We start from the raw sequence: 243,830 nt of genomic DNA, 5'->3' as shown, positions 1-243,830 counted from the left end.
AAGTGTAATTAGTAACCTGTACTAATCTGTAAACCCCCCCCCAAAAAAATAATAATTTGGTCACTCAATCCACGACTGTTTGTGGGACACTGCAATTGGCTGCCATGCTTTGCCCACAAAATATACAGTCACTACACTTACAGTATATTCTGTGAAGCGTCTCGAAGACACGATGAAGTATCAAATACGAGGATAAAAAAAAATCAAAGAACAAAAATAAGTCTAAGTAAAATTTCAAAATGTATAAAATTAAGAGTAAATTTAATCAATCGATAGATAATAAACCAGCAAATAATTAGAAATATAGAACAATAGGAACAAGAGGAGCCCACGCAGCTCACTGAACCAGTTTTCGACCTTGACAGATGTTTTTATCCCAATTCCACTTTCTTTCACAATACACCTTAATACCTCTACTATCCAAATATCTGTCTCTTTTTTTAAAATACCTTGCATTATTTCTGCCTCAACAGCTTTCTGTGGCAGAGGACAGGCTGATGCCCTTTAGACCTTTAGTCCTGTTGATCAGGGCAGATCATTGGGAGGAACAGATAGAAAAATAAATAAATTAAATGTTCTCAACCTCATTGATTTTTTGAATCATTCAGATAATATCAACAAATACGTTAGTCTGCAACCTCTGACACCGTCCTAAGAAAATTGCTCACTCAATCCCCGACTGTTTGTGGGACGCTGCTGTGCGCAATTGACTGCCACGTTTTCGCCCACAAAATACACGGTCAATTCACTTTACAGTATATCCCGTGAAGCGTTTTGAGACGTCTCAATGACGTGACAAGGCGCTATATCAGATGCAAGGATGATTCTTATTATTTAACAAAAATCTTCACAGGTGAACAACATTTTGTCAAAGGGGGTGACATCGGAACATTTAAAGATCATTTATGTAGCTGCTAGGGTTAAAGTATACACAGCACTGGGCAAAAGAAAGAAAATATGGGTCAAACTCATCTATATAATAATAATTTGGTCACTCAATCCACGACTGTTTGTGGGACAGACGCTGTTGTGCACAATCGGCTGCCGCGCTTCACCCACAAAATACACAGTCAATTCACTTTACAGTGTATCCTGTGAAGCGCTTTGAGACGTCTCGAAGATGTGATAAGGCGCTGTGTCAAATACAAGTATTATTATTATTATATACAGTTTGTGCAACGCTGGTTGGTTCCTGAGTCAGCTCCTGCTGCTTTTTTTTACTCTGTTGTCTTTTGAACGAACTGACAGGGAAATGCAAATAAAACATTATAAAGTACTGTATTTATTTAGCAGCCTTTGCCCCCTCCCCCCCCCCCCACACACACACACAGAGGAACGCAGTCAATGACGCCTGATCAAAAGAGAAACAAGAAGGAAGTGCATAATTTGGCTGCTGACGTCAGGTTGGGGTGTTTTCGTGTTGTTTTGGGTCAGTTTGGGTGTCGGGTTCTGTGAGGGTATTTAATTTGGGGCCGGGATTATGTGCCGAGAAAGTTGGAAGCAATCTGTAAGCAGGTGAGTGTCTCCAGGAGAGGGATACACGGGGTTGGATACAGCCAATTCCTGCAGGAAGATAGATACGTTATACGCTTATCATTACAGTGTCGTGCAATGCAGGGACTTTAAACGAGCTCTCACACACCCACACACACCCACACACACCCACACACACCCACACACACACACACACACAGGGGAAAATTGCTCATTTTTATATTTTATGGGCTTCTGACAGTCTGAGAAATTATTTCACGATGGTTGAAGTGTCACAAGGAGCAAATCCGGCTCCAAAGTTTTATTTGGGTACTTATACGTTTAATTTATTTATGCGTTTATGTATGCATGTATTTATTTATTTATGATGACAGTTTAGAATCTTCAAATTGCCTTCACCTATTTATTTCTCTGGCAATCGTGCAACTAACTAACTCACTCATTGACTAACTCCAGAGCAATGTCTGTGCATTGTTTTAGAATTCAGACATCGTATGGAGGATCAATTTTTTTTTTTGGCGAGGCTGAATGTGGATTTGCAAGTTGCGTGGGCACAGAGTGTGTTCACTTGGTTGTCTGCTGACGTGTTCCAGGTGAATGAATTCCTGCAATAGGATAGAGTTTCTGCCTGAGAGGTTGCTTTGTTGAGTTGACTCTGATAATGGAGTCATCTCATCTGTCACCTCAGCCTTCAGTCACTTGTTGCTAATTTATGGTTCTGTGTGGCAGGAGTTGTATATATAACATTAATAATAATAATCCTTGCATTTGACATAGCATCTTATAACTTCAAGACGTCTCAAAGCGCTTCACAGAATGTACTGTAAAGTGAATTGACTGTATATTTTGTGGGTGAAAGAGCAGAATAAGAGAGATATGATAATCTTTGCAGGGAGTTAGAATCTCGAGTTAGGCACTGCCACACATAGACTTACTTCAATTTAATTCCCCCAGAGGCTCTTTCATGTGAGATATGGGGGCTGGCGGGGGGCTGGCGGAGGTGACAAGTAGGGTCTCCTCAGAGCTCCAAGGTGATATGTTTGGCAATGGAATGTCGGAATCGAGCCCACCCAGTCCAGTCCCTGAGCAGGTGGGTCCACAGTATTCCAGGGTACTGCTGGTGGCAGCACAGCCCAGTCCAGCTTAGCAGCAGGACCTGGAAGGACAGACCAGCCACTCAGCTCCTGTTAATCCTGCAAGTTGAAGCCCTGACGGGTTTGTCCAGCCGGGGCCGTGGCCGGGGCCGGGGCCGGCTGGACAAGCAGCGGGGAAGCCTGGCGCTGCCCGGCGCAGAACCGGCGGCGATTGCTGTGCCGCCCCGTCCCACTGGGGGCTACGACCGGCCTCATTTGTGCCGGTATTTGTGAAGCGCTCTGCGACGTCCCGAAGGCGCGATGAGGTGCCGCATCCAATGCAAGGATTATTACTATTGCTATTATTATTATTATTATTATTACTATGACTATTATTATTAATGCAAATGCCACAAAATATAACAGTCCGTTCACTTTTGCCGCGTGTCCGGGGGGAGCGCTTTGAGACGTCTGGAAGACGGGATAAGGCGCTGCGTCAAATGCAAGGATTATTATTATTAATATTATTACTAATTATTAACCACATATCTCCCCCTCCCCCCCCCCACCCCCTGAGCACTGAGATAGCTCCGCCCCTGTGTACCAATGGGGGGGGCGGGGCCGCGGCAGATCTCGCGAGATCTTGCCGGCGGCGCGGTGTCACGTGTCCCCACACAGTGACGGTTGGTGAGGAAAGATGGCGGCCGTTTGGGCTGTGAGGCGGCGGCTGCCCCTGGCCGTCACGGCGGCATGTCAGCGGCTACTGCTGGCCCCGGCGGTGAGTGGGGCCTCAGGGAGGGAGGGGAGAGGGGGGGAGAGAGAGAGTGAGGGGGGAGGGGGAGAGAGAGTGAGAGAGGGGGAGAGAGAGTGAGGGGGCAGAGGGGAGAGAGGGGGGAGCGAGTGAGAGAGGGGGAGAGCGAGTGAGGGGGCAGAGGGGAGAGAGGGGGGAGCGAGAGAGGGAGGGGAGAGGGGGAGCGAGGGAGGGGGGAGGGGGAGCGAGTGAGGGGGGGGGGGAGCGAGTGAGGGGGAGAGGGGAGAGAGGGGGGGGAGCGAGTGAGGGGGGAGAGAAGGGGAGGGGGGAGAGAGGGGGAGAGAAGGGGAGAGAAGGGGAGGGGAGAGTGAGAAGGGGGGAGAGTGAGAGTGAGGGGGGGAGAGAAGTGGAGAGAGAGAGGGAGGGGGTGGAGGGGAGAAAGAGTGTGGGGGTGGGCGGGAGAGAAGGGGAGGGGGGAGAGAGAGTGAGGGGGGAGAGGGGGAGAGGGAGTGGGGGTGGGCGGGAGAGAAGGGGAGGGGGAGAGAGAGTGAGGGGGGAGAGAAGGGGAGAGGGAGTGAGGGGTGGGCGGGAGAGAAGGGGAGGGGGAGAGAGAGTGAGGGGGGAGAGAAGGGGAGAGGGAGTGAGGGGTGGGCGGGAGAGAAGGGGAGAGGGGGGGAACCTTATCACATCTTCGAGACGTCTCAAAGCAATTCGCAGAATATGCTGTCAAGTGAATTGACTGTGCGTGTTTTGTGGGCGAAACTTATTGTCCAATAGAATCTCCAAACGGGGTCACTTTTTTTAAGAAAGCCCCCACTGGAATTCACTGCATATTAGGTTTTTAAACCCAACTACGTGTCCCGCGTTAGGCACAAAGCGAATGCGTGTCAGTTAAGCGCAAGCGACGTGCCGCCGTCAATGGCTTTGTTGACAAAAGCCGCGCGTGAAAACTAACGAGTTTTGGGGTAATCGCTGCAAATTTGAATTGAGCGTGAAATATTTGACAACGGCCAGCTGATCCCGTTACAACTGCAGTGTTGCTGCGTATATCTTTAATTCACGCTGAACAGAATTAGATACCCCGTTTCTTGTTAACAGTTAAGAGGAACACACGCACGCACGCTCGCACGCACACAGACACACACACACGCTCACACGCGCACAACCTGCAGACGAGGGGTCATTTTTCGTTCTTGTTGTCTGACACGGTGTTCATACATGTCGAAGGTTGATCGGTCGTGAACTCTCAGGAGGTCATGGTGCCTTTGCCAAACACATTAGAGGATTGGAGCTTTATAATCTTTGCCCAGTGAGCCCACTCCAGGTAAAAGGGCATTGTTGCTTAACAAATGCTAGAAACCATGGCTAAGTTTGTTATGTGTGGTTCAGAACAAACCTGGGTTCCACAACGCTTCTTTTGATGAAGGTTTTCTGGCGTATAAATACTGGGGTCACTGTTTTCACCGTTTCCGGTACACATCTTTGTTTCCTGTCGATTTGAAATATGATGCGCTCAGAGATAGGTTATCCATTTTAAATAGAATTGATTGTCCATCATTATAATAATATTACTTGCATTTGATAGAGCACCTTATGGTGTCTTTGAGACATCACAAAGCGCTTCACAGAATATGCTGTAAAAGTATACCGGAAAAGCGATCCACCAATCGACTAATAACCGGGTTCCTAATTACTGCTAGGTAACCAGACGTGTGGAGTAAAGAAACTTTTCCCAATGTTTCGCCCTGCCCAGCAATCAAACTCAGGTCCTCTCGCTTGCAAGGCATGTGCTCTAACTGAGCTACAGGACTCCAGACACCATTAGTGGTTGAGTTTTTATAATCTACAGTGCATTCTCATAATGCACTTCAGTATATGGCCGGTTTGGATATTAGACCGTAAGTTTTTGGCACAATCGGAAAGTGCCAACCTAACAATTGTTGCAGCTTTCCCCCCAATCTCTTTCCCTCAGCAGCCATTGTCAGGCCAGTTTCCTGCGCAAGTACAGTGGGGTTCAGTGATGTCAGTAGGAATCCCCCTCCCCAACAGAGTCTTATATTCTCTTTAATGACATTTTCAAACCTTTTGAAGTTTTATTATTATTACGCTTTTTTCTCTGCTTGTTATGTAGGCTGGAATGGCAACAAAATCTCTTCCTGAACGAGTGAAAATTGTTGAGGTTGGACCGCGAGATGGATTGCAAAATGAGAAGGTAAATCACAATTTACCCAAATATCTGTGTGTCTTGACTTTTCATTTGTGATCTCAGTTATTGAATTTTTTTCAGACTATTTGATCGCTTGGGTTGAGGTTGAACTTTACCCTGACCTTGTCCCACATTCCCCCAGTGGACTTTCTAACCACAGTGACCAGTTTCAAAAAAAATTGCAAAGAATGTACAGCCTGAAAACTAGGCATTCGGCCAAACTCGGTGCCTGTGTTTATACTCCACATGAGTCTTCACCCATTACTTACTCCCTCCCATTACTTTCTATTCCCCTCTCCCTCATGTGAAGTGCTAACTTCCTCTTGAATTCATCGACATTATCTGATTCAACCATCGCTTCAGGCAGCGATTTCCTTATAATAAATAATCAAATAATAATCCTTGGCAAAGACTTACGTTTTTGAATAATGCCACGTGATTTTTCATGTCCATCTCAACAGGCAGCCGAGACCTTGGTTTAACAAACGTGCTACCAACCTGACAACGTAGCACTACAACAACAACTTGCATTTATATAATGCTCTTTACACTAATGGAAGAATTCAATCAGCCCAACGTAGCTGTAGCCCAAGTAGCTTCAAAATATGGTGTTGATGTTGGCTGATTGTTTAAAAACATTTTATTTAATATTTGTTTTGAAAGTTAGAACCATAGTTTGTGCCTATTTATTCCAAGATCTCCTGAACCAGGATTATTTATTGTATTATTCACTGAAATGGGTGTAATCTAACGACTAAAGATACCTTTTTCACTTCACAGATCATTGTTCCAACTGAAGTGAAAATTCGGTTAATTAACCTCCTTTCTCAGACCGGATTGTCTGTGGTTGAAGCAACAAGCTTTGTGTCTCCAAAATGGGTGCCTCAGGTAAGATACTAGTGGTTAGAAATCTGAAGGCTAAGCATTGAAAGACGTCGCAAGTCTGATCAGGCACAATGGGCCAAATGGCCTCCTTCTGTACAGTAATATTCTAAGATAGGAATGAAAATAAAGGCAGAGGAGATTGTTTTCCCTGCCTTAAATCTGTTTCTTTGGCTTTTGTTTTTCCTGTCCTGACACTCGTAGTAATGTTCCTTGCATTTGGTATAATGCCTTGCAAAGGGCTTCACAGGAATTGGTTGCTTTTGTGTGGGATTGATTGTTGGCTGGCTGAATGGTACAATTTCTCTGTTCTCTTTTTCCCCTGCAGATGGCTGATCAGGTGGAAGTCATGCAAGGAATCAAGATGCATCCAAATGTCAGCTACCCAGTGCTGACTCCAAATCTCAGAGGGTTTCAGGCAGCAGTAAGTGCTTATCTCACATCTGTGATCTCCCACTTCCAGAATAGATAGATAACAATATTAGGATGTCAATCCCGCCTAAAGACCTTCCTTTTCGATCGTGTTTACAGTCACCTCCCCCTTCCCTCTCCACCTGATCTCGGTGTCAGCCTCCCCCACTGTCGAGCGCTCCGGGACGCTACCCCGCGTGAAAGTCGCTGTACAAATGCAAGTTGTTGTGTGTATGGATGGAGAACAACTAATTTGTCTAAATAAAAAAACTTTGACACATCCGCCCAATATAAAAGGTGATATGTAAATGTGAATATATTAAATTTCAAATGTATTCTATTCTGTCATGAGAAGTCTTAACTTTTTTTTAATTTCACAGATCAAAGCAGGCGCAAAAGAGGTGGCCATCTTTGGCGCTGCCTCAGAGATGTTCAGCAAAAAAAACATTAACTGCTCCATTGCTGAAAGCTTGCAGCGGTTCGAAGAGGTCACGAAGGCAGCAAAAGATGCCGATATTCCAGTCCGAGGGTATTTACAAAGATTACATTTTCATTTCCCTTAATCACCGCATATTTACAGTTAAAAAAAGTTTCAAGATATGTGAAATTAAATATATTTCATATAGATCATAATAGATGTTCTTTTTACAGGTTTATCAAATTGAGTTCATTACATTTTAATTTCATATTTTTTCAGGTATGTGTCCTGTGTGCTTGGCTGCCCTTATGAAGGGATGGTTTCCCCTGACAAGGTTGCAGAGGTAAGTAATGTTGTGTTTTATTTAGTCTTTAACTCACAACAACTCCCCTAGATAATGTTGGTAATTCACTTTCCGGCTGTTTGTGGTACATTGCTAATAATATTAATAATAATAATACTTGTATTTGCTATCCACAAATTATCTGCCATATCCGCACTTTTAGACATTCTCCTGACATGAAAGGCACTATAACAAGTACAAGGAATATTATTTGAATGGCAATGTAATGTTACTATGGGGTCCCTTTCAAGCCAACAGTGCAAGTGGGTTTAAGAGGTGACTGGCTTCACTTTGCTTGCACAATATATATATATTTTTATTAAAACAAAAGATTTTTGGTTCTTTCCTGTGCTGATAATTCTTATGCTCGTTTGTAATGCAGTGAATCTTAAAATGGAGTGCATATTCGGGAAAACTGTACAAAATTCTTATTAAAGACCGCTGTCTACCTGCAGTTAATGGGAGTTTTTTTTTGCTTTGTGCAGGTGGCCAAGAAACTTTATACCATGGGTTGCTATGAGATATCGCTGGGAGATACAATCGGTGTAGGAACCCCAGGCAGCATGCGAGAAATGCTGATTGCTGTCCTCAGAGAAGTCCCAGTCAGTGCACTGGCTGTCCACTGCCATGATACATATGGCCAGGCACTAGCCAATATCTTTGTAGCTTTGCAGGCAAGTTTGTTTATTTAAAACTTAGCTTTATAGTGAAGATAATTAACTGAATTATTCATTGTGAAGAAGTGCATCAGTAAAATTGCCTTAAAAAATGAATCAAATACCTGACGAGTACTATATAACTTGCAGATTTACACACTATTTTCTATTTATCTACCTACCACACATCCACTGACATCCATCAGCAAATTATAGTGATCTGTTTCAGCACTGACCTGTGTCTCTCTTCACATATCTCCAGGTGACTGCTACAAAAGCAGCATTAGCAAAAGCGCCTGAGTATTTTGATTGACATCGTGACATTTCATTTCATATTTATACCCAGAGTGAAATAAGACTACAATGAATGTCAGTGCCATCAAACAGCACAGCCTTAGATATGTGTGAGTTATGTCCTTTTACCATTTTTTCCAGATGGGAATCAGTACAGTCGATTCCTCAGTGGCTGGCCTGGGAGGTTGTCCTTATGCAGAAGGAGCATCTGGGAATGTAGCAACCGAGGACGTAGTGTACATGTTAAACGGGTTGGGAATTCACACAGTAAGTATGCCCGCTCGATAGACTGCTTTTAATATATACTTCATATAATAGAGCTCTTATTATGCAGTAGATGGGGAGTAAAATCTCAAAACAGGGCACAATCGCTGGTCAGCGCTTCACGCCGTCACTGATCACTTGATTGGTGACGTGTGCAGATATGGTTGTCTTCCCACGCTAAAACAATGGCCAACTTCTAGGTCATCAGATCCTGGCAATGCCACTTTCTATGCAATGCGGCCAGGCATATAAATACAAGCGCAACAGAGGAACTGATGTCAGCAGCAACCTGAAGACTTGATGATAACAGGTGTCCTTAATTGAAATTAAACACTACTGTATGTATCCCCTTGAGTTAACCTTGTGTGATTAGATCTTAGGGCAATTCAGTAAAATGTTCTTGGTCTTATATTTACAGGGAGTGGACCTGCAGAAGGTATTGGATGCTGGTGCGTATATTTCCCAGGCCTTAAACAGAAGAACCTGTTCTAAAGTTGCTCAGGCTTCTTGCAAGTTGTGATAACGAATGCACAGTATATTGCTGTTGTGTCCAGAGCACAGCCTGACAATGTAGACAATGACTTTTGTGCAAACTTGTCAACTTCATCACCACAGCCTTCTCTCGCACTTATAAACCACTTAGTGGATATCTCTTACANTTTTTGCTCAGTCACAGGTTATCTTTTCCTAAATCTACATTTAATCTGCCTGATGGAATGTATTCATCCCAAATGCATATTAAGTGGCAGGTGAGTTGATCACAATGACGTTGAAAATACAACTTGCATTTATATACCGCACTTCCTGCTGGGTAGAGTCCACAATGGTTGTCTCCTGGAGAAGAAAGCTGGTTATGGGAAGGACGAACGAAAATAATCTTTATTTGTGTAAATTAAAATAACTAATTATTTCAATTGTGTAATTTTGTCTTATTTTAAAAGTACTAAAGGCAAAAAAAAACACTACCTGCATATCATGCTATGTAATAAATCAATATTTTATATTTAACGTACATTGCAACTGTAAAAGCTGACAATTTTATGTGCAGTATATTTCTATTTGTATGTGAATTATCTGCGTTATTTTAAATTGGGGATAGAATTTCTGGATTAAAATCTGTGGTGTTTATATTTATTATGACAGGAGAAATCCCCAAATAAAAATTTTATCTAATGCCCACCCTCATTTTGTGAAGTTGTTTTCTCCATTCTCGGGCCATTACAACACTTGCTGTTTGAGCGATTAGGCAATGTATGTGGTCAGGGCTCTATCAATAAAGCGCAAGCAACAACTTGCATTTATATACCACCCTTCGGGGATTAGTGGCTGAAGGCACGGCCACCGATGGTGGAGCGGATAAATCTGCGCACTTGCGATTTTTTTTCAAACCTCTCTAAAGAAATGACACTGCTCATAACAGTCCTTGCATTTGACGTTCCTCCTCATCGCGTCCTTGAGACGCCTCAAAGCGCTTCACGGAATATGCTGTCGAGTATGGCGACTGTGCATTTTGTGGGTAAAACGCGGCAGCCAATTGAGCGCGGCGCTGTCTGAACGAACAGTCGTGGATTGAGTGACCAAAAATCTCTTGAGAATTTCATATGTAGTGATTTCCAGGTGCTGATACAAGGATTTATTATCATCATCATCATCTGGAGTCCTGTAGCTCAATGGTTAGAGCACTCGCTTTGCAAGTGAGAGACCTGAGTTCAATCCCAGTCAGGTCAGGGCGAAACCTTGGGCAAGTTTCCTTACTCCACACAGAGCCTAATAATAATCCCTCCAAAACCAAAAACAATAATAAATTGGTCATTTTCAATCCACGACTGTTTGTGGGACATTGCTGTGCGCAATTGGCTGCCGCGTTCGCCCACAAATATAGTCAATTCACTTTACAGTGTGTTCTGCGAAGCGCTTTGGGACGTCCTCCCGACGTGAAAAGTGCTATATCAAATGCGAGGATTATTATTATTATTATCATCATCATCAACAGCTGCAGCATTGGGATGGGATTTAAACCACGTGACAAAGATGGCGGAGGGGGGAGGTTCCAATGGTGACGCCGGGCCCTTGTCACGTGACGAGGGCCGCGCTCGGTGATTGGCCGTCAGCTGCCGTTCCCAGCAGACCGAGCGGGACAAGATGGCGGGTCACGGCCATGGACACGGCCACTGCGAGGCCGAGGCGGACCACGACCCCGCCGAGAGGGGCATCGAGTTCGGGCTCTACAGGAAGATCGACCACCAGCGGCTGCAGTGTCTGAACGAGGCGCGGGAGGGCTCCGGGCGGCTGGTCTTCAAGCCCTGGGAGGAGAGACAGGACAGGAGCCAGGTACCCCCCCCCCCACACAGGTACCCCCCCCCCCCCACACAGTACCCCCCCCACACACAGGTACCCCCCCCCCACACAGGTACCCCCCCCCACACACAGGTACCCCCCCCACACACAGGTACCCCCCCCACACAGGTACCCCCCCCCCACACAGGTACCCCCCCCACACACAGGTACCCCCCCCACACAGGTACCCCCCCCCACACAGGTACCCCCCCCACAGGTACCCCCCCCCATAGGTACCCCCCCCACACACACACACACACACACAGGTACCCCCCCCCCACACAGGTACCCCCCCCCACAGGTACCCCCCCCACAGGTACCCCCCCCACACACACACACACACACACAGGTACCCCCCCCCACACAGGTACCCCCCCCACACACAGGTACCCCCCCCACAGGTACCCCCCCCCACACACACACACACACACACAGGTACCCCCCCCCCAAAGGTACCCCCCCCACACACACACACCCACAGGTACCTGCCCCCCCCCCCCCCCCACACACACACACACACAGGTACCTGCCCCCCCCCCCCCCACACAGGTACCCCCCCCCACACAGGTACCCCCCCCACACAGGTACCCCCCCCCCACACACACACACACAGGCACCCCCCCCCCAAAGGTACCCCCCCCACACACACACACCCTCAGGTACCTGCCCCCCCCCACACACACAAAGGCCCTGAGCAACACATACACACACAGGCCCTGGGGAACACACACACACAGGCACTGGGCAACACACATATATACACACAGGCCATTGGTAACACAGGCTCAGCATAGCCCTGGGTCTCTGCTGGCATCAATTTTGGTTATTATTGTCATCAACTTTGGCCACGTCACCCATAAAATACACAGTCGATTCACTTTACCGTATATAACGTGACGCGTTTTTTGAGACGTCTCGGAGACGCGCTAAGGTGCTGTATCAGACGTAAGGATTATTATTATTATAGAACTGTTATCAAACGAAGAGACATTTTTGATTGTCTAATTTATGTTTTTCTTTGTCCCGTTGCAGTTTGTAGAAAGCGATGACGATGAGGAACTGCTATTTAATATTCCGTAAGTTGCACAAAAAGATTACATCTCACCACTGAACATGCACGCACAGTGCAACGGGCAGTTTAAAGTCCTGCAAAATTCACATTGTTAAAAAGATGCAAAATAACCAGTGTGTGATTATGATAGCAGGTGCTGTAATGTTCTATCAGTGGTACTTACTAATGTGTGTAGATGCCTTTGGCTCCCACAGAGGAATAATGGAACAGCTCTACTGTAAAGTTAACCACAACACAACAAGCCCTGTGTTTATTGTCAGCACCTGAACCTGTTGCACATCACGTACCCTTGAGCTGCTGCAGTATACAAGTTATAATCCTTCTCTGTTTCAGTTTCACAGGGCATGTGAAGCTCAAGGGAATAATCCTAATGGGAGAAGATGATAACACTCATCCATCAGAAATGAGACTGTAAGTGTCCTCCATCGGTGATTTTTTTTAAGCTGAATAACAAGCATGGAAATGGCTGTTGGAAAACACTCAGTTCTTTATTCAGGAAGTTTTATATACGCTGGGAGAAACTAAATGGCTCAGTTCTGGCAGAGATTGATTATATCCTCCGATTGTGAACCACCTGATAACTTTTTATCTCTGACTGCTTTACACTTTCCTCCCTCTCCACAACATTACACACCTCCATCATTACGTCACTCCCAATACAGTCAAAACCCTCCATGCCTTTGCCACCTCCAGGCTTGACTTTTCAACACCCTCCTCCTTCTATAATCACTTGAATATAATCACTTGAATGATAAATGTGTGTTAACTGTTTCTTTTCTCTTTATGATTAGGTATAAGAATATCCCACATATGTCATTTGATGACACGGGCAGAGAACCTGACCAAGTGTTTCAGCTGAACCGGGATGTCACAGGGGAGCTGGAATACACCACAAAGTATGTCCATTTCTGCTTTAAGCAAACAATTAAATCCCTGGGTTAATTCTAGAGTAGGAATTGTAGGTATCTAATGTTAACATTTCGCCCACAAAACATACAGTCAAACTTTGCAGTATATTCTGTGAAGCGCTTTGAGATGTCTAGAAGACGTATTGGTAGTTTGGTAGTGGACAAAAGGAAAAAGAGCAATTTTTTTTTCTCAATTCGCACAAAGATCCAGAATTATACTGATGATTTTTTGGAGTATGTGGCAAGAGGAAAATCAGTTAGGGTTCCCAGTTCCTGATAACTACCAAACAATCACTGATGAAGTTGGTTTTAAACAAGACACAATGTGCTTCAGTTACATGGGCCCTGTTATTTGAATAATTTGTTGACGCCTGTCTTGGATCAATTTCTGATACTAATTACAGGATATACCCTGGAATAACCCTTCACTCGCCCAGAATGTCTGTTAAGAGTGATGCATTAAACTCCTTAGAATGTTCTGTTGTGTCCCAATTCCTAACTTGCATTACATTCGATATTTATTTGAAACTTTTTTACAATGCTTGGAAATGTTTAACTTTTACTCTGCTCTTCCAGGATTGCCCGTTTCTGTAATGTGCACCATCTTTCCATTCACATCTCAAAGAATTTTGGAGCAGAGATTTCGAAAATCTATTACATTGGATTGAGAGGGGAATGGTCAGAGGTAAGTAAATCTGCAAGCATGTTACTAACACTGTTTGTATAGCTCCTTTCACGATCGGGAGGACGTCCCAAGGCGCTCAAACCTAACACAATAAACCCACGGAAACCTTGTTTTCTTCTGAATAATGAAACCTTTTACACTCAGTGTCTCATTAAGGCCAAATGTAGTTTAATCCTCACTAATATCAACCAACTCAGCACAAACCATTAACCTAACCTGGGATCTTCCTAGTTTGGCACCTCACTATTTTAAACACTGTCATTTTCTTGAATTACATAGTCTAGTTGGACTTTTATCAACTGGGCTATAGACAGAGGTAAACTTTATTTTACCCCTTTTTTTTTCTTTGGTTATTTTTAAAAAAGTATTTATTCATCTTCATTATTTCGTCAGAAGGAATGGAAAAGCAACTGTGTGTCTATGTGTGAAGGATAACTTGTTTATTTGTGTCTGACAGGCCCACAGGCATGAAGTAACGCTCTGCACATATGAAGCTTCTGCCAATCCAACAGACCACAAAATGGATCGCATTACCTCCCAGACACACTTCATTTCATAAGGCCTGGCAGCTGATGCTGTAGCCTACAGTACAAGGAGAGACTGCGCTCCTAGAGAGAAAGTACGGATGGACAGTAAATTTTCATTGAGGTGCAATGGTACATTATAATATTTAGCTCCTTCTCAAATACAAAGCCATGAATAGAGCCACGGAGAAGAGTTCAAAAACTCTTGGTCTTCAATGATCTTACTAGAACTGTTTATCCTGTTTATCCTGTGTAAGCTGTTCAGTTATGTTTTTTCCCCTTTTCCATCCAAACTGATTCTCCCCTACACCATTGCTCATCAGCTGAGAGTACTGTGCTCAGGGTGACCTTGTGTTTAGATAATTAAGAATAGATTGACCTGACTGGCTGACTTTAGTATTTAATTAACTTGTACACAGAGGTGAGGGTTAGGTTGAGAATCAAAACCACAATTTCCTGCTGGATAAAAGATCTGTGGTTATCAAAACCTCACTGGGGAGGGGTTTTCATTTTTTTCTATATAAGAAACAAATGGAATTGAAGAACTGTAATATGATGCTTTCAATGAATGAGTTTTGTATGAAAGTGGATTAGCTCTGATGGTTATTGTGACCCAGATCATCCTAGTCTTCTATGTAAAGAGTGGAAACAGTGGAAATAGAGAAGGGAATGAAATAGAAGTTTAAAAATATATTTTACAGAAGAAGGAGCTAACCGGATATGTCTCTGACATCAAGGCTGATAGTTTTGGTCTCAGCTGCTGAAACTTGCTGTGTGAGTGTGTGGGTAGGAACCAAACACACAGCATCATCCAGTGTGACAAATCTTAAGTATAACACTGCCAATGCATTCAGATGTCCTTTGAGCCCAATGAATGGCTGTACAGTATAGAATTGGTGTTGGGATATGAACTTATTATTCTAACTCAACTCTGATGTGTACTTTGCTGGAATTTTGTGTTTGAAGTGTCCTTTCCATTATATTTTCTGGATTTTGAATTTGCCAAGATGATTGTGGAGAGTGTAACCATGGATTTGGGAAAAGAAGAAAAAAAATAAAATATGGCTGACATTAGATTACTATTGTCTGGACCTCTGATATTTTTCAAGATAATGCAAATAATGAAGTGAATCTGCTGGTAAGGATTCTGATAACAAAATATGTTCTCAAAAAGTGTCATTACGATTGCAAAAATAAGCAATTCACGATACGTTTGACATTTAGTATGAAACCGAGTACAGTATAAAGGAAAGAGAATAGAAACGGGGGGTGTTAGATAATAATGGTAGTGACTTTTGATATAGCGACTTATTATCACATCTCTTGGATGTCTCGAAAGCGCTTCAAAGAATATACTGGAAGCGGAGGATTGTTGAGAAGGGCATTATGGGGGGTGGGTGGGGGGTGGGGGGGAGATACCTTTGCAATGAGGTGGGTGGTCGGGTGGGTGGGTGGGGTGGTGCTGGGGTTGGCTGTTGTGTCAGGTTCTGGGAGGTGCGGCCCGCGGGCCGCCAGTTGACCGAGTGTGAGAGAGAGAGGTGCGAACTGAACTGAACTGTGCGCGGCGACGTCACCGAGGCCCCGCCCCCTCCCCCGTGACAGCCGGAAGCGGGCGCGGCGGCACGTGACCCCCGGCCGGAAGTGTCGGTGTGTGAAGGAGGAAGAAAGAGAGAGAGAGAGAGGGAAGGAGAAAGGAAGGAAGGAAGAAAGGAGAGGAGAGGCCGCTGGGCTGTCACGGGAAGGTAAAGGGCTATTGGCGGTTGTTACCGGGACCCCCCCCCCCCCCCGAGCCCGGGGCTGGTGTCATGGCGGCGGCGCTGCTGCTGTTGCTGTTGCTCGGCTCCGGGCCCTTTGTGTGTCCCGACTCTCCCTCCTCCCCCCGGCGGCCACCTTAACGCCTGTCAATCAAGTGGCCGCTCACCTTCCCGGGCGGCGCCCAGAATCCCTCCACTGAAATAACTGGAGAGGTGGAGAGGAGGTGGAGAGGGGGAGAGGGAGATGAAGGGGGAGGGGGGAGAGAGGGAGAGAGAGATGGAGAGGGAGAGAGAGATGGAGAGGGAGAGAGAGAGATGAAGGGGGGGGGGGGGGGAGAGAGAGATGGAGAGGGAGAGAGAGAAATGGAGAGGGAGAGAGATGGAGAGGGGGAGACAGAGGGAGATGGAGAGGGGGAGAGAGAGGGAGATAGAGAGATGGAGAGGGGGAGACAGAGGGAGATAGAGAGATGGAGAGGGGGACAGAGAAATGGAGAGGGAGAGAGATGCAGAGGGGGACAGAGAAATGGAGAGGGAGAGAGATGGAGAGGGGGAGAGAAAGGGAGAGAGAGAGAGACAGGTGGAGATAGACAGAGAGGTGGAGAAGGGGGAGAGAGAGAGAGATAGACAGATGGAGAGGGGGAGAGAGAGATGGAGGGGGTGGGGGAGAGAGAGAGAGAGACAGGTGGAGATAGACAGAGAGGTGGAGAGGGGGGTACAGAGAGAGATAGACAGATGGAGAGGGAGAGAGAGATGGGGAGAGGGAGATAATAACAACAATAATCTTTGCATTTGATACAGCACCTTATCATGTCTTCGAGACGTATCAAAGTGCTTCTGGCAATATACTGTAAAGCGAATTGACTCTGTGTTTTGTGGGCGAAATACAGAGAAGAGATAGACAGATCGGTGGGTACACGGTTGGATAATTTGGTCGCTCAATGCACGACTGTTTGTGGGGACGTCGCTGTGCGCCATTGGCTGCCGCGTTTCGCCCACAAATATGCACAGTCACTACATTTTACAGTCTATCCTGTGAAGCGCTTTGCGGCGTCTCAGCAACGAGACAAGGCGCTGTATCAAATGCAGGTTGTTGCTGCTGCTGTTGATGGTGACGATGGTAGTGCTCAGTGTCTGCTGTATTTATTTGTTGAAGCAAAACTGTGTATGTTGTGGGCGAAACGCAGCAGACAATTGCGCAGTGGCCCACAAACAGTCGTGGAGTGAGTAACCAAATTATTTATTTGCTCGTGAAGGGATTATTACCCGCGGAAAAGCGATCCGCCCAGTTTTGCTGCTAATGTAGCAGGAATCCTCAGGAGCAGTACTGTTGTGATAAAAGGACTGCTCGTTTTGTAGTCTGTAATCGGATCAATTATCTCTGCATAATGTATGAAGAGTGTCTGTGAAACAGGGGTGTGCTTTTGCATTTATAATGAATGGCATTGGCGGAGTGATTGTCATCCGACGATTCTGCACGAGGGCTGCCAACGTTTCATCTCGAGCTTAGAATTTTTATGCAAGGAAGAAGACTTCGTGTCAGCCCGGTTGCAGTTGGTATCGCTCTTACCTCGGAGTCAGAAGGTCGTGGGGCTCAAACTCCACTTGGGAACTTGGAACTCGCGTAGTCTAAACCAGTGGTGACCGCCAATCTTTTTCAACCAAATAAATTTTCTTGATTCAATGTTTTTGGACGAATGCTGTGGGTGCGTCTAAACTGACACTCCAGTTGAGTGCTTGGGGTGCACCGCATTGTTGGAGGCCCCGTCTTTTGGATGAGACGTGAAACCGAGGTCCGGTTTGCTTGTTTGGTGGACGTTCCATGGCAACGCTCGAAAAGGGACAAGCAGACAGAACATCAGTGGCCCTGGAAGTGGATGCAATAGTGTATTTATATTAGCAAAACTCTTCCGCTTTGCTTACCATTAATGTTTTAGTAAAGCAAATTTTATTTTCATTTGTGTGCATTTCCAGCAATACCTTACCTTATCTGTGAAGGTAGCTCACCTAGCAATCTGGATAAGGATAATATAGATCCCTGACTTTACACAGATGCTCTGAATCCAAAATAATGTGTGTGGTGGGAGGGGTATAAAGTCCAACAAAGTCCCCAGACCCTAAGACCATTAGCTGCTTCACATGTGGAAGATGGCATTCTGAGGATAATTTCCTTGCTGTTCCTAGTGTTCAGGCATTTGTTGACTTCTACTAAAAGATTTGAGTCTCCCCGCCAACGCCTTGCCTCCTCCCTTCCCGTCTTAGATCACACTTGTCGAGACCTTCTTCTTTGACCGTGCCTACAATCACCTCCACTCTCTCCCAGCTCGGCGTCAAGCTCTGCCGCAATTAAGCACTCCCAAAGTTGCTACCCTGCATGAAGGTCACCATATAAACTCGAGTTGTTGTTGGATGTCTGCACGCCTGCACCTTGTGGCTTCTGGATTCTGACATAAGCTCATTTGCTATGTCCTTGTGTTCAAAGTCCTCCTCGGGAAGAAGCTTGTGGAGGCACACAGTCCGATTAATCTGATCCAAATCCTGTTGGTGTTACAGATTCCACGCTCGCTCTATGTGACGTTGTATGTGTGGTAACAACATGTCGGTGCCGCTGCTCTCTGAGGCTGCGATTGTATCTGGGTCAGAACGGGAGACGGCAGCGGTAAGTAAACAAAATGTGCTCGTGGTGTTGCTTTTTCTATATCCATCTCCTGTCAAAACAAATTAAATCAAAGTAAATTTTAAAAACTACTACTAATAATAATAATAATTCGGTCACTCGGTCCACGACTGTTTGTGAGACACCGCTGGGCGCAATCGGCTGCCGCGCTTCGCCCACAAAGTACACAGTCACTACGCTTTGAGACGTCTCGAAGACGTGCTAAGGCGCTATATCTTATGCAAGGATTATTATCTGATTTGTGAAATAGGTTTCAAACTTACGAAAAGAGGAGTGGGGTTTCCAAGACTGTTCAGCCTCCCCTATGTGATGAAGTCATAAGCGTTCTGAGTCACTACCCACCTGAAGAGCGCTATATAACTGCATGTTGTTGTTGAAGTGTCCCCAGCCACTCCTCAAGCTTAGCAACTCTGAGCTCCAGCCTAAGCAGTCAGAGGCACTATCCATTTGTGACCATTCCTGCCACGTGAAGAATCCAGGAATATTGTTACTATTCTGTGTGCAGGTGTTTAGTCAGCGGTGGCGAGATTTCTAAATCCACTTTGTGAGAATTTGAAGATAATATTCTTATCCGTATTCATATTGTGATTAAATTTATATCTTGTTCTTGATAGCGGAAAATAGCTCGAAAGAAATATTATTTTTCCCCTCAGCCTTTTGCCTCAGTTGTTAGTGTGATGTAATTTTATACGGTAGTTGTGATTTTGTTGTGTTTTACAGGTTATTTTCCTGCATGGGCTTGGAGACACTGGGTAAGTTAACTTACGCTCATTTCATGAAAACTGCTTGAGCAAAATTCGTCATTTAATTGAACCGAAATCCGTCAAAAGCGAAAATCCGAAGAAAGGAATGTAGAGGCAGCATCTTTGGAGAGAGGAAAGTGAGTTAACGTTTCAGGTCGATGACCTTTCAGCAGGACTGGGGGTTGTTGGAAGGGAGCAGATTATAAAGACAAACAGAGAAGCAGAGCGGTGGGGGAGAGAAAGACAAAGGAATTAATTAGGTGGAGGAGATAAGATGATGAGGTCAGAGGTTTTGATAGCGCGAGACAGAGGTGTTGGTGTGGTTTTGTCAGACATAGAATATGTTGATGCAGAGAGGATAACTGGAGGATGTGGTTGAATATTTCTGTGTGTAGATTCAGTGCAGATTGGTTTAGAATAGGAGTTGGTTTGCACGGGCACCTTATCTTTGCATTAGGATGTGAGCTAAACAAGCTGTGAAATCTTACCTTTTCAGTCGTGGCTGGGCGGAAACAATGTCATCTATTCGACTTCCCTATGTGAAGTACATCTGCCCTCACGCGTAAGTACTGTGTAGTTTTTACCATTTTATGTAAAATTTGGTGTTTTAGCCTGGCTTCACAAGAGGATTAACTTAAAGAGACTCAACACTGGTGGCACAACAAAGATACAATCTGGAAAATACAAACAATTCAAATGCGTCTGATGTTTGTATTCAGATGACATGTTACATTTCAGTCTCCAAATCAGGTGAATTTCTTGTGCATGTTGTTGCAGGGATTGTATCTTTTAAACTTAGTTTTGCAAATATCAGAAATAAAAAGAGCGCTCAGAACATTAAGCAATGTGACTGGAGTCGGAAACAGTAGTTACAATCGGGTAACCAGTCAAAGGCTGAAATTCTATCAGCTGTTTGATAGAATTTGTGTGATATTATAATAGGGAAAATTGGCCTAATCTGGTCCTGGGGTGTAATGATCAAAACCGGAAACTGGTTAGGCCCAAACCAACATGATTTAGACCAAAAAAATCCCGACATTTTAGAAAATTAATAGCTCATTTTACTTCTTCAGGCCGAGCATTCGTGTGGAACTGAACAGAGGACTTATCATGCCATCCTGGTAAGTCTTCAAGATTCAGATTGTTTTTTTCTACCCCATTATAGTCCGTGACTCGTATTGTGGTGAAATTCCACAGGAGCTGTGCGTGAGAGCCCTTTTGGTGCCTGTTTTTTCCTGTGTGAGCCTAAAGATTCAGCAAACAGCACCAGACCACGGGGAACTTCTTTTGTGATGCTTTCAAGTTCAGGACAGGGGAAGTGACATTGGCAATGCTTCCTTCCTGCACCTGGCTTCCGTAGTGAAGTCAGTGACGACCTAACAACTCAGAAGTTTGCCATCTTTAGCGCAGGAAGCGAGTTAGTCAGTGTCACAGGCCAGGTTTCAGGCCCACAGTGTAAGTGAGGAACACTGTTACTGTGGGGTTCCCCTGTCATTGAATTTGGCTTGAACCAAATTCTTATTTTCCCTCCTTCCCACCCTCATGCAGAAAGCAATTTCCTTCTAACTAAAGTTTGATGTCAGTGTTCAGGTATTTTATTTATAACCATGTGGCATTATTGAAAGTGTGCCCTGTCAATGATCCCTCATGTTCTTTAGGTTTAACCTGATGGGTTTAACCCCGGATGCCAAAGAGGATGACCCTGGTATAAAGAGAGCATCAGAAAGCAGTAAGTCTTTGCTACACACTCTTCTCTGTACGTGACAAGGTTTCTTTAGGACCACTCTGTATTGATTAGCTAAACACTTGTAAGCTGTGTATCTTCTCAATTTGCATGGCTTCATGGATGTTTGTGGGACATTGTTGCCTGCCTTGTTCACACATAAATGCACACAATGACTGCACTTGACAGTAAAATCTGGTGAAGCGCTTTGAGACGTCTTGATGACGTGGTAAAGCACTGTATCAAATATAAGCATTATTATAAAAGTGTAAATATAGTGGACACTGTGAACAAAAGGGATGGGAATGAAACATGTCACTAAACTAACAACTTTGTTATTTTCAAAGTTAAAGCAGTTATTGAACATGAAATCAAAAATGGAATTCCTTCACATAGGATCATTCTAGGAGGATTTTCACAGGTAATTCCTTTGGTGATTTCTGTTCTCCTTTGAGTGACTTTTGTTTCATGGTCTGAATGGTTATCAATAAGAATAATCAATCTGTCTTCATTGTTCTACAGGGAGGTGCGTTATCTCTCTACACTGCTCTGACTTCTCATCACAAGCTGGGAGGTGTTATAGCCCTCAGCTGCTGGCTCCCTCTTCATAAAACCTTCCCTCAGGTACCGTAACACTTCTGCCGGGCAGCACAAAGGTGTTTTTCTGAACTCACAGAGTCATATTTTGCTAAGCTGTTAACTTACCTGTGAAAGTAAGTCTGTCCATTTGAATTGATTTATTTTATTCAAACAAAATCTTTTGTTTCTATACCTCCCTTTTCCATCTTCCCCTCTTGCCGAATCATTGCTGTTTCAATATGGTAATCACTCAAGTCTTGATATTCAAACAATTTAAACAAAAATTCCTTCTAACTTTCCAAAATAGGAACTCAATAAATTATGATTTTTTTTATAATGTCCCATTTCATAGCCAATCCCCAAAATAGAAATTTACATTTATACCTTCCACGTCTCACCGCACTTAGTTCCTAAATTCTTCTCTTATAAAATGTAACTTTTTTTAAAACAAAGCTTTCAAATAATGTAACTTTTCCCCTGATTTAGGCAGCAAATATCAGTGGTAACAAGGACGTCAGCTTCCTGATGTGCCATGGTGACAGAGATCCCCTGGTGCCGATGGAGTTTGGTATGATGACAGCAGAGAAACTGAAAACTATTATCAATCCTGCAAGAGTTAATTTCAAGACATATCAAGGGATGCAGCACAGTTCCTGTTCCTCGGTCAGTGATCTGCGTTGCTTCTATTCATTTATAGTTGACTTAATCCAACCTAGTCTGCTCCCGGTAGCATTTCGTCAAGAAGTTTACAATGGTGTACATGCTATAAGTGAAGGAAAGACTTTAATCAGTTCCTGTAAATGGGTGGATTCATTAAAGGTGATGTGTTGTGAATTTGAGGTGTGTTCTTTAGACTAGATTGGTGCATTAGCTGGTTGGTGATTATAATAACTTAATGGATGGACAATACATCCAAAGCGTTTAATACTACTTGCTGGGCACGTGAGCTTGGGGGGGAGGCCAAGGGGCATAGGGAGGGTATAGTTGACTGAAAGCACAGACAAAGAGGTAGGCCTTGACTGAGATGAGGGAGGAGCGAGCGAGTCGGAAAGACACCAGGATGTAATGTGAGAGAGTGTGGGGCAGAAAAGCCAACAAGTACTGTATATACCTTCTAAAGGCACCATTTTAATAGTAATATTTCTCACAAACAGGAATTGATGGCTGTGAAAGAATTCATTGAGAGTCAACTCCCACCGGTCTGACTCAAGAGAGCAGCGCATCTCTGAGACCCTGTGTTCAACTCTCAACTGAAACCAAGCCATGTGCAAACAACCTCAGCTCTTTTATGGACCATTTTATTTGTAATAGTTTTTTTAAATAGAGTTCTGTGAGTACTGTAGGATGGACGTATTCGGGACTTCTTATACAGGCATACTCCGAAGTCCCTTCAGAAGGTCGTGTCTTGTTATCAGTATGCTAATGGCTGCTTTTGAGGCCAAGCGCCTATTGGAACTTTAGATCTTTCTTGCTCAATGAGTATGTATCCATGCCCTTGTAGACTCCAAGCACAGCTTCTATTTCACCTCTTCAGCGATAGTACAGCAGTCGATAAAATATTCCTGCAGCAAAATTAAGCATTTGCAGATTTCTGCAGGGCTCCAAAACAAACCTTACTAAAAATGTGTCTAAGTCACACATGTATTCAATCTCTGAGGATTACGGAGCTGTGTTTGAGTCTCTGGGATGTTGTTGGATCGATGCTGCAAATTGATGGAGGTCAAATGAATGTCATAATTTTAATAACCAGTGAGTAAAGTGGCCAGCGTTGCTTTTCTGATTGCAAATGGCTTTTGCTCAATCAACAGTTCCGACACAGACTGGCCTGTTGAGAACCTGGCCACGTTGGCAATAAATAATTGTCGAGTCGGCAAACCTCATTTATGAATCATGGGATCGGTGTTTCGAGTGCAGATATAGTCTCTTGACGGATGTAGTTATATTGTTGATCAAATCGTTTTTTTTTAACTTATTTGTTCGTTTTCTTCTCTGTGACTTACTGAATTGAAAACGGTTAAAGTACTTTTCACCAAATTCTGACCAAATTCATGGGGACTTGAGTGTATGTCTGGAGTTGCTGAGATGCATATAGTGGGGAGAATTGGGCAGCTTTGATTTAATGTACAGCAATGACTCGATAATCTAACACACGTTATTAAAACGGGACATGTCACTGGAATTTGATGAGGTTGCAATAAACCCAGCAAAGTATCCAGCTTTGAACTCTCAACTCCACCAAACAGGGTTCTAGGTCATGCCTTCCACCTCTGTGATCTTCTTTCCAGTTCTTGCGAGGCGTTCAATTGTAAATCCTGGGACACTGGGTGCTTTTGTTTCTCAAGGAAGAGTAGAACATGACTGGTCTGTTCAGGGAAACCCACCTCCAATTTGGGATGAAGAACAGATGTGTTTTGGAAAAAGACTGGAGCTGTCAATAATAATAATAATCCTTGCATTTGATATAGCGCTTTTCACGTCGGGAGGACGTCCCAAAGTGCTTCACAGAACACACTATAAAGTGAATTGACTGTATATTTGTGGGCGAACGCGGCAGCCAATTGCGCACAGCAATGTCCCACAAACAGTCGCGGATTGAAAATGACCAATTTTATTATTGTTTTTGGTTTTGGAGGGATTATTATTAGGCTCTGTGTGGAGTAAGGAAACTTGCCCAAGGTTTCGCCCTCTGCCTGGAATTGAACTCAGGTCTCTCGCTTGCAAAGCGAGTGCTCTAACCACTGAGCTACAGGACTCCTAAACAGGACTTCAGTAAGGATCAGGAAAAGATGATGGTAGGAACTTCTTATCCACTGCTTTGAATAATAAGATTGATGTGTAGAAATAACTTAGTGGTAGGTTTATTTATTCGACTGGTTAAGGTTTGATCATTGATGGCCTGGCAGATTTCAGTTTGGTGCTATAGAATGAGAAGATCTGGCTTAGCACCTTGGGACATCCTCCCGACGTGAAAGGTGCTTTACAAATGTAATTTGTTGCTGTTAGCCCCCACAGTGATCCACACCGAGTGTCAGTTCTCTCAGGTGTATCACTGTAGAGAGATACAGTGTGAGGGCAGATGGCAGAAATGGTTAGCCTACTCCGCTGTGTGTTCCCCTGAAGCCTTTATCAGAATGGCATCTCTGGTGTCCTTGGAAAACATACAAAATGTCAAGCGACTGGCCGGAGGGTGGAAGGCAAACTAGATAGACCTTGGTCTTCTTCCGCCAGCAAATTCTTATGTTCTTATGCTGACTGCTGCCAGGCCCTGTGGGGGTGGGGAGGAGGAGGAGGAAAGGGAACAAATCACCTTGAGCAATGTGGCTGAGCAGCTCTTTTAATAGAGCATCAAGGTTAGAGGTGTGGATTAAGCTACTTGTACATCATTGTTGGCTGGGTTCAACTCCAGGAGAGAGGAGTATGTACCAAGGGTGTAGACTAGCACAGAGAGATGTAAATAGCTATTTAAACTTCAGCATTGTTTAGCACTCCAACATACTCTTCTTGTCAAGGAGGATCATTTGGGTTAATCACCGGTATTTATTAAAGTAAAGTAGGAGAGTTACGTGATGGTGTCTCCGTCACTGATGAATTGTAAATGACATTGGTACAAAATAATCTCATTTGTCTTTGTTGCTTCCTTACTTTATTTTTAACCCTAATTTATTTTAAGGCAACGGCTTTACCTTTAGCCACTGCTAAACTTGGAGATTATTAATCCAGTTTCCTCAGATACTATTGGGAGTTTATGCAAATACTTATAAATATGCAATTGTTTTCCTGACTCCCATATTGTTGTGATCTAAGTCAGTTGTGTATTTCAGTACTGCATGACTACAGTTATGAAAAGTGTCTGTCCATTTGATGACATTTATTGATATTAGTCGATTGGCAGATTGCTTTCTGGAGGTAATAATCCCTTCCCCAAAAAAAATAATAATTTGGTCACTCAATCCATGACTGTTTGTGGGACACTGCTGTGTGCAATTGGCTGCTCCATTTTGCCCGCAAAATATACAGTCAATTCACTTTACAGTATATTCTGTGAAGCGCTTTAAGACATCTCAACAATGGATAAGGTGCTCTATCAAATGAAGGGATTATTATTATTATTTATTGAAGGCAACATCTTTTGGGGAAAATTTTCCAGCAAAGCCCTGAGTTAGTTCAGAATAATATCCTGATATACCAATTCTGACAACATTTTTATGGGTTTTTCTACAGGTATTGAGCAATATTGTACATTGTGATAGTTTTCGACATATTTGTCATTAATATTATTATAGAAATCCTCCTGAGTATAAGCAATTCTATTTAAAAATTTAGTCAAATTGCACAAATTGACATGGGTTCGATTGACAAATCATCGCTGTATCTCCGCCTCGCTTGTTGCATATCCCCTATTCAGTTTAAAAAATATGTTGTGAAACCATCATAATGTAAAGTAATATCGGGGAATGTTGGGAAAATGAAACCAATTAAATGAATGACCTTTGTCACTGTGGTTGTCTTCCATTAATTCTCATCGAATTCCAGAAAGAACGATTTCATTTCTTTTTAATATCACAACAATTTTTCTTTTGTGACTGTGGATCTTCTTCGGTGCAGCTGTTGAAATGACCCATGACGTCAATCCTGTTTATCCTTCCTGACCCTAACCGTGCTGTTGATTATAGCTGTGACCTCTGTATCTTTAGTCAGACAGAGCACCTGTCACTGTGCTGGAGCATCCCCAATGGCTGAATTGGCCTTGGTGTCAGCGATATTCTAAGTGCTCTGAGACGCTACCTTGCATGGAGGGCGTTATATAAGTGTAAGCTGCTGTTGATATAGATAGCTGTGTCTAACTTTATAGCTTTATCTTTACTACAGGGGAAAGTACAGAGACCAGCTAAAGAACTGCAAACCACTGAATATGCACATGTTCTGATTATTGTGGAATCTATCACAATATTCACAGGCTGGTTCCTACAGCACCACATTTTAGCCACTGTTAAACTTGGGAGATTATTAATCCAGTTGGCTAGAAAATATTGGGAGTTTTTTATGCAAATACTTATATGCAATTGTTTTCCTGACTTTCATATTGTGATCTGAGTATTTCAGTGCGCTGCAATTGACTAGTTATGCAAAGCGTCCATTTGATGACATTTATTGTTGTTAGTCAATTGGCAGATCGCTGTCTGCTTGATGTTTGATGGAGCGGTTCTGTTGTGTAAATGTCCCGTCGGCCGGGTTTCTGTTATAATGATGTTGTCTTTCTCTGTCCCCTTCTGATGTAAACATTTAGAGATGTGGTGTCCATTTTAATGTGAATCTTATATTTATTTTCCGTATGCGAAGTAAAACAAACTTCTATCTAATCCAACTGCTGATTAGCCAGAGGTTCTGAGCAGACGCGAGGCATTTTATTGCAGGGGTGGACGTAAGCAGGACATTCAGACACCTATGTCTGTCAAAACCACTGAGTCGTTGGTTGCAATGTCCTTGCCTGCCTGTTAGGGCAGAATGACCAAGGGAGAGAGAAGGGGATCGAGTTGTTTTTAACCTGAGGAGTAAATTCATTTTGTAAGAGCCAATAGATCATTTAGGTTTTCCTCGAGGCTATGAGTTTTACTTTGAAAAGTTGAGACACAAATCATAACCAAAACAGACATATCACATAGTTATTTTCACTTACGTTATCTTCTGGTTTAACTACAATCTGTGCCTGACAGTGAGGTGTTCAATGTACTTATAACAGTAAGATGTTGCCTAAAACAGCTAACTTAGGTTTTTTTTGCTGTTCTTCAGCTCAGAAATGTATTGATGCTGCATCCAACTCTTACCCTCCATTTATTGGAGATTTCTCCAGATATCCTGAATACATATTCAAGTTAATCTCGCATCAGATCAAGGCAAAACCTGGTTGGGTTTGGCTTTCTCACATTTTTTTTGATATACAATGTCAGCTGTGTGTTGAAGGATCTGCATTTCAGATACAAGAATAGAGATGCTGTGTGTACTTAATGGTAAATAATGATGATGGGTGGACAGCTGGGGCAGTAGTTAAATCTGCTTTCTGATTACTTCTTGATATTTATTTTTGCGCAGTGATATATGTGGTGGAAATAATAAGCCGGTGTATTTGAGTGGAATGTTTTTGGGTTTAACTACATTCATTCAGTGTCTGGCTGCGATGCAGGGCAATTACGTTACAGCTGATTTCCTAAACTGTCTGAGGGAGACTCCTATTTAGAGAATCCATTTTGTGTTCCTGCATAGCAAGCCCTTTGGAAAAAAAAGTAAAATGATGTCCGTCTGACGATATTCTGTTCCGTTTAATCTCCTGCAGCTGAATTTGATTTGTTTTAATTCAGCGTTTTAATTTTCTCATGATTTTCTATTTAATGCGAGACTGAATAAACGTGGCATCTATTGAATTCTGACAGAGGATCGCTTCAATACCGATAAAGGCATGGATTTTAGGTGTTGGTCCTAAGCTGTGCCTGGAGTTACATATCCCTGGTGTGATTTTCTTACCTTTAATCTAATTTATTTATTCCATGTTTTCTATTTTTAACCATCTCCTGACTTGTTAGCTCCTAAAAGGAGATTTTGTTCCCTGTACAATGTGGCTTTGCTCACAATAGCTATTATGGTAAAAGATACTTGAAATATTTCAATAGAATGGGTGTGAAAACTTGTTTAAATGCTGATCCTAGTGAGAAATAGGCTTATGCAACAGCTCAGTGGAATTCCACACCAGATTTTTTCAGCTTCCTCCAGTTACAGGGACAAAGAGTAGGAACAAAGCAATCACTGAAATAGTTTAGTCTGTACAATTGTAACATTTCAGCATATTTCTAATTTAGTCAATGGTCTCATGACAATCCTTTTAAAAAAATGTAACTTCCATTTTAATTTCAAGTTGGAGAATGATTTATTTAGTGCATTAAATGAAACGGTTCCTGGTTTGTTTTAGCTTTAATCTCACACTTGACCACTTTTGCTTCCTCCCTCAACCCCAAGCCATTCCCCCAGTAATGACCAGAAGGTACCTGTGAGAAAATGCAGAACGAAGCAGTTGTTATTTGGGTGGAGGGAAGATTTTTTTAAATTAACTCATTTTCCGGGGGTAACTGCTCTATCTTCCTTTCCTTTGTCAAGACTAGAAGCAAATAAAGACATTGTGCAGATACACTTAGTTGTATTTATTTCAAATGAATGACATTTTTCCTTTTTTTAAAAAAAGTTCAAACTACCACAACCCCACACCGTATTTGTGTAAAAGTGACTGATCAAACCTTATAGTGAAATATAAAAACATCATTGAATAATCAGAAACCACCCCCCAATCTGGATATCAGATGATGTGGTCTGACAGCCCAGGTAACCTCGCAATAACTAGTTAAACTGAGCTGCAAACAAAGTTATTGTATCCTGAAAATGCAAACTGATTGTAATCACTTTCTTGAAACCGACTAAACTGTTTTAATCACGATTAAACCTTTTCCCAACTGGACTGTTTTCAGATGAACAGACTGGATCCAGTAAATATTGGACTGATGCTGTTTTCCCATTGCTCCTCAATCAGATTTGAATTTGGTCCCAACACGCTTCAAGAGGAACTTTTTCTTTTACATTCTAAAAAGTACTTCCTGCTCCCAAATCTATTACGATTCCCTGAACGCTCCCTATCCCTGCTCTTATTACAATTTAATAAATGAATATTAATGTTCAAAAGTTTTTTTTAAAAAAAGAACAGTTCACAGATGAGGTATTAGGATGCCGCAGTCTTGCTGAAGCCTTGAGGATTTTGTGATTGCCAACACCATAAATCTTCACCTAAAGTAGAAAGAATGTTTTGAAAAATTACTTTGAGGCAGAAACTTACTCGGGACACGATAGGAAACGGGAGATATTCAGACCATCAAGTCCCTGCCCCTGGTTATTAATCTTTCAAACCTATACTTTTACATGTTGGGAGGCACTCCCAACAACTATGACCGCATGCAAAGGCAGATCGCATTAAATATAATAACAATAATCCTTGCATTTGATATGGCGCCTTATATTAAGATATCACAAAGCGCTTTATTCTAAAGTGGATGAACTGTGTGTTTTGTGGGCCAAACGCAGCAGCCAATTTACGCACAGGAGCGTCCACAAATGGCCATGCAGTGAGTGAGCATGCTTTATTTGGCCGGGGCACTGAGAGAAACTTAATTCTCTACTTGAATAGCGCGGTGGGATCTGAGCAGGCAGATGGGGCCTCGGTTTAACGTCTCATCTGAAGGACGGCACCTCTTAACAACCAACACACCCCCCACCACTGCATTGGAGAGTCAGCTTAGAGTTCCAAGTCCCAACTTGGACCTGGAACCCATAATATTCAAGCTCAACTGAGCCAGCCTGAGACTCGCGACTTTAAAAATAAAATACATTTTTCCACGATTCAACTATTGAATAAAATGTGAGCAGACGTGACACAAATGTAAATTATTTGAGTACTTACACATCTTATCAAGTCCATACTGTGCCTTCCAGCCAAGCTCCACCTCTGCATGAGCTGGGTTAGCGTAACAGGAAGCAATATCTCCTTCTCTCCTGGGAGCAATCTGGTATTTAATCTGCGCACAAAAAAAGGTTTTTACAACTCATTGGAGATGTCGTGTCGATTCTCAACCTGACCACAAGGTGACGCATTGACAGAAGCCGGTGATTCAACAGTGCTTAAGACACTCACCTCTCTTCCTGAAGCTTTCTCCATCGCTTTCACCATCTGCAGCACAGAATAGCCCGTCCCAGTGCCCAGATTATATACCTGTAGGGAAAGAGGAACAGGTCACCGTGAAGACGCATCGACTTAACGTCAGTTCTAAGGAACAGAAAATGAAATTGTTCCACTGTCGGAAACTTGAGAGCAAAGGAAGTAAATCGTCCACTGCGACAGGTGGGTAACAAACCTTGCAGCTGCATCTCTCTTTAAGTTTCTTCAACGCAGCAATGTGTCCCTTTGCAAGATCGACCACATGAATGTAATCCCGGACACCTTAAACGGGAGAGAACAAGTCCTTATAATGGTTTGCAATCAGGCAAATGACCACGCACACCCAAACCCAATCTTAATTTTGTGCGCAATCGGCTGCCGCGTTTCGCCCGCAAAACACGCAGTCACTCCCACTTTACAGCACTGTGAAGCACTTTGAGATGTTTTATTGATGTGATAAGGCGCTGTATCGAATGCAAGGACTATTATTATATTACCTGTCCCGTCACATGTCTGGTAATCATTCCCAAATACATTTAGGCTCTGCTGGCGTCCAATAGCAACCTGCGAGGAAGTGAAACCACACTGAGTGAAATCCAGATACTTTAACCTTCTGCTGCTTCTAAGTTAAGAGTTGACTATCACATCAGCCACCAACAGTCAGGATGTACACAGGAGACCCTGATCAAAGGAAAAAAGAAAACTCACCTGCGCGATGTATGGCAGCAAATTGTTAGGAATGCCCTGGGGATCTTCGCCGATTTTCCCTGATTTGTGGGCTCCGATGGGATTGAAGTATCGTAAGAGGACAGCATTCCAACCCTGAACAGAAAGCAGTCTGTTAATCCTTCCAGACATGTATCTGAATCTCTTGGGTTCAAACACTCGAGAGGTGGTCCTGGAAATAGGAACCAACTGTGGGAATGCAGTCCAAGCAAACACCCAAGTTGATGTAGCGCTCAAAACTTCTCATCCAATTTAAAACGAAAACATTAATAATAATTCTTGCATTTGATATCGAGCCTTATCACGTCAGAAGGATGTCTCGAAGCGCTCCATGAGATTTACTGCGAAATGAAATGGGTATTTGTAGGCAAACTCCTATGGGATTCAATTCCACTGGCATCGGGAGCTTTTGGGTAGCTCACACAAGTATCCCATTCTTGTGTGTAAGCCTGGCTCAGCTGGGAACACTCTCGCCTTGAAATCAAAACACTGTGGGTTCGAGTCTACTGTCAGGATTGCAAACGCACACTCAACAACAAAAACTTGCATTTATATAGCGCTCCTCACACCGGGTTAGAGTCCCGGGACACTACCTCACTCACTCAACAACCAGCAAGAAATCCAATCAATCGCTTGACCAGCTAAGCCATTGATCACTTGACGTGACTGTAGGATTAAGGGAAGGGCAACCGGCTGGACGCTGCTTCCCAGGCGCACTTCCTATCACAATAATACATCACCACAGGAACTGAAGCACAATCTGAAGTCAAGTGCATTATAGGGGTAGACTGTCAGGGGCCACATTCCAATCCACATCAGCAAACCCGCTGATAACAAGTGTTCTGCTGAACATCGAAACAGGTTATTTGCTTGGAACTTACCTTCTCTGCACTACACAGATCTTTGATTATTTCTTCGATGAAGTACTTTGTTTTCCCGTAGGGATTAGTGCAGCAACCTGCAGGATGGGCCTCGTCTATCGGCAGGTATTTGGGGTCGCCATATACGGTGGCGGAACTGCTGAACACAATGTCTTTGACATCATGTGCCTTCATGGTCTGTAAGCAAAAAAAGAATAAATCCGTTTGAAAATGGTGCGAATGGTCACCACCTCGAAGGTTAGACCAGTCACGTTTGTGGTCAGTGCTGTTCTGCACCTCATTGCTCAACAAGGATTTTCTTCAATACAATGGGCAGCAATTAGGATTATTTAGCTCCAGAATAAAAGTCACACACACACACGCACAACAGCAATATGCAGGATCAAACTGACCACGAGCAGAAATAACACTAAAAACTTAATGTAACATTTTTGAAAGAATTAATCACGAGAATATCTTTGGCATCCTGGTCGGCGATTTTATTTCAGGGATTTGGGGGCAGGACACGGGGAGAGAGAAACTCCCTTCGGAGTCTGTGGTGAAAACAAAACACATTCCATTCAACAGTCCGTTCATTCATTCAGAGTTTTTCTTGCAGTCGCTCAGTTATCCTCTGAAATAGTATAAAGGATAGTTACTCACTTACTGCATTGATGACAGATAATAAGAACAACAAGCAACATTGCCCCAAAGCTATTCTATGTGTCACCATTAATCTCCAACACTGACCTCTAACAGTTTAATGGTGCCGCTCAGGTTCACTTTGTAGTAGAGTAGAGGCTGCTGCACTGACTCTCCAACAGCCTTCAATCCCGCAAAATGGATCACAGCCGAGAAACTGTGCTGGGAAAGTAAGGAGCACATTCAATTATTGACATGAACTAAGTAACTGGCTGCCGCGTTTCGCCCACAAAATAACAGTCGCTCCACTTTGCGGTATATTCTGTGAAGCGCTTTGAGACGTCTCGATGACGCGATGAACCAAATGCAAGGATTATTATTATTATTATTATCTGCCTGCCTGCCAGCAATTTACAAGCATTAATTTGTTCCAGGCATTGAAGATACGCAGCATCTTACCTCTTTGAAGAGGGTCTGCAGAGCGCATTCATCCAGCAGATCGATTTGATGGAAGGCGATGTCGGTCCCCGTGATTTCCTGCACACGGCGAATACTTTCGGGCACTCCGTCAGCCCCTGGGATCAGAGACACAGAGGATCATTACATTTCTCACAGTGATTGCAATCGCAAACTATTCATTAGGGAAATGAGATCACTGAGGTCAGATAAAATAGCTGTTTTTTTTAATAGTTTACACAATCCCTGGAACTTCCAATTACAGGAAAAAAAATACCATTGGCTGCCTCATTTCACCCACAAAATCTACCGTCGATTCACTTTACAGTGTATTCTGTGAAGCGCTTTGAGACGTCTCGAAGACGTGATAAGGCACTGTATCAAATGCAAGCATATTATTATTATTAAGTTATTTTTCCAAACTTTCCTTTATTTTTCCACTTGGGATACTGAACAAGACACTTTAGTTGCTCCAGAGGCACACGTCCCTGATAGTCACTAGTAATTACTGGATGTTGCTCTACACTGCTGTAGAAGACTCAAAAGTACTGACATTTCCTAGTTAACACAGTTCTTAATCACTGTATTGCTAAAGCAGCCTCCCTCCCTTCCCCTCAGATAACAGTGCCACAAAGCCCAGTGAGGAAGAAAAGCAATACTAATATATATATATATGCACAGAAACAAATAATTGACAGATCAACTTCATCAGAAAATACAATAAATACTAAAGTTTTTGCTACCCTTAATTGCGTTGTGAAAGTTGTCGATCACAACAGGAATATATCCTGCTTCCACCAGCTCAATCACACAGTGGCTCCCGATGTAACCAGCGCCTCCCGTCACCAGGATCTTCTTTGCTGCCATTTCTCTGCAGGACTAGAAATCATAAAGGAAGTGAATTCACAACCAAAGCAAACATCAACTCCTTAGGTCAACAGCAAAAAGACGGTGACAGAAGCCAAAGCTCACATAAACCTGTGACACATACACAATCCATTGACAATTCATGTTTTCTCCCACAAAACATACAGTCAATTCGCTTTGCAGTATTTTCTCTGAAACTCTTGGAGGTGTCTCGAAGACCTGATAAGGCCCTATATCAAATGCAAGGATTTTTAATTCTCATTAAATTGAATAACTGTCATTATAAAATGACAAAAGATTATCCAGGAATCTAATCAAATTCTCTGCAAGTCTATGGAAGCAATAAGGAAATTGGGAGGCGAGCCTTTATTACAAGAAGCCTGGAACAGGAGACACTTCTCTTGTTACAATAATAATAATAATCCTTGCATTTGATATAGCGCCTTATCACGTCTTCTGTCAAATACAAGAGATAATTAAAACAGAGATTGATGGACACTTGGGCAATAGAGGTATGAAAAGGCAGCGTAATCGGGTGGACATTGGAGTTTGACGTTTAGCCAACGTGTGGAATGTGTCTCCTCTAGTTTCCACTATGTTCCATTCCCTTCCCAGACACAAACTCTTAAGTTTGTCTCTTTAAACTGGCTGCAAATGTTCCGCGAGTGCCCAGTAAGCACAATAAGAGCTCAGTTTGAATTCCCTGAAATTTGCCAAGAGCTGAAATTGCCCGGGAACCGCCGGGCCGCGCGGACACAGTGCCATTGGCTGTGGGATGAATGGGTGCTTTGTCTGTGCGTGAGTGAGTGAGTGTGTGTGGGTGTGTGTGTGGGGGGGGGGGGGTTGGGGAAGAGAGTGGATGTTGGGGTGGGGGAATATGGGGCAACAGTATATTTATGGGGGGAGTGTGTGTGGGGGGGATGTGGGAAGAGAATGTGTGTGGTGGTGGGGGGGAAAGAGTGTGTGGCTGTGTGTGTGTGTGTGTGGAGAGGGAGGACTGTGTGTGTGGGCGAGAATGTGTATATGTGGGTGGAGGGAGTGTGTGAGTGGGGGGGGGGGGGGGGGGGGAGTATGTATGTGTGGGGGGGAGTATGTGTGTGTGGGGGGAGTATGTGTGTGTGTGGGGGGGGGGAGTATGTGTGTGGGGGGAGTATGTGTGTGTGTGGGGGGGGGAGTATGTGTGTGTGGGGGGAGTATGTGTGGGGGGGGGGAGTATGTGTGTGGGGGGGGAGTATGTGTGTGGGGGGGAGTATGTGTGGGGGGGGGGGAGTATGTGTGGGGGGGGGAGTATGTGTGGGGGGGGGGGAGTATGTGTGGGGGGGGGAGAGTATGTGTGGGGGGGGGTATGTGTGTGTGGGGGGGAGTATGTGTGTGGGGGGGAGTATGTGTGTGTGGGGGGGGGGGGGGAGTATGTGTGGGGGGTGGGGTGTGTATGGGAGGGGAGCCTCCAGGAAGTGACTGTCACACACACCCACACCTGCACCGCGACGTGGCACCGGATCCGGACTGAATCTACACAGAGACCGGTTTGAAAACATGGGAGACGCAGAGGGGGGAGAGATGTGTGTGGGTGGGGGGGGATTCCCCGGGGGGGGGGAGGAGGGGGAGAGAGAGAGGGGGAAATCCCTCGGGGGGAGGCGAGGACTCCTCAATCACTCTGGACCCGCCTCAAGAGCAAAGCACCTGAAGCTGCAGGTAACCCCCTCCCAGCGCTCACCTGGTGCCAGGTAACCTTCACCCCCACAGCCCCCACCCCACACCCCACAGCCCCCACCCCACACACACACCCACCCACACAGCCCCCACACACCCACCCACAGCCCCCACCCCACACACACCTCCCCCCCACCACAGCCCCCACACAGCCCCCACCCCACACACACCACAGCCCCCACCCCACACACACCACAGCCCCACCCCACACACCCACCCACAGCCCCACCCCACACACACCTCCCCCCCACCCACAGCCCCTACACCCCCCACCCACAACCCCCACCCACCCACCCAGAGCCCCCACCCCACCGGGAAAGTAAGTGGTACAGAAGCCCTCACAGTCACTCACCTTCTCTCTGTGTCTGTGTCGCGGCGACAATGTATCCAATCGCCAGTGTATCCAGTCCGAGCCCCACTGACGCATGCGCCCTCCCGCCCCTCAGCCGTGCTCGCACTGCGCATGCTCCAACTCCAACTCCCCCCCCCCACACACACACCTCTCCCTCTCTCGCTGTTTCACTACGTGGCCACAGGCGGCGCTGTGGGACCTCTCTCTCTGTGTGTGCCATTGGGAGCCCCCAATCCAATCCCCTTTGCAAACAGTAATAATTAATACTACTACTACTAATAATAATAATATTAGTGCATTTGATATAGCGCTCCTCACGCCGCCTCCTCAACGTCTCAAAGCGCTTCGAGTGAAGCGACCGGATATGTCGTGGGCGAAACGCGGCAGCCGATTGCGTGGCTCGAAGCGACCGAGTTATTAATTGGGTTTTTTTTTCCTTCTCTTGAGGGATTGTTAAACCTCACGTATAAGTCTATCAGTTGGGAACCGTGCGTCAAACGTGACTCATGCGAAGTACGAGTCGTATCAATTTTTTTTAAAAAGAATTATAACTTGGTCACTCGATCCACGGCTGTTTGTTGGACGCTGCCGGGCGCAATTGGCTGCCGCGTTTCGCCCACAAAAATAGTCACTACACTTTACATTCTGTGCATTGAGGTGTCTCGAAGACTTGCACCACACACGCACGCACACAAAGGGTCAACACTAAAGATGCACTGACTCGGTCATCATTACTGCAAATTTAATCATGTAATAATCTGTAGTTGATTATGAGGAAACTACGTACAGATATATACATTAACACCGTGGTACATTAATAGATACTTTATTACATTGTTAAATATTTGCTCATGTTCCCTTAAAATAAAGATTTACCCATTTGAGTTCAAAATGTTTTTCATTTCTCTCCTCCTCCTCCTTCCCCCCCCATTTCTCTTTTTAAAATACAGGAGTTGTGCCTGTCCACATTTGCTTGGTTGGTTCACCAGGACAGTGTTTATTCATTCCCCACCCAATACAGTACATTTGTCAATCGGCAGCATTGCTCGTGTCAAAACTGTTTTGACTCAAACGGAAATCTTTTTGAGTTATCCGTTTCGGATGCACACGCAATGTGCTCTGCTTTGTGGCTCTTGTCTGTGATGGGGCCTGAACATGAACCATCCACCAGGTACGTATCTGCAAAGAAATTTCCACGACCCACTGCCTGAAAGAACATCACCTTAGTAATAAGCCCAACAAGAAAGAGCAAGTTCAGGCACAGTTTATTGTACGGTTGCTCCATTCTCAACGGACTTTGATTAACCCAGCACGAGCGAGTTAGGGCAGTTTTTCCCGACAGGTGAAGAAAACCGAAGGTTGCGCTGCTGGCGAGATATTTAGTTTCTCTACCGCGGGTCTGTGTTTCCCAGCAGAATCTCAAAATATTTAAAATTCTCAAATGCTAGTTGAATATTGAGCATAATTTCAGATCTGAAACATTTCTTACTCTGCACGAATTAAATATTAACCCTGCAGTGAGTGAGGTGACCAATCCAATCACACTGATGGTAGGAACAAAAAAAATACTGACGGGGATGGAAAAGCACAGCTGCCCATTGGTGCAACATTTAGGGATAAGAAGAGCTAAAATCTTGAAGCAATCATCTGAGCAGCTAAGATCAACCCGAAAGTTCTTGATCATTCAGGCAGTCAATTTCACATGTTTCACTCTCGTCTTTCTCCACCACCTCACAAACATTCATACCCAATTGTCAAAGAACACGATTCTCAATCCTTCTCTTGGCAGATTTGCATTTAACCAATATCGATGTCAAATGTTTACTCGACAGTACAAGGACAATACTTTATTAGCAGAAGTCATAGTTGATGAGAATGGCACTAATTATTTCTCCGACTGCATTTGTGTTTGCACAGTAAAAATGGCATCTATCGAACCATAAATTTCTACCCTTGTGGGGCGACGGAGTTCAGAGACCACAGTGAACTCCAAAAAGCATGAAGTGCGAAAGCCTAATAAGCTTTGGCACCGGGGAATAATGCAGAAAGAAAAACAAAAGAGAAAATCTGAACGCAGTAATTATAGGGGTAAGAACATTTTAAAAACAATGTCAACATCACCAGGGGTGGGTGAGGGGGGTCTGTGGTCACAAAAAAACTAATTCTTAGGGTGTCAGCACATTTGTAAAGGTAAAGGACTTTTTAAAATAGAATGATTAAAATTCTGGGCAGACAGGCTGTTCCAAGAGTGTTATATACAAGTAAAAACTATTGGGACGGGGCGGGGGGGGGGGGGGGGGGGGGAACATTTGTAAAGCCAGCCCTCCCCCCACCTCCAATTAAAAGAGCTGAACAGATACTTCTGAATCTAAAATGTAAATTAATAACATATTTTTTTAAGATAAGGTGTATTTCTGCCCACACAAAGTTCTTGGTAATGCAATTTGCACCAATTAGCTGAGCGAGAGCACGAAATGGGAGCAGGCAGCTCAGTGCCAGGAGCTGGTTAGGAGGATGGTTCAATTCATCGTTCGTTCAGTGTTTTTTTTTTTATCTTCGACTAAAACGGTTCTTGAAACATTTTATCGTTTTTGCCATCATTGGCGCAATTTCTGTAAACAAAACAAAGAGCAACAATGGTTTAATTGGTTTATAAAAAATATCAACGTCTTTCAAATGCCATGAATGCTACTCCATGCTCGGATCCAAATCCCCTGACTGTCCAGCGCCTTGGGACGTCCTCCCTACATGAAAGGTGCTGTGTAAATGTCATTTGTTGTTGTCTTGATTTTTCTTTGCATCTCGTTAAGGTGTCTGTGAACAACTGTCACTCTCTGGCGAAGATGATGGGAAGCCCATTTGCTTCTGGGTTTCTGACAAAACACTTTTTGAGATAATACAAACAATCCTTGCACTTTTCTTTCTCCCCACTACCCACCCCCCCCACACCCCACTGGCCAGTCACTGTATGTGAGTTGGCACCAACACGTTGAACCACTTGTACAGTGAATTTACCTTTTTATATAAATAATTGAAAGCATCATTAAAATAAGTACTGACAGGAGGGATCCCGAGCCAGCGTTAAATAGCAATAAGCAGAAACAAGAAGTCTCCAAAGTGATTCTTTGTTCAGTTCCCTCCCAATTTGCTCTGCTTTCTTTTACTTACTTTTGACCTGGGGTTTCCTGGATTCATAGCTTCCTCCGCTGCTGGGGGGAGTCAGACTGGCCATCGACGCGTGGCTAGAGCTGGAGCTGGTGCTGGGACCATCAAAGGAACGATTTCCTGCACTGCTGCTTCCTGTGTGACTGTGACTGTGTACCTTTACCCTGTTGTAATAATCCTTGCATTATTATCATTATTATTATTACTATTATTATGACAGTAAAATGTTTTAACAAAAATTAAAGCCATATTAAAAAATAAATAGGCCGTTTTGACCACCCTCCAAACACATTTAACACCACCTTCCTTTGTGCTTTTGTAATATGAAATCCATATAACTTCTTCAAGATTGAAAGGAAATAAGGTTCAGAGAAATACGTTAGCTATATTCACGTTTATTCCAATGATCGAGTTATCTCTCAGACTAGACGTTACCTGGGAGGCACGATAATCGGTGTTCCAGTCCCGTGTTTTTCCTGTCTGCGCCTGACATCTCGTGGTGGCTTTACCTCTGTGTTCAGGAAAGCCAGCTTAGCCTGTCGCCCTGTGTATACACCGCCAACAGTTTGATCATCAAAGCCTTCAACTACTGTATGCAACTGTACATTTGCCTATTCCAACCGAACATCCTACAACAACCTTATCAACCAAAGCAAAATATACTCGGCTTCTAGTCTTGAGAATATACAACTAACTGGATTTCTTTTAAAAGTATAATGTGAAGAAATAATAATAATAATAATTTGGTCATTCAATCCACGACTGTTTGTGGGGACGCTGCTGTGCGCAATTGGCTGCTGCGTTTCGCCCACAAAATGCACAGTCAATTCACTTTGCAGTATATTCTGTAAAGCGCTTTGAGACGCCTCAAACATGTGATAAGACACTGCAAAGATCTTTATTATTATCTGCGGGAGAGGACACAGGCTAATTACTGATATTAACTTTAATGTTTCGTTAGGTGACGCAACTTCAAAAGTATTGAACATTTCAATGTCACATGACGTCATGAACCATATAATGCAGACATTATTTCTTCCGCAATATGGAACATATTTGTTTCAACTTGGAATCGGAAAAAAAAGTGCTTTAATTAAACCATAAAACATAATTTCCTCAAACATTAGATGAGATAATCAGAAAAGTAAATTTTTTTTTGGTCAGACAGGTGTCTGAAACCCATCGCCATGGCTAAGACTATCCAAACCAAGCGGAGAATTCCAGGCATCCCACCTACACATGGAAATCCCAGAGATAGATTGTTGGAATGGAATGCGCTCTCTCTCTCCCTGGAGGGTCGCACGCTGCTCACCTAATTCCGGAAAGCATTAAGTGTAGGTTGGTGCGAGCCAAGGCTTGGGGGGGGAGCCCAGAGTGTGCACTAAATGTAACTGCCATAACACTGAAAGTATAAATAGCTCTTTACCCTTTGGTTTGCTGGCGTGAGCTGAACTAATGCTTTGGGTTATAGCTCTTAGCTTTTGCTCTCGTTCGTCGTGCAGTCGCAGGTACATCTCTCGCCACGACTCATATTCCTGCGGATCCTGGTTCTTAAAGTCTCTTTTACAGTGTCTCAGCCACAATTCATCTGTTTCCTCAACAAAGATCTGTAGTGGTGAGAATACACAAGGTCCACACAATTAGCCACCTGTAGCTCAGGTTACCAGCGGGTGATGAGCAATTGTTCAAGGAAAGAAATCCTGACAAGACAAACTGCCGCAACACTGCAGTCAGTTACCAAATTAACCTGTTCCAAGATACCACACCCACCCACCCGTGTTCTTTTATGCTTCACCCCCATGGCTAGAGCTCCATTTACCTCAATTTCGAGAGGCACACGACAATAGAAAGAGATTAATAATCCATCTCCTGTGTGTCCCTAAAGACATCGTCCTGACGTGATAAACTCAATATAAATAAAATTGCCCTTTGTAATTCAAAACCAACATTCTCTTGTTCTATTGTCTTGGTCATCCTAACGTTTAGTTCTGGCTTCACAGTTTCCATTCCGTTTAAAAGAGTTTCATTACATTTTAGTTACAAAACATCTATTTTTAATATTTATGACACAGTCCTCCCCATCAGAAAGCTGCCTTATAGTATCAGTGTGATGTTGCATTTAATTCTATTTGTCTATAAACAATTTGTGAGACTCAAACAAGTGTGTTGAACAAGTAGGATTGTGTCAAACAACCCTATATCGACATATTGGGTTGCTCTGTGACTGTGTATTAGTTTTGTCTAAGAAGGGCACAAAAGCTTACTGGATTGCAGTCCTCAATACGATATAACTGCTCAGGTGTACATCGCTCCAGCACAGGCTCCAGGATTTCATACGGAACACCTCCCACCTCATGGATAGCTGGGAGAGAGCATAGTAAATAGCCAACCAAAAACCCAATAGAATACAAGATAACCTTGCCACACACAAACTGGAGAACCAGTTGAACAACCAACTGTAAAACATGGGACGCTGCTGTGTGCAATTGGCTGCTTGGTTTCGCGCACAAACTGTAGTCAATTCACTTTACAGTATATTCTGTGAAGTGCTTTGAGATGTTTTGAAGACGTAATGATGTGCTATATCAAACGCAAGGATTATTAATATTATTATCTGTAATAAAAAGAATTTACACTGGCTAAAATGCAGATAATAATAATCCTTGCATTTGATATAGCGTCTTATCACGTCTTCGAGACGTCTTAAAGTGCTTCTTAGAATATACTGTACAGTGAATTGACTGTGTATTTTGTGGGTGATCCCTAAATTAGAATCAGTCCTGCTCCTAAGAGAGATTGCAGTGTCCTAAATAGACTGTAAACACAAGATGGAATAGGCTCCCGAGGGAGATGGTAGAAGCAGAAAGTGTTGATTCTTTCAAAAGCAAGTTAAGCTAGATATTGTTTATGAAATAATATCTTGGGATAAAGTATATAGTTTGGGACATGACATCGGCAAGACACTACCATGATGATGGTGGAAGGCGAACTGGCTAGAACCTTGGTCTTCTTTCATCTCGCTACTTCTTATGTTCTGATGTTCTAAGGTTGCAAAATGAACGGTAATTGAATGGTTTCAGAGGATTTACAAAGTACTTATTTGGGGACAGAAGTCAGAATCAGATGTCCAGACTTTGCACAATGACAATCTTCGGCAAACACTCATCTCTGATCGGCTTTACTCACAATCTACGTTGTTCTGCAGAACCCGGATACATTGATCGTAGAGCGACATCATCTTTGGGAGGTAGGCAGATGTCTTGGAGCCAGAATAGACCTGCATCTTGGAGTTAAACCGACGACCAGTGAATCCCAGATCCTCCTCAGACATGGCAGAGGCAGCTAAAGCGCAGACACAATCTCAGGTTACATTACATTAAAGATGCAATGTCAGTAATTGGATGGAAATCAATCTTAAAAGCAGTTGGAAACAAAACCCAACATGTTTCAGTATATTATCGAGAACCTGCAGTTGCTGATTCCAGATGTTAACCTGTGGAACTCACCTTTTCTTTTGGGGGGTGATAATGGGGTCATGTCCATAGACGGAAGGGGTCTGTAGTTGGGCTGGATGAGTGGTAACGGGATATCTGGCAGCACAGGCACCACGTCAATCATCATCTGCTGTGGGCGGACAAGGAAAAGGAAAAGCAAAACTAGAGAATAAAAATATAAGAAAGGGTAGAATGCCCACCAAGCCGACACCATCTCCAGACCCCACAAAAGCTACTCTGTCATGAACATCACTCACTCACTCAATATCCCGCAGGGTAGTTTTTTTTGTTTGTGGACAATGTATCAATCCTCTTCCCAACCTAATTTCCTTCAGTCCAACCTAATATGGAGATTCCTCAGGAAGTGGGTACATTTTCCACCATTATTAATACTGATTAGATAGGATTTTGCCCAACTGCGTTTCGCCCACAAAATGCAGTGAATTCACTTTAGAGTATATTCTGTGAAGCGCTTTGCGATATCTCGAGGACGTGATGAGTCACTGAATCAATTGCAAGGATTATTATTATTATTATTACTAATATCTGTAGTACGCCCAGGAACTTTGGAACACTCTTCCTCTATCCCTCCGCCTTGCTCCTTCCATCCTTTCCCATCTTCAGATCGCGCCTGAAGACTGTGCCTACAGTCACCTCCCTCCTTCCCCCGGCTCGGTGTCATGCTCTGCCACTGTCAGGCGCTCTGGAACTCTGCCCTGCGTGAGGGGGGGGTACGGGGGCAGTGGGGGGCTGTATAAATACAAGTCGCTGTTGTTATTGTTTGATCAGCATTTACCTTTTTGGCTTTAACCCGCGGCACGTCATCACGAGCCCGTCGCTTTGATTTCTTCTCCTCCTTCTCTATAGGGCATGGCTCTTTGAGAGAGGAAGAGTTTGAGCTCCTCGAGACGGATTTCGAACTGTGTTTATCCGATACTTTGAGCTTCTCCTGGTGAATATCTTTCACCTTCTCAACGGGAGGCCTGTTAATCTTTTTCTTTTTCTTCTGTGGTTGATCGTAGCTGAGATAAGACTCAAAGGACATGGTTGGCTCCTCGAAGACATCGTCTGCTCGGGGTTTAGCCGGGTCCTTGGAGACAGCCACAGGCTGCGGTTTCTCAGTTGTTCTAGATTTTTTGGATTCCGCCTGTTCTTTTTGTTTACTGGACACGGATTTCTCTTTGGTTTTGTCCGAAATACTCCTCGTCTCTTCCCGGTCAGATTTCCGTTTTTCCGAGTCTCTGTGTTTGTGTTTTTTGTCGTTTAACATCTCATCAGGCTGGGGTCTAGGATTCTTCTGACTGGAACTCACTGACGAGAGCTCTCCCCTCTCTCTATGGTTATGCTGCTCCTTCGAGGACGACTTGTGTGTTTTGTCGTGTGCTGGAGGCAGAGAGGGCAGTTTGTATCTCTCGTCCCCCTTTATGACCGTGTGTTGCTTCTGTTTGTGTAAAGACTTGTGTTCCTTCTCACGACCCGCGCTCTGATGATCCCTGTGTGATCTGTGTAAGTTTTTAGACAGCGGGACAGATTCCTCAAGCTCTTCGTCGGAACACTCGATTCCGTCAGAGTCCTCCACAGGAGGGGATTTGGTCCATCTCTCCTCCTCTTCACTAAAGCTATCATTTTGCAGCTGGCAGCTGTAGCTGAAAGATTTCTCATCCTTGAGCGGCTGTCTGTGTCTCTCGTTGTGTTCAAATGTGGGATCGTACCGCTCTCGATGTGAGCCCTGGAATGTCTGTCTGTTGTCCTCTTCTGGGGAAGTGTCCTCTCGTCTCTTCTTCGAGCTCCCTTGACTGTAGCTAAAATCCCTTTCCTCAATCTCAGTGTTGGATCTGCACGAGACACGCAATTAATAAAGATCATAAAAAGTTTTGGTTCGTCAACACCTTGATCGTGTAGTTTCGGCACAGCAGAAAGAGCTCTACATTAATTAACGTTAGAAATATGCACAACCTGATCTGGCAGAGAAGGATCGTTAACACAAAAATAATAAAAGAAAATATTTTCACATACATACAACGGGTTAAAAAAATACACTCAACATTAAAATAAGAGGCAGCCTTCAAAACAGTACCGTTCTACTTCCTGTGGTACCAGTTTCTTCCACTTTGAGACTAGGTTCTTAGCGAACTCTCCGACCACATCATGTTTCCTGAATCCATTTACCGTCTTGCCTATTCCTGTATCCTGTTTGTAGAAAGAATAAAGGAAATTATAAAGCAAGTTTCCAGTTAGTGAATAGCTCTACATCAAAATCAACATTACCATAGTCCAAGTAACCTTACAAACTGGATCACAGACACAAGGAAATACTCACTCATCCTCAGACATGTTTTCCCCTAGCATTAGAGGTTTTGATGGCTTGTATATAACTATTTTTTTAATAGTTTGTACATTTCACAGTATCTCCGTGTTCAGTACACGACAAGGTGAATGTAAGTTTCAATTCACCTTGCATCACCCCATGCAAAGGAAAAGGTGTGGTTGTATGGTCACCCAGTTCTTGTTTAGACATGATTATCAAGTCAATTTTTTAGTGTCAGTAAATTTGTCTGGTAAAGCCAGGTGACAGTGTGTGGGACACTGCTGTGCGCAATTGGCTCCCACAAAAAATAGCAAAAAAGTCTATTTAAACTAAACCTTTGTTTCCTGTGAAAAAATTAGGCAACAGCTTCTCACCAGCTTTCTTTCCTTTACCCCTTGTCCCTCAAAATTCTTCCCTTTGCCATCAGCCTCCAGTCTGGAAATAGGGGAGTTGGGGAAGCACACTGTGCTATTAATAATAATAATAATCCTTACATTTGATACAGCCCCTTATCATGTCTTCAAGACAGCTCAAAGCGCTTCACAGAATATACTGTAAAGTGAGTTGACTATATTTTGTGGGCGAAACGCAGTGATGGGAAAGAGAACCATCTGCCTGGGATTCAAACATGGCAGAAAGTGTCTTGAACTTCCCTTTCTTCTCCTTCACATTTTTGGGGGAAAATAGGTTGCTTTGCTTCACAACTTACCGCGAGAGTGTCCACTGTGATGGGAAGCTCGTTCAGGCGCTTCAGTGTCTTTAGCAGCTGGAGGAAAAATACAGAAATGCAATTCTGAGGGTAACTGTACATATCATTGATTATACAATACTAGAAATAGTTGCCCCTTTGAATATGGACACTATCTGGGTTTTAAAATCCAAAGGCCCTGGGTAGGAAGAGGCAACATAAAGACAAGGCATCCTTACTGTAAAACCACCAGTCAGGATCAGTGAGAATGCAGAATTCACTGACTCTTCATGGCTGTTTCTGGGACATTGCTGTGTGTAACTTGGCTGCCATGTTTGCCTACCACTATACAGTTATTACATATAACAGCTAGAACAACAACTCCCACAATGTCTTCCCAATGTGAAAGACAAGTTGTTAGGACTTGTCATAATATAATAGTTGTAATAACACACATTATCATTATAATAATTGCAAGTTGTTCCTGTTATGATAATAATATTCATTAGTATATGATTCAAATGCATTTATTTAAACTTTAGTCAGATCAGCACCATTCTCTTCAAAGGATCGGAACTTGTGCAGAGTTATTATACATCCTTTCCTGGGAACCTTTCTCGAAGAATTCAACAAAAATAAAATCCTCAGACGTGTTGGGACCAGCTGCTGAAGCCTGACCTTTTCAGCAGCTGTCAGTTTGTGGGGTGCTCGCTGGGCAGTGAGTGTGCGGAGGGCGAGTGAAAGAGTGTGGAGGGAGGGAGTGTGTGGAGGGAGAGAGTGGAGGGAGGAGAGAGCGTGCGGGCGGGAGCACAGCTGCTCTGGTACCATGTATAGCAAGCAGCCAGAGCCTGCGTAGAGAGCATTGGAATGGCTGAACTTGCACTGACATCAGCCTCAGTCTATGGGAATTCCAAACCGGGAGGGAGCTGATACCAGCTATAAAAGGTCACTCCAATATAGCACCATTGCCTAACTGATAAAAATAGCCGCCACCTGACACTGTCATCTTATCAGATGTAAAAGGAGGAGGCGCTCCTCATGTCGAGTGTTGGTCAGGCCTCACTTGGAGTATTGTGTTCAGGTCTGGGCAGACCAATCTTAAGTAGGGTGTACCAGGCTTGGAGGGTGTCCAGCAATGATTCACTGCTCTTATATCTGGGCTGAAAAGGTTTAGGTGTGATGAGATGAGAGGCTTGTTACATTCCTTAGAAGAGAAGGATGTCCACAAGTTGTACTTGAAATAATAATAAGAACGGACAGGTTGGATGGCTCTTCTCTAAGGCAGAGGGCACCATTACAGAGATGAATAGGTTTCAAATCACACATAAACTGAGGTCAGGGAGGATTCCTCTATCCCAGAAGGCCTTAAGAGACAGAATCAACCAGGATATTTAGCAGAGAAACAAACAGTTACCGGGTTCTACAGATATTCAACAACAACTGGCATTTATACAGTGCCCTTCATGCACTATATAAACGTCAGTTGAGCCTGGTGGTGAATTCCCTTTGCTGATATATTTACCCGCAGTTTATTGTAGAATATTCTTGTTTTTTGATAAGACGACCCTATGCCTAACATTTTACTATCTTACAGTCAAACAGCACAAACCATGACTTTCCCGTTTGTTGCGCTAAGGAACGGTAGCATTGCCCTCGGGTTCGTTATCTCTCTTGCAGCACAGGGTGGGATTCTACACTAGTCACGATCCTCTGTCAGCTGCTGCTGCTGTAGGATGAATGACCTGCTGCTCTGTACAGTGACGTGCCCTGTGAGCACAAGGGTTGCCCTTACTGTGTGTGCGTGCGACTTGTTAACGCTGCCATTCCCAGGTCTGCCTGACTTCTCAGCTCACCAGCCAGCCACAGCCACGTTGCCCTTGCATGGCTCCTCTGCCTAAATATCTTGTTGGCTTGCCTCACTCGGTACATTCTTTTGATACCCAGATTTCTCTGATTGGCTCGGGAAGCAGCCACTTGTTGAGCGCTGTGTTCAGTGAAGTGGTTCTGGCCACAGAATACTTTCATTTCCAGTGTGAGAAGAAAACAAATCCAAACCTCTTTATTCGCCAATCATCCAGCTAACAAAATATCAATAAAATGGCTAACAAAGCTTCCACGGGTGTCAAATTTGAGCAGCTTTGGAGCTCCACAACACTGTACAGTATATCCTGCGAAGAAGGGCTTTGACACCAGTTCCTGACACCAGGACTCACACCAGTGAGCAAAGCTTGTAATCACGTTAACAAATCAAAAAACATAACTGGCTCTTTAATAACCTATTACATAGCATTCTCACAAGATTGGGCACAGTTGGTGCAATAGATCACAGCAAACAACAGGGCTGCTATGGGCTACAACAATGTTGGCAGTATTGCTCCTGTTTTTCTCTCCCTACAGAAATGCATTTGATCTTGATAACGTGTTCAAGTTTCTAGGAATGTAACACCAGCTCCTCTTGTCAAGACTATCTAAATCCTTAGACAAAAAATGCAAGCCCCCTTGAACAAATTTGTGCTACAAAGTTTATAAACCATGACTCCCAAGGGTTTTTCTTGACCTTGTGCAATTGATTAAAACCATTTTCAGAACACTCTTAAGTTCTGAGCAATTTTGAACCAATGAGTGACGCTGCACAGCGAGCAGCAATTCAACCAGTAAATGTCTGGTCTGAATGGCTCAGTGATGTAACAGCCCATCTGTGCCTTTAACCTTATTATCCAGGCCACTGGAGGAGCCAACCACTGCTCCACATCACTTTATTGTATATCTTGTGAAGGGCTTTGAAATGCCTCAATAACATGATAAGGCGTTCTATCAAATATAAGGATTATACTATTACTATTAATAATAATAATCCTGGCATTTGATATAGCGTCTCATCACGTCTTTCAGACGTCTCAAAGCGCTTCACAGAATATACTGTAAAGTGAATTGACTGTATATTGTGTGGGCGAAACGCGGCGGCCAAACAGTCGTGGACTGAGTGTCCAAATTATCATTATTTTTTAAATTATTTCTTTTGAAGGGATTATTACCCCTGGAAAAGCGATCTGCCAATGATTCTAGCACTGTGGAAAGAAATACTTTCCTATTCTGGCACTCACCATCAGCCTCAAGTAGTGTACAAGGTAAAGGGCCCCAGTTATGCTACTGACTACTACTTCTCACTACCGAAAACAGGGCCATTACAGAATGGTTTGTATACAATTTTCCCGTTGATACTTTGTTTGCAAAGTCAGGATTTTTTTTGCACACATATAAACGTTATTTTTTGCAACATTTCGAAAGATTAAACACCCAAAAATAAACACCAGCAAAAGAGCGTGCTTTCCTTTGGAGATGGAACTATTTATTGTTTGATTGGGAGCTCTTGTCACCTTTCCCATTTCATGATGTCTGAATGGAAACCAGAAGAAATTTGCTCGAAGAAATCAGGCTTCCGATCTCAAACATACTGCACTGTGGCAAACTGTATATAACCACTTCAAGCTGATACCATATTGCGCATCTCCAATCTCAATCAGCGTTCTGCGTTCTACGTAAAGCATCACATGTCAAGGCTGATACCAGTGGCCACAAGTTATCAACGATGAGCATCAGTTTGGTGAAGAGGAAAAGCAAAGCACAAGAAGCTGCTTCCCACCAGAACCAACAACAACTTGCATTTATATAGTGCCCTTCGCGCCGGGGAGGGTCCCGGAGGGCTTAATAGTGGCAGAGTCTGACCCCGAGCCAGAGGGAGAGGGAGAGGGAGAGGGGAGTCAGCACGAACCACAACTGCACATGAGAGCAGTGAAGCGCTGCATCACTGAGTTAGTTGGCTGGCAACCTTACATTGGGTTTTCTTTCCTGCTAATTTTTTTTATCCCACCATTTTCAACCTCTCCTGAAGGCACAGACTCCTTTGCGTCAGTTTGGTTCCATGAATGCCGCCTGATCCCTCAACCCAACTGACTGACTGTTCTTCGTGTTTGATCCTCAACAGCAAGTGTCAGCAGTTTATTCAACTGCGGGAAACAAACCCTGTCCTCGTCAGACACCCACACTTGAATATCTCCTGCCAGATTGACTTGAAATCCGAGCTGATTTTCTTCTCCCAAACTCAAGGCCCGAGGGTCAATTGTCGCCTGAAACATCACTCCCACAGAACAGTTAACTCAGCACAGTCCTTCTAGGCCGGTGAACTCCCCATTTCTAGAAATCCATCTGATAACATTGTTAAATAAATTGACTAATGTAAATTCAAGGATTTACGACGAAAATATTGCAACCAAAAAAAAATCTATCTCCAGCGTTGTCCACCAGTAAAAGTAAACAAGTCACATCACAGAGATGTCACCCCGACATGAAAGGGTTAGATCAAATGTAAGGATTATCAGACTTAGGTTTTCCTGCGAAAGAAACTGTAATGCACCAGGGAGGCATTATAAAGTACTGATCATCCTCAAAATGGCTGCCTGTCAGAACACAGGTACAGACATCTTCAAATCTACACACTGTGCAAGTGTGCTTTAGTTGTGAGATTTACAGTTTCGCAGTTGATCTGTGTTGTTTGGAATCCAGAAGCACCAGCAGGAACATGAGACGATCAAATGTTACCTCGGCAGATGATTAAATTAATCCAGATTAGATTGGATTTAATTTTACACAGTATCCGGTGATAATACAATCCAAGTTGTTGTTATAATACGAGACATTGACACACATGTCAAGTTGGATCATGGGGTGGGGGGTGGGGGGGGAGTGGGGGTTGCATCCCAAAACAAGCGAACAATTCAAATAAATCTTACCAATTCACATACAACTGTAAAGTTGCTTAAGTGAATCTCATTTCAAATCAAATAAGGTTCTCATACTTCACAGGGGGCTCAAGTGGTCAGGTTCATATGAGTTGTTCAGGCAAACTCCCAATTTCAGAAGTTGTGATCTTTGCGCAGAAGCCGGGCCACAACGCCGAGCTCAAGGGGCCTTTACACAGGAAAAACACTCACTATATGCCGAGTTGCTGCCCTGATCACGTTTGCCTCTCCCTGTCCCTAAATGAGCACCCAGCGCCCCTTCAAACCCAGCAGGGGAAGGTGTGCAATGAACGCAAACCGGTAGCACTTTTAAGGGATGTGCCTCAGCGCACCACAGGTAAAATGGAACGAACAAACCCGAACGCGGCCAAAGGGAAAGTAAATTTCCTATCATAATAAAAATATTTACCTATATTGGTCATTTCACACACAACTGTGATAGAAACTGAAGACCCAGTGAGCAACAATGTATATTTCTTTGCCCATTAGGCCCCTGACTTCATAACAAAAATAACATCCTGTTTTGAATGTATTCCAGGGAAGAGTCTGGATGGTGTCGAGAGAGAGTTTGTAAACACAGTCGTTCGTGGGTAATTTGATGGCTCTTTTTTTTTTAAAAAAAAATAAGGAACCTGAGGGAATATCACAATTATAATAGTTTTAACGAAAAAAAACAGCTGTGATTTCTGAGAGTCACTGAAGCAAATCAGAGAGGCCATTCATCCCTCTCTCCCTCTCTCTCCCCCTCTCCCTCTCTCTCCTTTAACACCTTTTTCAACAAATCACAAACTGACCACAGGAGAGTCACATATATATATATATATATAGAGAGAGAGAGAGAAATATAAATATATATATATATATAAATAAATATAAAAATCCGATTGGGCCCCCGACCAGCCTTGGGGGGGGGAGGGGTGGGGCGGCTACTGATGGGCCTAAATCGATCGATTATTGATCGATTATCGATCGATAAGAAGATCAATCAGCTCGCCCCTCCCCCCCGGGGGGTGGGGTGGGGTGGGGTTGGGGGGGGGGGTGCGGTGAGGGCCGGGGCCGGGGCCGGGGCTGCCCACCTTACCTTGCGCGGCTCCTGAGCCTCTGACAGGCGGCCCTGCAGCTTGACTACCTGCTCCTGCACCTCCTCGGCGGCCATGTTGCCCCCCCGCACTGTCCGCGGCCCCCCCGCGCCCGCCCCGACCCGGAAACAGTCGCCCGCAACGCCGCCTCGACCCGGAACTGGACGCGGCAACCGGCCCCGCCCCCTCCCCCCTCCCTGCAGCAGCTGCTCAGACACCTGGGCTGCCCCTGGTGGCCATTGTGGCCCTGGTCACAGCAGAGACTCCCCCCCCCACCCCTCCACCCCCCGTGGCTCTCTCTGACCCCTGTGCTGCCACCACCACCACCACCACAACGACGACAACATCGACAGCAACAACTACGACAACGACGACGACGACGACGACTACAGCGACAACGACAACTACAGCAATGACCACTGCAACGACGACGACAACAACTACTACAACGACGACGACGACAGCGACGACTACAGCGACAACGACAACTACAGCAATGACCACTGCAACGACGACGACGACAACAACTACTACAGCGACGGCAGCAACGACGACGACTACAGCAACAACAGCAGCAACAACGACGACAACAACTACTGCAGCAGCGACAGCGACAACCACAACGACGACAGCAACTACGACAACGACGACCGACTGCAACAGCAGCAACGAGAACAACGACAGCAACTGCAACAACAGTAACTACAACAACAACGACGGCAGCTACTACAGCGACAATAACGACAACAGCTACAATAACAACGACAACAAAATTACAAGGACGTCCCAAGGCGCTGGACAGACCCGAGCTGGGGGTCAGGGTCGGGGGAGAGTGGAGGGCAAGGGGGAGGGTGAAGCAGGGAGATCGAAAGCAAGAAAGGTCGAAGAGGGGGGTCTTGAGACGGGTCTTGGAGGAGGCGAGGGAGGGGGCGAGGGGGAGGGACTGTGGTATGGAGTTCCAGAGGGTGGGGGCAGAGTGGCGGAAGGCCCGCCCACCATTGGTGGGGCGAGCGAGGCGGTGGACGTGATGCAGGCCGGAGGGAGAGAGCAGGATGGTGGGCGGTGGTGGGGCTGGGGGGGGCGGGTTAGGAGGTCGCAGAGGTAGGGGGGGGGAGCAAGGCCATGGAGGGCTTTGAAGGTGAGGACCAGGATCAACAACCACAACAACTTGTATTTATATAGCGCCCTTTCACCCGGACGATGTCTCGGAGTGTTTCCCTCTCAATCGCCTTACAAGTGAGAGGATCTGGGATTGATTCTAGTCGGGGCAGGTCGGATCAGGGCAAAACCTTAGGCAAGTTCCCTTACTCCACACGCCGCTGTTTACCCGGCAGTAGGTAGGAACCCGGTTGCTAGTCGATTGGCGGATCCGTTTTCCGGGGGTAATAATCCCTCAAAAAAAATTATATTAATCCACGACTGTTTGTGAGACACTGCTTTGCGCAATTGGCAGTTTTGCTCGCAAAATATACAGCCGATTCATTTGATAGTATATCCTGTGAAGCGCTTTGAGACGTCTCGAAGACGTGCTAAGGTGCAAAATCAAATGCAAGGGTTATATTATATTATAGATTTCATTACAAACCGCCTACAAGCCCCACAATACCCCAGCTGTGTCCTTCAGGAAACCGTCAGCTGCAATGTGTGTGTGGCTTTGGTCAATGTTAAGTAACACTAAACCCTCAGTGTCTCGCTGCTGCTCAGAGCCTCACCTCCAAACCCGAAGTCTCCCCTGAACAAGTGCCACCACCTAAGGTAAAACTCTCACCATCTCGCGTTTGTGTTAGAAAGAGCAGTTGCGTTCACTTTAATCATATTCTTTATTATTATGATATTGAAATAAAACATACTTTTCCCCCAAAAAAATTCATTGGGTTTATAGTAATAATAATAATCCTTGCAATTGATAGAGCAGCTTACCACGTCTTCGAGATGTCTCAAAGCGCTTTGTAGAATATACTGTAAAGTAAAGTGTAGTGAATTTGTATTTTGTGGGCCAAACGGGCAGCTCATTTGCAGTTTGAAAAAGTTACATAACTTTCCTCACAATGTTATTTATTACCCACTGTTTAATTCCGTGACACATTTGGATGATAAAGTGTCTGAGAGTACTAGTTTCTGGTCGACGATCAGGGAGTCAGATTCACAGAGATTCTTGCAGTAAATAAAGTGTTTCATGTTTTGGGGGAAGAGATTGTTACCGCAGGACACTTGGCTTTGAGGGTCTGATATATATAATCTGGTGTCAGGCAAACAACTGCCTGACTTGGGTGCTTGGCTTTGGAAACACTGGCCTGAGCTGGAAAAGGGAAAGGAATGAACTCAGAAAACTCTGACACACGGTTAGAAAATGGTAACTTAAGGTTTTAGTTGAAGGTGGATCTGGCTTTCTGTGGGGAAAGTCTACTTCTTAACACAAGCACAAAGCTCTTGGATAACAGCCTGAACAGCTTTTACATTCCTTGTTTCTATTTCTGACCTGGGACAGATATGCATCTCAGCAGCTGAGAGCCTAAACCTGACTCCTGAACCCTCCCCCCCGCCGGGGAACCTCACACCATCCCATTTTCATTGCGCAGTTGTGTTTTTCTGCTCTGCCTCGACTAGCGAAGGACACAATCCACCAAAAAGTTTAGACTTACCAAATGGTCATGTCTTCTATTATTAAAATAATTGGCTGCCACGTTTCACCCACAAAACACACAGTCACTACACTTTACAGTGTATCCTGTGAAGCGTCTTTGAGACGTCTCAAAGACGTAATAAATAAAGACTGTATCAAATGCAAGGATTACTATTAGTTTTGCAGATGGACGTTGAACCTTATTAGCAAATTATTTAAATTTACAAAAATTTGAATAATAATTTTTTAAAAAGTCTGTCACGATCAAGACCCATATCAAGGCTAGATACTTTATGTCTCATATCTGGTTCCGCCAGTAAAACTGGGCCTTTGCTGGAAAATCTCTTTCTACTTTGTGCATTTAATATTTAATTTTTTTAAAAAAAGCTGGTGCTAAATCTGACGGTTTCCACAGTTGAGTAGGAAAACTCCTCGTTCGTTTTAGCCAATAATTGCAAATGACCAGGTCGATTACATATTATTATTAATACACGTTTTGTTACTGACAGACAGCAATTGTGGGTGTGAGAGCTGCCAATTGCTGAAAGCAATGTTTTATTAATATCTTTGCTCAGGATCTGCATTTGCTTTTAATACTGCTTCTCTTTCCGTCTAATCCGCTTCCAACATGTGAATATTTATAGGTTAGCGAGTAATGAAATCCTCCCTGCTATATTTTCAATAGCCTATTTTAATCTCGCAAATCACCAACCAAAGCAGAATATTCCAATTTGGGAGACACAGCCTTTTCCTATTGATCTAATCTAATGAGATCTGTAACTCCTGAGTGTCTGCTAACCCACATTGCATAGAAGCATAGAAGGAGGCCATTCGGCCCATCGTACCTGTGCTGGCTCTTTGAAAGAGCTACCAACTAATCCTACTGCTCCACTCTTACTTACCCTGTAGCCCTGCAAATTCTTCCTTTGTAAGTAGCTGTCTGATTCCCTAATTCTTCGAATTCTTGAACAGTCTCTCAAAAATACAGATTACAATGCAATTGGGTCCATAAAAGCGGGTGGCCAATGAACCCTAGTGCTTAAGAACATCTACTGGCAAGTGGAAGATAACTTCAGTGTGTGAGTCTTTCACCTGCTGGAAATCTATCTCAGTACCTTGCGGGAATTCCTGTGTAGTTAGGTTTAGTGTTAAACTGCTGAGATCCATCCAGCAGAGCAGCTATTTACCTCCCACTGACACCCATCGACTGTTCCAGGATTTAACCATCCATCCAGTGCTCTGTAGCACCTTTGAAGATTTGATAAGTTAAGATTATTTCACCCACAAAATATACAGCCAATTCACTTTACAGTATATTCTGTGAAGCGCTTTAAGACGTCTCAAAGACGTGATAAGGCGCTGTAAGAAATGCAAGGATTATTATTATTACAAAGATTGTAATGTGTCATTGATTTATTATTCTTATTTCTTGGAGCCATTCATGTTCCTGCTCACTATAATATTCTAAAACTATTGACTATAATTGTACTGGGGTTTTCCAAAACGTCTAAAAAAAACAGTCAGCCCTCATTGTCGTAAAAGCTAATATGTACAAAGCAGGTGTACATTGTTCTCCTATCAGAGAGAGAGGCGTACTTCATCTCAAAATAGAAATCTTTTAATAGCAGAAACAGCAGCTGAGGCTGAGCCATCAATACCTCGACCGTGACTGGGAAAAGACATCTTGCAATCGGGTTTCTTTTAATTATCAAAACAAAACTTTGCTAAGTTCAGGAGCAGATTTGTGGTGTTTTAAACGCGGGTCTTTGTACGGTTTCAACGGATATTTTAGATAAATAATGTGGTGAAATTAGAAGTTAATTAGAACATTAGGTATCTAATATAAGCAAGAAAATAGATTATAGAGGGGTATGAATTGAGAACAATCAAGGTTGTGGCTTACTTTATCGACTGCTAAATGTGTTATGGTGGAGCATGACTATTGAGACTCACAAAATTATGTTGTTTATCTTTAGATTAGCATTTGCTAACAGACCACATCAATGGCACCCAAGAAGAAAAGTTCAAGGAAAAACAAAAGCGATAAGAATGAATTAGCCAACATAAACATCGTTAACATTGATGAGAAAACCATTGACATCGATCACCTGAACCACCTTAACACTCTCTACGACAGTGGATCCAATGGCTTCCGATGCACTGCTACAGAGGTCTCCAACCCCAGCCATGGCTCCAACCTCCTGGAGGAGATCAACAAGATGCGACAGGAGAGATTCCTGTCGGATCTCAACCTGGTCACCAAAACCAAATCCTTTGAAGTGCACAAAGTAGTCATGGCTGCTTGTAGTGATTATTTCCGTAGTATGTTGAAGAAAGATCCATCCATCAAGTGTGTAGATGTCAATGACGTGTCTCCTTTAGGCTTGGCCACTGCTATCACCTACGCCTACAGAGGGACTCTCAGTCTGTCTCTTTATACCATTGGATGCACCATCGCTACCGCCACCCAATTCAAAATGCACACTCTGATCAACATGTGCTCCGACTTCCTCGTCCGAGAAATGAACGTGGAAAACTGCATGTACATCTCGAACATCGCCGGCACCTATGGGCTCAACCAAGTCAAAGAATCGGCCAGGAAATTCATCCGCGAGAACTTCTTGGAGTTTGCAGAAACCGACCAGTTCATGAAACTGACCCACAATCAGATGAACGACTTGTTGATGGACGATAGCTTGCAGCTGCCCTCTGAGCTCACCGCTTTCCAAATGGCCATGAAGTGGTTGGAGTTTGACACCAAGAGGGTAAAGCACGCGGCTGATCTGTTGAGCAACATCAGATTCGGTACGATTTCAGCCCATGATTTGGTCAGTTATGTCCAGCCTATCCCACGGATGATGCAAGATCCAGACTGCCATAGGCTTCTTGTTGATGCTATGAACTACCACCTTCTGCCTTACCATCAGAACTCAATGCAGTCGAGAAGAACGAAACTCAGGGGAGGACAAAAGGTCCTGGTAACAGTGGGCGGCCGGCCAGCCTTGACTGAAAAGGCTTTGAGCAGAGAGATCTTGTACCGAGACCCCGAGAATGGATGGAACAAGTTGGCAGAAATGCCAGCCAAGAGCTTCAACCAGTGTGTGGTGGTGATGGATGGGTTTCTGTACGTGGCTGGAGGAGAAGATCAAAATGATGCCCGAAACCAAGCCAAACATGCTGTCAGTAACTTAAGCAGGTGAGATATTTGCAGCATTTGTTTTGTGTACAGCTGTTGCAACACGGTAGAAATGCACTGAAAGTATTTTGTTGGTGGGGACTAACCGACATTTGGGAGGTTTCAATGAATTCCATCACCGAGAGAAGACAAGATGATTATAACAGTCCTTGCATTTGATATAATGCCTTTCACTGTAAAGTCTAGTGACTGTGTATTTTTTGTAGGCACTGCAAAGTGTGGAAATTACGACTTCCAGGAGTGTAGACACTTAAAACAACAACCGCAAATTGCCTTTATAAAGCGCCTTCACAAGGGGTAGTGTCTCGGAGTGATGGTAAACCTTGTTGACCAACACTAATCAAGCATTAATGTTAACGGGTGTTAAAGGAAAAGTGTGGTCGTTGTCCTTTTGGAAATCTAGTTTCAGGCACAATAAAGCCAAATAGGATCTGGGCCTCTTCATAAGGAGACAGTGGGGGCCACATGGGAATACATCTCATTAACAACTTTGACATGTTGAAGTCTGTATGTTAAACGGAACATAGAATCACAGAATTTTACAGCACATTCGGCCCATCGTGCCTGTGCGGACTCTTTGAAAGAGCTATCAACTAGTCCCACTCCCACGCTCTTACCCAATAGCTTTGCAATTTCTTCCTTTGTAAGTACCTACCTAGTTCCCTGTTGAAAGCTGCTATCAAATCTGCTTCCACCACCCTTTCAGGCAGTGCATTCCAGACCGTAACAACGCGCTGGATAAAAAAAAGTCCACTTTTAAAGTGGTGCTGTCACATGTGTGGATCATTACCAGGCTCCTCTCACCTGCAAGAGACACCAAAACAAAGTTTGTCCTCAATTAATTTTCACATCAGAAAAAGAACTGGATGAGAATCAGAGCGAGAGAGTCGAGGTTTGAGCAATGGCTCGTGATGTAGTATTAGACTGGAATTATATTAAAATCATTCTAAAACATAAAGAAAACAACATGGTTATCGACTGTGTCATTTTCAACATGTGCCGTGTGTGTGTTTCCTCAGATACGACCCTCGTTTCAACACCTGGTTCCACCTGGCCGGCCTGCTCCAGAAGCGAACACACTTCAGCATGTGCGTGTACAACGGGCTTCTCTTTGCCATCGGAGGCCGCAACGCGGAAGGTTCCCTGGCTTCCATGGAGTGCTACATTCCGTCCGTCAATCAATGGCAGACGAAAGCTTCCATGGACATCGCCCGGTGCTGTCATTCGGCTTCGGTGATCGACGGCAAGATCCTGGCGACGGGCGGTTACATCAACAATGGCTACTCTCGCACCGTGTGCAGCTACGACCCCGCAATAGACACGTGGAGGGAATGCGCCAACCTGAGCACACCCCGAGGGTGGCACTGTACAGTCACCCTGGAAGACCGTGCGTACGTGATGGGCGGGAGCCAGCTGGGCCCGCATGGCGAGAGGGTCGACGTGATACCGGTCGAAAGTTACAACCCTCACACGGGCCAGTGGAGCTACGTAGCTCCTCTGCCCATCGGGGTCAGCACGGCCGGGGTCACTACCCTCGGGGGGAGAGTCTATCTGGCCGGGGGCTGGAACGAGAGCGTGAAGAAGTACAAGAGTTGCATTCAGACCTACAACCCGGAGCTGAACGAATGGACGGACGAGGACGAGCTCCCAGAGGCCACCGTCGGCGTTTCCTGCTGCACCATCATGTTACCCAGCAACAAGCTTCGGGAATCCAGAGCCAGCTCCGTGGCATCGGCGCCCGTCAGCATCTAAACAGCGAAGCGTGAAGATAACAAGGCCTTTATATGGCCAGCGCTGAAGGGTAGTCCAGGAATCTGAAACAGCAGCACAGCTCTGCAATATAATAATAATAATAATAATTTGGTCACTCAATCCACGATTGTTTGTGGGACGCTGCTGTGTGCAATCGGCTGCCACGTTTCACCCACAAAATATACAGTCAATGCACTTTAGGGTATATTCCGTGAAGCGCTTTGAAACGTCTCGAAGACGTGATAAGGCCCTGTGACAAATGCAAGGATTATTATTATTATTATTATGTGTCAGTTCACCATCATCAATTCCCACCTGGTTCTAGGTTTACTTTATTTTGCAGCGTCCTGAATTTCAAAAATTGTCAAATCAGTCTTAACCCAGAAATTGTTTTTCTGTGGTTAATGAAATAACTTCTAAAAAACTGGTTTCAAAGTTCAGGCTGTGTTTAGGAATCTGCGAAGAAAGCAACTCTAGACATTTTAAAATGCTACATAAATCTAGACCCAGGTAGAATTTCTCCCCTATTAATTCCCCTGTTAAGCCAGCTTCATAGATTCATACAACTAAATACAGTTTCTCCCATTGGTGGTGTGAATTGGCTGCTTATAACACAGTGTGTGTGTATATTACAGTGTACACACACACACTCACAACAACAAATTACATTTTATAGCGCCTTTCACGTCGGGAGGACATCCCAAAGCGCTGGACAGTCAGGGATTCGATAATACTTCCTTGGCAATCCCGCCCCCCCCCCACCTTTAATTCGATGAAAATCAAACTATGGTTTGGAACATTAAATCAAGCCAATAAATACAAATTGAACATGTTTAAAATCTGTGATGTTTCCCCAATAAGATTACTGCAAACTAGTGACTCTGCTGTGCATGTATGAGGACAGGGAATGGCTGTTGATTGCCCTGTGATTAAATAGCTGCTGTCACTCACTATCAATGAATAAGTCACTTGGGTTCAATCTAAAACAATCCCAGGAATCGTACACAAGTTGAAGAGAAAAAAGCAAATGAACACCCTCGGTCGTGGAAAACAATTGACGAGAGGGAAAATAAAGTGAGTTATTTCTGATATATCTCACTGTAAAATGTGAAACTCAAATTGAAACCGAGCATTTAGCTTGCCTTGAGATTTATTTCATAAAATGATGCGAAATGTATTTTCCAAATCGAAGGAAAACACGTAGAAAGAAATTATCGTGGAAATGAATTCGACGACTTGTAACTGAATTGCTAATTCATTTTTTTATATGTAAAGGAGACCTGCCTGGAAAAGATCAGAAGTTTTACTAAATTGACAGTAAATTCGATGGAATCGGTTGAATAGCGAGATGTGAGAAAGGTTCTTTAAGGAGTTAAGATGAATGGTAACAGAGAAAAGGGAAGGAACGGAACAATGGAAAATAACTCCAGGAATTTTTGCAAAGATTTGTCTATAAGAGGGTGAAATGGAATAGGGCTACAGATCTACATCACTCCTGTATGTGCTTAGTGATTTATCCAACACCCACTTTGCCTAAAATTGGAAGAGGTGAGCGAGAGCGCTGATCTCCACACTCTTTATGTAACAGAGGCAAAGTTTCCTCGGCTAATGGCTAAATGTAATGACTGAAGTTTTATGGATAACAGAGAAAGTACAATGTAGAAGGACTGTTGGGTTTAACAAATTGCATTCGTCCATTGCGGAGATTTTGGCATTTTGTTGGAAAGGTCACTGACATGAAGTCCCAATTACTAATTATTTCAAAATAAAATGTATAAATAGTAAAACAAAAAGTCAGTATTTGTCTTGCATTGTGTCATCTCACAAGCAAATGCTTTTACACAAATGCTGTGACATTTAACACTGATCCTTTAACATAACAGCAATCACTTACCCCCGACGTTCGTCTTTGTTTGGTCAGCCGAGTGTTTAGCGCACGCGGGAGCCCATCACTGTGCTTAAACAGTTCCGTGTCTGCCACCTAGCCTGGCTCGGGCACGTTTCCTTACTCCACACGCCTCTGTTTACTTGGCAGCAAGTGGGAACTTGGTTGTTAGTCGATTTGGCGGATCGCTTTTCCAGGAGTAATAATCCCTTCCAAATTTTTTTTGGGGGGGTTCAGTCAATCCACGGCTGTTTGTGGGGACGCTGCTGTGGGCAATTGGCTGCCGCATTTCACCCACAAAATAGTCAATTCACTTTACAGTGTATTCTGTGAAGCGCTTTGAGACGTGATAAGCCGCTATTGTCAAATACAAGGATTATTACTATTACTATTCTAAGTGCCAACAACAGGTGAAAGCGACAAGTGATTATTCTGGGTGCTGCGGCCTCCTGTTGGCGCTGAAAGGCCATGACAGCCCTTCCCTTCCCTTCTGCGAAGGAATTTTGTTCTTCAGCCAAATCTCTTTCCGAGTCAAATAAACTGCTGACGGGAAGGGTGAAATACAGCAGGTTTGCCATTTTTATGTGTTCAATGCATCACTCTTTTTTTTAATGCCCCCGAAATTCTGGAAATCTCTCTCTCAATCCCTCCGCCTTGCTCCCCCTCCCTCCTCACTTTCAAATCCCACCCTCCCTTTTGATCTCACTTACGGTCACCTCCCCCCCCCCCCACTCCCTCATTGTCAGACTCCCAACACCGTCAAGTGCTTCAGGACGCTATCCTGCGTGAAGGGCGCTACATAAATACATGTTGTAGTTTAAATGAGTCACATTGCCTAATCACTGCAGGCCTTACAAGGAAACTTTCCACTAACCTGGGATGGTACGCGTCTTTTCCTGGAGGAAAACACCCGGCTCACCTAATTCTAGAAAGTATTGGGCACAGGAGCCAAGGGCTTGGAAGCCAGAACATGTGCGTTGGGACTATTGCTGGTTTAATCAGCTAAAACAAGAAAGCATGGTCTGACACGTTTCCCATTGCATGTCCAGTTAGGACCAACGTACCCTCAGGTCTTTGGCTTACAAATGGGTGGAAAGATTCCTTGGCCCTTCCCAAGTCAGTAGTCATCAACAATGTGGGTACCAGGCACTTCAGCTCACTGACCCTTCTTTCCTGGATGTACTGTTTGACCTTTCATCATCAGGGAAGGACCACTACAGCAGTTTGATGTTGCCAGTCATTTTGATGTTCTATGGATTCAAACCCTATGTGACATAGATACCGTACCCAGTCCTTCCCCTTCAATTCTACCCAATATATCATTGATGACTACAACAAATAACATGGCCAACGATAGCCAGCCTCATCTTAACTCATGTCCCCCCCAACATTATTGGGCACGCTTAAGACATGCTACCCCACCCCCTCCCCAACTATTAAAGCTGGTTCTGCCAGCCTGCACTTCTGGTCAATTCTGCACCCCCCCGGCACCCAACCAGCTATGTAAAATGCTTTTGAGACATCCTCCTGACACATATAGTACAACAATTGTACAATCAGTGGCAACTTTAAAAGTGTAAGATTTATATAAGCTTTTATGTTGTGGAACTGTCCCCTGAAAGGATTGGGAAATCTGAAACTAGACTGCCCTGACATGATGTAAAGCCGTTACAATGTACCTGTACAATTCACGTCTTTGCTCAATTAGGCCAAAAACTGGAAGCTTGTATACTCTGGATCTAATAGACAGTTCTTTATTCAATTGAAAAACAGGTCACAACAATCATTGCATTAATAAGGACAGAATCTTTAGAATTTAAGACTCTGCCGCTTTCCATTCTTTTCTTCTGAAATTCTTACGATGCATTAAACTGAATAGCCAGTCCTTCATTAATAAGCACACTTGGCTGGTAATGAACAAAGGGGTTTGTGCTGTCCATCTTGATGGGGAATGTTGACCTCCAGAGACCATCGGTGATGATATTCATTTCTTGCCAGCCTTAGTTTGTGCAGACTTGGTGGTCTTTCCACCAGTCGCTGCCTTCTTCTCAACACTCTTGACCACGCCGACAGCTACAGTCTGCCTCATGTCTCGGACAGCAAAGCGACCTGGAGAGCAAGAGCAGGCAGAGTCACTCCTCTGTGCCATTGTAAGTCAAAAAACATTCCCCCACTCCCACGGTGCCTGAGCCAAATGAATTCATCAGCAGCTGAGCTAATAAAGATAGTTGCTCAAATCTGAGCTCCCTTTGTTAATCCCTGACTAGCTCAGCAGGTAAGGGCACTGCAGTTAGGCTAAACATAATCAGTCACAATTTATATCAAGGAACCAATGAGTGGTTCCAATGAGTGTTGGACTGAGCCTCCAACACCACCATCACTCTGTATGGACTGAACATTAAGCCGTATCACATCCACGGCGATGTGGGTTCATGGCAGGTGTAAATGATACCCATTTCCTTTTACATCCAACGATAGTTTCAGACCAAAAAAGTAGCTGCACCGCAAAAAAAATTATATAGAGACCAAACAAATCGCTGAGCACTTACCCAGAGGTGGGTAGTCAGAGAAGCTCTCCACACACATGGCTTTGTTTGGGATAAGAACCACAATGGCGGCATCTCCGGATTTCAGAAACTTGGGAGACTCTTCCAGCTTCTTGCCGGAACGCCGATCGATCTTCTCCTTCAACTCATGGAACCTGCAGGCGATGTGAGCGGTGTGACAATCCAGCACGGGGGCATAGCCGGGACCTATCTGCCCTGGGTGGTTCAGGATGATCACCTGCAAACGACAATGTACAACCACTGGTTAATACACAGCAAGAAAGCAAACCCCGGCATTAACACTGGGAAACACAGGACAGCCATCGGCTTCAAGAGAAAATGTAAAAGCTTTTGGGTATAACAAGAGGTAGAATTCCCAAGGTAGAATCAGGAAGGAGACGAGAATCGTTGGGAAAGATTCAAGGCTTGAGAAAGCAAAACTGTTAGCAAGTTGAACAGAACGAACAAAGTACCAATTGGCGAGCCATTACTGGTAAGCCAAGCGATGAGGGGAAAGGTAAGAAAACCTGGGAACAGTAACAGCGGCCACAAGATGACGGAAACAAAAAAAAATACTTTCGGCGACAATGAAATGAGGAATGTTGACGCGAGTTTTAAGAAATCTCATTAACCATATATGCAACTGAAAGAAGACAGCATTAGACAGTACAGTTGACGTGAAAGGCGCTATACAAATGCAATTTGTTGCTGTAACCTGCCGGGCGGGGCTGTTAACATCGTGGAACCACACTGGGACAAGGCAACATTTTACCTTATGTATGGAGATGGAAAATAAGTCGAGACCTGACTAACCTTACCTGTGAAGTGAAGTTAGCAGCTTCCAATGGAGGATCGTTGTTTTTGTCTCCAGTCACGTACCCGCGACGGACCTCCTTCACTGAAACGTTCTTAACGTTGAAGCCTACGTTGTCGCCAGGGTTGGCCTCGGGCAGGGACTCATGGTGCATCTCCACAGACTTCACCTCAGTGGTGAGGTTGACAGGGGAGAAGGTGACCAGCATACCAGGCTTCAGCACACCTGTCTCAACACGGCCGACGGGTACTGTGCCAATACCTGCCAAACAAGAGGAAATACTCCATCAGATTACACACATTATACCACAGAAGTATATATTGTGAAATATATTTTGCCCACAAAATAGTCAACTCACTTTACATTATATTCTGTGAAGTGCTTTGAGACGTAATAAGGCACTATATCAATTGCAAGGATTAGAAGTACTTCAGCCCAAGTTTGAAATTCAACCCTTGTGCCTTTATCACATCAAAATGCTTCAAAGCACTTCACAGGGATTTAGTTTAAATATGGCAGGCAAACTGTGTGCAGCGTTACCACACAAACAGTTGTGGACTGTGCGAAACAACTAGTTTACCTGGAAGGATTGTTGGCCAGGATACTGAGAACAAGAGACTCTTGTAGTCTTTTCAAATAGTGCCGTGAAATCTTTTAACGTCCACTTGAAGAGGCACAATGGGACTAAAGGCCAATGCAATCCTAACCCAACACTAACCACGTTGGAGTGAGCTGAGCGTCAGCCTGATCTAGTATCTCAAAAGTGCTGATGCGATGGTTGAACTCACAACCGTCCGACTCAGGAATAAAACACCAGCAACCGAGACAAACGCACACCGACAGGCCACGTGAACGAGAGTACACTTTGGCGAGTACCTACCACCGATTTTGTAAACGTCCTGCAGAGGGAGGCGGAGAGGTTTGTCAGTCGGACGCTTTGGAGGAAGGATGGAATCCAGAGCTGTCAGCAGTGTCAGACCGGAGGCATTGCCTTCTTTCCTCTCAACGGTCCATCCTTTGAACCAGGGCATCTGTCAATCACATTCACATCCATAAATATAAAGCAAACAAAGCAGACCGTTTGCATGAAGAAAGCTTCATAAATCGGTGGCCGTGCCTTCAAGCCTCTACGCACCACGCTTTCAAATACCACCCAAAGACCTTCCTTTTTGACTGTGCTTACGGTCACCTCCCCTCTCCCCTTGGCTCGGTTTCAGACTCCGCTACTGTCAAGCGCTCCGGGAGGCTACCCAGCGTGAAGGGCGCTATATAAACGCAAGTTCTTGTTATTCCCCAGAACCCAGTACTTCTGTCCCTATCATTTTACAGTCCCAGCTCCTTCGCTATCCACCCAAAGAAAATCTAAACAATTTCCCGGACAGTTTCTACAAAAGTAAAAAAAGTCACATTTCACGACTTTGAAACCTCTACAAATCGTTACCTTCACGCTTTCTTCCAGCATGTTGTCGCCGTGCCAGCCCGAGATGGGCACGAATGCCACAGTTGCGGGGTTGTAACCAATCTTCTTGATGTAGGTGCTGACTTCCTTCATGATCTCTTCACAACGCTTCTGGCTGTAGGGTGGCTCGGTGGAATCCATCTTGTTGATGCCCACAATGAGCTGCTTCACACCCAGAGTGTAGGCCAGCAGAGCATGCTCACGGGTCTGCCCATTCTTGGAGATACCAGCTTCAAACTCACCCACGCCGGCAGCAACAATCAGCACAGCACAATCAGCCTGGGAACACACAACACCAACATCATGAGACCTCTCCCCAACACTTCACGATTGGGGAAACTGCACCGACGATACATTGCCATGTCTATTCCTTGCCTGGAATCATTTACCGATTACCCAAACCGATTGGGTCAAGTCCCCCATTGTGGCAATTCCCCCAAATTGACCCTTGTACATATACATATATATATACATATATATACACACACGGTGACCAAAAAAATCGTGATAACTACACTATTAGCTTAAAAAAATCATAATTTCTTTAAGACTTATGAGACATTGTAATGGTATCATGACTTTTTAAGTCACTGTGCGCGTGTTCGCATGAGTGTATTATGTATACTATATATAGTGGTATACACCCACTCACGGAGTCGTACTGTCAATCTATCGCACCCATTCTCTATCTTTAATTCTCAGTCTCGCTCTCTTCTATTTTTTTTCACCTCTTTACGATTCGCCTTCTCTAGCTTTACAACTGTACCCTGCAAACACATACAGGATAGCCCTGGCAACAGGCTTTTAACATAGTACTGGTGCTAGCTGCAGTGTTAGACTTGGCTATCGCTCCCTGGTGTAACAGGTGTGTTTAGCGAGATAGCCGAGACCCTGTATTTGACCAAAAACCACAACCGTTCAGTTCAGCGAATCTCCTGTACATTGGCAGAGACCCGATGACCCAAACATTGGACTTTTAGGCACAGGACGCAGGAAACTGCCGGAAACCAGCAATGTAACCATAAGATCTCACCCTCCCTTCTATATCGAGGTTCCAATCTACTTACATTTGTGCTACCTACCAGCAAAACATTCAGTTTCAACTCATTCGCGAAACTTCAAGCATGCCCGAAGCTTGCCAATTAAATAAATACATGGATCGGCTCTCACACACCCACACGCAAACGTGTGCGACTCAGCATGCGAGAGAGAATCCTGCAGCCCTGCATTCACTTCTACACTGGAGCCAATGCAGATAACCGCTGTACCATGCCTCCTACTGTACCTGCGACGTTCCAGTGATCATGTTCTTGATGAAGTCCCTGTGCCCTGGAGCGTCGATGATAGTGATGTAGTACTTTGAGGTCTCAAACTTCCACAGGGAGATGTCAATGGTGATACCACGCTCACGCTCTGCCTTTAGTTTGTCCAATACCCAGGCGTATTTGAAGGAGCCTTTGCCCATCTATTTTAAAGCATAAAACTCCTTTTGTTACTACAGAGAACATATATGACATTTAAATCCTAGTGGATTGTATTTTTTTAAAAACACACAGCAATCTCTCAATACTCCTACCCAAGACTGTAGAAAGGGAAATAAAGGGATTCGATAGGGAAGCTACAACCGCTGGTGTGTGAATGCAGAACAAGGGGACATTACATTATAATTAGAGATAGGCCATTCAGGAGCAAAATCAGGAAGCATTTTATCACCCAAAGGGATAGTGGAAATCTTAACTCTCTCCCCCCAAAAAGCTGTGGATGCTGGACCCATACAAATTTTCAAGACTGAGGTGGATAGATGTTTGTTAGGTCAGGGTATCGAGGGATATGGGGCAAGGGCGGGTAATTGGGAGTTGAGGTGCAGATTGGGAACGGGCACGAGGGGCTGAACGGCCTACTCCCGTTCCTATGCAATATTCAAAACTTTTGGGGCAAAGCGGAAAAAAACGCAACTCCCTCCCAAGCTTGTAGAAGGGGAAACGAACAGTCTTTGGGTTCACACGAGGAAGGTCGGTCTCATATACTCACTTATAATATAGTGTATAGTATATAAATAATTAATAATTACCCACCTCCTGAGCCTCCTTCTCGAATTTCTCGATGGTCCTCTTGTCAATCCCACCACATTTGTAGATGAGATGGCCGGTGGTGGTTGACTTGCCAGAGTCAACATGGCCAATGACCACAATGTTGATGTGTACTTTTTCCTTGCCCATTGTTAATGGTGGTGAGAATCCTGTCCAATTATAATGAAAAAAAGGATTAACAAAAAAATTCACAATCCCAAACATTCAGCAGTTTTAAAAAAAACGGCTATTCAACTGCAGACAATACAGAAACACGGCTTTAATGCCATTCAGCCCCCCCCCCCCCCAATCCCCACTGGAATCAGAACTCAAAATCATTCACACAATGGAAAGTGCATGGTATGTCCTCAGGCCTATATACGTATTTAAAAAAAAACTCTGCACGAATACGATAGTAATAATCATTGTTGCATTTGATATAGAGCCTTATCACGTCGTTGAGACGCCTCAAAGCGCTTCACAGAAAGACCGACTGATCTAAAGCTAATTCGGAACAAACGAAAATGCAAATAAGGAAAAACTAACAAGGGGTTAACGCGAGTTAGATCACATCCTGCTGATGAGTCAGGAGGGACGTGGCAAACACGAGGCAAAGTCACCGGAATCCAGCCCAACACCAGAGGGCTCACTCTGCACTCGCACGCAGGCGAGTCAAGGCATAGACCGCCCCGATCACGATGGAACGCGCCCAGACGCACTTGGCTCTCTCTCTGCCAGATTCCATAATGACAATTCTTGCGTTTGCTATAAAGCCTCATCAGCTCTTCGAGACGCCTCGAAGCGCTTCACAGAATAATATACTGTCAAAGTGAACCGGCTCTCTGTTCTGTGGGCGAAATATCTGTGGGCACAGAACCTCTCCTCTCTTCACCGAGAGAAAGTCTTAAAATGTACGTACGGGCACAAGGTGGCAACGAATGAGCCTTTTATCTCTCTCTCTCTCTCTCGTGTGTACATGTACAAAAAAAATATATATAATTACAAACGGTCGGCAGAGGATAAAGGGAATAATCACACATGCATAAAACATGTCGGGAGTGGCTGCCTGTGGAGGAAGGGCGGGTGGGGCGGTGGGGGAGGAAACGCAAAATCTCTCTCTTAAAATTATAAACCCATTTGAAGATCCAGTTAAAAACGCATCCCCCCCACCCCCACCCCCCCACCTAGGAACACATTTAATGTACTGAAACTGAAATCCGGGGGAGGGGGATAGAGAGAGGGAGAAAATGGGAGGGGGTGGGGGAAGGGGGGGTTACATTATAAGTCATTGGAATGAAGAGCCAGTTAAAAAAAAGCTTTTAAATTATTCCACCACCCCCCCCCCCCCCCAGAGGAATATTTAACGTATGGAAGCTGAAGTGTGTGTGTGGGGGAGGGGGGTAAAATAGGGGGGGGTGGGAAAGGGGGGGCAATTGAAACTAGGTGTGAGCTAAAGCGGTATTGCATCAGACATCAGCCATCGGGGCCTGGGAACAATGGGGAGGGGAGGGGGGAAGGAGGGGGGGGGGGGGGGAGACAGGCCCAGGCCAGGCCGCCCCGAGCTTCAGGCCAACCCCCGCCCCCCCCCCACCCCACCCCTCCCACAGAAAGGAGCCGCCAAAGAAAAAAAAATGCCCTCTCCCCCCCCCCCCCACTCACCCCCACCCCATAAAGGGCCGCAAAAAAAAATGGAACGCCTCCCGAGTCCCGGTGCAGTCGGGGGATGGGGTGTGGATCGTGTGCGTGTGTCTGTCTTCTCTCTCTCTTTCTTTCTTTCTTTCTCTTTATCTCTCTCTCTCGCACATTCTTCCTCTCTCTCACCCCATCCCCCCCCCCCCTCCCCCCACACAAAAAAAAAGAGAGGAGGGGCCGCTCGAGGCCTCCCGCCCGGGGCCTCCGCACTCAACCCCCCACATATTTTATATATTATACATATATAAAAATATACAAATACAAAATATATATATATATATATACACATAAATCAATGTGATGCTTCAATACAAATACGACGACGACGGGAAAAAAAGGCCCTTAAATCCCCGATCCCTCTCTCACTCTCTCCTCTCTTTTCTTTTCGAGATTTTATCGAATATTTCTCTCCCCCCAAAAAAAATAATAATCCACACATTCGGCGCGTCCGGGAAGCGGCCGCGTCCGAACCGCACGAGTCGGGCGTCCGTCGGCGCGGATGGCCCTCGCGGAGCCGCGATGGATCCGGATTGTGAAGGCCTCCCCTCGGCCTCCCCTCACCCTCGGCCTCCCCTCCCCCCCTCTCTCTCCCTCACACACTCACTCACACACACACAGAGCGCGGACGACAATCACCATCTTGGATTTCACAGAAGGAGCGCGAGACTGAGAGAGACCGCAGAGGGTGTGTGAGTGTGTGTGTGTGTGTGAGAGAGAGAAAAATATCCTTCCGACGCGCCAACACTTATCCTCCGGTACAACAGCAGCGACACGACAAGTAACACCCCCCACAACAACAACAACAACAACAACCCCCCCCCCCCCCCCCGACCCCCGAGGCTCATTGAATCCCAGTCCCGAAAACGGGAGAGTGGTATTTTTTTTTGTGTGTGTGTGTGTGTCGTGTTGTGTGAGGGGAGAGGGTGTGTGGGGGGTGTGTGTGTGTGTGTGTGAGGGGGGTGGGGGTGGGGGGGGGGGGTCTCGGGGCCGGTGATGGCGGCGCTCCGGCGGCCGCGGCCGTGACTGACTTACCGACTCTCGCGATCCAGAGACTGAAAAGACCGAGGCGCCGGCGTCACCTCTACTTATAGACAGCGGGCGGGAGGGAAGGGGGCGGGGCCTAGTGACGCCGTCACCACATTCCTCCCTCCCCACTCCCTCTCCCCCCCCCCCCACTCACTTACTCATTCCCCCCTCCTCCACTCACCCCCCCCCCATTCACTCCCTCCCCATTCACTCCCTCCCTTCCCCCTCCACTCACTCCCCTCCCCATTCACTCCCTCCCTTCCCCCTCCACTCACTCCCTCCCCATTCACTCCCTCCCTTCCCCCTCCACTCACTCCCTCCCTCCCCATTCACTCCCTCCCTTCCCCCACTCACTCACTCCCTTCCCCCTCCACTCACTCCCTCCCCACTCACTCACTCCCTCCCCACTCACTCACTCCCCCCCCCACTCCCTCCCTTCCTCCCTCCCCGCTCACTCATTTCCCCCTCTCCTCCCTCCCTCCCACCCTCTGCTGTAGCCTGAGCTCAACCCCCCCCCCCCCACCCACCCAAAAAAAAAACCCCATCCACGTCCTTTGTCAATTTGGAAGGGACCTAAGAATTTTTTTTTGTTGATAAAAGGGCGAAAGAAAGCAAAGCCAAAGTGAGGTCCGTCCGTCTGGTTCGCTTTTCCTTTTCTTGCCCCCAAACACCCCCCCCCCCCCTCCACCGGGATATCCAGGCGGTGGCCACAACATGTGTGTGTGTGTATGTGTCCTCACACACTGCACAAGTCTGCTCCTGTCCCCCCTCCTCCCACACACACACACACACACCTCTTTCTCACGGTTTCAGGGAAGGGTGTGTGTGGGGTGGGGTGGGAAAGGGGGGGGAAAACCCACCCACAAATGCATCTCGGACGGTAATCCTGTCCTTCTCTTTAAATAAAATAATACAAGCTTTGCATCCAGACACCCAGACATGCAGATCAGCCTCGAGAAATCATTCCTGTTTTGCAGACCGTCGCCACACACACACACACACACAGAAGAAGAAGAAAAAAAAACAGCCGCAGTGAACTCCTCTGGAACTCCCAAAGCAGAATGGAAGTTAACCGCCCATCTCCACCCTGACACAGCGATATTTTTGACTATGTCACACCAGCAGGAAAGAGCAAAGGAGAGTAAATGACACCAGGGTGGAACTAACCCAACCTCCCTTCTATGCTGATGATCATAATAATAATAATCCTGTGGTCTTGGGTGTGATTGAGTGCAACCTGATGGCACAGTACTGATTGGGTGTTCTGTCAATATAATCGTAATAATCCTTGCATTTCCTACGGCGCCTTGATCACACCTTCGAAACGTCTCGAAAGCGCTTCACGGAACGCACTGCAAAGTAAATTGACTGCGCGCGAGATGATGCTTGTGCTGCGGCTCAAAAGATTTACAAGGGAACGCACAGCACACAAGATGTACACTCGTCCCAACAGACCAGTCCGTGCTGGTGTTTATACTCCACAGGAGTCTACACCCATTTCTCCCTCCCTCCCTCCCACACCTATATTCCCTTCTGAGACATAATCGTCAGCCAGTACACACAGGCGTTAGTTAGGGAGGACAGTGTTGTTGGTTAGGGAATGGGGAAAAGGGGGGGGGGGAAAAATTCACCAGGATTCCTTCTCAACTTGACCCGACTGCTGGAAAGCCCACATGTTGGGTTAGGGTTAGCAGTACTATCTGAAACAAAAAGGAAGCTTCTCTTTGTGTCTTAGCCAACAATCACCCAAATAAAATTGGTCACTCGCTTCACGGATGCTTGCAGTTACACCGCTGTGTGCAACTGGGCCAGCAAAATACACAGTCACTACACTTTACAGCGTATCCTTTGAGACACTCTTCAGATGGGAAGGTAGCTACAATATATCAAAGGCAAAAATATATCACATCCTGTCACTGAAGCAGTGAGTTTCTGAGTTGGTAAATTGCATTCTCACTCTATAGTAAACATTGAATGTTACAGTATTTTTTTTGTGAAAATGTTTATTTGGAGAATATTATATTTTGGCAGAATGTTAGAGTAACACAAGCAGAAAATTTGGCATTGTAAGTCTAGAAAGTGAAAGGGAGACGGGCAGAGCCAAGCGTCACTATCCTTAGCTGACAACATGTGAATTTTCTATCAGAGATCATTGGACAGCAATCAAAACGTAAACATCAGACTATTTGTCTTCCCCCTTTTCCACAAGATACTAATGTTCCCAAATTGTCACGTTACATAATACATAATAGACTCTCAAGAAAAAAAAGCAATAACAATTTGGTCACTCAATCCACGACTGTTTATGAGACACTGCTGTGCGCAATCGGCTGCCGCGTTTCGCCCACAAATATAGTCAATTCACTTTACAGTATAACTGTGAAGCGCTTTGAGACGTCTAGAAGACGTGCAAAGCGCAATATCAAATGCAAGCATTATTATTGTTGCATAAGATTAGTTTTAGTTCACTAAGTAAACATGGCAGTGCACCTTAGCACTAATTATTATGTTGATATGGGGGTGCTGGGGGGGGGCAGGCATTTATGTTACTTTGACTAAGTTTCCCAGTATCTGCTAGAATTCAGAATTTCACCACATGCAAATGAAGCCACATCCTGCCACTGAAGCAGTGAGTTTCTGAATTGCTAAATTGCATTCTCATTATACCCAGTAGTAAACATAGAATGCTACAGCAAATCTACAGTGGTATATTTTTTTTTAAACCACACAAAATTTCCAATCCTAACAAATTACACAAATAATCATTATGAGAATTTAGACTACCCAAAAAACTAGTGCTGGGCACATCAAGGTCTGCACCGTATATTTCTTTAGTTTTCATTGTAGCTAAAATCTAGATCTACAGCAATGACGTTCCTTTTACACCATTCTTACCTTCTCTCTTGCCCTCCTCTCCTGAAGGCTTCGATACTTAAAGGGATGTGGTTCCACTGATGGTTGCAGCTGTAGTCTGCCTATTTGGCTATTGTGTGGACCCAAAAGTTAATGTTGACAACTTTTCAACCATTGAAGACTTCACAGCTAAGATTGTTCTTGTAGTCATCTAATACCCAGACACTCACCTTCCTTTAAGAATGATTGGGAAGATTAGGAACCCTTGATATCTCCTCTCTCCCTAACCTACCCCACCGACCGATACAAAGGACAATTGAACCAACCCAATTTCCACCCAAGCTGAGATCTACCAATGTAGGGTAGGGACTGGGATGAAACATGTCACCTTCTGGTTTCTATCAATTAAACTGATTTTACTCAAATGTCTAGCCAGTGAGGGAGCAGTTCCTCTTTTTAAAAAAAAAGTTTTTAAAGCTGTTCCCTCAAGAAGGTTGCTTGGTAAATGGATTCAACAACTTGCATTTATATAGCACTAGATTCTAGATTGATATAGACTCTAGCTCATATAATTTACACGTCAGTCCTGATCAGGAAGTATTAAGATGCGGAAACTGGGAATCGAGCCAGTTGCTCGAAGTTAGTGCAAAAAAAAAACCACCCTGAGGTATGAGACATGATCAACAACTGAATCCCTTTGAGTAAATAATACTGCAGCCTATCAACACGTGCTGCTCTTCCAGCCGTTGCTGGATCGAGTTAGCAATTTCACAGAATCTCTTCTGGCACTCTGATCACTGGGAAATTAAAATAACTCATCAAGTGACCTGTTAACAGCTTAGCTGGCAGAGGCAGCGTGAGCCACTGTATCTGCCTCTTCCTCTCCATTATCCACGTTCAGGCTTACCTACCAAACATTAGCTTCAGGTTATTTCATAATAATAATCCTTGCTTTTGATATAGTACCTTATCACTGCTTCGAGATGTCTTAAAGCGCTTCATAGGATATACTGTAAAGTGAATTGACTGTTGATTTTGTGGGCGAAACGATGGGGAGCTCAAGGATGCAGACACTTGAATCCCTTGCCACACACTACTGTATACCTAAAGCCAATAAACCGTGTGCTTTTTTTTAAGTATAAAAAAAGTGCATCTAACTATATGATTCAGGAAAACCGGTCTGTAAGAGAAATATATATATTTTTTTAAAAATCAACATTCATTACTGAGTAAATGACACAACGACAATATGAAGGTTAAGTTGCATTTGAAGTGAGGTCCATTTTATAAGATTTTACAACAATCTCATATATTTGCACCCATCTTATCCTGTATTTATATTGCAGAACAGCAATTCCCGTTATTATAGAAACTGCCAGTTCTCTATATGCACAAGCTAAAAACTTGCAAGTGTAACGCAAATTGGTTGCGATAGAATGGGTAAGCTCTCGAATCAGCCTGTTTCAGCCTGTTGCTGCTCGGGTCCAATCTCATTTACATTGACAGCAGATCCCAAAGCACCAATGGCCAAGCAGAAACTGCGCATGTGCAAACTCAGGCAAAGACAATGGTCTCACTGTAAGTGATTTGCTTTTCTAAACAGCAAACCTATTCAGTCGGAGATTTCGCCTCTAATTCCTGAAGGTTATTTTCTCTAAGTAAGAGAGGAGATCAAAGGGACCAGAAAAATTCAGGACAGTCGAACAGCTTGTGATTACTGACGGTGCCATTTTCATTGTTGCATTTGTTTCCAAATCTATTTATTCTTTCTCTCCCAGATCAGGTGGAGATGTTGCCAGTTAAAGAGGCATGTTTATCACGTCACCTGATCCCAAAAGCTTTTTTTTAAAAAAACATTTAACCAATTAATATTAAATGCCTATACTTTCAACAAGTATTTTCTCCAAAGGTATTTATTGTAGTATTGCTCATGTTGCTGTGCGAAACAAGTCGCCACATAAACCCACACTGTTTATCTAAAAACATGTTACCCAGTATAATAATGTACAAAACTTAGCAAATAAAAGGTAATACATCCTTCACAAAACATGTCCCTCATTATCCTGACTTTTTCATTATAATCATATCCACTCAAATTCAGCACGACAAAACTATAGCCCTGCTATAGGTTTATTTAAACAATATTAAGAATTGAATTAGCATAAGTAGCAGATTAGAATCCCCATTTCACCCTCCAATAAGTTTCCTTTTGCAGGTCAACACATAATTTATAAAACCTTCTATATAAAATTAAAATCCCAATGTTATTCATTTTAAGTCACATCATGTTTTTGCCCAATTTCTCGCCCATCCTCTACTGAAGATGCCACTTCTTGCTAGGTACAGATCCATGATTATCCACTGGTCATTCTTCACACATGAACACAAACATTTACAGATTCTACAGCAAGGAAACAGGCCATTCGGCCCAACCAGTCCGTGCCAGTGTTTATATTCCACGAGTTTCCACCAATCCCTTATTTGTCTTGGGATGTCCTTCCGACATGAAGGCCGCTATACAAATGTAATTTGCTGTTGTTACTCCCTCCTGTACCCTTCTCCCCCATATGTTCCAAGCAGCGAGTTCCACAATCTCACTACTCTACACTGGAATGCATTGCCTGAAAGGGTGGTGGAAGCCTCTTCGATAACAACTTTTAAGAGAGCAGATAATTATTTGGGGAGAACAAGTATGCAGGGCTATGGGAGAGAGCCGGGGGAGCGGGATTGAATTGGATAGCTCTTTTCAAAGAGCTGGCACTGACACGATGGGCCGAATAGCCTCCTTCTGTGCTGTATAATTCTATGATACACTGCAGTGATGCAGTTCCATTCCTTCTAAATTCTCTTGTAGATCCCCAAGTCATTAGTTTATACTTGTGTCAAAATGTCGCATTACATCGTGGGACAAACATGAACTCAAACATGAAACATAAACACAGAAGAAACTGCGTGGCTCAGTGCCATAACATGCAGTGCCTCTGACTGTGCTTTGAGTAACCATTCTCGTTTTCCCACCCAGCATTTGGACTCCCAGTCAGTCAGTTGTGTGAAGCTCCTAGTGTGAAAGGCTCTATCGACATCCATGTAAATTGTGGTTGTTTTACTCCCTGAACAACTGGAGAACCCAATTCATTCAGATTATGCTTTAAGTATTAGAAGTATCAGTATCATATTTCTAATGTAGCAAAGCATTATTTTGTACAATATAAGTGCTTACCCTCACTAAAGTTAAAACATTTATGGGCAAGTTAAATTTATAATTATAAAACAAATGCACTGCATTTGGCACAGATTACGGTGTGGGGAGCGACATTGGTCTTGTGCAGCACTAAATGCAAAAAAGTGTAGGGCCAAAGTCACTGCCTGAGCAATAGGAAGAATATCTCACCCAAAGTCATGAAGTTTAAAATTCCATCAGTAATTTTATCCAGATATGGCTTACAAAAAACTTTTAGAGTAGCACCATACACAAAGCTGCCTCGTGTATAAATATTATCTCATAAAGTTTAAAATGATTTGATAATGGAACTTTTCAATCAAACCTGCCACCGCAGAGCAGTTTGTCTCTCTGCCACTGGGAAAGGCTCTCAAGTGGAGCATTCACCAAAATTCTTTTAAAAAGAAACCAACTGCTGGAGGGACTTGGGAAATCCTTAAGAATTGTTTCAGGGTGGTGGGGGGGGGGGGGGGGGGGGAGAGGGTTAAAAGTGCAAAGAAACAGCGTATCTTCTGCTAATCTTGAACATCTCACTAAATATGACTGTAGTTCATATACAAGAACATTTATGTCATCTGACCTTATAGAACCCTATCCTTTATTTTCAGTGTCCATTAGCCATAAACCAATTAATAACCCACACATTTTCGAATTATACTCTGGAGGATAAGGATTAATCCTAATATATATCTTTTCTATTTCTCATTCCCCCACCCTACACACATATTTTTCCTTGCAACAACTAGCCAGGTTTAATAGCTTTGTACTCGTGTATAATTATAGGAATACTATTCTCAAGAAATCAAAGTTTCTTGACACAGGAAAATAATTCTGATATATAAACCGACGACCATCTGTATCTGTCAAAACCTGCCTTTTTTATGGCTTGATGTTCATGAACAGCGGTTTATTGCTTTGCCCACTCCTGGATCTCACTTTTACTAAATACAGCGTAGAACACTGCTCCGAAGATATTGATACCAGCTGATATGAAAAACACCATCTGCCAGCCATGTAAGGTGCCCTGTAGAAAAGATGGGAAGAAAATATAAAGCAAAGTTTATATTGTGGAATTCACAATTCAACATTCAAAAAACACTAAATTATTTCATCCCAGTGTCCTTGAAGAGCATTTGGCTAGGAGAGATCTTGGATCATTTATCCAAATGATTTTTTAGTGATAAATTGATTTCACAGAAACATAGGAACAGGAGTAAGCCATTCACCCCCTCAAGCCTGTTCTGCTGTTCTATAAGATCATGGTTCAACTACAAATAAGCGCCTTTGCCCCATATCCCTTGATGCCCTGACTTAACAAATATCTATTTACCTCAGTCTACTACACTTTGTGTGAAAAACTGCCTCCTGATTTCACTCCCAAATGGCTTAGCTCTAATCTTAAAATGATGCCCCATTGTGCTGGATTCCCCTACCAGTTTAGGTTAGTTTAGGTTCCTTTACAAACCTCGGTTGTGAGAAGCCCAGTCACAGTGGGGCCCAAAATGCCAGGAATGGTCCCGAAGGTATTTGTAACTCCCATGAGAAAGCCAGCATATCTGGAGAGAGAGAGAAAAAGAATCAAATGCTGTAACTCATTCAGTTCTGGAGCAAACTCAAATCAATTCTCAGGTAAGAGCTGAATTGCCCCAAAAAATAGAAAAGGGTTTCTTATGCGACACTAACAATCCAAAGCAAATGCACAGTTCCTATTGATCTGTGTGTCTCTCACATGGGTTTCCTCACTGAATCAAGTTGTTTTAGCTTTATTCTCATATAATTCAACTTAATTCTTTTTCCCTATTAGATGGTATCATTAGAACAATCCTGCTTTGATTTTATTATCCATCACAGGATTTACTGGAAAGTGTAGTGACTGCGTGTTTTATAGTTAAATGATTCCAGCCTGCTCATAGTCTGAGCTCACACACACACACGTAGAAAGGTCATGTGGGAGAGGCTGTGGAACTACAAACCAGAATGAGCCTGCACATCTAGCAAAAAGAAACACTGGAATGAATAATGTTTAGTCATTGGTGCATTTTAAAAAACGGAGTTATACAACAAGAACAACTTGCATTTATATAGGGCAGAGTCCCAGAGAACTAATCATGTCTTATGCAGAATATAGGAAAGCTGGACTAGGTTTTCTTTCCTTCCCAAGGGAACTGACCAGCCCTTTGCTCTTACTGTGGTGCTATATCCAAGTGATTGACAGCAAATCCAGATGAGTTGAAGCTTGCGAAAGTGGTGGAAAGTGCCAGAAGTGCAATTGCCGCCTTGTAGTTACATCCCACGTATCCGGCAGCAATAAGGAATGTCGCTGGCATCAACGTGCCTGAATGGGAACAAAAATAACTTCTTTATTTAAGTCACCATATCTCTTTCTCACATCTCAAGACCCTCCTCTCCGACCGCGCGCCTTTGGCCACCCATCTAACCCCTACTCCTATACTCTACCCCACCTGATCCCAACCCCCTTCTCAGGTCCAAATCCCTGACTGTCCTGCGCCTTGGGACCTCCTCCTGATGTGAAAGGCGCTGTATAAACGTAATTTCTTGTTGTCTTTTGACGTGCGTTAATAAAGTGCATTGATCGGTCAATGGCCCTATGCAATAATCTCCGAGGGACGTAGGTTTAATATGTGGATATCAAGTGAGGACGAGATTGGGTTTGGCTATATTGCTCTCTGTGGTTGAATAACCCAATATCAAAGTCCACACTTGATGGGTACCACTCCATTCCTAACTTCTATAATGGCTGCGATTAGATAACAATAAAGTAGGAATCAGATATGGGGAACGAACAGAGGGAAATGGCCAAGAGCTGTTACAACCATTTTTTTTTGCCCACAAAATACCACAGTCACTCCACTTTACAGGAATGCAGAGTTTTTTCCAGAGAGGACACAAACACCTTTGTTGTATTCAGTCTACATGGGGAGTCACCTACCCAGCAACGTGAAGATCTTCCTGACAGCCAACGTTGAGCAGATTTTACGTTTCCTGAGGAAATCAGCAAGTTGCCCACCAAAAAGAATCGCCAACCAGCCCCCCAGGTAAGGCAACGCAGAGAGGAAGCTGTTCTGTAACAGGGCACAGGTACACGTTACATAGCGCACCTCAATGAAGAACTATCTTCACTGCAAGAAACTCTTCACCCTACTTCCGTTCCCATCCCCATCTCGGTTGCCCGACTAGCAGAGTTAAGCGCTTCGAGACGTCGTCCGGATGTGGAAGGAGCTATATAAATGTATACTGTATTTCACATACATTGACCGACAATGAAGCTAAACTAAGATCAAAGAGTCAGTAAAGATTTTGGAAGAGACAGATGCAGCAAATATACCTGTCAATCAGTCCATAAAATTGTTCCCTGTACTGTACAGGGCAACACTCTGAACCCTCCAGTTAGTCTTTGAACGACTGTATCAAAAACAATCACAATTTCAACTTGGTTGCACTTCCGCTTTTTGTGAGGGAAATTTTACTCCAAGGACACGTTTTTAAGCACTTTTTAAACAAATAAATGAAAAACTTTGTTATCTCAAGTCACCGACTTGGGCAGTGTTTCCATTTCTGTTCCGTTGGTTCCTAGTCCAATGGACATTTGTATAGAAAACGGTCACATTTTAAACACAATGCATTGCTGTACTCGCATCACCTCTTAAGATATTCATACCTCTTTGATGTTGAACCTGAGGATTTCACTCAGGTATGTGGGGAGACCCGTCAGCAGGGTGTAGAAGGACCAGTTGGCGGAGAAGTGAGTCACAATGATTGCCCACAGTGGCACAGATTTCACCATCGACAGCATTGGAATGGACCAGCCATGAGAACCAGTTACCTACAAGTGAATAATACTGAGAACAATGACAATATACATTCACTATAGTACCTCCATCTCAGGATGACCTCTCAAAGTGCTACACCGCAGCTGACTGGGAACCCAAGATGGGGGGGGAGGCAAGAGGGGCAAAAGGTGGCCAACAAATAGGTCTTGCGTTTGAGAAGGGAGTTTCTTCTGGTGTCCTGGCCAATAATCCCTCATATGATTCGTCGTGGCTGTTTGTGGGACATTGCTGTGTGCAAAACTAGCTATCACATTTGCCTACAAAACACACGGTCGTGAACTACACTTTAACAGAAATTTTGTGGCAAGTTCAGAGACATTTTACATCATAGGTGTTATAGCAAATGCAAGCATTATTATTTGATATTGTGTCTGCTTACGTCAAAACATCTTAACGGGGTTTTCCCTCAGGGAATTGCTGATGAGTGACAAGATATTTACCACACAGCAGGCTCTTGCAAACAGCAAACAATTCTGAAGAGTAATCGGTACATGTTGGCAATAGCTCAAGGTTTGGGGAAGTCAGAGTGTGCGTTGTCAGTCAGTGCTCACAAATGGCAAGCTTTGTAATTTTAGCTGGTTTCAGCCCAGCACACATAGCTTGTCACTGTGAGCCCTGCCTAACAAACCTACAAATCATGCACATACCTGGCTCATTGTAAATCAATACACAATGTGAAGTCACAGTTTTCTGCTTAAGGTCAAGCTGTTAATATCAAAGTAGTGGTCATCCCTCAAACATTAGCCTAAAGCAGACAGACAGATAGACAGGAAAAAAAATAGTGTAAAATGCTTCAACTTCTCTTGCGTTCTGCACACCTGGTTTGCCAACCTATCGACAATGTAATTTTTTTCCAGCTCGGAGATTCGCGGGTGATTTCGCGGCAAGTCTGAAATAAGAATCTGCCAGAAAACAAACCAGACGACGGTGGCTGCACCTGCACACGGAACAAGAGACGGAAGAAAGCAAAAAAAAAAAAGCAACTTATTTTACACCGTGTGAGAACAAAACAAAATACTGGCCTGTAACATCCCAAAAACTGCCCAGCGCTTGAACAAAACGAAAAAATACTTACCAAAAATGTAGAAGACCCAGGGCCAGCCGACGTACTGACAGATCGTGCCGCTGAGCGGGAGGGAAATGAAGGTTCCGAACTGCGTCCCTGTAAAAGTCAGAAATGCTAATGTGCTTCCACGGGCGAGAGAGAGACACTGCACTGAAGTATGCACGCACCCAATCTGTGGTTTACATCGGAAGGACATATAAATGTAATCCTGTTGTTGTTGTTTACAACGCATGAAGGCCCTATTGACAACAATAGCTCAGTGGTTAGTGCGCTCGCCTCACAATGTGGATGGAGTTGAGGTACAGAACAGCCATAGTCTAACACAACGGCGGAACAGGCTGGAGGGGCTGAATGGCCTACTCTGTCCCTATGTTCCTAGACAGACTGGAGCTGCTGTTGCATGACAAGATTAAGAGATAAAAAAGGACGACAAAAAAGCTTAGGGAAATTTCTGTGAGATTGGAAACCAAGGCAGCATTTCAATGGAGTGCTGGAGCTCAAGCTTGAGCTCTGCAATTCCCCAAAACAGAACATTCCCAATCCCAATGCTTTTTTTTAAAAAAAACACTCAGTCAGGCAAGTATCTAATCGCGGGCTTTGCTGTGTCAGCTCAATGGTGGAACAAAAGGTCACTCACCGGCGCTTGCAATGGTTGTGAGTTTGGTGCGTTCCAGTGGAGGTGCCCATTGTGCCATCATTGCAAACATGGCTGGAAACATTACACCCTAAACATTTAAAAAAGATAAAAATAATGAGTTACCCATTAAACACTCAGGATGCAAGGTTTGAAATTTTTCTGTTAAATCTCTCAGCTCCTAGTTCTATCTTTTCATCTCCTGCATCATCCTCGTGACCATATCCACCCTTTCCATAGCTCTAATATCCTTTCTATAATAATATTGATTGCATTCGAGACGTCTCAAAGAGCTTCACAGGGTTTGCTTAAGTGGATTAACTGATGTAGAATCCTGGTTACAGCGCTGGTCTGGGTTCGATTCCTGGATGGGGCGAAATCTTTGGCAAGTTTCCTTACTCCACATGCCTCCGTTTACCGAGCAGTAACTAGGAACCTGGTTGTTGGTCGATTGACGGATCGCTTTCTGGAGGGTAATAATCCTTCCAAAAAGAATAATAATTTGGTCTCTCAATCCATGATGGTCTGCTAAGGGAAGACCTGCTGGAGTCCAACATTATAAATGTTTTTGTAAGTTATACAGAGAGAGAAACTATTTCTACTGGTCTGTAAGGAACTAACGGACAAGAGATATCACAGCCAGGATCCATCTTCCCCTTTATGGAGTATGAGCCCTGACTGATATATTCAGGCATTGCACTGGCTACAGTGCACCCTGGTGGCCTGATTGAAATTAGCTGTCACCGAAGCCCACAACTCAAATAAATCCAATATAGTGCTTTTTTCGATTAATCTGTTCATTTTTGATATACCAAATAATATTATTCTTTCCAGATTCAATTACCACCCCACACTCCCAAACATACACACACAGACAGACAGACAGACAGAGACAGACAGACAGACAGACCTACCTCTCCCAGCCCCTCTATGGCTCTGACTGCGATCAGATAAGGCACTCCTAGTTTTGCTGCGATGGGAGTGAACAAGGTAAAGATGCCAGCACTGAGGATCCCGTAGCCAAGCAGTACCTTCCCTCCAAACCGCCCGGCCAAGTACCCACCCGGGATCTGGGTGAAGAGATAGCCGTAGAAAAACGCACTGAGAATGATCCCCTGCGTCTCAGAATCCCAGTTGTACATCTCAACCTAGAAAAAGGGGGAGGGGGAAAAAGCACAACAATAATAATCCTTTCATTTGATATAGCGCCTTATGTCTTTGAGATATCTCAAAGTGCTTCACATAATATACTGTTAAGTGAATTGACTGTATATTTTGTGGCGTAATGCGGTAGCATAACTTAGTGCATTAGAATTACTGGTGTAAAAGAACATTGATGGGGCTCTGGTCAGGAGCAATGGTGAGGTTCCATTCTTTCCTTGAATGTCTATATCTCGATTTACGTGATAAGTCAGCAAATATTCAATAAAGAACATTTATTTTGTTGGCCGACCATAAAAGTTAACCACAGCTGCTGTAAGCCAAAGTGCTACTGGGTGGAGCAGACCTGCTGCTCATCCTAGCTGAACAAACAGCAGGAAACTTGCCAGTGTTCCCTACAGTAAATTGCATGGTGTTAGCCAATTCAACTCCTGCAGTAGCCCAAAGCCATTACGGTATCCTCAAATCTCATGTCCTGCCAAATGCTCTAGCACCAGGCACCTTCCAGTTATTTAGGTCCAAAAGGCCTGACAAGGCACTTCTAGCCATGGACGCAACAAAAGACACTATCATGCTTGCTGGCACTCTGTGCACACATGCGCACGCACATAATGGCCGCTAATCTCGGGATCACTGCCTTCAGTAGAGAAAAAATTTGGGTTCTTGTTATAACTTGATCTGAAACTCCCTCAATTGCTTAGTGAGTTTATTTATTAGTTACTAAGCCATACCCACTGGGAAGATTCCAGGAAATCTCTCCAGTCAATTCGACTCAATAGACCCACAATGGGAAAGTTACAATTAGCCTCAGTGGCTCGGTTTAGGGAGGTGGGGGAGAAACAAGTATGGGTCCTCATTCCTGACTGCTAGCTATAGTGATCTGTTTGTACGGAGGGCAAGACAGGATCAACCAAGTGCATCACCACCAATAGAACACCGAGATTGACACGTAGTGCATAAGCCACGCAAAAGACAATTAACATCAGGGCACGTGAGTAATTGGTAACATATTGGTATCCCAGTACAACAAAAGTGTACCTTCAGGAGAGAAAGAGAGAGAAGGTAGGGCTCCATTAACACAGTCTGCATCACATCACTGACCGCATAACTGATAACGTCACTGCAAAGCACGCCGGCCAGCTTCTGAATTACCGTGTCGTTGTCATCACTTCCTGCGTAAGATCACCAACCTCACAATACACAACCTAACCCACTAGCGCCTGTATTTAGGTTATGAGCAGCAATAAGTAAGTTCTACAGAATATGACAGCGATCCAGGAGATCAGTCATTGTCACAAAACAGAGAACAGGCGTGGCCATCTGCCTTATAAGCAACACCGCACTATAACAGGGTTCTGCTGTATTTGGCAAAGAAAGTGGACAAAGAAAAAAATCTCACCCCTGATGGGAAACCATTGTTGGTTGCATTGTAGTTGTCATGTTTAGGGCAAATTTTCTCTGAGGAGTTGAGAAGATTTTGATGTTCACTGCCATTTACCATGGCAACCATGGCAACGCTGAGATCGACACGTAGTGCATAAGCTATGCAAAAGCCAATGAACATCATAATGGCAAGGTTGTAACGGGCAGAACAGCAGACAGGAACTGGGGATGGAAAGAGAAGTTGTACAGTCATCTACAGGCACATTGGACACAAATTAGTGACCCTAAGATGACCATGAAAAATCCTCAGTTTGGAGGGCCCCATTAGATTACGTTATAGCAAAATTGTTGAGAACTTATCTTCACCTTGGTTTGACAGGAATGGGAAGGAGGTAGGGAAAGATAGAGCCTTGTAAAGAAACAGGAACTCAAGTCAGGAAAAATACTGAACATCTTATTTTTCCTAATTGACCACACCTTGGATTTGTGGTTCTACGGATGCTTCCACATAGCATCCGAGTCAAGACAGTGTAATCGGTGCTTCGGAGAGAGACAGAAATGATAACTTGAACCAGTATGTTGAATTCTGACTGTTGCTAATTAGCGTCACAACATTACCAAGTGAAATATTAGCTGGGCATCTATTCGCTCCGATACCGTAATAGGAGCCAATCATTAATTATCTATTTTGAAAATAAGTAACTTATCATTGACATTCAACCTCAAATGGTACAGTTAAAAGTGAATACCACCCACTGCTAAACAAATCAGGTCTAATTCGCAACCTGTAAACCATGTGGACAGGGGTAATTACAGGTTTTGTAATTAAAATGATTAATTACTTCTGTAAACTAATCCTGTTCACCTTTAAGCCATCCATGGCCTTGCCTCCTCCTACCTCTCTGACCTGCTGACTCGCTACCAAGCTACCCGCTCCCTCCACTCATCAGGCTCCGGGCTGCTCCTTGTCTCCCGTCCGACCCACCATCGGTGGCCGGGCTTTCAGCCTCTCTGCCCCCACACTCTGGAACTCCACGGTCCCTTCGCCTCGCTTCCTCCCTTGCATTCTTCAAGGCCGGTCTCAAGACCCTTCTCTTCGACCGTGCGTTTGGTCTCCCTCCCACTTTTCTGCCTTCCCTCACCCCTACACCACCCCTCCCCCATGCTCAGGACCTGACATCTGACTGTTTAGCACTTTGGGACGTCCTCCCGACGTGAAAGGCGCTCTATAAATGTAATTTTGTTGTTGTTGATCAGTTAATTCCCAGCATTTACACACACTGTGGCATTAAATGAGCTAACACCATGCCAGCAGAAAATGTCCCACAAAACAGTTCAAAAAGAAAAAAAAGAAAGGATACATGAGCAAAACCGGGGACTGGAGCTAACCAGATAATAATAATCCTTGCATTTGATATAATGCCTCACTACGTCGTTGAAACGTCTTAACGCGCTTCACAGAATCTAATGCAAATTAAAGCAGCGACTGTGTATTTTGTGGCCGAGATGTGCTTAGTGAGACCTAGCACAGGTATGAAGAGCTGAACAGCGTCATTTTTTCCTGAAAAATCTTATTATTTGATACGTTTTCATTCAAATCAATATAATTCCTGCTGGATACATGGCACTTTTGCACGAAAGTCATTTTTATCTGATAAATACCTTTTTAAAACTTTTTTAAAAAAAATTAACCTGAATTTAACTTTTTAAATCTGAATTCACTGATTTTATTTGCAGAGTATGATTCTGTGAGAAGAGCCGGAATTGTGAATCATTGCAACGGTGCTCTTATAAAATCAAATTTACACACATAGATATAGCGCCTTTCATGTCGGGAGGACATCTCAAAGTGCTTAATGAAGGAAGGGCACCCGAGCTGCGAATGTGAACCAAGAGGGGGGCGGAGGGGGAAAGATTGTTCAAAGAGCTCCATATTGAGACATATTTTGAACGAGGGGAGGGAGGGAGTCAGAGACTCTGGGGTGGTGTTCGAAAGAGCAGGCGTTGAATATAGTCCTTTGAACAGGTTCAAAACTCGTTTCCAAATGGAACTGTTGTTTGAGCATAGTTGTGGGATCAGCAATGCAGTCAGGCAAGTTTCCGCGTGCGAGATTCCAAACTAAATACAGAATATCAGGGAATCTTATTTTGTTGAAAATCCCCTCTCCTCCCAATTCACCTTTTTTTAAAAAAAACCTTTCCCCTCCCCCCCCAAAAAAGCACTCGGGTTTTTAATTTTGCAAATAAAGAACTACATTAACACGGTCATGGGACAAAGCTGGAACCACAGCACTCGGTTTTGCCTCATCAAGCAAAAGCACAGAGCAGCAGCCTATCACTCACACTGCCGAGTGGAATGACAAGATTTTGAACTTTGGCTTTGAAAAGCTACAGACCAGGCAAAATCTAAACGGGAAGAGGAATATAAGCTATAAAACGGTGACAAATATTTCCCACCTCTCATGAAAAAATTATAATTCAAGATTAATGAATTGCTAAATATTTATGCAGGCTAATACCACAGAAAACAGGGGCTGATATCATCCTCCTCTCCTTTCCCTCCCTTCTCCAGTTAAAATATTGTTGTTGTGCAACTCTGCAACAGAAGTGCACTATGCATTGGTTGGGTGGAATGTAGGTTCTCTGCCACAAATCCTTGCACAGTGAATGTTACCAAACTCAGTTGCGCCACTACAAGGGGGTGGTGCTGCCCACACGCTAGGTGTTTTGTGTGGGAAAATATTACTCCCACCCACCCTCCCACTTCCCAGCAGCTTGTTACTGAGAGCAAAAGCTGGGGCCAAGGCATCAATAACAACAACAATAATCGTTGCATCTGATATAGCACCTCATCATGTTGCTGAAATGCCTTAAGAGTGCTTCACAAAATGCATTGTATAATGGATTGACTTGGTATTTTGTGGGAGAAACACGGCAGCCAATTGTGTACAGCAGTGTCTCTGACTGGAGTAAATGCACGACCCTGTGTTTGTGTGTGTGTTTGTGGGTGGGTGGGGGAGGAAAGACAGAACTGAACTATTAACTGATCAAGAAGATCGGCAGTCCTTTCAATTAGCCAAAAAAAGTGAAAGAAACTAATTGATATCTCATTTCTTCCTCTCTTAGCCCTCACCCCCTCCTCTATCCCATGTTCCTCACCATAGCCTTTGTGATAGTGAGATAACCCTGTGTTTTCTCTAACCAACATTCTTTCTCACCGCCACCTGATGATGAATACATCACAGTATTATATAATACTACCAATGTAATATTGGGGAGACAGTGGAAGCAGAAAGTGTTGTTTGTTTCAAGAACAAAGGGAGGGGAAAGGGGGTGGCCGATGGCATGGTCGAAGAGGAGGGTCTTGAGGCGGGACTTGAAGGAAGCTAAGGAGGGGGAAAAGCGGAGAGACTGGGTGATGGAATTTCAGAGGTTGGGGGCAGAGTGGCTGAAGGCTCTCCCGCCAATGGTGGGGCGGATGGGTCGGGGGACGTGGAGCAGCCAGAGCCGGCTGAACGGAGGGAACGGGTGGGTTGGAAGGGGGTTAGGAGGTCGCAGAGGTAGGGTGGAACGAGGCCATGGAGGGCTTTGTACGTGAGGACCAGGATCTTGAACTGGATCCTCTGAAGGATAGGGAGCCATTGGAGTCAGGCGAGAGTGGGGGAGATGGGGTCACAGAGTTTGGTGCGGGAGAGGACACGGGCTGCAGAGTTCTGGATTATCTGCAGCCTGTGGAGGGAGGAGTTGGGAAGGTAGACTTGTGTTAGAAAATAATATTTGGGGATACAGTATATAGTTTGGGATACGAAATGTCAAGCTACTGCCAGTATAGCGAAAGGTGAACTGGATAGGGGAGCGGGGGGGGGGTCACTTACCATTTTTGTATTTATTTTCATTGAGGATTGCGATGTGCTCCTCTACAGCCCCGCGGTACTGATATTCCTCCACACCGCTGTTCGGACATTCGGCGCCTTCTGATTTCACAGGTGACCCGGGATGGTCAGTCATGGTTGGGATTTGCTTTGGAAAGAGGCGTGGCTGGAATCACTTACTGACGACTCCTGGGGAAATAAGATATTCAAACAATTCACAAAGAGTGGATTTCTGATCAATGTATTACCTGCCAAGAAATTTGCAAACATTAAAAATACCAGTTTTTAACATTTCAACTTTGGCCCATTTATCCATCTGGAATCCTGTAGCGTACTGGTGAGAGCACTCGCCTCGCAAGCAAGAGGACTGGTACCCAGCAGTAAGTCGGAAACCGGCTGTCAATCAATTGGCAGATCGTTTTCCGGGGTTAATAATCCTTCCATTCCCCCCAAAAATTTGATAACTCAGTACCTCCGCCTTGCCCCCTTCCTTGCCACCTTCAAGACTCAACTCAAGACCCTACTCTTCGATCGTGCTTTCGATCGCCCTGCTTTCCCCCCGCCCTCCACCCTCCCCGACCCCCAGCTCAGGTCTCTAACTCTGTCTGTCCGGCGCCTTGGGACATCCTCCAAGGGTCTTAAGACCGTCCTCACAGACGTCCTCAACAAATTTAATTTTGTCGTTTTTGATGATCATTCTAACCAGCGAAACAATAAGTTTGTTCACAAATATTTTAACGCTGTACTTACTTGATTCTGTGCTCCCACAGTCTGACCAAAGCCTGTGTTCAGCAGTGATTGACGCTGGAATCATTCATATGCTCATTCATCGAGGCCATGACCCGCACTGCTTTTTGTCCATCACACCTCACTCACGCCTGCTCTCCGAACCCTTTCCTCTTTGAATATGGGCTAAACACCTATACTAAATGCAAGAATTATTATCCACGATTTGCCTGGAGTCACAGTCTGGAGTAACATCTTACATTTAGTTTTTTGGTGGGTGGGGGGGGGGGGCGGAGAGGACAGTCGGGTGTCTGACACAAATGTGCTTCAGAGTATCGAAACCAAATTGAGACTTCCATACATCCCATCTACTCATGATAATCCCGGAGATTGGATTGCTGGAATGAAACCGGCGCGAGCGCTCTCTCTCTCTCTCCTTGGAGGGGCGCGTCCTGCTTACCTAATTCCGGAAAGTATTAGGCTCGGATTGGCAAGCCCCGAGGCTTGGGGTGTAGGCGTGGGCGGGGGGGGGGGGGGGGGGGCGAGGTGGTGGGGGTGGGGGGGGTCGAGCCCGGAGTGGGGTAACCGCTGGGGAGTCCAACCACCAACCAAAAACCACATCGCGTACCGTCGATCCCAGTCAATTCACTCCGCAGTGTGTATTCTGCGAAGCGCTTCGGGACGTCTGGAAGGCACGGTCAGACCCAATATCAAATGCAAGGACCATTACCATTATCATTATCATCCTTACAATAATAATTATAGCCACGCGGTCGCTGCTTTTTGTTCGCCGCACGTCCGGCCGAGAGCGGCCAGCATAGCCACCCAGGCCGCCGCTTGGCGAGCAGAACCTCACCCCACAAAACAACAGTCACTACGCTTTACGAGCGTTGTCCGGTGAAGCGCTTTGGAGACGTCCGGGACAGAGGCGCGTTGGATGATGATGATGATGGCGGTGATGGTGATGATGATGATGATACAGCCGGTGACTGTGCGATGGTTGCACAGAAGCAGTTGCGCTGCTTGTAAACGAGCTGCGGGTAGACTGGGTTATTATTATTAATTATTATTATTATTATTATTATTATTATTAATGCGGCTCAGGTGAGCGATCAAACTGACGCTGCACACACCGGGACGTGCCTTTACCCGACACACCGCCGCCGCCACCCCACCCACCCCACCCCGTCGACAGCCGCTTGCACTGCCTCCGGGTTACGGACGTGAAAGACGAGCATCCGACATCACCTCGGGGGCCAAAGAGAGAAAAGTTCTGAGGTAAAAAAAAAAAGAAAAGAAACAGCCACCGAGAGAGAGGGAGAGAGGGAGAGAGAGACGAGCGCCCTTCCCGCTCAACTGCCTACCGACCTGAAGCTCGCGCTGGCAGGAGGAAGTCACGTGACAGCCCGGGCCCACGTGACTCCACGCCATGTTTGGAGAGGGGGGGGGAGCGGAGGAGGAGGAGGAGGAGGAGTCGGGCTGACCGGGTCACATGACAGGCCCGGGCCCACGTGATTCAGCGCCCGCGAGTGGGTGGAGTAGGAGGGGGTGGGGGGAGGAGTCGGGCTGACCGGGTCACATGACAGCCCGGGCCCACGTGATTCAGCGCCCGAGCCCCGGAGGCGGGGGTGGGGGGGAGGAGTCGAGCTGACTGGGGAGGGTGATGGTGATGGTGACACGACAGCCCTGGCTCACGTGACCGGGAGGAGCAAGGGGGCGGGAAAGGCAGGGTCATGTGACTGGCAAGATGGCGGCGCTGCTGGTGTTGGTCGCTGCGCTGCTCGTCGCCTCCTCCCGCTTCCCGGTTTCCGCATGGAGAGCGGCCGCCAACGGTACCGCGCCGCCCCCGCTGGTCATCTGGCACGGCATGGGTCAGTGTGAGAGGGAAAACAGCAGCCGCGCGGGGTGTCGCTGGTGGCAGAAATACTTAAAGGGATGGGGGGGATTGCTCTTAAAGGGATGGGGGGGAATTGCTCTTAAAGGGACTGGGGGGGTTGCTCTTAAAGGGACTGGGGGGGAATTGCTCTTAAAGGGACTGGGGGGGGATTGCTCTTAAAGGGACTGGGGGGGGATTGCTCTTAAAGGGACTGGGGGGGATTGCTCTTAAAGGGATGGGGGGAATTGCTTTTAAAGGGACTGGGGGGATTGCTCTTAAAGGGACTGGGGGGGCGGGTGCTCTTAAAGGGATGGGGGGGGGGGGGGAACCGGTGCTCTTAAAGGGAGGGAGAGAGCCGGGCAGTGGGATTGATTTGGATAGCTCTTCAAAGAGCCGACACAGACACGATGGGACGAATGGCCTTTTTCTGTGCTGTATAATTCTATGATTCTATAACCGGGGGAATTGGTCTTAAAGGGACTGGAGGATTTCGCCCACAAATATACGGTCAATTCACTTTACAGTCTATTCTGTGAAGCGCTTTGAGACGTCGAGAAGACGTGAAAAGCTCTATATCAAATGCAAGGATTATTATTATTATTACTCTTCAAAGGAACAGCACAGGGACCATTTACATTAAAGTAGGGACATTGTGACAGTGCTGTAACTCTCTGTGGTTCTGTGCTGCAGTAACTTACTACATATTAATTTGGAAGCAGCTCAACTGGTTCCTTCCTAAACACTGACTAATGATAATGATATATTTTTTTAGAAAGATAAAGCGCTTTAAATTTATACATTTCTCAACCAGACCGATCTACATCGTTTTTTTTTAATGTTTTGTCAAATAAAGATATTTTGAAAATAAAGGACTAAGAAATCGACACATTGTCACGGGATGAGATCAGGCAAATCCTATTAGTGAGATTTAAGAAGTAGGAAGTGAGAGTTTGCAAAGAAATGGCCCACTAAGTGAAAGTAATTGGAGAAATTGAGGCTGCAATAAGCAAATTATCTATAATCTAATTTAAAGTAATCATTCAAAACATCTTAAATCAGCATGAAAAATGTATAGAGCGTAGATGTAGATCTTTAAAGGATTCCACAATTTACATTAAAGTGAGGACATTGTGACATTGTCATGCACAAGTTGGCTGTCCCCTTTACGCCTACAAAATACAGTCATTGACACTTAACAGTAAAACCTGTGAAGAGCTTTGAGATGTTTCAACGTCGAGATAAAGCTCTATATCAAATGCAAGGATTGTTAAGTTTTCATTTTTGGGGGGTTCATTTTCAACCAGAGTCAAGGACAAATCGTGACAAAAAGGCACCATTGCATGACTTGTACGTGATTTCAAGTTGATGAAAATATTGCTCGACTTTCACTTTTACACACAAAAACCACAAAAGGAATTATTGCTGTTAGCTACAGAGGTAACGTGTTTCAAACAAATTGTCATGGTTTAATTTCAGGTGACAGTTGCTGTAACCCTTTGAGCATGGGCTTCATCAAGAAACTGGTGGAGCAGAAAATCCCAGGAATTTATGTTTTATCCTTGGAAATTGGAAGCAGTATTACTGAGGTAAAGTGCAGTCCAATAAACAGTCAGACCAGGATCAATGCTGATCTAGCTTTTCTTTTAAAAAAATTGATTACATTAAAAGATGTTCCAACATGTTACCTTGCGCGAAGGGTGCTATATAAACGCAAGTTGTTGTTGCTGTGCCTCTCAAGACAGAAACAACAATCTCATAAATTGTTCAAAACAAATATTTTTTGTTGATGCAAAGTTCATTTGTTTCTTTATAAGGACAAAACAATTCTTGTAGATCATTGACTAAATTATTCACTTTCAGATAATAAGGAGTTTGTGGCACGATTCAGTTCTCGCAATAAATAGCGTATTTTTTTCTGGCTAATTCAGCTAAAAAATAAACAGTTTATGTTTATAATGCATTTGATCAAGGGCAATTTGTAACCAATTTAGGGAATTGACAAAATGCCCTTCCTCAAGACAAACACTGTTTTTCAGGATATGAAGAACAGTTTCTTCATGAACGTGAATGACCAAGTAAAGTTGGTGTGTGATGTCCTATCCAAAGATGAGAAACTGCAGAAAGGATACAATGCAATGGGCTTCTCCCAGGGCGGGCAGTTCCTGTAAGTGACACCAAATAATAATATACTGTAATTCACTGGTTATGGATAAGAAATTCAACTCATCAGTTATTGCGCCCCAATAGATACTAACCAACAAAGATACCTAGACCAAAAGTGAGCTACATAGATGACTGAATCCTTACAAATGGGATAGTTGCTTCTTGAGCATCATTTGCTTCTTTGGCTGACATTTGAATGCAGTACTGGGGTAGTGTTACATTGTCAAGAGGTGCCTTCGGACGAGACGCTAAACCAAGGTCCCGTCTGTTTGCCTGTTCGCAGTGATGTTAAAGATCACATGGGATGATTCGAAGGGAGTTTCACCCAGTTGTGCTGACCAAAAGATTCCCCGGATAAAATGGATTGTAGCTGTTTGTGGAACATTGTTGCGTTGCAAATTGACTGCTGTATTCACCTCCCAACACAGTAATTACCGTGTTTGTAATTACAGTAATTACTGTGAAGCCTTTGATGTTATAAGGCGCACTATATCATGAAAGGATTAATAATAACATGCAGAAGAGTTTCACTGTTTTTTCCTTGATTCTGGGTTGCAGGAGAGCAGTAGCACAAAGGTGTCCTTCTCCTGCTATGTTCAACCTCATCACATTTGGAGGCCAACATCAAGGTAACATTTACAGTCCTCTGTTCAAGATCAGAAAACAGAATCCCTGATTGATGTTACCTTTTCTTAGCTTAGCCCAGGGATCTTTTGAGTCTATTGTAGATCTTACTGCTGCTTGAATGCCAAAAACCAATAACGTCAGATTTTTCTTTAATACCTACTCTGGTCACGTTGACCTTTTCACTAGGCGTGTATGGCTTGCCTCACTGTCCTGGAGAGAGCTCCCACATCTGTGACTGGATCAGGAACATGCTGAACACAGGTGCTTACAGGAGTGCAGTTCAAGACCAGTAAGTATGGTATTAGAAATTTGATGGTATTATGTAAATTATCAAGCCTGGTTTGCATACCGTATAGAAAGATTTCAGCCTTTGGGGGTGTCACTGAGCAACCAGTAAAGAGGAACAATTCAAATCAACTCAATTTTGTTCCTCCTCCCTCACCACTGTTTGAAAATGACTTTATAATGATTTACATAACACATTTCAGTTAGGGAAAACGTCCCAAAGCGTTGAAAAGAAGTAGAACTAGTGGTCTTGCCTGAACACAGCTACTTCTTGTTTCTTCTTGCTCAGTATTCCAGTATTGTGAAATAAAAAAGGAAATTGTTTTAATTTTTTTCACTTCCATTGACCCAGTATCTTCTCGAAATTTGTTACAACAAATTGCATTCATATCGCACCTTTCATGTTGGGAAAGACATCCAAGGTACTGAAAGAGTGAGGGACAGAGAGACGAAGAGATTGAGAGAGATACCTTCTTTTGGTGCACAAATGAGCAGTAAATTATCCGGGTGCAAACCCAAGAAGGGGTTATGTTCTGTCAAGCAATTGTTTGCTATTTTTTTCCTGAGACCCGAGAAATGAGGGTTACTTACAATTTCTTCTCCATCAGCTTGGTGCAGGCAGAGTACTGGCATGATCCCTTGAATGAAGACCTTTACAGGAACAAAAGCATTTTCCTGGCAGACATTAACCAGGAGAGGGTATGTATTAATATCAAATAGTTAATGAAATCAGTGCTTCACCAGATTAATAGCTGGAATCCATTTCTACAAGGCCAGGTTAACAGACCAGGTTCAATGTATCCATAGCAGAACTACCTCTTAAGTCTGGCTTCACGAATAGGAATCTAAAAAGCCACATCTAAATCTTGCAACGTAAGCCAGGACATATTTTTTTGTTTCAGGCCATCAATCAAAGCTACAAAGACAATCTGATGAAACTGAAAAAGTTTATCATGGTGAAATTTCTGCAGGACTCCATGGTGGACCCAGTTGATTCAGAGGTAAGTGTCATCTGCAGCCGTTGCTTTAACCTTGGGACCCAAATTTACTCTTGTTGATTTAACTGTTGCTGCAATGCAGAGAATTAACATTTCAGTTTTTTTTAGGTAAAAGTAAGAGTGAGGCTGAATATCTACCTCCTCAAGACTAATTAGAAATTTAATTTGGCAAATTACTTTACTGATTTTGCCTAATTGTATTTAAATTCAGGGCTTCAGAGGAAGTCCTGGAGAGTGAGAATCAATCTGCACCAAGGCAGGTTCTCAGACTTTGATTTTCTATTAAAAAAAAGCTGTGGGCTTTTCTGTTTGGGGAAGGGAAAGAACAATCGTGTCCGAAATCCCCTCAAGCATCAGTACCTATAATGTACATAGTTGGTTGAAAGGTTTCATTTCTTAAAACCATTAGACAATTTTGAATTGTTTTCACACCAAGTGGTCATTGCCTCTCCAGGGCAATAAATCAGCATTAATTCATTGTCTTCTCGTTTCTCCATCCCAGTGGTTTGGATTCTACAAAGTTGGCCAGGCCAAGGAGACTTATACTTTGAAGGAGAGCGTTCTGTACAAAGAGGTAAGACAATTAAAAAAGGCAAGAAGCTTTGGGCGAAAATAAAGTTTCCCACTTACCTTCTTTATTACATCCCCTCGCAAATCCACCCCTGCAACCCTGTCCAGCACCTTGGGACGTCCTCCTAATGTGATGTGAAAGACGCTTTACAAATGCAGTTTGTTACTTTATAGAACCATTCATGTTGGGTGTCTGAAAGCACTTTGCCCTGATGACTGGGTGCTCAAAATATTGGTAATAGTCATTTAGAATTTCTCATTTTGTCTGAAGGATCGGTTGGGGTTGAAAACGATGGACAAAGCTGGCAAACTGCAATTTCTAACGGTGGATGGGGACCATCTGCAGTTCTCTGAGGAATGGTTCATCACCAATATAATCCCTTATCTAAAGTGAGGCCTCTGAGATCTGCTGAGCCACTGCTCTATTCAGCCTAGCATCAACTCCTCTGCAAAATGCTGCTGCTCCTATATATGTGAAAATAAGTCAGGTAAAAAATCCTTACAGGCAGGTTTGTAAACCCTGTGTGAAGTCGCTGTATCTTTCATCGGTTACTCAAACATGTATCCACTTCATTGGTAGAGTTAAATCTATAAAGATACGAGTTAGAAACCCACTTTGCACTCACTTTGCCACTAAAGAAAAGAAGAATCGAGGCAGATAACATTGTAATCTGTAAAGTTCCTGTGGAAGAGGTAAAACCGCTGAAACATGAAGCAATCATTTTCTAAATCCCAGATGTTCAGTCAGTGGTTTTCACACCACTTGTGCACCTTCAGAATAGCATTAGCTAGTTCTGGTTTGAAAAGTGGAGTTTTTTGGTATTTTGTAAAGCACCTTTCACGTCGGGAGGACGTCCCAAGGCGCTGAAACATATAAACAGTAGATTGGTGAAAATTAAGCTCAGAATATAGTGCTGAATTGAGACAAGTCAGTTTTACCCAGTGCCAAAGGAAATCTGCTGTTACTTCAAATAGTGATTGCATCCTGCCTGCACAGTTATGATGCTTTACCTTTCATCAGTCAAGGTTCCCTACTCCATAAATTACTTTTAATGCAATTAATTTGATACCACAGTATTGCACAAAAGTGGGTAGTGAGGAGTTTCACAGCACTCACCCCTATGCACTGGATCGCTACCTAATTTTTAAACTGTACTTTTTCAACCCATAATTTAACCATTGCATCGTCTGGTAGTATAATTTTAAGCCTTATTTTGTTTACCCATTCACCAAATGAGAAATGTTGCACTAACAAATCCTTGGTTAACACTGAATGCGAGTCAGTCATATCTTGCTGAATCTACTGAGTTTTTTCAGAGCCAAGGATATTTCCCAATATCATTAACTGAGTAGTGGACCTTCCTCCAGAGAACCTGGAGCACATTTTGCAACATCCACTCCCTCTTCCAGTCAGGACTCAGTTCAGATCAATTCCTACAGGAAAAGTGACTGGGAATTCAAATGACTGAAATTTGACAGTAAACAAACATCACGTGTATTTAAACCTTAAAATAAAAGTTTATTTCTGTAAATCTGCTATACCTGCATAGCCATGTCAAATGTGTGTCATCACTGGGTACGTTAGAGCAGATAATAATGGGTTTTTGTTGAGTTTTTATTTAGTTACTCAAAGAAGTCTCAATCCGTCCTACCTAACAGCTGTTCCCACTTTAAATTCATGCTAATGTTAGTAAATGTTAAGGACAAAACTCCCAAGAAATTTACAATTTTACAGAAAGCTTGACAAATAGCAATTGAATTTGTAACTATGCGCTTTTGTTTTATTAAAAAATTAAATTTATCTCTTGTGTATGTGTTTTTCTACATCCTATTACTTCCCTTTTAATCCGAGTCTACCACCATCACATTCCCAAATGAAAAGGGAAGCAGTTTGGTAGTGCAGTGGGTTAAGTACCTTTCATGTCCTTTTCGTTCGCTTATAATGACTCGCTTCCATACAAGTTTGCCAAGAATGGATACACACTTTATACCAGACAACTGGAAACTATACTTGCACAGAAGCATCAGCAGTTTGGTTATTCAAATCATGGTGATGGATTTCCACAAGTATAGACACCGAGCTGACCCAAAAGGACAGGCAGTCAGCAGCCCTTTGGGTTGCAAAGCAAGTTAAGTGGAAAGAAGGGGAAGACACAAGAAAAAGTGACATTTTTAAGCAAGTTGGCAATAAATTTTATTCAATTTTGCAGTTTAATTCCTGATGTATATAAGGAAAGCAAAGTAATCACAAGCAGCAGGAACCAAGGGCAATTCTTGTACATTACTGAAATTCTGCAGACCGATCAATAATAAAACATTGATATCAGTGAATCTAATTGAATATACAATACAGTGAGTAACTTAGACAAAAAAAACCTATTGATACCGATCAAGCAGTTGCATGATCAACATCCTATGATTGGTTAAAGCCAAGGAACAATAACTGCTAAATTAGCTTTTGAATTTTAATATTAAAAACTGTATTCACTGTATTGTACATTTGATACAAAAATAAATGACCGACCAACCAACGAGTTCAACACAAGCTCACACCTTTCAAATCTCTCACTCTGAACTCCAGTTGTCGTCATCCTCAAAGCTTTGTAACTCGGGTGCAGCCATCTATTAGAGTTTATTGCATCTGGTCAATTTATCCCAATAATTCACAAATTTACAAAGACAGTCTGATCAAGGGCATTTCCACAGAACCCATAACATTTACACACAGTAAATACACTGTAACCATAGCAGTCAGTGGCCCCGTACAGAAATCTAATATGCACCAGGTTAGGTTCCCTACTACTGTCCCCTATTAGTACAGTACAATAGATCTTCAAAACAAATTGAAATGGAGCTTAATATGTCTAAAGCTAATGGAATGCATAGAATATAATGAAAAGGAATGGTGTGCAATATCTACCACAGGTCTGTGCTCTGCATTATTTTCTACTGTACAAGTGGAAAATTATTAAGATATTTTTAAAAAACGATTCACGTGAATTAGTGCAACTGGTGCTGGAATGTTAGTCTCCAGAAACAAAATAACCTGTTTTCAAGCCAATCGCTCTGATTCATCCAACACAGTAAAGGAGTAAATTGATAAGTAAACGCTATGATTAGGAATACACAAAGGTTTAACCCTTTGGCAGCTACAGTGATCTCAGGATTGAATTTCGCATTACGTTCTCTGCCTGTAGGTACAATCCCCAGAGGAACTGCGTGACATCAGCCAATAGTCTTGAGACCTGGTTAGATACACATCCTAGTAAGGATTTGGGAGGAATTGATTCAAGTAGAACATTTTGTTCACAAAAATGTCAAGGTCCCAGCTAATGCTTAATGTTTGTTATATATATATATATATGATAAGTTCAGGCCAAACATGCTGTGGAACCAGGGTAAAACAGATCAAAGTTAACAGAAAATGCCAGGTCTCCAGGAGGTATTGGGATGATTCTCATGGGATAAAATTAACTAGGATGGTATGGAATGATACAGGGGCCAACAAACCTCAGTATTCTGTTAGTGCACAAGAATCTGAAGGCCAGCAAAGCCAGCAGCTCTGGCAGAGAAGGAAATGAGGCTGGCATAGTGCTGCGTTTAGATGTGTGGAAGGAAATAAAATGGTACCTTTAAATCATGTCCGTGATGAGACTTTTTAATAGCGACGCTTTATTAAAACAGAAGTTGAATCTGGCCCATGGATGAAGTGCTTACCGTGGCTTTATAATCTTTGTGCATGTTGAACTGTGGATATTAATAGGCTAAAAGGTTTCAAGAACAAAAACACCCCAACATACCCCAGGCAGTGCAGTGAAGGGCTGTTTGCACACAACGTGGGAGAACTCTATAAACACTGCCTGCTGCACTACATGAACCCCAAAGCCTAGAAATGAATAAAAAGAGGCACAGAGTAAAATGGAATGGAAAGAGACACGAGTAATTGCATATCAGAACTCCCCTGATGGCACATCTTCAAGATTCAAGCGGTACCCATTCTTTTCAAATCTTGGACACGTGACCTTGTCTATTTTGGGGAGGAGGAGGAGAAGGGGGAAAAGGAGAAAGTGCCTATACTAAATCTTCCCATGGAAAGAGCTCAGCAATGCTAGTTTTTTTTTATTAAATATGCATTTTGGTGCACTATCACCTCAACAGTCTTCCCAGTATAACATTGTTCTATGCTCATAGGTTCATGAACATAGATGCATACTGCTAGAGTCTGACACCAGCCCTCCCCATGCTCTAATTCAGCTATTTTAGGCCATTTTTATACTGGGAAAGGAAACACCAGTACTTGAGGTATTATGCTGTAGCAGGTTAAGTACCTCTCAATAGGAATATAGTACAAGTCTAAGGGTTGAATGTGCAGAGAGTTAGCTCATTGCTTCTACAGATCATGTTCATCAGTACAAGCGACAACATTAAGACCATGCCTGTAGGTAGATGTCCCAGCATCCATGCACTTTAACCGGATATTTCTGTCACTGTAGTCACCAGCTTCTTGCCGTTCCAGACAGTCTTGAATTGTTCTGGGACAGCGTGCTCAATCTATTTAAAAAGATGATCTAGGTTAATGACACTCAATACAAAGAGCACATCTTTACATGTTCCTAAAGAGCTACACAAACAGGCCTCCATTATCTTAACAAGACAGCTTTATTACCCAACTGGTATCAAATCACAGAGAGAGAAAAAAAAGAGACATAGAGTGCTCTTGCCTGCTTTGCTCACCTCTTCAACTATGGAAGAGAACACAATGTAGAACAGTGGAAAGGTGAGGAAGAGAAAATAAAAAGGTTCACTTACAAAGTCATCATTGACAGGAACCAGGATATTCATCTCAGAGGACTTGGCACTGATAATCTCACAATTAAGAGAATCTTTGCTGAGGTAGGTATGGCAGCCATCAGTCTTATTGATCGACACAGTTGGCACTTTACCCAAAACCTAGAGAGAGAAAAATGTAGAAACCAGTTTCTAACTTGGACCTCACATAGAAAACAACATAAGCAGCACTGTCTGTCTCTGTGCTCCTGCAGCCATGAAGGGTATGGCCAATTTTATCTGGGAAATTGTTGGCCAGGATACTGTGAGAAACTCCCTTCTGGTTTTGAAAAGTGCCATGGAGTCTTTAACGTTTACCAGAAAATACAGAAAGTCTAACTGATTACTATGTTCAATTCAGTAATCACCTCAATGTTAAGACACCAAAGGTTTAATTCCCCCCTGCACTCCCCAACCCCCTCCCCCCACCATTTCAAACTCGGGCTTTAAACTAAAACTTTGCTCATCGACCAGCTGCCAACTTTCAGGTCAGAATTCAGTTCCCCTTTTCAGCCCTTACCTGAATCTTCACATCTCTGCAGTTAATGACCTCCACAATGCCAACAACATCTTCGAAAACTAGCCCGAGCTTCTTACAGTTATCTGAAAAAGAGGGCAAAGTGTATATCTAAATCTACTGCCGATTTTTTTTTGGTCTACAAGCAGGGACCAACATTTTCAGGGGACAAACGAAAACCTTATGAAAGTGAAGTAAATCTCTGGGAGCTTTGGTTCACCACTGCTTACCAACAATAATGGAGTTGATCTTGCCTTTGACGGTAACAGTGCTTTGTGCACACTTGTAAATGTATACCACGTGACCCAACTGAGTGTTGCCGATCACCAGGTCTTTGACATTCTCCTGGTTTTCCTTCAAACAAAGGAAGAGAAAGTTCCATGTTAATAATATTACAGAATGGCAAGATAGTCCATCAAAACACCAATATCTATTCTCTTACTGGTAATGCATTTTTTACATGGTCCCTTTGGCATATTCTTTGGGAGTCCTGTAGCTCAGTGGTTAGAGCACTCGCCTTGCAAGCAAGAGGACCTGGGTTCGATTCTCGGGCAGGGAGAAATGTTAGGCAAGTTTCCTTGCTGCATATGCCTCTGCTTACCTAGCAGTAAATAGGGACCCAGTTGTTAGTCGATTGGTGGATCGCTTTTCCGGGGGTAATAATCCCTTCAATTTTTTTAAAATAATAATTTGGTTACTCAATCCACGGCTGTTTGTGGGGACACTGCTGTGCGCAATTGGCTGCCGCGTTGCGCCTACAAAATATACAGTCAATTCACTTTACAGTGTACTATGTGAAGCACTTTGAGACGTCTCGAGGCGCTACATCAAATGCAAGGATTATTATTATTATATTGCATTTCAAACTTACCACTTTCCATTTTTTCCCCTCCAATTCTAGCACCGGTGGCTGTTTCTTGGCAGCTGGCTTTGATGGTGTGGGAGTTTTGGCAACAAATGGCTTTGGACCAGTTTGCAGTGGTTTTTGATTTCTCAAAGCTTCGTTCTTGTGTGTCTTCATGTTATCTGACACATGCTTCAGTCCTGAAATTGCAGATTTAAAAAAAAATTGTAATTATTCTTACATTTGATACAGAAACTTAACCCATCATTGGGCGACTCAAAGTGCTTCACGGGATAAGCACTCCGGAATGCTACCCTGCGTGAAGGGCACTGTATAAATGCAAGTTTTTGTTGTTGATATACAGTGAAGTATATCACTGTATACTTCACAAAGTGTAAAGTGGTGTGAGTGTGTGTATTTGTGGGTGAACGAGGCAGGCAATTCACACATAGCAATGTCCCACAAACAGCATAAAGTGAAAGACATTTTTATTTGGGAGATTGTTGGCCAGGAGACCAGGAGAGAAAATCCCTTTCTCTTCTTCAACAGTGCCATGGGGCCATCTGATCAGACGGGACCCTGGTTCAATGTCTCACCCAAAGGACAATGAAATACACTCCCAAACATTACATTGGAGTGTCAACCTGGAAGAGCATTAGTCCAGTGTAGCTCATCTGCTCCAGGGACTATGGTTTAAGCTAAATATTAACACGATCTATGACTCACCACTTGTAATGTTATCTCCCTTGTTCAGCTGATCAAAGAGAGCAGATCGTGCCTGGGAGTCATCATGTTTGGGAGAGGCCGCAGTTGCAGGAACAAAAGGTGGAGGTGCTGGTGCAGTGGGGGGAGCAGGGCCTCCGGGCATCCCGCAACCTTTAGCTGCCGTCGCTTTCTTACCCTGCGAAGAGGGAAAAAAGTCCATTTAACATCAAGATAGAAATGCATTTCATACGTATTAATAGCAGCTACTACTTTATAAGCTTCTTAAAGTCAACTGTGCTGCACCCCAAAGTCCTTGTCAGGAATGCAACTCATCGTGCGGCGCCGGGTTTGATACAGAACAGATCGTCAGCAATTTTTGGAACAGAGTTAACAATAGAGAAGTATTCTCCATTACAGAACATCAACACCAGATGGAGCCATTGAGGTGTCATTTTCCGTTTACGGAAAATAGGTCACTGGCACAGAAACTGGAACTAAAACGCTTGTTCAAGTCTTTTAAACCGACAGATCTTAAGAGGGCAACAGCCACGGTGGGGGACATTAAACAACCAACCACAACAGGAGCCTGTAAAGAACGTTGAGACCTTCCTCTTTACGTGAAAGGCGCTACATCCAATGCTGGGGAAATTATTGATCATTGCATCGCGCGCGGGAGTCTGAAAGGGTGTCTGGAGCCTGTGACCCAGGAGGTGACTTTCCTATAGGCAGACAGCATTAGTGAGGAAGGGAAATGGGTGATTATGAACGGTGACAAAGGGCAGACAGAGGGCCAGTGCAGGCACCTGATTGTTGTCACACATGTACGTGGTACTAAAAACCCGTGACCAGGACAATACCTTGTTGGCTGCAATGGATGGGGAAAGGAGAAAAAAAAAATGGCAAGAACGTAGGCAGCCATGTTATAACGGAGCAGTTGAGATCCACAAAATCCCAACCTGCGTTATAGAGAAGTACGACAGCGCTTTTGTGACCTTGTAGTGAATCAGACATCAGGAAGGTTCTGCTAAATTGAAACGGCCAAATTCCGGGTCACTGCAACAGCACTTCTGCTTTTCGCGCACATGCACGCAGGAAGCGATACAAACCTAGTGAATCATTGATTTGGTCGTTTTAGCACAAAAAGCTGGCCAGCTTAACAAACACACCAGGAGGAGGAGGGAAAAAAATGTAGAGTACAACACCTTTCATGTCAGGAAGACGTACCCAAAGCGCTTGACAGGATATAATGACTGTAAAGTGGAGTGACTATGTTTTAGGCGAACAAAAAAAATGGGACAAAACAGATAGCTCTTTCAGGGAACCAGCAAAGGTTAAAGTGGAGCAATGGTTTATGGATCCAGACTTCGTAGATTTATTACTCTCTGCAATTGAAACCACCTGTTAGATAAAAGCTCCTTGTACTCTGGGCAAACTCCCCCTTCAACCGTGAAGAGCGCGAGGTACCACAAGCCAATCATTTTGTGAGCAAGACTTGCTTGTAAGGGTTTTGAGTTTGCAAAGCAAATGACAGAAAAATCGATCATCGGTCAACCGGCAGGATCAGATGGGAAAGAAGTATATCGGGACAAGTAAAAGGCTTAGGATTCGTTTTTCAAGATTGGATTGTTCCCCTCAATAGGACACCACAAACTGAGATTACATGTCAATCGCAAGTGATTGCGAGCGACTTCAATAGCTACTAATCTGTAATACATCCCAGGAAAGTGTGGTGTGGTACTATGAGAAAAATAGTGCTTTCCTCTGAATACAAAACTCAAAGGTTCTGATCGATTTACTGAATTTGTGGAAGAAAAAAAGTGTCTCCTGCTGGGCAACACTCATGAAAATTTAGCTCCAGGGGAAAATGGCTTCTCTGGATTTTTACCCCAAATACCTCATTAAAAAAAGCCCTAAATCTGAATTGAAAATAATGATCTGTAAAACAGTGACAGTCCACATAATAATGCATGGTATGCAATGCAAACAGCTGGAGACTGTAGAACAGTTAATAAATGAAACCTGAGCTATCAAAGGTACAGTCTATTGAATGATTTTTTTTAATAGGTTTAACTGCACTAACTTTTGAATATCAATATAAAATTAACATAAGAGTATCATTAAGATAAATTTTGCCCACAAAATATACAGTCAATTCACTTTACAGTATATTCTGTGAAGCGCTCTGAGATGTCTCGAAGACATAATAAGGCGCCGTATCAAATGCAACAATTATTATTATAAATCAGCCAGTTTTAAAGATCATCCTTTCAGAGTTTCATAAACTTGTCTTTATTCGATTTAACAGTTGCTATGGGCACACTTTGACATCAAGTTGTTCTCCAAACTTCTCACACCGTCCTGTTAAAAACTGCCAAAGATTTAAGATGTTCTGTGGCCATTGTACCAAAGACAATGGCCAAATCATTTATATCTTGGATTGGAATCAGTCCCTTGAAGAGTTCCCTATGAACACTTGGATCAAAGTGCACGAAGAGGGCCAAATCGGGAACGTATCTCATATTGAGGAACTAGGTTTAATTAAAAAAAAGCCAAGTACGGTCATTTGCTGAGCTTTAAAGTGAAATCCTGGCCTTGTTACAAAGTGCTGCGTTCAACACAGGAGGTAATTAGAGTGATCTGTTCAACACATTGTAGACTTTAAGATTTAAAACGGCAGCTTACCAAGCGCTAAGCTACGCTGGATATCTTCCAGAAAATACAATAAAAAGTGACGTTCTTTGCCGACGCTCTTTAGTGACGCACTTTTTAGTGTGTGTGGGGGGGCGGGGTGGAGGGGATGGTTGTCAGTGGATAATACTTAGAAACCACAAACTAGCATGAAGTAGTTCTATACAGGGAGCTAGAATACTCACAGTCTTGCTCCACGAAACCCCAGTGGTGTGGTTTGCCTTGATGTAAGCTTGGAAGTCAGCCCAAATTTTTAGATAGGCCTTAACCCAGTCCACATGCTTCTTATCTCTGAAATAAGAAAACAATAATGACCAAGTTGCTTTTCATTACATCCATATTAAGCAGATCAAAAATGTTAATCAGACCAAATACCAGCTTGCTCTGTAGCGCTTTTTGCCTAAAGGACAACCCAGTTATAAAGCACTTTAATAGTGCATGCATTTGCTTATGAAGCAAACTGCCTTAGTCCAGGTAGTCCAGTCAATTACAGCACTAGAGCAAAATTCTACACTGACGGACCTGTCAAATCAGCACAAACCTGTGGCCTAACATTATATAAGGCTGTTAATATCAGTCCTGCAGCCTCAGCTTCGGATGAGGTTTAGAAGGAGGTAGATAAATATTTGTTAGGTCAGGGTATTAAGGGATATGGGGCAAGGGCAGTTAACTGGACTTGAGGTACAGATCAGCCATGATCTTATAAAAGGGTGGAACCGGCTTGAGGGGCTGAATAGCCTATTCCTGTTTGTATGTCTATGTGTCTGTAAACCAGCGCTAGCTATAGACGTTAGCGCGTAAAACGATAATACAGGAAAGTCATACGTTTCTTTGTAGTCCTTAAGAACCCGGTTGGTATAAAACATCGCCGCATCATTCATCTCCTTAACAAAAGGGCCAGGTTTGGGAGCCTAGACAGAAACAAACCATTTTAAGAAAATGTTAATTATCTGCCACATCACTAGGCTAAGCCTTTGTAGGGGAGCAGGCATACAAACATTCAATCTGAAAACTAATTTTCCCAATCCTCATTTTCTCTCTTTTCCACTCTGCGAGTGATGCTCTTCAACAACAACTTCCATTTATATAGCGCCCTTCACACAGGGTAGTGTCCCGGAGCACTTGACACTTCATATGTAGAGCGGCTCAGGGAGTCAGCAACGCAACTAGAAACCGAACAATACCATTTGTTTTTTTTGGACACTTCTGAATTTCATTGAGGTAAATCTCCAGGTTAAGTTTGGGAAAGTTCCTCACTGAAGCCGTGCTAAATTCTGAAATCAAAATTCATAATCAACAAATTACTATATTGAAACTCCCCCCACCCTCCAAAAAAAAAGAAAGAACTTACCACTGTCAACCATCCCAGGGCAGGAATGCTCTCACTGACTGCAGACAGATGATTAAACTGCTTGCTGGGGCGATTTTTCTCTCTGAAGTCTTGGATCTCCTGAATTTTAGCCGAGATAGGCTGAAGTATTTGGGTTAATTCAGCCTGCAACAAAAGTCAATGTATATTTACCAATCCCAGTGCAGCTCCAATTGGCCAGGTCATTTCAATGAATAAGTGTTGCGAAGTCTGTACCAAGATTTTTTTTCCCAATATTTGATCCCCTCCTTATCCCAAAAAGTAGTCCAAATTGTGGCCTTCAGCGGTGAAAAACATTTACTTTCAGATTTTAGCTTTCAGATCATCTCTTCCAATTGCCACTTGGCTTCTCCCAATAATACATTTCAGATCAGGCAACATCAGACCAGTGTATTTTATTTGATGCATCATGTATGAGCTGATGTATAATCCTTTCGGTCCTATTTACCTGCGCTTTCCCCAAGTTTTCATATAGCAACAAAGCTGGTAAGTCCAGTGACCAGTTTCAGCACAAAAGTGGGGGGGAAGGAAACAATTATAAACTAAGGGTGGAATTTGTCGAATTTTCAAAACTTTGGGCTTGAAAACTTTTTTATTGGAAGCCAATGCTGGTTTCCATTTGAGCAAAGAGGAAGGAAGAACCGACAAAAATGGTTCAACAGTGGAAAAGGAGCCAAAGTCTGCCTGGAGCCAAGACAAACATTGCTAAACATTGTCCTGTAAAGCAATACTTTGTTGCATTAATAGGTTTGTAAACGGTTCTCTACCCGAGAAAAGAGATCATGGACTGTTTTGAATGAATAATAGTCTCCTGGAGCGCTGTGTTAAAGGATGTGTGAATGTTATGCTTCTCTGTTAAGATAGACACCAGCTTTTGAGCAGCAATTTACGTCTTCTTGTACACCTGAACTCAACTCCAAAGGGAATCTCAGCTAGGACAAACAATCAGCAAACATCTAAATATTAACCCACTGATTTCTATTAAGAGTTCATTTGTCAGGTATCATTTCCTAACCCAACAGCTGCAGTCAGATCACCTATGTCATGTTCTTAATGCAGTTAATACATTACTTCTGCACCAATAGCTTTACACTCCAATATCCATTGATAAAAGTAGATACCACACCTACACCTCTCCAATTTCAATTCTTAGACATTAAAACATATCTATCCGGTAATCATTCTTCAATTTTAGTCATCTTCAAATTCTAGCATTACTCATTCATGATCATCAAACCCCATTCAAATTACCCGGAATTTCTACTTGATTACAAAGTTAACTGGAAAAGTAAAGTAAAGAAACAGAAGAGAAACTCCTGTATGTTGAGCATGAAAATGTACACGGTTTCCGAGAGTACAAGCAGCAAACAGACCCAATCCGAATGTTGACCTACCTCTGAAGGTTTCTGGCATTGGGAAGCAATCACCAGGAATTTCCTTTGCAGATTCAATCCTGTGGTCACCATCTCAGCCTAGACATACAGCAAAAGCAGGTTACACAAAAGTACTGTGGGGACTGATCAGGACACATTTAACCCTCACTTTCATAACTCAGATTAAGGTGGAAAAAATGTAACAACAACAATTTGCATTTATATAGTGCCCTTCATGCCAAACAGTGTCTCGCCTCGAAAATTTAGGTTTTTCCTGGGATTTCCAACACTCTAATCAAACTGGACATCCGACTGACCTAAGTGAGCACAAACCTATGCAACCCCGATGACTAAGTAGTCAAATCTTCCTCATGAAGAAACCTAATTCAGCCAATTATCTTAGAATTTTAATTGAAGCAATTTGGAGCTCATCCAGACTTGACGCCCAACATACACGAACATGTGGAATTGGATCCTATTGTTACCAAGTGGGAGCATATAAATGAAAAACAGGCCCAAGGACATAGGAACATATGAACAGAAGCAGACCATTCAGCCCCTGGAGCCTGATTTTCCATTCTATTAGATCATAACTGATCTGTACCTCAACTCCAAATATGGATATGACAGAATATGAAACTTAGAACCACAAAGGAAGGCAACTTGTAATTGTGTGAGGGCAGAAGCCGTTTAGATGAGAAAGTAAACACACTGGGAGTGAAATCAAATAGGACACAACCACGAAGGTGCAGCAAAGAGAAGACAGTGGAGAAGGATAGAGTGGTCAACTGTCAAAGGAAGCAGACAGTACAAGTGAAAGCAAAGATTACTTACTTTGCATTTCCAAATCCCTGAAGGCATGGACTACTTAATGAGATAACTGGAGTTGCTTATGAACCCAGTAATGCAGACAGCGTGCTGGTCATTAAAACACCACTTAAAAAAGGCAGAATTACTCACATGTTTAAAAACATCTCCACCAATCCCTTTGCTCTGTTTGTAGTACTCAGCTACCGGCCCAGCAAGAATTTCATCAAACTCCTCCACATAGGCAGCACACGCTGTAAACAATAGATGGAAATCAGTATTCATAAACTAAACAGTACTACACAACTGGTCTGGTTTTGCATTATTATTTGCATTATCACTCATACACAATTTGCACTACACACAGAATTATTATGTACTTACAATTGAACACCCATTCTCCTACAATTGTATTAGTTTAAATATGTAATTAAATATCCCACGATAATAATACAACCCAATACGTTTTTTATGTATGAAACTTAGCAACCACGAGGTAATGAACAAATTGACCACTAAATCTGCTACTGAATTTTAAGCAAAGAAGCTTCTCATAATATGCATCAGATTGATACCAAATAAAGTAAATCACATGCATCAAAAAACATCCATGGAGCCATTCCTTCACTGATGGGACTGGAATTTTATGTGCTCATTGCTCAACTTGGTCACCATTAAAGATAGAGCAATAACACATAGAATCTTCTCAACCACAATATACCAACAATGTCTGATCAGCATAATGTTATAGATAGGGCAGTTAGTTGTGCCAAGTTGCTCCACCATTATTGCGCAAGATTTTCTCCAGGTCACGCCTGGATCTTGCTAAACAAAATACCGGCGTCCTGTATTCCAAGTTTGCATGGTTATGCGCTGAGATCATTTTCCACCAATGACGCTTCCTTACATTAATATTTTCCAGTGTTCAAGCAGCCAGCACTGGGAGTAATGTGTAGCCGGATACTGTGTGGGGAAATTCTCCTTGGAGCAGACCTGAGCCCTTTATTGTTCCGCTCTCTTTTTGTACTATGTATAGATCAGCTCCTGGCTAAAAAAGGGCTTCTAAAAAAGTTTCACGTTTTACTATTCAACAGTAAAATACATTACTATGCAATAACCCCACAAAGTGATGGGATGTGGGTTTAATTACTCTTCACTTCATTTTTTTTAGGAAAACAGACACCAACCCCCAGAAACGAACTGTTGAATATCTTAACAATTCTACTTTGAAGGTAAATTGCATAGTTAGCTCCAATCTGTCCCAGACTGGAATGTTAGCCAGCGTCCTTACCCAGGTCTGCACACCCATTTTAAAAATAGCCCAGCCGTCTGATTTGTCAGGTAACACTGCATCTAATCGCTAATAAACTCAAAAGCAGAACATTCAACTCCAACAATAACAACCAATTACACTAATAGAAAAATCCACAGACCTAATTCCTTACAAGGCCAATTAGATCAGCAACAGACCAACACAATGATTGAAAGGTCACTTATTTGAACCACAATCGTGCTGGCCAAACAGAGAACAATCGTGAATCACCCATCAATCAATGGAAGAATCTTTCATCTTTTGAAATCCTAAATTGTCCAGTAGTTTTTTTTTACCAGTATCTACAGAGCCAGCTCCAGGCACTCCGGATTGAACCACCGTCTCCAACTGAATCACAGCCGTCTCCAGTCTCTGTATCAAGGCCTCCATGTTTGCAATTGTTCAACAACCTACAAAGAGGAAAGATCAAGAATGAGTCAAAATAAAATAAATTTCTTTGTTCAACTAAATGTTATGCCATGCAAGCCTCACACCAGAGATGATAATTGCGGCAAAGTAGAATTTTCTCCCCAAACGATCACTTTACGGTGCAGTATCTATCACTCATAATAATTACATTTGAAATAGCGTCTTATCACATCTTCAAGACGTCTCAAAGAGCTTCACAGTGAATTGATTGTGCATTTTGTGGGCGCTATATGAAAGGCAAGGATTAAAACAAAAAGGTCTGCTGCAATTAAAATCAGAGATGCGTTTGAATTTTCCATTGAAGTGTGTCCCATTTCCTGAACCATCTATCTAGGACTACCTTTTTTAGATCTTTCCGTTCAGTAAACATGGCGCAAATGTAACACCAACATCCTGAATAACCCTGACCAGAGCAGCTCACAAATTACTAAGTACTCATTTCAGGAAGTGAGCTGCTTCCGGCAAGACAGACTGGTTTCAGTCAAGACACAACGGAATTTGCTGAAAGTAAGTTTGTGGCTTCAGGATTACAGATCATGAGGTTTCAAGCTTTGAAATCATTGGATTTCAAACTATTCACAAAACATGAAAATGTATGGACTTGTCCAGGAATGTACTGTTAGAGCCTCGCAATCTTTAGAACCAGGAAGTGATGGATGCAAAGCAGATCAAAGTCAAACTCGACCAGTTATCGGATTCACAGCAGCATTTGGAAATAATGAGAGAGATCAAGAAAATGACTTCTGCCTCCATTTTGTCAATTAGAAAAGATCTGAGGTTACTTCACATTGATTGCATTTTGCATCCTTACTCCCCATACAACTCCTTTTCTTCCCCCTTCAAGGCAGCAGCTCACCTTGGGGTAAAGTTCCATTGGGGTCCCTCAGTCAAGCAGCTATTCTCCCTACGTTTGCAGCCCAATAACTTTTTTTTCCCCACAGACCAATGAGCAGTACACTGAGACACTTTGAAAAACAGGTTTCTTTTGAATTTCAGCCTGTGCCCCACAGTTACAAGTTTCAGTACACCGCATTCAATTTTAGCTGCCGTCCACCCGTCATGCGGCTCGCTGGGACAGGTTTCGACTACAATGAACATCTTCTTGTAGAAACCTCAAGCGACTGTGAATATGAACCAGGTGAAACGGAGCACAAATTACTTATTATCTCCAGTTGAAAGAAAGAATTACGCTGTTGCAAAATCTAATCCAGAATCTAAGTTTACTATTTGAGTGTGTTTCCAGTCCTCTGGGAATACACGATTGAGTGACTGCATTCTCTACTACATCATCTTTGGAGGGAACCGCTCTGCTACAAGATGGAAGTCGGTAGCAGAATAAAAGACCGCATTTGACACCTAGTTTTGGCAGGTGGTTGTAACCTCATCTGATTTTCCACCTCAGCTTCTACAGTACATTTGAATTTGCCACCACCATGTTTGTCAGTTAAGTGTAAAAAAGTTTACTGCTACATGCAAGTTTTGCCTCTCTTCTCCACTGCCTCTAAAAAAAAATTGTGAATAAAACATCTAATCGGGTGTAGATTTCGAAGGAAACCCAATGGTATACAATTTACATTCAATATACCCCAAATCGAATGAGAATTAAGCTTCAGAATAAACAGAACAATAAGTGATTAACAACTTAACAGGAGTAACTCAACACTTTAGAATCTATCCAGACAAGATACCAATGAAAATATACAGGACCTGTTCAACGTGAAGCATATTCAAAATAGTGTGTATTATAGAAACAATATTTTGACCTTGGTCTTAAGCATTTCATTGAGTTGACTGTAATCAAACTCTGGAGTATCAATATTATTATTGTTGTTCTTGCCAAGTCCCTAACCCTGGACATTTGTAGGCCAACAACAGTGTTCAATAGTTGATCTCAGATTTTAATCCTAAACTGCTAATTTAAGGGAAGCAGGTAGATAAACAAGATCAAGGCTTTCATAAGGCAAAGCAGCTTTAAAGCTTTATTACTTTACTAAAGCATCAAACACAACCCTATAAAATGCTTTAAAAAGAATTCTGAGGAATTAATTCTAAATATAATACAGAATACACTCTTAACAGCTATAATTAATAACTTTAGAAGGGACATTTGACTTGGCAATGCCTTTTAAACAGCACAACACACTCTGATTTAGCAATCCTCTTGAGTCAACCCGGGTCAGACAGTACTCATCCTATTGCTTTCATCTTATTGTCAGTGGTACAGGATTAAGAATACAGAAATACACAGCTAAAGCTCAACTGTGAGACATTAGATCATTGACTCCATTTTTTTCCCCCTAAAAAGTCACAATTATTTCAGAATACTATTACTAAAATTATTTTATTTTGCAGCTGGAGTAAATAACTTGTGTTCAACAAATAGGTGTGGGCTCAAAGTAAACCAATTTCATCTACTACCTCAGATTTGTCTTCACGGAAATACAAACCTCGACTGTACGACCCTCTGCCCATACACAACAGGAAACACAACTGAGGTTGGAAAAGAGGCAGAATCCTCCATAGATACAATGCAATGCTGCTCGAATACCTGCCCTGTTTGCATGTAAACATATTTACACAAGTTTCCTCGATTCACACTGCACACAGGTTGGCTTCAGACGTCCGATCAATATTGCTGACACACACACACACAGCAAACGAATGCCCTCTATTCAAATAACCTGTTGCACATCCGACTGAAATAATGATTAGCGAGTCAGACTAAACTTTTATCAGCAAAAAAAAAGTTTCCACATTACCACAGTGTTCAGGGCATTCAGCACAGGAGAGACTCATGGGAACAGTGCACCACCCAAACCAGCAAGCAATAGTATTTAAAGTCAAGTTGTTGCAACAGCACATTTCAAAGTTGTGAGCTGTTGCAACAGCCCAGACAGACAGTGAGTGAGTGACCATCTTGACCTGCAGCTAATGTGCTGGCTTTCAGACCTGGGTTTGCTAGCCGCTTTGGTATATATATATATATATATAAAATATATATACATATAAATAACCCACCGCTACTAGGCACAATTATACACTCAGACACAATTTTACTGCTCGCTCATAGTTTACAGCAAGAAGCCTGGTACAAACGAGCTGGTGAGCCGACAAATGGAATTTCCCCCGGTCTCCGAGCCCCAAAGTACTCTGAGACGTCTCAACACTGCGAGAAGGTGCCAAATAATAATAATAATAACAACCATAATCATAAGCCTCGCATTAGCACGTCATCGGGTCTTCGCGACGTCTCACAGCGCTTCACAGAATATACTGTAAAGTGAATTGACTGAATATTTTATATTGCCCCCCACCCCCCCCCAAAAAACATCGTTTTTTCTTCTATTCCCCCTTCTGTACCTGACAGTCACTATGGAAAACCCATTTGTCCCCCCAACTCCCCGCCCCTCTCTTCCTCTCCCCCCCACTCCCCTCTCTTCCCTCCCCCCCCACTCCCCTCTTCCTCCCCCCCCACTCCCCTCTCTTCCCCTCCCCCCACTCCCCTCTCTTCCCTCCCCCCCCACTCCCCTCTTCCTCCCCCCCACTCCCCTCTCTTCCCTCCCCCCCACTCCCCTCTCTTCCCTCCCCCCCACTCCCCTCTCTTCCTCCCCCCCACTCCCCTCTCTTCCTCCCCCCACTCCCCTCTCTTCCTCCCCCCCACTCCCCTCTCTTCCCTCCCCCCACTCCCCTCTCTTCCCCTCCCCCCCACTCCCCTCTTCCTCCCCCTCTCTTCCTCCCCCCCACTCCCCTCTCTTCCTCCCCCCCACTCCCCTCTCTTCCTCCCCCCCACTCCCCTCTCTTCCTCCCCCCACTCCCCTCTCTTCCTCCCCCCCACTCCCCTCTCTTCCTCTCCCCACTCCCCTCTTCCTCCCCCTCTTCCTCCCCCCCCACTCCCCTCTCTTCCTCTCCCCCCCACTCCCCTCTCTTCCTCTCCCCCCCACTCCCCTCTCTTCCTCTCCCCCCCACTCCCCTCTTCCTCCCCCTCTCTTCCTCTCCCCCCACTCCCCTCTCTTCCTTCCCCCCACCAACACCCTCCCCTCTTCCACTTAAACCGCATACCCCCCCCCACACACACACACACACAGAGTCGGGTGTAAACCTCAGTCACAAACTCATCGCAGAACGAGTGAACAACGCAGTCCGTGTGTGTTGTTTAATAAAACCACCCGCGCGCCCCCCCCACCCCCGACCCCCCACTCACCCGGTGCTCTCCCTCTCTCCCTCTCCCTGTGCCCCTGTGTCCACCGCCTCCGGAAGTGCCGCCCCGCCTCCCCCCCCCCTCCCACAAGCCACCGCGCCGCGCGGGTCCCTCACTTCCGCTGTGTCCTAATAAGGAGAAAAGACGCCCCGGAGCCGCTGTGCTGTGGTGTGGGCGGGTTGGGGCGGGTTGGGCGGGTTGGGCGGTTTCCCGCCCCAATTGGGCGGGTTTGCCCTGCACTCGCGCTTCCTCCTCTTTTTTTGATATAAACGTTTGATTTAAACCCCCCCCGACCCCCCCCTCCCCCACTCCGAAGACTTTTCCTCGAACAGCAATCACCCCCCGAAATCTGCCACCACACCGACCCCCCCCCACCCCCAGAAGGAGGCTATGCAATCACATTGTGGGCTACTTTTTTGGGCTATTGCTTCTGGGGCTTTGGGGCTACAATGTAATATTCCCATCTCTGGTGCACACCCTGTGTTTGCCTCTCCAGCCTTCTCTCTTTTTTTTGTACGTGGAAAGGCTGTGAGAGCCTTAGGCAAGAAGTTGCACCCACCACCCACCACCCACCCACCCCACCCACCGCCTTTGTTAAATTTACCTTTATTGTTTGCGGGGGAGACGAAGGAGGGGGGGGGGGGGTGGCAAGTCTTTTCTTCTCCATCCATCCGCCCGCCCGCCGGCTCCCAGTTAACAAAGCCGTTGCAACCCGGAGCTCGCGCTCGCGTTTGGCGCACGAAATACACCGTCAATTCACTTTACAGTCTATTCTGCGAAGCGCTTTGGGACGTCCTCCCGACGTGAAAAGCGCTATATCAAATGCGAGGATTATTATTATTATTATTATCCCGTGGCGCACCTCGACCGCGTTGATAAGGCGCTGTCATCCAACGCAACATTATGCTGATGGGTTGGGTCTTTTTTGGGGTGGGGGGGTGGGGTGGGGGTTGTGGGGGGGTGGGGGGGGGGGGGCGGCGCTAAATAGCTCTTGGATCTCACTTTTTCTTGAAACGAAAACGCTGTTCCTGTTTCTCGGCTTTTCGCAGCATTTCCTTCCGGTCGGCCGTTGACAGAAGCCGATTCGCAGCTGAGGAGATGGCAGAACCACACGCAACTGGGCTGCTGCTGCCACCCGCCCCCCCCCACCCTCTCTCTCTCTCTCTCAACCGTTGAGGAACGATTTAAGTTATTTTCCGTAGTTAACGTACCAAACCAAAAAAAAAAAAAAAAAATGTACGGTCAAATCGAGCGCAAACCAGATGTGTAACAAGGTAGAAATAATTTTAAAATAGGACGTTAGACCAGTATTTCCATTGCAGTGCACAGAATAATCCTATCACATTTGGCCTCCTCATTAGCGTAATTGGCTTCAGCAACAAGATACAACTATAAAATATAAAGTTACTCTGGTCCTCGTTTGTTTAGGGGGGCAGCCCGGCCGGTGTCCAACACGTGCGGAAACCTATCTGCACCCTAAAGAGCATCCAAACCAGAAAGAGTTCCACATCTGTCCGTCACCGACTCATGCAAATGTCTGTGTGTGGAATGTGCTTTGGGCGATTGCTGGAGTTTCACCAGCTAAAGCCGTGTTGAGAGTAGTGTTGGCAAGCGTCCCACTGCTTTTCCGGATAGGACCATGATACCCATTCTAGGGCTTTAGCTTACAGGGTTAGTAGAAGCAGAGTGGGAAGAGACAACAAAAAAAACTTGCATTTATATAGCGCCCTTCAAGCCGGGTAGCGTCCCAGAGCACTTATTCCTTGCCCCTAGTGCCCTCCAAATTCTGCCAATGAACCAGACTGGCTGGTCTGTCATTAGCACCATGGACCCAACTGCTCAGGAAATGGACGAGAGACTGCCACAGAGCATTGACATGATTCTGACATTTTGTCATAACATTTGTCTTCTCGGGAGAGAGCTAAGCTTACCTCACCCTCTCCAAGAAATATAATCACTAGTTAGATGGTTATTTGATATCCGACAAGTGCAGGTTTGAACCCTCAAGAGATGGAGCTTCCCTGTGAGCTTCCTTGTGAACACAGCTCAAGCATAAAACAGTTGAGAGCATTGCCACCACTCGCTCTGGTCCTAATCTATGTGCATCAAATAATAATATGGTCACTCAATCCACGACTGTTTTTGGGACATTGTTGTGCGCGATTTCTTGCCATGTTTCGCCCACAAGATATAAAGTTAATTCACTTTACTGGATATTCTGTGAAGCGCTTTGAGGCGTCTCGGAAATGTGATAAGGCGCTATATCAAATGCAAGGACTGTTATTATAGTTTGCTGCTAGGAGATCATAATGCTAATGAATGCATGGAGAGATTTTTGTTTTTTTTAAAAAATCTGTTTGCGAAAAAAACAAATGCTTAACCATTCAGGAATATTCTGGGCATCAAATAACCACTCCCAGTGATTTAATCATGGCTCATTTGAAGAGGAAAAAGTGACACCCTTCAATTTAGCACAGAAAAGGATATTTGTACAGTTAGCAAGTGAGAGGCATAATAATAATCATCTTTGCATTTGATATAGCGCCTTATCATGTCTTGTCTCAAAGCGCTTCACAGATTATACTGTAAAGTGGACTGACTGTATATTTAGTGAGTGAATCGTGGCAGCCAATTGCACGCAGCAGCGTCCCACAAACAGTGATAGGCACACAGCCGAAACATTTTTAAAAAATACACCGCTGTTAAATTAGGAACTCATTGATCATAAACCATAGAAAAGGACCAAGAAACCACAAAGCTCTGAAAAAAAGTACAAAAGAAAATTAAAAGCTGTCACAAGCACTTAGAAATTATAAATGTTTGCTCTGTTTCAAAGAGTTCAGTCTTGAGAGAGAGAGAGAGAGAGAGAGAAAGGTTAGAGAACAAAGTACTTGATAACAATGTGAATGCTGCCAGAACACAAACTCCTGTTCTGAGTAATACCAGATCTGACATTGGAGAATCAAGAAGGAAGGAACATAGATTGTGTGCAAATAAATAATACTCGGTGCAAAAGATCATACAGGGTTGAAAAAAAATCCCCCTCCTCTCGTGGAGGTGCCGATTCCTGCAATTAAGATACAATTCCGCTCATGCCGGATGCCATTTAGCGCCCAGCTCAAGTAGCCTTGCTTGATGCACGAGTCCAGACAATGAATTCAACTACAATAATAATAATAATGTTCCTTATCATGTCATAGTGACAGTCAATTCACTGTACAGTAAATTCTGTGAAGCGCTTTGAAACGTCTCGAAGACATGATTAGGTGCGAAATCAAACGCAAGGATTATTATACCCATCTCAACACGCTTCGCAGGACACACTGTAAAGTGGATCGACTGCGGATTTTGTGGACGAAACGCGGCAGTTAGCTGTCCCGCACAGCCTTATTGTCACGACATTATTGCAGCAAGAGCACAGTAGCAGTGCCACATAAAGCGCTTCACAGCATTTTTACTTTAAAATGGACAGCGAGCGCCCTGCCTGTTGAGACAAGACAGAACGCTGTGAGCGGCAACAGTAGCACCAGCCAGTTCCATTGACATGATTCTACCTGAGCGCTTGATAAACAGGAGAAGCCATAAGTTATTTAAAAAACACACACGCCATCGTGGGAATGTTTTTCTTCCCGAGTAGATGTTTCAAACACCCTCCTACACCTTGAGGGCCGTAGGCATTGCCGTCACACATGGTGACATACTAACCTGCTTTCAGGGCTATGTTGCCCCACACACCAGAACACGCACAAATCAGAGACATTTATCAGTTCGCTTTTCTGGGGGTAATAATCCTTTACAAAATATTTTAAGGAAATTTGAGCAACGTTTGGTCTCCCGATCCTCGAGTGTTTGTGGGGACGCTGCTGTGCGCAATTGGCTGATGCGTTTCACCCACAAAATATACAGTCAATTCACTTTACATTATATTCTGTGAAGTGCCTTGGGACGTCTGGAAGACTAAGGCACGATATCTAATGCAAAGATTATCATGATTCAGAAACATGGCGACATTGTAGGTGCGAATCAACACTTTCCTGATCTTTTTGTAACTGTGCCAATTTGAACTAAAAGCAATTCCCCTTCAATGAGGACCTCTGTACAGTTACATACAAAATATCATTCGTAGAGCATGTGCCTTTAATTAATTGAGGTTCAGATCACCATCAAGTTGAAAGTAGGTCAAAGTATACATTTACATTCTAACTAGCATGAAGCAACAAAAAAATTACAATTAAATATCTTCCAACGATTCATATTTATAAATATTCCATTTAATTTAATGTTTACAAGCTAAAAGGAACATTTGAGCATTCTTATAGATTAATTTAAGCTGTTCCTGCTACAACTATTGCCAGGAAGTGAGCAGCTAAAGACTACTGACTGACTGACTACCTGATCTTATAACTTATTGAGCTTTGTAAAGCCAGTTACAATGGTCTGGACAGATGCATAGCTGATCCAAGCAAAGAATTATGAACATTACCACTCCCGCATTATAGAAATTCTGACCCAAGTACAAAATTCCGCTTCTAATATTATGTAAAAAATCCTGAGCCAAGTACAGTAGAGGATTGCAATGTACTGTTTCCTTTTAAATAGAGGTCTCGATCTGAACAGAAGTGGGGAAGCTCAGTCCCTGGAAAAGTAGTTAGGATTCAGCCAGAATACGACCAGCTGTAGGATATCAAAGTTTTCCATGGGATTTCTGAGATGAGATGTTTGGCATACGGGAAGATAGAACAAACATTCCTCTTGCAGAATGTTGAACTGGCTCCAGCCATCTTGGATCCAATGGCTATTTTGCCCATTCATGGTTGTTTATCTCACTCTTATTTATTTTTTTGAGTGAGTGAGCCCACGAGAGAACTCAGCGCATTTCTAAAGATAAAATATAGGCTGACTTTTACTTTTGTAGAGGAGGGAGGGAGGGAGGAAAGGAACGGAGGGGTGGGAAGGGAGAGAGAAAAAGAAAGGAAGAACAGAAAACAACAATATCTGGAGGAGTGTCTACGAGTCGGGAAGTATTTAGACTTCAATTATGCATTTCCACGCATTTCAGGAGAGATTTCATGTTTTGTTTTGCGAGAAAAACAATCCTTCTTTTAAAAAAAAGTATTCTCCGTATCAATGAGGTACTCGCAAAGCTCCAGTTGGCATATTGGAAACCAAAGGGATTGGAAATTCCTGTTCATCAGTGATTGGGATCCTCGCCCAGTTTTGGATGATGAGGAGGGCAGTTGGTTTTGCTATCGTCTCTGAAACCCTGCGGTGTGCAGTGTGGTTAGCTCTGGCTGTCCCAGCCCCTGGTTTGCTGTTGCAGTCTGTATGGGAAGCTGCATTGTGTAGGTGTAGCCAGGGCTCAGGTAGTGGGAACAATGTGGGTAGAGATGTTCGTAGGTAGGGTAATGCGTGTACAGAGCCCCGCTGGAATCCAGGTACGGGTTTGGGGCAAGACCAGGCCGGGCTGCAGAACAGTCTGTGGCATCAGGCACTGGGTGGCCACCCTGTAACAGGAGCAAAATAATGATGATTAACCTTCCGAGTGTTGTTAGTCTTTCTCTGGCTTTTAAACATGCATTTTTTTTTGGGAACTCCATCCCCCAGTCCATTTGTCTTGCTCCCTCCCTTGCCTCCTTCAACGCACGTCTCAAGACTCTCCTCTTCGGCCATCTCCTCCCCTACTCTCCCTACCCTCCACCCACCTTGGTCCCAATCTGGAATCGTTGCTTCCTGTTAAATTCTTTCACCAAAGTGAGCTCGGAGAAGGTCACAGAAACAGGGAGGTGCTGGGGTGTGAATAGATTTACAGGCAATGATGAGGTACTTGAAATCAATCAATCCGTTAGGAGACAGAGAGCCACTTATTATTACTTGGCTATTATAGGAATAATTATTATTATTATTCATTTGGAGGCCATTATACTGTCTCTGTTTGAAATAACTCAATAGGTGCTCAAAGAAAAAAATAATAATTTGGTCACTCCATCCACGGACTGTCTGTGGGGACGCTGCTGTGCGCAATTGGCTGCTGCATTTCTCCCGCAAAAATACAATTAATTTACGGTATATTCTGTGAAGCGCTTTGAGGTGTCCCGAAGATGTGATAAGGCGCTATAAATGCAAGGATTATTATTATTATAATAAAGAACAACTTGTAAACTTACTCATACGGTCTTTGCAGCAGAGCCGAGTGAACTTGTTGCAAACCGAGAAGCCCACCTGGTATTAAAAGTAAAGAAACAATTTCAATAAAATGTTGAGATGGTGGCGAGTATATTGCCCAGTACAGAGGTCAGTCTGTAATTATCCTATTCGGTCATTATTAAGTTTGGTTTAATGCCTGTCATTGACGACCACTTCCTAAACCTTTCATCCTTTCCGTATTTGGATGCTGGATCCATTCACATTTCCAAGACTGAGGTGGATAGATATTTTTCAAGTCAGGGTATTAAGGGATACAGGATAAGGGCAGGTAATTGGACTTGAGGTACAGATCAGCCATGATCTTATAGATTGGTGGAACAGGCTCGAGGGGCTCAATGGCCTCCTCATGTTTCTATGTTCTGGGTTTTCTCTGACTCAGGATCTGATGTTGGGGGATTTAGGACAATCGAAAGGACTTGTTGAGACCACATACCTGAATGTACTGTCCGTGGTTTCGCCCCGAGATAAGCCAGGTTCACGTTGGTTTTCCTTCCGTCGATGATGGGATTGGGGTCTTTACAAGCTCGCTCTGCGGCTGCCCAGTCTGCCATGGTGACCTGCAATTCAAAGCCACATAATCAGTTATTGGAGTTAACTCAGCTCACAGTTTGTAATAATAATCATAATAATCCTTGCATTTGCTATTGCTCCTTATCACCTCGCTGACATGTGGGCAATTTACATGCGCAGCTGACATTCAAATGTGTAACTCTCAATTTAATTTGCATATTCTTAAACTTGGCGATGGGTGTTTGTATGTGGCCTGACCTAAAAAAACATGAATCACCACCCAAAGCTACTATCTCAACTGAGATCAGCCAACTCCGAGCAGAACTGGTCTGTTTTTAACCAAATGACAGCACCCATAGTTTTAACGTTAGAAGACTTTTCTGAAAATAGCAGCTTCGGAAAGCATGTATTCAAGCAGGAGTTGAGAACGCAGCAAGAAGATTAAGATCACTATATTGTCGTGGGTGGAGGTCCATAGTTTAAGATACGCTTATCAATTGATAGGTAATGGGAGTGAGCAACGGTAAAGTCCATTTGTTTGGGGGCAGGGCAGAGCTAAAGTTGTGGGAGGGGAGGGGAAGTAAGAACAGGTTCATTTAGTTTCTCTCTAAGTGCCTCTACTCAACCGATGAATGAACTGCACAGAAATACATTTGTGAACTGGATTCCCCTCAGGATGTGGTGAGGAGGTGACAGGTTTTGCAAAGAACAAAGATATCAGCAGATTCAGTAACTACTCACAGAAATAACAGACAGGAAGAAAAAAACACACTTCCATCACTAGGTGATAAGTCCAATAAAATTACATTTATATTCGGTAATACCTTTCACGTTGGGATCATGTTTCACAGCTGCTTGGTTGCTGAGGTTGGGGAGGGCGGGGGCGAAGTGAGCTGGGTGGGAGATGACCAAAAGAGCAACGAAAAAAACAGTCACCACACTTTATAGTATATTCTGTGAAGACCTTTGAGAGGTCTCAATGAGGCGATAAGGTGCTATATCAAAGGATTATTTTTACTATTGCTATTACTTAACCCTCGATATTGCGCAAGCATTTTAGTTTTTCGTAGAAACCTGCATTTATTCTTAAAAATCCAAGACAATAATTTCACCAACTCAAGAGCTACCAGAGAGAGTTTGGTGGCTCAGTCGGCGAAGCCATTTTTCCAGGTTTCCAGACTTATTGTTGCAGACCGTTGAGTTCACCAAGCTAATCATAGTGTCGGTAGAGTTTAATTGACCTTTTGAGGCCCAGGGAGGAAGCGAGGATCCAGGCGGTGATCTGTCCTTGCAACGCTATCCTGTGACACATTTGTTCAGAGGAGAGGTTTATGTGATACTGGAGGGTGATTTTATTAGTTGTTACTAGCTGTACCGACCCGTTGCTTGCAACCAAAGGATCCGATCTGGAATGTAGGTTTGTGTAGTTATGGCTGAGGTTCAGGAAAACTTTGGTTTTGAACGCCGCTATATCATGTCCAATGGTCCCACAACCTTCGGGGATCTCAATTTGGCCACAGCGCATGCAAGGCACGGCACCACTGGGAGTCAACGCGGCCACCAGTACATGCAACTGCCATACATGTGTGATGAGCTTGTTTAGGTCAAAGCTCATCAACGTTAGGAGATTCCTGAAAACAAATATGCCCAATGGATTCCTAGATGCAAGACCTTTCCAATGAGGTATAAATTATGTCTCTACATCAATCGCTTATTGAGATTTTGGCTGATATACATACATACATACATTGTCGTTATATTAGTATAGACAATAATAATCATCTATCTTGGTGTTCAATATGCTTTTATCCACCGTCAAAATGTCTTAAAAGAATTCACAGCATTTACTGCCAAATGTAGTGTCTGTGCATTTGAAAGCAAACACAGTGACCAGTTTGCACACAGTAATGTTCCACAAACAGCCATGAAGTGAATAACCAATTTTATCTGGGGATTGTTGGTTAGGACACTGGGAGAAACTCCTTTCTCTTTTAAATAGTGCCACGGGATCTTTGATGCCCACCTGAACAGGCAGACTGGAACCTCGGTTTAATGTCTCACCTGAAGGCAGCACCTCAGATGATGCAGTGCTCCACCCAGTGTCCGCCTAGACTATGAGCTCAAAGTCCTAACATTGGACTTGAACATACACGATCGTCTGACTCAGGCAAGAGTGCAACCAACTGAGCCAGACTGACACCTGGAATTGCCAAACAGTACCCAGGCAGTGTACCCCAGCACAATCTAACTCCCAAGAGAGGAAGGAAGAAAAGTATCTATCAGAAAACAGAACAGACATCAGCTTGGGAGATCGTCTGGCAATAAAGAAAATCACCGGCCACTCTTTCTGCCTCAATCAAGTCTTTATCATGTTGAAGCCACAAAAGGAAGTGAGATCTACCTAAGGTTATGTAGATATGCAATTGTTACAATCACATCTCCCTCCTACACAGATCAAACTGCTGCGGCAGGCAGGCTAGTGACAGCCAGAGCAACCCGCTTCATTTGGAAATCACATCAGTGGCCAAGTCTAGGCCTGTAAACCAAACCAGTGGGAACTGCTTCAAATCAGACCCAGGACAAGCCTCTTTCTTACAGCTTGTTGTTGTTTTGCAGCGACTTTCAACACTTCTGATGCTGTTTCAGGGTCACAGCAGAAGAGGATCCAACTGCGAGGACGTGAAAGCCTTGCCACACGGCCCGAGCCAAAGAACAAGTGGATTTGCCATCGAGCTCCAATAGGGCAGAGAGAGCATTGCCTTCCATAAGAACGGGTGCATTGTTCCCCACAGGTGGCTTCCAGCAGCAAGAGAAACCGGTTTAGGATCCTGGACAATCCTGGAACTTCACACCGTGATTTGGATCATTGCTGTACTGATGAGAATGGCTGTTAATGCCGTTTACAACAAAAACTTGCATTCATATAGCGCCCTCCGCGCGGGGTAGAGTCCCCAGGCACTTGAGTCTGACTCCCAGCCAGGGGGTGGGGAGGGTGGGTGGGGAGAGAGGGTGGGAGGTGACCGTAAACACGATCCAAAAGGAAGGTCTTCAGGCAGGATTTGAAAGTGGGGAGAAGGGAGGGAGCAAAGTGGAAGGATTGAGTGAGAGAGTTCCAGAGTTTCGGGGCATAGTGGCTGATGCACCCCTGAGGGTAGAGAGTGCACATTCCACTCCAAACAATCAACCTCTGGGATTTCCACATGTAGAAGGGAAGCACGGAAATCTCAGCTTGGTTTGGATACTCAACGGTGATGGGGCTCTGTGTGGGTCAGACACCCAGCTGGCAAAAAAAACCTCAGCTTCAAGTTACGTTATCAGCTGAGACATTGGTGACCTTCAGTTAGCTTCACGAGACGGAGACACAATATCTATAAGGAACATTGGAAATCTTACAAACAGGAAATGCTCATTTACCCCCAAATTAGCCTCCACATCATCATCATCATCATAAGAATAAATAATCCTTGCATTTGATATTTGACCTTATCATAACTTCAAGACGTCTCAAAGTGCTTCACGGAATATACTGTAAAGTGAATTGACTATATTTTGTGGGCGAAATATCCCTTAATATCCACTTTCTGGGCTCCAATTAGGTGCAGGCCATGTCTAATGTGGCAATAATACAACAATAATAATGATGTGTGGCAGAGTTCGAGGAATTAGGGGGAAGCTTTAAAACTGCTACAGAGCCCAACTGAGTCAAAGGTTCCTTATAGATATTGCATCTTCCACCCAGGAAGCGAACTGACGGACATCCAACGGCTCAGCTGATAAAGCTAACGAGAAGCTGATTTTTGTTTCGGGAGTCTGACACGTGCGGAAATCCATCACCACGCCGAAAGAGTATTTTCCCCAAGCGGTTCGGTTTCCAAGTTGCCATGTTTTTTTTTTCTTCTGGCTGGCTGCGGAAACGCTCCGATCTCTGCCGAAAATCCGTTCACATGAATAACGCCCTGCGTTAACGTCCCGCCCTCCAAACCAGAAAAAAACATGGCGTCCCATCTCACGGCAGTACACGGTGTGTGTGTGTGTGTGTGCGCATTATTTACTTTGCTGGCCTGGCAAAGTACCACGCTACCGTGGCGCGTGCTCAAAGCCTCACGTCACATCCAGTGGCTGGTTGGCTTCCTCCTCATGGTGATACGGCGTCAACCACAAAGCATGAAAGGTGGACATAGCCAAGAATGGCCACTTGGGCTGAGTGAGGGCTGACTACTGGGTACCCTCACCAAGCGAGGCAATAACCCGAATAATCCTCGCAACCAATGCAGCGCCTTATCACGTCTCCGCGACGTCTCAAAGCGCTTCGCCGTAAAGTGAATTGACTGCGTATTTTATTATAGAGAAAGGTACTTCTTTGGGAGGGGTGGGGGGGGAGGAGGGGTGGGTGGGTGGGTGGTGATGAGTGGAAGGGGGGAGCAGTTTCCCCACTTGGTCAACCTCTGGGTCCATATTTCGTGAGCGAAACGTACCCGGGGAGGACCAGAAAGTGGGAAACATTGCCCCCCCCCTCCCCAAACAAAAATATACCTTTTCTCTCTAAAGATAATAACAATACGAATACCTGCCATACACCCACAGGAATAGAGGAAGTACATATTTTTTGGTGGGGGGAGAGAGAGTGGGGGGGGGAGAGAGTGGGGGGAGTGAGTGGAGGGGAGTGGGGGGGAGTGAGTGGGGGATTGAGTGGGGGGAGAGTGTGGGGGGAGAGAGTGGAGGGGGAGAGAGCGGAGGGGGGAGAGAGCGGAGGGGGAGTGAGTGGAGGGGGAGAGTGGGGGGGGAGAGAGCGGAGGGGGGAGTGAGTGGAGGGGAGTGGGGGGGAGTGAGTGGGGGGAGAGAGTGGGGAGAGAGTGGGGGAGGAGAGAGGGGGGGGAGAGTGGGGGGAGAGAGTGGGGGAGAGAGTGGGGGAGGAGAGAGAGGGAGAGAGTGGGGGAGAGAGTGGGGGGGAGAGAGTGGGAGGGAGAGAGTGGGGGAGAGTGGGGGGGAGAGTGGGGGGGGGGAGAGTGGGGAGAGAGTGTGGGGGGAGAGTGGGGAGAGAGTGGAGGGAGTGAGTGCAAAAGGAAAAGGACCACTTGCGTTTCGTAACGTGGGTTCGTATCAGAGGTACTCACAAAGCCATAGCCTCGGGATCTCCCGGTCAGTCGGTCGGTGATCACCGCCGCCTCCTCGATGTCCCCGAAACGCTGGAAATACCGTCGGAGGGAGAGTTCGTTGCTGTGATACGGTAAACCCCCCACAAAGAGTTTGCGGAACACCCGGTCCTTGTTCATCACTGACACCGGGAGAGGGGGGGAGAGGGAGAGAGAGGGGGAGAGAGAAAGGAAGGAGGAGAGAGAGAGAAAGAGAGGGGGAGGAGGGGGTGTGGGGGTTGGAGGGTGGGGGGGGGTGGAGGGGGTTGGAGGGGGTGGGGGGTGTGGAGGAGGGGGTTGGGGGGTGTGGAGGAGGGGGTTGGGGGGTGTGGAGGAGGGGGTTGGGGGGTGTGGAGGAGGGGGTTGGGGGTGTGGAGGAGGGGGTTGGGGGGTGTGGAGGAGGGGGTTGGGGGGGGGAGGGGGTTGGGGGTGTGGAGGAGGGGGTTGGGGGGTGGGGGGGTGGTGGGAGGAGGGGGTTGGGGGGAGGAAGAAGGAGCAAAAAAAATACAAAGAGACACCAGAGCTCTGAGAGAGGGCAGAACACAGAGAGCGAAATGCAACTCTCTGTGCGGAGGGCGGAAGACAATGACGTAATTGCAAAGTTTAAAGGGAGGTTTTAATTAATATTATTAATAGAGACTATTTTTTTTCACTCTCTCTCTCTCTCTCTCTCCCCCTCTCCTCTCCTCCTCTCTCTCCCCCAACACGTGAAAATCTCCCCTTTGTGTGTAAATGAATGGGGAGAGGAGGAGTGTGTGACAAGACGGGCTCTGGAGGGGGGGGTTAGGAGAGGGAGGGGGGGGGGGTCGGAGAGCTGAGGTGTGTGGCTACTCACTTGCAGGATTGGGCCAGTGAGTGTGTGAGAGAGTGAGTGACAGCTCTGTGTGTGTGAGAGCTCTATCTGTGTGAGAGCTCTGTGAGTGTGAGCTCTGTGTGTGAGCTCTGTGTGAGTGTTGTGTGTGCTCTCTGTGTGTGTGAGTGAGCTCTGTGTGTGTGTGAGTGTGAGCTCTGTGTGTGAGTGAGTGTGAACTCTGTGTGTGTGTGTGTGTGAGCTGTGTGTGTGAGTGAGTGTGAGCTCTGTGTGTGTGTGAGCTGTGTGTGTTTGAGTGTGAGCTCTGTGTGTGTGTGAGTGTGAGCTCTGTGTGTGTGTGTGTGAGCTGTGTGTGAGTGTGAGCTGTGTGTGTGTGAGTGACTGTGAGCTGTGTGTGTGTGAGTGAGTGTGAGCTCTGTGTGTGTGTGTGTGAGTGAGTGTGAGCTCTGTGAGTGAGTGTGAGCTGTGTGTGTGTGAGTGTGAGCTCTGTGTGTGTGTGTGAGTGAGTGTGAGCTCTGTGAGTGAGTGTGAGCTGTGTGTGTGTGAGTGAGTGTGAGCTCTGTGTGTGAATGAGTGTGAGCTGTGTGTGAGTGAGTGTGAGCTGTGTGTGTGTGAGTGAGTGTGAGCTCTGTGTGTGTGAGTGAGTGTGAGCTCTGTGTGTGTGAGTGAGTGTGAGCTCTGTGAGTGAGTGTGAGCTCTGTGTGTGTGAGTGAGTGTGAGCTCTGTGTGTGTGAGTGAGTGTGAGCTCTGTGAGTGAGTGTGAGCTCTGTGTGTGAATGAGTGTGAGCTGTGTGTGAGTGAGTGTGAGCTCTGTGTGTGAGTGAGTGTGAGCTGTGTGTGTGTGAGTGTGAGCTCTGTGAGTGTTTCCCTTTGTTTCTCTCTCTGTTGCTTTTGTTTCTTTGTCACATTCACAATGTATCCAGAAGACCCGGAGGGCGGGGCTTAATGCGCACGTCCCCCCCTCGCTCCCTGATTGGTCCCCAGCCCGTCACTCTTCCTCCCCTGGCACACGCCTCCCGCCCCTCGCTCCCTGATTGGTCCCCAGCCCGTCACTCTTCTTCCCCAGGCACACGCCCCCCGCCCCTCGCTCCCTGATTGGTCCCCAACCGTCACTTTCTTCCCCAGGCACACGCCCGCCTCGCTCCTGATTGGTCCCCAGCCCGTCACTCTTCCTCCCCTGGCACACGCCCCCCGCCCCTCGCTCCCTGATTGGTCCCCAGCCCGTCACTCTTCCTCCCCAGGCACACGCCCCCCGCCCCTCGCTCCCTGATTGGTCCCCAGCCCGTCACTCTTCCTCCCCAGGCCACGCCCCCCCGCCCCTCGCTCTCTGATTGGTCCCCAGCCCGTCACTCTTCCACCCTGGCACACGCCCCTCGCTCTCTGATTGGTTCCCAGCCCGTCACTCTTCCTCCCCAGGCACACGCCCCTCGCTCCCTGATTGGTCCCCAGGTCGCCACACCCACCCACCCTGGCACATGTCCCGCCCCTCCATCTCCTATTGGCTGTTCACGTTGTCAATCACTTGCGATGGAACAATAGTGAGACTTTATTGCATTTGATTCACATTTATACACTCACTCACTCACTCACTCACATATATATATATATATATATATATAAATCCAACTCAATCATCTATTTAATGTACCTGGACTTTTTTTTTTGGGGGTGGGGGGCGGCTGAGATATTTATCGCAATTGTTTTTGTGGGGGGAATGGGCGGATTTGAAATAGGGAGGAGGAGGGGGGTGGGTGTGTGTGGGGGGGAGAAGTGTGTGCGGTGGATACTGTGGACAGGTGTCGCCCTCTCGTGAAGAACATAAGCGTAAACATAAGCGTTAAAAAAAAAAGACGTGCAATTTGATGCAGCGCCTGATCACGTCTTCGAGGCGTCTCCAAGCGCTTCCCAGGAATATGTTGTAAAGCGCACGTTATATTCTGTGGGCGGCCCAACTGCGCACAGCGGAGGCCCACGAGCAGTCGTGGACTGAGTGACCAATTCATTATTACTTGCCCCCCAGCAGCCACAATTGACTCGTGCCATGATCCTATTCAGTCGGGTGTCGCCAATCCTCTGGTCAAATGATTACAGTGAATAAAGAGCAAGAGAACAACACTTGATTCCGGGTGTGTCTCGGGTGTGTGTGGGTTGGGGGGGTGAGCGCGTGTCATTGGGCAGCAATGAAGGCAAGGGAATCTACGTTGATTGTTCTCCCAGAGACCTGAGTTCAATTCCAGGCAGAGGGCGAAACCTTGGGCAAGTTTCCTTACTCCACACAGCCTAATAATAATCCCTCCAAAACAAAACAATAATAAATTGGTCATTTTCAATCTACGACTGTTTGTGGGACATTGCTGTGCGCAATTGGCTGCCGCGTTCGCCCACAAATATACAGTCAATTCACTTTACAGTGTGTTCTGTGAAGCGCTTTGGGACGTCCTCCCGACGTGAAAAGCGCTATATCAAATGCAAGGATTATTATTATTATTATTCCCGTTTCCTGGTACAGGGGATTGAGGCCGATTGGAACTCCGCACTCCCATGTTGGCTCACTTCAACAACAACTTGCACTTATCTAATGTCGTTCATGCAGGGTAGCATCCCAGAGCATTTCAGCACGGAACAGCGATTGGACTGAGGGCACTCCGGTAAAGCACTCTGAGACAATTTGACATAAGCCACTAAAATAAACACAAGTTCTTTCTTTCAACCTCCACAAAACTCGTGTATCATTTTTTTTTCTGCCTTCGAATTGGGTTTTATTGCAGACGTGCAGGATGTTTCTTTGTTTCACGCCTTTGTTAAAAAAAATGTCACAGAGGGAATCTAATTTGCAAATCAGATGCTAAATTGCTAAATTGAAACTTCCCATTGGGGGAAGAAGTGCGTTTCTTTTTGCACATTGACACCTTTTGGAAATCACAATTAGGTAATTTCAAATAGCAAATTATCCTGCGTTTAATGTTCAGAAGTGTAAATCAGATTTCACACGTTGAATCTGGTTGGGAATATTATTGCAAATTATATACGGATATTCAGTGACAGAGAGGCTGACTTACGCAAAATGAAACCAAGGAGTTTATTTGTGATTCTTTAACTTGTACGGTAGGATATTTTGAATCCTATTTAGGTTCTGTCATTTGAACACGTATTTATTTATTAACTGAATGAATGTTATTTTACAGGCAGTTTGTCACATCAACACAGAACTAAACTACCAGCTGATGAATTGTCTTAAAGTGGAATGAATCAATCACAGCTGAAAGTTGTTTGATGCTTGATTCTGACAAAGGGACTTTTTGCCTTCATCAATGAACGGAAGGAAAGTATGATGATTTCCAGTTAGCAACACTCCACAGAGACTGCTAGGATTGGATGTTATGGACAGCAAAGCCCCAGCGGGAAAGATTCAGGGCATTAGGAATGAGTCCAGGTATCTTCACCCACTCTACAGTTTGAGAAGTAGAAGGAGCTTTTTGCCCTTTAAGAAGAGAGCGGAGAAAGATTGTTATTAACATGATGATGTTTCTCACTAAGAGTTGCACAAGTTCCGTAGACACTCGCTCGTATTCCTGTGTTACCTTGGTTTAGTGTCATTTGTTCTGTGTAATCTTTGACACTGAGTGCTGTCGGGCTATGAAACTCACAGGGAGAGAATGTCACAGCTGAAGCAAATTCTGTCATTAACTGATAATTGGCCCTTACAGCAGAGCTCACGGTGATTGTGATCAACAGCAGGAACCTGACTGACTGTTTCTCTCCCTGGTTCCGAAGCCCAGAGATCCTGTGAAAAGTTGAGACGTCTCAATGACGTGATAAGGTGCTACATCAAATGCAAGGATTACTATTATTATATATATTATTAGTATAATTACAGTTCCCACTTTGGCTCAACTCAAAACACTAAACTATTGTGGGAGCTCACATAGAGAAACTTTATTTTCACCAACCTCGGAACTCTGACAGGACTCTGGTATTTGCAAAGACAGAAACCAGATCCTGTGAATTACATTTGCTTGTATTATTTTCTCTCTCTCTCTCTCTCTCTCTCTCTCTTGCCTCATGCAGGAGTGAACATTCATGAACTTTGCTATCAGACCTATACATTTATTTCTTTTCCTGTGGGATTCAATCCATGATTAGACTTGCTTGTTCGTTATTGGAAATGGGGGCAGCACTTTACACTGTGCCTTTCCTTCCTGTGTGTTGCTCCTTTATGGTTAGGCCAGGTCCAGCTGACGGCACTTGATTGGAGACAGCTCGTGGTGGGGTGTGCGGTTGAAACCGTCCACCTTTGAGACGTATTTCTCGGGGGGAGTGATTAACTTTCTTCTCACATCCATGCTCTGATTATCCAGACACAGGGAGTGGGATTTGAAGCCAATATCCGCTTGGACTCTTGCTAGTTGTTTGTATGAAGCATCTAGAGCATCTCTAAAGCACAGGAATGAGAATTATCATCAATATAAACCTTTACTCTCAGATGGAGACATTTGTCCCTCCACGTCTCACCCTGCCTGCCCCACCTTCAGCCTTTCTGACCCCATCCTTTGGAACTCCACCCAACAATACCTTCGCCTCGCTTCCTGTCTTGCCTCTTTCAAGGCTCCCATCTCAAAACTCTCCACTTCAATTGTGCCTGTGGACGCCCTCCATCCCTCCTAAGAACATAAGAATTAGGAGCAGGAGTAGGCCATTCGGCCCCTCGAGCCTGTGCCCCGCCATTCGATAAGATCATGGCTGATCTTCAGACCTAACTCTAATTACCGCCCTATCCCATATCCCCTAATTCCGCTATTTTTAAAAAATCTATCACTCCTGATCCCAATCCCCAGCTCGGGTGCACATTCTTGCCTGTCCAGAGCTTTCGGACGTCCTCACGACGGGAAAGGCTCTGTGTAAATGTCATTTGTTGTTGTTGTTGTTCTGCTGCACCTCCCCCACTGGAGTTAGCCCCATTCTCCTACTCTTTCCCCAAACCATTTAGTATTTTTCTTCCAGAGTCTGTACCATTCTCCTTCAATAGCTGTCATTAGAATAGGGCAGATTTTGGTACCTATTCTACTGTCTACTTAGTAGGAATTGCGTGAATTGATTTGACTGCTTCTGGGTGAGAGAGGGTAAGTTTCTCTGGAGATAAGGAGAGTTTACGTACTGAGCCTGTGCCAGCTTCTGTTTGAGTGCAGAGATCGTTCCCTCCAGTTGGTGAACCTCATCGGTCAGCCCGTACTGAACCTGCAGAGAAAGATAAAACCTTACTCACATTGTGGAAATTGGGCATTTTTATCAATTGACTTGCTCGCAACCATCTGCAGAGATAAACACAGTCTCTCAGTTTTATTACACGTTAAACAGGAATGAAATATTCAGACTATATGAGGGTATAAGGTCTGTTTTTTATTTGATGCTTTGCCTCTAAACTTTTTTTTAAAATAGTTTTATTAAAATAAATGTATTCTCTCCAATTGCGCTGGTGGAAGCAACTGAACCAACTGATGTACACTTCAGGAGTTTACAATTTCATTTTCACTTCAATGCCTGAGATTTATTTTAATCCTAGTAATAACAATCCTTGCATTTGATATAGCGCCTTATTGTGTCTCCGGGAAGTCTCAAAGCGCTTAATAGAATATAGTGTGAAGTGGAGTGACTGTGTTTTGTGGGCAAAACTCTGCAGCCAATTGCACACAGCTGTGTCCCACAAACAGTCGTGGATTGAGTGACCAAATTATTCATTTATTTATTTTGAAGCGATCATTACCCCCAAAAAAGCGATCTACCAATCGACTAACAACCGGGTTCCTTTTTACTGCTCGGCAAATAGAGGCATGTGTGTGTGTGTGTGTGTGTGTGGAGTAAGGAAGCTTGCCTAAAGTATTGTCCTGTCTGGGAATCGAACCCGAGTCCTCTCGGCTGAGAGGTGAGCGCTCTAACCACTATGCTACAGGAAAACGTGATAGCTGAGTCTCTTCTCACCTCATCCCTACACAGGTCGGCGTGGGATCTGTAGGTGCGAGTCTCCAGTCTGGTGTGCGCCAACTTCAACGGAGCAGCTTTAGCTCGAAGGTCTGCTTCCAGACGCCGGATTTCTTCTTCCAGATCTGCAATCTCCTCCAGGAGCTGAGCGAGGGAGGTGAGAGGTTACAGCCAACAACCACTCCACCGACATTCGTACTGAATCTCTTGGCACTTTACCAATAACAGAACTTGTCTTTCGAGCGTTTAATGGATGGATGTTATACTAGAGTCAGGTGTGATAAGTCCTGAGTACGTTTTCCAACAACCTGATTCAGTATTAAATCTAACCACAGCCCTGGTTCAGGAAGAGTTAATAATGTCTCTGAAGTGATTACGAGAATAATGATATTTCCTAATACCTGTTCAAAGGAATACACGTCAGAGAAGAGTATTCCTTTGAACAGGTATTAGGAGACATATGTTTATAAAAAGCTAATATTAAAAATAAATGGTATAATTATTGTTATTAACCGGAACATTACATTCTTCTCCTGCCACCGCAGCTCAGTCAGCGCCTGTTCAAACTCGTGGATTCTCTTCCTGAAGGCAAACTCCGTAGCCACCCGCTGTGCCTCCACTTCATTATCCGTCTGTAATGGCAAAATTAAACAAATAGGAATCTGGGGCGATTCTGATTATAGGTTCTACTGAGGCTGTACCTACTAAGGTTGACTATGTTTCTGTGTTGTGATGGCTGTGACTTGGTTATAATCCTTGCAATAAAATCATTAGCAATCAGTCATCTTGATTCCTGCTATAAGAACATAAGAGTTTGCTAGACAAAAGAAGACCAAGGTCCATCCAGTTCGCCTTCCACCCTTCCCAGTAGTTGCATACACGCGACATGTCCCAAACCATCTACTGTCTAGAACTATAAACTGCAGCTGTTTAAAATGGAAGGCTTTGGGTTTATAATGGGACTTACAAAGCCGATGGTGGCCGCGATGGCTTCACGGAGAGCAGTGGAAGCTTCCATCTCTGCCTCCGCGCGGTCCTTGTTGTAGCGGCTGAACTGGTCCCATTGCTGCACTGTGGTGGAGCTGTCGTCACAGCACAGAAACATAGTCAACATTTCTGCTCACATGACAATACAAAATTTCATGTCGGAAGCTGGTGATAACACCGTGATAAGGCGCTGTATCAAATCCAAGGATGATCGTTATTGGTTTGATCGGGCCAAAAATGGGAACATTAAAACAATTTTTTTTTCAAAAAACATACTATTTTGGAGTCAAATTGGGGTTTAAAATGAATGGCCTGATGCCATAGCCATCCTGACGGTCTATGGGGATTTAACTATCAGTCTCTAAATACACAAAAATATATAGCCCACAAATTATACAGTCAATTCACCCCACAACATATTATGTGAAGCAGTTTGAGATGTCTCAATGACGTGGTAAGGTGCTATGTCAAAATGCAAGGATTGTTATTATTTATTAATTATTATCAGTGAGACAAGTGAGGTTGGGTTAGCATTAAACTCATTGCTGCTTTTGCTGCTGAACGAGAGAGACCTCTGCTGAAGAGCGTGTGTAAGAACAGCAAGGGCTGCCTATCTGCACCGTCTCATGAGGAAGTGCTCACTCAGGCCACAGAAGGCTGTTGCTGCTTGTGTAACTGAACCACAGCACAAACCTCCGCATCTGGGGAGGATGTGGGAGAAAACGTCATCCACCGAATGAATTCCTTCCAAACAGACTACTGTCACGGGCCTGTCACTGGGTGTCACACAGGCTGACTCCATGCGCTGTTCAGGCCACGATCGTGTGACCCGAGATAAAATTGGGGTCAATCATTTCATGGCTGTTTGTGAGACCTTGCTGTGTACAAATCGGTTGCTGTATTCGCCTACAAAATACACAGCCACAACACTGAGATGTGCCCGATGTGTATCAAACACAAGGAATTGGCCTATCGTACAGCGCCCTCGACTGGCTCAATTGTTTTATCAGAACATTTTACCCTCCTCCCCACCAAAGTTTAAATATCAATGTCAAATTAAATATCAAATACTGAAGATGTTACACATTCAAGACTGTGGTGGGTGGATATTTGCTAGGCCAGGGTATCAAGGGATATGGGGCAAGGGTGGGTAATTGCAATTGAGACACAGATCAGCCACAATCTTATAGAATGGCAGAACAGCCTCGAAGGGCTAAATGGCCTGTTCCTATGTTTCGATGTCGGATTTGGAAACAAATCAAGGTCTTTCTCACCCGGGGGGGATCCGCAGGGGGTTTGGTTTGAATGAGATGTTCGGGGAATTGTTGTTGAGTGACAGACAGACTTCATCAATGTTCAAAGCTTCTCTCTTATTGCGGAGATCGAAATTCAGCTGCTGACGAGCCTCCTGCAACAGACTGGGGAGAAAATAATAAAGATGGCAAACGTGCTCTGTATAACATAGCTCCTGATAACCTACCCCCAAAACATTATTAGCATTTCAATGTAGCTATTGTACACAGTACATACTGTATAGCATTATAAGAGAAGATGTGATAAGGCACTATATCAAATATAAGGATTATTATTATCACTGAGCCTTTCACTGCATTATCTGCCTCTATAGGTCTCAATGTGCCTCATGTCACAGATACAAACATAAATTAAACCCTCATCTCCAAAAGATCTACAGAAAATGTAGTCTACATTCCTGTTACTGCTGCTGGAATTAAAGAGACCAAAGCTCCAACTCAACATGAAATGCTTCAATGGCAACCTGGTGGCACCCTGAAACCTGTAACCATTAAAGATCCCCTGATACTGTTTGAAATCAAAAGGGAATTTCTCTTGGTGTAATGGCCAACAATTCTCCCAGATAAATTGGTCTTCACTTCAAAGCTAACTGTAGGACATTGCTGTCTTATAAACAGTCATTGTTCTTCACAGGAACTGGCTGTGAAGTGCTTTAACAAGTTTCTATGTTGTAGGTACAACATCAAGTGCAAGGCTTATTGAGTTAAACGGGGCATTGGTACTGGTTTGTACCTACCAAAGCTGTTCAAAGGCCTCACTGATTTTCTGCTGAAGAGCTTTCTTTGATCCGTTAATCACTTCCACCTCTTTCAGCAGCTCTTCGTGCACTGAGTCAGTCACCAGATCAATGTCTTGACGACCTTCCCTCAACGTCAGGTTCTCAATCGAAACATCCAGGTTAAGATTCTTGGCCTCCAGGGCCCGTTCTGCCTCCTCCTTACTCTGGGACAGGTAGCACAAGCAGCAAAGTAAATGGATTATATATAGTACAGGACACTGAATCTCCCATTGCCTGCACTTCCTCGGTTCGCCCACAAAATACACAGTCACTGAATTTCAATATAAAATTAACATCACGGTATCATTAAGATAAATTTTTCCCACAAAATATAGTCAATTCACTTTACAGTATATTCTATGAAGCATTTTGAGACATCTCGAAGACTTGATAAGGCGCTGTATATCAAATGCAAGGATTATTATTATTACTACCCACACATATTGTTATCTTGGTGCCGTTTTCAAAACAGAAACTTGAGCACGAAAAAAAAAAACTTACTTTAGTTAAAGCATCAATCTCGGCATTGATATCACAGAGACAAATTTCTAAAAGTTCTTTCCATCTGTCCACCGCGTCTATCCGCTCAGCAAGTCTTGTGTTGTTGTCTTCCTGATCCCATTTAGTCTACAACAAGGAAAAGATATTCAGGTCTCAGACTTGACGAAGTTGCGGAATCGATAAGCAAATTACTCTGAATTGCCTGGGACCGGTAGCAGAACCGGACACAGAGAAACTATTTCCTCTGGTGGGGGCACGATCTTAAAATTAGAGCGAGACCATTTAGGAGTGAAATCTGGAAGCAAGTTTTTACCGAAATGGTAGTGGAATATATGAGAGAAATCTGGAACTCTCTCCCCCAGAAGGCTGTGGATGCCGAACCCATTCAAATTTTCAAGACTGAGGTAGATAGATATTTGTTTTAGGGAGGAGATGAGCGCGATGGGCTTACGGAGCCTGGGGTCAGAGAGGATACAAGCCGCAAAGCTCTTGATGTTCATCTGATCCTCCCGATGCCTTGGGACATCCTCCCGGCTTGAACGGCGTGACAGAAGTGTGATTGGTTGTTAACCCCTTACCTGGTTGTTGGTTTCATTCCGCAAGGCCCTGGCTTCCTGGCGGATCTCATGGGACATGTAACGCTGCCTCTCTGAATTGGTCGAGATCTGGTTGTTGTTGGTGAACCAATCGGGAACAGAATACCTCTGAGCTGACTTCAAACTCAGAGTGGCCATTTTTGGTTGCAAAGTGTAGCTGCGGAAAAATGACAAGATTTGGTGAGAGAAATAACACAGGACTTTCCCTCCCCCTCCACCCCACCCCCCCCCCCCCCACCCCACCCAGCCCCTCACCCCCCCTATCCCCCACCCCCTCACACCCCCAACCCCTCACCCCCCCAGCCCCTCACCCCCCCAGCCCTCACCCCCCCAGCCCCTCACTCCCCCCAGCCCCCACCCCCCAGCCCCTCACCCCCCCACCCCCCCCCAGCCCCTCACCCCCCCAGCCCCCCCAGCCCCTCACCCCCCCCCCCCCCCACCCCCACCCCCTCCTCTCCGTGAAATAATCCATTTATTTTCAGCATCTTTGACAACAGCAATGTAAAGGCACTCTCAGCCTTTGACACAGCGGGGAGTGGGCGGGAGGGCGGGCGGAGGCGAAGTCAGTTGATCCACTAAATCACGGAGTCGGTTCGGGTGCAGTTCGGAGCGGTTTAAAAGAAACGCGCGACCCCGAGATTTTAATGCAAATAAATGCATCGAAACCGCCGCTGAGACAGGAAGAGAGGAGATGTGTGTGTGTGTGTGTGTCCCCTCACCCCCCCCCCGCGGGAAAGGCCTTACCGGTGGCGGTGTCGGTGTGTGGGGGTCGGTCGGTCGGTCCCTGTGAGACCCACCGGGTCGGGGCTTCTCCTCGTTGCTAAGGACGCGGCCCCGTAACCAGGTGACCGCTCCGCTCGCGCCAATCAGAGCGCGTCTCGGCGACAATGGTAACCGTGACGACCGACGGCAACAGACGGGACCCTCCCACGTGACCTCTCCCCAGAGAGCCTCTGGTCCCACCTGCAGCGACTTACACACACACACCGTATAGCGACCCAGAGCGCTTGACAGTGGCAGAGCACCGCACCCAGCCCCCCGGGGGGGGAGAGATGTCCAGAGCCGTGGTCGAAGAGTGAAGGTCTTCCGCCGCGACCCGCAGATGCCGACGTCAATGCCCTCACGCCCGGGGCATCGGTAATCGTCCACCGTCAGAGGTCACTTTCCGGCCGGAAAGCTCACCCGACCGACCCCTTGCGGTTGGTTTGGACCAAGCGAGGGGCCCGCCCGAGGGACACTATTTAAACGCAAGTTGTTGTTGACCCAACTGCACAGCGCCTTTTGGGACGTCCTCCCGACGTGAAAGGCGCTCAATAAATGGAATCTTGTCGTTGTTGTTGTTGTTGTTGTCGTTGACCGACCAGAATACAGCTGGACGCACCGGGGCAGAGAGTTTTGTCCGATTTTGTCCGGCGTCCACCTGCGACCTCGGTTTTACCCCTCACCTGAAAGGCGGTACCTCTGCCCGTGCAGCACGTCTCCAACAGCCCAGGTATGCATTTCCCAGCAGAGGTCACTGGGTAATGATCGGGTCGGTTTATTTTTTACCCTCCAGACCCCAGAAGTGCCGATGCCAAATATAGCATCACTGCAAAGTACCCCCAACTAAGATCAGATATCAGTGATCAGGAACAGACCCGGTCCTTCATGGCTTCATTAACGGAATAAACACGGATGCGTTTCAGTAGTTAAAAGTAGTGACCGACCATTATTTGTTGGAACACGAGAAATTGTGGGCTTGCCTGAACCGTAAAGTAATTGAAAACATTTATTCAAGAGTAACAAAAATGAGTACATAAAGAAAACTGACAGTACCTGCAAAACCTCAAGGATTACATGGGTGAATGCTGGCATTTGTTTGTTTTGTGTGATGCTGTGTGTTGTAGTTTTGATTTTCAATAAATATTAAGACGAGGACACATCCCTTGCAATGGCAGACCGCTGAATACTGCCTGATGGTATATTATTAACTTACAAAAGCTTGTGAGGAAGCCCTCTGGAACTATTTGTTTCTGTCTGGCTTGACACAAAGACCCGCAGGGCTGGAAACACAGACTGTGCATTAAGGCTTTCTAAACCCTTTCAGAAGGAACCCGAGGAGGATTCCTGCACCAAAAGTCAACATGACAAGATCACGATTAGGTGTTTCTTAATGGGAGAACATTTTGTTAATGCAGAAATGTACTGTGTGGCGCTGTAATTCTCCAATTTGTTTTTATATTAAAAAAAGCGGTAAAGCGCCAAACTAATGCACAGTTTGATGGTGAAGAATGATATTTTTTTTTCGCCCCCCCTATCAACTTTTGGGATCGCCTTGGTTTTTGCAGCAGGTGAGGAAGCGACAGATGGTACCCTTCCATTGCACGGTGATGATCAAAAGCGGTTTCAAATGTTTGTGATTTTTCAAAAAGTCAGCCGCACAAAAGGCGAGAGGAAATCCTGCACAGAATCACGCAGATAACTTTATTACATGTTATCATATGGCATTTTTATTGGTAGGAATTAAATTTAGTGCTTTTAGCTAAACTGTGGGGGGGGGGGGGGAAGAGCAAAATTAAATTCCCCCAAAACTATACGTGAAAAATGTACTCAAAAGCTGAAAATGTCTTAAATACTCAAAGCATTGCGAGGATTTTAAAAAGGACAATCAACATGTCTGCCCAGTCACACAAAGCCCCGGATCAGAAAGCTCCAGATTACCCAAACAGGTTGGATAACAGTTACATTTGCGGTTAACAAAATCGGACTCATACATTTGTTAAAAGGTTGGGTTGTTAGAATTTACAAATTATGAACGCGTTTACAAAAATAATTTCAGCAAAGTTCATTAAGTCTCTTGAGTACTGCAAAAGCATAAAGTAATCCACATAATCAATGCATCATCGTCAGAGATCACTTAAATTCTGGAAGGTTCTGAGGTTCTAGGTATCTATCCCAATGTACACCACACACTTTGTTTTAAAGTTGTACATTTTAAAGCTATGAAGGACATTTCTGCTGAAATATATATTTTTGGGTGGTGGGGGGGGGGGGGGGGGGCGGTGAGGAGAGAAGAGGACTCCTGAAATTTGAAGTGAACCATGCGTTCGGTCTGCTTGAATTAAAATTCAGGTCCGAACCCGACTGTCCAGCGTTCTGGGACGTCTTTCCGAAGTGTAATTTGTTGTCGAATTGTAAATCCGAATTGTCTACCAATTTGTTATCAACTTAAAAAACAAAAAGACCCAAGTTTAACAAAGGGTCAACGTGGACGATGAATGCCGTAGTTTAAGCAAGACCCACCCCACCCAGGAACCCTGGTTGCTTGAAGCCAACACTGAAGGTTTGGCTGAACAAATGATCGCAAACTTTCCAAATAATTGCAAACTTCCAGTACTCAAGAGGGCTAATACAGAGGTTATCTCGTGGGAAGTCAGCATTGAGAGGTAACCATTCTCCCAGCCTGATGTGAGAGTTGGAAACAGGTACATGAAGCATACACAACAGGACAGTTTACCCCTCCTCCTCCCACCACCCAGGCAAGAACCTTCCCACCATTCAAGTCTTACTTGTGATCTCCAGATCTCATTGTTCCTTAGGGAGTTCTTTCTGATGATACCAATCGTCAGAGCAAAATTATTTTGTACTCTGTTTCTCCGCATTAGGTCTATCTGCCCTGTGATATAATTGAAAGGAGTTCTATTGCCATTCGATTTATACCTCAGGAAGAATTGCAGACACTAATTAGATTTGCGTTGCTTTTTAAAACCAGGTGAGGACTTGCAACGAAGGCAGCGAGGATTCATTACGATGTCATCGCTCTGCTGGAGAGGGGCGGAGATGCTATAACACACTGTGGCATGGAGTGATAAGGTGCAAGTGCTGGCCAACACCACCCCTATATACAGCAAAGTCTCAAACTCAGCCATTATTTTGGGAGGATTGTGCAGCCGGAGGGAGATCAGGCACTTCCCCGCAGAAAGCCAGCCGGGAAATCGCCTGACACCTGCAGTAATAATCCCTTCAAAATAAAAATAATAATAAATAATAATTTGGTCACTCAATCCACGACTGTTTGTGGGGACGCTGCTGTGCGCGATTGGCTGCCGCGTTTCGCCCACAAAATACACAGAACAATTAACTTGACAGTATATTCTGTGAAGCGCTTGGAGACGTCTCGAAGACGTGATAAGGCTCTTCTCCTGGGACGTTACCCTGTGTGAAGGGCGCAATATTAAATGCAAGTTTTTGTAAGGCGCTATATCAAATGCAAGAATTATTATTATTTATTATCAAAAGGCAGAAGAACCACCATCCTTTTGGCCAAGGGAACAGTGTCTGAGTTACGGAGAGCGAGACGTACGTTGCCTAAATTCTCCGTTACAGCAGAGTGGCTATAGCATGACATCATAAAGAAAGTGCTGTTCAATTGCAGTGGAACTAAATAAACTCGTCTCTGTGAAGATATAAAGCGAGAGATAGGTAGAGGGGCAATTAATCCTCTCGCGTCTCAGTAATAATTCTTCAATTCCCGGGAACACAACAAAACCACACTGCGTGCATCGGGCAAAGAAAATATTCCTTCATATACAAGCATTTGATTTTAGTAACTGGTACCAACGCTGAACTGTTCAAGGATGCAAAAAGGTCAACTTTTTTTTATATCATTAGTTATAAAAAATTAGAAAAAAATCTTACACTGCCTGAAACCCTTCTGAGGTTACTTTGGATGACTTCTTGTGTGTTGCCATTGTTTGGCCATTTGGAGCGAGAGAGTGTTGAAAACAAAGCAATATACATGATAATTGATTAGTAGACAAAAATATTGATCAATGGCCTTCATCATGTACCTTCCAACCCACAAGCCACCTCACAAGGGGCTGACCTGTAGCTTGCACTTGCTGATCGTATCAGTGTTCAAATGGTTTCTGATGGCTATCAATGCTGGTTCACCTCTTCACTTTACAGTATATTCCATGAAGCGCTTTGAGACATCTCAAAGACGTGGTAAGGCGCTGTATCAAATGCAAGGATTATTATCAGTATATTCTGTTCCAATTATTACACACTCTCAGTGGAGTTCATCTGAAGTGTAGGATATTATGCATTGACGTTGTGAATGTTCTTTTTCCAATCCATTTTGAACGTGGGAAAGAATGAACCTAATGCAAGCTCTATAATGAAGGCCCAAGATCTAAAAACAAAACAAGTAACCTCAGCAAGTACAATAACAGGTACAACATCCACAAGACATTATACAACACACGCCTCTATGATAATTTCAGATTCACACGTCTCATCTGAGGAAAAAGGCAACAAGCGATAAGAGGCCCTCCCTCTAAAAGTCTGATTGCAAAACAGTAATGCATAACATGTTACATTGCAGTGCGCTAAACATTAGTAATAAATAAGAGTTAACTTTCAGAAATAACCACAAAATAAAGGCTCATTTTTTTTCCATTAAAAATCCAAATCGATAACTGCTATTAAGACAATTTTTGAACATTTTTCTTTAAAGTGTATTGTCAAGCATGTGCAGCAGATATAATGTAACCGAAAGCAGTATTTTCTTTATGCAGCATACAAAGGTTACTGAGGTGTAGTGTTTTTATCCTAAGCTTCCTTAAAAAGGAACGCTCACCATACACAACCACCAATTCCACTCGATTTCCCCTCAGGGGCTCTTCCTCTCCAGCTAAGAGCTAACTATGCAAGCCACAGACTTATTCAGAAGATGGGACACCAATGGCGAGGTGTGCTGGGCCAACATGAGGTTCACTTGCTGGGTGACAAGACACAGAGGTGGTTAATTTTACACCCCCTACTCCTTCCTCTCCAGGGCGCACACTCCCTGATCACAAAGTGAGGCTGGCGGCTATGTGTCAGGGAGTGTTAGGACTCAAACCTCCATCCACAGTGTTGTGAACAGTAAGATTTTAAAAAAATAAATAAATCCCTCTTCGTAAAATTCTCGAATAACAAAACATTGTTCCGTACTCTCCTCTTGAGCGATGGGTAATGTACAAGTAGACTTTTCACTGTTCAGTTAAAAATTTCTTTATTACGTCTCATTATTTCTTTCCCAGCTCCAATTTAGAATCCCACAAGCAATGAATTGAGGGAGTTGGGGTGGTGGGGGGTGGAGAGAATTCTCACTGGAAAGAATATGCCATTGACCTGCCTAAATTACCCTTCACACTAGATACTTGAATACAAATGGCTAATAAGCTTCATGTATTGTACCTCAAAGTGGTCACATTTTGGGATGCAGGGAAGATGCTCTCACTACCGTTAATAAATTTTTTGTTCCAAGTCAACCCAGCCACGATGTGACTCAAGCTCTCAAAAAGTCTTTTAACTATTCACGTCTGCAAACAAAAAAGAAAGTCAAAACATTTTAGCACCACGATTTCTACTAAGGATGTATCAATAAGAAAAAAAAAAGCCGCCTAGTTAAGCACCCATTCTTCAAATACTACATTTCCCAAGGCTAGCATTAATTTGATTAATGAAATCACGCCACATCGTTAAATTTTAAGAAAGAGCGTTCTGCTAAATATTTACCTAATGGTTACTTCAGTTATTTTGGTTGGGGGGTGGGGGGGAATGGGAAGAAAAGTGCAGTTTGATATCACAGGGAATGATTGACTGATTGATTGACACTGAAGCAATCCAAAATCCAGTTAGAATGGACTGTATAAAATAGTTGGAAATAGGCAAGTAGGCATTTTGGAATAGTTTTAAATAATATTGATTTATCAAAAGGAAGATCAGTACCAGAGAAAAGGAGGTTGTCCGATTTTAACTCCAAAAAATTCACCTGGTTTGTTCAAAATGCATCACTTTCAACTCCATGATGCAAATGGAAGTAAACCAAATACTGTAGCACCCACTACTTACATCTGCCCCTCTACATAAAGCTTTTTTTTATATATTCAAAAGGAGGTACAAAAACAGCCAATATGTAGTACTCATTAAGGAATTTGACAGTTTCAGAAACCCTTGCTGCCTCAAATAAGCACTTTCTTTTTGCCCGAAGGACCCAGTCTTGTGTACAGATAAGAATTGTATGCAGCCTTTTTGTGTTTTGTTTTGAAAGCGTGCGTTATTCTGTGAATCCGTTTCCACAAATAGAGAATGTAGCATTTCTTTAAAAAAATGTGAGGAGTCCAAGGGTAGTGTGCGTGCGCGTGTGTGTGCGTGTACACGTATAAAAACATGCTCACAAATTCATAAAAGTGGCTTCCGTCTCAGAGCTCCAGTCATTTGGTAAAACATTCCTGGTCTGAATGTTGACATTCAGACAAGGGGCAGGATACAGGCTTAATAATGCCTGGACAACATTACATTACAGCATTTCTAGTTGGATGTAAAATGAAATACAACTGGTATGCTATTAGATCGGGTACATAGCACTCCAGGCATAAGCGCTAGGGACATTTCACCCCCAGCAAAGACAACAGCAGTACATCAAAACTCCTGGAGACAGAAGTCCATATTTATACCAAAGGCTGCTTCTCAAAGGCAAGACACGTTGCACTTCATGGGAGGTGGATTTTTTTTTAAAAACAAAGAGAAAGTAGTCAGTTAGTTCACAACACTACAATCACAGCTCTCTTCTGTCTCTTTATTGTTGGGTTGTGTATTGTGAGTGTTTCTCCAAAGCTTCTTTTTTTTTAATATATTAAACTCCCCCATCTTGGTCCTGACTCAGAAGAAACTGCCGTTAAATACATCAGCTACAGGATACTGTCATATTCTTGGCATTATATAAAACTGTTTCAGCCACATAATAAATGAAAAAAAATTCTACAGCACCAGCTTCTTTAAAGGCACTTTCTAAGGACTGTCTTTCGAATCAAAATGGATCAGTACAAACGCTGAAACCATACCTTACCGTATAGTGATCAACCAGTAAAAATACCAAGCCTGCACTCTCTCACGACACCCATTATTACTGTAATAACATAGGCATTCCGCACCTTAGTGTCAGGATTTATAACTGATGTACTGGTATAGGTATTGCATCTAGTCGTATTGTATACTTATCCCAGTAATCCAGACAGCAGGTGTTACAGCAATCCCCCCCTCTTCCCCAATTAGGTACAATGTGAACTGGCAATTGTCTGAAACTTATACCTGAATCACAGTTGTGGCATCGATACAGAGAAACTTGTCAAGTGTACCAATTCTTTTCTTTATTCTGCTGAATCTCCCAGACGCAAACTACCCAATCGATCAGCACAATGAACCACAAATCAGTGTGCTGGTGGGAGAGCTAGGTATTTTGTAACTGGTCAATCACTACGCCTCTTCCCTTTCACTCTTTTAAGTAGGAACCGTGAGCAATTCTCCGATTCCTAGTGCAGTTATTGTCTGACACTGATTAACAAATAGCAGCTATCGGTCTCACTGCCCTCCCAACGCTGGTACATAACCACGTTTGTTTGCAAACGCATTAGTCGTCACTTTACACAGCCATTCACAAACTAAGCCAATGGGTATGGTACAGAGACACTCGCCCCCTTCCTCGCAGGAAACCTGGTTTACAGATCACTTACTGAAAACGCCTGTTAGATTGATAAACATGCGGTGGTAGGTACATGGGAAGCATTCTAGTCAACGCTATCAGGCCGTAAGGTTGTAAAGAGCAGCATTACATCTTTTCATTATTTTACAATTATCTAAAAGTAAACAGTGGTGACTTCAATTGTGATGTAGACTTGATATTGGCTCAATTAAATCAGACTATCGAATAGAAAATAAATGGAACTCTGCCAGGCACCAAGTGTGGTATAAAAATCTTGGTGTGGAGTGACTGCAGAATTTCGCTCCAAACCCCCACCAAAAAAAAAAACAGTACAGGTAGCTAAGCTCAGTGTTGATTCTTTGCAATTTGTTGCCCTCCCTTCCTAAGGCTTTAACTCTTGCTGCGGGTATGATCGCACCGGGTAGAAGGCACCTGGTATCATGCTCAAGAAGTAATTCTTCACGTAAGCTAGTGTCACCAGGCATCACAGCCAACCCAGAACCAGTTCTCACATGTATTGTTTCCACAGGTGAGAAACCAGACTGGGGAATCTTCTCCCTAGTCTAAAGGAGGCTAATTGCTGACTTGGGTAAGAGTAGCTCAGTGTTAAACGGGCGACTCCACATGATATCCGATATTGGTAGCTATAAGGCGAGTTATGAGGACATGATAAAAGCATACTTCACCTACGCTCCAGAGTGGAGAACTTGGTGACTGTGGGGGAACAAGGACATGACATTGTCCTCACAAACCGAAGTTAGCCTAAAATTTTATAAAAGCAATATTTTTGAAAAGTGAATGGGAAAAAAAAACTTTGCCACTCTTAAATTGATGAAATCAAAGACTTCAAAGACTGTTCATTGGTCATCAATGAAAGCCACTATATAACTTTCACTTCTTTAGTTCAAATGATCCCATTACTAACCCAACGAGCAGAGTATAACAACTGCTCCCCTGCACAGGCATCAGAAGTAAAGCGTAGCCATCAACTGGAGTGGGTCTGTCACTAAACTGAGGTGCACCATCCACATAACCCAATTAGTAAATTAGTCTGGAAATCTTTCAATTCAATATAAATGAGGTTAAAATTTAACCTTGATAACTAGAGAACTGGAGCTTGATGTGAAAACTATTGAAGTTCAGATCTTAGTCTTGCCTGATGTTCCTTCATTTGGAATTGGGATGGCTAGGGAGGAACCGGGTGTAAAGTCTTACACCCGTGTAGAGCATTTTGGGGAAGGAGTGAGTGAAATGCCTCAGAAGCACGACCATCGACAGGTCAAGCGAGGAATTGGATGTGCCCACATGCCAGACTGTACATGGCAGCTTGGCAGTGAAAGGAAAGAGAACAAAAGTTTTTATTTAAAGGTGGGAGAAGGGTCATTGGTTAACCTGACAAGGTAAGGAACATTACTTTTGGATTTGAAGAAAATATTTCAACCCTGATAGTATTAGGTTAGATTTGAAAAAAACATCACAACTCCACAAGATGGCAAGCTGTGTCAATGTAAATTAAACTTATTAGGTTTTAAAAATAACTGCTCCGCTGATTTTATTCATGCGTTAAGATTTTAATTGCAAAAGGATCTCTGATTTACCACAGGCAGCAATCCAGCAGGTATCTGCTGGGTCAAAGCTCACATGGAACGCGATAGTGTCTCGGCTCTTTNAAAAAAAAAATAAGCCAGGTTTAGTCCCCAAAGGAGTGCGTTTCATCATTACCACATGCCAATAATAACGGAGGACTATTAAGTTTGATTCAACTATATAGTTGGGTAGTTTCCTTACCAATGTACTCAATCCAAAACTAGGAGTGCAAACAAATGTCTAGAAAAATAGGCACTATGATTATTGCAAGCTGTTTTTCGAAAAAACTGCCCTTCACAAATCTAGCAGAAGCAGCATAGAATTAATTTATAGCTCCCTCATTATGGAATGTACACAATGTTTTGTACAATGTAGTCTCTCCATATGGTGCAAACCTAGTAATACTGACCACAATATATTTAAGGTATCCAAAGTTCCCAAATTTAAAAAGGTCTTGGAATGTTTTATTTTAAATTAATCTGATCTGATGGTCTACTATCAGATCGGCTAAAATAATAACATCTGAGTTTATTAAGTTTTCATTTCTGGGCTTATTCCTATTTCTATCCCTAACGGAATGACTGAAATAAAAACAACAGTATCTGAAAACCACTAGGCTCCCTTTCAAGCATAGAGCATCTTTTGAATTTAAACGGCATGAAGTTTTTTTTTTAAAAAAAGTCTGAATTTTGCTTCACTTCACACATCTTGAGCAAAAACAAAATGTTGCCGTGAACAAAACTCCCATTAAAAAAAATGTCAGTTTGCCTGTCCTCACAAACGAATCCTACAGCGACTTAATATTTTTTTTGCAGAAGGGGAGGAGAATCCTGCAGTCGTTTCCATAAAATTCTAGTTATTCTTTATTTTGTAAAAAGAACATACTTTTCGTGTAGAGGAGAGGCCATTGCGTAGGGCTGGGACACAGGCAATGCCCATCTTGTCAAGAATGCTGCAGCATTTTGTAAATTGTGGTTTTGAGCCAGTGCAATGACAACCGTTATATGATAAAATATGCAGTTCATGAGGTTTTACAAAGTGCAAACAACGTCATGAGATTTATATCAATGGAAACAAATCAAAGCTGTGTATGAAAAAAAACTCTCCAGATAAAAAAAACGGTATACGACCTCAAAATGGAATGACTGAAATAAAACAGAAGTATCTGAAAAAATTCACATTTCAGTGATTATTAATCTGTAAGTTAAATAAAAGCAAGTTTTAAAACATCCCAGTCCTACTTTTTTTTTTGCATTCAACTTTTGTTTCTCTTAATTAAAACTGATAAGGTTCTGAAGTGCGGATGTATCCCACTCGCCCACGATTATAGTGGTACATTTGCTGCTCTGGTTTACAGCGAAGGGACACGGGCTTTGTTACCAACCGCTTATTGCACTAATGGTAGCAATGTTCTGTCAGTATACAACATGGTTACATTCCAGAACTAAATACAATTGCTGCTGCCACTATATTTTTAATTGTATTTCTTATTATTAAATTATAAGCATTTTTTTCTCTAATAAATATAAGGATAGCTAAAAAAAACCAAAAAGGTAACATTTAGTCGAGAGCAAGCAAGTAAACAACGATTAAAAAAAAACAGCAATGTTTCTACATTAAACAGAGCCCCTGAACTCGTTGGGAATATTTGAAAAATCCCTCTCCCTCTCACTGTTTAGATTTATCCAAGTCCCAGTGTTATGTTCCAAGACAAAACTCCACTGCTCTCCATGGAACGTTAGCAATAAGTTTTATGCTCAACGCTCGGTAGACTTGACAACTTAAACCTAAACAGTGACAGTGGAGATGAGATTTTTCTGGACCTCATTAAACAGATGTGAGAACTCTAATGTTTTCAACTACCTCTTAATCCCCAACCAATTGGGGGGCTCTGTGCGAATGGCTGGATCTCTTTATTGAGCTCATTGGAAAATATTTGTGACTGAAGGTTTTTACATAACTTTTCTTTTTCTGTACTGTGTTTTCGTTTTTGCTCAATAAAGATGCGTTCTGTGCTGCCAAACACTGAGGTAAAGGCAAAAGGAAACTACATTGAAAAAAAACACAGGCAAAAGAAAAAAAAACACAGGCATGATGTCTGACAGAGCGCACACATGTACACCACACAGAGCAGTTGGCTGGTTTCATATTGCATAATAGTGCTATGATCTTCGTAGGTAAACAATCCCTTTCAGTCAGTGTATGAAACTTATCTCCGCACAGTGAAAGTTACAGTATGGCTGGAGATGTTGCCCATAAACTGACCCCACTGGAAATGCAGGCTGTGATCTTCGGTTCCTTCTGGAGAGAATATTCCCAACCTCAAGCGAAGTACATTGTGCGTAAGGTGTCCTGGTGGATCTGCACGGCCTTGGCCAGAGCCTGAGGGTCACGGCCATTGCTCTGCCCGGAAACGTGGCTTCCTTCAGCGCTGGAAACCGTGCAAGAGAAAGTCAATGAGAACAAGTCCTACAGTCATACAACAATAATACTTGCATTGGATACAGCGCCTTATCACATCTTCGAGACGTCTCAAAGCGCTTCACAGGATATACTGTATAATTTCTGGGATGATGCTCAACATCAGGATTTGAGTTCACAGTCTAGGCTGATACTTGGATGCAATGCTGGGGGAGGAGTGCTGCATTGTCACAAGTGCTGTTGAACCTGTGCTGTGTGCAATGCTCCTTACCTGTCATGTTCTTTGTCCACCAGATGGTATCTTGCTCTAAATGCCACCAGATGTGCGTAATAGGCCGGCGCTGGGATGGAGACAGAGCGTGTGCAGCGCACGTACGTGTGACATAGCTGATAGGTTAGGAGCTGAAGTTCATCTGCAGAGAAGCAGTTGTCATCCCACAAGACATGATAGTGTGAGGGGCGACTTGTACCCTGTCAAACAGCAACAATGGGGTAGAACCTTCAGTTATATTCACTTTCCCCAACAATGTACAATGGTTCCCCTGTAAGACGTTTCTTTATTTACTGGCATGTGATATTTTCAGGTTTCTCATGAAAGTTCTGCGATAGAACAGATTCGAATGTTTCTCACAAATCCTTACAAAGATAGGCTGGGTTATGTAATTTAGAAGAATTATAGTAATAATAATCCTTGCATCTGATGTCGCGTCTCAAAAGCGCTTCACAGAATATACTGTGAAGTATTTTGTGGGCAAAACACGGCAGCCAATTGCGCGTAGCAAGTGTCCCACAAACAGTTGTGGATAAAGTGACCAAATTATAATAATTACTGTTTTTTTTCCCTTGATTTTGTGGGGTGCCTGAGGGCAAAAGGGCTGAATCTGAAACTGAGGGCAAACCCTTATCAGAATTACACAGATGCAATTTCTAAATTGTGAAACTTGCTTTCACTTTCTTTTCCAAATACTGAGTTGCTTAGTTGATTAAATGCACTGCTGATTATAAAATGCAATCGTGTATCTAAAATGGACTTCTTATCACCTCTAAACAGCAAGTACAAAGTACTCAGTAAACCAAAACTCTCAGCAATTTTAATCTTTGGTAGTTTAAAAAAAACACACAGCAAATAGTCATCAACATCCCCCATCCCAACTGAACAGAATTATATAAAGGAAAAGGCATTTAGTGTTAAAATGTTGCACATTTCTCCCTCTGGGCCCCGACAGCAGTAATTTGAAGTGATCCAACTGTACCTGTATCCCTGCGTGGCTGCAGAGGTAAAAATCAAACTCATATGGGTGGGTGATATCTGTGTCTACAGTGGTTCCAGCTGGGATATTCCCACTTCTTCCAACCTGTCAGAGAGAGAGAGAGAAAGTGAACAAAAAATGAGTTTAATTACTAGAGTGAAAGGTCATTCAGGATTCATATCAGACTCTTTGTATACTTTGAATTACAGAGCAATTTTTCCCAAACTGAATGGATCACTGTTAAGACAATTCAGGTGCCATTTCATACCCTTTCATTCTTATCAGCACAAAACAGTCGTGTGTGGTGACGTTTCTGGACTACAATGTATGTGATGCCAGGCTGGTAGTCCTTCTCCAGGCTGATGCAGGCCTCCCGGATTGCCAACAGCTCACAATACAACACCTACAAGAAAAGACAAATTGAAGCTTGAACGAATGCACACACACACATACACACCTTATAAAAGAGCTAGGAATGCTGCCACTAGTTCCGAAATAATCAAAAATAATGCTTTTCTTCACCACCACATAAAACCCAAGAAGACATGCAAGAACCTCCCTTTATATATCACGCTTCACGTAAAATAGCATCCCAGAGGGCTGCACAGTGGCGAGGTTGGATGCCAAGCAAATGAGAAGGAGAAGGTGACTATAGGTAGGTGTTCAGGTGGGATTTAAAGATGAATAGAGGGGGGGTGAGAAGGACGGATTGAGGCAGGGAGTTCTAGTGGTCAGGGGCGTAGTAGTGGCTGAACATTGTGTACCTGAGAAACGGCAACACAAACACTCACCTGACGAAACTGCCCCTCAGAGACACCATCTCGGTAAAAGATAATCCGTGTGGGTTTAAAGCGAGTGGATTTGTAAAACTGGATGAGAAGCTCTCGAACCATGGAAGCCAAGTCCTGAATGATTTCCTGTCGGGGCCTCTGTACACGCACGGTGGCACAGTAACGACTGGGGTGGGCATCCATACTGCCTACAACCTAGGGGGGGAAATAGTCATAGAATTAACCCACAAAGTTCATTCATATTGAAACTATTTGTGAACACAGATCCTTGCTTTAAAAAACAAAGCTGCAAGCTTCTGTCAAACGGTCCGGGACGCTACCCCGTGTGAAGGGCGTCATACTAATACAAGTTGTTATTGTTGTGGTGTGAATACTTACTGCAGCGATGGAAGGTTTCTTGCCATCCCCGGCTGGGGGGTGGGTGACATCTGCCCCTAGGAAGATCACAGGCTGCTGGAACACAGACGGCCTGAGGGCAGAACATAACTGGTTGTGATTGGTAAAACAGGCCAGTTTAATACAGCATTTAGTTTTCCCTAAAAGTATATCTCTAGTACTGCCTATAATACAGTCCACAATTCTAAACAATGAAAAAAATTATATTGTCACATTCCATCATTATTCTACCTTACTATACATCAGCGCTTTGGGACGTCCTCCCAACGTGAAAGGCGGTCTATAAATATAATTTTGTTGTTGTTGATTCATAGATCCTATTTCTTAGTTGCCAGAAAGCTAATTTATTGAATGTCACCAGAGCAGCCGGTGAGCCTGAGCATCACCCAGCCAGGAAACTCCATCCACCATCATGTGGCCATGAGGCAAGTGATCCCTACCCAGAGAGCTGTAAACAAGAATCCCAGTAGAAAACACAAGTATTTACCGTTGATGAGGTACCAGAATGTTGTTAATTCCACCCAGTTTCACGTTGATCTTGAGACAGAGGTTTGACAATGTCTGCGGAGAGGTTTTAACAACGTTCTTCACCTGAACACACTGTGTGGCCATCCCCAGGAGAGTGTCGCCCACACGCTTCACCTCAGCTGAAAGACGTGAGATTGTTGAGATTAAGGTTGCATATAGAGCAGTGCGTGATTTGAGAACAAGCTGATCAATAGAGTGTGACTGGTATCTAGTTAACAGACTTGGAGTTGTAAAGTTATTGTGATCTTACTTAAGTAATTTACTTTGCCTTACATTCTCAAGAGTCCAGCTCAGAGTTACTCGATTCAAGTGACCGCGAAGGTGAGCAGGTATTCTGCTCGAAGGTCACTCACTCACGAGATTCCATTCAGCTTCTGTTTCAGATGAAAAATTACAGGAAGAATCACAATCATGTACTTACCATAGACGGGTGTTTTCCCAGGCAGGATGACTATGACGAGCTGAAGCCCCGAGTAGGTGTTCTTCAGGTGTCTGAACATGGGCTCCACGCTGTCCGCTCCCTGGGCATATTTACAGAAACACGGCTGACCCTGGATTGGCATCCCGGCGTCTTTGGAGATCTTCCGAAGCTGGTCTGTGAAACTCCTGTGTAAGATTCATTCAGTTAGGACTCATTCCTTACATTATATATCACACCACTTTCAAAATCAGCATCAACTTGTTCTACCAAAAGGTGCTATGTTAGTAAATCTTAAAGTGCTTCACTGAGACGGAATGGGAGCCTGAGGAGGGTGGGTGATGGGATGGTGGCCAAAGGTGTAGGCAAAGAAAAGCTTTGAAAGCGGGGTGAGAGTGGATGGATTTAAGGAGAGTTAAAGAAAATGAGGGGCAAAATGAGGGAGGGGTTGACACACATCACACACACACACCACACACACACACAAAGCAAGCCTTAGTTGTCGGAATGGAGCAACGTGTTGGGAGTGGTCAGGTCGGGAGGTGACGATTTAGTGGAAGTCTGAACAACTCAATGAGATCTTACTTAAGTACTTCTTCTCTACATTGCCTCTGTGCTGCAAAACACGCTATTGCCCACATTTTGATTTCAACTCCAGTGTGGAACTGCTTCCCTCGCATGTCCCAAACACCGTGACTTGGTGTAGCCACCGTCCGATTCTATAGAGAAAAAACAAAAATAGTCAGTAAGTCCACCTCACAGGGTCCACCTCTGTAATCAGTGCCACAAGTAGCAAGCAATTTAAATGTCAACAATTTACGTAAGCAAAACCTTTCCAGGCTTTACTTGAAATAAATAAAAACTATTATAGGACACACGATGTAACATTTTGCCAAACAGTGTTGAATGCATCAGTAAAGCTTTTAAAAATGTCCGTAGAGAGTTTTGTTGACCTGAAAAGTGTTGGTACAAGGGGCAAAATAGGGTACTGGCCAACTATAGTATAGAACTTATTTATAGAACTAATTTGGTACAAACATAGTATGGACCCCATTCACTGTGCGCGCACGCGCACACAGCTGTCCTGCTTGCTCTCTGCCAGCTGGCGCTCACACTAAAATGGCCAAGTTCCAGGCCGATTAGATCATCACCACATCACTTGCTGTGGACCACAACACACGAGTGCTTCACACCAAGCAATCAGCAGTGTTAGTTTCCCACCGGGTGCTAAGATATTATTGATCACCGGGTGTCAGGAGGCCGTTGTCACTATGTGCTTCGCACTTGCGCAGCCCCAGAAAGTGACTTGGTCGGCAACAGAGTATCAGCACAGGAACTGGCCAAAGGCCTTTAAGTAGGGCGCTGCCAGCTGTATACAGGCACAATATAATTGGCCATCATTACTCGCTATAGTACAGTCTGAGTTTTTATGGATCCCAACCAACAAGTTACAATGGGGCTCCGTTAAAGCGAAAGGCACATCGGAGCACAGAACACAAGCAAAACATAAATCAGGACTATATGCCGAGTTCTGGTTTATCTTAGATGCTGCGCATCTCTGGTATAAAGTTCCTCTGCATTTCGTTACTTACAGTTTGTAATCTGAAATGACTTGGTTCCACCTGTAAAACAAGAGGTGGGCTCTCAGTGTGCACCAGGGATGTCACAATAGAACACATTCATTATAACAATACTGTGGAAACGCATTAGCACCGAGAATAGTATGGCTTGTGCAGCTTTTTAAATACTTCTTAAAGTGGTGACCCGACAAGTTGAGCGACGTACTAAATAAAAATTGTATTCACAATACTTAGAACTTTTATATAATTGGCCCGGATTTGGGACTACCGTCCTCAACGGATTCACCTTGAATTGTTTCTGGAGATCTTACATTGTCCAAATAACTCTGGAGAACCATTTTAACCCATATGTTGCTTAAGAATCAGAGATCAAGACATGAGTCGTGAATTTTTCAGATTACAATGAATTACAACAAGAGCGCATCCCTAGTTATACTCCAGTCAAGCGAAACATTTATAATAATCCCTTTAAAAGAACAAAACAATAATAAATTGGTCATTTTCAATCTACGACTGTTTGTGGGACATTGCTGTGTGCAATTGACTGCCGCGTTCGCCCACAAATATACCGTCAATTCACTTTACAGTATATTTTGTGAAGCGCTTTGGGACATCTAGAAGACGTGAAAAGCGCTATATCAAATGCAAGGATTATTATTATTATTATGTACCTCTGGCTTCAATATGTAAATCAATAAACTGAACACAGAATTCCAACGTACAAATTTAAAATTGTATTAACTTGTCATTTGAATGATCCAATTATAAATGAGCTGGAGATCTGTGAGTTAATCCGGAGCGATAGGCCAGAGGATCATTACTTACAAATCACAGTGTGAGATGGTGCCTCATTTTAAGTTGAAAGACACAGAGCCAGTTATAACCACAGGAAAATTCACCTTGGGGCTGGTTGAAACTGATTCCAGGTTATAGAAAAGTGGTAGAAGTAATTAGCGTAAGATTTGAGGTGAATGGAGTGGTGCGAAGGGGCAGTAAGAAAAATCACACAAACAAAACCTGGATTTACTTATGCAAAGTTACCCATGAGGGCCCAACTAAATGTTAAACATTTTGAAGACACTTGGATCCATGATTTGAAAATACTAACATAACATGAAAGAAAACAAAACTTATTGGAAACATGCTGCACACCGCACCATTCGATTTCCTTCAGGAGATGAAAATGAACACAATACAAAAGATTTTCGCTTGTTCCCTGAAAGATTTGGTGTAGTTGCTGGGAGAAGTAAGTGTGGTCTGACCATCTATGACTGATGGCCACAGGGCTGATTTATCACTCACCCTCCCTCCGTACTGCAGCATGGGAGCTGGGAGCACTCGCCCCGTTACGTGAGCCATCTCATCTCGCACTTTGAACTGAAACTCCTGGACGAAAGGGTCAGCATCATAGTTTGCGCTTTTAACCTTAAAAATGGAAAAAAATAGGAAAAAGTATATATATTAGACATACACACACACACAACCGAGAAACCACACAACCTGGACACACCTACACACATTTGCAGCTGCATTATTTATACATTATTTGCAATCAATATCACAACATCCGAGAGAGGGTTTTACTATGAACGTGTGCAAAAGGAGATGTGCACCTGTGCGCCCTGTGCTAAAACGAATTTTGTTTCTCCCATAGAAAAATTGGCCAACTAAAACAAGAGTTAAGCCTTAGTTAAGCTCTAACTTAACTGGATTGTTAAACAGGTACCTGCATAACAGGATAAACTATCAGGTACTCACCAGCTTACTGATCTCCTCCTGTCGGTCAGGTGCTGATCTTGCTGTTGCTTTGATCATTGTTGATGTTTGATTGTCAGTTAGTTTCTTAATGCAGCGCTGCCCAGCTACGATGTTACACACCTTTTTTTAAAAAATAAAAAGTGTTTATACTTTAAAAATCACTATACCATTAAAGAACTATATATCAGAACAGTCATCAACTTGTTCAGTACAGCAAACCCTCTGGCCTCAGTCAGAAGGTTACGGGGTTAAAGCCCCATGTCGGGACTTTGAGTGTCAGCCTAAATTATATAAGTTCAAACGGGGAAGGACTGCATTGTTGGAGGTGTTGAAAAGAGAAGGGAGTGGAAAATTGCAGTTTCCATATGTAAATTAATGCAATTTAAAGTTCATTGTTTTGTTTCTTTTGGTTCCCTGAGCCTCATAACATTGCTTATTCAATCCATCTCATCTCTCACCTCAAGGGGCAGGTAAGTGTGCTTCTGTTCCTGTCCCACCTGGAGACAGGGCAGGTGTGGGTACTTGAGCTGAAGGTTGTATTTCTGTTTGAAATATTGAGCGACTGTGCACTCGACAGTCTGACCGCTTTCCAGCTGGAGGGGGAACCTGAGGGGAGACAAAAGGTTCATAAATAACAATGGTTTTAAATCGATGTGTACGTACTGCCTGCTGAATTCATGATGCATGTTAGAGATGAAGACGAAAATGATCATGTCCTGTACAACTAGCAGTCACAATGTAATCAATTATGCACATATTTAAGGTCCTACAGCATTACTCTGCCAATAACGTGCCTCAGCTCCATCCTCAAAACATCCCCGTAGTGCATCAGTGTAATATTTGTCCACTACTCAACACGACACAGTCATCCTGTGGTTTCTATGAGTGAGATAGCCAATCATGCCAACTGAAGAGCTGCTTTGTGTTACAAGTCTGTGTGAACTGGATTCAGACACCAAACCCCCATTGCACAAGGCATTTTGTAACCAGATTCCCACCCAATTCAAGCGCTTGGTTCAGAGATGAATGACCAGTTTCTTAAGTTAAACTCCATTATTCAGATAGGTCTGTGTGTGGTTGGGAGAGTCAGGGGAGCAGAGCAGGTGGGGGTTGTATCGCTGTCTGCTCGGCAGCCGACATGAATCCAGCGTCTGTAAGAAATGAATCATCACTTACGTCTGGTGGCTCGCTGCTCGTCTGGTTACATTACAGACGCGGTACTTCCTCCTCATAGGGCCACAGTGAGTCACTTCCACCTTCAGTCCTGTCAGGAGTTTGTCAGGAAAAGGGAAAAACAGCAACTATTACAAACCCATTCAACTGTAATGACACAAAGAGGGGCACCCGTCAACTAAATCCATAAGAAGGTGCACTTTTATTCCTACATTTCACCGTTTTGGGCTTCCTCACTTCATGGCTACTTTTGGAAGGGGAGGTGGGTGTGGTCGGGGAAGGAAGGGGTGTGAGACACCTCCGTATGGAGCATACAGGAGGAGGAAAAGGACCGAGGTTAGTCATAGTTTTACTCATCACAAGCTCACACTGCAGTGAACTGACCACGGCTATTTTTAATTGAGGACCACTAGATGGTGCTGCTGGTTTAGATATTTGACTTGAACCTGTCCGCTGTCCGATCATATCACAACCAATTCTAATATGTACACAATGAAAGCAAACTAGTCTATGACAGTGGAAAACGGTGGAAACCAGTGAGGCATTCGAGACATTTTAAATAACGTAAGCAAATGTCAATCAGAAGATATTCAAGCATAAGATAGTTTGAAAGAGGTTTAATCTTAAAGCTTTCACTAGTTACAGCACCTGATTTTCCTTGCTTTTGTTCAGCTTTCTTATCGATACGGAAATTTCAAAAGCACCCAAGTTCCCTTTTCTGAACGAATGGTCAATAAAATGTTTACAACTTACCTTTTATCTCTTTGGTGAATTTGACTCTGTGGGAATCAGTCAAAGGTCGTGGCTGTTCATCGATATTATGAATGTCCAGAACCTCACACATGAACTGAATCACAGGCTGTGCTTTGTAGAAAGCAGTGGCGGAGACTAGATAGAAGTCAAAAAGATTATAACCGAGAGAACAATAGAACAAGGTCAATGGGGTTCATGCAAAGAAGAAAAAGCATGAAAAACAGCATCTTTACTGTCGCAGGCTCATAAGGAATCACCTTCTAAACTTAATTATTTTCCCCCTTTAAAAAATGTGACACAATCAAAGTACCCAAAGAGGCCCTTTGCGTCAAGTCAGCACTGATTCAATTTTTCCCCAACAATGCACAATATTTTTGAGCCAATCTTGAACCACCCAGACAACTATATCAAGAGAGGGTGCTATCAATCCAGAATGTTCACATGATGACCTGGTTCAGCTGATAGCACGCTCACTTCTCAATCAGAAGATTGTGGGCTCCAGCCTCACACAGGCTGACAACACGGTATTCCCCCAACGTGGCACTGGAGTCTCAGCTAGACTTTAAGCTTAGCTAAACTTAGTTACTATCCCGAGTCTCTCTGCCTGTTAAGGTGGATGTAAAAGATCATATGACATTATTTGAAAGGAGAAGGGAGTTTCACCCACTGTCTGGCCAACAATATTCCAGATAAAATTGATCATTTGCTTCAAGGCTGTTTGTGGGACATTGGCTGCCCGTGTGAATCGGCTGCCGTGTTTGCCTACATATACAAATATAGTACTTATGCTACACACCTTACCAACAGAGGAGTCAGGTGCTGTGCTCAGGCCTCTACAACACCACACTCAGTCACAAGGCAAGTCCGCTTGCCTTTCGATTTTCCCTCTCACTCCCAAGAAGGAACTTGCCTCACCTTCCCTGTTGAAACTGGGAAAATACTGCGTGGGAAATCACAGATTCTCTCAGGTCTAATTCTATTTCCTGTCACCACACTGCTGGAGAGTATAAATTATTAAGGACTATGAAAGTCCCTACAGTTCCCGTCAATGGCTGTCTATGAGGAGCTGAAAGAGAGCATTGTTGGCCAGGTGAGTCTACACAAGACGAGCTTGGAATTTGAACGAGGGCCACCTGGTATGAACCCAGCTCTGACTTCTGCTGACACTACTTGCCTTCACAAATAAGCACATTTGATAGAATTGTAAGTTACTGACTGAAAAGATTATTGACGTTCCCAGAGAAAGTTGGCATTCCTGATTGATTTATCCAGACTGAACAAAACTAGCATTCTTACTAGAGGCACTGGAATCTAGTTCGACTCACTGGTGCGCTTTGCAATCTGGGACATCTGCAAAAACTTCTGCTTTCTTTCAAAGAAAAATAGCCAGAATATAGGCATTGCATAATGTTATGTGTACCTGACTCCCCCATGCCCTCCTAACTGGCCTTCCTAGCTCAACCCTCCACAAGATCCAGATTACACTTGCCAACCAGGTTTTGCAAACCCATGTTCCCATTTCTCAAGCTGTAATAAAAATATAATGGGATTTATTTTACGTACCAAGAACATTATAAAATATTTTTTAAAAATGTTATCTTCCTTACTACTTATGATAGTGAGGGAGAGGGACATGCGACAAAAAAAAGTGAAAAAAATTTGATAAGACAAATGGAAACATTTTTAGCGACAATGACGACTGAATTTGCAGAAGCAATAATATCGGGACCAAGAAACAGGCATCACTTGATACAATAATAAAAGCCGTTGTTTTGTGATGAGAGCACAGGAAACGCAGGGAATTATATTTAAATAACACTATTCTCATCATGTGAGGGCTAAACATTGCAACTGAGTCCAAAGTGGAAAGTTTCTCCACTTCACAATATGTGTATACATCAGTTTGATATTAATCCTATGCAATGGGGGGGGGGGGGAGAGAAACAGTTTGATGAAACATTTAATTGCTTCAAAATATTGAGTCAGAACAACAGTGAGTCATACTTCCAGTTAACTCCCACCTCTAGAGAAAATAGTCAGAATAGATATATACGAATAGGTTATTAAAACAGAAACTGTTCTTAATGCACATATAACAAAATCGCTTCCTTTCGTTTTTTCCTGCTCAGTTTTTTTTGCTCGACTGCAAGTTATCCCAATGCTCTGATGGACAGACAACATGAGGTTCATTTTGTAGAATGCTTTTGGGTGTAGAAACTACAGTCAACATCTGTTCTAGCAATCTAGATGATTTCTTAGCTAACCTTTTCTATGCCATTTTCACATTAGTATTAATTTGCATCAATCAAACATATTTCGAATAAGAATTCCAATGCCAAAGTTCTACACCAGCACAAAAATCTTTGGCAAACAAGTGGTTAAATGTACAAAACGAAAGGTTAAGTGCACTGAACCCAATCGGAAGAATCACCACCACATATTTGTCAAAACCACAGAAACATTCCACTGGAGTGAGTCACACACTTCCAACCTGACAGCCCCCAAAGAGAGACATCCACTCACCGCTCAAACTTACATCAGCTGATCAATGTTAAAACACACAAGGAAATAACTTGCAACCAGAGCGCCTATTTCTATGGCAATAAGAATACGGAAGAAAGCAGCTTGCTGCTAAAACACAGGTGTTAAATTCAGTGGCAGTTACACTGCAAACTAACCTCTAACTGGCATTTCTATATACAATCTTAGCGGAGGCCGACACCCACTTTCTCCTTCTCGGTTGATAAAACTTATGAATTTCGTGACCAAAACTTTTTTTTTTTTGCTCGTTGGTGTTATGTAGGTGAACAACATTTAATTTGCACACAAAAATGTCCCAGCAATGAATCATTTGACCTGAAGGATTGTTGGCCCGAACACCAGGAGAAATTCCGTTCTCTTAAAATAAATAATAATTTGGTCACTCAATCCAAGATTGTTTGTGGGACACTCCTCTGCTCAATTGGCTGCCGCATTTCGCCTATAAAATACAGTCAATTGACTTTACAGTATATTCTGTGAAGTGCTTTGAGACGTCCCGATGACGTTACATCACATGCAAGTATGATTATTATTATTATAACTCACCGTCAATGTTCAGCATCATCTTCCACATGGCAGGTCTGACAGACTGATGGAACCCAAACCAGACCTCCCTGCCTCCTCCCAATGGGTGATCATACCCTTCAGGGGCGGAGAAGAAAGAGCGGCCAACAGGGGTGTACCTGTGACAAAATATATATTAGTCTAAAAAAAACACTGCACAGAGGCAACAGAAAATATATGAAAGAAAACATACAAGTGAAAAAAAGTTTACAATACAAAAAAAAGTCAGATAATTCACTGTAAATGGACCTGGTAAAGATCCAAAGTGATACTCACTTCATGGAGGGGAGGTGTCGGAGGACAACATCGACAGCATGTACAGGGTTAGTGCTGAGTGGCTTGTCCAGGTCCAGCCCTGGGAGCAGCTCTGGCATACTGCGGCCCGTTAGCACCTCGTGCAGCAAGTGCCAGCTCACTCTCGACACAAACTTTATGGAAACCCTGAAAATTCGGTCTTTCCCCTCTCCCGGTAACGTGACCTCCAAATCCACCTTCACAAGCGAAAAGAAGTTAGAAGTGAGTGAGTGAGTGCATTGCCTATAGCCATTTTGTTGCCTTGGATTGGCAGTGGTGGTGGTGTGTGTGTGTGGGGGGGGGAATAATGTGAGAAGTCTAATGGTGAGACGCACAACTTCAATAAAAGACTGAATACCCTTACCCAAGCATAACGATTGATCAACATGGATGTATCAGAATATATAAATGCAACAAGGAGGCCATTCAAGGAGGCAACCAATTCAGAAATCTAATCTATCATCATTTTAAAATATATTTTGTATAACGGCATTGTTCAAAGTTAACCCAGTTCCCCATATCCCAATAACTAAGTACGATAAATGTAGCAAACCAATGGCTCTCAGTGTATTTGATGTTTAAACAGATATCAAACGTCTTCAAACTGAATCCCAAAGCAGTTCACAGCTCACTCCTTACCCCAGTGGTGCTAACAGGAATGGGATCTGCAGTGTAGAGGCTTCTTTTTCCATCGTAGACGGGCCTTCGTTCTCCAAATATTTGAACTTTGAAATGCTGAACCATAGAGTCCACCACTTCCCTGCGAGAACATGTGCACAAGCCATGCGGGGAGAGGGAAGAATACCATAACATAGAAAAGAATTAAAGCTCAACATAACTCAGTGTCAAAAATCACTGCATTTCATTTTCCCTTTTCAATTGCTCCACCATTTCCTCCCCTAATCTCTTCTCTATTGAATCAGTATTGCTGTGTTTTTCCCATCAGCAACTCACTAATACCTGGCTAAAGCAACCAGGACAAACACATGCACACACACTTCCAGCTGTGGGTTGGAAGATGGCAGACAAAAGCAATGGTCCCCACAGAACCATTGCAAAAGGAATTAAAGGATATGGCGATAAGGTAGGGTTAGGTTATTAGCTGAAGTTAGATTAGAAGATCAGCCATGATTGAATGGCGGGGCAGTCTCGAAGGGCCAAATGGCCTACTCCTGCTCCTACATGTTATGAACGATCCCATTCTAGCTCACAACGCTGTAGTCAGTTGCATCGTGCCTATTGCATCCCAGTTGAGATCAGCAAAGCTCAATCACCACCAGGGATCAAAACCTGGGCCTTGCAATCCATTTGGCAATTTGACATCTTTCCCCAACTGCCAGCGTTCCCACTTTCTTAATGACAAACTGTTAGAAACAAGCTATTTGCTGTTTTCAGTTGGTTGAAAGTTTCTCAAGTGGATCATTCAAGGTGCTTCCCCACAAACACTCGAGTCACTTATTAATTCTGCTCAGTGGTGCATGGACAATATGTTTCCAGGTTATGGGCCCTTGTTTTTTAACGTCTTATCCCAAGGACGGCACCTCTAACAATACAGTGCTACCTCAACACAGCCTAAAATGAATTCCAAGTTCCAACTTATTTCACATTAACAAGATCCCTGATCTGAAATAATTCTATTTATGTATCTATTTTTCAAGAGTGTGTCACACTGCAAAGTGACCTTGAATTTGCAAACACTTACAAAAGCTTTCTAATCACGTGGAAAAGGTTCATGCACCAAACATGTATATTATTTCATTTGCCCAAATCACTTCCCAGTCGCTTAAAACAAATCCCTTGTATTGTGCATCCCAATTAAAAGTGCAACATTCTTAAGAAGCAAATTCTCTCCAATGGGTAGTATGAGGCCAATTCGGCCATTTAACATTTCATTTGCGTGCACATTTATTATGAGTGACTTAATAAAAGCGGGATTCTGGCTGTAGAGGCTTAGCTGCACAATTAAAACTTAGTTGCACAATTGGAACCAGCAATGCAGCCAAACAAGTTGCGCACGCACACACACACACACCATCAAAAGAAAGCAAATTTAGACGTAAAAAATTAAGTTCAAGTGACTTTTTTTGAACTCATCAACTTTCACCCCCAAAATCCATCCAGTGACAAATGCTATTCAGACACCAACGGTACTGATAGCTTGGGTATCGACATTCTTTGAAAAGAATCAGAATGAAAGCATGCAGTGAGTGCCCAGCTTCAGACTGCACTGCTCAATGCTATGGGCATCTGCTGAATTGAAGAAAGTATTAAACTTGGGGGACACATGCAACACTGTACTCTGACGATCCTTATTTTCCACCTCGAGTTTTTAATCCCTTTCTCTATACGCACCTGTTTACCCTGCGAGGACATTTATCTGGTTTAATATCTACCTCATAGAGGTAGACGTCAATCTTTGGGATATCTACTTGGAAGCAGTTGGCCAGCAATTTAATCGTTTTGCCCATAGTGCCACATCCTGGACGCCTGGGCACTGTGAAGAGGGGCTGAGCCCCAACAGCTCCTGTAAAACAAGACAAAACAAAGTGGAATTAATAATAATAATCCTTGCATTTGACACAGCACCTTATCACAATGTCTCAAGGTGCTTCACAGAATATACTGTAAAGTGTAAAGTAAAGTGATCCGCCAATCGACTAACAACCGGGTTCCTACTTACTGCTAGGTAAACAAAGGTGTGTGGAATAAGGAAACTTGCCCAACATTAACTTACAATTATTTCAAATATACTTCTGCAGGACAGTGCTCAGTTGCTGAGCCAAGCAAATCCATAGTACTCCAAGCCACTGCTGATGACTGACCGAGCCAGCCCATTCTTGGGGAAGGCATCCTTTATCTCCTATCTCATCTAAGTTTCTATTATTCATACGATCGTGAATGAGGACACAGTTGACCACTCGAGGTGGAGTGAAGGAGTGGTGTCCAATTGAGCCCAATCAAGTCCTTGTCTGATTTACCCACATTTCCAGAAGAATGCTGGAGAGGGATCTCCATCAACAACTGTTTACCCGCAGCTTGTACAGAAGGATGAAACACTTTGAGCAATGCAAGGTCCAAGCCACGTTAGCAGATAACCCAGTGCCAGATGGTGCTTTTCACTGTTCCAAGGAAGCAACAGCCCTCTCCCACCTCTTGCTAACGCATGAAAACCGATGCAGAGACCATCAAGATTGCTTGAATTCTTTGACACCTCAAGCAGTAACATATTCCTCCAAATGTACAGTCACTCCACTTCACAATAAATCCTGTGAAACACTTTGAGACATCCTCCGGATGCAAAAGATACTATACCAAATGCAAGGATTATTATTACTACACTGTTTGAGGAAGAATACATCTGGACTATAAGTCTCTGGGACATAAGAAGCACAATATACAGGATACTGCTGTATCACTAAAAAACGTAAGCATAAAAGACATGCATTTGATATAGCGCCTTATCATGTCTTCAAGACGTCTCAAAACCCTTCACAGAATAGACTGTAAAAGTGAATTGACTATACTTTGTGGGTGAAATTTTGCACACAACAGTGTCGCACAAACTGTCATGGTTTAACTGACCAAATTATTATTTGTTTTAAGTAAGGATTATTACCCTTGGAAAAGCGATCCACCAAAATTAATATGAATCACGAAAGCTAAATGCTGTATTACACAAGACAATTAGCATGAAGAGTGACAAATTGACTAAGAATACTGACTGATGACATTTTTAATCTATAAAACTGAAGGGCTTAGGGTAATTAAAATGTTGCTGTTAGAACAATGTTTTACTATGAGGAGGCAACAATTCAGCCTGTTCTGACATTTCAGCTTCACGAGTCTGGGTATTTGCAGTACAGTATTTACGAGCAGAAATTAATGGGAAATTACCAACAACTTCATTTAGGAAAATTCATTAGCATCTGTTGTAATTCAGTCATCCTTCGTCCACTTAAAAATATTCATCTGTAGAAACTACACACACATCTCTACTTAACTGTGAACAAAAAAAAACCCTCCACTAATAAGCACTCCATTTCATAAATTCCCATTTGCCTGAAAACCCCAAATGCTGCTAATGTACAGTAACGTTAAACAGCATTTGAAGGAGAAAGATTGTTTAGAGTTTTAGGTGAGAATTGGGCAATCTTGATAAGGGATCCTACCCAACAAAGGGGAACCGATCTAATTGGTGCCATTTGTCCAGTTACATAGCTCCAAGCACTCAAATTATTTTTGTTAGCAACTATGGTGTATATTGCGTTGAGAGCTTAACAGCTTAAGATATTAAGGGCTTAATATTCAGAATTGACATGAACACTTGACCATTTTACCTACATTTGCGGAATTCGGTTTAACTAGAACAAACTAAAGCTACCGGCTTCGCAACCTGTATGTAGAATAAGATTCCATATTCTCTATAGGGGTTTCAAGCTCCCTCCAGACAAACTGCAAGTTATTATCAAATCTTGTTGAGAACAGCTAAACTAGTTCCTCGTATCCAATGTCCAGTATAATCTACAGTACAGTACAATCCATGTAACTTTGGACATAACTGTTACATCGCCTCAGACTGCGAGCCACTGCTCTCTCTGCAGCATTAACTTCCACGTGCCAAACGAGTCTTACCCCTCGTCGTGTGGAAGAACAGTAGAAAAAAAATTCACCCTCTCTGAGAAACACTTCAAACTACTATTATAGATAATATAAAAATATATCTGTATAAATATAGATTGGGGAGGACAAGTTTACAGGGCTATAGGGAGAGAGTGGGGGAGTGGGATTGATTTGGACAGCTCTTTTAAAAATGCCGGCGTAGACACGATAGGCCGAATGGCCTCCTTCTGTGCTGTATAATTCTATGATACATACATATAGTTCAGAAACAATCAAACCCTTTGAAATCCCCCAAAACTCATTCTTATAAGCAGCAGGGTTTTTTTTGGAGCTATTTTCTTTCAATCCCGGTTCAATGTTGGCTTTGATTTTACTTTGACAAAAGTATTAAAATGTATTATTATATCATGGTGGTGGGGGGGGGGGGAGAGATCTATTGAAATACCAACAGCTTTCAGTTGAGGAACTCTTAAGGGGTTGTCTGCTGTTAATTATAATTTTGGAAAGGTATACTGTGGGAAAAAACATTATTCTACATTTTTATTTGGCTTATTATTGGGCGAGGGTGGAAGACATCGTGACGACACAGGAAATGTCAAGGGTTAAACTTCTTATCTTTGGGCTTGAAATTTTTTTAACAATGGATTCTGTAAACGACTTCTAAATCTGATCCTTCTCCTCCTCCCATTGTTTTCCTTCTATTTTTAGACCTCGCAAAACACACGGCCATTCCTCTAAAGCCCTCAGGAGGCAGCTGACTCCCAGGCCTTTCCCAATGTTTCTCTGCTCCGAGCTGTTTCTCAGCTGCTGTGAGGGGCACAAGAGTAGTGCAGAGTGACTGGCTCACAACTTTTCCTCTCCCTGTCTGTGGCCATTTGGCATGCTGTTTCAGTCAGTTGAAATTGAGCAATGGCAACTCAGCTCGTAAATGTACTTCCCATCATAAAACTGAGCTATTCAGTCCTTGAAGTTCTCGGATTTGATCTCCAATCTTTGCTCAGTAAGCTAAACTCATCTGATCTGCACTGTCCTCCCTAGATTGGGAAAGGGAATATTATGACAGGTTCCTAATCACTATATAGTAATCCTCTAAGGGAAGGTATGCCTGTGTAATTCTGTCCAGTATAGAATCAGGTATATATCTCACTGACAGATTAGTGTCCAAGTTCACACATGGTAAAGGTATCAAACAGTCTGGATCAGTTGGCTTTACTCATGTCTCCAAATCAAAAGATTGTGAGATTAAGCCTCACAATCTCCAGTGAGGTGTTTCGGAGAACAGATGTTGAAAAGTGTCGCCTTTCAGATGAGACATAAAATCGAGGTCCCACCGACTTGCTCTGGTGGAAATTTTAAAAAAAACTCTTCAAAAAGAGACAGCGGTTTACTCCCAAGTGCCTTGGCAAACAATCTCCCAAATTGTGAGAAACTCCCTATTCGAAAAGTGCCATGCGATCTGTAACACGACCTGAAACTTCGATTTAACTTCCCCACTGAATGACGACACCTCTGATGATGCAATTCTCTCCCAACACCACACTGGAGTTTCAGCCTGGACTGTGAGCTCAAAATCCCGATGTGGGCTTGAACTTTCTGACTCAGAGGCGCTGAGCTGACACCATATTTAAAGTAACATGAATAATCATAATGTGTCAAGCTGGTCTTTCATTTGCATCAATGAATAGTCACTTCAGTTATGACATCATCATTGGCCACGGAATTATCATGTCACGATTCTTGATTCTGAAAGTTTTTTCTCCTCTAAATTGTCCGAGTCCAATTTTCATAGATTTGCAGAGAGGGGGTGGCTGAAAAAAATTATGTGAACAACAACAAAAAGATTGACTTATATAAAGCCTTTCACATCTGGAGGATGTTCCAAGGCGCTGGATAGTCGAGGGCTTGCACCCGTGCTGCAGGTTTCATTTGAGGAGAGGGTGGTAAGATGACCGAAAGAACGGTCAAAGAGGAAGGTCTTGAGACAGACCTTGAAAGAGGCGAGGGAAGGGGCAAGGAAAAGGGCTAATTCTACAAGATATTTGTAGAATTAGTCACATTTAGTTAGTCACTACTGTATGCAGTTTCTCTACATCAGATCCCCATTGCTCCAAACTTCCGATTACAAAAATGTATCAGACGAGAGTCAGTTAAAAGCTTGGGGATTGTCCTGGTACAGCTTAGCTATTAGCTCATCTAAACAGTAGGGAGCAACACGAGCAAACTTGATTCGAGATGCTTTCCTGCATTATGTACCCCACAGTCAGGTCCATCATGCGAATCTACCTTTTAACTAGGGCATTTTCCTTTTTGCTGACATCAAGTCTTCGGGAGCTTTCAATTTACAAATAACCATATTAACATTGGATAAACAAACCTCTCTCGAGATGTACTGCACTGACTCATTTTGCCTTTCCTTATTTGCTCGAAATATAGTGCTAAACATTTTGAAATGTACCATATCTGTAAAACAGAGAAAAAGAAAGCACTTTCTCTCCATCTCCTATCCCCCTGTGCTGAACATTCGGTGCTCCACACCTAAACCCAGGGCCTGGGTATCCATCAGCCTGCGTTCGCCCCGCACACAAAACTTCCCCCCCCCCCACCCCGTAGCTTTCCCGTTCCTTCCCTTCTGCTTGGAGAGTAGAAGGCGGTGAGCAAAAACGCCGACAACTTGCATTTACTTAGCGCCCTTTCGGGCCGGGTCGGCGTCTCGGAGGGCGCTGACGTTTGAACGCGAGAATTGCTGGACGATTAAAAAAAAAGAGAGAAAGACCAAGGTCCACCCAGGTGCCCTTCCCACGACCCTGGCAGTCGTGTGCGCCTGTCGTGTCGTGTCCCAAACTATACGCTGTGGTATCGCCAGATTATTATTGCCTGACAGCAATCTCTCCCAATGTGTTTGCACAGCAGCTGGGACTGAAAGCGGACCCTGTGTGTGTGTGTGTGTGTGTGTGTGAGAGTGGGAGTGACACTGTAATGCTGGCTTTGGGGAGTGAGGGGGGGGAGTGAGGGGGGGGGAGGGAGTGAACTCCCTGCTCCCTGTCACATCTCCTGATAGTTACTTTCAGCCTCTAGTTTCCCCTCTTCCCTCTCTCGGTCTTACCCCCCTCTCTCCCTCTGTGTGTGTGTGTGTGTGTGTGTTGGTGGCCATCAAATTGCCCACTCACCCACTCGCTCTCTCACTCACTCACTCACTCACTCTCCTCCCGGGAATATTAATTCACAGCAAAACCCCACCACCGGTTCGGTTGTAAAACAACAACAACAATGGTAATAATACATTGTCAAACAAGAGATTATAACACCCACTCTCCTCCTCCCCACCCCGGTCCCCCCCCACCCCATCCCGGGTCCCCCACCCCTTGTACCTGGGGTTCCGATTTCCATTCATGGAGCCCCTTCCACGCTCGCTTCTCGGCCTGGGTTTCTCAGCAGCCTCTGGCGCGGTGGCGGCGGCGGGGGGGGGGGGGAGACGGGGACACGGAGCAGAGGGAGCCGGAGCTCGGTGTGCCGTGAGGGAGGCCCCGACTCGGTGGTGTCGTCGTCGTCGTTTCCCCCTCTCTCCCGGGGCCTGTGTCGTGAGGCGAGACCCGACTCGGTCGGTGCCTGTATGTGTGTGTGTGTGTGACTGTCTCTCTCTCTCTCTCTCGGTGGCGGGGGCTGAGGAGGTACCGGCCGGGCCTTTGCTGCGAGGCCGAAGCTTTCGCCGTGTGTGTAAAAAAAAAGCGACGTCGTGGGTCGTCGTCGTCGTCGTCAGCGGCGTCCGAGGCTGAGGTGGTGGTTGGTCGGTCGGTCGGTCGGTGTTGGTGGTGGTGAGGGGGGGCCCGAGAGGGCGGTCGTGTGTGTGTGTGTGTGTGAGGGGGGGGGTGTGTGTGTGTGTTTGAAGGCGGCTCAGGGCGGTCGGGTTTGGCGCGCTTCTCCCTCTCTCCCTCTCTCCGCCCGTCCCGTCCTCACTTTTCTAGTACTTTCCACGCGCGCCGCCGTTTCGTTTCCACGTCAGTCTTTCCGCCGCTCTTTTCTTTTCTTTTCTTTTCTCCCCCTCTCCTTCTCTCTCTTTTTTTTTTCGCTGGGGGGGGGGGGTGCGAGGGGCCTTATTGTTTTTCTCTCCGCTTCTGGGCCGCGGCGGCGTCGCTCTCTCACTCCCTCCCTCCCTCCCTCCTCAACCGGATAAACCGTCACCCCTCCCCCTCCCCCCCCCACCACCCGCCCGCCGGAAATGACGCTGACGTCGACGGCGACGCTGACGCCGACGCTCCGGGGCGTGGCCTGGCGTGCCTCGTTCAGAATTATCCGTGACGTCGTCGGGGCGTGGGCGCGCGCGCGTCACGTCGCGTCGCGTCACGTCGGCGCGTTCTCCATTCATGATTCATGAGCCGAAAGATTCCCCCCAGAGGTGGGGGGGGGACACGTGGTCTCCCCTCACACACCCACTGGCAAACCAGAGGCTTTTATTGTCCCATAATAATAATAATAATAATAATAATAATCCTTGCGTTTGGTACAGCGCTTTTCACGTCGGGAGGACGTCCCAAAGCGCTTCACAGAACGCACTGCAAAGCGAAGTGACTGTATATTTGTGGGCGAACGCGGCGGCCGATGGCGCACAGCAATGTCCCACAAACAGTCGCGGATTGAAAATGACCAATTTATTATTGTTTTGGGTTTTGGAGGGATTATCATTAGGCTCTGTGTGGAGTAAGGAAACTTGCCCGAGGTTTGGCCCTCTGCCGGGAATTGAACTCAGGTCTCTCACTTGCAAAGCGAGTGCTCTAACCACTGAGCTTCAGGACTCCACGATGAGGATGATGATGATGATGGTCCTTCCACTTGATACAACCCTTGATCACGCCTTCGAGACGTCTTCAAAGCTCTTCACATAAGAATTAGGAGCGGCAACAGGAGGCCATTCAGCCCCTCCAGCCCGCCCCGCCATTCAATAAGATCGCGGCTGATCTATTCCAACTCCGCCCGCCCGATCCCCATGTCCCTTAATCCCTTTATTCGCAAGAAATCTACCAGTCTCAGTCTTGAATGTGTTCGAGGACTTGAGCGTCCACAGCCCTTTGGGGTAGAGAATTCCATAAATTCAGGGGGGTAGTGAGTGAAGATGTGAAGATGTACAAAAGGGGCTTACCCCTAATTTTAAGACTGTTACCCCCCCCCCCGGTTATAGTTTCTCCAACCAGGGGAAAAAGTCTCCCACTGTGTATTCTGTCGTGCCCCTTAATAATCTTATAGGTTTCTATAATACACTGTAAAGTGAATCGACTATATTTTGTGGGCAAAATATTTCATTACCTCGATTGGGAGGTAGTGGTACGTCCTGTCGCCCCAGACAATAGCGTCTTTTCTAGGATGAATTTCCCTCTCATTCCTGCGACTCTGTCACCATATCACGTTTGTATTGTTTGGGCCATGCTTTTCCATTTTGGTTGAATGAACGGATAACTTGATTTTGACCACTATCTTGTCCAGTTAACAGATCCACAGAAGGTCCTTCACACCGAATGCTTCAAATAAAAATCACTTCAAGCACTGATTCAAATCAATTTACCTTTTATTTCTTAAAAAACAATTGTGCAGCAAGGAAAGGAACATAGAAAATTATAAATAGTTAACTTCAGTATATTGGTTCAGTGTAAGAAAATAAACCACTCTGCCTTAGTAAATACTTCAGCATAACTCAGTGCCAAGACAATTGCCTCAGCTCACTAATTTATTTTTAAAATAGCCACTGACCTGGCCTTAGTCTCAGCTTTGTTTTTGCACAGAACAAACCAACCTAACCCAAGAGGACTGGAAAATCTTTCTTGGAAGTAATATAGGATGCAAGATCAACCCACTGAGGGGTGGGAATCTTTGTTGCGCTTCATCCAGTCCCTTTCAGAAGCTCCTAAACCGATATTTTCAATTGATATTTCTAAAACCTTCTTTCAGTAACTCCTTCTGAATCACGTCCCTGAATTACCTTCAGATGATATGCAGCCAAAGAGGGAAGAATGTCATGTCCGAACACCCAAATAGGCAGCGAGGCGATGAGATGTCTTTCTGATCACACCTGTATTGTTGATTCTTATTCATGCCAATTCCAGTTTCACTCTTAAACTCAGGCCAGAAAAATTAACCTTTTACATTATCTTTTCCCAATTTTAAAGTTAGCTTGCTCGTTGCCTCACACACTACTATCTACGGATCTCCACTCCTGATTGGTATTCAGAGATCACTGCTGGAAGGTGCGTAATGTACGTGTGCAAATTGAGCGATGACTGGTGAAGCTCGCTATGATGGCCCTGGATTGAGTAGCCTGCTGGCAGTCACTGTCAACACTCAGCTTTTGAATAGTGGTCAATTGGTTGAGGTACCAGATAGCTTCACTCTTCCTTATGTTGGTTTATGGCATCCACCAATCTATGAGGTCTCTTCTTCTGCCCACTGTTGGATTTGGCTTGTGGATTAGATTGAGTGATCAGTCTTTATAAATAGTGTGAAAACAACATGCAGAGTGAAGCTACTGAAATATCTTTTGACATGGGTTTGAGAGAACCCGAATTTGAATGAAAGAGTGCAAGCAAGTATTTATATACATATCTGAGTGAGCGCAGGAACGGGAGAATGTGAGCTAACGTTTGGGAATGTAAGTGCATGTGAGTTTGCAGGTCTTCCTCCAGTGGCTGCCCTCCTGAGTAGGAGAATTTTAATTTTTCTCCTGTTTTTCTCTGCATGATTTGATCTCTTCCTATATCCGGAACATGTGCATTTCATTTTGGAGGTAGAGTTTATTTCTGTGGCACTCTGCCCTATAGTCTGTGACAAACTGGCTGCTTTCAAGGGGAGTAGTTTGTCAGTTTTTAAAAAAGTTCTTCAGTGACGTACACACCCTAACCTGTGAAGTCCGCTTTCTGTCATCCATATTCACATGGTAGTCTGAAGCTGCAAACATTTCCTCTGGCCACTTATAGAGTTCTGTACATCATTGACATGGATTTGTAGTGTCGGTTACAGGTAGCTGAATACTGCTTTTAGCACACTGTATAACACACCGTCTTGCTGCAGCGCAAAGCAACACAAGCTACAAATATAAAATTGTGACCAATATGGAGACAGCATTTTAAAAGCAGGTGGTTTTGGCAGGAGCACACTAATTGCCCAAGTATACATACACCACTAATATTAATTAATAACACTTTTAGATATGCAAGGAATCAGATGGTGCATCAAATTAAGAACATTGTCCTTTCACTCCTGGGGCCTGGGTTCAAGTTTACTCCAGACAGTTGGGCATAAAAGTCTTTCGCTCCCTGGAAAAAATTCTGCCCAAAGTGAACAGTCTCTACCTAGTTCCAAGTAGGTACCAAATCATAAAACAAACCCTCCCAACTATTCCAACCTGGCAATTTCACTCAGTATGGCTGGTGCAAGAAATGAAAAGGTCACTGTTGCATGAGAGGGTTATAATAAGGTTGAGGTTAATGTAATCATCAGCGATCTCGAGGCAGCTTTTTCTCTGCATCTCACCTACTCTACGTCTGACCCTATGTGCTTAATCTGACACTCGATAGATATAAAAAGTGGAAAAATATTCAATTTGACACGTTCTCTCACTGTCATTGACACTGATATTCTTAAATGGTACATTACGTTTTCTTTAAAAAAAAGTGGATATGTTTAAAGAAACACGAGCTGGTTCTAAATTCAAATCAGTGGGTGATCCCGCAACACAAAAATAGAAAAATAACTATAACAAGCATAACACTAGTTCCTAGTGATTCGCGATTCATATGTTAAAAAAACCTTGGTAGTAAATGGGATTTAAAAAAATTAAAACCAAACGTTCTGTACTTCCACATCCAAAATAATTAGCAGCTTCAGAAGGGAATTACCATAGGACGTGGCTGGTGCACAATGCTTTTACTCAACAGCTAAAATTCAAACAGCGACTCTTTTTAAAAAAAAACACAGCTCAGGTTTATTCAGTAGCTGTTCACTAAAGACTATAATTTACCGTAGTGTTTCCTTGCTGCCGTGTTTGCTCCCAATCGCCAGAGGAGGACTGAGCAGGGGCAGGAGTGGCTCAATGACATCCCGAAAACAAAGTGCAGCCATCACAAGGTTGAGGTTGGTGATGTGACTTTTTAAAAAAATAATTTACAGGAGTTCGGTTTCCCCTCAAGTGGAGGGCTGGCTTTTGTAGGCCTATAATAACTTTCAAAGTCCGGACTTTGGAAAGCGACATTACGATACGATTCATTGTAGGCTGTGTTGTTCCACTTACTGCGCGTTTAAAAATGGCACTCAAACCCCAAATACAGTATAATGTGAAGCACAAACTGGGAATGAATAAAGCATCGCAGACAGAGTACACAAACGTGTCTATGGAAGGGAATGCTTTGGTGCCAACTTACACACGCACACATTAAGCGTAAACACACACACACACACACACACACACACAGTCACTCTTTTGGCAAGTCGAAGAGATTCAAACATGAGTCTAGGCACTAAATTAACAAGTTCAGTCATTCGGACCATGAGCTTTGTCAATCCCAGAACGATGTACACTGAACTCTGTGCTTTTAGACTACCTTTTACCATCTTAGGTGGCTTTAAAAACTAACAGCAGGAGTTTGGCAGTGGTGAACCTTTGCATTTTACAGTCAAAAAAGTTATCAATATATTGCATAAATACATGTAAAAAAATCAAATTGAACCGTGAAACCTGTTGTCTCTGTGTAGAGTTTGACACATATTCTCTAATGGTCTGGTCAGTCCCAACTCATTAGTAGTTCATCGGGAATCCTTGGAAAAACACGTAGTGATCCCCTTCCGACCTCTGTGACGTCTCTGTTCAGTGGAAGGTGCTTAAATGTTCTTGTACGGCTGCATTTGGTCCCGGAGGCTGGCAGGTTGAGGTGACGTTAAGCGAAATACATTGTGCGTAAGGTGTCCTGGTGAACCTGCACGGCCTTGGCCAGGGCTTGTGGATCCCGCCCATTGCTCTGCCCAGAGATATGACTGCCTTCTCCACTGCAAGCAAGAACATTTCACAATATGAGCAGTGCTACTTTGGCTTCACATCTGTTTGTGAGACATGGCTCTGCGCAAATTGGCTACCACTTACACCTAAAAAAAAACCCCACACGCGCGCATAAATACAATTGTTATCAACGGATGAATTGTCCTTACCTGTCATGCTCTTTGTCCACCAAGTGGTACCTTGCCCTGAATGCCACCAGTCTGGCATAATATGCTGGTGCTGGGATTGAGACTGAACGCGTGCATCGCACGTACGTGTGGCACAGCTGATAGGTCAGGATCTGTAGCTCGTCTGCAGTGAATCGATTGTCGTCCCACAAGACGTAGTAATGTGAAGGCCGACTTGTGCCCTGCATTGGCAAACCGTGAGAACACGAGAATATCACTGAAATCCGCCTCGGCGCTCACCGTATTACTTAACACAATGATTCTACAATAATCAATGAGTATAAAGGTACCGAACGAACCTGAATCCCAGCGTGGCTGCACAGGTAGAAATCAAACTCAAACGGGTGGGTGATGTTAGTGTCCACTGTGGTGCCGGCAGGGATGTTCCCACTTTTACCAATCTGCCAAACAAAGTTCAAAATTGTACCTTAAGACCCATCTCTTTGACTATTCTTTTGGCCACCTCTCCTGTCCTTTCCCCAGCTCCCCAATGACTCAGTTTTAAGGCTCTGTGGAACGGAGCACGCAAGCACACACAAAATTAAAAATAATAATTTGGTCACTCATATCCTCGACTGTTCGTGGGACATTGCTGTGTGCAATTGGCTGCCCGTTTCCCCCACAAAATATAGTCAACTCACTTTACAGTATATTCTGTGAAACGTTTTGAGTCATCTCAATGACGTGATAAGGCACTACATCAAATGCAAGGATTATTATTACGACCAAGTCTCAGTGCTTTCGGGCACTAATTTTGGTGAAGGGTATTTATCGTTGTGTATCATCCTTACCCGCTCGCTTTTATCTGCACAGAAAAGTCGTGTGTGATGCCGTTTTTGGACAACAATATATGTAATGCCAGGCTGGTAATCCTTCTCCAGTTTGATACATGCATCACGGATCGCCAGCAGTTCATAGTGTAAGATCTGAGAGAAAAGAAACACTAAACAATATCAGACCTACAGTGTCGCGTTTCGTCCACAAAATATAGTCACTACACTTTACAGTGCATCTTGTGAAGCGCTTTGAGACGTCTAGGCAGACGTACCTGCGGCAGCTGTCCCTCGGGCACCCCATCCCGATAGAAGATAATCCGCGTTGGTTTGAAGCGAGTCGACTTGTAAAACTGTATGAGGAGCTCTCGGACCATGTAGGACAGGTCTTCGATGATCTCCTGACGGGGCCGCTGCACACGGACTGTGGCACAGTAACGGCTGGGGTGGGCGTCCATGCTGCCTACCACCTGCAATGACAGGATATAAAGGAGCAAAACAGGACACTGGCCGATTCCCAAACCAAGCTCGGAGGTGGTCAAAATCCACAATTCACTGATTGGGGAGGGAGTCCGCAGCACTTGATATCAAATTTTTTTGTCCGTTTATAACTGCTGCTTTCAGAGGTTGTAGAATAATAATTTTTAAAAATCCTTGCATTGGATACAGCGCCTTATCACGTCATTGAGACCCCTCAAAGCACTTCACAGGACACGCTGTAAAGTGAATTGAGTGTATATTTTGTGGGTGAAACGCAGCAGCCAATTGCGCACAGCAAACAAGAATGAGGCTCTTCAGTTTGGCTGTGAATAAATGTGCTGCCCTGGGATAGCATTTAGCTGCTCAGACTATAAAGTTACAGGCGCAATTCCAGTGTCATGCCTCAACAACGCAATAAGGCTCTATACAGTTGCAAGGATGATTATTATTATTATATTCCAAGTCCCAACTCCTGACCCAGCATAAATCCCACAGTGAACAGTACCTTCAGCAGAGGGAACAACGTAGTTTGAGGTTGAAACAAAACCCAGGTCTGTCACGCTAATGCTCTTTAAAGATTGATTGATTCCAGGTTGACCGCTCACTGCATCCGTGCTCTTTAGATAAGCCCCGAATGCAACAGTATGATTCACTGCTCTATAGGTTTGCAGGTTCATGTCTCACAGCCTGTTTTGAATCCTATGTTTCAGTCTCTAGTGTGTGTGGAACACATCAACTATTAGTCCTTTTCTTGTCTTTCTGAGGGAATATCGCATCTGCCCGGTCACTCAACAGTGACTCATGCAAACAACTGATGTGTGGCTCTGCTGCATTAGCTCTTCAGAGATTGGTGGTTTAATGTTTTAAGTGCTCCAAGGTGCTAGCACATGTACAGGGTGCGATATAACTGCAAGTTGTTGTTTTGGATGTTAAGTCAATATATCTCATCCCACCATTGAACCCTTCAAATACCCCAATTTGCTACTTGGACAAGAAACTGGCTGCAAAATTCAGCACGAATTTCCCCACAAAATGAACTAAACAGGATTATTCTTCTACGTGTGTGACCTACGGTTTGTAAAGCTAAAACAAATCTACACTTTAAACCTTTTAAACGCTAAAACAAAGCTTAGGTCTTCAAGGTTTAAGCGATCCTGCTATGTTTGATGTTAAAGTAACATTTATGTCTCATTGCTTGCTCTGCTACTGTTATATTGCAAGATTGATTTTAGCTTGGCAGCTCAGGAACCCAATTGATAACATTAACAGTGTTAAGTTTGACAGGCAGTGCAGTATGAATACTGTAAGTTCTGTTTTACATTTCTTTTTGAAGTGCGAACACAGATACACTCTCTCCAGGGACTGTTACATTTCCCCTGTTGTGCAGTATTCATGTCTGTATTGGGGGGGGGGGGGGGGAGAAGAGAGAGAGAGAGAGAGAGAGGGGTGAGGAAGGGGAGGGTGGAAACAATATTTGAAGCAGCACGAAAGTTTTTCCTGTGTTCGATAAGAAAGTTTAAAAAAGGGTTTTGTTTGACACGAGTCACAGTTCTGCTGGTGGAAAGAGTGACGTCATGGATCGGTGAATGAGTCAGCTGGAGGTTACTAAGCAACCGGTTTGCTCCTGCGATCAGCGTTGTGACTCATAAAAGTCATTGGTTTGAAAGCAAAATGTGTGCGGCAGTGGGACAGCAGTACGTTAGTGTCTCAAACACAAGCTGTGGGGGCCCGTTGCTGTGTAAATCATGCAGCAGAAAACGTGCTGAACTCAAGCAGTGCCTCTGACAGCAATTGACACATCTCGAAGGCACGAAAAGGCGCTATATCAAATGCAAGATTATTATTATCATCATCATAATCTCAAAAACTCTCACCCACTGCAAACGTGCCGTCCTTCAGACACCCAGCATAGCACTTAACTTTATCTTTACGTTGAGTATAATAATAATAAAAGAACGAGCTGTGTTCCGTTGCGAGACTTGCAGCTAATTTTAACGACTGAATGCTGTTGACCCATCTTCAGCAAGCAAGAGAACTGAGCTGCTAGAACAGTGATCACCCATTTATCTTCTGCTATTGCCCTCACAACACTTCCATGGAAATGGGACCCTTAGGCAGCTAAAGTTCCCCCAAATCGACTCTACCGGAGTATTGACTCTTTCAGCATAGAACCAGCCAGTTGAGTTCAATCGTTTCCTCAGCCAATCTTTAAGCCTGCAGGCGGACTCATGGTTAACAGCCAGCAGAGGGAATTATGGCTGTTTTTAGCGCCAAACTGAAATGAGAAAAGGTTTTATTTTAACTAAAAGGCACAACTGGAACAATCATCTCCAGCAAGTAGAATGATTTTCTTGTTTCAAAAAAAATTCCCCCTGATTTCCCCCGCCCTCTCTTCCTCCTCCCAGGAAGCCAGTATCTCGCATTGAAGTCGTCACAGAAATCCTGAGGCAAATGGAATACCATTCAAAGCCTACAAGTTCTTAGTAAAATGCCTTTGTGTTTAGTGATACGCAAAAGTGCAACCCACACTCTCAGCCACGAGCTGAACAGAAAAGCAACAAAAAATGCCACGTGGGCACACAGCGGAAAATCCATATCTGAGGAGATCAGATGAAAGGATGAGATGAAAGTAATAAGTGAATCAATTAAATCCAACACAGTAAATTATTGTACCAGCATCCTCCTGCACAACTCCTGCACCAGAGAGACTTCCCAGAGGCAACTTGACAAAGCAGAGCTATATACAAACACCAATAAACTCATCTTTTGATACAGGTTTAATAACGTTGAAGACTTATTAATAAGTGCTAAGTCGTGGCCTTGCCAGACTATCTTGCGTTCTTGTGACGATAGTGCTCACACACCCACTGCTGGTGACAGCGAGAATAGCTTCATGCTGTACAGGCTACCAATTGTTACACAATGCACAGACTGAAAAGACACACACACACATCCATAAAATATTGGAATACGATTCATGTCATTTTATCTTATCACTGCTTCCCAGGAAGAAAATAACATCCCAGTGCAGCTTGAGAATGTCCTATAGATAAACACAGAAATGCTGGACCTGGATTACAACAACACATGACATTTGTACAGTGCCTTTCACGTCAGTAGGACACCAATGGATAAATAAGCACACGAGCAGTCAAAACTTTGTAGAATATGGGGAACGAGCTCCAAAGGGCGATTTTGTAAAACAGTTGGTGACGACACGGGAACACTGGAGTGAAAATGTGTTGATTCCTTTGTATGGGTTTATATGTTGGTGCTTCAAAAGAAGTTTCCAAGAAGTGTCTCCCGATAAGAAAGTTTAAGTCCAACAATTTTGCCTGGCTACCAACGATCTTGCTGATAAATTAGCCAATTGTACCTGCGAAGCCACAAGCTTACTTACCGCTGTTATCGAGGGCTTCTTGCCATCCCCAGCTGGTGGGTGGGTGACGTCAGCTCCGAGGAAGATCACTGGTTGCTGGAACACCGCTGAGCTGGAAGGTAGCAAGTGCACATCCATGTCAACATGTGGCTTTCACACAGTTAATGACATCAAGCACTAGCCCCAGCGCCAGATACTTTCTGACAATGAAATGGCAAATCAACTCTACTCCCCCCACCCCCAATAAATTCCAAATGTGAAAGGAGTACAGGTAACAATAAACATCAGCGACAGTAGCATTCAACAGATTCCCAGAACCAAGGATCAATAACTCCTGGTATACTTTGAAGAATAATATCCAGTATTTATATTCATTACTATGAAATATACCTCATCAGTTTTAGCCATGACACAAAGCTCCTGATGACCTACTCATGTCACATTTACGTGCAGTGCTGTGAGCACCAGCTGCAGTTTTACATGGATAAGACAGAAGCCATCCTCCTTGGTTCCGACCAACATCTCCTCACCTCTGGCCCCGAGCTCAACCTCAAAACTCACCGTACCAGTGCATAGCCTTGGTGTCTGGTTCAATTTGCAGCTGTCCTTCCTATCGTACATCTGTCCCTGATCAGGGCTGCTTTCCACCACCTCCACCACATTGCCCACCATCTCAAATTGGTCCCTCATTGACTTCCATCTATTTGAACTAAATTACTCTTTATCACTTGGCCCAAACCCCAGACAGTTTAGACAAAGCAGTGCAGCTTACCGTTGATGAGGCACCAGGATATTGTTGATTCCCCCCAGTTTGACGTTGATTTTCAGGCAGAGATTAGACAGTGTCTGAGGAGACGTTCTCACAACGTTCTTCACCTGAACACATTGTGTAGCCATTCCCAGCAGCGTGTCGCCCACCCTCTTCACCTCAGCTAATTGGTTTTGTTTGGGGGAGGAGCGGGCGGAAGAGGAGAGGGTTAGGAGAAAAATAAAGAAGCTATCAATTTCACTTAAAGCACTGATTAAGATTGATTTTTATCAGTAAGTATCATAACCTGGTTTAAAGAGGCAGCAGAAAGTTAAGAAAAGTAAATATAAAACACTAAAACTGTATTTTTTTGTAGAGCAGTGAATGGCAGTAACTTTGGGTAAACCAAGTTGGTTTAGAGCTAATGAACTCAAAAAGGTCCTGAATTAACGTTAGAGGGTGGTCAGAAACTCAGAATGTTTCAGCGATGGCAGAGATGTTAAATAATAAATCAATTATCATACGTAATAGAGTTGCTCACAAATCGCTTCTTAAAAGTAGTTGGCGTGGTTGGGCTGGGGGGGGGGGGTGGGGTGGAATTAAGCTTAAGCAGTTAATCACAAGGTGACTTGTGAGAAAAGCCAGGAAAAAGGTATTGGTTGCATCAATGGAAAGTTAATCGCATTTTCATTATTCTGCCACGAGGTGGTGCCGCAGTTCTTTGCGAAAAAACATATTGTTGAATTAAGACACGGGCGAGCCACGGGGATGTTTTAGAAAGCTCACCATAGACGGGTGTTTTCCCAGGCAGGATGACTATGACGAGCTGAAGCCCCGAGTAGGTGTTCTTCAGGTGCCTGAACATGGGCTCCACGCTGTCCGCTCCCTGGGCATATTTACAGAAACACGGCTGACCCTGGATTGGCATCCCAGCGTCTTTGGAGATCTTGCGGAGTTGGTCTGTGAAACTCCTGCACAATTAATCGCCAGAAAATATCCATGTCTTTTTGAACAGCATCATGTAATCTTCAATCAAATCACCCGCCACAGGAATAAGAATAAATTTAATTTTATACAGCGCCTTACATGTCAGGTCGGGAGGATGTCTCAAACGAGTTTCACATTGCTGGTTTAGGACCCTGGGATAGGTAGGATAGGACACTAATGTGGAGAGGGTGAAGTTCACAATGTCAACTAGCAAGAGGGGAGGCTGGGTGGTCAGGAGTTATGTGGAGACAGGGTCAAGTGGGTTAAGTCATACAGCATACACTGCTTGGCTCCACCACAACCTCTCCCCTTGAACCACTGAGACCCTCATCCATACATTTATCATGTCCAGGGAGGTTACATAACATATATTGGAATTGTATTATACTGGGTGTCCTATGAGGTTGTACTACGCAGGCCTGAAAGTCTGACACTAACTCTGTTCAGTAACTTTCTCCACTCATTTATCTTACTTCTGCTGGATGCTATAGAGCAGTGGTGGCCAATCTGTGGCCCTATAGTCCCCACCACCACCGATCGGCAGAATTTTGCATTCAAATAAGAAATATTGAATCAAGAAAACGTATTTAGTTGGCTGACCATAAAGGTGTAATAGGGCAAGCGAGGGAGGTACAGCACATCACTGTGTACTCACATCCGCGAGCGAGTGCCAATGAGAGGACCAACCAAACACAAAGAACCAATGAATTCCATACAAGCTGTAACTGGGAGCCTCTTACTTCAGAACCTCCTCACGGCACTGTTTCTGTGGAGCAAAGCAGGCGATGGCCCAGACTTTGATCTCAATCCCGTTGTAGAACTGCTTCCCTCGCATGTCCCACACTCCTTGATTTGGAGTGGCGATCGCTCGGTTCTGCGAGTGAAGGGAAAAGAAATTTGAGAGATTTCCCCGACATTGGTCAATGGCCAATGAGTTTCTCCCTGTCCAAACGAGTCTCTCACCATAGCAAAGTCAGGTCGGCCATTAACGGCACAGACCAGAATTGGTGAAACGTGTAACATCAAGCTGAGACGCCTGGGACTTAAAACACACCACCACTTGGTTAGGAGACAGTCCTGCACCACACTCAGTCCTCTTGCATTGCATTTGTACATACATCTTGCATTTACATCTGACCTATGCAAATCTTCCCCACTGGGCTCTTGTCTCCTCAGTGTCTCCGTCCGTTTGGAAGCCAAGTGAACAAGCCCCTGGCATTAACATAAACAGGAGATTGCCTTGCAGTGGCTGGAGATTGTCATGGAACTGGTTTTAAAGAAAGCTTCCTCTTAATCTGCTTCCAATATGTGCTTCACTCACTCAGCGAACTGATACATGACAATCGTATCCGTGAGCTCAGCTTCAGGGCAGCCTGAGATACCCTGAAGGACACTTTGCAAGCACAGGCATTTCCTTTGCTCAGAGGCAAAAATTACGTACACTAACCTCTGGAAGAAACCAAATGCCAATTCTATGGGAAGCAATTCTACCGCCAAAGCAATGAGGATATAAAATACTATTCTCATGCCTTGAAAGATAGATGGATAAGAACACCAGTCATTCTTTCCCACACAAATAGGACAGACAGTTGGAGGTGGATAAATCTAGTTTGGAAAGACCAGCAAAGGCATCAGCCAAACTGATGAGGTTACTTTGTTGACTGCAATGCACATAGTGTTGGGAGCTCTCTCTCTCTCACACACACACCGTTAACTACCACCACGATTCAGAGCTGATATAAATATCTGGTAGCTGTTACTCACCCGCCCACCATACTGTAAGATTGGTGCTGGCAGAACACGGCCTGTAACCTCAGTCATATCATCTTTCACCTTTATCCCAAACTCCTGGATGTAAGGATCAAGGTTGTAGCTGGCATTTTTCATCTGTGGGTAAATAAAATGCTGTTTGGTTAACAGTTAATGCCTCGCTCCATCTTATTCTTCTCTCTCATTGCCTTGCACTTTCCACTTTGTTCCTCATCTATATTTTTTGTTCCCAGATATGCTTATAACAACTAAAATCCTTTTGCAAGTGATATCCCTCACACAGATTTTGCTCTTCTTTAATTCTGAGAGTACTTTGCTTTCTCTTTCTTCTTCAATTGCTATGTCCTCTGCAATGCACAACCTCTACATTCCTGAGATAACTCAATGAGAAACTACACAAATCCTCTGCTCACGGGCACATCTGATCAACAACAACAAAATTACATTTGTATAGCGCCTTTCACTTCGTGAGGACCTCCCAAGGCGTTGGACAATCAGTAGTTTGATGGTAGTTTAATGCCAGATACATTGCAGTGATGCCACCATGGTAGAGATGATGCTTTGCCATATAATGAACAACAAAGAAATTCATCTACAACTATCTCCTACAACTATTAGTTATTAGTTATTAGCCTTCCTGAGCAGTGACCAGGGAATACAAAGACGAGATGTACAGGTTCTTTACTCAGCCGCACCCAACTACTCACCAGACGGCTGATTTCTTCCTGTCGGTCGGGGGCTGATCGTGCTGTTGCTTTGATCATGGTTGATGTCTGATTGTCTGTTAGCTTCTTGATGCAGCGCTGACCAGGGACAATGTTACACACCTGTGGCAGGAAAGACAGCTCATCAACGCTGGAAAACTCACTCTTTTAAAAGGCGCTGAACTTGGCGAATGTGTTGTTTCTCTTGGCCCATTGCAAGGAAACCAATAATGGCGCCAAATAATTCACTCAACAACCAACAGAAAATGCTTACTGCAACTCAGGAAATTCAGGATATGGGTGAGAGGCAGAAGGAGTGCCAGCACGACAAGTGGTGAATAGAAAGGCGTTGTATAAATGTACAGTGTATTGTATTAACCATCCTCAATTGCTCATTGTACTGTGCAGTAATCTAATGCACCACCACTCCAGTCCTAAAAGCCGTAACATGTCACATGCAAACTTGCATTTATATAGAACCCTTGACATAGGATAGCGTCTTGGACCTCTGCACAGTAGCTGGATTGGATGTTGTGCAAGTGAGAAAGGGGAGAAGTTGACCATAAGTGGGGTTATAGAGGTAGGTTTTAAGGCGCGATTTAAAGATAGATGAAGAAGGAGCAAGGATGAAGGAAGGTTTGTGATCGGGAGTTCCAGAAGGGTAGGTGGCTGACAGCACCACCAATGATGGTGATGTGGAGGGGTTGGGGGGACGTGCAATAGGCATGTGCCAGGTGAGCGAGGGGGCTGAGGGGTGGGGATGAACAGGTCAGGGAGGTGCATGTCGGAGTGCAGAATCTATTCTGATCTGGAAAAGGTCAGGTTCCATGCTCTCAGCTTAATTCATTCCATACTCATCTCTCACCTCGAGTGGCAGGTAAGTGTGCTTCTGTTCCTGTCCCACCTGGAGACAGGGCAGGTGTGGGTACTTGAGCTGAAGGTTGTATTTTTGTTTGAAATATTGGGCAACTGTGCACTCGACAGTCTGACCACTTTCCAGCTGGAGGGGGAACCTAGGACACACAACAATGCGATTAAGCAACTTAACTTTACACAGTCCACTTAATGCTCGCTGAAACACCATGTGTATTGATGTGTTTGTGTGTGTAATTGAGAGTTAGAGCAAGAGTCAGAGGGAGAGAGAATCAGAAAGTTGGGGGGGAGCGGGGGAGACTGTGCGCACATGGACTCACGTCTGGTGACTAGCTGGCCGTCGTGTAACATTGCACACTCGATATTTCCTCTTCATCTGTCCACAGTGAGTCACTTCCACCTTCAAACCTGTGGGTGCCAGAACATAAAACAACCTCAAAGGACGTCTACCAAGTGTAAGAATTACACTTGGTAATTATTATTACTATGAAGAGCGCTATATAAAGATATTGTTCAGTAGTTTGGGGTTATTTCGTGTTTTGAGGAGGGAATTCTTTCTAAAGTGCAAGAAGCCTTTCTAACTTGAAATCTCAAGATCTTAATCAGGTTGGATGAGAAGTGGGGAATGAATTTGTGGGGGAAAAGCGGCCCTAGTCTGAAAACATTAAGAGGGTACGTTAGTTAAGAGTGTGTGGAGGGAGGAGGGAGGAGGAGAGTGCGGCAGCTCTCCAGTGACCTGACAAGTCATTAAAAACTTTGCAGAAACCATTTACGCTCTTTTGTCACCAGGTAATAGTATCAGATACTGACTGCTAATAGGAAATCCATTAACAAAGAAAACTTCTTTGCAGAATATTCATGTTGTGTTATTTGCACTTCAAAAAAGATGCTGGTATTTCTGCTTTTACGGCATAAGAACGATTGTTGGTATGAGGGGAATGTTGCTCTTACAGAGAGACTAGAGATCTCCTGCACTGTATGCACTGCATGAAGACACTGGAGGAACAACTTCATTCAGAAGTTTGAACGTTAGGACCAGAGGGAAGCCATTCAGCCAAATGAGCCTATTCCATATTTTATTAGATCAATCGTTCTACCGTAAAGAGGACTCCGTCCATGCTGAATGCTGACACTCGCTGGCTTTACACTATCTTGTTTCAAAAGATCAACATTCAAGTGACACTGATCCCAGATGTATTCGAAAAGAGAAGTTTCTCCTGGTATCCTGGACGGTATCCTCCAAATAAAATTGGTCAGTCACTCCACGGCTGCTTGTGGGACATTTTGTGCCCAAACTGGCTGCCGTGTTTCATCCACCAAATATGCAGTTCAATCCCCTCAATAGTATACCCTATAAAGCGCTTTGAGATGTATCGATGATATAAGGCGCTATATCAAACGCAAGGATTATTATTATTATATAACACTCAAACTTTACCTCACAAGTTCTATATTGTGTGATATTTTTGCACCTAACATCTGGTAACGATTTCTTCCGTGGGCTGATTAAGAATGTTTCCTACGAAATATTCCGCTTTATCCAATCATCTCGTTGAAATTAATTTGTGGAATTTTCTACCTTTCTAGAATAAAAATTATTTTCCATGCTGGGCACACTAAATGTGGCCAAATGGAAAGAGCAAAGGGAGGAAAAAACAAGACATACCTTTGATCTCTTTTGTAAAGCGCACTCGTTGCGAGTCAGTAAGAGGTTTTGGCTGTTCATCAATGTTTCGTATATCTAAGACTTCACACATGAACTCTATCACTGGCTGAGCTTTGTAGAATGCTGTAGCAGATACTGAAATACAAAACAAACAGGACCTCCGCCAGTCAGTGGCTCAGTAATATTCTCACATTCATTAAGCACATAAGAATTTTCTGGCGAAAGAAAACCAAGTCCATCTAGTTCGCCTTCCACCATCCTGGCAGTTGCTAGACATGTCGTGTCCCAAACTATAAAATATATCCCGAGATATTCAGTTTTTCACACAAACGTGAAATGACAGAAGTGTTAACTGAAGTAGCTGTTCCCTCTCCCTAACAGTGGGGATATATTTTTGTGTTACTGCGACTGGACTTGTGGAGAGGGAAGAACAGCGCACACAGAGCCCCCTTAATTGGAAGCCACTAAGTTTGCAGTTCCTTGCAGGGATTTTCTTGTATGCATGCGCGAGATCCCAGCGTGCATCAAACTTGCTGCCTTGCAAGGATATTACCACCATTGCTGGCTGTGCTGTGCGCATTAAGCCAACCACAACTTGGAGATTAGCCATCAAAGTACCACCCAGAGGAGAAACATGGCAACAGGATTTCAGTTACAATTAATCCAGCAACAGGACTGTTCCTGAGCTCCTCACTTCATGGCAATAAATGTTACCCGTGGCCACAGCACATGCTAAACAAGGCAGCATCACTGTCTCTGAGAGGTAGAGTGCAGCACCTAAAGAGGTGGTTTCTCTGAAGATGACTCCAGATACAAAATCACCCCAGAGGCAAGTAACACAGAAAAAGTGCAGGGATAAGAGGCAGACCTAGCTGTGAACAATGACTTGAAAAGAACAGTGCCTGCAGGACTCCCTTTTAAAAAATCTTGTTCCAGTTGCTATAGGAACACAGCTGCAATACATATAGGAGAGTTCCTACAGCATCCGGACTGAGGCACCAGCGTAGCGCAAAACAGTTTCAGGAGCAGTTCTGCAATACAAAAGCAAACAAACTTTACCATCTTTAACGATTATTAGTATGTAGTATATGTCACACAGAACTTATTTACTATTCTTTAACTATGTACTTTGTTTTTAAAAATCTGATCTGGACACGAGCAACTTCAAGCCAATCCCTCCAAAGATCAATTAATGCATCAGTTCAACAGACAATACAATGGCATTACCATCGATGTTCAACATCATCTTCCACATGGCGGGGCGCACAGACTGATGGAAACCGAACCAGACTTCCCGGCCCCCGCCCAGCGGATGATAGTAACCCTCGGGTGGTGAGAAGAAGGATCGACCGACCGGTGTGTACCTGAAATACACAAACAGATTTAAATAGATTGATCCCTCCACAGGTTGCAATTGTCCTATCTACTCTGGGGAAAATACACCAAACCCAAGGAAGTCAAACAAACACTCCAGAATAAAAGCACAAGAACCTTATCATCTTTTACAATTGGTCCAGGTAACATTACCAGGGCGCGTTTCGCCCACAAAAACAAAAAATAACGTGGTCACTCAATCCACGATTGTTTGTGGGAAACTGCTGTGCGCAATTGGCCGCCACGTTTCGCCCACAATATAGTCAATTCACTTTACAGTATATATTGTGAAGCACTTTGAGACGTCTCGAAGACGTGATAAGGCGCTACATCAAATGCAAGGATCATTATTATTATTTTTGCAGGCCATGCAGTCTTACTGACGTTTGGTCTAATTACCTCATGGACGCCAGGTGCCTCATGGCCACATCTAGCGCTTGCACAGAGTCCAGCGGAACCTGAACTCGGCCACTGACCAGGGCTTCGTGCAGCATTCTCCAACTGACCACAGCCAGCCACTTGATGGAGACCTTAAATATCCGATCTTTACCTTCACCTGGGATGGTCACCTCAAAGTCAACCTTGTGTTAAAGAAAAAAAATACACCTGTGATACCTATCCAAGAAGTCTATCCCATCTACCAATCACAGAAGGCTTCACATTGGATTTTGTCTATTTCATCACTTGTAGCTCTTATAGACAGTTGCTGCTTATGAAGATCTAGAGCAGACCAGTTTGCCAGCAGCTTTTTTTATTTTTTTGATTGAATTCAACACACAGCGTGAACTCAACTGGAAATCTCCCATTCAAATATTGGTCCTGAAATGTTATGCAATTCATTGAGTCTTTAGTTATCATGACAATATTCCTCATGGAATGAACAGAAATGGAAATGTCAATATCATCTCCTCCCCAGAAGAGTTTGCACCAAATTTCTCATACCCGTTCCTGCCCAATCGGTAGCAGCGTTGCTGTGTAAATATTCTTTTTCCCATCGTACACCGGCTTCCGATCTCCAAAAATCTGAGGTTTGAAATGTTGAACCATGTATTCCACCACTTCCCTGTAAAAGAGACATGTTCAGAAGACAACTGGCCACATTTCGCCCACAAAATACACAGTGACTCTACTTTCGGTACATTCTCTGAAGCGCTTTGAGACATCTCGAAGATGTGATAAGGCGCTATATCAAATGCAAGATTATTATTAACTCACAGTCAAGGCTGCACCATTGCCCTCTGTTTGAGGCATATACGGGAAAGGCTCAAAGTTTTCTCCACCTTATCAGTAACTACTCTGTCCAGCAGCTGAACCAAAGATTCTATAGTTGGGAGTTGGAAGATACAAATGCCAGCTGACCTTTGGGACTGCTAGTTTATAATTACAACTAACACTAGCATTTATAATGGTGTGAGCAGTAGGGGATGAAACTTTCAGCAATATCTACAGTCGCCGCTAAAATTGGGAGCCATGAGCTCTAGTCTCGCTGGCAGTTATAATTATCAGAGATTGGTCTCCCTGTTTTTTGCTGATTAGTACCTGTTTACTCTGCGTGGACATTTGTCCGGCTTTATATCCACTTCATAATGATAAACGTCGATTTTCGGAATTTCAACTTCAAAGTAGTTGGCGAGCAGTTTGATAGGTTTGCCAATGGTCCCCACTCCAGGGCGCCGTGGTGCCTGAAACACCTGCTGCAGGGGGGGCACGTAAGGGGCAACTGCGGCTGAAAAGGAAACAGGTTTGTAATCCTTCTGCAGAACAGAACACAAAAGAGTGTGTGATACTGTAATAATACAGCGCACAGAAGATATTAATGCCTCCAAGTGCTCCACAGGAAATTGCTATCAAGTGTAGTGCCTCTCTCTGTACACCAACCTGGTCATCAATTTGCAAAGAGAAGAAACACAAACAACAATGAAGGGTTTACCAAGACACCATGAGAATCTCCCTTCTGTTCTCACTTTGTGCCATGGGATCTTTCATGTCCACCTGGACAGGCAGACTCAATGCTACACCGCCAATCAAACTCACTACTAATAATTACTGGACGCATATGGACATATTTTCCAGAACTGGAAAAATGACAGCCCACATGGGCTCAGAATCTTTTCAAGAGACGGGAGAAGAGAGTGAAGAAAGGGGAGGAATAAACTGGAGAATACAGATAACGAGATGCACGGCTTCATTTGATATCAGCCTGTCTCAGTTATCGTGCCTCGGAGTCAGAAGGTTGGGGGTTGAACCCACATCACAACTTTCAGCTGACAAATGTCCAGATTGACACGACAATGTGAGGCTGAGGGTGTAGGGTGTGCTGGCTACATTGTCAGAGATGCCATCCTTAGATGAGAAGCTGAAGCTTGGTCCTGTCTGCCTGTTCAAGTGGACATTACAGATTCCCTGGTATCAAAAAAAGTGAAGGGACTTTCTCCTAGTAACGTGGCCAAAATCCCCTAGATAAAATTGGTCCTTAGCTTCATAGCTTTTTATAGGCCATTGTTATGCACAAATTGGTTCCCTATAAAATGCACAATCACTATACATCACAGTAAGTCCTGTTATCGATCCTTGAGACTTCCACCTGATGTGAAAGGTGGTACATCAAACGCAAGGATTATTTTTACTTAGGGAGCAATTTTGGTGCAATCAGGACATAACATTTAATGACTCAAGAATAAATTCAACCATTCTCGTTCTGTATCCAATTTCAAACAAAATACTGCACTGACTTTAATCAAAATATTATCTCTATACTATTCATTACTCTTACTCTATACCAAACAATAAAACACATAGCTTGTTACCAACAAAAGACATGAGGCAGATTCATGCCCCCAAAAAACACAGCAGCATTTGTCTAGTAAATAAACCAGAAATGTAAGCGACCCAGAGCTTCACAGATTGATTCCCAGTAACACAATGAGCGAGTGAAGGGGTTTCCAGTGGAGATGTGGCTTTTGCGTACAGCTTGTGGAGTGCGGCGGGGCTGGCTTTCCTCGACAGCTCCTAGATACAGAGGTCACACATACTTCACCTCTCCATGGCAGAGGCAGATAAACTCACACTTTGTTATGGAAATTCGAACGGTGGGACGGGGGCCGCATGTCCCTGGGATACAATGCGCTCACTGAACGGTGCAGAAATTGCCCTTCATTAGAAATGCAGCAGCCTGGGACAGCAAGCAGTCGTTCACACGCTGGCCCGGCCTCTGCACATTACAGCTCTTGTGTTACCAGCAACTGCTGTCCCACCCCTCGGATGGCAATGTCTCTCTTCCACTTTCATACGGCATTCGTTTTCCGTTCCAAGCGTAAGCTGATACAGAAACCCAAATGCAATGCTGTGCCACAAATCGCGAGTTATGTTCACCCTTAAATACACTCAACAATAATTACTGTAAAATGCTTGGACAGGCTGACTTTAGAAAGGGATTTAGGCACTGTATCAAATGAAAAAATATTCATATCAATGGAGTTCAGTACATAGGGTCAGATTTCTGTGATCAAAATCAACAGTGCAACTATTCTGTGGGATATTCCTGATTGGCTCTGATTTTTTAAAAACTATACAGCATACAATAACAATGATCCTTGCATATGCAGCAAGCACCACCTCACTGGTTAGAGCTGCGGCTTGCGAGGTTGAGACAACACCTCACATTGGACTATTGTTGATGTGTCTAGCTTTTTGCTGACTAGTTCAGCTTCATCGAGGGACACATCGCTTATCTTCTCTCCCCACCCCCTGCCCCAGTCTGCTGCTCAGCCAGGGTTACCACTTCCAATCGTTACCCACTGCACTGACAAGACTCGGATACGATCCTCCCCACCCCATATACACAAACAACACATGATTAAATTGTCTGCCCATCCACAATCACTGTAATAGGCTAACACATAGAGCATGGGGCTCAATACTTTTCTGAACCTCTCCCAAATCAAAATCTCTGTGAAAGTTTGACAAAAGTTGCAGTTTGAACACAGAGGAGTTTTCAGCACCCCAGGAGCGCAGTGACACAACCGACACCAATAATTCCTACCCGCCAGTACTTAAAGCCCAAGAGTTCATGCTAAACAGTTTCAAAGAATCCCTTTAGCAGTGCAGTGCACCTCCATTGCACATTTTCTTCGTCACCCTCTCTATACAGTATAATATCCTTTGTCTCTTTGTGTTCTTCCCTTCGCGTTAGGCCATCAACCACCTCTCTCCCTTTCTCTTCACACCATCTGTCATCCCGAGTCTGGGTCTGTCTTTACACTCGACGACAGGCAGCATTTTCCATTCAAATAATTGTCCCTTTTAAGAAATACAGCACATACACGACATGATGCTCATGGTAGCATTAGAGTAAATCAAATACTGTGCTTGGGTCCTTCAATAACTCCCACTTTGTTACATTTTCTCTTGCAAAAAAAAATGTGATAAGGGACAGACTGAGCTCCCATCCCCCTCCCCCCAATCGACAGTATCCCCCCTGAAGGTATTTGCCTTTTCCCCTTCTGTCAGGGAATTGTATCCCGTGTGCTGCTCGTTCATGGCCAATATTCACATGTGAGCCTGGACACTGAATGTTGCTGCCTATTCAGCTAAAGGGTCACTGCAGCCACTTTAATCCAATATCCTTTCTGGCTCAGTTTGACCAATAGAAATGAAAGCTTCACAAGGGCACTGATCACTCACCCCCTCCCCTCTCTGCTAGCATTACCCTCCTTGCTTTGCTCAGACAGCGTCAGACGCCACCCAGTGTAAAGGGTCCTATATAAATACAAGTTGTTGTTGTCAGCCTGGGGCAGCTGGTGGCACTCTTGCCACCGAGACAGAAGGTTGTGGTTTCCCGTGTAAAGTCAAGACTTTGAGCTCATAGTCTAGCCTGATGCTCCTGTAGTGTTGGAGGAGCATTGGATTGTCCAAGATGCCGTCTTTGGATTAGACATTAAACCAAGGTTCTGCCTACTTGTTCAGGGTGACATTGAAGTTCCCATGGCACAATTCAAAAACAGAAGGATAGTTTCTCCAGGTATCCTGGCCAACAATTCCTCAAATAAAAGTGGATATTCACTTTGTGGGACATTGCTATGCACAAATTGGTTGCTGCATTCGAACACAAAAAAAACAGTTGTTCCACTATACACCCACAAATATACGGTCAATTCTCTTTACAACATATTCTGTGAAGCGCTTTGAGACATCTAGAAGACGTGAAAAGCGCTTTAGCAAATGCAAGGATTATTATATTATTATTATAGTGTACCCTGTGAAGTGCTTTGAGAAAACACTTTTCCCAATGTGAAAATCCTAGATCAAATGTAAGGATTATAGGATTATTATAATCCTAGAAAGTTTAGACTCAGCTTGGCAAGAGTCAAAGCTTGGGATCCCAGAGTGTGCATAGTGTAACATTGAAGTTTATTCCAGCCCTCAGTGACTCTTCTGCTCCTTCACGTCCTACTAATGTCTGGCTCAGGAACCATGACTGCCACAAAGGATTGACTTAATTCCGATATTCCAATGTCAGGCTCATCATCTTGGGAGTCAATTCAGCCTCAAAGAGATCCTGCTTACCTCCCCCCAAGGGAGATAAATCAAGCTTGCAATGATGTCTAGGCTCACACGCAAACAACAACAAATTACATTCATATAGTGCCTTTCACGTCAGGAGGATTAGGTGAGATACTAGTGGCCCCAGCACAACTCCCCTCTCAAGAAGACGGAAAAAAAGGACGGAGAATTAGAAAACACCCAAAGAAACAAGTAAGAAGCAAGATAGTCTGGTCCTGTAAAAATCCAACCAGTTGGGAGAGAAACACAAAGACCTTTGACTTTTTGTACCTCAATAATAGTACCTGGAGCAAAAAGCCTGGTTATTCACTAATGATGTTTGTCATGCGTCAGGTAGGATAGCTTGCACTTCAGGTGGTCTTATTCAGCTTCCAACGCTGCTGCTGATGTTGATGCTGCCAAGAGCCACAGTACCCCGTGGTATATGAACCATAAGACAATAAAACTGCTTTCATTATAGGATTAAAAGTTTGCAGTCTCTGTGAAGTTTTTCATTTCCATTTTGCTGCCGAGGGTTTTACAGTGAATGCTGTTTAAACATGACATTGTTCTTGGACAATGTACAAGAATGCACTAAACTCATGTAGAACTAAGTGGTGTATGGATGAACCTGGCAATGACTATAATTACTTAAGGAGCGTGGTCTCTTGCATGTGGACTTCAGCCTGGTGGGCTGCAGGGTAGACATTTCTTGATGGCATCACATTTGGTCTTAAACACAGAAGATACTGAAGATTTTCGGGGTCTGTTGGCAGTAATCTAAAAATGAGGACCAGCTTGATCTTTGTTCAGTTTCAAGAACATCAATTATCCAGGCAGGCATTTCAGAAGCTTTGTTTGTGGCTCTCAAGAGGGCAGTGCATCCAGATGAATGGGGAATGTAGCACATTGCCCAGGTTTGTGATAAGAATTGGAAAGACTTTTCGGCAAAAACCTCCGTAGTTCCCCTCTCCTAAAACTATGCAACCTGCTGCCAGAACTCCGTGAATGACATTTTAAAACTGTCTTTAAAGCAATACACTGTTTTTCTATAGAGCAGAAGTTGCCTCCACGCCCCAAACCAAAAAAAACACATTATATACATCACACCACTTCATGGCAGAGTACCTTCACCATCTTGGTTTAGAACTCTCTGTTTAGGTAATAACTGAATTCTGTCTGTAAAATTCTACAAAAAGATATACAACAATACTGGAACCAATTTAACATTTGGCTTTAAGTACCGGACAATAAATACAGTACATAGATACCGTCTTGGCAAGCTGTAATACCAAGTCAACAACAACTTGCATTTACACAGCCTACTTCACAGGAAGCCCCTCGGAGTGCTTGTGGCTTTGGTTGCTGATGCACTAAAGGTCGCTCAAGCATATCTGAAAGACACTTCCAGAAATCCTCTAAGGCTTGATGCATTTCTTTTTCGAGATACATTATGTGCAATTCCTCACACAGCATTGGTCTAAAATCGCAACAATTGGATCCTTATTTGGGTTATATCTTTGACACTAACATTTAGATTAAGAAGTTCAAAAGGGCCTTAAAAGAACTATCAAAGAAAAACAGACACAGATCAATCCCCAGAACTGCTATTCCATTGGATACATCTGTTGGTGAGATATTGTACATAACGTGCGCTCAGGATGCTATTACTGATATGTATTCAAACCAGCCTCCTTTCCTCCCTCTATGGACAAAATCCTCACGAACCTCACGGAAAACATTGTAACGTGGAGAGTATTTGTTCATCTTAGCCTCCACCTATCCTGATTTATGTCCAGTCCTGTTCTCAAGCAGATGATTTATCCAGTTCTTTTTTGCGGGAGTTAAATGAAGCAGCATCATCGCTCTTCTTGGGACTCTTACACATATCCACTACTCAGCGCCTGTACTATTTGCAAATACATACATAATCCTGAGATAAACAACTCGTAAAAGCAAGCACGTCTATGGGTTCACATATGCACTTGCATACGTGGTGAGTGATATTCTGCAAATCAAAGCTTTACACGCATCCCAATGCTTTAGTTTCATGGAAGCCACCACTGAAGTCAACCCAGAATATTCATTCATTCATTCATTCCTCTGCTTGACATAAATAAACAATAACTGAACACACCTTACACATAAAACATTCACTGCCTTGTACACTTGCACATTACAGGTTACACTGAACGGTACCAGGTAGTTCTCAACTTGACAACTTTCACCACAGAATGCTGATGGAAAGGATAAAAGTGTGCATCAACAACCTCTTCGTCGGATTCCCCCACCCCCAAAACCTCAGTGATTTGAGGTTTTGCCCACAACACACACAGTTATTAATCCTCTGTGCGGTATAATCCTGTGAAGGGTCTTTGAGACGTCTCGACGACGCGATAAGGCGCTGTATCAAACGCAAAGATTATCATCATCATCGAGATTGCTGCTGCACAGAGATGCTGTGGCAAACCCCCCCCCCCCCACACACACACACAAATAAAAGTTTAGTGAAATCAGAACAATTCAAAGCAATGTAATGCGATGCATTTGGGCGAAGGGGAGGGGGGGGGGGTGGGAGGAGGAGGGAGGGGAGTGTGGGGGGAGGAGGGGAAGGGAGTGTGGGGGGGGGAGGGCTGCAGTCACAAACTGAAAGCAGGTAAAGCCCGGAGGAGGCTGCGTGTCCCTCAAATCGACCCCCCCACCACGAAACTCAAATTAAAATACAAGGTGAAACGCCTCTCTTGTCGATGGCAACTCACACAAGTCTGTGGCTCGGGGTGTGGAGGAGAGGGGGAGAGGGAGGGGGGGAGAGGGAGGAGGGGGGGAGAGGGAGAGGGAGGGGGGGAGAGGGAGGGGGGAGAGGGAGGGGGGGGGAGAGGGAGAGGGAGGAGGGGGAGAGGGAGGAGGGTGGGGAGGGGGGGGAGAGGGAGGGGGGGAGAGGGTGGGGGGGGTCGACCTCATTGCGCATGCCCACCCTCTCCCAGCCCCCCCCCTCCTCCTCCTCAGTCGAAAGCCCCTCAGCATTTTACCCCCAAACCCATCCCAATCCCCCCCAAAAAAAAAAAACGAGCCAAATAAGGACCTCTTCCCTTCCCCTCCCCTCACCCCCCACCCCCGGGGGGTGACCTACCTGCTCCCGCTGGTCCGGCTTCCATCCCATAGACCCCCGTGCGGATGCGGATTCGAGCCCCGGGTTTTGGAAGAGAAGGGACGGGAAGGCCGGGGGCCCGGGCCCGGGACGGAACGGGGTGGAAGCTCAGGTCCTCCTCCTCCTCCTCCTCCCCGCCGAGCGGAGCGGAGCCGCCGCCGCCGCACAACACATTCGGTCTCGGATTCCCCTCAGCCGTCCGCCCGCTCGCGCTCTCGCTCTCTCTCACACACACACACACACTGGCACTGAGCATGCGCCGCAACCGTCGGCCAACGGCTCGCTCCACCGCCGCCGCCGCCGCGCAGGCGCACTGGCTGCCCCCCCGGCGGCGCACGCGCCCCCTCCGGCCGTTGGTCCCGCTCGGTACCGAGCATGCGCGAGTTAATCACACACACACACACACACACACGCCCATCAAAAAAAAAGGGCGGAGTCTGTGTGGCGGAAGGAGGGGGCGGGGCTGCGCATGTTCAGCCGCAGGGGGGAGCCGCAGGAAAGATGCTCAAGAGCGACACGTGCTGGCCAAGGCGAGGGCATGCACCCAGAAACACCACCACCCACCCACACACACACAATAATAATCATAATAATAATCCCAATAATAATCATAACAAACCTTGCATTTGATACCGCGCTTCATCAGTGTGGAGTCCTGTAGCTCAGTGGTTAGAGCACTCGCTTTGCAAGTGAGAGACCTGAGTTCAATTCCAGGCAGAGGGCGAAACCTTAGGCAAGTTTCCTTACTCCACACAGAGCCTAATAATATTCCCTCCAAAACCACAAACAATAATAAATTGGTCATTTTCAATCTACGACTGTTTGTGGGACATTGCTGTGCGCCATTGGCTGCCGCGTTCGCCCACAAATATACAGTCACTTCACTTTACAGCCTATTCTGTGAAGCGCTTTGGGACGTCTAGAAGACGTGAAAAGCGCTCTGTCAAATGCAAGGATTATTATTATTATTATCACGTCTTCGAGGCGTCTCAAAAAGCGTTTCACAGGACTTACTGGAACGCGTAGCGACTGCGCATTTCGTGGGGGAAAGGCGGCAGCCGATTGCGCACAGCGGCGGCCCCCCCACCAAGAAAAACGGTCGTAGGTTGAAGTGACCAAATTATTATTATTATTATTGCTATTGAAGGGATTATTACCACCGGAAAAGCAACCGGCCGATCGACAAGACAACTGTGTTCCTACTTGCTTTCCTGCTAGGTCAACAAGGGGCGTGTGGAGTAAGGAAACTTGCCCGATGTTTTCGCCCGGCCTGGGAATAGAGTCCAGGTCTCCCGTTTGCGGAGTGCGTTAAAAAAAATATTACAAAACTCAAGTGACAGTAAATGGAAGGGAATTAACATTGAGAAGTTCTGAAGGGTGCACAGAATGTTTTTATTTTTCCGAATTCGTAGCTCAATGGTCGGTTTCCATTTCTTCAGGAAACTAACGTTCCCACGTGGCTTCCGGTTCCAATACGTAAAAATTCTCGTTAACAGTTTTGGCAATTTCTGGATGGGCAAGTTACCCCTCCGGAGTACTTCAAAGTGAAACCTTACTGGGAATCAGTAAGTGAAGTAGGGGTTGAAAAGAAATGAAAGGCTTCCAAAGTTATGGCATAAAATACCATTTTATTTTGTCACGTGAACACAAAAATGTCCCTGCAGGCTAAAATTACATAGCAATACAGCTCTGCAATTCAACCAGCCAACATCATTATAGCAATGTAGGGCAGGTTATCACACACGTTGCCCAAGCCTACAGCTCAAAGAGAGTACCTCGTATTGCTAGACACATCCACAGTCAAAATAAAATAACCAAAACAGTACAGTTTTTCTAAACACCATTTTGGGAACCCAAAAATGACAATTTTTTTTTTTTTTTTTCAAAATTTCACCGAAAGAATGCATACATCATACCAACAACTTTTCCAATGATCCGAACACAAATAATTGCTTGCAGAACTATGCAGCATGTAACACTTTCATTGCAGTTTTATACAGAAAAGGGCTGGGATTCCTTATGCCCATGATTATCAGGCGAATTTACAGTTCTGCAACTTATAAATGCCATCATCTGCTCACCTTAGTTTCTCTCTCTCGCTCTCTCTCTCCCCCCCAACTGATTACCCGGAAATCACGATGCAGTAATGGACAAAGAAAGTTAACGCGATTAAAAATTAGTTCTGAGCAAACTGAATTCTGTACTGTGTGGACGCATTCCACGGGCACCCAAACATCACTTGCTGACCGCTGAGAAGATCAGACACCTAGTATTGCAAGAAGTATAGCTGGCCAGAAAATGGAAGCTGGCTCAAAGAGAGAAAATGTGGGCAAGCTAGTTCATTTGCAAGCACCCTGAGTGACTCTGCCTCTGGATATTTCAGAACACTTGTTAAATATTACTATTAATTTCTTGCTTTTCTGCACACTGCCTTTTCTCCGGACGCCTCCCTCTCCCAAACAGGGCTCCTCATAAATTTCTCATAAATCGACACTAGATTTGATGATGCGATAATAAAAATAGAAAAAAAAGACAAAAAGCGTTAACACAGATTTAAATTAAATCCACAACAACTCAACAATTTTATATTTAAAAAAAAAATGAAATTCTGAACAATTTCTCAACAAAATGGAGACAGGTTCCTTAAATGGCTCAGTGGGTAAATATACTACCCAGTGTGGAACTGACCCTTTACAGACTACAAAAAGCAATAGCTTCAATCCCTGGTGTGTTCTGACTTGGCAGTGGGGATAATGCAATTGGCCTCAGTACCCCCAGGCAAGGAAGGAAGATAAAGTCAAGAGTTTTCATGACTAATCACTGTCTAACGATCTCACGTTGGAGAGTATATATATTATACATACACAATTAAATTGACCAAGTGTAGAATCAAGTTGTTTGGTGCAAATGCAGTCAAAAAAAAAAGCCTGTCGATACTCACTCTCTAGGCTCAGAGATGAAGAATGGCAACTTTGGGAATCTCGAGGACAATTGCTGCCCATCGATTCGTTCCCCATCTGTAATCAATACTTTTCACAATGGAGAAAATGGGACAGAGGAAATCAAATTGAATTTTTAAGTAACCCCCAAAAAGGCTCATGACATAGTACAATTATACTAGTTATGACCCTCATCCACCTAATTTTTTATTTGACAGATTGCAAATTTGTGCGTTAAGTCTATAACCCGAACTCTGCTCTCAATAGTTAGTTATGGGTTCAAAGAAACCTGCCATCAATGGTGAAAGACTTGCACAAAACAACAACAAAATTACATTTGTACGCGCCTTTTACGTCGGGAGGATGTCCCAAGGCGCTGAAAACAGACCTGGATCAGAAGACTGAAGAATGGTCAAAGCTTAAAAACCATATCCTATCGATCAATGCTAAAGTGAAGGATTTTCTTCCTTACAATTCTGTACAAAATGTTCACGTAAGCAAACGCATTAAGTAAAAATTGTTGATGGCATCTGAAATTTCATGATAATAGAGTTTCAATCCATTTAAAAAGAATTTTTAAAAAATTAACTCATCTGATCTTATCATTTCTTTCACTGTATATAATATTAAGCTCTGTAACACCATCCCCTACACAGGCACTTGTATGTCCGAGCCAGAATGATGCTATACCATGTTTCGGCCATTTTTCTTTCCCACTTTCAGTCAGGTATTCAGTATTTCATTGTGTTTTGGCAGTAAATTGTAGTCATTAGAAACAAAGTGATAGACACTTTATCCCTCCTCTTGTTTCGGCTCATAGGATTAACACAAATTAACACCAAAAAACTCTTCTTTTTTCTGAAATAAAACGTTAATTAATTATAAACCCTCTTAAACAGTGCAATACAGTGTCTGATAACATTAGATTTATTGGTTCTGGGCATAATCAGATCCTGCGACAATTTACTTTTTGGTATGGAATTTCCCCCATACACCACATTTCAAAAGATCGAATGCATCAGATTGGTTAGAAAAACCCGTGTGCAACTGCAGGTGGGATATTTAGAATATTCATTACTTTAACCCCAATAAAATTTGCGTATAAACTGTCATCCATCGCACCTGTAAAAAAACTCAGTGAGAAAAGTACATTTCAAAGTAACTCTCAAGTATCCTCAATTGCTGCAATTAATAATGTGGTTTCAACCAATGACAGCTGATTACAAATTTTGTCCAGTATGCATCAATGAAAATTCAAATAGTCATGCAGATGAACTGATAGAAAGTGGATAATTTTAATGCCTCAAAGTCCCTGATATGTTATATTACCTCTTTATATTTGTAGAAAACGGATATCGGATTTGTGTAGAGAAACTGGATGAAATAATATCACACCAAATTCGATTACCTTTAGAATACAGATTAATCAGAGAAACCATAAAAATACAGCATGTGCAGAACATACACAGTCACAACACTTTACAGAAACCTCTGTGAAGCGCTTTGAGACGTTTCAACGCAATAAGGCGCTGGATTCAAATGCAAGGATCATTAGCACACCCTCTCTTTTCGAGACATTTTACATCATGAAAATATGCAGAGGGTCTGCTGTAAGATGGACTGAATGCATTTCCCCCTTTTTTAAAAAAAAATCAGTCATCCATAGAAATTCTGTTATTTCGATGGCTTCTTCCGTCAAGGATGTTCAGCCGCATTAACGTTTCAAAATCTCTGCTGGGAAACGATGCAGCAAGTGGATGCAGCTCCAGAGCATTATTAAAGCTGGTTAGATTCACTGGCTGCAACATGGAGATTACTCACAAGCATGGAATTATCAGTTCTGCTGGTAAAGTTCACTGTACACAGGTGGCTGAGTGTGCTTGGAGATGGAAAACCTCAATTCTTCTAGTGAAATTTGCTGCTTTCATACAGAATACAATCAGGTAGATTAAAGTTGGGAGAACTTAAAGTAGAGCATCAGTTATCACCATACCATTTACCCACACGAGCCCCTGTAACTGCGTGCACGTGAGCGGCTTTGCACAACTGGGCAAAGTCAGAAAGAGAGGCAGAGAGGGAGAGAGAATGGAGGACTGGCACCATGTAGCAGAGATAGTAAAACCCCTGATGGAACAAGCCTTCAGATAGCGTGGACGCCAAATTTATATTTGAGTGATGTCCAATTATCTACATTTTTTGCTCATCAGCAAAGGGATCGGTCCCAGTCAGTGTGGATAATCGTCTCTCCACTGTAATAACATTTTATTGTGTTTAGATTATTATGTTTGATTTGAAGAATAGGCAAGTTAAAAATGGAACATTGTCTCGTACAAAAATGTGCTGTATTAAAATGTTAAAAAGAATAATGTTGTTATACTGACCCCTCAAAAGTATTGCTCTATTCACTGACCCCCTAGTATTCCTTGGTTTCTAATATATAGCGATAACTTCATGACCAAGTCTGAATTGTAAAGCTGATCAATAAAATAGAAAGCTAGATGCTATAAGGGTTTTGTTTAATACAAAAAATCCTAATGAGAAAAGTCCAATTGAATGGCCTGTGATGATATCTAGCTTTCTTTTTTTATATAGACAAAAATAAAAATACCCCTGCCAGTTTACAAGTGTCCAGCCAAGTGTGAAAAGCATTGCCAGAGCACGTGTGGTGATGAAACACAAGACAGTTTCACATAAAAGTTAAATACAACAAATCGTTTTAAATTGCTGCCAAAAAGTACAACAGTTTTAGGGTTGGGGAGGGTGGCTGAAAGATACAAGGAGGAAGATACCAATATGCAATATGCAATATTCAGATATCTTGAAAGCATCTTAATGTACAGCAGCAATAAAGGTATGTAGATATTTACCTAGTCAGCTAGTTTCAAGACAAGATGTAGCCTGGGCGAGTATAAACGATGTGAGAGGAGTTGAACATATGCTTGAATGGAAGAATACTATTTAAAGTCAAATTTCGACAATAGTTCTAAGGTTGCAATTGGATAGGGTGGCAAGGGAGGAAGCAATTAAAATAAACTAGGTTGTGACAGTTGTGGTTTCCAAATTTGTCTTTAGTGATCAACTGAAGTTAGCAGCTCGGTCTAAAAAGGCGTTGGTTGGTCTTGTGGTTTCTTAGATATTGCGCTTCAAAATGATAGCTCCTGTACCCCGGTTTGTGGAAATAAACTCGCTTGACTGGAAGATGGCACAAAGTGTATATGTTTTGAAATAAAGGAGGGAGCAGGACAGTGCTAATTCATTCTAAATCCAGAACCCTGAAGCACATTCTGCAGACACTGTCTGCTCCCCTCACCCCTGCACCAGATTGTTCAGATTATATTAAGATATTAGAACCAGGCTGTGTTTCATCGTCCACCACTTTGGCCAATAAATGCCCGTCCTTCCTATACAAGGTGTCTGCTCTGCTTTACATTGGAGGGGTTTGAACACATATTGCACAATGATGCTTTAGACACAAAAAAAGGAACATACAAGAATGCACAAATTTAAATAAAATCGAACTATCATGCTATACTCGTTATGAACTGAGATTTCTCTTCAATTTGTACTGCAAATGTGAATCCATATTTCCTGCTGCTTTCCCAGTACAGCAACTCAACTGGTAGGTTTCTGGGTCAACACACAAAGTGATCATGATAGTCCAGCAGGCAAAGTCTCAACATAACAAATACAGTCAAGTATTTTTTTAAACCCAAGCACGCGAATAGTTTCTGCAACACATCACTTTCCAATCACCATCAAGTAGACACTTGAAGTGTCACTGTATTGTCATGGCAGCAGAAAATGGGTACTTGGAACACAAGCTTCTAACATGAATTAGGAACAAAAAAATGTTCCCAAAATTTTTCTTAAAAAAACATTGACTATAAAAGTTACCTCAACAAGAACATTTTTCTTTCAAAATATTGAAGTACAGTACAATCCACGTATAGTATATGCAGTTCTATTAAGCAATTTTGTTTATTTAAACAAGTCCCGTTTACTCCTGACTTACTGGTAAAGCGACTCCTGTTATATGCATGTGTAATTTATGAGGAACTTTGTCCAAACGTAGTGCGTATGACAGGATTCTACTGCACTTAACTTGGATTAAGGTTTCAGGTAAAATCATTTAGACAAAGACTTTAGTGCAAAATCTCCATTTAAAAAAAAAATTAAAATCATTCCCTGGGAATTTATCCATGGCAGCTGTTTGCCATACTATCAATCAGGATTGTCCTGGCAAAAACAGGGTGTCGAAACGTTATCTGGCCACTTGAACTATTAATCTACAAATGTAACGAGCTCAGATCTTTTAGCTGCCAATGTCTCCAAAATAGCTGACCACAGGAAATACATTACAGTTGTGGCAGCAGAAGTGGGTGAAGGAACTGACTGGAACGGACAGTCCAGCTGGCCATATAAAAATCAAAACAGAACGGTTTAAGATTACTGAACTGCTTTAAGACAGCGACAGATCCGAGACCCCAGTCGTCAGGCCAAAACAACCTGCAGTCGGGGGTGTGTGTCTTGCATCACAGGACATCTATAAGTGTTTACAGCAAAGAATCATTTCATGGAAGTTTTGGAATTAATAGTTATTTCCCAAAAATGTCAAACAGTGAAACATATTTACAGTCAACCTCGTTTTAACAATTTTTACCACAAACCTCAACCTTTTTAAGCTGCATCCAAGTCAGGAGCGGAGCTCAAGCTCCCTGCGATAGGAACTACTTTGCAGTTATTCACACGTGTGTAACAATGAGGTTTGCTGTACTTGTACAGTTTGGAAACACTTTTCTCTTTGTAGCTGTGTATTTCGAAGGGTTCCCTTTGAAAGTTTTGTACAATTAACACACTGGAAGCTACCGATGAAGAAGTATCCTACTGTTCATTTCCCACACACATACACACGACAATCTGTTTGCAAAAAGATTAAAAATAGATGGGAGTTTTACAACAGTGCTACCTCGTAGAAACAAGAGAGGAAAAAAAACAATATCAAAACTTGCTACTGAGTGCAGTAACAATTAAAATTCATTCATGCAACTTTTCCCTAGGATGTTCGGCCTTGGCGCCTTGAGGTAAAAAATATAAAATCAGTACAGTGAAAAATCACCACTACAGTCCTTATATAGTGCTTTTGATAAACTTTGAAGAACAATGGCTCATTTCTCTGTGCATTCAAACCCCCAATGAGTCAATGAGTCATTCAGTGCGTTGGATCTCATTCGCTGGTAAAAGTGCGGTCTGAAACCCGCTTGGCCCTTATGAGTTTTTAAAAACATTTTAGCACTAGATGCAAGGACGTTTCAGAGCGGCACAATGTGCTGAAAATCGCCGGAAACTCCAGCAGCTCTTACGCAAAATACATTGTGTGCTGGGTGTCGTGGTGAACCTGTACAGCCTTGGCGAGTGCCAGGGGGTCCCGTCCATTGCTCTGTCCAGATACGTGGCTTCCCTCAGCGCTGCGAAGATTAAAATTAGAAAAGTTACATCGTTGTCTTGTGCCGAAAATAAAAAAATACATCATGAACTTTCGATTCCCAATCCTGCCGACAGTTAGCACAAAATCCTCTTCCCACATACAATCACCATTTCTGTTCACAGAGAAGCTGTTTGCTTCTGTGAGTGCAAGTCTCCTCTCAGCTGAAGCTATAAATTCCATGGACCGAAACCGAATTCTAACGTGATACACCCCTTTCCCTCCCATGAAATGGATAGCCAGAATGTTGGTGTTTCTACAATATACAAAACCGTTCACCAACTCTGTCAAGCAAAGTTAACCAATAATATTTCAGTCCACAAAATATACAGCCGATTCACTTTACTGTATTCTGAGAAGCGCTTTGAGACGTCTAGAAGGCATGATAAGGTGCTATATTAAATACAAGGATTATTATTATTATTAATAATCAATCACAGAATTTCAAACAGAAACAGTCAATTGAACAGACAGAACTCTTCTTTACCTATCATGATCCTTGTCCACAAGGTGATACCTGGCTCTGAAAGCAACCAGTCTTGCATAATAGGCCGGCGCTGGGATGGAGACGGAGCGTGTGCAGCGCACATAGGTGTGACATAACTGATAGGTCAACAGCTGAAGTTCATCGGCTGAGAAGCAGTTGTCATCCCATAAGACGTGGTAGTGTGAAGGACGGCTGGTACCCTGGAGTCAACAAACATAGAAGAGAAGGTTTGTGGCTTTGGCAGCAACAGTGTTTGAAAATGGAACACAAATGGCCATCAGCAATACTTGAACTTTTAAAAAAATGTCGCGACCGAAGACTCGCTCAAGTGTGAGCTGGAAACTTGCTGAAAGGTTTTGAGAGAAAAGTTCTGCTGCTCACTTATGTCCCTGTCACCTCAAGTGAAACAAACAAAATAGGGAAATATGGCACCAGTTAAAAAAAACATAAAAATAATCTGAAAACTGCCAGATTAACGGTTACAGTTGGCTAAAATAAAAACCGACACACACAGAGGACTAGTGATGGTTAAAATGTTATATTAATATTACTAATAATAAAATGCTATACCTGAATTCCTGCGTGACTACACAGATAGAAGTCAAATTCGGAGGGATGAGTGATGGTGCTGTCAACAGTGGTGCCTGCAGGAACATTCCCACTTTTACCCACCTGTGGAATTAGATGATAGATTTATTATAGTGTAATAATAACAAATGCAGATGCACCTGCAAAAGTCTAACTCAAAGTCTTTCTATAGAAGTTCAGAAATATTAGAAAATATAACACAAACAATCCCGAGGACTCAAATGACATCAATGAGCAAGCATAATATAGTAATAGTAGTGTATCAGGGTACGTACCCTCTCACTTCTGTCAGCGCAGAAGAGTCGTGTGTGATGTCGCTTCTGAACGACGAGGTATGTTATGCCTGGTCTGTAATCCTCCTCCAGGCTGATACAAGCTTTCCGGATGGCAATAAGCTCAGGCCAAGCAACCTGTGTGTAGGTGTGAACAAACAAAATCCAGAAATGGTTAGGGCAAAAGCTAAGGCTTTAACAAGGCACCATTTCTATTTATGAAAAGGGCTCAAATGAGGCGAGAGGAAAAATTCCTCAATTTTGACTCTTGGAACTAAAGCAGCATGCAGTGGAGAGCACAGAAACACATCAGAGGAGTTGCTCAACATTGAAAGAGCAGGTGCAGGAATAATGCAACGTTCTAAACATTGGGAAACATCTGGAGCTGGTAAGAGAGTATTGAAAGCATCGGTACACACACCTGTTTCATCTGTCCCTCAGACACGCCTCCCCTGTAATAGATGATGCGGGTTGGCTTGAAGCGGGTCGATTTATAAAACTGGATGAGGAGTTCGCGCACCATGTTGGACAGGTCCTGGATAACCTCCTGACTGAATAGAAGCTCCTGAGAAGTTTCCTGTCTTGACGTCTGCACACGTACTGTGGCACAATATCGGCTGGGATGTCCGTCCATACTGCCAACCACCTACACAAGAAAATTAACATCTTATAGTTGCTAAATATTTAAACAATTTTCATCACCTAATCCATCCTTTAAGGAGTTAACCCCATTATAACATGATGATTTGAGTCTATTAACTCAGAGACACTCATATTATAACAAACCATAAATGGATGGCCAACTTCTTGCCTTGGTGTTTCCCTTGTTGTGGTGCTAACATTTCTTCGCAAGGAGATGTCAGCACCACCTCTTGCAGATAGCTCATTTATTGTTAGTTGGTTAGTAGTCGATCGGAGGATCATAAATAATAATAATTTGGTCACTCAATCCACAACTATTTGTGGGACACAGCTGCAATTGGCAGCTGCGTTCGGCCCACAAAATACAGCCACTACACTCTACAGTATATCCTGTGAAGCGCTCTAAGACGTCTCGAAGATGTGATAAGGCGCTGTATCAAATGCAAGGATTATTATTATCTTGATTTCACAGTTTAATACTCACAGCAGCAATGGAGGGCTTCTTGCCATCCCCGGCTGGTGGGTGTGTGACGTCTGCTCCCAGGAATATCACGGGTTGCTGGAACACTGACGGACTGCAGAGGACAATAACAATGGGTAAGGCTGACACTCAGACACCGAACTAGTGAATAATATCACTTTAATCTCTTGTGGAAAAGAGACAAGATTTAAGTGAATCCCCAAGCAAATGCAATGTTTTATATTCTCACAACTAACTTATTGGATCCAAACCGATATAGACTGCAGTGCTGGAACCCAAAGCGAGAGATCTGAATCACTATTTGTTCAGTATTATGAATGACACTGGGTTGCAAACATTTATATTGTACTTAAAATGAACATAGAAGATCAATCACAATGTTTGGTGTAACATTTCAGCACCTGAACTGTTAAGCAATGGGACAGAGTGTTTGGCAGATAGTGGGTAATTGGAGTTGAGGTACAGATCAGCCATGATCTTAAAGAATAGTGGAATAGGAGGAGGTGAATGGCCTACTCCTGTTCCTATGAAACTCACCGCTGATGAGGTACGAGGACGTTATTGATGCCACCAAGTTTTGCATTGATCTTCAAACAAAGGTTTGATAATGTCTGTGGAGATGTTTTGACGACATTCTTCACCTGAACACACTGTGTAGCCATCCCCAGGAGGGTGTCACCCACACGCTTCACCTCAGCTGGAAACAGAAATGCAATTTAAGCTTAGATATTAAGCGATATTCTGCAGTGAGTCATTTATTAAGCATGTTTCATTTGGTATACATTTCTATACAACAGCAAGTTGTAACTCAGCTGATTATGTATGTAAGATTTGTTTCCTCAAGAACACTGACTGCCCGCTTACTTTATACAAGTGTCTTTATGAGAGGATACAGAGCAAGAGTTGGCAAAGCATCACTTTAATCAGCCTCCAGGAAGCGTGAATATAGGAGTGACTCTCCAATTCCTAATGATATCATCAAAATTAAAAATATTCAGCTTCAAAACAATGTGGCTGCGCGTGACATCCTAAAACATAAGCTAAGGTATTAACTAACAGAGGAATGATTTATGCAAAGTTTTATTCCATCCCTGCCTCGACCAGGGCCCACAGTAGTTCAATTTGTGGGAATTAAAGTTATAAACCAAACATCATCTTACATACCGTATACAGGCGTTTTTCCTGGGAGGATAACGACAATCAATTGCAGACCTACATAGGTCAGCTTCAAGTGCTTAAACATAGGCTCTACACTGTCCGCTCCCTGTGCATATTTACAGAAACATGGCTGCCCCTGAATTGGCATCCCAGCATCTTTAGAGATCTTCCGCAGCTGGTCAGTGAAACTCCTGGAAAAGGGAGAGACATAGAAAAGCCAATCAGGTGGGTGAAGGTAGTCATGAACTTGTACTTACAGCTTAAGGAATACACATAGCCATTTTATACCCAATGCTATCACAATGTCAAACTGAGTGCCAACATAAAACTATCAATAATGGTTCCACTCCTCTCCCCATCCCTGGGACACAACAAGGCAAGAATTGCCAAGGGATCTCATGAGGTCACAAATCGTAAATTTTCCAAGAAATAGTTTCGCTGCAGAAATCAATTAGGAAAAGCATCAGGACGCTTACTTTAGAACTTCCTCCCGACACTGTTTCTGTGGTGCAAAGCAGGCGACTGCCCAAACTTTGATTTCAATGCCAGCATAAAACTGCTTGCCCCTCATGTCCCACACACCCTGATTGGGGGTAGCCACAGTCTTGTTCTAAAAAAAATTAAGAAAAACACACCAGAGGTTGAGAAGTTAAAAAGAACATATTACAGACAATTAACAAATACATAGTTTACAAAGATCGACCACTTTTGGTTTGGCAAACGTTTCTTTGCACGGTTCCCACTCTAAACTGCAAAAAAGTACTACTGGAAATCCACACCAGAAGCTGCAAGAATCAAGTGTCCAGGACCTGGATTTTCCTGTTTGGAATTGAGGGTCCAATCATGGTATCCGTTAAAGCCATTTCAGCAAAGTTTCAATGAGTTAAGACTGGACAGACTGCCTCCCTTACGGTTTTGAGATTGCTACAACAGAGGGTCAAACAAATTCAAAACCTGCGCAAAATTCAAGTCCAGTTTCAGGCAACAAGGTAACAAGGTTCATGCCCCAGGGATTTAGATGGAACAGAGCTTTGAGCAGATTTCTAACAGTTAGCCAGTAGAAAGCAGGAACTGTGCAAACAAAGAAAAACAGAAAATTAGCTAAATTTAAATACAATGATACTGCATTTAAACGCTGGTTCCGCCTTAAAATAAAAACTACCACTAACGGTTCTGAATAATCAGCTGATACTGAAAATAAATTAGAAGACAAAAATTATAATATCTTTGCAAACAAAAACAATTTGCAGTAAGACATCGTTAATCACTTTGAAGTGGAGTAGTCCTCATTCTTCAATTAAATTATCCTCCACATACTATGTGATAAAGTGCCAAAATCCAACAATTAAAGTTAACTCACAGGGACTGCCATCCCATTAAGAGATTTTGAGAGGAACCTAAACGGCTTCCCATGTAGTGCAAGTGCAAACCCCACCATGACCATCTTCAGGTCTTTTGAACAGAGGTGGCAAAGCAATGCAACATTTGGCAATGAAATCTCAGGCCCAATTCCGTTAAGGAGGAGCAATTATTCTTCAAAGCTTTCTGGTGAACTGTTGACAAAGAAAGTCGGCAACAATGTTCGCCGTGATTAACAAAGGAAGCTAGACTGGTCAACAAGTGTGAACAGATTTCTAATTTCAACCAGAAAGAACACAGCACTGATAGCAGATAAAGACTGAGGAATCCGAACAGGTACAGAGGGTAGAAAATATATGAAATAGAATTTCATTTCAAGATGAAGGATAATTCCACACAAAGGGAGAAATCTTTCTTCACTATTCTCCACACATCAAGGTTACCCTCTGAACTACCATTTCGCTCGGAGGAAGGGAAATGCAGAGCAGGGCAAGGTCGAAATGCAAACTGAAAGGTGAGGTCTGAGCTACGAAGTTACCTCAGGCGACTGCCTTGATAATAATAATAATCCTTGCATTTGATATAGCGCTTTTCATGTCTTCTAGACGTCTCAAAGCGCTTCACAGAATATAAGGTGAATTGACTGTATATTTGTGGGCGAAGCACAACAGTCAATTGCGCACAGCAGAGTCCCATAAACAGTCGTGGATTGAAGTGACCAATTTTATTATTGTTTTTTTTTCTTGAGGAATTATCATCAGGCGTGTGGAGTAAGGAAAATTGTCCAAGGTTTCACCTTGCCAGGAATCGAACCCAAGTCTCCCGCTTGTGAGGTGAGTGCTCTAACCACTGAACTACAGGCCTTGCAGACATCATACAAAACCATCCTGTTGTGGAGTCCTGTAGCTCAGTGGTTAGAGCACTCGCTTTGCAAGCGAGAGACCTGGGTTCAATTCCAGGCAGAGGGCGAAACCTTGGGCAAGTTTCCTTACTCCACACAGAGCCTAATAATAATCCCTCCAAAAATAAAAGCAATAATAAATTGGTCATTTTCAATCCACGACTGTTTGTGGGACACTGCTGTGCGCAATTGGCTGCCACGGTTCACCCACAAATATACACGAGTGCCTACTATAACCCATGCCTCCTTTCAGTCCCATATTTAGCATTACGGAAACTTTACCTCCTGATTTCTGCCAACAAGAAGTAATCTCAATGTTAACGAAACAGCAGGGCTAAGATGTAACAACTAATCCCATCTGAAAATAAACTAAATAATCACACCTTAACTTTGAAAAGTAGATTGATTGTGAAAATTTCACTGGGGATTGATGAGTAGACTTCTGAAGAAATTCCTTTGATATAAATGTAAGCAAACAATACAGTACTCTGATGCAAGTGGACTCTATGTTCCTTCTTATTCAGCAGGGAGATTTAATACAGTGTGGATCTTACAACTGAAAAAGATGTTACAAGGCTATCATGTAGACATACTGTGAAGGTGACCTTCAATGGCAACCTAATGAGTGAAGTCGTCAATCATAAGCTTGTATTTTAAAAGCAAGACTTTCTGGGTGTAATGAGTTTGACGATCTAACCAGGAGGAAATCAAACTTGAACAGAGATGACAGATTCAGCAATGAAATCCAGGCACTGGTCACGAGTATTACGGTGCATCGAGAACAATCCTTGCCCTTTCTCGAAGTCTATGATCTGTGGGAAATGGAAGCCTGCAGCATTTCCCATGGCAGGGAACTGGAACCTCCACTATTCTTGCTTTAGGCAGAAATCCATATGGTGGTGCTGAAATTTCGAACGATCAGATGCAAATTGTAGACAATCCATGCATGAAGAACATCTTGTGCTGAAGAAATCTACCCACAGATTTCCAAGAGTCTGCTGGGTTAGAAGTCATGTCACAACCTTGTCAAAATACTATGAGGCAACAATACCACAAGGCAAACTTCTAGATTGCCAGATCAGTTAAATTCAGCTGCCCACAATACACTGCTATAAATAGGCACAATTGGGAGAACCAGGCACAGTTTTGATCACAAGGACGGTAACTTTATATAAAACACTGCCCAGGTATTGCACTGAGTTTGGTAACATGGCAAAGATCACCAGGATTTCTTGGATGAGCTATGAGAATCGTCAAGATAAATTAGGACTGTTCAGATTTGAAAAACAATATCACAAATGTTCTATTGGGGTAGAATTGCCATGGCAGGACAAGAGGTTCAGGTCATTGAAGGGAAATTTTAAGATACACATAAGGCAAACCATTTGCCAATTACTTTCCAACGATACTTTCAAGTTACTTGCATATCCAGGTGCAAGTTATATGCTGAGTAAATCGTATTAATCTATGATGAACTACATACAAAGGCCAAAAAGATGCCACCCTATAAAAGAAACCCATTTTGATGGGGTGCAGAATGTAAGCTTGGTGCAGACAGTGAAGATGGCCACAGGGAGAGGGGACTTTATACAGTGTGGGAAAACTGGTATTGGTATAAAAGTAGTTGGAATTTTCCTACCCGAAAGCCTTTCTAACCTGTTGTATTTGGAGGATAACAGAAGAATGAGGATTGTATGGAAGCTAAAGAAACTTACGTTGAATAAAAACATGGAGCATCTTACATATACAGGAAAGTGATAAGCAAATCTAGAGGTCCGGCTAAGTGCAGAATATGCATCATTTTTGCTTAAAAGTTCAAAAATGCTGCAAAATTTTGAACCCGACTATTTGAAAATGCAAAATATTTACAGGTTATGTGCGTAGCTACAACAGGAGCACACAACTGTTTCTACTGTCAGCTTGTTCACAACACACCAAAACATAGGTTAAGTTCAGCATGAACACAGGCATGAACAGTGTGCCATTTCTATATTGGAAACCTGTTTTTGTTCCACTTATGGAGGTAAAAATCATCTGGCTTACTGTTAGTTCTCAACGTTGTCAGCAAATAGAATCACACCTTTATGCCAGATGTGGAAATAGTGTTTGAAATTTAAATTGTTTCAACTCTGATGCAATCCAATCATTGATCTTTTATGGGTTTTGTTGGTTACAGAACAGCCTGTGAATCAGGTTTTAAGCCAATGGAAATCAGTTTTTGTTTTAAAAAAATAATAATTTGGCCACCTTTCAAAATAGCTGGTGGAAGCTAGAATAAACGAAGAAAATATTGAAATTAGAAAGGACAGAGAAAAGAGAATAAACAAAGTTAACATGTTACTCTCATTTTGGGGGGTGTTTTAGTGGAGTAGGAGATGACAGTAATAAAGCTGGCTGCTGTTTTGAGTAACCTACTAAATCAGAACTAATAATTTTCAACATCATAGTGTGATGGTATCAAAAGGCACTGTTTGCTTAACAACCGCTGAACTTCCTACGTCAAGTGGTGTACAATTAAGTAGGCTTGCTAACCTCACATTGTATTTAAACCGTTTTACTTCCACAAGTAGATTTTTTAAACATTATCAAGATTGTCTTAGTGGGACCTCTGTGAATTGGTATTTGTGTACCACTTAAGTTAAAATAATTCATCTCATTATTTTGAGGTATAAAACATAAATCAAGAGTCTCCCACAATTTGGACCAAATTTCATTCTATATTCAAATGATGGTGTCACCGCAGAATTTTAGTTCACCGCTAGTTTTCACAAGTAACGCTCATCAGTTAATAATCAGTTAGGCTGATTTCAGATAACCCTCCTCCCCCTGCTGGACATACAAGTAATTTATTTAGCCATTTTTGTGCATTATGATACAGAACTCCAAGGCAATATAATCCAATTAATCCCAAGTTTTCGCTTAAATACTGAAAACTTGGTATCAATTCAAAACAAATGTCATGTGTTTAAATCGAAGTTGGTAGAAAATGGCTAAAGCTCTGTTCATCAATTAAACTTTGAACTACAGAATGTAATACACCTCACCTCCCCTTCCTACAGGGGAAAGAAAATCCCACGTTTGCATGAAACAAATTAAGGAAACTTAAGTGCTACAATAACACCCATTTCGACAGGCAGCAGTTTGGACCTTTTAAAGATACAGTTCTAACCAGCAGACTGCAGTCTAACAAGGATTGTCACTTGCCAGAATGAACAGTTGCTGATAAACATTTTAAAAAAGTAGTTTTGCAGTATGGCTCATACATATTGCATAACAAGCAGTGTGCTGTGTCACTTACTTCAAGTCCTGTGCATTCACAATTCCAGCTGCTTCCGTCCAACATCAGACTTACCCTGCCTCCATACTGGAGCATTGGTGCTGGGAGCACTCGGCCTGTGACCTCAGTCATTTCATTATGAACCACAATACCAAATTCCTTCAGATAGGGATCTGGGCCACCGACCATACTGTTACTCTTCACCTTTTGCATTCAAATTAAAAAAAAAGACATACATAGAAATACATCAGTGGTTACAAATGGTTTCAAAGATGAAAGCAAATCAATAAACTGTACAGATTCAATGGCATCAACTCTCTAGAGTTATCTCATATGGTTTACATTATTCAAACATTTTTTATTTTATATTATTTATTTAAGTATTTATCATTTATATTTTCACCCGTAAAATACAGTCAATTCACTTTACACTTTATTCTATGAAGCGCTTTGAGACATCTCAAAGACGTGATAAGGTGCTATATCAAATGCAAGGATTATTAGTATTAAAAGATGCATCAAATGATTACTATTAAATCATCATACATGACGTATAAATGAATAGAGACTTTTTAAATGTTTCTTGCAGTCAATTACAAAATTAAGTGTTTCAAAACGATCTATGTTGCCCCAGTGGCTCAGTGACTGGTTACCAGAGTACCTCGGATATTCAGAATGTTACACCTGATCCTCACTCACCAGACGGCTGATCTCCTCTTGTCTGTCGGGGGCTGATCGTGCTGTTGCTTTGATCATAGTTGATGTCTGGTTGTCTGTTAGTTTCTTGATACAGCGTTGGCCTGCCACAATATTACACACCTAGACAGGAAGATTAGTTGTCTTTAATATCCGCAAGATTATTTTTTGTGCTTGGAACTCTTAATAAAAAGCTTAACGCAGAAGAAGAACTTGAGGTAGGGAGTGTCTACTTTGTCACTCGCAAAACAGTCACACCACTTTACAGTGTATCTTGTGAAGCACTTTGAAACGGTGCAAAGATGTAATAAGCCACTATATCTCTCTATGGCATACATCTGTGAACACCTTACAAATAAAAAAAAATGCCTCAAAGCACTTTAAGGAAGTAAAGCCATGAAAAAGCAAAGTGAATGCCGTTACTCAGGCAAACAGCAGCTAATCTGTGCCAGCCTCACCTCTAGTGGCAAGTAGGTGTGTTTCTGTTCCTGTCCCACCTGTAGGCAAGGCAGGTGAGGATATTTAAGCTGTAGGTTGTATTTCTGTTTGAAATATTGTGCCACTGTGCACTCCATTGCTTGCCCGTTTTCCAGTTGTAGAGGAAACCTGGGGAGGCAGAAATGGGGCAAGCATTACGGGAACCTGCTAAAAATAATCAGAATGAATACCAGGGAAAGTAATAATAGAAGAGCAGATTGCAGACTCCAGCCAGGCTGATCTACATTACCAGGTTATGGGCCCTTTGAGAAAATGATGTCAGAGGAAATGTTAGAAGAAATCGGCAAAGCTGCGAGGTTTGGATCGAAAGTGTGGAGTATACGTTACGCTTTATTTTGTAAACAATCCGGGACTCTACCCCGTGTGAAGGGCGCTATATAAATGCTAGGTGTTGTTACAAATGGTCACCAGTAAAGATTGTTACCTACTAACTCAAAGCATTCAATATCTACAAGCTACCTGAGCAATATTGGATAGACTGCCCTTGAGATTCTTTAAAAAAAATGATAGAGAAAATGAGCCAAGCCCTTATCAATATGAAGAAGCAGCGTAGAGAGCAAAATTAAAAACTGGTTTCATACTTGTAGCAGCAGAACTGCCCGAGACTATGATTATAGGCTCATCTAAAGTGAAGAGGTCACACATTTCATGGAATATTTCCGGTCAATCGAACATCAACAAATTAATGAAACAGAGGGATGAACAGAGAGTATTTGAGTGTTAGCTGTGTGTACGTACGTCTGGTGACTGGCCGGCCGTCGGGTGACATTACACACTCGATATTTTCTTTTCATCTGTCCACAGTGAGTGACTTCCACTTTCAGACCTGAACAGACAGTATGCAGAGTTCCTCTCACTTACAGAAAGCAGTGTTAGCACATAAGAATAATGAACAAACATATTCAAAGTCAAAACAAAAATACCAAAGATAAAAATATTATTTTATTACTTAGGCAGCAATATTAAAAAAAGTAGAAGATTCCATCAGCATCATAGAAGCAGCTAAAGCATTCTAGTTTCACAACTGCAACCATAAGTTAGTATTTTATTTTAACTGTTCATTTGTAGGTTGTGAAGTACAAGCACAGAAATAGTAGGGGAACTAAACCTGCCCAAATTAGTAACTCAAACTCCTATTTTTGAAAATCAGTTTTTTTTAACGTGTTGTTGACACATTTATGAAAGTTCTCTTTTCTTTACTGGAACGTGTATACGTTTAATGAAGTACAAATGCTGATGCTTGATCCTATTTAAGTACAAGTAGGTTAAGGAAAGATTACCTACGCAGTAAGTTGTTCAATGTTTTAAGATGGAATCTTCTACACACTGTTGGAATGGAGCCAGACCTGGATCACGTTCTGGGAATATGTATTGTGTAGGGAGCTCAGTCAACATACAGACTGGCCTTGCCTGACGTAGAAATTTATTATAGGAGAGTGTTGCTCACCATGTGGTATTTCCCAGAATACAATCCACATCTGGTTCAACTATTGCAGTGTGAAGCGCACATAGTATCTCAGAAAAACTCCATACTTTTGATTAAGACGTCTAAGACATGATAAGGCACTATATGAAATGCAAGGATTATTATTATTTATTATAAAACTGTGGGGAGGGGGGGGGTCATCGTTAAGTTATATGGATCTAAATTAGTGACTAGACTAATTAAATTAAGCTAACAAAACTACAAAACAATCAGTGAGCAAGAATACTCCCCAGGCTTGTGTAATAGTCTATGGAATTATTCAAAAAATGTCAGTACCGCCAATGGAGGGATTGATATTATTACAAAAAATTGATAAAATCCTCATTAAATCACATTTGATTCTAGTATGTTGCTACACAGAACAAAATAGGCTCTTGATTTAGCTGTGGGTTGGAATAAACACATTACCTCGTATTTCTTTGGTAAATTTCACACGTTGAGAATCAGTCAGTGGTTTGGTTTGCTCATTGATGTTCTGGATATCTAACACCTCACACATGAACTCAATGACGGGCTGAGCTCTGTAAAACGCTGTGGCAGATACTTGAAGACACAGGAAAATTATCAGATTTCCTCAAAGCAAAATTAGCACATTCTAAAAGAAATATTAAATTCACATTCTCCGTCACACTCTCCATTTTGTTACATTGGTCCCTTTTAAAGGTGGGGGGAGTCTTTGAACTTTGATACAGAAGATAGCAATCCAGTAGCACTGACAGGAGGAACAGAACTAAGTATGCGTCTGAAAATGTATTCTGAAGCGTGATTAAAGGTCATCTGACTGTCTGTTGGTTGAATTTCTTGGAAAAACTGCTCATGGGTGACATGCCACTGAAAGGTCATGGCAATTTGTACAGAGGCTGAGTGGAACACAAAGATTGTAAGGTCTAAGAGGAAACGGTCACAAGTGGTTAAGAGACGTCAGGTACTGGACCACAGCCAACCCTCCATTTTCCATAGATAAGGCATAGCTCAACTGTAGCCAATCCAAATATTTATCAAATTCAAGGATTAGTATTATCTAAATTATAAGTATTTCACCTGTATTTCTTTTTTTGACAAATAGGATGCAATGACATTTTAGGCATTCTGAGTTTAATATATCTTGGCCAGCATATATCTAATTGAGGTTGTTACAGTTAAGGTTTGGAATGATATGCAATAACCGATTTCAGCACAAGCCTTTACAAAAGAGTCACGTATATTGTTACTTCCTCATTAACCATGGCATTTGCAACTAACTCACCATCAATGTTCAACATCATATTCCACATGGCGGGCCGGACAGACTGGTGGAAACCAAACCACACCTCCCTGCCCCCACCCAGAGGGTGATAGTAACCTTCTGGAGGAGAGAAAAAGGAACGACCCACTGGTGTATACCTGAGAAAGAAAGGGACAAAAGCTATCCTTAAAACTCCATACAAGGGGTCCATTCCAGCTTTGTATCTCTTCACTATGCATAACTACTGTTATGGTAGACTATGACAAATGAATGAAAATGTAATGGATTATTTTTAAAAGGTTCATCCGGGTAATCCAGGTATACCTCATTGATGGAAGGTGCCTTGTGACAACGTCAAGTGCCTGTACACAGTCTTCAGGGACTTCACTGAGACGTCCTGCCAAAGCTTCCAACAGCAGTTGCAAGCTGACGACTGAGACCCACTGAATAGAAACCTTAAAGGTCTGGTCTTTGCCTTCCCCAGGAAGAGTCACCTCTAAATCAACCTGTAACAAAAAGTTTAACTCATTGAATATCCTTTTTCGAACTTGGAAGTAATGGCTTAACATTAATAATTTGTAGAAAAAACACCATCTTATAGTCACTGTTGACTGCAATAGAATTTTTTTAAAGAAATTAAAATGTTCACTTGTACGGAAGGCAGGACAAACCAATGCAGATCACTGATAATGGTTCGAAGCTTAGCTGGGGAAACAGTTGTGTTGGTAACATTAACTGTGAACCATTGCATTATATACATTTCTGCATAGATAGAGAAAAAGTGTTTTGTTTATTAATGAAATTTATCTTGAAGTTTTAAAATAAGATCTTGAAAGACCACTTGCTTACCCTCTCACGACCAATTGGTAATGGATTTGCCGTGTACATGTTCCTTTTACCATCGTAGCCTGGCTGTCGATCTCCAAATATTTGCATCTTGAAGTGTCGGACCATGGTGTCCACCACTTCTCTGGAAAAGGGGGGGAGAGAAAGACACAGATTTGAAAGTTGAATATCTGGAGGCACAAAGTCACTGTCATTTTAGAATCTAATTACTCAAACAATAACTACAGCTGGATGCTTTAGACATGAAAAGGCAAACTCTATGACACAACTCTTCTCTAACCAACTACAAGCAGACCAAGCACAGTATCTTTGTCAGAGAGTACAATGTACGTCTGCAGCAGAGAAGGTAAAGTTCATGTTGCCTAGGAATAGGAAGAAGTTACTCCACCAACTTGTCTTGCCATACAGTGGTTTCTGACAGTTTTCATCACACTTCCTGTCTGGGGTTACAAACATAGTTTTAAGCAACAGTCCTATTATTTTCATTGTGCACTTATACAGGGAACTATTAACTTTTCATCAAAGTTCCAGCCAGCTAGAAATCTTCATCATCTTCATGAATGTTAGGGGTTACCAAAAAGGGGCTCTTCATTCAGTTTCACTGTAGTTTGTTACAGGTGCTAATAGGCTTGTGAAAGAAAGAACCTTTTAGTTATACTTTAAAAAAACTAGTTTGTTCTCACCTGTTGACCCTGCGGGGACGTTTCTCTGGTTTAATGTCCACCTCATAATGGTAAACATCAATTTTGGGGATTTGAACCTGAAAATGGTTGGCGAGCAGTCGGATAGGTTTCCCCACTGTGCCGAGCCCAGGCCTGCGAGGCGGCTGGAACAAGCTGGTTGTTGCAGGAGGTCCTACAAATAAGGACATTAGAATAATATTATTATTAATAAGAAAGCGTCAACGTAGCTTTGTCAATTATCAATAGCTGTACGGATTATCAAATGTTAGGGAAAGGCTGCATTAAACAAAATTCTCACTCTTTCAAAAAGGAAATGAATGCCCTTCATTATAATCTATTTATTTGTAATAAAATCATAAAATGCAGCCCCCTGGATATAGAAAACATTCCTTTATAGACGAACGATCAGATGTAAAACGTGAATTAAGTAGCAACACCAAAGAAAGACAAAACATCTGAATATTCAATAACTAGTTACTAAAACCATTTAATAGGAATTTTAAAACATTTATAAATCAACTACCAAGGGAAGTTTTCCATTATGATGTGAATATCCAACTCAAATAATGTTAAATGACATTTCATTGTCAAATATTGTACTGTCTATACGCCAACCACAAGTGTGTGGAAAGTTGCACCTTAAATAATTTGGGCTTTCTTCAGTTGAGTACAGGTTTGCAACTACCAAAGAAACAATTCATCAAAGTAAGAAGTAAATGATTAGTTAACAACCAATGGAAGCATATTTTAAAATCATCATTGTGTACATAATAGTATAAAATTTATCTTAAAATGACAGTCTTTAACCAAACTGAGCAAATTAGGGTAGAAGTATCATTATTCATAAACAACACGATAGATTTAGATTGCAAATTTGCTTCATAGGCCAACTGCATTTAAAAATTAATTTTCCTTGCACGTCTATGTAACAATATACTTTTCAACTACATTAAAATGAGTTACATCTTCAGGAAAACAAATTGCAAATGAGGTAGCAATTTAAAACAATCTTTTAACAGAAATCAGCTTAAACTACCAAATGTCCTGTGTAAAACTGAGTTAATAGGGAGCAAACCCCCCCCCAAAACATAACTTTTTGCTCATATGACAATAAATTACATTTCAATAGCGCCTTTCACTTCGGGAGGACATCCCAAAACCCTGATACGATAACAATAATAAATATAACAACAATCCTTGCATTTGATGGAACCAATGTCTACACTTAACCCATGAGCAAACATGCCCATGGTTCAGCCGTTCTTAATACCAACATATCCTCCATTTCATTTCATTAATGACCATTAGCCGCTAACTCAGACAGGAGGAGAGCTTGGCAGTCCCGCAGGAAGTCTCAATTCACCATTCTTAAACATTCAAACGTACTGAACAGCATTCACACCCGAAAAACAAAGTTCAAGAATTCCACTGTCAGGTACAGTGGCAGTTCTATTTACAGAGACTGTGTCCATGTACTCTCAGCCCTGATCTTTACCCCCCCCCCCCCCCCCCCAGGGTCTTGCTCAGCTCCAGCTGCTTGTAAAGAAACACCAACCCCCCAAAAACACAACACGGAACCCCACAGCCGCCGTACTGTAGATTTTACTTCTGATCTCGTTGTCATTACTTCCCTCCCTCCCCTCTGTGCGGGGGGGGGGGGGGGGGGGGCAATAAAACGTCTGTCTGTCTCTGTCTCTCTCTCTGTCTGTGCTTTCACTTATTTCTTTAAAAGGCCCTCGTGTGCACGTAATCGAACCGCACAGCCTTCCACCACCACCACACACACCAACCCACCAGTGGCATTGCAGTCGGGACCCGCGCCCACAGCGCTCCACGTTACATTGCCCCCCTCCCGCTCTCGGAAAGAAACCCCGACTCACTCACTCACTCACTCACTTTCTCGCGTTTAAATGCCCACCGCACGGCCATATTGTTCCACTGCACCTAATATAAACACGTAGCGCAAAAGCCTTTCTCTCTCTCTCTCTCTCGTTTTTCCTACGTGATTCTGAACCGTCTGCTGTCAGTGAGCTGGAAGCCTAACCCCCTGACCCCCCCCCCCCTCTCTCTCTCCCTCCCCCCTTTACCAACCCTAAAAACCACTACCTGTTTTTTTTTTTGCTGCTAATAACAATCGCGACAGCGGTGAAGGTACTCGCGTTTTGATACGAGAACCGGTTTGACCCCCTCTCCATGAGCAAAAGTGCACATGGTGTTCAGCTGCTCCTCCAAACGTTAATAACATCTCCTCGGTTTCACTCCGTCGTGACAGCTAACAGCTAAAATAGGGCTACAAAGTTCTGCTCGCAGTGGATCCCTGGGCGGTGGGACAGCCCCCAGGGGTGGGGGGGGGGTGCCAGGGGTGGGGGGGGTGCCAGGGGGGGGGGTGCCAGGGGTGGGGGGTGCCAGGGGTGGGGGTGCCAGGGGTGCCAGGGGTGGGGGTGCCAGGGGTGGGGGGTGCCAGGGGTGGGGGGTGCCAGGGGTGGGGGGGTGGGGGGTGCCAGGGGTGTGGGTGCCAGGGGTGGGGGGTGCCAGGGGTGCCAGGGGTGGGGGGTGCCAGGGGTGGGGGGTGCCAGGGGTGGGGGGGTGTCAGGGGTGGGGGTGCCAGTCTGTGTCGTCTTCACTGTAAAGGCTTTTAGCAACTCCCTCGTCGTCGTCCCCCACCCCGAGCCCGGGGTGAGTTTCCGGGCCTGTCCACACTCGCACCATAAACTCTCTCTCTCTCTCTCTGTTTCTCTGTCTCTCTCTCAGCACTGCTTCTTTTTAATTAAAATAATACAAACACAAACAGAGAGACAGAAACACAGACACAGACAGAGACACAGACAGACACACAGAGACACAGACAGACACAGACAGAGACACAGACAGACACACAGAGACACAGACACACACACAGAGACACAGACACACACACAGAGACACAGACACACACAGAGACACAGACAGACACACAGAGACAGACAGAGACACAGACAGACACACGGACAGACAGAGCCAACAACACGACACGGCGCAAAGTCCTCGCCTCTCCTTTCCCTTTGAGCTCCAGTGATAGTTTTCCCTGTTGTTGTTGTTGTTGTTGTTGTTGGTGTGTGTGTGTGTGGGGGGGGGGGGGGGGGGGAGGAGAGGGGGGAGGGAGGAGAGGGGGGGGGGGGGAAAGCTCTTTTTTTAATTAAAAAACCCACTCAAACCCCAACTCCTTCCCGATCCCGATCCCTCCCAAGACCTTGGGCGGGTGGCGCGCGGCCTTCCTCTCCCTCTCGAGGTGCGTAACGGCCGCCAGAGGCCTCTCTCTCCCTCTCCCCGCCCTCCCCTCCCCTCCCTCCCCTCACACTCTCCCTCCCCTCACGGCCAGGGCCCAAACGCCAGCACCGAGGGAGAGGAGGAGGTTCTGGAAGGTTCTTTCCCCAAACCCAGCGGCCGGGCAGGGAGTGAGGGAGTGAGTGAGTGAGGGAGGGAGGGAGGGAGTGAGGGGGGAAGACTGTGACTCGACTCCGCGGCTGTGAGGCCCAGTGAAGCCGCTGCTCGGCCTCTCCTGTCAGGTGTGTGTTTGGGGCCTGAAGTACAGTAGCGCCTTCCCCCCTCCCCACAGCCCCCACTCACTCACTCCCCCCCACAGCCCCCACTCACTCACTCCCCCACTCACTCACTCCCCCACTCACTCACTCACTCCCCCCCACAGTCGGGCTCTGTAGCCTTGAATCGTCGCTCATAATATTTTGGTAAAATGGTGATCATTGTGTGATCGAGTCCCTGACTCACCCGCCGGCCCCACCGGCTCCATGACTGGCGCTGGACGTGCGGTCGGGTCGGGTCGGGTCGGGTCGGGCCGCCCGCGGTGCGCTGCTCCCTCTCCGCTGCCCCAATCGGTACAATAGTCGGACTTCCCAACCGACTCTTTCGCAGCGAGACGGACAACACCAGCACTGCGCAGGCGCGGCTCCGCTGGCGCGCGTGCGCGGCGAGGGCCCTGTTTAAAGTGCCCTAATTGTGTGTGTGTGTGTGTGTCTGTCTGTCTGTGTCTCTGTCTGTCTCTGTCTGTCTGTCTGTCTGTGTCTGTCTGTGTGTGGGATCACAGCTGAGTGTGTGTCTGTGTGTCTGTGGGATCACAGCTGAGTGTGTGTCTGTTTGTCTGTGGGATCACAGCTGAGTGTGTGTCTGTTTGTCTGTGGGTTCACAGCTGAGTGTCTGTCTGTTTGTCTGTGGGTTCACAGCTGAGTGTCTGTCTGTGTATCTGTCTGTGTGTGGGTTCACAGCTAAGTGTCTGTGTGTGTGTCTGTCTGTCTGTGGGATCACAGCTGAGTGTCTCTGTGTGTTGTGTGTCTGTGTATCTGTCTGTGTGTGGGTTCACAGCTGAGTGTCTGTGTGTGTTGTGTGTGTGTGTCTGTCTGTGTGTGGGTTCACAGCTGAGTGTGTGTCTGTCTCACTCTATCTGTGTGTGTCTGTCTGACTGACTGACACACACCCATCAGGGGAAACTCATCGTCACCATCGCTTTAAAGAGTCCCCAAACCCCGCTGAAACTCCCCTGCATCCCGCCTTCACGTGGAAATTCCAGGGAGCGAGCGATTGTCCCAACGGGATACGCACTTAATACTTAAGCAGTCCTGTGGCTCGGGTTGGTTAGAGCACTTGCTTGGCAAGCGAGAAGGGACCTGGGTTTGCTTTCCCGTGGCCGGGGGAAATGTCGGGCAAGTTTCCTTACTCCACACGCCTCGGTTCATTGGCGGATTGCTTTTCCGGGGGTAATAATCCATTCAAAAAAAATATATTTAAAAAAAATTTGGTCACTTCAATCCATGACTGTTTTTACAAAATATACAGTCACTTCACTTTACAATATATTCGTGAAGCGCTTTGACATAATAATAATCCTTGCATTTGATATTGTGCTTTTTCATGTCTTTGAGATGTCTCAAAGTGCTTCACAGAATAGACTGTAAAGTAAATGGACTGTATATTTGTGGGCGAAATACGACAGCCAATTGCGCACAGCAGCGTCCCACAAACAGTTGTGGATTGAAATGACCAATTTTATTTTTTTTAAGGATTATTATTAGACTTGTGGAGTAAGGAAACTTGCCCAAGCTTTCGTCCCCTGCCGTGAATCAAACCCAGGTCTCTCACTTGTGAGGTGAGTGCTCTAACCACTGAGCTACAGGAGACATCTCAATGATGTGAGTGATAAGACGCTATATCAAATGCAAGGTATATTATTACTATGTAAAGGAACAAAGCGGCCAGATTTCAGGTAAACATTTTCATAACATCCAACTCTGTTTGAATAGTCAGATAAGACAAAGATTCCATTAAGATTTTTTGGTAAATGGAAATAGATTTATTTTGGTGGGAAACAAATTAAAATGAACATTCTTTTTTTCTCTCTTCCTTCTAAATAGAATGGAGACATGCAATAAGTGTCAAAACATGCCTAACTATTTTTTATCCATTTGTCTTGCACTATTTATGAAACATTCTATAAATTATATCCACAATGTACATAGTTATAATAGGATTATTTTGATAATAAAAATAGTGTTTAAACAATTTAAGCACTGCAGCAGAATTTCTACTGCCATAAATTCGTAAGATACGGAGAATTACAAACTTCGTAAAAGTTATTTTATTTGAACTGTTTTCAATTTGCAGAGCAGCAGCATCAGATGAATGGAATTCAACCTGGAGCATGCTTGCAAGCGTTTGTCTGTGTTCTCATTTGGTGCTGATAATGATATTCAGCTATTAGCACTTTATCCAAAGGATACTTTATTAAAACAGACAACCAAAGTATGTGAGTAAAATTTCAGCAAAGTGACTACCTAAAAATATAAAATTCAGAAATGAATACAAGTAAAACAATGAATACAATCTCGTAGATGAATTCCTGCTTTTAAGAAAAAGAAAAGCAATAGAATGTTAAAGCACAGAAGGAGGCCATTCGGCCCATCGTGCCTGTGCTGGCTCTTTGAAAGAGCTACCAGCCAATCCCACTCACCCGTTCTTACCCCAAATGAGGAAGAACCATGACAAATTCAAACAAAGATTTTGAATTGCACGAGCAGAGTTCTGAAAACTAGTTTCTCATCTACAGAGTTTTAAGAAAATCTGACCTAGCCCTTCACCACCAAACAAAAGGGTTCAGTAATCTCATAACGGCATAGCTTTTGCATTTCTATCTTAGTTCAATCCAACAGGGAATGACAAGAACATTTCCTAAGATATTTGGGGCAAGTTATTACCTGGATTTGTTTCTTGATGTAACATTTGTTGAAACTAAATTCCTGTCCGTCTCTGGCTGTTAATCATCAATGTGAATATTTTCTGTTATCCTACAGCAGTGAGTAAAATAAGGCAGTATAAACCATTGTGTCTTAAAATTTCACCAAATATGTAAACACTTGAAGCATATAGATTTATGATCTTTATCAGGGATCTGAAATTAAGATGATACTAACGATACCATTTTCTCACACAAACAGGAGCTGTACAAAATGTTTCTATTCTCCACTCTTATTCTCTACATTTATTCATCATCATTTAAGTTCATTTCAGAACAGAAAAGATAATAGATGTAAAGCCTATAATACATACACAACCAGATTCATGTTGATAACTTTCATCTTCTTTCTCAACAGTTCTTCACGTATTTTAAGAGCGGTTGGTATATTCAGGTGATGTCTATCCTTTAATTGGCCTGAAGGTCAACATGACAGTTTTAATAAATACTGATATAACAATATGTTCTTATAAAGTGCCTTTCACATAGGAAGAATGTCTCCAAGCACTTTACAACAAGTTGCATTTATATAGCCCTTCACGTGGGGTACCGTCCCGGAGCGCTTGACAGTGGCGGAGTCCAATACCGAGCCAGGGATAGAGGGAGGTGACTGTACACATGATCAAAAAGGAAGGTCTTTAGGCGGGAATTTGAAGATGGGGAGGGAGTGGGCAAGGCAGTGTTACCAAGAGAGTGAGATCTTGAGCTGGGAGGGAGATGGCTGATGGTGTAGTCAAAGAAATAGGTCTTTTGATGGGATTGGAAAGAAGAAAAGGTGAGGCAGAACAATATTACATGAATTCCAGAGGGAGAGGGCAAAGCTCACCCTGCCAATGGTGCAGGGAAGCAGGAACATTGTTACAGACCATGAAACTCCCAAGTAAGTAAAATCAAATATGGATAAAGGACTGTAAGTTGAATGCAGTCTTTACTGTAGGATTCCTGTAGCTCAGTGCTTAGAGCACTCGCTTTGCAAGCGAGAGACCTGGGTTCGATTCCTGGCAGAGGGCGAAACCTTGGGCAAGTTTCCTTATTCAATACCCCGGATAATAATTTCTCAAAAAAACAATAATAAATTGGTCATTTCAATCACGACTGTTTGTGGGACGCTGCTGTGCGCAATTGGCTGCCGCGTTTCGCCCACAAATATACAGTCAATTCACTTTACAGTCTATTCTGTGAAGGACTTTGAGATGTCTAGAAGACATGAAAAGTGCTGTATCAAATGCAAGGATTATTATTATTATACTATAATCATCATTCTTGGAAAATTTCGATAATACAGATATCATAGAGAATTAGTGTCTGAAAACAATACTTTGTAAAAGCAGGGTTATCAACATCAAGAAAATGGTAGGAATGAAAATTATAATCACAAAAGTAAGAGATTGCAAACCCATTTAAACAGAGAAACTTAGAAGTTTACATTATCTCCTGCTGTGACTTATTTCTACCATTTAGCAAACACTTGTAAGACCACCCCAGCTCAGGTATAGGATTCTTAAGTCAGCGAGACTTGCCTAGTTTCTCTAAAACATTGTTATTCCAAAGATATGGCAGATTTTTATTTTCATTAGTCTTATGCTCCCAATTATTCAGTTGTCCAAAAGCAATTTCTCACAAGAAATTCAACAGAACTAAGTAAATAGATTCACTGTTGATCTGTACCTTGATAAACAGAAAATACACTTACTTTGGCTACGATAGACTTCACACAAGTGCTCCACATTTTGTTGCAGTTGCTTCAAATCGCTCTGTAATTCATCATCAATAAGGTTTTGCTGCAAATCTAGAATTTGAATCTCTTGGTGAAGTCCCACTATATCTTTCTGCAATTTTTCCATTTTCGCTTTTTTTGAGCTAAGGATAAAAGATTACCGAAAAGGTTCATCTCATCACTGTTTTGTCAGCCGGGTTTCCGTCATGTGGAAAAAACACTCACCAAATCAAACTGAGTTTCACCTTATGTACGGCATGTATGCACAGAGTGTACACTCTCCCACAGAGGTACACACTCAGTTTACCTAACTCTGGAAAGGATTAACTGAAAACGGAACAATATTTCTAGATATGCTAAAACAGTGAGACAGTAATAATAATAATCCTTGCATTTGATATAGCGCTTTTCACGTTTTCTCGACGTCTCAAAGTGCTTCACAGAATAGACTGAAGTGAATTGACTGTATATTTGTGGCCAAAACGCGGCGGCCAATTGCACACAGCAGCGTTCCACAAACAATCGTAGATTGAAAATGACCAATTTATTATTGTTTTTGTTTTTGGAGGGATTATTATTAGGCTCTGTGTGGAGTAAGGAAACTTGCCCAAGGTTTCGCCCGGCCTGGAATTGAATCCAGGTGCCTCGCTTGCTAGGCGAGTGCTCTAACCACTGAGCAACAGGACTCTACAAGTGGGCCTAATGATCTCATATCTCCTTACACAGTCACAACATCTCTGTTATTTTCAGAATTAACCATCTCTGTGCCTGGTAGTCAAAAGCATCTTATTCTAAAGATAAACTTTATATTGGTACTTACTCGAGGTGTGCTTGTGAGACACTGGTCTGACTCTTTACTTTGTTTTGTGTGGTTTTGGTTATTATGTCTCTGCAATCGGCAAGTTTCACCTGTAATTAAACACTTTCCATTACTAATCTGTGACAAATCTCTTCTCTTTTGGGATTAAGGCAACAGATGAGAAATACTTTCTAATTTTGCATTCGTTGGTGTGGTTAAGCATGACTAAACCTGTCAAGTTTCAATTTGGCCTAAATAAAGAGTTCAGAGCATAAGATTGTTTTTAACATATAAGGGACAATTTAAAAATAAAAAACAACTTACATACTTAAAAAAAAACCTGCAAATTATTCTGTTCATTGCAAAATGCCCTTTGTTTAAAAGATCCACAGCTACTCAAAAAAGACGCAAAAATATTTAGGCTCAGAAACTGGATGACTGAGAGTGCCACAGAGGGTGGGCTCAATTCTGATATTTCATTGCTAAATATACCATCTTGGAATCAGTTTAGCTCCAAGGAGACCCTACTTACCTCCCACCCAAGGATAGTCACTAATTGCTTATATTAGAGAGGTTGATATGTCAACTCAGCCACCACATCATACCTTGATTGTCCAAATAGCATCCAGTAGCTCCTTTTCCTCTGCTGCTTTTTGTTCTTTGAGTGAGGTTAAAGTTACCACTTTTCTATTGTCATTCATCTTTTGGTAACGTTCCTCTAATGGTGCACAACGTTCTTTTATAAAACTTTGCAACTTGCCGTGGTGCATGCAGTCAAACCAATTTCTCTCTGTCTGAATTATAATATCGATTCTCTGCATCAGAACACTGGCATTTATATTCTCGGAAGCTCTGAAGGCAAATAGAAAATAGTCTTGAAGGTTCAGCAGGCTTCCATTTCTGAACACAACCTCAGTAGAAACCAACAAATTCTCAGTGGGTCTTACTCAATTGCTTTGTTTCACTTTTGCTTGACTTTACTGAAATTAAAGCATCAGGGGCAAAATAGAAATTTGTATTAATCAATGCAATGAAGCGTGGAAGCCTTATATAATCTGTGGGAAGGGATCAATCAATGATGGGGTGGGGGGAGGAAATGGAGGGTTGGATAGACGGTAATTCTTTATAAAGAAAAGTGAGACATTCTCATGGTCCCCACCAAGGCTGTACTGCATCACGGACTACAACAACAACAACTTGCATTTATATAGTGCCTTTCACGCTAGTGCCTACGCAGCTCGTAGCACTAGGTATGTTTAACTCATGATTCTGAGTAGCTATGGTATTTTAGATACACCATTTTGCAAATATGTTCTGTATTGCCTGACAAAACAAACATTGCCAATGCAATCAACTCCACTAGAAAAATCTGAATGGGTTGAGACTCATGTGGAGTATTAACACTGCCATGGACTAATTGGGCTAAATGGCCTCTTCCTGTGCTGTACAGTCTATGTAATTCTACGTAAGACTTTTTTTGAACTTTTCTGACCTGTTAAATGCATTGTTCACCACTGCCACAAATAAACTGAGAGACAGGATTGAAACCAGGCCAATGTGAGTCATGACGATGATGAAAGCCGCAAAACTACCCTGGATATTTGATTGTTTGCTGAGCCAAATATCATGAATACTGATCCGAAAAACAAAATAAAATGTTTCACTTATTGTACTCATCGACACATTTCCTGCATGTACAGAAGAAAAACAGCATATATAATAATCCTTGCATTTGATATAGCGCTTTTCACGTCTTCTCGCCATCTCAAAGCGCTTCACACAATATACTGTAAAGTGAACTGACTGTATATTTGTGGACGAAACGCGGCAGCCAATTGCGCACTGCAGTGTCCCACAAATAGTCGTGGATTGAACTGACCAAATTATTATTTTTTTTCTTGAGGGATTATTATCAGGCATGTGGAGCAAGGAACTTGCCCAAGGTTTCGCCCTGCTGGGAATCAAACCCAGGTCTCTCACTTGCAAGATGGGGGTTTTAACCACTGAACTACAGGACTCCACATGAAAAAAAACACTCAATTTTGCATCACAAAATATTAGGAATAGTTGAATTTCATTCATCCAACTAACACAGAAATTTCGTAAAAGTAATAGTAATCCTTTTATTTGATATAGAGTCTTATGTTGCTAAGACGTCTGAAAGTGCTTCACAGGGTTTTATTGTGAAGTGGAATGACTGTGTATTTGTAGGCGAATGGAGATTCAAATTTGCACACAGCAATGTCCCATAGACAGCCATCTCAGAACTGATCCAGAAAATCAAGAAAAAGCAGCAGTGAAAGACAGCAATAAGGTATGTCATTGAGGCAGATTACTAGTGTAATACAGTGTAATACTAGTGTAATCACAGGGTAAACTTACCTCCAAACATTAACCAATAGGAAAAGGCATAGGCAATGAAGAATTCAAAGTAGAGAAATAGGAACTTTGCAATATCAATTAATATCCTCCCAAGTACGATAATAAAAGTAGCTGTAACTCTATGGGAGGAATAAAAACAAGACAAATTGATTAAAATACAATCACAAATCTATGCCAGCCAACAAAGTCCCACAAAACAAGTTCAATACATATTGGGGGAAAAAAAGAAATAGTTTTACTCAAAGGCACGAAAGTACTTCATGTTCTTCAGCCACAGTGGGATAAAAGCGATAGCAATCAGATGCTCCTCAATGATGATATTTTGGTTCGAATGCACTCCAATCGTAGCAAGGTTCAAACAAATCACCATTAGCAATAAAAACAAGACAATGACGTCATGCAAGTTCCTGTTGAAAGGACAAATTGAAAATTTAAAAATATATATATATCAAATTATCAAATATAAAATAAAAAATGTATAGTTATAACATAAGCCTAAAAGCTAATGTGCATCTCTTCCCAGAATATTTGAGCGCAACGAACCTGTTCGAAAAAACTAATGGATATCAACTCTTTCAAGATTTGTCCACTTAAAGCCTTAAAGCCATAAGGATACAATTTCCTGCATTCTCTGCTTCCAATTTACTTTGCCCCTTGCTTGTAGGCCTAGCCTCAACATGGTTCAGTGAGTGCAAGCAGTTGTCTTGCCCAAGAGGATATTCATGCCTGAGCTGTGGCAGTAAATGTCACTCATATTTCAAGGAGGTGAGCCATCCTGAGCTCCCCTATCGGCTGAGATCAGCTCATTCGGCATTATTCAATACCACATTGGGAGAATCATTTATTGACTTAGCTATTTATTGACTGACCCCATGTTTTTCTACAATCATTCAATCTTATATCATTGCACAGTACTTGCCTCGATAACAATCAAAACACCCATCTTAGTATATATTTGCACATTCATCCATAGAGCAGTTAAAAGTATTTCACAACACCTAACTGTTTTTCACCAACATGCTCTCATTCACCACAGCAGCAGCAAAGTTCCTTTAAAGAGTCTCAGAAAGAACAAGCAGACTTATAGATTTGGTATAAATAATGATTAGAGTACTGTAGCTCAGTGGTTAGAGCACTCGCTTTGCAAGCGAGAGACCTGAGTTCAATTCCAGGCAGAGGGCGAAACCTTGGGCAAGTTTCCTTACTCCACACAGAGCCTAATAATAATCCCTCCAAAAACAATAATAAATTGGTCATTTTCAATCTACGACTGTTTGTGGGACATTGCTGTGCGCAATTGGCTGCCGCGTTCGCCCACAAATATACAGTCAATTCACTTTACAGTGTGTTCTGTGAAGCGCTTTGGGACGTCCTCCCGACGTGAAAAGCGCTCTATCAAATGCAAGGATTATTATTATTATTATAGCCTACCACATATCCGAGAAGTAATGATTTTTCAAACTTGATATTAAATTAATTTCTTTCCTTAGATCAATCTCCTCCTGAAGTGAGATAGAATGCATTGTTACACATATGTATATGAGATAAACTGCTGTTAGCAGCACAAATTATTATAAAGGGAATTAAATTAGCGAAAGTCGAGTATACAACTGTAATCTACATTGATATTTGTGGGACATTGCTGTGCCCAAATGACTGCCGAGTTTCATCCACAAAACAGTCAAACGCCACCCTAGAATAAACCTGTGAAGCGCTTTGAGACGTCATGACGACTTGATAAGGCGCTATATCAAATGCAAGGATTATGATTTTGTGGGCAAATTGGTGACCAATCTGCGCACTGCGACGTCCCACAAACATGCAGTGAGGGACCATGTTTATTTGGGGGATACACTGAAATTAGACAAATATGCAAAATCATGGCACACCCTAATTATTATCCAATCTTTTGCTTTCCTTTACCTTATGCCATCGAGGGTGACAATAGGCTTCACCTTCCAATATTTGCTCCTGTCGTAAGAGCTTCCACTGCAACAACTTGTTTCTAGATGTTATGAACTCCTTAAGTTTCCAAATAATCAAATAAATCGTCTCCGCAATACACACAAGGTTTATAAATATGATCCACCAACTCTGAAAATGTACGTCCGGAAATTAGCAAATTTATTTTCACGCTGTCATTGATTAGACTCAATCTCTAAAGACATCAAAATATTAAAATTCCCTGTGATAAAATATCTTCACTTTGCTTAATAAAACTGAGATTATACCTTAGGGAAGATCTGGTAGGTCAGCCATTGTTTCTGGAACAATAGTACAGACCAACTGACAAAGAAAAGCAGATTCATCAGGAACAGCAGCTGGTTTGATTTCCTGTTAAAAAAGGATATTTTGTACTATTTCCACCTTCAAAGATGGCATAGGAGATTAATAGGAACATAGAAACAGGATTATGCCATTCAGCCCCTCGAACTGGTTCTGTCATTCTATAGAATCACGGCCGATCTTTACCTCAACTCTAATTACTCGCCTCAGAGATTTGTTTCCCTCCCTATCCTGTATGCTTATTGGCTATTTTATTTTCACTTTCTTACTTTACTTATCGTTCAATTAAAAGTAATCCTTAATCTTAAAAGGTTCAGAATCCCCTTATGTTCTCTATCTTCATAATACATCAATTATTTCTGAATTACTCACGTTCCATAGGTCCTCCATTTTAAATCAATCAATTTCTTCAAAACTGGGTGTTCCACAATCCCATAGCATTTATTTACCTGCACAAATTCTAACTTCACAAAAAAATGAATGAATATACATCAGCATTTTTTAAAACTTCCAAACATTTCATATAGTTACATAGAACTTCCCCCTCCCTCTCCCCCTGGCTTGGTGTCAGACTCCACCACTGTCAAGCACTCTGGGACACTATCCTGCATGAAGAGCGCTAAGTAAATGCAAGTTGTTGTTGTAGTAGAACCTATGTCAGCAAAGTAGGCCAACTAGTTTGGTGTGGTGTTTATACTCCACATGAGCCTCCACCAACCCTAATTCCACTTCACTAGCCCCCATCCCATAGCTCTCCATTCCCTTCCCCCTTATGAACGCATTGATTCTCCTGTTGAATGCATTGATGGTTCCTGTTTCGACCACAACTTCTGGCAGTGAGTTCCACATTCTCACCCTTTGTGTAAAGATGTTCTGCCTAAATTCTCTTTTCGATTCATTTGTGGCTATGTCACATTGATGCTTCTTGTTATGGACTGGCTAAAAGATAGAATCAGCTAAAACTCCATTATAAGCAGCATAAAACCACAGGCCAATGTCTGAAGAAGAAAAATTAACATTGACAGATGTAACAATTTACCATTCTAAATAAAAAGTTGAAGCGTAGAAAAATGATTGCACCATGTATTTGTACACATTTTCGCTTCATCTCAATGCAGTTCAGATAAACACAATGTTGGAAATTAAAGACTACTGCTGGAGATAATTCCTCAATATTATTTCACTGAAAAACAACGGAATACAATAATAACAAATAGGACAAACTCAGATTTCAAACTGTAAACGATAGGTATTTATCTTGTCTTACCAAAGTTCGGTACGATATGGGTTCATTTGCTGTAGGGCAGATGGGAAATACTTCAATAAAGTTTTCTGCAACACTGAGCATAGTTTAAAAGGAAAAAAATCGCATTTATTTGGCATAGATCAACAACGTAAAGCTACTGGCAGGAATAATTATGGCAATCCCACTTGAATATGTTAGATTGTAAGTACGCAGCCTTTGTAGTGTGGCTCATAGTTATACTCAGGGGGCAAACGACAATCAAAAACAGTGACTCATCTTAACACACCAGCATCTGCAGCTGAAACCACCGTCAGACTCAGCTACTGTCAGTGGCAGAAATGTTTTGTTCTATGCTGTACATACGATCACTGCTACCTAAATAGACCAGTTGACTCTGAAAGAATTGTTAATATGACTAACCTGTTTTGGAATCAGGTGACAAGTACTTGAGATAAAAGTATTGTTTCTTCTCGACTTCATCTACGATGTGCAACTGGTTTAATGCATAACCTGCCTACATTTATTTAAGAAAAAAAACATTGTTTAATTTCTTCTGTTAACATTAGTGTTTAACACATTCATTCATAACACTGCAGACAGAATGTTCTTTTATTTGCTGTAGTGTGCAAGTTACTGTTAACTAGCAATACTGTTGAATACCTAAGCCCTATCATAGTGATAAGAAATTGGTGTTTCTCTGCTATTGATTTAATGGATATACATTACACCCTGAAAACAAGACACTGGCTGAACTCGTCACTAGTGTACCCAACCTCTGCTGAGTGCCCGCACCAGTCTCCCTTGTGGCCTGTGAAGACTTTCCCTAAATACCCACTCTGGTTAACCAGTCACTGAGCTCTTTTCCCTCAGAGTGATACGTTATTGGGAGTGTACTGTGTTCAGTTATACTGTGTTGTAATAGATTGGGTGAACAGATTCTTACCACAGAAGGCATTTTGACAATCATTTCCATTATACATAAATATCCTGAAATGTCCTCCACAGTGGCAGAGGATCCCATATTCAACAACTGCATGGCCGCCCGATTGTTACCTTCAAAGACAAAATTACCTACTATCGTAACTCGTTTGATACATTCAAAACCAAAATTAATTTGCGATGATATTACACTTTAATAAATTTGGCGTGTGCCAATGGGTCAAGAGGCAATGAATTGTGTCAAATATCGCCTTGACCCGTCACCCAATGCGTTATTACTAGCAGCATTGACGTACACATGGGCAGTGTAAATTATTGATTAAATCATCTTTTTTATATGACTTGTACAAGTTTGACTGCAAGTCGGACTTCGTGTAAGTCATGCAAATTGTTAAAGTCCTGACTGATACGACTGATGTGAGTTTTACTGCACACCCAGAAATGGGCATTCAGCCTTTTGCACTTACCGTGTATAGCAGCGAGGAAAAGTGGCGTTCTACGTTGGAAGTCTCTTCTGTGAAGACTTGCATGATGATTGTACAAGCACACAATTGCTTCCACGGCATCATGCTTTGCTGCATAATGCATAGGAGACTGCAAGTCACCGTAGGAGACACGGTCTACACTTGCTAAAAGAATGATACAATCATTTCAGATTTAAGTTGTAGGTGGGAACTGTACAAGTGGTGCTACCAAAATGTGCTTTACTCTCAAAAGGGTGGGAAAGCAAGAAACAAAATTGCAAACCTTCCCTCGCAGAAATGTTCGAGGTGTGGTGTAAAAAGCACTTGGATTTGTCTTTCCAACTGCACTCTTAGAGTAAATAGTTTTACCTCCAATCCCAATAAGGAATTCAATCATTTCCACATGGTTAACGGCTGCCGCCACATGCAGCGGTGTCCTGCCGTAAATATCGGGGCTGTTCACGTCAGCACCACGGGCCAGAAGGAACCTCGCAACATCTACGCGCCAGTTTCGAACCACCTACAGCAAGAGCAAGCATTGGTACTGCGTTAAACTGATACAATATCTTGGGACGTCACCTTGGGATATCTCAGTGCCTTGGGACGTCCTCTGGACGTGAAAGGCGCTGTACAAATGTAATTTTGTATTGTGTTGTAATGTCAAGCCCTGTCAATACATGCACACTTTTCTCACCTGCAGGGATAGTTGACCACCTTGACTCACCATCCAATTGTCAAAAAGTTTTTTTGCTCACAGTGCACATCACTTCAATCACATTCTTTCTCAAGACCTCAAGACTATGGAATGCATTACTTCACTCAGTATCCCATCATTCCACATGCAAACTAACCACTTATTCTTGACTTCTTGTTTTTGTTTCTTATTCTTATCAATTCTTTGCTGTGCACTGTATCATTCTCCTTGGCCCTTCTTAATTAAAAATATATAATTTTGAGTGTTTGGTGTTTCAATGCGGGTAAAATTCACCACTTTTACCTCATGCAACACTGCCTGTCCATACTTGTCAGTGTAATTTACGTCAGCACCATTTTCCAAAAGCATATTCAGAAACTCTAGATCAATCTACCGAGGAGAAAATAATGATCATTAGGTTTGTTAGGTTTGTTAGATTGGCACTTGAGAAATGTAATCTGAATTCATAACAGAACAAGTACCAGAAAGCTCTTGCAAAATTAAATGTACATTTTGGGTGCAGAAGAGTTAAAGAAAACATAGGAAACTATATACATGCATTTATTTTACAGTTCAACAGCCTCAGAAGTAGAATGAAACTAGTATTCTATTGCTTCCTATTGTGTATAATAATAATAATCATTGCATTTGATATAACGGCTTATCACATCTTCGAGACATCTCAAAGCACTTCACAGAATATACTGTAAAGTGAATTGACTCTAAATTTTGTGGGCGAAATGTATACTCTTAGGTGTTTTAAGTACATGAAATATTATGTTGTTTGTATTAAAATGTGCATTTAATTACACATATTTTACAAAACAAATGTCAGGCTATTTTGAGAAAGGGAATACAACTTTTATTTGTTTATGTTGTTCTGTGCAGCACAAATGCTTTTGTCCACGATGAAAACAAAACAAAACTTAGTCAATTACAGTACAGGTTTGGTTTAAACACCAACAAAGCAAAGCATAAGTTTGTTACCTTACGCCTGTTGTTTCCAGATTGCAGTTTGACAAAATGTTCAAAGAAGGCTTTGTTCATTGCCATCTTGTTAAGGTCTTGCAATTGCTCAGGTAACGAATCTGCAAACTCATCAATGAGTAGACCGTCATGGGCTTCACAGGATCAGACAAAAGTCATACATGAATATTGTGAGGAGCAAAGTATGGATTTCACAGATCAACTAAAAACTTTCAACTTGGAATACTTTAAATGTTTTACACATTTAGCAATATTTTAAAAAAGGCATAAATATACCGATTCTATTCTATTAACTAACAATATCCTGAACTATGAGCGTTGAAGGTACTTGTGGGTCTGTATCCCACAAATCACCCCTATCAGATGAGTCGAGGGATGACACATATGTACATAAAGTCCAATTTGGAACTATTTAACTACTTCACTGCTCATTCATAGAAATATGAGAATAGATGTCCAAGATGTGGTGATGTGTTAATCCACAGCTTTTAATTGCTTAAACATCACAACACACAATTTAGTGTAATTGGGTCCAGAAACAAACTACTAACCACAATGTCCATTTGTTCATTGGTGACAAATGTGAGCGTTCAGGAAAGCGAGGAGGTATTTAAAGTCTAATTTTCTTTTTAAAAAAATGTAGTCACCAGTTCAGAATCTACCTGATAACCCAGAGCCTGTAAACCAAGACCCAGAACTACCCCAAATGAAGGGAGCTATATAAATGCAGGCTGTTGTTGTAATAGTTAATGGGACGCTGCTTTGCGTAATTGGCTCCCGGCTTTCACTCGCAAAACACACAGTCAATTCACTTTACAGTATATTCCGTGGAGAGTGTTGAGACGTCTCGTAGACGTGATAGGGCGCTATATGAAATGCAAGGATTATTTATTATTATTATTGACAGAAACTAACCAATATTCCGACTGTTATCATGCCACAACCGCCTCTGCGTCTCATAGTTTTTGAACGAAGACACGTATGCCATCTCGGGAAGAAGGTCTGTTGCAGAAGGAGAGGTTATATTTTCTTCCCCCGAGTAACTCATTGCGGGGGAAGAAAATGGGGGGGGGGGGAAGGTTTCTAACTCTGGTTCCTTAATAGTTTGAAGACTTTTCTCCCAGGTGATGACGACACACTGAACCCCGCCCCGGCCACAGAGAGCGACTGAGCCCCGGGGGAGGAAAAGACAGAGAGAGTGGGTGCGAGAGACTGAGGGGGAAAGTGGGGCCAGGAGGGGAGGAGTTGGGAAAGAGAGCGAGAGACAGAGAAAGAGTGAGAGAGCGTGAGAGACACAGAGAGAGAGCGTGAGAAACACAGAGAGCGAGAGAGCGAGAGAGAGAGAGCGTACACTCAGCTTCCGGTCAGTTAGAGGAAACGTTTGAGAGCCTCCTGTCCTCTCTGGCCTGAAGAGTTGCTATATATATATATATAATGCAAGCTGTTGTTGTCTTTATCGTTGTTGTCAGCGTCGTTGCCGTCGTCGTCGCCGTTGCTGTTGTTGTCGCCGTCGCCGTTGCTGTCGCCGTTGTCGCCGTTGCTGTTATCGGCGTCGTTGTCGCTGTTGTCGTTGCAGTTGTTGTCGTGGTCGTCGTTGGTGCTGTCGTCGCCGTCGTTGCTGCTGTCGTCGTCGCTGTTGCTGTTGTCGGAGGCGGCGTCGGCGTCGCTGTTGTCGTTGCAGTTGTCGACGTGGTCGTCGTCGTCGTCGTTGCTGTTGTCGCCGTCGCCGTCGCCGTCGTCGTTGCAGTTGCCGGCGACGTTGTTGTCGTCGTCACTGTCGCTGTTGTCGTCGTCGTCGCCGCCGCCGCCGCCGTCGTGAGAACAGACCCCCAGGTGTTTCGGCCTCTGGGGCCCCGACGTCAGGGGTGAACCGGGAAAAGATGGCGCCGTCTGGGGGGGCGGTGGTGGGGGGGGGGGGGGGGGGGGGGGACCAGCACCTTCTCCACCCTCCGCCTTGGCCTCTAACGGTCACCCGGACCACGTGCCCTCAGCCCGCGCCGCGCGTGCGCGCTGGGCCTCCGCGCCCCAAACGCCCACCGCGCGTGCGCACCGAAACCCCACCCCCCCCCCCCATTCATCCATTCCCACACGCAGCCGCGGCGGGCGGGTTTGGGGCGGGTTTTCACGCCCAATTGGGCGCCTTCTGTTGCTGCGCCTCCCGCGTGCTGCGGGCGGCAGCGTGGCCAGGTTGGGCGGGTTTTCACGCCCAATCGTGCCTGTCGTTGTTGTTGCTGTGTTGTTCTTGCGTTGTTGTTGTTGTTGTTGTTGTTGTTGTTGTCCTGTCTGTGCTATGAAAACGTGGCTTTGGGAGGGTTGGTGGCTTTTGGGGGCTTCTTTTTTTTAATGAAAAAATTTAATTTAAACCGACAAAAGTTTTTTTTTTTTGGGGGGGGGGTCTCTCATTCATATTGTCTTGAATCTCAATGGATTTCTCTCCAGTCTTTTTTTTAATCTCTCTGCTTTGCATGAAGTGCCGGCTGGGTGGCAGCATTTCTCTCTCTCTCTCTCTCTCTGCTGCAGAATGAATGAATGAATGAATAAAATAAATTAAAAAAATCAATCAACGAATCAATGAATGAATGAATGAATGAATGAATCAATCAATCAATCAATCAATCTATCAATCACCGCAGATTTCATAGCAACTTAAGGGAAAGGCCCAGCATGCGAACTGATAACAAAAGTGAACAGAACAAATGTTATACCTACTTAACATTACAATGTAAATCATATACTGTAATAGAGTCCAAACGTCTCGTCATTTTTCCTCTGTTGTGAAATTATTTTGTAACTGAATCCTTCTGTGTATTACAGAGTGGTTTTATTCACCACCGACGAACTTACAGAACAGCCTCTCTGATCATTGCAATTTGCATATGGTTTTAAAACCGTGGGAGATTGTATTTTGTTTGTCTGTAACCATAATTACAAAAATGATAATGGTTAGTTATGAGTCAGGCTGCAATTTAATCCGAGGTTAACATGACATCAATCAATAAATCATGTTCATTTGGGGGTTACGATGTCATCTGAGCCCTTTACAATTACTGAAGTTTTATGACTGGATTTCAAACCATTCACAATTGTATATATATATATGTATATATAATATATATCTATCTCTCTGTGCGTGTGTGTGTCCACAGTAAAGAACAAAGAAAGAGACCTTAAAATTGGACTAAACCCGGAATTAGTTGTTGAAAATCTAAACGAGAACCAACTAACTGAGAGCCTCACTGTAGATCGAGCAGTTACACGGACGATTAATTGCACACGTTGCTCTCTTTGCTGCCGTGACACACGGTGCCTGAGCGGATGCCGTCCAGTCTCTTGGGGGCCACGCAAATGAGTTCCCCCAAACACACGGGGGTCGCACGAATCCATCAGAGAGCGCCTCAGAGCGAGTGAGACCTCCCGAACGTCGCGACCCCCTCCAACACCACCCAACAAGTACACGTCGGCAGAGAAGTCCTCCCGACCTGCACAGACAGACAGATAGACAGACAGACAGACAGACAGACATGCATCCTTGTCTCTCTCTCTCTCTCTCTTAGAGACCTGTAGCTCAGTGGTTAGAGCACTCGCTTTGCAACAGAGAGACCTGAGTTCAATTCCAGGCAGAGGGCGAAACATTGGGCGAGTTTCCTTACTCCACACAGAGCCTAACAATAATCCCTCCAAAACCAACAACAATAATAAATTGGTCATTTTCAATCCACGACTGTTTGTGGGACATTGCTGTGCGCAATTGGCTGCTGCGTTCGCCCACAAATATACAGTCAATTCACTTTACAGTGTGTTCTGTGAAGCGCTTTGGGACGTCCTCTCCCGACGTGAAAAGCGCTCTATCAAATGCGAGGATTATTATTATTATTATTATTAGATGTGGTTCCCTCTGGCAAGTCCTGGTCCTCAACGTGTCTTCCCCGCGGACGGGCAGTTTCACTGGGAATCCTGGAACACCAACTCACTCGCCCCCTTCAAGGGACACGTTCGCTGAAAGTCGATCGTTTGAGTCCGACGTCCCCCTTCGGAGTTGAAGGGTGAACTCCGCGAGAACCACGCAAGTAAACGCGTGTAGTAGTAGAAGTAACGCGAACCAAAAAAAAAAAAACACACACACGTCGTTAAGTGAAACTTAAACACACAACACACACGCGGTCGAGTTTTATTTCGCGCGGCAGCGGCCGTGGCAGAGGGTGACCGCTGGGTGTCGCTGCGACACAGACGCGGAGAGCGCTGTGTGAGAGCACTGACCGAGTGGGGGAATTTGAGAGGGTGTCACTTGGGGTTTAAAGTCGACCTGAAAGTTTTTTGGGGGGAAAAAGTCTTCGAAACTGCGCGGAAAAAAAATCAGCTTTTACATCGGGGTCCAACGCCCGCGGGTCAAACCTGTGCTGCCTTCCATTCATCTTTTTTTTTTACACACACACACACATTTTGGTCCATTTTTTTCCCCCACACACAGCAAAACATTTCTTTATTATTTTTTTTTTTTTGGGGGGGGGGGGGGGGTTCAGACGTTTACAAACCTTTAGGTGGGAGAGTTGTTCCAACCCCTCTGACCTGAGATGTAACTTACTGTGTGTGTGTGTGCGTGTGTTTTAGTGTCAGGTATTTTCCTGTAAGCATTGCGTCCCAAATGTAGGTCAAGTGGTGGGGAACAGCCTTTTGTGACTGGAAAATACATAAATTCGTTTCTGTGTAATCCCAAACACAATGTTGGCGACGGAGTTAAAAGTCACCCACTCAGTCGAAGGCATTGTTAAGGAAAGAAAGCTTAAGAGAACAGATAGGAGTAATCCAAATATATGGGGTACATTGATCGATACAGACAACTGGGCGAGGGAGCAACATGTACTGTATGCACTGTGTATAAAACAGCAACGAAAACTCTTCAATATTGGTTTATAATTGAAGATGAAATGAAAGTGTTTAGGGATTTAATTCAGGTGGTTGCAAAGGCGATAAGTAACCCCCTCACACACACACACACACACACACACATCCACTCCACCACCATGGCCACGACCCCCCCCCCCCCCCCCCAAAAAAAAAAGGCTGGATGGATGGCTGCAGGCTATAAAAGGGAAATAATTCAATTGATTTTAATGTGTGAATGTCCCTCAGAGCTGACACACAGCAAGCCAGGCTTAACTCTCTCTCTCTCTCTCTCTCTCTCTCTCTCTCCCCCTCCCTCTCCCTCTCCCCACAACACGCGAATTGCACAAAATAACGTGGCAGAAAGATAGAAGGGTCAAAAAAAAAACAATCA

The 243,830-nt window shown here is 43.5% G+C and overlaps 15 protein-coding genes and 1 long non-coding RNA gene across 27 annotated transcripts; 5 read left to right on the top strand and 11 right to left on the bottom strand.

The window, feature by feature from the left end:
* Positions 1-1,393: 1,393 nt before the first annotated feature.
* hmgcl (3-hydroxy-3-methylglutaryl-CoA lyase) lies at positions 1,394-9,969 on the top strand. Of its 2 annotated transcripts, none has more exons than XM_007908761.2 (9): positions 1,394-1,515; positions 5,450-5,530; positions 6,305-6,412; positions 6,735-6,830; positions 7,198-7,346; positions 7,515-7,578; positions 8,064-8,252; positions 8,670-8,795; positions 9,211-9,969. In XM_007908761.2, exons 2-9 carry the CDS (start codon positions 5,456-5,458, stop codon positions 9,310-9,312), a joined length of 909 nt encoding a protein of 302 aa, XP_007906952.1. In that variant the 5' UTR covers positions 1,394-1,515; positions 5,450-5,455; the 3' UTR covers positions 9,313-9,969. The 2 variants fall into 2 exon arrangements, with proteins under 2 accessions (XP_007906952.1, XP_007906951.1); XM_007908760.2 differs by lacking the exon at positions 1,394-1,515 and adding an exon at positions 3,213-3,345.
* A 949-nt stretch (positions 9,970-10,918) lies between these two features.
* On the top strand, positions 10,919-15,397 carry pithd1 (PITH (C-terminal proteasome-interacting domain of thioredoxin-like) domain containing 1). The gene is made up of 6 exons (XM_042338638.1): positions 10,919-11,123; positions 12,162-12,205; positions 12,535-12,612; positions 12,993-13,097; positions 13,686-13,794; positions 14,252-15,397. Exons 1-6 carry the CDS (start codon positions 10,935-10,937, stop codon positions 14,351-14,353), a joined length of 627 nt encoding a protein of 208 aa, XP_042194572.1. The 5' UTR covers positions 10,919-10,934; the 3' UTR covers positions 14,354-15,397.
* A 382-nt stretch (positions 15,398-15,779) lies between these two features.
* Positions 15,780-24,265, top strand: lypla2 (lysophospholipase 2). Its single transcript, XM_042338463.1, has 10 exons — positions 15,780-16,060; positions 18,623-18,728; positions 19,467-19,498; positions 19,986-20,051; positions 20,563-20,610; positions 21,148-21,218; positions 21,560-21,633; positions 21,735-21,836; positions 22,278-22,454; positions 22,946-24,265. Exons 2-10 carry the CDS (start codon positions 18,651-18,653, stop codon positions 22,994-22,996), a joined length of 699 nt encoding a protein of 232 aa, XP_042194397.1. The 5' UTR covers positions 15,780-16,060; positions 18,623-18,650; the 3' UTR covers positions 22,997-24,265.
* A 3,386-nt stretch (positions 24,266-27,651) lies between these two features.
* On the bottom strand, positions 27,652-36,247 carry gale (UDP-galactose-4-epimerase). The gene is made up of 11 exons (XM_007908759.2): positions 36,157-36,247; positions 33,968-34,103; positions 33,228-33,343; positions 32,877-32,990; positions 32,148-32,324; positions 31,249-31,362; positions 31,038-31,104; positions 30,737-30,822; positions 30,517-30,594; positions 30,286-30,400; positions 27,652-29,615 (listed from the first exon to the last, which is right to left on the bottom strand). Exons 1-11 carry the CDS (start codon positions 36,229-36,231, stop codon positions 29,551-29,553), a joined length of 1,143 nt encoding a protein of 380 aa, XP_007906950.1. The 5' UTR covers positions 36,232-36,247; the 3' UTR covers positions 27,652-29,550.
* A 2,220-nt stretch (positions 36,248-38,467) lies between these two features.
* On the bottom strand, positions 38,468-51,803 carry eloa (elongin A). 2 transcript variants are annotated; one of them, XM_007908757.2, is made up of 11 exons: positions 51,692-51,803; positions 45,833-45,889; positions 44,893-45,005; positions 43,612-44,650; positions 42,828-42,945; positions 42,508-42,663; positions 41,586-41,683; positions 40,748-40,928; positions 39,757-39,865; positions 39,325-39,485; positions 38,468-38,768 (listed from the first exon to the last, which is right to left on the bottom strand). In XM_007908757.2, exons 1-11 carry the CDS (start codon positions 51,764-51,766, stop codon positions 38,707-38,709), a joined length of 2,169 nt encoding a protein of 722 aa, XP_007906948.1. In that variant the 5' UTR covers positions 51,767-51,803; the 3' UTR covers positions 38,468-38,706. The 2 variants fall into 2 exon arrangements, with proteins under 2 accessions (XP_007906948.1, XP_007906949.1); XM_007908758.2 differs by having other exon boundaries at positions 42,828-42,942.
* Positions 51,804-53,347: 1,544 nt separating this feature from the next.
* Positions 53,348-61,053, top strand: LOC103188692 (kelch-like protein 31). Its single transcript, XM_007908756.2, has 3 exons — positions 53,348-53,444; positions 56,289-57,508; positions 58,528-61,053. The coding sequence occupies exons 2-3, from the start codon at positions 56,316-56,318 to the stop codon at positions 59,258-59,260; spliced, it is 1,926 nt and encodes a 641-aa protein (XP_007906947.1). The 5' UTR covers positions 53,348-53,444; positions 56,289-56,315; the 3' UTR covers positions 59,261-61,053.
* Positions 61,054-62,880: 1,827 nt separating this feature from the next.
* On the bottom strand, positions 62,881-70,786 carry LOC103188690 (elongation factor 1-alpha, somatic form-like; the record flags this gene model as incomplete). The annotated part of the gene is given in 8 exon segments (NM_001292883.1): positions 62,881-63,254; positions 63,695-63,929; positions 64,510-64,766; positions 65,386-65,536; positions 65,947-66,243; positions 67,250-67,429; positions 68,040-68,203; positions 70,758-70,786. Coding segments are annotated over 7 exon segments (1,389 nt in total). The 3' UTR covers positions 62,881-63,129.
* Positions 68,113-90,905, bottom strand: si:ch1073-513e17.1 (sialin). Of its 5 annotated transcripts, none has more exons than XM_042338907.1 (14): positions 90,886-90,905; positions 89,542-89,716; positions 88,795-88,980; positions 84,936-85,141; positions 83,290-83,523; positions 82,379-82,466; positions 81,751-81,837; positions 81,494-81,612; positions 80,504-80,668; positions 79,775-79,907; positions 79,012-79,159; positions 78,290-78,380; positions 77,699-77,848; positions 68,113-68,203 (listed from the first exon to the last, which is right to left on the bottom strand). In XM_042338907.1, exons 3-13 carry the CDS (start codon positions 88,925-88,927, stop codon positions 77,732-77,734), a joined length of 1,521 nt encoding a protein of 506 aa, XP_042194841.1. In that variant the 5' UTR covers positions 88,928-88,980; positions 89,542-89,716; positions 90,886-90,905; the 3' UTR covers positions 68,113-68,203; positions 77,699-77,731. The 5 variants fall into 5 exon arrangements, with proteins under 5 accessions (XP_042194841.1, XP_042194842.1, XP_007906946.1 ...); XM_042338908.1 differs by having other exon boundaries at positions 89,542-89,711; positions 90,886-90,902; XM_007908755.2 differs by lacking the exon at positions 90,886-90,905 and adding an exon at positions 90,146-90,175.
* Positions 90,906-91,223: 318 nt separating this feature from the next.
* Positions 91,224-97,837, top strand: ppt1 (palmitoyl-protein thioesterase 1 (ceroid-lipofuscinosis, neuronal 1, infantile)). Of its 2 annotated transcripts, NM_001292879.1 has the most exon segments (10): positions 91,256-91,388; positions 92,870-92,979; positions 93,430-93,557; positions 94,115-94,185; positions 94,370-94,472; positions 95,077-95,167; positions 95,371-95,469; positions 95,969-96,040; positions 96,308-96,848; positions 96,980-97,822. In NM_001292879.1, coding segments are annotated over 9 exon segments (921 nt in total). In that variant the 5' UTR covers positions 91,256-91,264; the 3' UTR covers positions 96,431-96,848; positions 96,980-97,822.
* Positions 97,838-98,205: 368 nt separating this feature from the next.
* Positions 98,206-115,182, bottom strand: cap1 (CAP, adenylate cyclase-associated protein 1 (yeast)). The gene is made up of 13 exons (XM_007908750.2): positions 115,109-115,182; positions 110,775-110,888; positions 109,320-109,420; positions 108,381-108,458; positions 106,969-107,112; positions 106,443-106,528; positions 105,803-105,908; positions 102,951-103,125; positions 102,252-102,424; positions 101,611-101,734; positions 101,384-101,466; positions 100,846-100,986; positions 98,206-100,587 (listed from the first exon to the last, which is right to left on the bottom strand). The coding sequence occupies exons 2-13, from the start codon at positions 110,866-110,868 to the stop codon at positions 100,504-100,506; spliced, it is 1,389 nt and encodes a 462-aa protein (XP_007906941.1). The 5' UTR covers positions 110,869-110,888; positions 115,109-115,182; the 3' UTR covers positions 98,206-100,503.
* Positions 115,183-119,224: 4,042 nt separating this feature from the next.
* Positions 119,225-127,133, bottom strand: LOC103188705 (RNA-binding protein 38-like). Its single transcript, XM_042338799.1, has 4 exons — positions 126,934-127,133; positions 121,743-121,866; positions 121,270-121,324; positions 119,225-120,609 (listed from the first exon to the last, which is right to left on the bottom strand). The coding sequence occupies exons 1-4, from the start codon at positions 127,090-127,092 to the stop codon at positions 120,465-120,467; spliced, it is 483 nt and encodes a 160-aa protein (XP_042194733.1). The 5' UTR covers positions 127,093-127,133; the 3' UTR covers positions 119,225-120,464.
* Positions 127,134-130,896: 3,763 nt separating this feature from the next.
* On the bottom strand, positions 130,897-138,697 carry tekt2 (tektin 2 (testicular)). Its single transcript, XM_007908749.2, has 10 exons — positions 138,659-138,697; positions 137,897-138,071; positions 137,319-137,444; positions 136,776-136,981; positions 136,000-136,143; positions 134,706-134,820; positions 134,263-134,370; positions 133,739-133,882; positions 132,918-132,997; positions 130,897-132,196 (listed from the first exon to the last, which is right to left on the bottom strand). Exons 2-10 carry the CDS (start codon positions 138,050-138,052, stop codon positions 131,983-131,985), a joined length of 1,293 nt encoding a protein of 430 aa, XP_007906940.1. The 5' UTR covers positions 138,053-138,071; positions 138,659-138,697; the 3' UTR covers positions 130,897-131,982.
* Positions 138,698-145,526: 6,829 nt separating this feature from the next.
* On the bottom strand, positions 145,527-170,538 carry LOC103188686 (argonaute RISC catalytic component 3). Of its 3 annotated transcripts, none has more exons than XM_042338501.1 (20): positions 170,466-170,538; positions 164,830-165,001; positions 163,117-163,237; positions 162,460-162,674; positions 162,166-162,302; positions 159,079-159,213; positions 158,329-158,431; positions 157,611-157,758; positions 157,153-157,272; positions 156,697-156,819; positions 155,407-155,436; positions 154,400-154,533; positions 153,818-154,002; positions 153,356-153,515; positions 152,851-152,941; positions 152,473-152,667; positions 151,950-152,084; positions 151,685-151,786; positions 150,703-150,902; positions 145,527-150,441 (listed from the first exon to the last, which is right to left on the bottom strand). In XM_042338501.1, the coding sequence occupies exons 1-20, from the start codon at positions 170,482-170,484 to the stop codon at positions 150,333-150,335; spliced, it is 2,634 nt and encodes an 877-aa protein (XP_042194435.1). In that variant the 5' UTR covers positions 170,485-170,538; the 3' UTR covers positions 145,527-150,332. The 3 variants fall into 3 exon arrangements, with proteins under 3 accessions (XP_042194435.1, XP_042194436.1, XP_042194437.1); XM_042338502.1 differs by having other exon boundaries at positions 158,329-158,416; XM_042338503.1 differs by lacking the exon at positions 170,466-170,538 and having other exon boundaries at positions 164,871-164,926.
* Positions 170,539-172,646: 2,108 nt separating this feature from the next.
* On the bottom strand, positions 172,647-197,985 carry LOC103188704 (argonaute RISC component 1). Of its 2 annotated transcripts, XM_042338499.1 has the most exons (19): positions 197,724-197,985; positions 190,592-190,778; positions 189,995-190,115; positions 189,452-189,633; positions 188,906-189,042; positions 187,679-187,813; positions 186,333-186,420; positions 186,005-186,152; positions 185,143-185,262; positions 184,430-184,552; positions 183,406-183,539; positions 182,465-182,649; positions 181,703-181,862; positions 180,952-181,042; positions 177,347-177,541; positions 177,090-177,224; positions 176,598-176,699; positions 176,281-176,480; positions 172,647-176,121 (listed from the first exon to the last, which is right to left on the bottom strand). In XM_042338499.1, the coding sequence occupies exons 1-19, from the start codon at positions 197,746-197,748 to the stop codon at positions 176,013-176,015; spliced, it is 2,577 nt and encodes an 858-aa protein (XP_042194433.1). In that variant the 5' UTR covers positions 197,749-197,985; the 3' UTR covers positions 172,647-176,012. The 2 variants fall into 2 exon arrangements, with proteins under 2 accessions (XP_042194433.1, XP_042194434.1); XM_042338500.1 differs by lacking the exons at positions 188,906-189,042; positions 189,452-189,633; positions 189,995-190,115; positions 190,592-190,778; positions 197,724-197,985 and adding an exon at positions 188,547-188,618.
* A 5,392-nt stretch (positions 197,986-203,377) lies between these two features.
* Positions 203,378-224,683, bottom strand: ago4 (argonaute RISC component 4). Of its 2 annotated transcripts, none has more exons than XM_007908746.2 (19): positions 224,527-224,683; positions 220,762-220,933; positions 220,082-220,202; positions 219,557-219,738; positions 219,254-219,390; positions 218,416-218,550; positions 217,260-217,377; positions 216,482-216,629; positions 216,027-216,146; positions 215,349-215,531; positions 210,267-210,400; positions 209,797-209,981; positions 209,170-209,329; positions 208,636-208,726; positions 207,931-208,155; positions 207,513-207,647; positions 207,220-207,321; positions 206,650-206,849; positions 203,378-206,145 (listed from the first exon to the last, which is right to left on the bottom strand). In XM_007908746.2, the coding sequence occupies exons 1-19, from the start codon at positions 224,546-224,548 to the stop codon at positions 206,037-206,039; spliced, it is 2,679 nt and encodes an 892-aa protein (XP_007906937.1). In that variant the 5' UTR covers positions 224,549-224,683; the 3' UTR covers positions 203,378-206,036. The 2 variants fall into 2 exon arrangements, with proteins under 2 accessions (XP_007906937.1, XP_007906938.1); XM_007908747.2 differs by having other exon boundaries at positions 217,260-217,347.
* Positions 224,684-228,845: 4,162 nt separating this feature from the next.
* LOC103188703 lies at positions 228,846-230,208 on the bottom strand. The gene is made up of 3 exons (XR_006085320.1): positions 230,163-230,208; positions 229,579-229,667; positions 228,846-228,901 (listed from the first exon to the last, which is right to left on the bottom strand). It is a non-coding gene; the product is annotated as an uncharacterized LOC103188703 (long non-coding RNA).
* Between the last annotated feature and the right edge of the window lie 13,622 nt (positions 230,209-243,830).

This window comes from Callorhinchus milii, unplaced genomic scaffold (genome assembly GCF_018977255.1).
Source record: "Callorhinchus milii isolate IMCB2004 unplaced genomic scaffold, IMCB_Cmil_1.0 Scaffold10, whole genome shotgun sequence".
NCBI classification, from domain to species: Eukaryota; Metazoa; Chordata; class Chondrichthyes; order Chimaeriformes; family Callorhinchidae; genus Callorhinchus; species Callorhinchus milii.
The sequence above is the reverse complement of the archived record's forward strand: the minus strand, read 5'-3'. Positions and strand labels throughout refer to the sequence as shown.

Coding starts and splice junctions, on each gene's coding strand:
- hmgcl (XM_007908760.2), top strand. CDS start 3,265: ATGGCGGCCGTTTGGGCTGTGAGGCGGCGGCTGCCCCTGGCCGTCACG. Junction 5,531..6,304: donor ATGGATTGCAAAATGAGAAG/GTAAATCACAAT, acceptor TTCACTTCACAG/ATCATTGTTCCAACTGAAGT. Junction 7,579..8,063: donor CCCCTGACAAGGTTGCAGAG/GTAAGTAATGTT, acceptor TGCTTTGTGCAG/GTGGCCAAGAAACTTTATAC.
- pithd1 (XM_042338638.1), top strand. CDS start 10,935: ATGGCGGGTCACGGCCATGGACACGGCCACTGCGAGGCCGAGGCGGAC. Junction 12,613..12,992: donor CATCCATCAGAAATGAGACT/GTAAGTGTCCTC, acceptor CTTTATGATTAG/GTATAAGAATATCCCACATA. Junction 13,098..13,685: donor GAGCTGGAATACACCACAAA/GTATGTCCATTT, acceptor CTGCTCTTCCAG/GATTGCCCGTTTCTGTAATG.
- lypla2 (XM_042338463.1), top strand. CDS start 18,651: ATGTGTGGTAACAACATGTCGGTGCCGCTGCTCTCTGAGGCTGCGATT. Junction 19,499..19,985: donor CATGGGCTTGGAGACACTGG/GTAAGTTAACTT, acceptor TTACCTTTTCAG/TCGTGGCTGGGCGGAAACAA. Junction 21,837..22,277: donor TTCATAAAACCTTCCCTCAG/GTACCGTAACAC, acceptor CCCCTGATTTAG/GCAGCAAATATCAGTGGTAA.
- gale (XM_007908759.2), bottom strand. CDS start 36,231: ATGCGTCAGTGGGGCTCGGACTGGATACACTGGCGATTGGATACATTG. Junction 34,104..36,156: donor GACACAGACACAGAGAGAAG/GTGAGTGACTGT, acceptor TATGATTTCTAG/TCCTGCAGAGAAATGGCAGC. Junction 30,401..30,516: donor AGAAAGCTTCAGGAAGAGAG/GTGAGTGTCTTA, acceptor TTTTGTGCGCAG/ATTAAATACCAGATTGCTCC.
- eloa (XM_007908757.2), bottom strand. CDS start 51,766: ATGGCCGCCGAGGAGGTGCAGGAGCAGGTAGTCAAGCTGCAGGGCCGC. Junction 44,651..44,892: donor GTACCACAGGAAGTAGAACG/GTACTGTTTTGA, acceptor TGTCTCGTGCAG/ATCCAACACTGAGATTGAGG. Junction 40,929..41,585: donor GTATTGAGGACTGCAATCCA/GTAAGCTTTTGT, acceptor TCACCACTACAG/ATCTTTGTTGAGGAAACAGA.
- LOC103188692 (XM_007908756.2), top strand. CDS start 56,316: ATGGCACCCAAGAAGAAAAGTTCAAGGAAAAACAAAAGCGATAAGAAT. Junction 57,509..58,527: donor GCTGTCAGTAACTTAAGCAG/GTGAGATATTTG, acceptor GTGTTTCCTCAG/ATACGACCCTCGTTTCAACA.
- si:ch1073-513e17.1 (XM_042338907.1), bottom strand. CDS start 88,927: ATGACTGACCATCCCGGGTCACCTGTGAAATCAGAAGGCGCCGAATGT. Junction 83,524..84,935: donor ACAATGGTTTCCCATCAGGG/GTGAGATTTTTT, acceptor CCCTTTTTCTAG/GTTGAGATGTACAACTGGGA. Junction 79,160..79,774: donor GAAGATCTTCACGTTGCTGG/GTAGGTGACTCC, acceptor GTTCCCATTCAG/GCACGTTGATGCCAGCGACA.
- ppt1 (XM_042338366.1), top strand. CDS start 91,265: ATGGCGGCGCTGCTGGTGTTGGTCGCTGCGCTGCTCGTCGCCTCCTCC. Junction 93,558..94,114: donor TCCCAGGGCGGGCAGTTCCT/GTAAGTGACACC, acceptor TCTGGGTTGCAG/GAGAGCAGTAGCACAAAGGT. Junction 95,168..95,370: donor CAGACATTAACCAGGAGAGG/GTATGTATTAAT, acceptor TTTTTGTTTCAG/GCCATCAATCAAAGCTACAA.
- cap1 (XM_007908750.2), bottom strand. CDS start 110,868: ATGGAGGCCTTGATACAGAGACTGGAGACGGCTGTGATTCAGTTGGAG. Junction 105,909..106,442: donor CTTAAGGACTACAAAGAAAC/GTATGACTTTCC, acceptor TTCTTATTTCAG/AGATAAGAAGCATGTGGACT. Junction 101,735..102,251: donor AGGGGAAAAAATGGAAAGTG/GTAAGTTTGAAA, acceptor CTTTGTTTGAAG/GAAAACCAGGAGAATGTCAA.
- LOC103188705 (XM_042338799.1), bottom strand. CDS start 127,092: ATGAACAAGGACCGGGTGTTCCGCAAACTCTTTGTGGGGGGTTTACCG. Junction 121,867..126,933: donor GATCCCGAGGCTATGGCTTT/GTGAGTACCTCT, acceptor TTTGAATTGCAG/GTCACCATGGCAGACTGGGC. Junction 121,325..121,742: donor ACCACGGACAGTACATTCAG/GTATGTGGTCTC, acceptor TTTTAATACCAG/GTGGGCTTCTCGGTTTGCAA.
- tekt2 (XM_007908749.2), bottom strand. CDS start 138,052: ATGGCCACTCTGAGTTTGAAGTCAGCTCAGAGGTATTCTGTTCCCGAT. Junction 136,982..137,318: donor AGATTGATGCTTTAACTAAA/GTAAGTTTTTTT, acceptor TACCTGTCCCAG/AGTAAGGAGGAGGCAGAACG. Junction 132,197..132,917: donor CAGAAGCTGGCACAGGCTCA/GTACGTAAACTC, acceptor CCTGTGCTTTAG/AGATGCTCTAGATGCTTCAT.
- LOC103188686 (XM_042338501.1), bottom strand. Junction 162,675..163,116: donor TTCCTGTTAGCACCACTGGG/GTAAGGAGTGAG, acceptor TCGCTTGTGAAG/GTGGATTTGGAGGTCACGTT. Junction 154,534..155,406: donor GTCATTTCAGATTACAAACT/GTAAGTAACGAA, acceptor TTTTCTCTATAG/AATCGGACGGTGGCTACACC.
- LOC103188704 (XM_042338499.1), bottom strand. CDS start 197,748: ATGGAAGCCGGACCAGCGGGAGCAG. Junction 190,116..190,591: donor TGTCCACGCAGAGTAAACAG/GTACTAATCAGC, acceptor TCTCTTTTACAG/GGAAGTGGTGGAATACATGG. Junction 176,700..177,089: donor GTGCAGATAAAAGCGAGCGG/GTAAGGATGATA, acceptor TTTGTTTGGCAG/ATTGGTAAAAGTGGGAACAT.
- ago4 (XM_007908746.2), bottom strand. CDS start 224,548: ATGGAGCCGGTGGGGCCGGCGG. Junction 219,739..220,081: donor TACCAATTGGTCGTGAGAGG/GTAAGCAAGTGG, acceptor TTTTTGTTACAG/GTTGATTTAGAGGTGACTCT. Junction 209,982..210,266: donor TGTCGGGAGGAAGTTCTAAA/GTAAGCGTCCTG, acceptor TCCCTTTTCCAG/GAGTTTCACTGACCAGCTGC.